The sequence below is a fragment of the Aethalodelphis obliquidens genome, unplaced genomic scaffold, assembly GCF_003676395.1.
Source record: "Aethalodelphis obliquidens isolate GAN/ISIS:26980383/991018 unplaced genomic scaffold, ASM367639v1 scaffold28, whole genome shotgun sequence".
NCBI classification, from domain to species: Eukaryota; Metazoa; Chordata; class Mammalia; order Artiodactyla; family Delphinidae; genus Aethalodelphis; species Aethalodelphis obliquidens.
In genome coordinates, this window is record NW_020837972.1 from 16960058 (window position 1) to 17210373 (window position 250316).

At 43.5% G+C, this 250316-nt stretch overlaps 6 protein-coding genes and 2 non-coding genes across 27 annotated transcripts; 2 read left to right on the forward strand and 6 right to left on the reverse strand.

Annotated features, from left to right (window-relative positions):
- Positions 1-12018: 12018 nt before the first annotated feature.
- Positions 12019-30693, forward strand: LRRC43 (leucine rich repeat containing 43). 3 transcript variants are annotated; one of them, XM_027124901.1, is made up of 14 exons: positions 12019-12139; positions 13183-13443; positions 14056-14166; positions 17750-17889; positions 19931-20169; positions 20861-21048; positions 21766-21989; positions 22202-22343; positions 22509-22676; positions 22762-22947; positions 23248-23284; positions 23405-23452; positions 27447-27553; positions 30584-30693. In XM_027124901.1, the coding sequence occupies exons 1-13, from the start codon at positions 12047-12049 to the stop codon at positions 27536-27538; spliced, it is 1929 nt and encodes a 642-aa protein (XP_026980702.1). In that variant the 5' UTR covers positions 12019-12046; the 3' UTR covers positions 27539-27553; positions 30584-30693. The 3 variants fall into 3 exon arrangements, with proteins under 3 accessions (XP_026980702.1, XP_026980704.1, XP_026980705.1); XM_027124903.1 differs by lacking the exons at positions 27447-27553; positions 30584-30693 and adding an exon at positions 26268-27364; XM_027124904.1 differs by lacking the exons at positions 22509-22676; positions 30584-30693 and having other exon boundaries at positions 27447-27674.
- Positions 27746-31807, forward strand: B3GNT4 (UDP-GlcNAc:betaGal beta-1,3-N-acetylglucosaminyltransferase 4). Of its 2 annotated transcripts, none has more exons than XM_027124913.1 (2): positions 27746-28068; positions 30584-31807. In XM_027124913.1, exon 2 carries the CDS (start codon positions 30592-30594, stop codon positions 31663-31665), a length of 1074 nt encoding a protein of 357 aa, XP_026980714.1. In that variant the 5' UTR covers positions 27746-28068; positions 30584-30591; the 3' UTR covers positions 31666-31807. The 2 variants fall into 2 exon arrangements, with proteins under 2 accessions (XP_026980714.1, XP_026980712.1); XM_027124911.1 differs by lacking the exon at positions 27746-28068 and adding an exon at positions 28094-29386.
- A 147-nt stretch (positions 31808-31954) lies between these two features.
- DIABLO (diablo IAP-binding mitochondrial protein) lies at positions 31955-48097 on the reverse strand. Of its 2 annotated transcripts, none has more exons than XM_027124915.1 (6): positions 47985-48097; positions 47019-47145; positions 43834-43965; positions 41961-42005; positions 41680-41776; positions 31955-32837 (listed from the first exon to the last, which is right to left on the reverse strand). In XM_027124915.1, the coding sequence occupies exons 1-6, from the start codon at positions 48032-48034 to the stop codon at positions 32641-32643; spliced, it is 648 nt and encodes a 215-aa protein (XP_026980716.1). In that variant the 5' UTR covers positions 48035-48097; the 3' UTR covers positions 31955-32640. The 2 variants fall into 2 exon arrangements, with proteins under 2 accessions (XP_026980716.1, XP_026980715.1); XM_027124914.1 differs by having other exon boundaries at positions 41961-42071.
- Positions 48098-50365: 2268 nt separating this feature from the next.
- Positions 50366-77483, reverse strand: VPS33A (VPS33A core subunit of CORVET and HOPS complexes). 6 transcript variants are annotated; one of them, XM_027124908.1, is made up of 13 exons: positions 77327-77482; positions 74792-74857; positions 74062-74189; positions 72992-73178; positions 67524-67654; positions 66429-66637; positions 62645-62838; positions 61089-61215; positions 60138-60205; positions 58680-58817; positions 56088-56225; positions 54045-54213; positions 50366-53561 (listed from the first exon to the last, which is right to left on the reverse strand). In XM_027124908.1, the coding sequence occupies exons 1-13, from the start codon at positions 77426-77428 to the stop codon at positions 53521-53523; spliced, it is 1698 nt and encodes a 565-aa protein (XP_026980709.1). In that variant the 5' UTR covers positions 77429-77482; the 3' UTR covers positions 50366-53520. The 6 variants fall into 6 exon arrangements, with proteins under 6 accessions (XP_026980709.1, XP_026980706.1, XP_026980707.1 ...); XM_027124905.1 differs by having other exon boundaries at positions 50366-53650; positions 77327-77480; XM_027124906.1 differs by having other exon boundaries at positions 50366-53650; positions 66429-66603; positions 67538-67654; positions 77327-77479.
- Positions 77484-79344: 1861 nt separating this feature from the next.
- On the reverse strand, positions 79345-203089 carry CLIP1 (CAP-Gly domain containing linker protein 1). 8 transcript variants are annotated; one of them, XR_003436754.1, is made up of 27 exons: positions 202960-203087; positions 167016-167210; positions 162938-163509; positions 148342-148466; positions 146079-146301; positions 142125-142322; positions 141393-141496; positions 139252-139312; positions 137796-137828; positions 134621-134725; positions 129872-130816; positions 128202-128318; positions 125771-125828; positions 125168-125251; positions 124095-124251; positions 122280-122445; positions 121966-122181; positions 115983-116099; positions 113764-113870; positions 108803-108923; positions 90881-90933; positions 84873-84990; positions 84645-84795; positions 84056-84105; positions 81842-81966; positions 80635-81058; positions 79345-79774 (listed from the first exon to the last, which is right to left on the reverse strand). XR_003436754.1 is itself a non-coding variant. In XM_027124895.1 (26 exons), the coding sequence occupies exons 2-26, from the start codon at positions 167098-167100 to the stop codon at positions 80833-80835; spliced, it is 4317 nt and encodes a 1438-aa protein (XP_026980696.1). In that variant the 5' UTR covers positions 167101-167210; positions 202960-203087; the 3' UTR covers positions 79345-80832. The 8 variants fall into 8 exon arrangements, 6 of the variants coding, with proteins under 6 accessions (XP_026980696.1, XP_026980699.1, XP_026980701.1 ...); XM_027124895.1 differs by having other exon boundaries at positions 79345-81058; XM_027124898.1 differs by lacking the exon at positions 115983-116099 and having other exon boundaries at positions 79345-81058; positions 202960-203088.
- TRNAE-UUC (transfer RNA glutamic acid (anticodon UUC)) lies at positions 149670-149741 on the reverse strand. The gene has a single exon. It is a non-coding gene; the product is annotated as a tRNA-Glu (tRNA).
- A 22088-nt stretch (positions 203090-225177) lies between the features above and the next one.
- On the reverse strand, positions 225178-247457 carry ZCCHC8 (zinc finger CCHC-type containing 8). Of its 4 annotated transcripts, none has more exons than XM_027124916.1 (14): positions 247163-247457; positions 245937-245979; positions 243324-243398; positions 241652-241757; positions 240368-240442; positions 238002-238105; positions 237816-237881; positions 237190-237250; positions 236588-236730; positions 236156-236298; positions 233120-233241; positions 231704-231790; positions 231318-231435; positions 225178-226035 (listed from the first exon to the last, which is right to left on the reverse strand). In XM_027124916.1, the coding sequence occupies exons 1-14, from the start codon at positions 247359-247361 to the stop codon at positions 225257-225259; spliced, it is 2121 nt and encodes a 706-aa protein (XP_026980717.1). In that variant the 5' UTR covers positions 247362-247457; the 3' UTR covers positions 225178-225256. The 4 variants fall into 4 exon arrangements, with proteins under 4 accessions (XP_026980717.1, XP_026980718.1, XP_026980719.1 ...); XM_027124917.1 differs by having other exon boundaries at positions 245937-245974; positions 247163-247347; XM_027124918.1 differs by having other exon boundaries at positions 243324-243352; positions 247163-247188.
- Positions 242726-242860, reverse strand: LOC113630100 (small nucleolar RNA SNORA9). The gene has a single exon (XR_003436820.1). It is a non-coding gene; the product is annotated as a small nucleolar RNA SNORA9 (small nucleolar RNA).
- Positions 247458-250316: the final 2859 nt, after the last annotated feature.

A 250316-nucleotide genomic window follows, 5' to 3' on the forward strand; every position in this document is an offset into this window, starting at 1 on the left:
GCCTTCTCTCTTCTCTTCAGTGCAGGCCAGGCCTGCCTCTTCCTCCCCCACTTCCCCTTACGGGCTTGTCTGCGGATAAACCTTTCTTCGCGGCGAATCCCGTCTCCGGATCTGCGCCTCGGATGGCCTCAACTAACACAGGTTGCTTCCACTCTTGTTTCCTTGTTTGTTTTCTCATTAATGCTGTTATGAACACGTCAGTGTGTATATCCTGTCCCAGTTACGATCATCTCCTTAGGAAATTCCGTGAGCAGAGAATACCCGGGGAGGGTTCCCCAGTGAGGGATAGCATCCTTTTATAAGACGGGCACCTGTTTCCAGAAGTGGGTGAGTAGGCCTTTCACTGCCTCGTCATCAAGCCCGAGCTCTTGTAAAACCTCTGCTGATTGGATGGGCGGGAAAGAGAGCCTTCTGTTTATTTGCCTTTCTCGGTTACTCAGTGAGGTTCAGCCGAGTTTCACATTTACGGGCTGTTTGATTTCTTGTTTTCACATTGAAGCATTTCTTTCTCCTCTCCCCTCTCCTCCTCCTCTCTTCTCTCTCTCGTTATCTGTTGCCTTGTCTATTTCCTTTTGATTTTTCCTCTCGTGTTTTAAATCTCCAGAATAAGAATATGACCTTGCTTAAAAGTGTTTTTCTTACAGCTTTATGTTCCTGACTCTTTATAAATTGAGCAAGTTTTAGCTCTAAAGTTTGAGCTCGGTCTCAAAAAGTTCCCCCTGAAAAAAGTAAGTCCTATTATCATATTCGTGTTTTCTTCTCTGTGACCCTTGATTACTTGTTTTCCTCTTCTCTGTGAGTCAGCGGCACTTGATTTTTTTTTTTTAATTTTTAAATTTTTGGCTGCATTGAGTCTTCATTGCTGCACGCAGGCTTTCTCTAGTTGCGGCGAGCGGGGGCTACTCTTCGTTGCGGTGTGTGGGCTTCTCATTGCGGTGGCTTCTCTTGTTGTGGAGCACGGGCTCTAGGCGCGAGGTCTTCAGTAGTTGCAGCACGCAGGCTCAGTAGTTGTGGCACTTGGGCCCTAGAGTGCGCAGGCTCAGTAGTTGTGTCTCGCAGGCTCTAGAGCACAGGCTCAGTAGTTGTGGCCCACGGGCTTAGTTGCTCCGCGGCGTGTGGGATCTTCCCAGACCAGGGATTGAACCCTTGTCCACTTCATTGGCAGGTGGATTCTTAACCACTGCGCCACCAGGGAAGTCCCCTGGATTTTTTTTTTTAAATGTTTTATTTTGAAATAAATTTAGAAATACAGCAAAGTTATAGATAGTACAGAGTTCCCATACACCCTTCTCCAGTTTCTCCTAAACGTGAAGTCTTACATAACCCAGCCACATCTATCAAAACTAAGAAATTAACACTAGTACAGGCTTAATTTGGGTTTTTCCACCAGTTTTTTCACTAATATCTTTTTCAAATCCCCTCCAAGATTGCATCCAATGATCATGTCCCCTTGGTCTCCACTCTGTGATCATTTCTCAGTCTTCCTCGATCTTCCTGACCCTGACCCTTTTGAAGAGGACTGGTCAGGGTTTCTGCAGATTATCCCACAATTTGGGTGTGTCTGATATCTTCTCAGGAGGACGCTGGGCTTGTGGATTTGGGGGAAGAGTCCCACAGAGGTGAGGGGGTGCCCTTCCCATCATGATGTATTGGGAGCACCTGACACCCTGACTGGAGGTGTTTATGTCACTACAGGTGGTGTTGACCTTGCCCCCTTGCTCAGGTAGGTGTCAGCCGTGTCTCCGCCGCTGAGTCGCTGTCTTTTGCTTCCCTACTCTGTGCTTTAGAAGCAAGCCACCGTCCAGCCTACTGTCAAGGGGAGTGGTGTCCAGCTGCACCCCCTGGAGGGGGCATATCAAAGAATTCGTGGACACAAGGTAAAACCACCACAATAATTAGTAAATATTGGGAGGCTGTGCAAATTTCCTGTTTCTCCTCCATTTCCCCCATTAATTTCGGCTTTCGTCTGTGTGTCTTGTCTGCGGCAATTACTGCTGTGGTGCTTCATGGTGATTTTCCTCATTTCTATGTTTATCAACTAGAATTCTGTAAGGAGCATTTTTTCCTTTTCCTCTATTCATTTATTTATATCACTACAGAGTAGTAGATGTTAGTTTTATTCTTTGGGAGGACATATGCTCATCTTTCTGCCTCATTTCCCTCTTTGGGATAATTTTTCTAATAATAGTAAAGGTGTTCCAATAGAGGACAGTCAAAAAGAACGATAGATGTCCAGCCAACCACAGTGGGTGTTTGTGGAAGGATTGACCAAAACAGTGTCACTGGGGGCTGGGACATTCAGGGGCTTCACAAGCCTGGTGTGGGTCTGGAGTAGAAATACCCACAAGAGGGGCTTCCCTGGTGGTCCGGTAGTTAGGACTCGGTGCTTTCACTGCCGTGGCCCGAGTCCAGTCCTCGGTCAGTGTACTAAGATCCTGCAAGCTGTGTGGCATGGCCGAAAAAGAAAAAGAAAACAGAAATGCCCACAAAAGTGAGAATGAGAAGAAACCAAGGCTGGACTGCATATCTCGGAGTCCTAACCTCGTGCCCCTCACACAAGAACTTGGGCAAATCATACTGTCTCTCTGGGCTTCAGTTTCCTCCCAGTTAAGGTGCAGATGAAGGTGCTGGTCAACTCAGGATCAGTGGTTCTCAGGCTGGAGCGTGCATGTGAATCACCTGGCGGTTTCGTTCAAGCGCAGGTTGCCGGCTGCACCCCCAAAGTGTCGGATGCAGTAGGTCTGGGGTGGGGCCCAAGGATTTGCATTTCTAACGTGTTGCCTGGTGATGCTGTTGACCCAGAGAGGACACTTGGAGAACCGTCGGTCCAGATGATCTCTCAGAACCGTTAACAGTCGTGGACTCATCTCTTCAAATGATTCAGTCCTTGGCCCTGGCTATGAAGTTACTGGTGAAATGATGGAACAGACCTTTGCAGGAGCAGAGGCACCGGAAATCCAGTGGGGTATCAGGCAGTACCAGACACATGAATGATTGCTCTGTGCCAGGCATGGTATTAAGTGCCTCAGAGACCTAGTTGCTGCCCAGGGAGGGACAGAGTTTGGCAGAGTGGTGAAGAGTGGGCTTGAATCTGGGTGCCGCCACTTAACAGCCATGTGGCCTTGGACAAGTGACAGAAATGACTTCTTGCCTCGGTTTCCCCACCTATAAAAAGAGGACAAGAGTGGAACTTACAAGCCCTGGCAAGAAAATGCCCAGTGAAAGGTTATTGCTGCTAGAATTAATATTCTTTGCACTAAGCCTGTCCGATGAGGAGAAACAGCAATGACAGAGAGTGGCTGTTTCTACAACACGTCCCAAGCCCCCTCAGCCGAACACTACCTGCCTGGATTCCCAGTCACCAGTTTTCACCCACACACAAAATGCAAAACAGAGTATGAGAAAAATACAATATCATTTATTAAATAGTTTCCAAGGGCTCCTCCAAGGACCATTAACAATCTCAATATGATAAATATCAATAAATTAACATAGCTGCCACCTCCTGCCATCCCAAGAGTGTAATAAGATTTAAGTCTTCAGACGAAAAACATTCTATAAATAACAATGACATAACTTGAAATCTCTTTCAAGGTAGCTCATACATTTATATCTCAGTCCTCCCAGGACTGGCAATTTCGAGGCTTCATTGAGATTATAATTAGAATAATTTACTTAATAACTCACAGCAGAATTCTCACACTTAGCTGTCACTCTCTTTTTTTTTTTTTTTTTTAAGGCTTCACGCATTTCTGCCATTCCAAAAGGACCAGGTTCAACCAGATGGCTTTAAATGACCTACTGGGCTGCAGTGTTCAGTGATTTTAACAGATCAGGCACTCTGAAAACTTTTTAAAAATAGACACGATGAAGCTTTTACATTTAAAGCTATCTGTAGGCACAGAAACTTTTGTTTCTGGTTCATGTCGAAACTCGAGTTTACTGAGATGGTCTATGAGGGCAACAACTTGAGCTTTGTTATCGAAAAATGGTTTGATCGCTCTGCAATAAGGCAAGGTGGCTGAGCTGTCGATGTTGTATGGCAGTTGGGGGTTCAGAGCGAAACACGGCATCTGGTACTGGCTGGATTCCGGCACTCCGCTCTCTTCCTGCTGCTGTGTAAGGAGGAGGGAAAGTGGGTGAGCATTAGTTTTGCAAAACAGCCAGAAATCCCGACAACTAAGGCCTGAATGCCTCCTCTGTGAAGGGCCTGGGCAGTGCTTTCCCCTCACCAGCTCATCTAGTCGGGGCTACAACCCTGCGAGGCTGTGACCGTCACTCTCCCCATCCCCAGAAGAAATTGAAGCTCGGTTGGTTTGTGAAACTGGTGCAAGATCAGGTGGCACAGCAAGACTCCAACCCACATTAGGCAGCAATTCCAAAGCCTGTGCTAATAACTGCTGCCTCACCCACCTCCTCTGCCCCACCCACCTCCTCTGCCCCACCCTCCTCCTCTGCCCCACCCACCTCCTCTGCCCCACCCACCTCCTCTGCCCCACCCACCTCCTCTGCCCCATCTGGCCAAGGACTGCACAGCCTTGTGTGCAGTCTCAGAGAGGTGGGGAAGAGGAAAGCACCTGGGTTTCCATGCTGCTCGTTGCTCTTTGTGACTCTGTGTTAAAGTCATTATATCCCCCGCTCACAGAGGGGGATTCATGCTTCTCTGGAAAGGCCTCCAAGATGCCAGGGAGAGTTTATCCAAACGCCCTATGGACTCCAGAACACACCGTCTCCCATCCCTCTTCCTAAGGACTAGAAGCACCTCATCAGCCTGAGCTGCCTGGTCACCTGAGCTAACAACCTCCGCCTTTGTGTCTGTAGAAGCCAAGGCTAAGCTTTAAATGCCAGAATGGAAGGGAAGAGCGAGGCCAATTTCACGAAACGTTTCCACATGTTGTTAACTGTTTGTCTAGTCAAAGCTGCCTAAGAGCTTCGGTCTTGACCACGACCCTGAGAAACTGAAAGAGCGTTTATATTTATTCAGCCTCATACTTTCCCAACCGTGGGTCAGGCTCAGCAGAGCCTCTGCTAGAAGCCGCCTGTGTCCTAATTAGATAAAGTAGCACGCACATAAGACACCTAGTTTGTGAACAGCCCTGATCTGCTGTAAGAGACACTCTTTGTGACCCACACGAGCATTTTAACATCCTGCATTCGTGGGCTATCGTTTTCAGCTTAGGCTGGCGTTGGCCGCTCCTTGGGGGGCTGCTGAATAGGTGGGAGAGATGGCCCATCTCTAGGGATGTGCTGTGGAAGGGAAAATCATCTACTATTACTGCAGACTGAATATGTTAGGGATGAACAGCCTACTGAAGCCGCAGTGCGTGAGAAATTGTTGCGTCTGGGGCTGTCCGGGCTAATCTCTGCCTCTGACCTCACACCCTCAGACAGATTCCATCCTAGCCCGTCTAGTTGTTCCCAATCCTTCCTGGTGTATCCACAGCCCTAGCTTCTGGTCTGAAAAGAGTAGGCTTCTTCTGGGGGCAATGGAAGGCATTTTAAAGAAATGGCTTAGAAAGGAAATCTCGAGGGCACTTACGTAGTCATTCAAGAGTTTCTCAAACGACGACCGTAATTCCTTGATTATAGCTTGTTGTTTATCTGGTCCTAGCACATAGGGTGCCGTATGGGAGGACAGCAAGGCTCCCGAACGGCACAGCAGGAACAGGGCAAACCTGGCAGATCCTGGAGAAAGAGGGTGATGCCGGGAGGAGCAGAGGCCACACACCCCAGCCCCCCGCCACCGGCTTCAACCGCTCAAGCCGTTGTCGAGCAGTGGCTGAGCCCCTCCAGTCTTCCTCTCTGTCTGGTGAGATCCAACTGTGCCCCGTGGCCACGGCACCCCGTGGTAGCTGCGTGGGAGACCATGGCGGGAGAGAGCAAGGCTGCTTCAGCAACAGCCCCTGGAACCAGATGTGCTCGCCGTGGTCTTCAGGAGCTATATAAAGGGCTAATGGCGAGGAAGATCACTGTCCCACCCATGGCAAAATCATTACTCAGCTTTTTCCCAGAAAACACTTTCAAAAGTCTGCCACCCAAGGCTGGGTGAAAGCAGGGCTGGAAGGAAATGCCGAGGTTACCCTCAACGTGGGCAGACGCCTGATTCAGTACAGATACACACAGGCACACAGGAAGGCGCACACGTCTTCGCCATTTCTTCTTGGAAGGAGTTTGTTGATTCGACTAGAAGTCCCGGGGTTGAAAGGCACGGCCCCCAAGGAACATGTGGCTCACCGGAGTTGAGGGTCAGTGCTCCACAGGGAATTCCTGGGGAGGGTCATGGTGAGCACGTGTAGGCGTAAAGCTGGCACGAAGTTTGTAAAATGTATTGTCTCTGGAAATTTCTGAAGCGTGCCCGTGCCAGAACATGGGGAAGGCCCTGATAACCACCGTGGATGTGGTTAGTCAAAGCCTTCATCTCCACTCTGCTTGGCCTTGAACATCATTGGATTCTCCATGGTGTCTTTGCAACTGTAGGCCTAGAACCAGAATCCATGCTCCAGAGTTATTTGTTGAAATCACTTATTCGTAGTTTGAGCGCCAACTTTGACCAGATACTCTTCTCGGGTCTCAGAAATGATGGCAAAAAAGTTAGACAAGGTCTTTGCCTTCAGGGAGCTGGTGTTCTAGTGGACAAGGAGCAGACAACAAACACCATTAATAAACAAGAAGGTAACAGGTAATGAAAAGAGCCATACACATAAAACAAGGGATGAGATAGAGCGTGATGGGTGACATACTCTAAGTCAGGGGATCAGGAAAAGTCTCTCAGATGAGATACCATTGAAGCTGAGACCTGAGAGATGAGAAGGAGCCTGCTGTGGGAAGATCTGGGGAAAGAGTGTTCCAAGCAGGGGAGACCCTAGTGCAAAAATGAGCTTGATGTGTCTGAGAGTGGGAAGCAGGTCATGGTAGCTGGAGTGAAGTGAGAGAAGGAGAGGGTGGTGGAGAGCTGGGCAGAGGCCAGGTCACAGAGGGCTTTAAAGAACTTGGGTTTACTTCCAAGTGTGATAAGGCACCACTGCATGGCTGTAGCTGGGAAAATATAGGCTCTGGTGTACTTTGAAGGGTGAGAAAGGTGTAGGCTGCTGAGCGGAGAATGGATTGTGTGATCCAAGATGGAAGCAGAGGAACCAGTTAGAAGGTTATGAAGCAGTCTAGGAGAGAGACAATGGTGGCTTCGATTAGGGTGGAGTGGATGAAGATGGAGTCTACAGAACTGGCTGGTGGACTGGTGTGGAGATGAACTGAAGAGAGGACTCAAGGGTGACTCCTGGGATTTTGATAAAGCAGGTGAGTGGTTAATGTGCCATGGGGGAAAAGTCTGGAGATGAGAAATCAAGAGTCCTGCTTGGAATGAGTTGAGTTCGAGTTGCCCACTGGGCATCTATTTAATGTCAAGCCAGCCATTGTATAAAAGTCAAGAGCTCAGAGATGAGGTCGGACCTGGGTGGTTCATAGAACCCAGTGCACAACGGAAGAGACAGCCAGCAACCCCCTTCCACCCTTAACCCAAGTCCCCCTCTAGTCGTTGCCGTCTCTTTCCTCTTCTTATCCAAGCTTCTTGACAGAGAGATCTAGACTCATTTTTACCTCACTTCCCAAACTGCCACAGTATGGTTTTCATCCCAATAATTCAAAACCCTCTAGAAAAGTCCACAGTAGGTAAAATTTTGGCCCCATGACTTTCACCCTCTGGTGTTTACTCCCACAATTATGTTACATTATACGGCAGAGGGGACTTTGCAGATGTAACTCAGGTTACTAATCAGTTGACCTTAAGATAGGTTGACCACCAGGTGGGTCCAGTATTGTCACATGAGCCTTAAAAACAAAGAGGAAGGAAGAAGAAATGAGAGAGACTCAAAGCATGAGAAAGACTCAACTTCCATTGCTGGCTTGAAGATGGAGGGGGCCAGGTGGAAAGCAGGGGAAGAAACTGAATTTGGCCAACAACCCGTGAGTTTGGAAGAGGTCCCTGGGTCCCAGGTGAGAACTGCAGCCCCAGCTGACACCTTGACGTTAGCCTGGTAAGACCCCAAGGAGAGAATAGAATCTAGTTACACCCTGCTGGACTCCTGACCTACAGAAACTGTAGGACAGTAACTTTGTGGTCTTAAACTGCTAAATTTATGGTATTTGTGAGAAACGGTATAGTCTCTAGTGACCTCATATTGTCAATGTTACTGGGTTCTTTTCAGCCTTTGTTTGACTTAATCCCTTCATGGTATGCAATAATGCCAACTACTTCCTCCTTGAAAACTTTTTTCCCCTCTCCTTTCGTGACGTTATCCTGATATATATATATATATATATATATTTTTTAAATGTTTATTTATTTATTTGGCTACACCAGGTATTTAGTTGTGGCATGCGGGATCTTTTAGTTGCGGCATGTGGGATCTAGTTCCCTGACCAGGGATCGAACCTGGGCCCCCTGCATTGGGAGCAGGGAGTCTTAACCTCTGTACCACCAGGGAGGTCCCCTCCTGATACGTTTTGGATATCAGCCTCAGACAGTGCCTTCTGAGGCTGAATCATCTTCCTGCTTGGCCCTTTAATGGACATGCCTCCAGGGGCCCCACGCTTGGTCTGTTCCTCACACTTTAATGTCTCTCTCCTTCAGATCTAAATGTCCAACTGCCCAATGGATATCACCTGGACCTCACACTCGACATAGCCAAAGGCCAGGATCTGAACCAGGGTAATAGTGAGAGTGGAGATGAAGATGTGTGGACAGATTGCTGAAACCTGTAAGAGGTAGAATCCAGGGTTTAGGAGGTGATTAGTTGGATCTAGGGATAATGGAAAGGGAGGAATTGAGGACGACTTCCAGGTCTCTTGTTTGGGCAACTAAATAGATGGTGTTGCTCAAAACTGAGAGAGGATTACAGGGCTCGGGTGCTGTGAAGAATTCAGTTATTGACATGGGGAGGTGGAAGCATTATGGAACCCTCAGGTGAAGATGTACAGCAGGCCACTGGACATCTGGATATGGAGCTTGAAGGAAGGAATCAGAGACATCCATTTGGGTGCCACCTGTATATTGTGTTGATAAAACTAGAAGCCTACAAGAGAGGACCAGTGTGAGTCGTGTAAGCCAAGTGTGGAGCCCTGGGGCACACCTCCATTAACGGAACAGGTACAGGAAGAGGATTTAGTCTAAAACACCTGGGAGACATCCTCAAGAGGGAAAGAAATGTACTAGAAAAACATGTGGTCATGGAACAAGATGAGAAGTGGTTTTCAAGAAGGAGGAAACGATTGGCACCAGCAAAAGCTGCGGAGAGGTCAGATAAGATAAAGGCTGAAGAGATACACTAGGTTTGAGAATATGAGGTCACTGGGAACTTTGCTAGGGGAGTTTGAATAAATTGTTGGGGGGGGGCAGAAGCCATACTGTGGTGATTTTGGAACTGAGGAAAAACTAAAACCACCCAGTTGTGTTACCAAAACCCCAGGAGTCCTCCCTGGTTCATCTCTTTGATGTGTTTATATCTCTGTAGATTCTTGGATATTGGTTTTATTCTTTAAAATGACGTGTGGATCCCTTTTTGTCTTATTTCCCAGTTTTGGAAATTTTTTCTCATAGCAGTAAAGGTGTTCTAATATAGGACAGTCAAAAAGAATGACAGATGTCCACAAGAGTGGGTGGTTTTGGAAGGATCACAATCAACAAATTGAACTTCCTCAAAATTAAAAAAATTTTTTCTCTTCTAAACACCCTGTTAAGAGGATGAAAAGACAAGCCTAGACTAGGAGGAAAATGTTTACCAAACGCAAATCTGACAAAGGAGTTGTGAGCAGAATGTATAAAGAATGCTCAAAACTCAATTTTATGGACTAGGCAGTGGTTTCTTCTTACTATTTTTTAAAATATTTATTTATTTGGCTGCACTGGGTCTTAGTTGCAGCGTGCAATCTTCAGTGCAGCATGCGGGATCTAGTTCCCTGACCAGGGATCGAACCTGGGCCCCCTGCATTGGGAGCGCAGAGTCTTCGCCACTGGACCACCAGGGAAGTTCCTAGGCAGTTGTTTCTTAAAATGACACAAAAAGCACAAGCAACCAAGAAAAAACATAAATTACATCTCATCGAAGTTAAACACTTTTGCTTGTCAAGGGACACTACCAAGAAAGTGAAAGACAAGCCACAGAATGGGAGAAAATCATGGACAAGACAGGGGGCTAGTATCCAGAATATATAAAAACTCAACCCAATTTAAAAATGACCAAAGTATTCGAATAGACATTTCTCCAGAGAAGATACACAAGTGGCCAATAAGCACATGAAAAGCTGTTCAACATCATTAGTCAGGCATCAGGTAACTGCAAATAAAACCCACAATGAGCTACCACTTCACACCTATTAAGATGGCTATAGTTTTTGTAAACATAAAATAATCAGTGTTGGTGAGGATATGAAAAAATTGGAACCCCCGTATATTGCTGGTAGAAATGTAAAATGGTGCGGTTTCTGTGTAAAACACTTTGGCAGTTCCTCAAAATGTTAAACATAGGACTTCCCTGGTGGTGCAGCGGTTCAGAATCCACCCGCCAATGCAGGGGACGCAGATTCCATCCCCGGTCTGGGAAGATCCCACATGCCGCGGAGCAACTAAGCCCGTGTGCCACAACTACTGAGCCTGCGCTCTAGAGCCCCCGAGCCACAACTATTGAGCCTGCGTGACACAACTACTGAAGCCTGTGCGCCTAGAGCCTGTGCTCCACAACAAGAGAAGCCACTGGAGAAGCCTGAGCATCGCGACGAAGAGTAGCCTCTGCTTGCATCTAGAGAAAGCCCGTGCGCAGCAACGAAGATCCAATGCAGCCAAAGAAAAAAAAAAAGTTAAACATAGAGTTACCATATGACCCAGCAATTTCATTCCTAGGTATCTACCTAAGAGAAATGAAAACATATGTTTATACCAAACTTGTACACAAATGTTCACAGCAGCATTGTTCGTAAGAGTCAAAAAGTGGAAACAACTCAAATGTCCATCAACTGATGAATGGATAAACAAAATGCCTGCTACCCATATATAGAAAATTATTCAGCCATAAGAAGGAATGCAGTACTGACACATGCTACAACACAGATGAACCTTGAAACCATTATGCCGTGAAAGAAGCCAGTCATGGAAGGACAAATACTGTGTCACTCCACTTACATGAAATATCTAGAAGATGCAATTACAGAGAAAGAAAGCATATTGGTGGTTGACAGGGACTGGGCCAATGGGGGGGTGGGGCTTGACTGCTAATGGGTGGTGCTTCCTTTTGGGGTGAGGAAAACGTTGAAAATTAGATTACAGTGACAGCTGCACTATGAATATAGTGGCCCTGTGAATATACAAAAAACCACAGAATTGTACACTTTAAACGGGTGAATTTTAGTTATGTAAATTAGATCGCAATCAAGAAGTTGCCTTTCCAAATTATAGGAACCAGAATCATCTTACCCCATTAATTTCACGAACCGGTGCCCAGGAGTCCCTAGAATGTCGGGCAGTGGGCTAGGTGCTGGGAGGATGGAGAGATGAATGAGATTGGACGAGTCTGAAATGGGGCCTTGGTGCTAAACGGGTTGTATAGTTGGGCAGTGATTAAAACCCTAACTCAGGGATTAAAGAAATCCACCTTAGAATCCACTGATGAGAGTGTTCAGATTATTTGGCCTTGGGCTCATTTCTCCTCTCCAGTTCTGCCAAACAGGGATGAGAATTAACACTTTATTCCGAGGGGGTTCGGAGTAGAAATAGAAACAGATTAACAACTGGGAAGCGCTCAGTACCTGCTGGGGGCCCCCAAGGTTATAACCCCCAGGCTGTGGTGGGGAAGTGTATTTTTAACCCAGCGAACGTGGGGCTGAGTCGGGGTCTCAGATTCCCGGCTGGGGAAAATTTCGCCCGCAAGGGGAGGAAGTGGGTTTCATGAGGGCCGGCGCGGGCGCGCGCCCCCGCTTGCTGGAGCACGCGCCCGGCCCTGGCTCACGCGCGCGTCCTGGCGGTTGCCTAGCAACCGGGTGGCGTGGAGAACGCGCGATCATGGAGCCGCCCGCCCTGACAGTGAGCGCCGCGGTCCGGGAGCACCTGCGGAAGTTGTGTCTGCACGAGTTCCCGTGCGGCACGGGCAGCTGGGTGCGGGTGCTGGCGGGGCGGCTGGAGGAGGGGCTCGGGGCTCTGGGGGACGGAGGGGACTGACCAGGGGCCAGGCCGGGGCCTAGGGGCGGAGAGCGGGGTCGGGGTGGTGCTGGCCCCGGGTGCTGAGCGGGCCGCCAGCCCCAGGAGTTGGCTGGTCTGGAGAAACCTGAGAGGATGTTTGCGTCTGGGCATTTAGGGAGCGTCCTGACCGGGGTGGTGGGGGGATGGGGATGGATTGTGGGAACAGGGACACTGCAGGGGTGGACGGGATAGGCCCCCCGGGGCCTGTGGGCGCTGACGCAGGGTGGAGGGCAGGGACCCCCCCCCACCACCACCACCAGAGCAGGACCCCATCCTGAGCGCATCAGGCGGATCTGGGGCAGGCGACTGGCTGTCTTAAAGACACCGGGCTCCTTTGGGGTGAAAAGCTCATCCTGAGAGCAAGGTTTGCAGTTAGGACCCTGCTGTGCTGTGGCCACAGGGGCCATCCTCATCACCTAAGTGCACAAGGAGCATGACATTGAGAACCCGGGGCTTCCCAGGTGTGCCCGGAAGTCTTGAGTCCCGAAGGGTTCCCGGGGACTTGGTGGGAAGCTGGGGCCCCACCTACTCTTGTCGGCTGGTGTCCAGTTTCATAGAAGAGAAAACTGAGATACCAGTCAAGGAACTAATTTATTTGTTTCAACAACAAACATGGATTGGGCACCTACTGTGTGCCTGGCATTGTGCTGAACTTGGGGGTTTCATAGATAGATGTCTCTCAAGAGGAAGGAGTGGGAGAGAGTAAACTCCAGGACTGAAATCTTTCATCCTCCACTTACGGCATCTAAAGGTTCTGAATTTACCTTTGCAGGCTTTGCCGCCTCTTCTTCAAAAACCTTTCCTTGGCTCGTTACAGCCCACAGATTGCCTTTTGCACCTCCTGGCTTCTAAACTCTCCCTGATTGTCCTGTTCAACAATCGATTCCATTTTGAGAGTTTTGAGTCCTTGAGAGGGGCTGAGTCATAACGAGAGAAATTCTCTGCCTCCACCTCTGCAGAATAAGTCGCGCTTTCTTCCTCAAACTTACCGAGCATGGCGGGAGCTGATCCCCCGAGAGGAGGACGCTGTGGGCCCCGGGGAGGAGACGGTGGATGCCCTGCTGGGCCTGGTCTGCAGCCCCCACTCACCCTGGGCCCTGCTGGAGGGCTCAAGCGCTGAGGACCGTTTTCTGAGAGAGCTGGCCATCCAGAATCCCCTGATGCTCAGCGACAGCTTCTTCTACACCTACTTCAGGTCGCTACGGGTGGTGGACAAGCAGGTGAGCACTGGGGGCGAACACCAGGTACAGGGTTGGTGTTAGGGGGGGCCATTCCCCTTACAGGCCTTGGTGGTAAGACCTAGCTCTGCCCTCCCCTGATTAATCTCACCAGCTTGTCCACAGAGCAGGGCCAACAATCCTGGCGAGCTGGCCTAGTCTGTTACCCCAGAGAAGGCAGGCCCAGCCGGGAAGGGCCCCTAATGTCCTTGAAGCCAAAGTCAACTGAGGATTCACAGACCCCTGAAGCTTCTGATCTGACGCTGCTGGGTGTAAGCTAGAATGATTCCTTAAGACCATAGGATTCACTGTGGCTCTGGGGTAGACAGCAGAGAAGATGGGATTCCTGGCTTCAGGAGCTGACAGTCCAACAAGGGACACAGGACATGAGCTGGAAGTTGTCCAACACCTACAGTCAGAGGAGGGGTGAGGGTTGAGAGGTGACAGGCCACTGCGGCGGCCGAGGCACCCGAATCCTGGCAGGAAAGGCGTGCAAGAGAAGAAAGGGTTTGGGGTGTGGGGCGGTCACTCTCTGCAGATGCACGTGCCATTGCCGTCCTCACTCCAGTGCCGCCTCACGCACTGGAGCTCTGTGCTCCCTTTCCTCCCTTCCAGGTGAGCCTGGTGGACAAGGACGTCCTGAAATTTGTGAAGCTTGAAGCGTTGGTGCTGAGTGCTAATCAAATCCAGGAGATTGACGCCACCAACCTGCCCCCAGCTCTCAAGGTAAAGGAGCCCAGGTTCCACGCCAGGTCTTGGAGCCAATGCTGCCCAGAGGCCCTGCCCCTCCTCTGCCCCCCCCGCCCCCCACAGAAGGTTTGGCCATCGTGACTGTGCTAAGGGCCAGCCTCAGGCTTTGGAGAGGTAGGCCTGATCCCTCAAAAAGTTAAACCTAGAATTTCCACATGACCCAGCAATTCCCTTCCTAGGTATACACCCCAAAGAATACAAGGCAGGAATCAGACAGATTCCTGTACGCCAGTGTTCACAGCAGCGCTATTCACAATAGCCAACAGGTGGACACAGCCCGCTTGTTATCAGCAGATGAATGGAGCGGCAAAATGTGGTCCCTCCACACCGTCGTAAAAAGGAATGACATATGTACAACATGGATGACCTCGAAAACATGATGCTGAGTGAAGGAGGCCGGACACAAAAGGCCACGTATTAGATGATTGCACTGCATGAAATATCTAGAAGAGGCAAATCCATAGAGACAGAAAGTAGATTAGTGGTTACCAGGGGGAAGGATTGGGGAGTTATAGCTTAATGGGTACACAGTTTCTGTTTGAGTAATGAAAAATTTTGGAAATGGATAGTAATGATGGTTGTACATTAAGTGAATGTACTTAATGCTGCTGAATTGTCCACTTAAAAAGGGTTGAAATGGCAAATTATATATATTTTACCACAATAGAAAAGTTTTAAAAAGAGGTAGGCCAGGCTTTTTTTTTTTTAAGAATACTTTATTTTTAATAAATTTATTTATTTTTGGCTGTGTTGGGTCTTCACTGCTGCGCGTGGGCTTTCTCTAGTTGCGGCGAGCAGGGGCTACTCTTAGTTGCGGTGCGTGGGCTTCTCATTGCGGTGGCTTCTCTTGTTGTGGAGCACGGGCTCTAGGCGCACGGGCTTCAGTAGTTGTGGCACGCTGGCTCAGTAGTTGTGGCTCGTGGCCTCTAGAATACAGGCTCAGTAGTTGTGCCTCACGGGCTTAGTTGTTCCACGGCATGTGGGATCTTCCCAGACCAGGGCTCGAACCCGTGTCCCCTGCATTGGCAGGCAGATTCTTTTTTTTTTTTTTTTTTTTTGCGGTACGTGGGCCCCTCACTGCTGCGTCCTCTCCCGTTGTGGAGCACAGGCTCCAGACACGCAGGCTCAGCGGCCATGGCTCACGGGCCCAGCTGCTCTGCGGCACGTGGGATCCTCCCAGACAGGGACACAAACCCATGTCCCCTGCATCGGCAGGCAGACTCTCAACCACTGTGCCACCAGGGAAGCCCGGCAGGCAGATTCTTAACCACTGTGCCACCAGGGAAGCCCCAAAAAGAGGTAGGCCAGGCTTTATTACGAGTCTTCAGCTGAGCATATCAAAATGGTCTCAATTTTAAATTAAATGCTGAGACTAGTAGATTTTGTGGCAGAAGAGGCTCAGAAGTATGGCTCAGTACTGGGCTCAAGAAGAAAGCGGGCAAGGCCTTGGAGGAGAAATACAAGAACTCTGTAATCTTTGGGTTTATTCCCTATTTCAGCCAGGGGCCCTTTGGCTTTGCCAGAGACAACTGCCATGAGTCGAGAAATTGCAAAAATGTTAACTCGGGGCTTCCCTGGTGGCGCAGTGGTTATGAATCTGCCTGTCAATGCAGGGGACACAGGTTCAAGCCCTGGCCCGGGAAGATCCCACGTGCCGTGGAGCAACTAAGCCCGTGCACCGCAACTACTGAGCCTGTGCGCCTAGAGCCCATGCTCCACGACAAGAGAAGCCACCACAATGAGAAGCCCGCGCACCGCAATGAAGAGTAGCCTCCGCTCGCCACAACTAGAGAAAGCCCACGCGCAGCAACGAAGACCCAACACAGCCAAAAATAAAAATAAATAAATTTTTAAAAAGTGTTAACTCATTTCCTTTCCCACTCTCTCCGACATCACCTCCACTCCATATTTTAAAGTTTCCTTCACAACAGGAAAAGAGACTTTTTTTTAATTTTTAAGATTAATTTTTATTGCAGTATAGTTGCTTTACAATGTTGTGTTAGTTTCTACTGTACAGCAAAATGAATCAGTTATACGTATACATATATCCCCTCTCTTTTGGATTTTGGTCCCATTTAGGTCACCACAGTGCATTAAGTAGAGTTCCCTGTGCTCTACAGTATGTTCTCAGTAGTTACCTATTTTATACATAGTATCAATAGTGTATATATGTCAATCCCAATCTCCCAATTCCTACCACCCCCACTTTCCCCCTTGGTAGCCATACATTTGTTCTCTACATCTGTGTCTATTTCTGCTTTGCAAATAAGATCATCTATATCATCTTTCTAGATTCCACATATATGCATTAATATATGATACTTGTTTTTCTCTTTCTGACTTGCTTCACTCTGTATGACACTCTCTGGGTCCATCCACGTCTCCGTAAATGACCGAGTTTCGTTCTTTTTATGGTTGAGTAATATTCCATTGTATATATGTACCACATCTTCTTTATGCATTCCTCTGTTGATGGACATTTAGGTTCCTTCCATGTCCAGGCTACTGTAAATAGTGCTTCAATGAACATTGGGGTGCACGTGTCTTTTTGAATTATGGTTTTCTCAGGGTATATTCCCAGTACTGGGATTGCTGGGTTGTATGGTAATTCTAATTTTAGTTTTTTAAGGAACCTCCACACTGTTCTCCATCGTGGCTGTATCAATTTACATTCCCACCAACAGTGCAAGAGGATTCCCTTTTCTCCACACCCTCTCCAGCATTTATTGTTTGTAGATTTTTTTTTAAATTTATTTATTTTTGGCTGTGTTGGGTCTTCGTTGCTGCGTGCGGGTTTTTCTCTAGTTGTGGAGAGTGGGGGCTGCTCTTCATTGCAGTGCGCGGGCCTCTCATTGCGGCGGCCTCTCTTGTTGCGGAGCATGGGCTCTAGGCGCACGGGCCTCAGCAGTTGTGGCTCGTGAGCTCTAGAGCGCAGGCCCAGTAGCTGTGGCGCACAGGCCCAGTTGCCCCACGGCATGTGGGATCTTCCAGGACCAGGGCTCAAACCTGTGTCCTCTGCATTGGCAGGTGGATTTCTAACCACTGCGCCACCCGGGAAGCCCTGTTTGTAGATTTTTTTAAATGATGGCCATTCTGACCGGTGTGAGATAATACCTCACTGTAGTTCTGATTTGCATTTCTCTAATGATTAGTGATGTTGAGCATATTTTCTTGTGCCTCTTAGCCATCTGTATGCTCACTTTGGAGAAATGTCTATTTAGGTCTTCCGCCCCGCCCATTTTTTGATTGGGTTATTGGTTTTTTTTAATATTGAGCTGCATGAGCTGTTTGTATATTTTGGATATTAATCTTTCGTCAGTTGCTTCATTTGCAAATATTTTCTCCCTTTCTGAGGGTTGTCTTTTCATCTGAAAAGAAACTTTCTGACACCTGCTGCGGGAATATTTTCTTCCAGGATTCTTAGAAGGGGGTCCAGGTAGGCACAGGGAGACGAGGCATGAGTACTTCGTAATTCCTCTCCTGAGTTGCCCAGGGTGGAAGCAGGGAGTGGATTCCGTTTTGTCTGGGCTCATGGGCTGTCTTTCCACCCGCGTCGCAGGTGCTGGAGCTCTACGGCAACAAGATGACCAGCATGGAGTGTCTGTGCACCCACCCGCCCCCAAGGCTCCAGCACTTGGGGTTGGGTCACAACAAGCTTCTGGGCCCCCTGGAGAGTCTATACGTCACCAGTGATTACTGGTAACTCGGGAGCCCCACGTGGAAAGAGGGAGGGAGGGGTCGAGCATTAGATTTGGGCCATTCTATGCTGGTGACTTGGAGAACTCAGCTTTGTTCTTTTCTATAATAACTCCTGGTTGACTGCTAAGTCTGGACCTAGGATTTATTTCTCTGACCCCATAAACAAAAAACCCCCTGAGGCCCAGGGAAGGACACCAAGAGGTAGTGGGAATGAGTGGGACCTTCTGCTTCAGGGTTTCTGTTGACACTCAGGCCAGTTAATTCTTGGTTGTGAGGGCCATCCTGGGCACTGCCGTAGGTGGAGCAGAACCCCCAGCCTCTACCCACCAGATGCCAGTAGCACCCACCCCGCACCAGCTGCGACAGCCAGCAGGTCTCCAGACAGCACCACATGTCCACTGGGGGGCAGAACCACCCCCAGCTGAGAACTGCTGCCCTACAGACAGCTCTCGGTTAGACCTTGTCTTCTTGGTGGGTGAGCAGTGGGAAACTGAAACGCTGGATCTGAGGAGTCTCAGGGCCTCAGATACCATCCGTGAAAATCCATCAGAGGAAGCGGGGCCAGGGAGGCCTGTCAGAGAAGCTCTGAGGATTCCTGGGGCTCAGCATCCTGGGCAGCACTTCCCCGGGCTGACGTTCATGACTGTTCCTTTCTTCACAGCCCAGAAGGGGCACGAGGCGCAGGGCAACATCGCTGCCCTGTTTCCCAGGCCTCCTGGGAACGTGCTCGTGGAAGGTCCGTCTCTCTGACCCTAATTTCCTCCTTCCTCCCCTTTCCCTACTCTTGGCCAAGCTGCCTCTTCACAGCCTTGGCCGTGTACAATTCCGGATCCCTTCCCTCCACTGACCTCAGCCGTCAGGGTGTGTAGCACAGGAAGGAAACATACACTTTGGACTTCGTGTGACAGCTGAGTTCAGGCTCGTACCATGGACAGAGTTCTAAGTGTTCTGGATTTTGATTTGGAAAACAGACTTCCGGTAACATAACCTGCTTCATGCTGAGTATGGATTTCATAGCAACACATGCGTGTGTGAAACCTCCGTCTTTTGCTGTTTTGAATTTAAAAGGATTCACTTCCTGCGAATCAATTTTGCTGAGGTTTCCACCAGTTCTCTTGAAGGAGGCTGATATTGGGTAGAATCTGTGTGCCGGTCAGCATGAAACGTTCTTCTCGGGTGTTTTCGTCACTGGCTGGCCAACATCGCGGGCAGGATGGGAGGGGGGAGGGAGGGGAGTTGAAGTTCCTGAACTCCACAGCTGGGAGGCCATCACACGTGATGGCGGGATTGTGTGATGCCTAGTCCCCTCGTGGGTTTGGGTTCTGTTTGTTTGTTTTTGCACCTCTGTTCTCAGGGCTGAAATTGATTTGCTTTCTGCTTTGTGCAGCAGGAAGGCCCTCTCCTCCAGGTCGGGGTGCAGGGCACCTCCTCTGTCCTCACTGGCCAGTTCTTCTTCACCCACGTCCCCCAGGAAATGAACCAGATGGCTTCCTGTGGTCACGCGCTGGTCTGACTCTGGAGAGCGTCCTCCAGCTTTAGACCCCTCGAGCCTCATGCACCCTCTTCCCAGGCCCCCCTATTTACCGACCTCTCCTACCCCCACCCACTGCTCCTCCGCTCAGAGGCTCCCCTCCACCTTCCTCGCCAGTTTGTCCCTCTCTGCTGAGAGCCTTCTAGATGCACAACCCCGTATTAGGCTCTATGGGAGATAGACGGTTAACTGAGAAGAGGTCTGTATACGTAGAAGTCCGGTAGAGGCGGGATGTGGCGGCGGCCACCTCTATGCCACAGTAAGGAGGGAGGCCACTGGGAGAACCAGGAACCCCTTTCCAACAGGGGGGCTAACCCAGGTCAAGGGCAGCACAAGGCTTGAGAGTCGAGCATGGGCACAGCCTCCCATCCCGTCCTCAGCCCCAGGTCTTGTCCATCAGGGACTCGGGGTGCTGGGGGATGCAGGTACCGTGGCAAGATCACAGCTACCTGTCCCCACCCCTTTGCTTACCTGGCCTCTTGACTTCCGGCAGTCCCACTCACCTTCCAGGCCCAACCTCATCTCCCTGGACCTGAGCTTCAACGACCTGACGGACCTGCAGGGCATGGTGTCCGGCCTCCAAACGCTGCAGCGCCTGAGGTTGCTCGTGCTGCAGGGGAACCCGCTGGCCCTGGTGCCCTGCTACCGGGGCTTCATCATCGACGGCCTGTCTGGCCTCTGCGTGCTGGACGACATCACCGTGGCACCCAGCGAGAAGCATCTGTTCCGTGGGCTCAGCCACAGCGGGGGTGAGGGAGCCGATGTGCAGGGCAGGGTGGGGGGCTAGGGGGACCTGCTGGCCCGACCATCACCCTACTGGCTGCACGTGTCTGTCTGTCATCCAGCTCCCTGGCTGACCCAGACCCTGGTCAGGTGTAGGTCACCTTCTTGGTCAGAGTTCTCTCCCAGATTTTGATCGTCGTGATTGAGATTTGGCGACAGAAATGGTAGGGAGGCTGGGACCATCACAGTCCCCTCCTTTCCTAGACAAATGGGAAACATTCTTTAAATTAGTTTCTTGGCGTCCGTGGTGGCTTGAGATCACCCCCTTGTGGCTCACAGCACAAGCTGCACCAGAGCCTTCTCAAGGTCAGGGTGACAAAACATTGATAAAAATAGCTACGCCTACTGAGTACCAGCATGGGCTAAGGTAACATAGTCTCCATCTGTAACTCTCCTGCAAAGAGGCTACTACCATTCCCATTTTACACGTCAGGAAAACAAGGCTTAAGAGTGGCCTCTTGCCCAAAAGAGACTTACCCCAAATCACGGGTGTGTTGAACTTGGTAGAGCTGGGATTCGAACCCAAGTCTGCAGAGTGAGGCTCAGCCCTGTTCGGAGGAAAGAAGGCAGGAGCTGAGCTCGCCTGCCCTCCCCTGCTGTCTGCCTGCCCAGTCCCTCCCCGCAGCTCCCCTCACCCCTGCCCGTTCCCCCCTGCAGATCTCCTGGCGCATGAGGCGCGGTTAGTGGTGACTGTTGGACATGTCAGAGGGGTTCTGGACTCCTCGGTCTTGGACCCGGAACCAGGGCCCCAAGGCCCTTTCATCACTTACAGCTATTATGTAACATACGAGTTTGTGGAAGATGAGGAAGGCGAAGGAGATGAATACGGCCGCGTGCTGGCTGAGGTGTGTCCGTGGGGGCTCTGCTCTCGGGTCCTCAGGGGCTCCTGTGCAGGCACAACGGCTTTGGGGACCCAGGAAAACCCTTAACGTGGATCTTTCCAATTCATACCCTACTCTGAGCAGGAAACTGGCTTCCGCTCAGCCTGTTTCTTGCAGCCGGAGTAATTCTCAACCGTGTTCACCCCTTCCCATCCCCCCTGAAATGGGAGCAAAGGACATAACAAGGGAGCAGCCCAGAGTTTCGCGACTAGGCTGCTGGCTTCCCCACCACGTTCTCCAGCTGCCCCTACACCTCCCGGCTCCCTTCCTGTCACAAGAAAACCCAACGGTGTCATCCCACTAGGAGAAATGCCTGGGGCCAGGACTTCCCTGGCGGGCCAGTGGTTAAGACTCTGCGCTTCCATTGCAGGGGGCGCGGGTTCGATCCCCGGTCGGGGAACTAAGGTCCCATGTACCGCAGGGCGTGGCCAAAAGAACCAAAAATACACGAGGGTCCCCAGCTCATGTGGAAGTTGTTACTATTTTTACTGTTAACATAGAACTTTCAGGAAAAAACAGGACTGGTAATTTTTTTTATAACTTCCTGCCTCCTAAGTCCACGTGTTTGCTTTGCTTCACATCCATCAAACACTGGTGCCCATTTACACCACGTTCGCATAGTGTCAGGTGAGAGCTCTGAGGCCAGCGGCCCTGGACGTGTTTTCGTGTCTTCTGTGGCAGATCGTCAAGCCCCCGCCCAGCAGGGAACAGCTGGGTGAGGACATTCCCAAAGAGCCCATCAAAGAGGCTGAAGACTCTGTAGGGTCTGGGCTGGCCTCCCAGTCCCAGTCCAGGGAGCTGGAGGAGTCCGGCGCCTCAGCGCCCTTGCCGCGGCCCATGGACTCTGCGGAAGAGCAGGCCAAGCTGCGGCCGCGCCTGGATCCCCGGCTCTGGCCATCCCCGGGGTAAGGATGCTCACCGGGCTGGGAACAGGGCCCAGACCACACCTGCGTTTATCGTTCTGCATTCTACTCTGTCCCCTGCCCTCCCTGACCCCGCAGCCTCACGCTGTGCCCACATGTGCACATCTTCTCAAAGTGCCCTCCCAGCCTTGTCCCTGGTCCCCAGCACAGCCCCCTGGGTGATGGCCCCCATGTCTCCATCTCCCCTCCCCAAGGACAGTTCTCTTTAGCACAGTCCGCAAGCCCTGGTCTGACGTCATCCCCTGCAACTACGAGATGCAGCACGTGCTCAAGGACCTGGTGCGGCTCAAGGCCTTCCTGCTCTCAGGGACCACCGTCACCATCGTGGAGGAGAAGGTGGGAGGCTGGAATTCTCCAGGGGTGGTCTTTGACTTCTCTGCCCCACTTCTCCTCTGTTCCGCTCTTCTGTCGGGCATCTGTAGCCCTGCTCCCTTGTTGGCAGGGTCTCGGTGCCTTTCCAGAAAGATCCTGGCTAGCTCCAACCCAGCTTCTGTCCCCTAGATTCTCTCCTGGCCTGCGGTGCCGCCTTCCCCCAACAGTCCCTCGGCTGCTAAGAAGGGAAAGGGAGAGAAGGACAAGAAAGGGAAGGAGAAAGACAAGGAAGAGAAAAACAAGAAGGGAAAAGATGGGAAAGACAAAGCAGGCAAAGGGGAGAAAGAACCAGCCAAGGTGCCTCTGTGTGGGGCGGCCGGGGGCGGGGCTGCTCCCTCGGTCCCCTGCTCCCCGCTTCCACTCGCCCAGCCTCTCCCCACAGGAGCAGAAGGGGAGCAAGAAGAAGGAGCTTCGTAAGGATCTGCGCCAGGACCCGCCCGTCCTCCGGGTGCTGGGCAGTGGCCCGGTGGACCTGGAGCCCCTGCTCTCCGGGGAGCCATTCGTGTCCACCGTGTGCAACTTCGGGGTGGTCCGTACCTTGGAGACCGACAGGCTGACGCTTTACAGGGTACAGCAGTGCCCCTGGCCTCCCCTGCCCACAGAAGCCTGGCCAGGCTGTGGGAGGGAGGGGGAGACGGGGAGGGGGAGGGGGCCAGAACCACAGGAGGGGGCGCTGGAGGGGTGACGCAGCAAGGGTCACCTGCATGGTGGGTGGCCTTCTCGAGTGCGAGGGGCCAGGCAAGCGGGCAGGTCGGGCAGCTGCTCCCCAGGAGACCAGGAGAGGCCCTGGCGGGGGTGAGAGCACCCACCCTTTCCCCAGCATCCCCCCACTCCAGCAAGGAACTTATTTTGTGGTTCTTCCTCTCAGGATTCAAAGAAGAAGAAGAGTGAGAAAGCTAAAAATGGTAAGACCGATGATGGTAACAGGGCAGGGGGTGTTTACTGAGGACCAGTCCTAGTCCGTTCAGGTCGCTGTGAAATTCCACAGCGTGGGTGGCGTGTAAACAACAGACATTTATTTCCAGCTGCTCTGGAGGCCAGGAAGTCAAAGACCAAGTTGTCAGCAGCGTCAGGTGAGAGTCCTGTTCCTGGTTCGCGCCTTCTTCCTGGGTCCTCACCTGGCGGAAGGGACCAGCGGTCTCCCTCTGCCCTCATGATGTAACCGCCTTCCAAAGGCCCCGCCTCCTAATATCATCACCTTTGGGGGCTGGGATTTCAACATATGAATTTGGGGAAGGGCACAAATATAGCAGGACTTGCTGAGGGATCAGCCTGATTGGGGACCAAAGGAATGGAAGGATGGAGAATCATATCTTCCAGCCGGTGGGAGGGAGGGCCATGTCTACCCTGATGAACAAACCCTGTGTCTTCCCTGCAGCCCTGCTGCGGTCATGACATGGGCAGGACAGGCATTCTGGGGTAGGGGCCAGGAGGGAATGAGTAGGGAGGCCCAGGGTTGGGAGTGTCCAGGGTTGGGAGTGTCCAGGGTCCTTCTGGCTCAGCGGTGGTCCTGCTTCTGCAGGACGTTAGCCCTCCCTTATAAGGAGCCTGGACTTGTTGTATGGGCAGTGGCAGCATTGAAATAGGTAAGTTTTAGATTTAATTTTTTTTAAGATTTATTTATTATTTTATTTATTTTTGGCTGCATCGGGTCTTAGTTGAGTCATGCGGGATCTTCGTTGAGGTGCATGAGCTTCTCTCTAGTTGTGGCGTGCAGGCTCCAGGGCACGTGGGCATTGTAGTTTGCAGCAGGCAGGCTCTCTAGTTGAGGCGCGCAAGCTCAGTAGTTGTGGCGCGTGGGCTTAGTTGCCCCGTGGCATGTGGGATCTTAGTTCCCTGACCAGGGATCAAACCCGTGTCCCCTGCATTGTAAGGCGGATTCTTTACCACTGGACCACCAGGGAAGTCCCTAGATTTAATTTTTAGAACTGTCTGGCTTGGAGGGAGAGGTAGGAGACAGGTCGCTCAGCTGGGAGACTGCTGCAGAAGTCTAAGGCAAGTCCACAGCAGCCCGATTCAGAACAGCCGAAAAGCGGCAACAGCCCAGATGGCTATCAGCGGATGGAAGGATAAACAAAATGTGGTCCATCCATACAATGGGATATTATTCCGTCACAAAGAGGACTGAAGCACTGACATGTCCTAAACCACAGATAAACCTTGAAAACTCAATGCTAAGGGAAAGAAGCCAGACACAAAAGACCACATAACGATTTTATATGAAATGTGGAGAATTGTCAAATCCATAGAGACAGAAAGTAGAGTAGTGGTTGCCTGGGGGCAGGGGAAGGAGGGAATGGGGCATGACTGCTTAGTGGGTGCGGGTTTTCCATTTGGGATGACGAAAATGCTCTGAAATGAGCCGTGATGGTTGCCCAACATCGTAAATATACTAAAAGCCCCTGAACTGTACCTTTTTTATTTTTTCACACACACACTGTATTTTATTTTTACAAGAGATAAACTGACACCAAGCATTGTAAATGAATGACCATAACAAAAGCAACAATGATTGCAATTACCAAACACAACAAAGGGTTATAGTTAATAAGCCAACAAAGGAGAGAAAATAGGGATTATAAAAATATTCAGTTAATCTGAAAGTGGAAACAGAAAAAACAAAGAACATATGGGATAAATAGAAAACAGCAAGATGGTAGACTTAAACCCAATTATATTGAGTCACATGAAATATAAATGGTCTAAACACCCAGTTAAAAGGCAGAGATGATCAGATTGGATAAAAAAGTAAGACCAAGCTATCCGCCTATCAGAAACCCTCTTTAAATATAAAGATACAAAAATATAAGAAATAAAAAGGATGGAAAAAGATATTCATGCTAACACTAATCAAAAGAAAATGGGAGTAGCTGCATTAATATCAGACAAAGTAGATTTCAGAGCAAAGACTATTACCAGGGATAAAGAGCGTCATTTCATAATAAAGGAGTCAGTTCATTGGGAGGATGTAACAGTCCTTAGCGTGTATGCACCTAATCATTGTTTCAAAATACATGAAACAAAAGCTGATAGAAGTACAAGGAGAAAGAGACAAATCCAAAATTATATTCAGAGATTTCAGCACAAATAAGTAATTGATAGAACAAATAGAAAAATCAATAAGCATGTAGAAGACTTGAATCACACTCTGCCAATTAACTTGAGCTAACTGACAGCTACAGAGCACTCCAATCACACACACACACACACACACACACGCACACACACACATTCTTTAAGTGCACACAGAACTGAGATATTCTATAACCTGGGCCATAAAGCAAGTCTCAATAAGTTTAAAAGAATTCAAGTCATATAAAGTATCCTCTATGACTACAGTGGAATTAAACAGAAAAATATTTGCAAAATCCCCCAATTTTTAGAAACTAAATAACACACTTCTAAATAAGCTATGGGTCAAAGAAGAAATCAAAAGGGAAATTAGAAAGTATTTTGAACTGAATGGAAATAAAAATACAAAATGCCAAAATTAGTAGGATATAACAAAGCAGTATTTAGAGAGAAATTTATTGCACTAAATGCGTATATTAGAAAAGCTTCTAAAACTAATAAGTGAGTTTAACAGGGTTGCAGAATACAGGGTCAGTATTCAAAAAATGTTTCCATATATGAGCAATGAACAATCAGATATCACAAATTTTAAATAATACCATTTACAATAGCATTATCAATAGAAGTTCTATATGTTGAAAACTATAAAATGTTACTGAGAGAAACCAGACCTAAATCGGTAGAGATATATACTATGTACATAAATCAGGAGATTCAACATTGTTAAGATGTTGGTTTTCCTCAGATTGATCTACAGTCAATAAAATCTCAATCATAACCCTGGAGGGATATTTTTTTTTCATTTTTTTTTGGTAGAAATCAGCAAGCTGATTCTCAAGTTCATATAGAAATTCAAAGGATCTAGAACAGCCAAAACAACTTTGAAAAAGAACAAAGGACTTAACACTACTGGAATTGAAGACCCAGACAAATATGGACATGAGATTTGTGATTGAATCCTTGGGTTAAAATGGTTTTAAACAAAACTTTTTTTTTTTTTTACATTTTTGCAAATTTCTTTAATGTCTGGCTTAATTGAGGAAGCCATATTTGCATAACTGCTTCTGCAGTCAGTCTCTGTGATGTGTTGCTGTAGTTGAAGTGTATGAAGAAAATCTAACCTCACGTGGACATCTACTTGGAAAAGAGGGAAATATTTTAATAGGCTTTTAAATAACTGTGGATATTCCTCTTTGCATGAGACTTGACAACTAGTAGTTTTTTAAAGGTTGTTACAGTGTGAAAACTGAATCTATATGGATGAATTTTTTCATAATCAGTTATGTTAAATTAATCCATTGGTCTACATTGCCTTTTTTGTTTTTAACATTGCATTTTGAATGGCTATCTTACCCATGCACAATTGTTAACATCTGGCAATTGTTATTGGTAAAGTACTGGTTCACTGAGTTATGCAGATCTTCCAACTGTTGACACATTTTTTTTTTATCCATTATCCAAAAATCGCGTTCTTTATCATCAACCATAACATCAGAAAAGTCTTTTGAGTATTGGAAAACTGTTAAGTCCATGGTGGCAGATACAGTGTTACAAAGTTCTAGTTTCTACTTGAAAGTTCAAATGTTATAAATGTATTTATCAAAATGCTTTCAGTTGTTTTCCCTGAAGTGCCAGGCTTCATTCTTTTTTTAGAAAATATCTGACAAATATTCACGTCGAAATAACCATATTTTGTCAGCGTACTTTCAAGTGAAAAAGATGTTCCAAGAAAAAGCAGCTAGTTCATCTTGTAATTCAAACTGAGACGTGTTAAATGATCTAGTTAGATGTGATTTAATTTTATTCCTTATTACGGTGAAGACCCGAGGGCGGAATCTGATTCTGAAACCGTGCTGGCCTCGGGACGGCGGAGGTCACATCTGCGTTTCCGGGACGTGTCGTGAGCTGGCCCGGGATGGTCCGGCACTGCCAGCCCGCTCATCGCTCCGGATTCACACTTTCATATTTCTTCAGAAATAAAATCTTTGGTTTTAGTGTACGAAAGCGACCCCCTGACTGTGGAGATCCAGATCCAGCTGATCCAGGGCCACTCGACGGAGGAGGCGCTTCGGATGCTTGTCCCGTAGGGCGCGGGATTAAAGGTTGTTCTGACACCGCGGCTCCGCGTCTGTCCAGCCGCCGCCGCGCGTCCGGGGAGCGGGGTGCTGGCCGTGGGGAGGAGCGGGGAGGGGGCCTGGCCGGGAGGAGCGGGGGAATGGCCGTGGCGAGCGGGGAGCCTGGCCGTGGGGAGCGGGGGTGGAGCTGGCCAGGGAGGAGAGGAAAGCTGGCCGGAGGAGGCGGGGGGCTGGCCGGGGAGAGTGGGGTCGGCCTCCCCCGGGAGGGCTCCGCAGGGCCGGGCCTGTCAGCCGGCAGGTGCGCGGGGAGCTGCGCAGACCCAGGTGGGCGGGGACCCGCGGCGGCCCCGGGCCCGCCCCCAGAGACCGCGCCCTCAAGCCCGGCCTTCGCCGCTGGGTTGGTGGGCCGCGCGGGGGCGTGGCCAGCGAGCAAGGGTGGCCGCTGAGCCCTGCTCACCTTCCGCGCCCAGCGGAGAGAGCTGTGCTTACGCGGCTGCGCTGCGTTTGCTCCTCGATTGTGTCCGTTCGGCGTCTTGGCTCAGGTAGGTAGGCGAGGGGCGGGCGGTGTTTGGCCTGGGGCGCCTGGAGCCCCGCTGCTGGGAGGGGGCTGTCCACTGTGAGCGGAGGGACGCCGAGCCCCCGGCGGGAGGAGCCGACTTGGCAGCAGCGGGGTCGCGGTCGCACTGCCCCGCGGGAGCGGCCTCCCGCCTGCGGTGGACCGTCGGGGCCAGGTGGCCTCGTGCTGCCTGTCGGCTTCTGTTCGCCCCGCTGGGGCGAGAATGGCCGGAGCCGCGGGTTGTGGACGGGGCAGCCTGGAGCGCTTGCTCCGGAGTCCCCGACGGGCAGCGCCGCTCGCTGTGCTCAGGCCCGGTGGGGTGTCCCCCCGCGGGGCTCTGGTCCTTGCTCTGGCGACCCCACGGGCCTTTGCGCCTCCACAAGAGCCCTTTAGAGGCTGTCGTGTGGAGAGAATGAACCAGCCCTTGACCCTTTCCCTCATCAAAGCGTGATGGGTCATCGAGCCCTGTGAGGACCCCAGAAGCAATTTCAGACCCTTAGGGCTCAGCACCCACTTGGAGGGGGGCGTGCACTCGCTGAAGCCCGTGCCGGTTAAGGACCAGGCTTGGGGGCTCACAGAGCGGAGGGAGGCTTACGCTTAGCAGGTACTGAATGGGATTCACAAGCAGGTGTGTGGAGTGGGGAGCAGAGGAACGGCCGCCGCCACTGCGGTGGGGAGCTTCGGGTTAGTTCCCGCAGTGAAGCGCCTGGGGGATTGGGTGCATTGGGAGCGCTGAGGACAAAGGGGAAATCAGGTCCACGGCGCATCTCAGCCTGGGCCTCTGAAACGCACAAGTCAAAACCAAACAGCTGGCTTTGCGCCCTTCTCGGTAAGTGGCACCACCAACCCGCCCCCCACTCTTTCCCCTCCCCGGGTGCCCTCACCCACAGCAGGCGTAGCTCCCACACCTGAAATCCATTTTCCACGCCTGAAATCCATCTGGTTTTCACGTGCTCCATGGCCCGCACCCTAGTCTCAGCTGCGGCTGGTTACTGACTAATGCAAGAGTTTGCTAGCTGGTCTCCTGTTACCACTTTTGCGCTTCCACAATCCATCATCTAAGCTGCAGCAGTAGTGACCTTCCAAACAATGTAAATTCTTATTACTGCCTCTGTTAAATCCTCCGACGTATCTCCGTGGTGCTTACAATAAAACACAGGCTCTTTCCCCAGACTTTCCCCATGGATGTTGCACGTGACCCTCCTCAGGCTACTGCTCCCGCTTCACCACCTAGCACTTTCCTCCTTGTTCTTTCCGGTCCAGCCACGCTACACACCTCCTGTCCTGCTTCAGGAGCTCTGCACGTAACTATTCCCTCTGCCCGGCCCACTCTCCCCACCGCGCCCCCCCGCCCCCACCAGGTCTTTATGTGGTTTGGTCCCTTATCTTGTTCAGGTCTTGCTCAAGTGTTCTTTTTCAGGGATGGCTTTCTAAACTACCGTGCGCTCAAAGAGCCTCTCCGGTCACTCTATTCCATCACACTGCTTTAATTTCTTCTCCGCACTCCCTGAAGTTCGTACTGGTTTCTCGGTCTCTTTGTGAGAGCTGGGACCTGTCTGTCTTGCCTGCCACTGCATCCCTGGCAGCTAGAAGAGATGCTTTTGTGGCAGTGGTGGCAGGGACAACCGGGATGAGGCTAATGCGGGTAGACCGGATGGAAGTGATGGCCAGCTGGACCAGGACACGGCAGGGGGAGGGGACGAGGAGGGGACTGATGGCTGGCTACTGTGGCTCTTGGGCAGGTTACTGTACTAAGTTACCATTTCTCAGCTTTCTCTTTGTATTGCTGGGAGACTTGCTGAGAGAAAACCAGAACTCGGTAAGCGGTAGAACTGGTGAGGGGTGGCCGCAGGGGAGCCATCCTGGTACAAGTCTATGGCTTTCCTATTTGCTTTCATGCTCTTCCCGTGCGTGTTGTTTTTTTGTTTTTTTCCTAAAGCTCCATTTAAACGACTCCCCAGGAAACTCAAACTACTTCAGGCAAACCTTGTACCAGTATGTGTTAACTGGGTGTGTTCTGTGGTGGCTTCCGCCACCTGCTGCCACCCTGCAGTGGTTTCCTCTCCCTGGAGGAGCAAACTCCCTAAGGGCAGTGCCAGGGGCTATCATCTCTCAGACATGAAATGCAGGGCCTGCCACCACGCTAGACTTTTTTTTGGGGGGGGGAAATAAGCTGTGCCACTTTCACTAAAGCTCATTAGGTACTTGAGTTTCGTGGGAAATGCTGAAAACACTTGTGGTGCCTCAGTTTTAAAGTGGCTGCAAGTCCTTTTGGAGAAAAAGTTGACCCAAGAGTCCCCTAATGACAGAAGGGAAGCGAGGGCTGGCATAACAGGTGTGTTTGGTCTGTCCTCTGGGAGAGGGACTCTGGAAAGAGCCGGAGGACACGCTGAAGAAGATAAAAGGACCTAGCTGCTGGGCCGTGGGTTGCTCTTGGGACCGGGGAGGTGGAGGCCGGGCCGGCGCCGGGCTCAGTCCGCTCACCGGCTCTCTCCTTGCAGGCCCTGCCATGTTCCGCAGGGTAGGCTGGCTGGTCCTGTACAGCCTTGCTGTGCTGCTGCTGAGCTGCCTGTTCTTCCTGAAGAAGGAGGGCCACCCAGCGGGGGGCCCCATGGCCCGACAGCCCTTCTGGGCTCCCCCAGGGCCCCGGCGCAGCCAGTGTCCACCCAACCACACGGTGGCCAATGCCTCCCTGTTCCTGCCTAACCGTCACCGCCTCTTCTTGACCTATCGTCACTGCCGCAACTTTTCCATCTTGCTGGAGCCTTCGGGCTGTGCCGAGGACACCTTTCTGCTCCTGGCCATCAAGTCACAGCCTGGCCATGTGGAGCGGCGTGCGGCCATCCGCAGCACGTGGGGCCGCGCAGGAAGCTGGGCTAAGGGCCGGCAGCTGAAGCTGGTGTTCCTCCTGGGGGTGGCGGGATCTGTGCCCCCAGCCCAGCTGCTGGCCTACGAGAGTCGGGAGTTTGATGATATCCTACAGTGGGACTTTGCTGAGGACTTTTTCAACCTGACACTCAAGGAGCTGCACTTGCAGCGCTGGGTGGCAGCTGTCTGCTCCCAGGCCCATTTCATGCTAAAGGGAGATGATGATGTCTTTGTCCATGTCCCCAATGTGTTGGAGTTCCTGGATGGCTGGGACCCAGCCCAGGACCTACTGGTGGGAGATGTCATCCGCCAGGCCCTGCCCAACAGGAACACCAAGGTCAAATATTTCATCCCACCCTCCATGTATAGGGCCCACCACTACCCACCCTATGCTGGGGGTGGAGGGTATGTCATGTCCAGAGCCACTGTGCAGCACCTCCAAGCAGCCGTGGAAGAGGCTGAACTCTTCCCCATTGATGACGTCTTTGTGGGGATGTGCCTGAAAAAGCTGGGGGTGAGCCCCATGCACCATGCTGGCTTCAAGACATTTGGAATAAGGCGGCCCCTGGACCCTCGGGACCCCTGCCTGTACAGAGGGCTCCTTCTGGTGCACCGCCTCAGCCCCCTGGAGATGTGGACCATGTGGGCACTGGTAACAGATGAGGGGCTCAAGTGTGCAGCTGCCCCCTTGTCCCAGCTTCGAGGGGTGGGTTGAGCGAGTAGACTTAATTTTGCAATCATGATGAGAAATCGCGAACCGTGAAACTTGGCCCTTGATGGGTCTACAAGAAATGCTGACTTTGTTTTTGTAACCTCCTCCCAAACCTTGCTAACTCTGATTAAAACACTGAAACCTGGCTAACTTGTCCCAGTATGTGTTAAATGGGCAAATGCTGCCATCACTCCATGGGGGGACTCCTGGAGCCCCTTGGGGCTCTTCCAGTCTGGAGAGGGTGGTGAAGGAGGGAGGCTGCCTAGGGCTCCAAAAGACACACACAAACATCTTTTTTAAATGCAAAAAAAAATTATTCTCCTTTAGATACAACGAGAAACTCCAAGGAAAAAAGGAAACGAGAAGTGTGTGTTGGAATAAGTTCTGTTAAGAGCACCAGGTAAACACTCTGCTCCAGTCCCTGGGCTTTTGGGCTTTTGGCTCCTTGGCCTGAGTTGTCCTTACAGGGTAATGGGGCCAGGTCACAGAAGGCATTAGAAACACTTACCAAAAAGAAATCTTACAAACACACAGGCTCCCCTTGCCCCAAAAAACTCATCCCTATGGAGGGAGCAAATACTAAGTCATATTTGAAAATGTAGATGGGAAACTGAGATTTAACAGCTACTAGTGGACATGACAGAGAAGGCCCCTTCTCTCTGGCCAGGTTGGTGAGATGCTCTGGGTGGGAGGTAAAAAGATCGATGGGTGAGAGGGCAGCTCTGCTGAGCAGGGTGAAATGTTAAACGGGGTGCAGTGCCCTGCAGGGCTAAGAACCAGGTCCAGTAGAAGCCTGAGACTGTGGAGATAGGGGTCAGGCACTCACAGCTCACAATGACCTCTGGTCTGATGGGCCAGGGCAGGACCTGCCTGCCATGCCTCTGTGCGGAGAGAAAGCTGTGCTGACCTGGGGCTGGATGGCGTCTGCCCTTGCTTTCCCCAGGCCGAGTGGGCAGACGTGGGCAGCAGCTCAGGCCCTCAATCCTCACGCAGGTAGGCCTCCTGCTCCGGCTCAGCCCTCTCATCCCCTTCCTCCTGTGTTTTCTGTCGGAGTTCTTCTGTCTGTGCTTCTGCCAACTTGGTTTCTGCTTTCTGGGAAAGCTGGCGCACCTCCTGCACCTGCGATCTCACCAGCTGGATATGACTCCTGGCGGTTACAGAGGCCTGGTCCGCTCCTGCCAAAAGATAGGCCACTTATGCTGAGTGGACACAAGGAGAGCCTGGGGGCTCTGTGGTTGTCATCTGAGCCTTTCTTGGGGCCACTTCCCCTGCCCTCCCTGCAAAGCAGAGAACCCTCTACCCTCCACATCCAGGTCTGCATTTTACTCTTTATTGTCAAAACCCTGGCATTTTCCTCCAGCTATCAGCAGCCATCATTGTTACAATTATCAAATGCAATTCCCACAATCATCTTTATAGCTACTCAGCTCTTAGTATAGATGTTTTAAGATTTTAATTTTTTTAACTGCACAATACATTTCTTTTTGACAAATGAAGAGATCACTAATAAAATTGTCAAACATCTCTTTCCTCACCCTACCGAATCTTCAGAGATAACACCTTTTAGAAGTTTAAAGGGCACCTTCCTCATCCTTTAAAATGTTACTATAAAGTAACATTTCATCTATTTACTAGATGGGCTGCTGTCCAATTCATGAACTGTTGAATAAAGCCAATTAGATCTTTTTAAAAAAGTTCCTACATTCATATGGAATACACAGAAAAAAATTTTATGACTATAAATCTACATAATGGCACAAACAGTATTTATTGAACATATTTTGCAATTTTGTTTTTGAGCGCTATCATTTTACCTGCTGCTAGTGTATTTCATAATATAGATATCCGTATTTATTAATTCATCTACAGAACACTCAAGCAGTTCTTTTCTATGTTATTGCATTAATGAGAACCTTTAGTACGATGTAGAAAGACAGTGGAGGATAGCAGGTGTCCTTTTATTTCTGACGTTGATGGAAATGCTTCTCACATTTCACTATGAAATAGGATTATTTAACCATCATGTTTAGAACATTCTCTCTATAATTGTACTCAGATTTAAATCGGAAATGGGCACTACATTTTACTGAAGGCTTCTGGGGCATACACTGATATGATTACACAAGTGGCTTTTCTCCTATAATCTACTGTAGATAATCTCAAGTAGTGAATTAAATGTTGATAGGGTTTTTGTTTTGCTATATGTAGATTTTTTTAAAATTTTATTTTTATTGAAATGTAGTTGATATACAATGTTGTGTTAGTTACTGCTGCACAGCAAAGTGATTCAGTTACACATATATATGCATTTTTTAAGATATTCTTTTCCATTATGGTTTATCATAAGATATTGAATAGAGTTCCTTGTGCAATACAGTAGGACCTTGTTGTTTATCCATCCTATATATAAAAGCTTACATCTGCTAACCCCAGCCTCCCACTCCATCCCTCCCCTAATGCCCTCGGCAACCACCAGTCTGTTCTCTATGTCCCTGATGTTGTTTCTGTTTCATAGATAAGTTCATTTATGTCATATTTTGGATTCCACATATAAGTGGTATCATACGGTATTTGTCTTTCTCTGACTTACTTCACCTAGTATGATAATCTCTAGTCGCATCCATGTTGCTGCAAATAGCATTATTTCGTTCTTTTTTATGGCTGAGTAGTATTCCATTGTATATATCTACATCTTCTTTATCCATTCATCTGTCAATGGAGATTTAAGTTGTTTCCATGCCTTGGCTATTGTGAATAGTGCTGCTGTGAACATAGGGGTGCATGTATTTTTTTTTTTTTGCATGTATTTTTTGAATTATAGTTTTGTCCAGATACATGCCCAGGAGTGGGATTGCTGGATCATATGGTGACTCTATTTTTAGCTTTCTGAGGAACCTCCATACAGTCTTCCACAGTGGCTGCACCAACTTACGTTCCCACCAACAGTGTAGGAGAGTTCCCTTTTCTCCACACCCTCCCCGGCATTTGTTATTTGTAGACTTTTTATTGATGGCCATTCTGACTGGCGTGGGGTGGTACCTCATTGTAGTTTTGATTTACATTTCTCTAATAATTAGCGATGTTGAGCATCTTTTCATGTGTCTATTGGCTGTATGTATTTCTTCTTTGGAGAAATGTCTGATTAAATGTTCTGTCCATTTTTCGATTGGGTTGTTTGCTTTTTTGTTGTTGAGTTGTAGGAGCTGTTTACATATTTTGGAAATTAAGCCCTTGTTAGTCACGTTGTTTGCAAATATTTTCTACCACTGTGTAGGTTGTCTTTTTGTTTTGTTTATGGTTTCCTTTGCTGTACAAAAGCTTTTAAATTTGATTAAGTCCCATTTGTTTACTTTTGTTTTTATTTCCATTGCCTTGGGAGACTGACCTAAGAAAACATTGCTATGATTTATGTCAGAGAATGTTGTGTCTATGTTCTCTTGATAGGTTTTTTAATATTGAATTATCATTTTATTTTGAAGATAAATGGCTATATTTGATTTATATCTATATTCATAAGTGATACTGAACTATAGTTTTTTTGTTCTGGTGCTGGGCAAGTCCAGTTTGGGATCAGGCCTATGCTGGTTTTAGACAATTATAATAGTTGGGAGGCTTGTCATCATTTTTTGGTACACTTTCTGTAACACAGGAATTGTGTTTCTTGAAGATTTAATAAAACTCTCCCACAAAACTGCCTGGGCTTAGTGTCTACTTTGGGGGAACAGATTCTTTGTGAATACTATTTCAACTTTTGTGGTTAGTGATCTTACTTAGATTCTTTACTTCTTGGGCCAACTCAGGATTTACATAAAGATCATAATATTCTCGTATGATTAAAAAAACCCTCCATATCTATAATAGCTCCTTCTGATGTTACTTTTGCTCTCTAAAAAGTTATACTTGCCAAACCTAATTTTTTTTTTTTTCAAACCTAATTTTTAAATTCTTTTCAAGGAACCGGAGTTTGCCTTTTTGACTATTTATTTTTGGCTGCGTTGTGTCTTCATTGCTGCACACAGGCTTTCTCTAATTGTGGCAAGCGGGGGCTGCTCTTCATTATGGTGTGTGGGCTTCTCATTGCAGTGGCTTCTCTTGTTGCGGTGCACGGGCTCTAGGCGTGCAGGCTTCAGTAGCTGTGGCACGCAGGCTCAGCAGTTGTGGCTTGCGGGCTCTAGAGCACAGGCTCAGTAGTTGTGGAGCACGGGCTTAGTTGCTCCACGGCATGTGGCATCTTCCCAGACCAGGGCTCGAACCTGTGTCCCCTGCATTGGCAGGTGGATTCTTAACCACTGCACCACCAGGGAAGTCCCTATTTCTTTTTAGTCTTCTTATACCTTTTCTTTTATTCCACATTGTCTGAATTTATTTTGCTTTCTCTAACTTACTGGGTTAAAAGTTTAATTTATTTTCAGTTCTTCTTAGTACAGTGAACATTACCTGTCACTTATGGCTGCTGTTCTTTTTATTTATGACATGTGCCTTTAAATAAGGGTCAATTTCTATTTAAGAGCTACTTTGTATACAACTCTCTGGGTCTGCTATATACAAGACTTATGACAGTTCTAAATACTTTTAAATTTCCATTTTTCTTTATTGAGGTATAGTTGATTTACAATAGTATATAAGTTTTAGGTGTACAACATAGTTATTCACAATTTTTAAAGGTTCTAATCCATTTATAGTTACTATAAAATACTGGCTATGTTTTCTGTTCAGTATATCCTTGCAGCTTATTTATTTAATACATAGTAGTTTATACCTCTTCATCCTCTCCCCACTGGTAACCACTAGTTTGTTCTTTGTTCTCTGTGAGTCTGTTTTGTTATATTCACTAGTTTATTTTTTAGATTCCACATATAAGTGATATACAGTATTTGTCTTTGTGTCTGACTTATTTCACTAAGACTAAACCTTGCAAGTCCATCCATGTTGTTGCAAATGGCAAAATTTCATTCTTTTATGGCTGAGTAATATTCCACTGTATATATACACCACATCTTTATCCATTCATCTGTTGATGGACACTTAGGTTGCTTCCAAATCTTGGCTATTGTAAATAATGCTGCTATGAACATTGGGGTGCATATTTCTTTTTGAATTCACAGTTTCATTTTCTTCAGAGATATACCTAGGAGTGGAAAGGAATTGCTGGATCATATGGTGGTTCTATTTTTTTTTCCTTTTTTTTTTTTTTTTTTTGCTGTGCTGCTCAGCTTGTGGGATCTTAGTTCCCCAACCAGGGATTGAACCCGTGCCCTCGGCAATGAAAATGCAGAGTCCTAAACACTGGACCACCAGGGAATTCCCACTATTTTCAGTTTGTTTATTTTTACCGTCTTTTTAAAAAAATTTTTATTGGAGTATAATTGATTTGTTTTAGGTGTACAGTAAGGTGTATCAGTTATACATATATGTATATCCAGTCTTTTTTAGATTCTTTTCCCATATAGGCCATTACAGAGTATTGAGTTCCCTGTGCTATACAGTAGGTCCTTATTAATTATCTATTTTATACATAGTAGTGTATATATGTCAATCCCAATCTCTCAATTTATCCATCCCCCCACCCTTCCCCCCCCATAACCATAAGTTTGTTTTCTACATCTGTGACTATTTCTGTTTTGTAAATAAGTTCATTTGTATCATTTTTTTTCTTTGGTTCCACAGATAAGCAATATCATATTTGTCTTTCTCTGACTTACTTCACTCAGTACGACTATCTCTAGGTCCACCCGTGTTGCTGCAAATGGCATTATTTTGTTCTTTTTTATGGCTGAGTAATATCCCATTGTATATATGTAGCACATCTTCTCTATCCACTCTTCTGTAGATGGACATTTAGGTTGCTTCCAAATCTTGGCTACTGTAAACAGTGATGTAGTGAACACTGGGGTGGCATGTATCTTTTCAAATTATGGTTTTCTTTGGATATATGCCCAGGAGCGGGATTGCTGGATCATATGGTAGTTCTATTTTCAGTTTTTTAAGGAAACTCCATACTGTTCTCCACAATGGTTGTACCAATTTACATTCCCACCCACAGTGTAGGAGGGTTCCCTTTTCTCTATACCCTTTCCAGTATTTATTGTTTGTAGATTTTTTGATGATGGCCATTCTGACCAGTGTGAGGTGACACCTCATTGCAGTTTTGATTTGCATTTCTCTAATAATTAGCGATATTGACATCTTCTAATGTGCTTCTTGGCCATCTGTATGTCTTCTTTGGCAAAATGTTTATTTAGATCTTCTGCCCATATTTTGATTGGGTTGTTTTTCTGTTACTGGGCTGCATGAACTGTTTGTATATTTTGGAGATTAATCCCTTGTTGGGCACTTCGTGTTGGGCACTTTGTTTGCAAATATTTTCTCCCATTCTATAGGTTGTCTTTTTGTTTTGTTTATGGTTTCCTTTGCTGTGCAAAAGCTTTTAAGTTTAATTAGGATCTATTTGTTTATTTTTATTTTCATTACTCTAGGAGGTGGATCAAAAAAGATATTGCTGTGATTTATGTCAGTGTTCTGCCTGTTTTCCTCTAAGAGTTTTATAGTGTCTGGCCTTACATTTAGGTCTTTAATCCATTTTGAGTTTATTTTTGTGTATGGTGTTAGAGTGTGTTCTAATTTCATTCTTTCACATGTAGCTGTCCAGTTTTCCCAGCACCACTTATTGAAAAAAGAGACTGTCTTTTCGCCATTGCATATTCTTGCCTCCTTTGTCATAGATTGGTTGACCATAGGTGTGTGGGTTTATTTTATTTTTTGAGGAAACTCCATACTGTTTATCACAGTGGCTGCACTATTTTACATTACTACTAACAGTGTACTAGGGTTCTTTTCTCCACATTCTCACCGACATTTGTTATTTATGATCTTTTTATGATAGCCATTCTGACAGGTGAGGTGATATATCTCATTGTGGTTTTGATTTGCATTTCTCTGATGATTAGCGATGTCAAGCATCTTTTCATGCACCCATTGGCCATCTGTACGTTGTCTTTGGAAAATGTCTATTCAGATCCTTCCATTTTTAAATCAGGGGTTTCTTTTGATATTGAGTTGTATGGGTTAAATTTCCATTTTGATTTTTGGTGAGGAAGGGGGGGTATCAGTAATTGCTGAGTCTTTGTCACTTGGCATAAAAATCAATTTTTGTACATGTTGTATACTATTTGAATTTGAAGAGAATTTTTTTTGGGGGGGAGGACAAAATTTTGTATTCAGTATATGCATTTGGTTAAGCTTTTAAAAATCATTCTGTTCCAACACTTAATAGTTTTAATTGTTTTGGTCTTGACCTGTGAGCCTGAGATGTGTATAAAGCTCCATTTCTCCTTGTAAATCTATCAGTTTTTGCCTCATTAGACACGCACTTCATGATTGATGTCTTGATGAATTGTTCAGTCCCTTTTAATGCTTTTTGTCTTGAATCCCCCTTCTGATTCTGACATTGCTCTGCCACCTTTTTTGGGGTAGATTTCTTTTTGTTAGTAATGGTTCAGTTTATCTTAAAATTCTAAACCTTCCTATGCGTTTTTGTTTTAGATGTGCCTCTGTAAACAGTTTTAGCTAGAATTATTTTTTAATACATTCAGGAAGTATTTAATATGTAAATTTATTCTTATTGTGATTACTGATATTTGAATGTGTTCTATTTTAGTTTGCATTTTCTAATTAACAGGCTTTATTTCTTAAACCTTTCCTGCCTTAACTGAATTTTATCAACTCCCTCCCCCTTTTTTTTTTTGCGGTACGCAGGCCTCTCACTGTTGTGGCCTCTCCCGTTGCGGAGCACAGGCTCCAGACGCGCAGGCCCAGCAGCCACAGCTCACAGGCCCAGCTGCTCTGCAGCACGTGGGATCCTCCCGGACCGGGCACGAACCCCTGTCCCCTGCATCGGCAGGTGGACTCTCAACCACTGTGCCACCAGTGAAGCCCCTCCCCCCCCCAATTCTTTTTGAAGTGTTTAACAATGTCTAATGTTAAGCCATTGTCTCTCTTCTCGAGCAAGAAAGCTTAGCATGCTTTCACTTCTTCCCCAAACTGATTTGATTACTTAAAAGTTTAACACTCAGGGGGCTTCCCTGGTGGCACAGTGGTTGAGAATCTGCCTGCCAATGCAGGGGACACAGTTCAGTCCCTGGCCCAAGAAGATTCCACATGCTGCAGAGCAACTAAGCCTGTGCGCCACAACTACTGAAGCCTGCATGCCTACAGCCCATGCTCCATGAGAGAAGCCACAGCAATGAGAAGCCTGTGCACTGCAACAAAGAGTAGCCCCCCGCAACTAGAGAAAGCCCGTGCACAGCAACGAAGACCCAACACAGCCAAAAATAAATAAATTTATTTAAAAAAAAAAGAACACTCAGAGCTTTTGACAAGTTTTACTAAATTTTCTTCATTAGTTTTGTATCTCAGTTGCTTCTTTCTAAACTAATTTTTCTTTACAGAGTAGTTTTTCCAGAAAGTATAAGCAGTTGGTAAGCTGAGTCTTTATGTCTGAAAACATCTTTTATTCTCACATTTTAAAGATATCTGGATGGTTATTTTTTGTCATCTTGCATCTAGGGTTGCAGATAAGAAGATTAATGTTTGATTATACTTCCTTTGTAAGTAACTTATTTTCTTATAGTTTTTATGATTTTTCTTTGTATAGTTTGTTTTCTTTTTTTTTTTTTTTTTTACCATATGAGATATATTTATATTTTAAATTCTGTTCAGAACCTTTGTGAGCCCTTTCAATCAGTTCTGGGAAAATGTCTTTTTTCAGATAATGCTTATAATTTACTCTCCCTCTTTTCTCCTGCTAGATCTAAGCCTAGTGAGTGGTGAGGGCTGCCTGGGACTGTTCCTGCTGTAGAACCCTCAGCAAACCTCCCTGTTCACTGCACCTGGAAACCCTGCTCCCACCTTTGGTGTGCCACTACTAAAATGCTACTTTTATACTTCTGTTTCGCTGTTCATCCCAATCCTGTTTTCAGAATCTCTTATTCCCCGGGGCATTAGTTAACTAAGAATTTTTTTGGTTTTACTTAAAAAATCTTTTATATCTTTAAGATTTCAGAAAACAAGAGCACTTTAACAAACCAGTTTCCTAATAAGAACTTCTGTGGTGACATAGTTTGGGCCCAACCAGGTAAGATGTCAAATGAGGGGTTCCCTCAAATACATTTAATTAGAAAACCATTCAGCTCAAGCCCACTGGATGGATAGTGATGGTTTAAAAACACCTGGTGAATGAATAACTGCATTTTCTATACTCAGGCACCAAGGCACAGAGGATGAAGCCCTGGCTACCAGGGGCAAAGGCTTTAGAATCTGACCTACTTTGCTGAATCCCAGTTTGGCTGCTTACTTACTGTGTACCACAGCACGCTGGGTGAATTACTTAACCCCCGCTATCTGCCAGTTTCTTCATCTATAAAGTGGGAATGATGATAGTAACTCCTACTTTAAAGGAACTATGGGGGTTAAAGGTCTATAAAATGTTTATCACAAAGCCTGAAATATAGATACTATTCATAAATTATCCAGGTTATTAAAAAATAAATGTTCAAAACCTATTTGGAGGGCTCCCCTGGTGGTGCAGTGGTTGGGAGTCCGCCTGCCGATGCAGGGGACACGGATTTGTGCCCCGGTCCGGGAAGATCCCACATGCCGCACAGCGGCTGGGCCCATGAGCCATGGCCGCTAAGCCTGCGCGTCCAGAGCCTGTGCTCCGCAGCGGGAGAGGCCACAACAGTGAGAGGCCTGCGTACCGCAAAAAAAAACAAACACCTATTTGGAAGCAATCAAAATTTCCAGCTGACAATAGTTTTATCATTTCTCATTTTCTAGATATTAACTAGCTTCTATGGGTCTGGTCTACAAGGGCATTAATTTTTCCTTTGTGCAGATGAAATATTGGTTAATATATTGGAAATGGGAACATTTTCCCACAAGGTTATAGCCACAATATCCCTTACTTTTCAGCTAGATGAAAACTCAAAGAGCACCTCCATAGTAAGAAATGTAACCTACCGGTTTGGTATGCAGCTTCTGCTGCCATCTCTGAGAGACTAACTGCAGTCATCCAGGTGGTTTCCAACTTCAAGTACTCTTGCTGTTTTGAAGTCATCTATAAATTAAACAAAGCACTTCAGACAACATGACTCTGCATTACATCATTAAGCACATTTAAATGGACTTATTCAATAGTAGACTGAGAGAACAGCTACTGGTAAAACACCTTCATTCAATCATTTAGATAACCACAATGAGGCAGGAGCACTAATACAGAAACGCCAAGTAACTTTGCTCACCTCAACTCTGGCTCCTATGATCACCTGCCACACTGCGTCTTCCTCCTGTGAATTCATTTTCCCAAGTAAACTTGTGTATTGTCGGTACAGAGAACTTAAGGTATAAACAGCCTACAAATATAGAATAAATGAGTAAAATAAGTGAGGCATATTAGGGTTAGTGAGACTTACACCTCAAGGTTAAGTCACATTGCAGCAAACTGACTCTTCAGTCCTTCTGCTTCACTGAACCTGCACTATTGTATGAAGTAGAGGCATTATCCTAGGACATCAGTATCTCCACTTGTCAACTTTAGCGGGCTTCCCTGGTGGCACAGTGGTTGAGAGTCCGCCTGCTGATGCAGGGGACGCGGGTTCGTGCCCCGGTCCAGGAATATCCCACATGCTGCAGAGCGGCCGGGTCCATGAGCCAGGGCTGCTGAGCCGGCACGTCCAGAGCCTGTGCTCCGCAACGGGAGAGGCCACAACAGTGAGAGGCCCACGTACCGCGAAAAAAAAACAACACTTTTTAGCAATTTAGACATACAAAAAGAACATAATGCAGATGGAAAACTCAGAAAACTGGGAATAAAGCTGCTGGAAAATGAAGGTAAAGAAACATATAAATGAGACTCTTAAAAATGATTCTGATTATCCATATACTCTCTATTAGATCAGTGGTTTTTAAACTGTCCTCACACAGAAGCCCCTGGTACCCCCAACTGAACCAGATCAGCATGGTCCCCCTGTCTTATATACTGGGCTACTATATTTAAGATTTTTCTTTTAAAAAGGGTTCCTGGACAGTGAGGCCAACCACAGCCCCTTCCCAGAGGGTGAGTGTCCCACCTGCAGGGGCCCTACATTAAATGAGGATGAAGCAAAACTCTAGTTCAAAAAGATACACGCACCCCTATGTTCACAGCAGCACTATTTACAGTAGCCAAGATATGGAAGCAACCTAAATGTCCACTGACAGATGAATGGGTAAAGAAGATGTGGTACATATATACAGTGGAATATTACTCAGCCATAAAAAAGAATGGAACAGGTGCTTCCCTGGTGGCACAGTGGCTTCCCTGGTGGCACAAGAATCTGCCTGCCAACACAGGGGACACAGGTTCAAGCCCTGGTCTGGGAAGATCCCACATGCTGCGGAGCAACTAAGCCCGTGCGCCACAACTACTGAGTCTGCCCTAGAGCCTGCGAGCCGCAACTACTGAAGCTTGCACGCTTAGAGCCCATGCTCTGCAACAAGAGAAGTCACCACAAGGAGAAGCCCACACACCGCAATGAAGAGTAGCCCCCGCTTGCCACAACTAGAGAAAGCCCATGCGCAGCAACAAAGACGCAACTCAGCCAAAAATAAATAAATAAATAAGGAGGTGAGGGAAAGATGGATTGGGAGTTTGGGATTAGCAGATGCAAACTATTATACAGAGAATGGATAAACAACAAGGTCCTACTGTATAGCACAGGGAAGTATATTCAATATCCTGTGATCATAATGGAAAAGAATATGAAGAATATATGTGTAACTGAATCACTTTGCTGTACAGTAGAAATTAACACAACATTGTAAATCAACTATACTTCAGTAAAAAAAAAAATTTTTAAATAAAATAATAAAAAGGGTTCATGGAGAAAGTCTAAAAACCAGTAATTTAGGTCAGGACTCAACCAACTTTTTTTTGTAAAGGGCCAGAGAGTGGCCCTACAGTCTCTGTTTGCAACTATTCAACTCACAAAAGCAGTCATAGAGAATACACAAAAAACGAGCCTGACCGTGTACCAATCAAACTACAAACGCAGGCATCAGACCCGATTTGATCTGTGAGCCATAGTTTGCTAACCACTGACTTAGATGACCAAGACTTAACAAGAGGACACTTACCTTAGTATATTCAGTGATTGCTTCAATCAATGCATATGTGGTCTGAGAGAGAAAGGTAGAGGTGCTATCTGTTACCAAAGACACAGCCCTCCTCGTTAATGCATCATTACTAAGAGAATGAGGCTCCGGTTTCTGAAACACACAAACATTTTTAGTCAATTTCGAACCTAAAGCTCCAGCTGAGATCATATACAGCCAAGTGAAAAATGTAATTCTCACACTGCAACTGCACTATGATGCTTCTGTTAACTTTTTCTTTTTAAGCTTTATTTTCGCTATTTAAGACAACATATGAAAATAATTCTAGAATATGCTTTCTACATACTTTTGTTGCTTATTCTCTGCTCCAAAAAGCAAAGTATTTCTTTGTATCAAATAAAAGGCTAGTATTTATAATCAACAAATTTCATGAAGTTATGATTCATTCATTACCACAGTGCTAGATGCTTGGGATATAAAGATAAACTAGAAAATTAATGCAATCAAGTACCATGGGAGCTGTGGAAGAAGTCTGGAGGGGCACACGTAAGACAGCAATCACTTCTACATCGAATGAGAATAACTTAGAAAAGGCTTCAGAGAGGTAATAAGGATTAAGCTGAGTCTAAGAAAGTAAATGGTGGAGAGGGCAAATCTGCAGAATGAGCTGTACAGTCTTGATGCAGGGGAGAGGAGACGCCTCCCTCTGACCTCAGCTGTTATGTTTAAAAAAAAAAAAAGGGCAGTATAACTATCTCACGAGTTAAGGGAATGTGGTGGCCACCCTGATTAAATATTGGCAACTATGATGACAAGTCATCCCTAACTCTCCCTTTTTCTCCCATAGCAGAGGATTTATTGTATCATAACTAACAAACCAATCCCTCTATCATCTGTTGTCTTTTTGCTATTTAAAGTATAAGCACCCTGAATCACTGCCTGTTGAAAGTAGCAATCAAGAAATATCTCTGATACACGAACAAATCATGAATTTTATCATATTTATATTTCATTCAATCAACTAAGTATTCATTATGTACCTCACACTGAGGGGCTAGAAAGGAAAGAATATCATCTCTGCTCATGAGAAGCTAATTTTGACCTATTCTGATAGTTTGTGTCTTCATAATGCTCTCCATTTTACAATGCACGTTTACTTGTTCCTCACAACAGTCTAGGTATTAGCACTTCTCTTTTAATGAGGAAACGGAAGCTCAGAATAGTTATGTAACTCTCCTCAAAAGTACGCATGTAGACCTCAAACCAAATCTTCTCACTCCAAAGTTTCCATTATGCTCTGCTGACTCGGGAGTCAAACAGATTATCATCAAATATCAAAATAGACAATATAAGTGGTCAGAGAGGGAAATCATTGTTGGCCAGGAACTAGGAAAGGCTTTAAAAAGAGGTGGGATTTGGGTCTCAAGACAACTAGGATTAGAATGGACATGCGTCCTGGGTTAGAAGAAACAATGAGGAAAAGAATACATATGATGTATGCAGGGGCTGTCGGGAATCTAGCCTGGTTGGAGTGGATGGCACAAGGGAGATGAGACTGGCTAGGGCACTGGAGTGCGGGGAGAGTTCGCTGGATTTTAGTTCTGTAACACATTACGGGGAGCCACTGCAGGCTCTGAAGAATGGAAGTGGCATTGCTGTTCCTGCAGGAGAATGACTAGAGGCTCCTGTCAACCAGAGGCTCCTGTCAACCAGAGGCTCCTGTCAACCAGAGGCTCCTGGCATGTGGCCTAGAACTGAGGTAACTAGGGCTTAAGAATAGTATACGAACTAGAAAGGACAAACACAGGGGACTTCGCTGGTGGCACAGTGGTTAAGACTCTGCGCTCCCAATGCAGTGGGCCCGGGTTCTGTCTCTGGTCAGGGAACTAGATCCCACATGCGTGCCGCAACTAAGGAGCCGGGGAGCCACAACTAAGACCCAGCGCAACCAAACAAATAAATAAAATAGGTAAACATTAAAAAATATATAAAGGACAAACACACAAAAAATCTTCTGGAGGAAGAAAGAAAAGGCTGTCCTAACAATGACTGAAAATGGCTTGGTGTTCAAGTAAGGATTTTAGGGTTAAAGGGTCATTAGTACACAGAGATGAGGGCTGAAGTGAGGCACAAAAAGGGAAAGGCTCATGAGTGAGCCTCAGAAGATGCTGAAAATACTTGTGATAGATGGAATTAATCTTGTTGCTGTGATAAACACACATTTAAGTATCAGGAACGTTTTGCCAAAATGGGGTTTGCCGATTTCTTATTTAGCTCTTCCTGATAAAGCATATAACCAACTGTTTTTTAATAAGGTACCACTTTCATATCACTGTCTACTTGACAACTCCACCTAGATGTCATTTCCAAAACTGAACTCTTGGTTTCTTCCTCCCAAAACCCATTCCCCTCCATCCCAGTATACGGCAACACCATTCTCTCCGTTGCTTAGGCCTTTTTAAAGCACTGGAAGCGAAGTTATATACTTCACACCTAACCCATCGGCAACTCCTGCTGATGGCATTCAGCCCGCTCCCCCACCCGAGCCAAGCCCGTGATCATCTCATGCCTGGACCCCTGCTGGTCTTTTTAGTTCCACACAGCAACCTTTAAAAACTTATGTCAGATCATAATAATCTTATGTTAAAATCCTCTGTGGCTTCTTTTCCATAATAAAATCCAAAGCTCTACAATGGCCCACAAAGTACAGAAGTCGAAGCACATTCTGGTCCTGAGCTAACTCTGTGAGCTGAGTTCATCTATTTCTCTCTCTCTCTCCCCCTCTCATTCCACTTTCTCCTCTTCCGTATCTCCAGAATGTAAGCTTTATGAAAGCAGAAACTTCGTTTGATTTGCTCGTACGGTCTCAGTGTGTATGGCACATAAAAGTTGCCCAATAAATTTTTATTGAATGAAAGACTATTGTGTTGATACTGTAATATGTTTTCTTTCTTCCCTCTTTATACAATCTGACCTACCTGACATAGTGTTCCTACCAAATAATACTATTAAAATGGAAACATTACTATATTTGCTCACCTCTGAAAAGATGCCGATACACTAGAAAGTATACCATCACATGCGGGTGAGGAGGGGCGCGGGGTAAAACCATGAGAGCTTGTCAGATGCTTCACTGCCCACCTGGGACTTCAAGAGGACACAGTACACAAAGACAAACAACACGGAGTGACAGGACAGTACTTCACCTGGGCAATAGGAACTGCACACAGGGTTACCCCAAATCCAGCAGCCACAGTTTTGTGCCATGGTCTTATCAATTCCGAGAAACGGCGCTTCTCACAGTTAGCCACGACTGGCACGCACCGTTTGTACCTAGAAACAGAAGTCAAATTTAGTAAGGCACAACCACCAACCTGTAAAAGCCTCTTCAACTTACTGGTATTTGCAGGGGCTGGAGACTCAAACTCGGGCCACGCTGGAACCCAAATGACGACGTAGGGTGGCCTTGCACACGACAGGGCTCTGTGGGGAGCTGCGTGGACTGGAAAGGCCCGGGCTCGAAGAAACCGCTACTTGGCTCCCCGCGCGGGAATGCGGGCCGATGGTGCCGCAGTTTAAGAGTTACCAGGTGTGGACGTTTAAGAGGTGGTCTCAAAGCTTTTTAAAAACTCAGGCCAAAATAAAACGCTTCTGCAGGCAGGATTTAGCGCTGGCCCTCTGGCCTAGGCTGCAAGGGCTCTGATGGTCCCCTGGAGCCCGCAGGCGTCAAGAGGCCGAGGGAGCAGGGCCCGCGGGGAGACAGGCAAGTTCCTGGGGCTCCTCCGCCCTCACGGAAAACCTCCTCCGGGAACCCGCCGCCTGCCCGGGCCTCTTCCCCTACTCTCCCCAGTGACTTCAATGGGCCAACGAGAGTCACTTCGCGGGCAGGCCGAGCGCCCCCCAAAAGACAGCCCGACGGTGAGGGAACGCGCTTTCGGTAGGTGGGAAAACGGAAAAGCCGTCAGTGAGACACGAAGCCCGGGCTTGGCCGAGGAGGCGGGAGGCCTCTGGCTAGAGGCAGAGGCGGGACGTCCTCAGACCTCCGAGAGGGGCGGGACGCCGTGACCCTCTCGGCCGAGAAGGGAAGCGCGCGCCCGCAAGGCCGGGGCTGCGGCCCGAGTGCAGCGCTCTCAGCGTCCCCTCCCTCTGACCTACACGACCTGAAGCCCTACCTGAAGAAGAAGGCTACGCTCCGCGACAGCCAACTCCGTAGAGCCGCCATTCCGCGTCTGACGGCCCCCACACGCAAACGCCGGAAGTGACGCCACTTCGTGAGCGGGGGGCGGGGCACGGCCCCCACATGAGAGGGCCTCTTCGCATGACCACGCCCCCCGCCCGAGAGCGCAGCCGGGATTGGACAGACGGGGAGAGAGGGGGCGGGGCTGAAGGTAACGGCTATAACAGCCTGGCCGGACACACAACTGCCGGAGCTTCCGCGTGGGGCGGGGCGGGCCGTGTGAGGGCGCGGAGCGGGCGGAGCCAAGTCGGCTGTTGTGGAGTGTGGTTGGACTGGGGCCCTTCACCTCGGGAGAGTTCTCTCGTTAGCTGGCAGTGCGGGTCCGTCAGGACAGAAGTCGGAGGCGGAGTAGCGATCTGCTGGGCAGGCTGCTGCTGGGGCGGGGGTCAGGGCGGGAGGCGGGAGGGGCGGGAGCCGGGCCAGGGGCGCTGTCACTTCAGCACCAGGAAATAGGTGGTCCAGCCGGCCAGCAGCAGCGCCCCGATGAGCACCGTGTAGCTGAGGAGCACGAAGGCCAGCAGCTCCCGCAGCAGCTGCAGCACGTGGATAGTGGTCGAGGCCGGCATCGCCCTGCGCGGGAGGCCCGAGGACCTGCGGGGCAGGGCACCCGGGAGACCCTGAGCACGCAAAGAGGACGGTTCTCTCCCCTTGACCAACCTCCGCTGGACCCTAAGCAAGCGCTGCTGAGCCAGGCACTGTTATAGGCAGCGTGGACACAGGGGTCTAGACTAGGTCCCGGCCCTCTACAGAGTGAACATACTTTCTTAAGGCTAAGGAAGCCCAAAGTGCTGATTTTCTCCATTAACAACCACCTGGACCCTCTGCACTGACACTACAGAATTCTTTTAAACCGAAAGTTCCCCTCATTCTTAGGCTCCCGATCTGGATCTGGGCTCAGAGAAGAGAGAAGCCTGCGGTTCCCAGACCCCGCTGCTGCACTGGTCTTCACCCCCAGCTGCTGCACTGGTCTTCACCCCCAGCCCTCTCCTCCCATCCACCTCATTCATTTTTAATGTTGTGAGTGCTGCTAATGGGCTGGTGAAGTAAAGCTTTCTTTTGCCATCATTCAAGCTGCAGCCCTGGCTGTCAGCGCTACTTGGGAGGGGAAGAGAAGAAAGCCTTTTGAGTAGGGGGAAAGCAGCAGACCCTCACTGCAGCCCCTCTGCAATTCCTCTGGCCCCAAGGCTTATTAGTACACAAGAGTTTGAGGATCCCTGCTTTGTGGCCAGGCATGCTTGCCCTTCTGGCCAGCCAGGATAGCAGGAGTGCCAAGAGGTGGGTATGAATTTGATTTTGGACTAATCTCCTTCCCCATCGTGCTCTTGGCATCTGCTCCAGCACTCTACCTTCCACCACAGATGGAATCATATGGTAACAATCACAAACCAGTTCTTTACCTCCACTGCTGCCCTGCCCAGCAACGCCCCTCAATGCCGACCACCAGCTTCCCTTTCTCCCCATTTCACTCACTCAGGAAAGTTTCCACGACTCGTCCACCGCAGCAGCTCCACGGTCCCTCTCTGGTCTGGTGTCCAAAGGTAGGCTTGCATGCACTCCAGCGGTCAGGAGAGCTGAGGGATTTTCAGGCAGCAGCTGCACTCACCAACTAGGTGTGGTCTAGAGACCAATCACAATCTTCACGTGGTCCCTGAGCTCTCACGGAGCTGCGCACAGGCGATCCCAGACCAGGCGGGGCGCTGGCAACTCTGCCCGTCCTCTGCCTATGTCACCACCACGGCCCACAGAGCTCTGAACTTGCCTGCAAAGCTCCTGACTTAGATGGGCTGGGCAAGTGGTACACTAGGGGGGATTTCATGGCCCTCTTGTCTGGCTTTTCTAAACACTGCAGGTGGGATACAGTCCAAATCCTAACAAACTCCCACCGAGAGCAGTCCCATCCTACTCTTGAGTCTCAGACAAGAAGAACCACTGTACATACAACACTCATGACTGCCCAACTAAAGCAAAAGCTGTTGTCTTAAAACATATGCAAGTTCGAGCATTTGTGTGTGTGTGTGTGTGTGTGTGAGAACCAGCTCAGAGAATCAAGAGCTCCCAAGTGCTTGATTCTAATTCACAGAGTTTAGCAGGTTAGAGACTCATTATACAGTCACCTTCCCAATGTGCCCACTTCCAATTTCAACTCCTCCAAATGTAAGGCAAAAAGAACCAGTCAGGATTTCAGCCAATAAAGAATAGACCCTTTCCCAGATGTAACAATGAAGGGAAAAGAAAGCACAAACTTTATGCTGCTTCTGATTCTTCTGCTTTTTGTAGTAAGAATATGTTTTGACCTTTAAAAAAAAGCAGGCAGTGTGGACATCAACCCTTTTATTAACATCCTCGTCCAGAAGCAAATGGCTCTCTAATTTGATCAGGATCTCTTATTATCAAATCATTGCCCCGCCGCAGCCGGGCTGAAACAGGAGCAGAACATTATCAAGCTGCACAGGAAGCCAGTGCGTAGTAATTGCAACCCCAGAGAGCTGGTCATCTGGAGGGCTCTGTGTCCTGCCCAGTCACAGGAAAGAAAGTACAGCTGAGATTTATACCCTCATCCCACACCAAAGTAACATGAAAAAGGCTATTAAAATAGGCCTGATTCTGTTCCCCTTTAACTCTCACAACCTTCAAATGGATATCTCAAGTCAGTTATGTGTTCCAGCCTTTGCAGACTCTAGTCACCACCCAGTTTGGGGGTATTTTACAGCAACGGAGTAACTGGAGCTGAGAAACATCATGTAGCTTGAAGTTCATATGCATTCATTTCGAAGAGAATCTGAGAAATTTTACATTACTGCCTTTGACTGTTGGATGACAAAACGGCATCCTCTATTTTCTACAGTATGTCATCGTTAAACCATATGATTGAATATAATACACCAGGCTCTAGAGTGTAATTCACAGTCTGTTCATAATTCATAGTCTATGCGATGTCGGTATTTCTCTGCCTTGCCATCTTGATTACAGCCCCTCTTCCTGGCTGCTTTAGATACTCTGTTTGTTCTGGTGTTGTTTTTCTTAAAGAAGTATTTCTTCTTGAGTTCAGCTCTGCTGAATACAAACACTGCCTCCTGGTGACAGGCCAGTCTTTAACATACAACTGAGAACAAGAGACAGACTCCATGCCGGATTAATCATAATCCTTGCCGTGAGGGCAGAGCTGCAGTGGCCTATCGCATGGAGATCCCCCCTTCCCAGTTCTCTTCAAGAATTAAATGTGCTGTTTTTAATCCTCCTTCTTTTAACCATTAGTCTCTTGCTCCACCGTTAAGCTACAGTTCAAATACTTATTTCTCTGTTGGTTAAAATTCAAAAGTGTACAGTATGACACAAAATAGTGTCTATGTAGACTTCTTTGTCTATGTAGACTTCTTTTTGGTGGGACTGCTGGTGTAGAACCGTCTACCCAACTAGACAAAGGTCCAGACATGATGCAAACAATCCACCCTCCCAAGAATAAACGTACCATTCACATACCCTTTTTCTCAGTAAGGGCACACTCCTTTGAGACAAAGACTGCTTCAAGTATTAAATGAACTTACACAAAGGCGTGTAATATATAATTATCCACCACTTTCTATTTGCATACAAATGAAGCAATTGATGTTTTGAAGTCTTCTGCTGAATGCATTTTTAGGAGCTGACCTAACTATGCTTGGAGCAAGCAAGTATAGAGTCACCAGTGAATGCAGACACACGAGACACAACTGAGTACCTGTTCACAGGACAAAGCCCCAGCCAAGGAAACTTGACTTAAATTGAATCCCATGAGCCGAAAACACTTACAGACAAGGTGGATTTCATTCTCTAAAGCAGCTGAGACTCACAACCGCTGGGGCTGGAAGGTATAAACTAATCTCCCTGGGATAACAAGTAGCTGAAAAAGGATTCCTAAAACAGGAATCATTTTAAGACCTTTCCAAATACTGAATGTCAAAGCCAAGTTAAATCCTCGAGTAGCTAATCTTTTAAATATTCCCTCTTCTACCCCTCATTCTTACATGAAGGAGATTTTTTAAAAGTACAGAATTTCTCCTTCACTCATAACATGCAGTGTGCTAAGAGACGTCCACTAGCGAAAGAAAGTGAGGAAAACATGTATGGGTACTAATTAACAATAGAAATGACAGCTGGGGAAGGACACTGACTTTGGCCCCCAGCAAAGACGGGGATCAGCTAATTTGGCTGGAGACTCAGGCAAGGGCTGTGAAACCGTCAATTTGGTCCCCTTCTTGGCCTTAACTCCTCCAGACGCTGGGATAGAGCAGGAGGGAGATTTCCAACTTCGCTACCAGCACCCAAGCTCCTCTGTCCTGCAGTCTAGCAGTCTCCTGTAGGAAGGGTAGCAGCTGGACTCCAAGATCATTGACAAGCTGCACCAGAGCGGGGTGAAGTCACCGGACCACGGACTGAAACAGGGCTGGGTGTTTTCTAGCAAAATAAATGCCCGAGGCCGAATAGGTGTGTCCGCAGGCTGCTGGGAAAGCACGTGTGGCACTTACCAGGGAGGGGGAGCTGCCAGATGCTGGAGAAGCCAAGCTGCCACCACTCACAGTGGGACTGGATGGATGGTGCAGCCCACGGTGGGCAGGGAAGAAAATTGGAGGCATCTACCATTGAAATTGTCTTAGAGTTAATAACACATGCACTAAGAACGCGTCTTTGAATGGTTACATTCTCAGGAAGCTGCTCCCTAATTATTATGTTACTCAATGTAAAAAGCCCTTGATAAGTATGGGACCCATACCGACTTAGTTGACTTAGTTGATCAGGTAGATCATAAAGCTGTTCTGGGGAAAGAAGCTCTTCCAAACCTTTTGCTTTTTAGAAGCAGAGGAATCAAAAACAGAAGGAACACAACTTGCCTTACTGACCGGATAAGGTAGAGACTGGTGACACTGAATGTAATGTGCCATGTTCTGCAGGAAAAAGAAATCTCAACTCAGTGATAATACTAGCCCTAGGCCCCCAACACTCAGCCACTGCCCTAGGCATGATGCACCTTTAAGAAATTCAGCACTATTTATTAGGGGTCGGACCTTCCACTTTTATCTTCATTTTTACCTGCTTGGTCCCCGCTTTCTTAAGAACTGGACCCATCTGTGTGGCTGTATAGATTATCCATCCCACCATCCTTAATATATTTCCAGAGGTCTCTAATGAAGATCCTGAGCTCAGAACATTAAAAACTGTTATGTCTTTTACCCTGGCTGATTCTCTTCCATTCTTCTTTCTTTAAGAAATTAGGAACACAAAAGACAAGCAGAAAGGAGAAAACAGCATAATTTAAGAAGCTGACCCCAAAGTAAATTCTGTATTCTCATATTATTCCTCCATGGGGTTGTACTTCCTTCCAGCAACTTCTTCAAAGGAGCCGTTTATTCTGCAGTTCACCGGTAAGTCTCCTTTGAACGCCCTAGAAAGGTTTTTCCATTAGCGACTCTATCCAGCTGGCCCCGTTTATTAGCTTAGTGGTGGCGATGACATATTCTGTACCTCCATCTTCCAGCTGGGAAAGAAATCGCAGGGCAGCGATTTCAGCAAAGGTTACACCCCCGAGGAAAAATATCAGAGTGACGCGGTTTTCTCCCGGTTGACCTAAGATATAAACATTTCAGAATGTTTATTGATGCTTACAGAATTATTATTGATGCTCCTCTCCCCACCTCTTAAAAAAATTACACCATTCCTAAGGAAAAGTAGTCATATATGTCTTGGTACAGACAATTCATTTGAAACTCTGGACCGCGATTTTGATCTCTATGTTTTTTCTAACTTCTGAGATCCTCAGTTCAGAGGTTGAAAGCGGCTTCTCCTGAGGGAGTAATGGGTTCTAGCGCTTACAATATAATTCACAACTAACAAAAGAGGTATGTATATCGGACTCTGACTCCTAAGTACTTTACAAATGTATTTTACAAAGCAATTGCATAATACATGAAAAGCACACTAACACTACATAATCATCTGTGGATACGGGCCGTGGACTTACGTTTCTTTTGTAGCCCTGTGGGCAACGGCTGCCGTTCCTCAAAGTGGGGCCCTGGGAGGATGCGCAGAACTTCCTCAATACTCCGCCAGCCAGGCCGGGAAAGCAGCTGGGCTAGGCGCACACTGAGAGGGGCATAACCACTGTACACATACGATATGTCCGTGGGATTCTGTTAAATAATTAAAGGAAAAAAGGCCTGTAGAGAGAGCGAGAGAGAGACATATAGCCGCCTAACTGTGGCTTGTGGGGTAACCCAAAATTATTTGATTTGGCTTTGAAGGCAGAAACACAAACCCCCGAAATAGCCTGCTCCAATATTGAAATATCCTGTTCCAATCCACCCCTGCTGGGCTCTGTTCTTAGCAGCCAAAGGTTCACTTTTGACTCAAATCTTCAACAGCCACTCAAAGCATCTATAGGTACTGAAGATGAAAAATTGTTACTTGGTTTGGCAAGAAACTTCTTGGACGGTAAAGTGGAACTCCCTAGCCGAGAATATAACCCTTGAACACGGCAATTCCACTTTCAGACACTTATCCCACAGAGGGACTTGTACTCTAGAGGACAAAAGACCAAAGCACAAAGATATTAACTGCAACACTGTGCGAACTAGCAAAGGACTGCAAATGACCTGAATTTCTATCAGTAGAAATCTGATAAATCATAAAATAAGATGTATCTGAAAAACCACTAGGTAGCAATTAATTAAAAAAATTATTTTAGGGCTTCCCTGGTGGTGCAGTGGTTGAGAGTCCGCCTGCCGATGCAGAGGACGCCGGTTCATGCCCCAGTCCGGGAAGATCCCACATACCACGGAGCGGCTGGGCCCGTGAGCCATGGCCGCTGAGCCTGCGCGTCCAGAGCCTGTGCTCCGCAATGGGAGAGGCCACAACAGTGAGAGGCCCGCGTACCGCAAAAAAAAAAAAAAATTATTTTATTCTTGGCCTTGGCACTCAGCCTGAGGGATCTTAGTTCCCCGACCAGGGATCGAACCCAGGCCCCGTGCAGTGGAAGCTCAGAGTCCTAACCACTGGACCGCCAGGGAAGTCCCTATGTAGCAATTAAAAAGAACTTAAAAGAATGAGGAGATCACAGAAGGCTCTTCAAGATACAGTGTTAAGTGGTGGGTGGGGTGGGGAAAGAGGTCAGCGTTGTGAAGAGCTGAACTAATCTATGACTTACGTTGTACAACACAGGAATTAAGATTATCTATATTCCCACTGGACAAAAACAATCCAATTTTGCTACTGAGGCCGGAGACTGTTAGCTTTTGCGGCAAGACGCAGCCTAATAAAGTCCCTTATGAAAAACCAAAAAAGAAAATAAGAAAAATGAAACTTAGAAAGATTGGAGTAAACAATAAACATAAAGCAAAGCGCACCCTACTTTGGAGACCAGTGGTATAGAATATGCACCATTTATGTAAAAATGTTTGTCTGTACACGGAATCTTTCTGGAAGGATAGATTACAAACTGGTTACAGTGCTCGCCTCTGAGAGGAAACTGAGGTTGGAAGTGGGAGGAGCCTTGCTTCTCACCGTTTGCTTTCCCTGTACTGGATCTTTGCCTGACCCTCCCGCATTTCTCCCTGGTGCTCTGTGCCCCAGAGGCGGCCCCGTGGGCTCTGCACCAGCTGGAAACTGGAGAGAGGACGGCAGCGTGAGTTGTTGCCCTGACTTCCCCTCTGTGGTGCTGCCAGAGGTTGGTTGTGTCCCTCGGCTTGTCAGACGGCCTGGCCACACAGCTCTTCTCTCCCAGTTCTGGAACAGCCCCCTTCCCCTGCCCTCAGGCCTCGGCTGGGGAGGGTTCCCCACTGCATTGCCTCTCTCTGGTCCACCCCGTCTTTATGAAACTCCCTCAAACTACCCAGTGCCAGAGCACCCTATGCTTCCTGCTGGGATCCACACGAATGCACGACTTTCTCCAAAGCATTAGAAAACTGTCGTTAGAAAACAAGGTGGATGCGGAGATCAAGTACCGTATGTCGTTGCAATAACCTGTTAACTGGGAACTCAAATGAGGTGAAGAGCAGGAGCGTCTTACTTGCTCGTTTACATCATCCATCCAGAGGCGTAATGTTTTCCGGACGGTTGGGTAAGTATTTCTGCCCCCTGTCTGTGGTTTCAGCAGGCCAGCCTTCTCTAGGTTGTATAAGGTCAATATGTGCTCATAGCCGTATGTCTGCAAGACAAGTCGAATCAGGAAAACGGTTTCTGCGACTTTCAAAAAAGAGCACTTCCACGTACACATGGCCAGTAGGCACATGAAAAGCTGCTCAACATCACTAATTATTAGAGAAATGCAAGTCAAAACCACAACGAGGTACCACCTCACACGGGTCAGAATGGCCATCATTAAAAAGTCTACAAATAACAAATGCTGGAGGAGGTATGGAGAAAAGGGAACCCTCCTACACGGTTGGTGGGAATGTAAGTTGGTGCAGCCACTATGGAAATCTGTATGGAGGTTCCTCAGAAAACTAAAAATAGAGTTGCCATATGATCCAACAATCCCACTTCTGGGCATATATCCAGACAAAACTGTAATTCAAAAAATACATGCATCCCTATGTTCATAGCAGCTCTATTTACAATAGCTAAAACATGGAAACAACCTAAATGTCCATCGACAGATGAAAGGATAAAGAAGATCTGGTACATATATACAATGGAATATTACTCAGCCATAAGAAAGAATGAAATAATGCCATTTGCAGCAACATGGATGCAACTAGAGATTATCATACCAAGTGAAGTAAATCAGAAAGAGAAAGACAAATACCATGTGATATCACATACATGTGGAATCTAAAATATGGCACAGATGAACCCATCTACAAAACAGAAACAGAGTCACAGACATAGAGAACAGACTTGTGGTTGCCAAGGGGAAAGGGGGGTGAGGAGGGAAGGACTGGGAGTTTGGGGTTAGCAGATGTAAACTATTATATATAGGATGGATAAACAACAAGGCCCTACTGTAGAGCACAGGGAACTATATTCAATATCCTGTGATAAACCATAATGGAAAAGAATATGAAAAAAAAGAATGTCTCTATGTGTATAACTGAGTCACTGTGCTGTACAGCAGAGATTGGTATGACATTGTAAATCAACTCTACTTCAATTAAAAAAAAAAGAGCACTTGCAACAAATCCACTGGTTTGTACTCTGGGGCATGTTACTGAAGTCCAGGCAATGACCATCCATGGGCACAGGTGCAGGGCAGGGATGAAGCTTGCCCCCAAACTGCTTGCCATTACCACAAATCCAGCTCACTGGATCACTCAAAGAATGATGTAAATTTTTTTACTTTAAAGTCACCATTTATGGACCCAACTTAAGTGAGCATCAAATAAGTTATCGTATATTTTTATATGGGATATAATTAGCTATTAAAAAAAGAAAGAGGCAGATCTATACATCCTGATAAGAAAGACCTTCTGGATTTATTCTTAAGGACAAAAAAATATAAGAAGACTATTACGTATAGTAGGATTTTATTTTTGTCAAAAAAGATATAGTAAGTAATAATAATAGCTAACACTTATATAATACTTTCTATGGCGGGGGGGGGGGGGACTGGTGTGTTCTAAGTGCTTTACATATGTTAACTCAGTCATTCTTATTATAACCCCATGAGGTAGCCACTATTATCTCCATTTTATAGAGAAGTTTAAATAACTTGCCCAAGGTCACACAGCTAATGAGTAACAGAGCTGGGACGTGGATCCAGCTGGTCTCACCCCATGGTCTGTGTATGTAAACATTCTTTGTACATAGATGCAAAGACAGGAATCTGGAAGTACACAAACCAAACTGCTGACATTGGTCCCTTCCAGGGAGGGAAATGGGGGGAGGCGGGGGAGAGTCATGGTTTGCACCATGTACTTCTGCTTTGTTTGAACGTTATATGATGAGAATGCACGTGTCATTTGTGTAACTATTTTTTTTTGTGTGTGTGACTTTTTAAAAGGCAAAAAACAAACAAACAAAAACCCCCCAAAACCCAACCTGAATGAGTATTTAGTTTTAACACTAACATACTTAACTGTGACTAGTAAAGCAAATAAATAGTGCCTGAGACATTTTTAAACAGAAGGGAGAATTTTAAAAACAATGGTGGGCTTTTCCTTATTATAAAGCAACAGGCTTGATTTAAGTAAGTTGGCTAAAGAATCGTCATCAGAAATGTGCAAAAAGTTCCCTTCCTCCCTCGAATAGTTGGGTTAACAACAAGAGCACTAGACCCTGGCTACCTGGGTTTTATCCCTGGCTCTGCCACATACTAGCTGGTGACCTTGGGCAAGTTATAGCACTACTCTGTGCCTTAGTTTTCTCATCCATAAAATGGGGATGGTAAGAGTATACAACTCAGCGCTGTTGTAAGGATTAAACAAATGAATACACATAAAGCTCTTCCAGTTGAGCCTGGCACATAGTGAAAGCTCAATACATTAACTATTGTTATTATTATGCAAACACAGTAAACAATGAATACCAAGGACAATCCCTCCATGTATTAAAAAATTTAAAAGACAGTGGAAACACTATACCAAAATAGCAGCTTTGGGAAGTATTTTTTTAAAAAGATGTTTTCTCCCCTGGCAAATTAGTAATTTAAAACTATACTGACCTGCAGGATTTCTCTTTTGTAATAATCCAAAACTTTTTGTTTGAGTCCACTATTGCACACGGATTGGAGGCAAACTAGTCTTAACACCTTGATCAGCGGATGCTTTTGGGCAATACAATCCTCAATGTAACTGTTGACCTGGAAACAAAATATATACCGGTACCAGCATCTGGTTTGGGGACCTAAAGAACTTGATATTTACTATTATTTTTCAAAGTCAAATATTGTGTGGTGACCTGGATGGGAAGAGAATTTGAAAAGATACCATAATCTATTCCTATACATGTGTGTGTATATGTATGTATATACATATCTGAATCACTTTGCTGTGCACCTGAAGCTAACTCAACATTGTTAATCAACTATACTCCAACATAAAATAAAAAATGAAAAAAAAAAAAAAGGAGATGAGTGGGAGAACGGTTCATTCTTTTTTTCACTGTCCCTAAGCCCCCTCTGAAGTAGCTCCTCTGCCTCTGCTACACGCATCCCCGTCACCATGGAGACACACCAGCGATGGGGAGTGCAGGGCAGTGAGGGCACACGCAGGCAATCCAGCGGCCTGTCTGGACTCACCTGTCTCCACGGACAACCTTGGGAGAGGCTGCTGCATGTCCCAGGTGTGTGACCATAACAGCAGCAATTTATCAGCATAAAGTGACAGGAATCTTTTTAGAAGATGGGAATTTTCATAAATCGAATAATTTTAAATTTAGTAATAGAAGTGAGTATTTAAGGGAAATTATATGATCAATCCTCTCAGAAAGCAAATCTATTCATTTATCTATTATAGTCCTTAAAGGTCTTTGATTTTAGGGGCTGGGTCTCACCTCTCCATGCACTGCAGAAAGTGCCTTGCATAGGATAACGTTAAATATATGATACTTGATAAAATCTCTGTTTTCACATTTTGCATTTGCTCTTCAAAATATGTAGACAAGGGGCTTCCCTGGTGGCGCAGTGGTCAAGAATCTGCCTGCTAATGCAGGGGACACGGGTTCGAGCCCTGGTCTGGGAGGATCCCACATGCCATGGAGCAACTAGGCCCGTGAACCAAAATAAATTAATTAATTAATAAACTCCTACCCCCAACATCTTATAAATTTATTTATTTATCTATTTTTGGCTGGGTTGGGTCTTCATTTCTATGCGAGGGCTTTCTCTAGTTGTGGCGAGCGGGGGCCACTCTTCACCGCAGTGCACGGGCCTCTCACTATCGTGGCCTCTCTTGTTGCGGAGCACAGGCTCCAGACGCGCAGGCTCAGTAGCTCATGCCGTGTCCCCTGCATTGGCAGGCAGATTCTCGACCACTGCACCACCAGGGAAACGCCCCCCAACATCTTAAAAAAAAAAAAAAATGTAGACAAGGCATGGGAATCAAAGCAATTGCTTTTCTAGGTATAATCTTACGTTTGATAAGGGATCAATTATGTTAGAACAGTTTTATTGTACACATACCTTATCAGTGTCTATTCCAGACATAAACTCCTGCTCCACTGTTAATTTATCAAAGAAGTCTTCAGAAGCTAAAATGGAATTAGCAAATTTGTAACTAAGAAATTAATGTTAACCCTTTTATACACAGAGCATGATTAAGAAACAAGACACACACAAAAGAAAGCAAAAAGTTCAAATCGTCACCTGAAAAGAATCTTCTAAGAAACATGGAAACCCTTTCAACCCTGAGCTCCTAAATGACATCTAGAAACAGTCGACCACTGCACCCCTTTGCTATCCTTAGGACGCTAATAAGGACTCAAGAATTTTTTCTCAGTATCAATGAAAGATAATTTTGAAAGAGCATTTTACTTGCATCATCAGATCCAACCCAGTTTCACTTGATTTCCACTTCTATTAATATGAAAACAATGGACTGATTTTCCAACACTTTTATATAAGATTCAAAGTATACTTTATAAAACAGGGCATGGAACAATCTCCAGCTCAGCTTTTACAGCCTGTGTTTTAATGAGTAAACACATCTTCCAAGCCCTTTCAAAATACTTAACATATGCTCTCTACCAATTCTGCAGAGAGTCTTCAAGAGAAAAACAAGAACTAAAACAGAAACATGATGCTGCTCTAATTAAGTAATCCTTAACAACAGGAAAAAAAACAGACTGAAAAAATTAACCGCCTCATGTTATGGGAAGAATTTTTTTCTCTTTTTGACATTCCAAACATTTTATCATATGATTACATGATTTTAATAATGAAAAAAATTGAGTTAACCACAAAGGGAACATTTTTGACTATAAACATTCGAATACTTAACACTGAGAATAACATACAGTGTTAAAACAGAGCTGACCTTCCCAAGGGAGTACTGTGGTGCCAATGATCACGGTGTCAGTCACAGTGCGTGCAAGTCAGCCCCAGGTGAGCACGATCATTCCCAAGGATACTCACTAGTTACATCTTTGATTAGCTCTGCAATCGAGGTGTGGTTTGCGAGGGAGCCCCTTGCTGCCTGCATGTGGGGCAGTTGCGAAACGAACTGCTTGATCTCCCCAACGGTCTTGGCGTTGTGCCTCTCCTGAAACACGGAAAACAGCAGAACCGTTGAGCGGGGAAAATATTTTAAGTGCTCTGTTCTTTGTATTGCTTAGAGGACATTTAATTTATACTAATGAGAAAGAACAGAATACAAATAAATCAGGCCAAACCCACCTCCAACATGACCCAGAAAAACAGAAAAGATAGGCTCGTTGTTCCCGTTCACTGCATTAGTACTTTTTTTTTTTTTTTGCGGTACGCGGACCTCTTACTGTCGTGGCCTCTCCTGTTGCGGAGCACAGGCTCTGGACGCGCAGGCTCAGCGGCCATGGCTCACAGGCCCAGCCGCTCCACGGCATGTGGGATCTTCTTGGACCGGGGCACGAACCTGTGTCCCCTGCATCGGCAGGCAGACTCTCAACCACTGCGCCACCAGGAAAGCCCGCATTAGTACTTTTTAAGGGAGCAAATGCCTAATGTTTATTCTTTCCAGGCATCAGATCATATTGTGATTAGTATTTGTGGGGGACAGTACTAGGTTGTCCACAAACATTTCTGAGTAAAAAAATTAAAACAAAGACATGTTAAGAGGGGAACATAAATGGCAAAACATTTCCTCCATAATAGAAAAAAATCCATTCTTACTGCTGAACTCAATCTTGAATACTGTCCATGAATAAAGAGAACTTTCCTGGGTGATGAGAAAAATTTTTTTTTTGCAAAATTTAGTAATTTAAGCCAAAAGTAACTTCAGAAATTTGAAGAAAATCAATTAGCAAACACAATTCCTAAGAAAGATGAAACCTGGAATACACACTCAGTAAAAAAAAAATCAGCCTTCAAAAATTCTCCCAAATAAGTTTCCAAAGATTAAATACACAGAGTTCAGCATCTTACTGAATTCTCATGTTTCAAAAATGAGCTTTAACCAAGAATAAATCAGTGGTGGGACAAGAGGAGGCAGGAAGGTGATAATGAAGCCGCCAATTTAAAAGCTCTGGGCTGCTGGGATTTCACTCTTATTATCACCTATCTTATCTGCAGGGTCCCCTGCATGTTGGCTAAACTGGGAGCTTTTGGCCCAAATTGCAAGTTCTATTATAGAGGATATTTTATTTAGAGTACAGCTGGCTTCCTTTTTTTTTTTTTTTTTTTTTTTTTACAGCTGCCTTCCTCTTAAGTGAGATAGGAAATAATTAAAAGGAAGGTAAAACAAATATTTATGGTGAAAGCTTGTAAACTGCAAACACTACCCCTTTCTCCCCCAAAAGGAGAAAAACTTAACACCTTTTCTCATGGATCTGGGAAGAAGTTTAAAAAGAAAATCTTGGGTCCTCCAATGGCTGAGTCCGCAGTTTCTTAGGATGAGAACTGCAGCTCTGCTTAGTGGCTGCACTTCTGGCAGCTCTTCCTTCCTTCGTGGGGTGGGCAGTCTAGCCAGAATCAGGATGACAACCAAACCGTCTCACCTCAAACGCTGCAGAGATCACCTTTGCTTTCTTGCTAAGCACGGAGCCCACTGCATTGAAGTTTTTATCTCGTATCTCAGCATACAGCTCCTCCGCAGAATTCAGCTGAAGCTTCTTTGCTTCCGTGGGAAGGTCCTTACCACCATCGCCCTGTTTCTTAGGTGCAAATTTCTCCGGAGGTAATTTCACGTAACCTGAACAACAGTGGAAGGGAACAAGACTCTGCGTGCATTTAATGGAAGAACCAGTCAAGTGCTCAGGCACAAAACAGAATCTTCCAACTTAGGAGAGGATGGAAGCCGGCTTTAGAAAAAACTGGAGTATAGCACTGAGGTTCTGATTTTTCCACGATCAAAGTACAGAATGTAGTGACTCTTGAATATTCATATCATGGTTCCACTTTTCTTTGGGGGCACCTATCTGAAGCACTGCAGCAATGACCAGTTCCTGAACTTATTCAGGGATCAGGTTACTTTTTCACTTAAAAAAAATTACAAGGCTCTCCCCATTATCTTCTGGCATTTTTCAAACTAAGTCATGTCCTATTAGTAGATCATGAAATCAAGTTGGTGGGTTGCAGTTAGCATTATAAACAAACAAAACATTAAATACCATAGTGCATCACATGAGGTAGGGTGGTTTTTCTTTTAAATAAAATGTTGCTTCAGTTTCACACACACATGTGTGCATGTACTAGGTCATGATATAAAATATATTTCTTACTATAGGTTGTTGTCGAAAATAGTTTGAAAGCCCGCTTCCTGTTTTTATAAATAAAGTTTTATTGGCACAAAGCCATGCCTTTTCATTATGTCTCATTTGGGGTTGCTTTCACATTATAAAGGAGAAGTGAGAGGCCACAGAGGCACTGCATGACCTAAAATATTTGCTATCTGGATCTTTACAGAAGTTGTCCACCCCGCTCTAGAACAAGCTCCCAAATTCCTCAGCACAGCATCCAGTCCCTCCACTAAGTAGCCTTAACCCTCTTCTCCCGTCTCTGTTCCTCCCAAACCAACTTAGTCACCATTTCCGGGAACACCCCACACGCCCTTATGAATTGCCTATAAACCGGTTTAACTCTAAGAAGCTTGGCAATATGAATCAAGGGCCTTATAACGTTAACACCTTTGACCCCAAAATCCCGCATCAGAGAATGTAGCGAAAGAAAGTAATATGCTATACGAAAAAAATTTTTTGTATACAGATGTTTTTATAACCATAAAAAACCCCCAAACAACCTAAAATGCCCAACATTAGGGGAAGGATTATGCAAATCATGGTAAAATATATATTATGGATTTTAATTAAGCTGTTAAAATTATGCATATGCTGAGAAAATGCTCATATTATACCAAATCAAAAAAGAGATTCAGGGAATTCCCTGGCGGTCCAGTGGTTAGGACTCCATGCTTTCACTGCCGAGGGCCAGGGTTCAATCCCTGGTTGGGGAACCCCGCAAGCCGCGAGGTGAAAAAAAAAAAACGACAAAAAAGGAGGTTCAGAATAATTTGGACAAGCTGATGCTATTTATTTTTTGTTAACTAAAATAAACTCTGCATAGAAAAAGACTATAAGGAAATACACCAAAATATTAACATTGGCTGTCCCAAGGTTTGGAGGGTAGGGCTTCAGGGATAATGGGAGATCTATGTTTTCCTTCTTTATTTTTCCAATTTTCCCTTAACTGATATTTGACTCATATTATGGAAAAAACTTGCTGCAGAGGAACTGGGAATTTATACATATTCCTTCTCTTCTTGGAGAATCCCCTCCTACCTCTCACCTGTCTTAGACAGAGCCCCCTGAGGCTGCCTCACAGGTCATCTCGCTGCTCTAAACTCTAGCTCCCTTTAATGGTCTCCTGGGTGTTTCACTCTCTGGAACCATGAGAGGAGAGGCACCCTTGTTTCCTTCTGGTTTTTTTTTTTTTTTTTCCAACAGCCCTGCTACCTCGTTTCTTTGACTCCCACCTACTATCCAGCACAGAACTCCTCTGTCAATGAAATGGAGTTTTAAAAAGTATTTAAGATGTCATCTTTTGGAACAAATAATTTAAAAATAAGACTTTTTACAACTTTATCACTAAAGACTCTTTGTTTTGTGGAAACCCCTCTTCATAGCTGTGTCTTCACCCATTCCCTCGGCTATCTATCCATCCTTATGGTTAAAATACGCATAACATAAAATTTACCATTTTAACCATTTTACAGTGAACAGTGCAGTAGCATTTAGTACATACACAACTTTGTACAACCACAGCTAGTACCTAGTTCCAGAACCTTTTTATCCCAAAAGGAAACCCCACACCCAATAAGCAGTCACTCCTCAACCTCTTCGAGTCCTGGCCACCACTGCTCTGTTTTCTGTCTCTGTGTTTTCTCCTTCTAGGCTGTTCCTTGGCTCCCTGTGATGTAATTCAGGATGGCAATAGAGGTCAGGGGCTGATGGAAACCAGAGAAAGGGGCCTGGATGGGACAGAGGGAGTGGTGGGACCTGTCGTAAACTGGAGACAGGGGCATGTCTAAAGCGGGATCTCTGCTGGGCACCAGCTGCAATGTGGGAATGTGACTTCGGGGTCGCCAGAGCTTCAGATGTTTTTAAAGACATGGCATATATGGGAATTTCCTGGCGGTCCAGTGGTTAGGGCTCTGTGCTTTCATTTCCGAGGGCCTGGGTTTGATCCCTGCAGCTAAGATCCCGCAAGCCGTGTGGCATGGCCAAAAAAATAAAAATAAATTTAAAAAAAGACATGGCAGGGCTTCCCTGGTGGCGCAGTGGTTGAGAGTCTGCCTGCCGATGCAGGGGACACGGGTTCGTGCCCTGGTCCGGGAAGATCCCACATGCCGCGGAGCAGCTGGGCCCGTGAGCCATGGCCGCTGAGCCTACGCGTCCGGAGCCTGTGCTCCGCAACGGGAGAGGCCACAACAGCGAGGGGCCCGTGTACCGCAAAAACAAAAACAAAAACAAAACAAACAAAAAAAGACATGGCATCCATCAGGATTATTATTAAAAATTCTCTCCAATTTTAAATGCTGACAGAAACAAACAGACAAACATCATGTGGACCAAAACCAAATAAAACATTTGTGACCTCTGACCCCAACAGTTTGTCGGGCCTAAACTCTAGCAGGCCTTCAAATCTTCCGTCGAGTGTCCCAACCTCCCGTATCAGCCTTTTCCCCAGAATGTCCCAGCTGTGCTCTCTGCCTCAGCAAGCTGGTCGTCCCATGGTTCCCTGCAGGTATTATGCCACCTGCCCCTCGCCAGCAACCCCCCTAAACTCTACCCCTTTTTCCAAACCCGGTACCAAGGCCACCTCTTCCAGAAGCTTTCCTGAACAACTGCCTGCCACGGCATCTATGTTCTTCAACTGCAGAGCCATCTGTTTATTTAGCCCCTGGCCTCTGCTCACAGCAGGCAAGCACAGTCCTGTGCAGTAAACATCAGCCAGCCCTTGTGTGACGGACAATGGTAGTTTGCTCAGATGTCGTTTAATTTTTTTTTTTTTAGCCACACCGTGCGGCATGCAAGATCTTAGTTTCCTGACCAGGGATTGAACCCATGCCCCCTGCATTGGAAGAGTGAAGTCTTAACCACTGGACTGCTGGGGAAGTCCCTCAGATGTCGTTTAATCCTAGCGTCTGCAGGTCTAAAGTCAGCATTTTTATTTTTTTCAAATATTCTCTGATTTACTTGAAAAGGAAGCACCTTCTAAAAAAACGGCCTTCTGGATATTTTTATCAGATTACCTATTAGTAAAAGTAGGTGTTACTTTACTCACTGTTCTGAATGCCATAAATTTCATCAATGAGTCCTTCATACGTAAGCTGAGTGGCAAGAGGCGTTAACAAATCCACATTCCGATCGAGCAACAAGAGATTATCAAAAACAGGGAATATTGAGTTCTGGCTCCCTGTAAACTCTCTCTTCATCCTGATCATCATATTGGCCACTTGCTGGAAACAAAACATGGGATCAGGTGGGACCCTCCTGGGAATAAGCAGATTAAAAAATTTGGCTAAAAATGGAAAGAATCAAAAAAGTGAAAAAAGGAGAAAAACGGTGGAAGAGTGAGATGGATAAGAAATAAGCAGCTACAGAAAAGCATTCGCTGTTGGCTGCCTGTCCCAACACTTACACTTTAGCCAGTGGCAGCAGCTATTTCTCAACGGGGCCTAGTTCAGAGAGTCTATTTCTGTTATTCACAGTAGCTCTGTTCTATAAAGTTGCTGTGAATACTGAACCAGCAAATACCGAACCACTGCCCCGAAGGGCAATCAGGGTTAGGGTGCCGCGAACCTCTGGTTATAACATTTTCGTCATCTGATCAATTATAACCTTGTCTTATGTGCGTTTCTGTTTAAAGACACATTAAATATATGACGTTGATTCTCTAACGCCATCACTCAGGCCTGAACGCAGCTCATCTAACACGAGATTTCTCCCTAAGGCCCATCACAGCCTCCCTGCGCTCTGAGCGCTAGACAGTGCTTCTGCACCACCTTTGGGGGCCATTTTAAACAGCAAAATCACCATCAAAAAGAGCACAAAAATGAAAAAAAAAAAAAAAAAAAAAGTGGCACCGAGCAGCGCATGGCATTATATAGTGGCAAAAAGGACACTTGTTTATGGTATGAGCTGAAGGCACAGGGCTGCTCTGAGTGACCTCAGCTGGGAACATGCATACTGGACAACTCAAATTACTGCCGCTCTGAGCATGTCCACAAAACACTGTGAATACTGATTTGGGGGCTACAAATAAATTTCAGTAAATAGGTGAATTGCCAAATAAAAAGGACTGACTGTATTTGTAAACAGATTCCCACTCCTTCCCTTCCTGGGGACCAGGGGACCCTTCCTCCACCACCAGAAGCACCTGCCGTTTCTCACCCGGGCGCACTCTCCTTTCCCAAAGATCTGGGGGATCGTCCCGTACAGAGCTTGCAGGGTCATGAGCCCCTTGGCTGCGTGGTACAGGCTGGTCTGGTCGCTCTCCAGGTAGCACTCCTGCGGGGAGGAAGGGCCGGTTACGGTCATGGTCATCTGGGTGCATGAGGCACCCACCTCTGTCTGGTGCTGGGACTACGCAGCCACTGGGTAAGACCGTTTCCACTAATTCCCCACTTTGCCAGGAAGCTGCAGACTCGGGTCCAGCGCAGGCCAGGAGGCCAACAGCTCTGCCGTCGGGGGCAGCTATGGCAGCAATTCTCCCATGGCAGAGCCTTCTGGAAGGCACTCCTCTTAGTTTATCAGCTCTTGAATAAGCTACTGATTAAGAAAGACTGACACAGGGACTGGGCTTTCTCATTCACCATTGTGAGTATAAAGGCTAGGAGGACACCGTGGGAGGGCCACATAAGCGCACATATTCTTTGACCCCCCAAAGTCCCAGATGACCTCACAACAGAATACGTGGCAGTTTTTACAAACATGACGCCAATTTCATATGTACTGACAGCAAATGAAGGCCATAACATCTTGAGAAATGAGAAAGGGGTAGCTGAAGAATCTTTAGAGAGTGATCTCATTTTCAGAAAATATATTTTACCTTATAAAATATACAGGGTATATTTTGTAAAGTAGACAAAATTATACTTTTCTGCATAGAAAAAGGGACCAAAAAATATACACAAAACCAGCTAGGAAGTGAGAAGAGAGACTCTAGCAGTTCTGACATGGGTAAGAGCACAGGTTCTTGACTCTGGTTGTCTTGATCTGAACCTCGGCTGTGTCACTTCCCAACTGGTGCCCTCGGCCACTTAGGTAACCTCTCTGTGCCTTATTTATTGTCTGCAGAAGGGAGTATATTCAACATAGTATATGGATTAAATGAGGTAATTGCATGTAAAACATTTCATCCCAGTACCTGAAACATATAGTAAGTCCTTAACAAATGTTAGCTTTTATTATTAGAAATTGTTTGGATTATTATTTTTTTTACAATCATCATCCACTCATAAGTCAAAATGGAACACTGTACCAGACACCCCTCACCGACCCTCCCAACGTGCTTCTAGCTTCCAAAGCCAGGAGGGAGGGGACACTGGAGGCATTAAGCACAAGAGGGTGGGACTCATGTGCTCCACCCAGGGAGGAAGGAGGGCTGTGCCTGGCAAGAGCCTGGGGAGAGTGCTTGGCGGCTCTTCCAAGTCTGATGGTTTTAACATTTCACTGCATATGACATGTTCAACTCAAGAATGTCTGAAGACATACTTTCTTGAAAAATTACCTAAAACTCCCTATCAGAGCAGAGTTAAGCTAAAAATTCAAGAAAAAAAAAATTAGGGAATATCTCTCAAAATCGTATTCATTTTTTTAAACTTAAAAAGTTGTATTACTATAGACATTCTTTTTGTAATTCTTTTTTAAAAAAATTTAAAAGTTGATGACATATTAATCTTGAATTTTTTGCTCTATTATAATTGGTGGTGGGATGATTATTTGTACTAATATCCCTGTATTCTGTGCTTGTGGAATCACCTGGTATTTCAAGCCATGAGGACATTTTTGGAGGGACAAATGCTAATACCCATTAACATTCAAATTCACATATTTTTTGACCCCAAAGTCCCACATGCCTACACGATAGAATACCTGGCAGTTTTTTTGTTTGTTGGTTGTTTTGTTTTTCTATGTTTATCAAACCAATGAAAATGAATTTTAAACAGGTGTACTTGTAACTACCTGGAATGTGTTTGTTTTCGTGACTTAATTGTAGGCAATTCTTACTTCAGGTTGGGGAAAAAAAGGGTAGGCGGTTTTGATTTTAACTAAAATTATAGCGCTTCACTCACGTAACACCAGCCAGTCTAGCACACCATGTAAGAAGTAAGACCTTTCAAGGAAAACTTGACATTCTAAAATTATTAAAAGGACAACATAAACTCATTCAATCATGCAGGTCCTTTAAACTTTGCTTTGAAAGTCTTAAGGAGAAAAAAATATGGTACTGTGACTAGGGCACGGGCTGGAGAAAACTTTATTTTTCTTCCCTTACCTTACTACTTGAGAGAAGTCAATACAATTTTCCATTTGTATAAATGAGAGGCCACAGTTTTTAACTCTTTTATAATAATATTCCTTGAGCCAGAAGAAGATATACATGTTTTCCACATTTTAGTTACATTTCAACAATTATGTATTATATGCTTATAGGGATCATGTTCAATGGCAAAGTGAAGTGGACTGATGGTCTCAGATGTTTCCGTGTAGACAGCGTGTCAAGAACTGGCTTATATATTATCCATCCTCCAGACTGACATCACATTTCATAATAGCTTGGTATGATGACTGCTGTCAAAATCGCCTGCATGGAAACATCCGTGCCACCGGGCCTGGTCGCGCCACGCGGGGACCTCGACGGGAAGGATGTGCGGGCTCGTGCGGGAGAGCAGAGCCCCAGCGGGTAGCGCCCGCACCGCCGCCTCAGAAGGGAGGCCTCTACCGTCCGCTACCTTGCAGTTTTTGTTTTTGTTTTTTTTTCGGTACGCAGGCCTCTCACTGATTGTGGCCTCTCCCGTTGCGGAGCGCATGCTCCGGACGCGCAGGCTCAGCGGCCATGGCTCAGGGGCCCGGCCGCTCCGTGGCATGTGGGATCTTCCCGGACCGGGGTACGAACCCGTGTCCCTTGCATCGGCAGGCGGACTCTCAACCACTGCGCCACCAGGGAAGCCCTACCTTGCAGTTTTTACAAAGGAGGTAGGTAGATTTTATGTATACTGATTTCTATGTATACATATGAAGGCCCCAACAGTTTAAGCCCTGTGACTGAGCATTAGAGTTCAATGAGCGGAACTCTAATTCCCACGTTTTGTGCAGTGCAATACGGTCATAATCACAGCCCCAAAGCACAGAGAGATCTACACGTGCCTCCTGATGCCACGAAAAGCTAAATTATGCTCACTGTTTAAAATCACATAAATAAGTAAAATGACCTCAACTCTATCAGAAATCGGGCTTGAATTTAACATTAGGTAGAACTCTCAGCTTTATTATCCAGGCGAAATCCCTGACTTCTACAATAGACTCTTAAGTGAACATACATAAGCCAAGGGCTTGAGATTCTCAGCAGAAAAGAATTCTGTTCTTTTTTGCAAACCAGAGGTTAAATAAACAGGAAATCTCTCCTCCGGACAGGTTTCGTCATGCCAGGACAGGTTTTCCTCAGCTGCTACCAATTCACATTAATTACACAGATGTGAATTAATTACATGAGGGTATACCATTATAGCTACGTGATAAAGCAAATATAGCAAAATGTTAATTTCAGAACCTAGGTGATGAGCATACGGGTGTTCACTGTACCATTCTTTCAACTTTTCTGTATATTTGAAAATTTTCATATAAAATGTTGGGGGACGGGAAATCTGTACCATCATTGGAAGAGATTTACTGTAAGCAAATCAGTGGGGAACATGGCTGAAAAGAAGAGCCAAGAAACTCTCCTGGTTATAAAATTCATCAGTGGCGCCACTGAGCTCTTCCTCACGTTCACTCTTTGAAAGCAGTGGTCACTGTAACAACATACTAGGGAAGAAAGAGTTTCAAATAATTTTTTGCACAACACCAGTGGTTCTCAAAAGTTCTAGTCTCCAGACCAGCAGCATCAACGTCACATACACATAACTCAAAGAAGGAAATACAGATAAATATGATTACACTAAGAAAGTACGCATAGCAAAAACTACCATAAGCTAAGTCAATAGACAAATGTCAAAGGCAGGTAAAGAGCCTACAGATACAGGGCTTCCCTGGTGGCGCAGTGGTTGAGAGTCCTCCTGCCGAGGAAGATCCCACATGCTGCGGAGCAGCTGGGCCCCTGAGCCATGGCCGCTGAGCCTGCGCGTCCAGAGCTTGTGCTCCGCAACGAGAGAGGCCACAACAATGAGAGGCCCGCGTACCGCAAAAAAAAAGAGCCTACAGATACAGGGCCCACGTGTACAGTGATCTATGCATGAGGTAATTCACTGTAGCACTGCCTCTAAAAGCATAAGATGAGAAAAAACAAAATGTCCTTCAAAAGGGGACTGACTTAATAAATCATTGTACGTCCAAACAATGGAACAGTATGCAGCTTCAGCTAAGAATAAAAAAGTATTTTCATAGATGGTAGAAAATGACTCCAAGATATATTATTAAGAGAATAACGTAAGTTACCGAAGTTATATAGGATATGCTACCATTTGAATAAAAGCTCATATATACTATGAGCTGTAGCTGCCTAAAGCACTTCCAAAAACAAATTAAAAAAGAACGAGTGATAGTGATTGCTTCTGGGAGGTATGGCATTTTGAGAATTGGGTGGAGAGTGGCTTACTTTTCATTCTGTACCCTTTCTTACTCAAAGAAAATTTTCATGTACACAGATTATGTTTATGAAAGATTTTCAAATTACTTTTTTCAACATAAAGTAATATTCTTATGAGAGAAAGCATTCTTTGAAATAAAGTTGTAAACAAAACCAATATATAAAATTACATTTGGAAAAACCATCCAGAACTGGGGAACAAAGATACGCATATTTGCTAACAAACATGCGTCGAAAATAATCAGTGGGGAAAAATTGCGCTGGAACAACTGGCACTATATGGAAAAAATAAATAAGCCTCATATGGAAAAATACAGATTAAAATAAATTAGTCCCTACTTCACACCACACACTCCAAACACATGGTTCAAGCTGAATTAAAGACCTGAACATGAAAAGCAAAACTTTAAAACTTTTAAAGGAAAATACAAGATTTTCTATGTCTTCAGGTAGAGAAGGATTTATTAAGACTAAAACAACACAAACTGAAAGAAAAAAAGTGATATACTACTTTGAAGGGCTCATACCTCCAAATTTCAAAGCTTACTACAAAGTTACATTTATCAAGACAGTGTGTTACTGGCATTAAGGACAGACATACTGATCAATGGGGTAGAGCTGAGACACCAGAAATAAACACATTTAGGGACAGCTGATTTTCGACAAGGGTACCAAGACAATTAACTGAGGAAAATATACTCTTTCAGCAAATGGTGCTGGAACACATGGATATCCACATGCATGTCTGCACATGCAGAAGGAAGTTGGACCCCGACCTCACATCAGATAAAAATAAACTCAAGGGCTTCCCTGGTGGCGCAGTGGTTGAGAGTCCGCCTGCCGATGCAGGGGACGCGGGTTCGTGCCCCGGTCTGGGAAGATCCCACATGCCGCGGAGCGGCTGGGCCCGTGAGCCATGGCCACCGAGCCTGCGCGTCCAGAGCCTGTGCTCCGCAACGGGAGAGGCCACAACTGTGAGAGGCCCGCGTACCGCAAAAAAAAAAAAAAAAAAAAAAAAAAGAAAACGCCAAACTTACTTTGAAAGCACCCTCTGATTCCATGGATAAGAGATCCCCATCAAATGGAATGAGGTCTAGGCTGTACTCCTCCCTATGAATAAAGGATCCCAAAACACCCAGATCCTTCAACCGCTGTTCGCACAATAAGCTACGTCGTGGCACAAACAAAATGTGGAAATCTCTTGCTGGGCCACGTCTGTCTTCACTGCAAAAGAAGGAACATTTGTTAGCTTACAAGCTCTTTAGAGTCACAGACTCTTTCACTTACTTTATTCAAACGGCCGGGCACACAGGAGGCACTAAATAAATACTGGCTAGATAAACAAATGAACATTGACTTTCAGACCCAAACTGTTAACAGTCGCTTTCTCGCTCTCTCTCTCTCTCTTTTTTTTTTCCCTGACAGGAAAGCGTTGATTCATAGCCGGTATTTGCATTTTCTAGCTTTCTCTTAAACTATTTATGGGGGCATTAAAGCTCTCAGGTTTATTGAAGCAGGATATCTGTGTCTTGTTGAAAACAAATTGTTCTTTAACCAAACCAATGCAGGCACAGCGTCTCATATTAAAACGAAACATCACTCTTGACTCCTATCTCTCCTCGACACTGGACTTCTCAAAATAGCCCATATGCTTTTAAGATTTTAGGGGCCACATCAATCGATTATACCACAGAGTACAGACTGGGCTGAGAGAACTTCCTCTCTCTAGACTGGATGCTAAATAAAATTTTAATCAGCTCTTACTTTGCTTATGAAATTCAAGCACCTTATATTCAGTATAACCATTAGAGGTGTTTTGTTTGTTTTTTGTTTTTAAAATCAGTGTCCTTTCTACTGATACACGTCCAAACTTTTAGCTGTCCTGAAAGAATGGGGATTTATGATAACCGCCCTCTCAAACTGTTTGAACAATGTCACAAGTTTCCCACTTTTCTTCATTGTATTCTTCCGTGCCTGTCCCAGTTTTTCCAAAAGACCACTTTCCAAAGTACTGGCAAGAGAAGGGGTTCACAATGAAAAGCTCAGGACATTAAAACCACGAGAAGGATTAACTTCTTTTGGCCCAAACAAGAGCTCTGAGAGATACCTGAGCACATTTTCAGCGATTATATCCATCAATTCTAGCCTGGGTCTGACAACAAAAATAATATTCTTGACATCAGCTGCTGGCAAACGACTTCCTTTAAGCGTGAACATTTTTTCCACTTCATGTTCCTAGGAAAACACACACACACAAAAGGTTAACAAAACCCCTGAAATTTACGTATGGTATCCAGACTCAGACATCATAAACACTCCCAGTCAAATGTACATCAATACTCTGTTATCAAAATTTAGATTTCCCAAAGCCAGCTGTGTAAAGGACAAGGTTTCAGGACGAAGTCACTGCTACTGTATCTGAATTTAAATGACTCTCACGTGATGCACTATCAAAGACACCAGGTAACAGTCACATAATACAATGCTAGTAATTAGGATCAGTATAGAATCATCAGCCGAAGGACTGCTGTATACAAAATGTTAGCCAGGCATTGGTATCGGTGTTTATAAAAACCAAACAGCCTTGCAAGCCAACTACTCAGGAGGAAATGTAAACTTATTATTATTACTAAAGTACAGAATTATTTTTTTTTTAAATTTAATTTAATTTTTAAATTTATGGCCGCAACTCACGGCATTCGGGATCTTAGTTCCCAGATCAGGGATTGAAGCCTCACCCCCTGCAGTGGAAGCGCAGAGTCTTAATTGGACTGCCAGGGAGGTCCCTAAAGTACAGAATTATCAATCCCTGAACAAAACCCAAATAGCTCATTTACCTTCAGTAGTGAATACTGTGCAATCAGGCCAAATGGTCCTGTGAGGTACTCATCCCAAACTATTGCCTATAAGAGGGGAGAAACATTCTCTCATTACAGTTAATATCAGGAATTTCAACAATACCAACAGAAAATAGTCATACGTAGTAGGACTATTGGCCTCAAGGTCTGAATTAACAAAGATTGTAACTGGCTCTGGCCACATTCATATCCTACAGGTCTTAAAAAAATAGCATCAGGGTAAGTGATGTTACTGGTGGTAAGTGGGAAAGTTAAGACCTAGTCACTGTCCTCAAAGGAAACAAGGATGGTACTTTGCTGTGTATCTGTGTCATGGTATTATTATTAGACTGAACCATATGGAAACTGCCAATTGCAACAACTCAACTTTTATTTTATTTTTTATTTATTTATTTATTTATTTGTGGTACACGGGCCTCTCACTGTTGTGGCCTCTCCCGTTGCAGAGCACAGGCTCCGGACGCGCAGGCTCAGCGGCCATGGCTCACGGGCCCAGCCGCTCCACAGCATGTGGGATCTTCCCGGACCGGGGCACGAACCCGTGTCCCCTGCATCGGCAGGCGGACTCTCAACCACTGCGCCACCAGGGAAGCCCTATCTTATTTTTTAATTTATTTATTTATTTATTTTTGGCTGCATTGGGTCTTTCTTGCTGCACGCAGGCTTTTTCTCCCGAGCGGGGGCTACGGCTTCTCATCGCGGTGGCTTCTCTTGTTGCGGAGCACAGGCTCTAGGTGCACGGGCTTCAGGAGTTGTGGCACTCGGGCTCAGTAGTTGTGGCTCACGGGCTCTAGAGCGCAGGCTCAGTAGTTGTGGCACAAGGGCTTAGTTGCTCTGCGGCATGAACCAGGGCTCGAACCCGTGTCCCCTGCATTGGCAGGCGGATTCCAACCACGGCACTACCAGGGAAGTCCTCAACTTGTATTTTATATATAAGTATCATATAATCGAATTATAAAAATTAAAACCTCTGATATAGGTATTACAAATCTTATTTTGACAGAAGAGGAAATTTTTTAAAATTGAATTGTATACTTTATTTTTTAAACTAATTAATTTTTATTTTTGGCTGTTTTGGGTCTTGTTGCATGCGAGCTTTCTCTAGTTGCGGCGAGCAGGGGCTACTCTTCGTTGCAGTGCGGGGGCTTCTCATTGTGGCTGCTTCTCTTGTTGCGGAGCACGGACTCTAGGCGCACCGGCTTCGGTAGATGTGGCACGTGGGCTCAGTAGTTGTGGTGCATGGGCTTAGTTGCTCCACAGCACGTGGGATCTCCCCGGACCAGGGCTCAAACCCGTGTCCCCTACATTGGCAGGAGGATTCTTAACCACTGCGCCCACTTCTGGGAAGTCCCAGAAGAGGAAATTTTTAAAGGCTCAGAAAGTTTAAGTAACGTCCAAGGCCATATAGGGAACTTGGACGTACACAGTATAAGGGAGTCAGGACTCCAACCTAGGACTTAATGACCCCACAGGGTAGTGCTCTGGGGCCCTACCACTGCTAAACTCCAGTGTGATTTCTTTTTCTTTCATTTTTAATTGAAATTTTTATTGAGATAACTGTAGATTAATATTCAGTTGTAAGAAACAACACAGAGACCCCCTAGTACACTTTGCCCAGTTTCCCCCAGTGGAAACATTTTGCAAAACTATAGTACAATAGGTATTACAACCAGGATATTGACGTTGATACAATCCATGATCTCATTCAGATTTCACATTTATTTCCTGAGCTTGAACTGGGCACGTAGGACTTAGCCTGCTTTTGTTTTCTTTCAATTGCTTCTAGCATCCACTCTACCTCTTGAGGTCCTATTTTTTCTAATACTGATTCCTGAGTTTCCCCAATTTTCCTTTTCTCTTCAGAGTTGTATTGCCAGTTACTTAGAGGGACTGATAAATCCTAAGGGGAGAGAGGAGAGGTAATACCACTTAAAAGAAATCCTATGAAGTCTCTAATCTACGGTTTCTGATTCCATTGTGATCTGGGTGCTAATAAACGTCTAACAAGAGGAACAATACTATTTAAGGAAGCCGACGTTAAAACCTTAAATAGCTACAACTTCTCATAATCCGAGGGAGCAGCAGGTTGTAAGGTGCTGGTGCTTCATACTTTTGAGGGTATGATTTGTAACGACACATATGATCTTTGTAATGAATGGACACCGGACCAGCTACGTCCCTGGGCCGGGCCCGCATCACCAGTTCCCGTGTCTGGGGTGGGAGCTCGGGGGCACCAGATCCGCCCCTCGACCTGACCACAAGCTGGTTCACTAGAGGCTGAGACAGCACGGTGGCTTATTCTGCTGCCATGAAACAATCACGATGCCACGCGGACTGCGGGCTGGACGCCCCAGGCCCCAGCAGCGGGCCCCTCTCCCCGACTTAGCATTCCCGCCAGCTCTCCTCCTGGAAGCCCTAGGAAACTTCGTACACCTGAAGCCCAGGCGGTCAGGCACCTGATCTGGCCAGGCCGGACGGCGCCGGAGGGAGGTGTCGCCGCGCACTGTCCCTCACCTTGCTTCCCGCGCACTTGTCCAGGAACTCGCGCAGCTCGCGACGCACCGCCTCGCGCAGCACGTTCAGGTTCACTCGCCCGTAGGACAGGTGCGCCGCCATCTTGCCCCACCGCTCTCTTTTCCCTGCAATCCAACCGGATCGGCTTTACCCCGACGCGAGGCCCACAGACGCTGTCACGTGACGGCATGTTCACGTGACGAGGGCCGCTGACAGCAAGCCAAACCCGGAAACCGGAATCGGCGGGTGTCTGCTGCTCTCTCCCCAGGCCCTAGCGCCCGCCTCTTCCTTCCACTGCGTGGGTTCCGAGGCTCCCCATGAGCGACAGACCCGTCCAGACCCCGCCTCAGTCCAGGGCACCTCAGTTGGGCGCTGAGAATTGGGTTTAAGGGCAGAGACCGGATCCTACTCGTCCCGTTTAAAAATCGAGACTTTCATCTTAGCAGCAAGCATACTCGCTGTAAGGTGGCAACGAAGCTAAACTTGAATGGAAATCTTTTAAATTATAGCAATCAAAAAGGTCCTGCGCTTTGCCCTTTCGGTTTGTCGGCTAAAATCTACAAAGATGGCTAAGGGCTGAGGGAACCTTGAGTGACTTGTCTGTTCAGCTCTTCCTAGTAGACATTCACGCGACATGGTATTTCACACAAATACTATTCGATGTGGAATCTAGGTAAAATTTGCATGTTACCTCGTGAGTTGCGAGGGTGAAACAGGATGTAATTTACATCGTGTGATTTAATGTAAAAGGCTTAGCAGGGTGCCTGTTATTTAATAATTGCTAAATAACTAACTTATTAGGAAGATATATCCGTTTCAGTACTTTGAGGTGTAAAATTGGCTATTTGGGATCTGGTGAAAGGGGCTTGAAAATGTCTGGTCTTGCCTGGCTCCCTTCAACCCTTTATACACTGTTACTAAGAAAGGACTCGCTAAGCAATTACCATGGAGTATGAATAAGCAAAGAGCGGAATTTGGAGATGATACAGTAATCAACTATACATATTTACATACTTCCACTCTCAACTTCTTGACTCTATCAAAGACATTTAATTTTAAAATAACATGTTTCCACACGTGTAGACTGTTCCATGCCCTAGTTCACAGGGATTCTTCTCAACCTGTATCACAAACTCTTCTCACGTGCGCAGGTTTTTTGCTCAACGGAGAACGTGTATTATTTTAGCACCATCTGGGAGAATAAATGTTGAGCTCAGCAGGCCATGTCCTGAACTGGTAAATGAGGGCACACCCACGGTTAGCGAACTCTCAGGCATGCGTGGGTGCAAACGAGCAAGACTCGGATGATAAACGATCCTCTGCAAACAGGACCCGGATTCTAAACGATCAACAGAGGTGTTTTATTTGTGTAAAGACCCAACTGGTGATACTGCAGTACTACCGCAGTTGCCCTATAAATATCACAGACTTGTTTAGTGTTCGAGTTTTTTTCCTTTTAAAATGTATTTTTAATTGATATAATGGATATTTAATATTAATTTTAGGTGTACAACATCATGATTTGATATACGTATATGTTGTGAAATGGTCACCACAACAAATGTAGTTCATAGTTTTGAGTCTTTTCATCAATTCGGTCAAAGCTGAAGTCAAGGACCACTGTCGGGGTTATTTTTAGGTCAAAATAATGTTCAGTTGGTAACTCTGCTTTGGAAATATCTACCTGTGTGTGTGGGGGGGTCAGAGCTCATAAAACAGATTGCTTGGTTCAGTTATCATTTTGGAAAATACCACAACAGCTTTCACAGAGTTTCCTTCCAAAACTTCATGCTGTAATAGGTAGTGGGTACTACCTGGTGCCACTTACATTTCTGTCAGGTAACGTAGTGAGACATAGCAACGGGTAACCACCTTGGGTATTGACCTTATGCTGAATGGGTCATAGAATGCTTTGAGATAATTTCTTAAAAGCGGTTTATCAACAGACTGCAGTAGAAATTGCTATTTTGGTCTCTAGTGCTCGCTCACTTAAAGAAAAACCATTATGACAAATAAACCTGAGAATAATACCAGTTTACTACACTGGCCAAAAACAATAACCATTTATTAAAGTAGATACAGAACACTTGTTTGCTCAGATTTTAATATTGCTTTACATATTGTGTTTGTGAAACAGTTCCTATTATAATATGTTTATAACCCCAAATTTCAACTGACTACAGATTTTTCACTTGTCAAACACATAGTTGATAATCTTGAGAGGAAAATACATCAAAGGCATATATACAATTATAGAAGTTCTTATTATACATGTCTCATGGAAGATACATTTATTTATTACTTTTTACACATTCTAGGAGACATTCAAATGAAGATAAATAGATTCAAACTGGTTGATAAACTTCTTGTGGTTGAGGTCCTTCAGTTTATTTTTTGTGATAAGAAAATCCAAAATTATTAATGTTGAATTTCTCATCGTACATTCATCTAAAAACACAGTAAAAAAAAAAACGTGTAAAGATTGTAGATTGGTTAATTTAGGTGTTTTATAGTGGCTTATTATCTAATTAACTGACTGCTGGGGCTATCTGCTGGAGAAGGAAAAAAAAATCTGGAGAGAATTCTCCCAGTTATTTATATCTGATAAAGAAATAGAATGAAAACACAAAGAACAAGGAGCTGCAAAGCCACGTGATGCTATTTCTGGCCTAGTCCGTTAGGTCCTGATGAACATTTTAAGTGTTTTCTTTTTCATAAAGGTAAAAATCTGAAAAGAAAGACACATTGTATATGTTTTTTCCCAAAATAGAGATTTTACAAAAATATATACATATAATATATAGAAGCTGAAATTATGCAAAACCAATAAACAAAAAACACCATAGAAGAGTAAGTGGGTGCAGCATAGAGATTATAAAATGTCCCCACAGCAGTTTGGGGGCTTCCCCCTCCCTTTACCTGTTTCATGATTTTATAATCACACCTAAGTATCATCAAGCCTGAAATAAAGGCACTACTGATATCAGGTAGTGCAAAGAGCTCAGATATTTCTTTAAGTATAAAATATTTTAAATGAGTAGATGAATATGCAAAGTGGCACATTTTTTCAACTCATTCCAGTGTCAAAGTTTAACCAAAACATCTAAATATACAAACGCAGCCTGGAAATATTTTAGTGCAAATATGAAAAGTAACAGCATAATTTAAAGTTACTTAAATAAGGTATTGTGAGGGTAGGAGTCGTTCTCTGAGGTCTCCCTAGGGACAATTAATGTAATGGCATCTGGTGCAATGTCTTGTTAATACTTTTTAAATTCAAGAAGACAAAATCAGAGGTGAAAACTCACCTATTGATTATTCTAACTGATAAACTTATAAGGGGAGACTAAAAGGGAGATTTGTTGAAGATCAAAATATTTTCTTAGATTTGTTGATGGGGGGTCAAAAATAACATGAGTTCTCCTGAAGTCTGCACACACAATGCTGGTGGTCAGTTGCCTAAGCTAGTGCATCTGAGAAAGCCCAGTTCTGGATGTGAGGCTTCATCAGAAAGTCTCGTCGTCATTGCAGTTGGTTGCCCAGTGCCCGAACATCTCACAGATTTCACAGTAGGGGCGTTCCTCGCTCCGACTGCCGTGGTGTGTGGAATGGGGGGGGTCCTCAGACATCTGTGCCTGGGTAGGACAATCCTCTGTGTCGTGGAGATCAAAGCAGTCACATATGTCACAGAAGAGGCGAGGTTTCTTCTTGGACTGTTTCTCCTGGTCATCACTACAAATGTTAATGTGCATCATCAGAAACTCATCTCCATCAGAAGAAATTCAAGAGACAGTATCACTTGTAATGAACAAAAAATAAGCAAGAATTACGGCCCAGTCTGGGAGCCTCAAGTGTTTAAGTACTACGGTCCACGTTTTAAATTTTCACATCAAACCATTTCCACTCTCCTGCCAGATTTGTGGAAGTCAATTTATGGCCAAATGACCACAAAGCAACTGTTTCTCCAATCCACTGGAGAGCCTTTTTTTTTTTTAATTTTACTGATGACGTATAGTTGATTTACGTTTTGTTAATTTCTGCTGTATAGCAGAGTGACTCAGTTATACATATATATTCTTTTTAAAAATTTTTTATTGGAGTATAGTTGATTTACAATGTTGTGTTACCTTCTGCTGTACACAAAGTGAATCAGCCATACATGTATATAATTCCACTCTTTTTTAGATTCTTTTCCCATATAGGTCACCACAGAGTATGGAGTAGAGTTCCCTGTGCTATACTGTAGGTCCTTATTAGTTATCTATTTTAAATACAGTAGTGTGTATATGTCAATCCCAATCTCCCAATTTATCCCTCCCCCCGCTTTACCCCCTGGTAACTGTAAGTTTGTTTTCTACATCTGTAACTCTATTTCTGTTTGTACCATTTTTTTAGATTCCACCTAGAAGCGATATCATGCGATATTTGTCCTCTGTCTGGAGAACCTAACTTTAAAAACACACATTTATTTAGATGGAACTAAGGTTCTGCTCAGTATCGCTGGACGTGAAATACCTGTCATAATTGTTCATGTCGTCACCGTTCCCATTCAGGGCTGCTTCCGACATCATCTCCACCTTCATCTTGAGATCCTGATTCTTCCTCTGAAGGTCCACTATTACTGAATTTAGGAAATCAATCTGATTTTTTAGGAAAAAACAAAAGCAGATGTGTAAAATGTCTGAAATGTGTCCGCTGGAGCATCAAGAAGTCTACAAGTACACTCTCAGGCTGTGGCTGCAGAGTATATGCTGGAGTCGCAGGGGCCCACAGCAGCCATGACTCAACCGTGTTTTAGATTATGTTCACACACACACACACACACACACACACACACACACACACTGTACAGAAAGCGTAACCAGTTACTTATTACACTAAACTACAACTAAGCCAGGACTTTTATGTTCTGTAGATTTCAAAAAGCTCATGGAAATTCTCCTCCAACTACGATTTAACACTCACTTATTAGTCATGGTGGGATGGTAAATGGGTCTTCAGAGAAAAAGGAAGGCGTTTTAAAGAGAAGGCTTAAGCTCTCTTTCACCTGAGGAGGTGTGGCCACACACTGAAGGGGCAGCATTCAGGCCACCTGGGCCCAGAATTGGGGCAGTGGGATAACGAGATGACTGCCCACCAGGAGGAAACGCTCTTGTCCTAACCTGGCAAAGCAAGGGCACTTTAATTTAAAATCAGTAAGTTTCGGGACTTCCCTGACGGTCCAGTGGTTAAGACTCTGCGCTTCCAATGCAAGGAGCGAGGGTTCGATCCCCAGTCAGGGAACTAGATCCCACATGCCGCATGGTGCAGCCAAGAAAAGAAAAAAATCCGTAAGTTTCTTCCTTCTTCCACAGATACAAAGGTCTCATTTCTCTAAATGTCCATTGGGGAAAAAAATCCCATTTTACAGTATTAAAAAATACATCTGTGTGTGTGTATATACTCATACATACACATCCACTTTTTAAGGAAATGTCAGGCCTTTTTCTCCTGCTGGGGCAGTTATGAAACAAAGCTAGAAATCACTAGCTTTGTGATTCTCTGCAGAATCTCCCTTCTGCCATTGAAGGCAAGACCCACTGAATCTCATCTCACTTCTCAAACTGTATTTTCTAAAGACTTTACCCTGTTAGCAGATACATATCAGAAAGGGGGGAAAAAGCCACAAAATGGATGTAAGTACAGTGGGAAACCACACACACACACGTGCTCACAAATTAGGAAACATAAAACAAACCATTTGCTGATTGGAAGAAAAGCGTTGGCAGTGGCAGATGAAACAAACGGAAGCGGAAAGGAAGGGGGAAAGAGAAAACATTGTGAATTAAGTTTGTGCTCATCAGACATACAAACTAAGCAGAGACAATGCTATTCAGGGTAAATCAGGCTGTGCGTTGAATCCTTACATGCCTTTCAAAGGAGATGTCATAACTAAAACAAATCACTAATGCACTGAGTTTCTCTTTTATTTAAAAGTGAAAGAAGGCTTTCGTACCTTTGAATTTTGAATGAGACAAGTATGTCCAAAATATATAATAAAAATTGAAAATAGATGTTTGTTGCTTGTGGGCTATACATTTCCAAAAACAGAATAGTTTGCCTCCATATAATACCATTTTTAAAACTAAGGCTATTTTGATAATTTTGGCTTTAGGAAACAGTTTTCAAGAGCCCTGTCTTTTTAAGGTAAAGATGAGGAAGGAACCTTTTATGGAGCAATTCTACTTCTATGAATTTATCCTAAAGAAATATTAGTATATCTGTAAAATGATAGGTGTTCAAGACAGTTCATTATAGCATTATTTATAATACACCTAAAAGATCAGAAAACATCCCAAATGTCATGTCAACCAATAAGGCCTGATTAAATTATGGTACACCCACATAACGGAATACTATACAGCTATAAAAAGTGAAGTGCAGATCAGTTTATGTAATATGCCCCCATATGTGTAAAAAAAAGGAGGTGGAAAGACTATTAATCTTGGTTTGTATGTACATTTAAAAAATCTCTGAAAAAATAAAAAAGACATTAATAACCCTGATTACCTGTTTGGGGGGCTAGGAACTGAGCAGGAGATGGTGTTTGGAGGGAGATTTTTTTATTTTATTTTTACTGTATTTTTAACGTTGTTTAATGTTTAGAACATATGAATACATTACCTATTCAAAAGATTAAATGATTTTTTAAAAATAGCAAGTAAGCAAAGCAAAAGGAAGGAATATTACCTGACTCTCCTGGGCTCTTTCATCCTCTTCTGCCTGAGTATCAGTATTACCTTATATTTAAAAAAAGAAAAAAAAAAGTGGAGGGGGGATTTTTTAAAAATTGCAATCTTATTTCCTTGTTACTGCATTGAAAGGGCCAGTGTTAGAAACGCATTCTCATGTGGAATCCGCACATGCGCCTCTCTGAGAACACGTTTGAAGTTCCTGTCTCTTCTCTGGACCCCTCGGACACGGTCGTCCTCTCTCAGGCCGGCCCACTGCGGGGAGGAACGCCGGTCACGGTCACGGCCGTCATTTCCTCCTCCCCGGCAGGGCACCTGCAGAAGCCGCGGCTGCTGCTGGGGTGGCAGTTATCACCCACTGTCTTATACAAACTTCTGCCGATGCTCAGGACCACGGGAAGGTCCGGAAGTGGGGACCGGCAGGCGCGCCCCTCTGCGTGGGGCCTCATCCGACTACAGGCGGGCGGGCCCGGCACAGAGCGGCCCCGTCGGCGCGGCGCAGCAGCCGCCTACAAAGGGTGCGCCCGCCACGAACCCCGCGTCTGCGGGAAGCAGCGGTGTCGGGAGGAAGCACGTGGCCATTTTACCTGACGAGCTGCTGAGCTGCCTCTTGTGTTCTTTGAGTTGAAGCTCCAAGTTCTTTACCTTGAGCTCAAGCTTCGCCTTGTCGGACTCTAGAGACTGAACGACTGCGCGCAAGGACTTGGCGGAGGCGTTCTCTCCCCTGAGCGCTGTGACCTGCAACACACGGCTTGGCTCAGCTTCCGGTCGGAACACGGACGGGTACCGCCAGGGTCCCCGAGGTGGTACTCTACCTCATTCCTCAGCTTTTCCAGCTCTGCATCCTTTTCTGTGAGTAAGGCACTAGTAATACTGATGGATTTCTGCAAGGAAGCCTTTTCTTCATCTGCGTCTTTTATTAGCTTGGATTCTCTAAAAGACCAAAGAGTTAAAAATTCCAGAAATCAACCGAGAGAGCGGTCAGTGGACAACTGTCCTAGAACAAACGCGCAATTAACTTTAGCTAATTTACAGGGATAAAGTATCACGGGGAAGTTTTACAGGGGGTTAAGGCTATTACGCTTGCAGAATGTTACTTGAAATTTTACTTACTGTGAGGGGAGAAAAAGTTTACCTATGCAGAGACATGCCAGAATCTGCATATCATTGTATCCGTATGAATTTAAAGAAACAAGTTAATAACTTTGGAAGACGCAGAATTAAAAAACAAGACTGTTGCACCCCCAAAGAATTACTTTAAAAATCTAACCCCCCCAGATGAATTCTGTTACTTCTTGAATAAATCATTACCAAGCAATACCAACAATTAAAATACACACATGCAAAGCGATTATACAGATGTCATGCAGAGCAGTTTTATGCTGGAAGTATCGATTGGTTCTCACTAATTTCAGTAACTTTCAGCAAGTTCCAAGAGTGTGTTTTGGAGATCTTCTGGGCCAAAACAGTAGCAGAGATTATTACCACTATTCAAACGGAAGGATTATTACTTTTCGTCCATAGACTCTGAAGAGGACAGACATTAAGTTGCTCATAGAAATCAAAGGTAATGACATAAAGGCTAGAACGGAAATGTGAAGATGGATTTCCAGGTGTAGAATGGAAGCCAAGGGGCATCTGGAGGGAGAAGGTCAGCACACGGGATGTATGTTCTCAGGCCGACCCAGCATTTGGTTATCAGCACAGGGATGGGGACCGGGCTTTCCAGGAGACGAGAACATTTATCTTGGAGTCAGGGGAGTGAGAAAAGAAAGGGAAAGATGAAGGGAAGACAGGGGAAGAGGGCAAGACACAATGGAGACAACCCCAGAGGGCAGGCTACTATGTGTTTATAAATGTGTGAGTGTATTTAAATTTTTGTGGTGAAAATTCAAACGTGCCAAGGTCACGAAAGCCAAGGAAAGACTGAGGAGCTGTCACAGATGGGACAACTAAATGCACTGTGGTCCCCTAGACTGGATCCTGGGAGAGAAAAAAAGACATGAATGGAAAAATTGGGGAAATATGAACAACGTCTAGAGGCTGGCTAAGAGTACTGGACCAATGTTACTCTCTTAGTTTGGATCACAGGACCAGGGGATGTAAGATGTGCCCGTGAGGGGAAGCTGGGTGAAGGGAATGTGGGACCTCCAGGTACGACCTTTGCAGCTCTTCTGGAAACCTCAGATTTTGAAATAATAAGTTTTTAAAAAATGACATGCAGTGTGAAACAAGAGGAAAAAAGACCTTGTATCACAAAAATATTTGGGGAAAACACAGCTGGAGAAAAATTTCCTGGCCAGCCCTCAGGCCATACAACCTACTCATTTGCATCCACGTAGATAATCATCAGTGAGAGTTCATGGCTTAAACCACAACAAACCAAATTACTCCCGGTTCTATTAGAAGTAACTGGGTGAATGCAGAGCATGTAGTGGTTCAGTATGTCTTCGAACCAACTGGAGGGATTGGAAACTGAGGCCCAGGTTAGAAATGGCAGAATGTCTGTCTGGTTAGTGAGACCCAAGATATCCGGCACACGAATTACAGAATTCTCATGGTTTATGGTAAACTGAAATTCTATTCTACACAAAGATGAAAAATATAAGTGTATTTATCTCATTGTGTGGCTTACACTTCCACCCCAGAATAAGTAGTAAGAAAAGAATCTGAGACTTACAGAAAATGTCTTGAATTCAACACCCAAGCATTATATGAACACTTGGTGCTGTTAAATTACTAACTGCATAACACCTCGCTAGGAAATAGGATCCTGTTTAAGTAAAAACAACAACAACAACAAACAAACAAAACCCCAAAGATTTAAGTGAAAGGAATGTACACAGGCATTTTTTCCACCTGGCAAGTAAATATCTGATTTTATCCAAAGATTCAATAACTCTTGGGCTCTTTAAGTTTCTATTAAACTTATTTGGTAGTTCACTCTATTATAAAAACCGTTTCAAGAGATTCACTTGTAAATCCAACTCAAATTTGAAAGATGCGATTTTAAATGCTTTTACTGAGAAATACCAGGATTTGGGGGTTAACGGATTTAGATTCTTCTGTAATCAGGACTCTAGTTAGTCAAGCTCTCACAGGTTCTTCGTGTTAGGGAGGGATGAGGCCGTCATCAGCCGGCAGAAGGAAGAAGGAGCAGGTATCTTTGCTTATTGCCACACACGTCCACCCTCTAAGTGAGGCTGCTTTCTAAGAAGATGGCAAGCAGATGTTTCTCATACAAAAGTTGTCAAAAGATGCGTGGTTAAAAAAGGGACCTGACTTGTGCTGTGTACACCAAATGAAGGGACAAATAGACCCTGGCAGCTCATCTTTGTGACAGGTCTTCAATGTTACCATCTTAGGTGATTTCTAAGCCCAAATCCCACCGTGCAAACCAAGAGGGGCTAAATTAAACCATTTATGCCAGCATCACTGACACCTGAGTCACACATCGCATTGACAGTAAGGCCTGTGTTACTTTAAAGCCATGCTGGCCCCAGTGACTTGGCGTTACTAAAAGTGTCAAGAAGGGAAGATAAACATAACATGAAAGAAGGGTTATAGGGGCCAGAAATCTTTCCCCCAAGGGAACATATTACCCAGATTCTTTCCTTACTACTTACATAAGAAAGAAATTCCAGTAATGAAGCAAATACCTTAAAGTGTTACTGGGCAAGCCTTAAAAATGCAAGATAACAAGAACCAAATATTAGGAACATGAAGAGAACTGCAAATGCAGTAAGGAGAACTCAATTTGCACTGAAGTTCTGTGCTGTATATAGATATAAAAAAGATATGTGTGCGTGTGTGTGTATGTATATACTGCTGAGAATATTTTACAAAACAAAAGCAAGACACAGAGGGACAAAGGCAGCCAAAAAATATATACAACAATTTTGTTTACTAAAAATATATGAAATTTATTTATTATAACGTGGATAGACTTTCTTTAGTCTTACCATTAAAGACACACAGATATAGCAAAGGAAGCAAGAGTAGGAAAGGGAAAAGAGAGGGGTGAAATGAGCATTGATCAGTAGCGCAAGCTTGGAGACAGTCAGACAGTTAGCAACCCACAGTGAGCTGAATGAGCTGGAGTGGCAGTGACCTCTTCAGGACTGGTGGACGGGGACTGTCGGCCAGTTTTCCTTCCTGACAGGAATCTTGCCTTGACACACACAGAATTAATCCTGACTCTACAAGTCCACAGCTAAGATGATGGCTCTGGAGTTCCTTCTAGGACATCAAAAAGCCTAGAGAAGGGAGGGGAGCCAAACAGGTTCCCAAATCTGCTGTAGGCTCTCTGGCCAGAGGGACACACGTCTCTACTTCCATCCATTACAGCGGTCCAGGTTGGCTCTGCTTTATCTACCAGACGTGTTGGAACCTGTTCTGAAAGAGGTTTCCCTAACTTGGAGACCACTTTCCCAAAGAAATAATTACATTTTTAAGCTAAGAGAAAAACTTATACTACGTGTTGCTTGCAATTCGATGCTAGATAGCAAAAAGACGAAGTACAAAAGGGTGATACTAATTTCCTAACGATAAGTAGCTTCACCCTACATCAGGAGTAAGTACTGCACTTCAACATAATGAACAACAGTTTGAATGAAGCAATCATATACTATGTTGACTGTGTATGTTCAGTTCTCACCTCTAAATTAAACTGTTGGCTAAGATCAGTTCTTGCATGAACCACTACATTTCAAATATCTTCATGATTTAAGTACTTTCCAGATTCGTAAATTAAGAAAGTATCCAATTCTTTTTAGTACTCTATGCTACAGGTACTTAACTATTACACACATAGACCTACATACGAATCCCTTACCAAACTGACCTTCAGAAGCTATTTAAGGCCCCCAAAATATTAGCTAAAATATCTTTGCATTCAGAGTTCTGAAAGAGACATAACTTTCCATGAGGATTAATTAACAATTTGATTTAAAAAGTTCTAAATATAAGAAACTAAGTTTTAACATTTTTCACTCCCAGAAAAAATATCATCTTTATCTGCGTTTATTGATTAAGAGTAATAATTATCCAGGACCTAAAATGGGAGCAGGGTGAGATAAGAAGAGAGGAATGGACAAGTACCCAAATTTGTTCTATCTTTTTAAGCCGTGAAAAAAGTCACATGTCTAATCACATTTTGAGAGGCATGTAATTTAGTCAAAGTCACATGAAAAGGACTGACAAAGCAATAGCATCTTTATTTTTAAAAGAGATTAAAAAGTAAACATAAATAGATGTACAGTGAAAAAAGAGCCCTTGTAAACATCTGAAGTCCTGGGCCTTGTGTCTGCATCTGAGCTCTTGGCCAAGTTGCCTAACTTGGGGGGTTTTAGTTTCATCATTTTTCAATGCAAGCCCCACCATATATTTCAGTGGTTTGTTTAGAGATATGAGAACTTTGTGAATTTCAAGGGCTACATAAATGCAAAGGGATTACATCAGTACTCACACCAGCCTGTTTCTATTCATTCCCTTGTCAGAATGCCTCAGGAATAAGTGCTATCAATTTGTTCACACACCCTTGACAACTGCATACATGGGGTTCTTTTTAAAGAAACAAAGCCTTATTCATGGAAAATTAAACATCCCAAGGCCCCCACGGGGGGGAGCTGTGCTTGTACCTGGGCCCCAGATTAAGGCACGGCAGGCCAGTCACCGCAGCTCATAGGCACTGGGCGAACACCTGGCTGGACCGGGGGTGTGGCAGTCATGAAACACACATGCATTCTGATGTGAAAGTTTAAAGAACAATGAGTCTAAGGATGTCTTTAAAAAAGAAAGGAGGAAGGCACCCCTGAACTGAGGCCTAATTTCCTTTAGAAGGCAGCTTATGGAACCCAAATATCTTTGTGGGCTAAATACAGCCCTCGACTCTGAAGCAGCCGCCATGCTGGCAGGAGGGACAAACGTCAGCATAATCGCATGCGTCAGTGGTCAGTAAGGGAGACTTCCTCTGCTCTGACAAGTAAGAATAAAATGCTCTGCAAGACCATGAAGGAATTCTTTTTCTTTTCTATTTCATTTTCTTATTATTTTTTAATTGAGGTATAGAAGAATTCTTGATTATACTATTCCTAAAGGTTTATTTTTCTTTTTGTAATTAATAAGACAAAAAACGCCTGTCACTGTTGTGATGTACTCTACAGCAAACCACGGTACAGGCTGTGGCTCTTAGCAACGGTATACACTATGCCTACTTGGCATGCAGAGTAAAGCAGAGAATTTCTCTAGACACAAACTACACATTTTATAAAAGCAGACAGAGACCGTCAGAAAGCATAAGCACCAGGCTTCTACGTGATGACTCCTGGGGGCCCGTTTATCCTTACTCCAAAGTACTGGAAGCTTCCATGTGAACAGCATTCGATCATCGTCAAAGAATAACAAATAACAAAGCTCTTTTTAAGAAAGTTAGTAGAAACATTTAAAATGTTTCCCATTATTACTGAGAAAATGAAAGTTTTATATAACTGAATTTATTTGCAGATTAGGTAACATTATAGCACTTTAGTTACTGAAACTAGGAGGCAAACAGTGTAATACGAGACAACCTAATTTAGAACATTTCTGGACAAACGCAACTGAACGTGGCTTAAAAATCGAACTATTCTTTCAGTAATTCATACTGAAACTCTTACAAATTTGTCAATTGTGAGTACCAAACGATCACGATGCAATTTTCTGAATATAAGAAGGTCGTATGTTTTCTACAAGTCACTGTACACAGCGTGTTCTAACATTTTCCTTATTAAACACACACACACACACACACACACAAAACAATATATAAAAAAAGAAAGCCTACCTCTTTTTCATTTCTAACAACTGATTATTGAGCACAGATCTCTCTTCTTCCAGCTGGGAAAAAAAACACACACACAACAAAAAGGTCAGTTCATAACAGACAGGCCAGTTTCTCATCCCCCAGGTCACATTCCCATGCTCCAGGACCGCTAAAGCCAAGGGCTTTCCTCAGAGGCAGTGAAAAAGGACCAAGTGTACATCAGGGACCTGAGAGTTAAAATATTAAACAATACCATGTACATGCCATATCTTCGACATTCAATAAATGTTTCCTTCATTTGTTAGACGAATGAGTGAAAACTTCACTATTAACATTCTGGTTCCTTTACTGAAACAAAAGGAGTCAAAGGTCACTAACTTGTGTAGGGCTAGGAACAGGTAATTTATTCTACACGGGCCTTATCTTATGCCTGCTATATCCAGGCATTTCTTTCTCACCTATAAAATAAGAAAGTTACAGAAGAATTTCCAGTGGCCCTTTAGTTCTAAAATTCTGTTATTCTATTAAGGATAAAAAACAAGAGATTCAGCTAGTCAATCTTGTGAGAAAAGATTCACCTCTACCCACAATCTGTACCACATACAGTTTAGCCAAATACAGTACCAATTTTAACTCACACTGTTAATAAAACAAAGAGGTGACAGAAGCTCTTACATGGTTTTTTGGAATCAAAGGATAACACCAAAGACTACGTAATGGTTTCCAACCATTTGGGAGTGGCAGAATTTAAGTCACTAATTCATGATAAGTAGTCGTGGTCTCGTTTCTGATTATGTGTCAGTTATGTACATGCTTCACTATAAAGGTCTTTTATACTTTAAAAGTTCTTAAATATAAACATGTATGTTTTGAACATAAGTTTATCAAGAAATCTATAGAGGTTAACACACAGTTTTTTTCCACTGTAGACTCTCTCCTTTCCTAGTCCATTAAGATAAATGCTTTTGCTGCATGAGTAATTCACAGATATATTTAGAAATTTGTAAAGAGTAAAAGGAAGGAAAAACAGTGGGAGGCAAACTTTAAAGGAATGAAACAAGAGGGAGAACATCTGGAGAGTGGGATGTAGAGACGAGAGGGGCTCTCATTTTTTTCTTTTGTACCCTTTTATATGGTTTATATTTATTTTTTAAACAAGGAAGCTGTTTAACTTTTATAGTTAAAAAAATTTTAAAAGAAATAAACAAGACTGGGAAATGACTACAATGAAGATATAAATGGGGCTTCCCTGGTGGCGCAGCGGTTGAGCGTCCGCCTGCCAATGCAGGGAACGCAGGTTTGTGCCCCGGTCCGGGAGGATCCTACATGCCGCGGAGCGGCTGGGCCCGTGAGCCATGGCCGCTGAGCCTGCGCGTCCGGAGCCGGTGCCCCACAACGGGAAGGGCCAAAAAAGAAAAGGGCCCGGGAAACCAAAAAAAAAAAAAAAAAAAAAGATATAAATGGATAAATGACATGGCAGATAATTCACAACAGGGAAAATACAAATAATTAATAAACACTTGGAAAATCATTCAACACTGCAAAGAATAAGTATGCAGAGATTCTCCCCATTTCTTGGAGGCTGAATTTCTTGTTCCTGAATTTCCACAGAACAGAAGTTTAGGATACTTATTGTACTGATTCTTCATAGGAAATAATGTTTTTTTCTGCTTCTGGTCCAGGATCCAATCCAGGATAACAAGCTTCATTTAGTAGTCAAATTTCTTTAGCCTGTCTAGTTCCTCATTCTTTCCTTGTCTTTTGTGACCTTGACTTTTTTTTTTTTTTTGGCTGCAGCTTGTGGGATTTTAGTTCCCTGACCAGGGATTAAACAAGGGCCTTCAGCAATGAGAGCTCGGAGTCCTAACCACTGGACCGCCAGGGAATTCCCTGACCTTGATAGTTTTTTTTGACCTTGACATTTTTGAAGAGCACAGAGGCGAGTAGAATGTCCGTCAATTTGGATTCACCTGACATTTCCACATGAGTAGAGTCAGACTATGCACTTTTTGGCAGAAACACCACAGAAGTGATCCCATGTCCTTCTCAGTGTGTGATATTAAGAGGCACACAGTGTCGATTTTCGGTGAGGGTAACTTCAATCACTTGGCTAAAGAAGAATCTTCCATGTTTCTCCACTGTAAAAATACTACTATTTTGTGAAGAGATACTCTGAAACTATGTAAACATTCTGTTCCTTAACAAAATTTCACCCACTGGTTTTAGCACCAACTGATGACTCTTGCCGAAATAATTACCACGATGGATACCAAACAGTGATTTTCTAATTCCATCATTTCACGTTCTTACCAGTTGGCATTTTACCATAAGGAAGAGCTTTCCTTTTTTTTTTAGAAAGGCATTCCTATCTATCTATCTTTCTGTCTATCTATCTATCTATTTATGGCTGTGTCGGGTATCCGTTGCTGCCCACGGGCTTTCTCTAGTTGCGGTGAGCAGAGGCTACTCTTCGTTGTGGTGCGTGGGCTTCTCATTGCAGTGGCTTCTCTTGTTGTGGAGCACGGGCTCTAGGCGCACGGGCTTCAGTAGTTGTGGCTCGCGGGCTCTAGAGCGCAGCCTCAGTAGTTGTGGCGCATTGGCTTACCTGCTCCGCGGCATGTGGGACCTTCCCAGACCAGGGATTGAACCGTGTTCTCTGCACTGGCAGGCGGATTCTTAATTACTGCACCACCAGAGAAGTCCCAGGAAGGGCTTTCATTTTTCCCTCATTTACTTATTTATATCTGTTTCCATGGCATATTTATATATCATGGTTTCTTATTTTATTCAATAGGCTATAATCCATTACTATCATTATTTCTTTTTTTTTCATTCATTATTTCTTTTGATGCTCAAATTATCTCAGATTTGGCCAGTGGAAGCCCCTCCAACATGGTTCTGATAGGTTTCTGACTAATCCCCAGTTCTTTAAGCACTTCTTTGCTTCTTGGTACACAAGATATTCCAGGCTCATCTTGTAGTCTTTCTGTCTCAGCCCTGGAATCAGCCATTTCTCTAAGGACCTTTTAGTAGGGAAGAGTATTTAGAAACCAAAATCTAGGTAGTTAGGTATGCTCATGATATTGGAGTGTTATTACTTCTAAGCCCTGTCAGTGGACTTGACCAAAATTTGAAACTTCTGCTCTTCAAAAGACACTGTTAAGAAAGTGTAATGAGAATACAGACTGAGAGAAAACACTTGCAAAACTCAATCTGATCAAGGACTTGTATCCAGAACATATTAAGAGCTCTTACAACTTAATAATACACAGACTACAAACCAAACCTTAAAATGGGCAAAAGATCTGAACAGACACTTGACCAAAGAAGCAGCTCAAAATCATTAGCCATCAAGGAAACGCAAATTAAAACTACACCTGAGATACTTGGGTTATCACTTCTAGTTTCATGTCATTGTGGTCAGAGAACATACTTTGCAGGATATGATGAGACTTGTTTTATGGCCTAGCATATGGTCTACCCTGGAGAACGTTCCACGTGCACTTGAGGAGAATGTGTCTTCTACTACTGTTGAATGGAGTGATCTAAAGATGACTGTTAGGCTTAGCTGATGTTCAAGTCTTCTCCTTCCTTGTGGATCTTCTGTCTAGTTGTTCTAACCATTACTCAAATAGAATACTGAAATCTCCAACTATTATTGCTGAATTATCTATTTCATCCTTTAATTCTGTCAGTTTTTGCTTTCTGTATTTTAGGGCTCTGCCATTAGTTGCATATATATTTGTAATTGTATTTTCTTGAGGGATTGATCTTTTTACCATTATAAAATTTCTTCCTCTTTTTCTAGTAACAATTTTTTTTTTTTTCGGTATGCGGGCCTCTCACTGTTGCGGCCTCTCCCGTTGCGGAGCACAGGCTCCGGACGTGCAGGCTCAGCGGCGACAGCTCACGGGCCTAGCAGCTCCGCAGCATGTGGGATCTTCCCAGACCGGGACACGAACCCGTGTCCCCTGCATCGGCAGGCAGACTCTCAACCACTGCGCCACCAGGGAAGCCCCAATGATGCTTTTTAAAAATTAATTCTGCTGATGTCTGCATTTTAATCAGTGTTTAACTCACTTACATTTAATGTTATTATGCATAAGGTTACATACTTTTTTTTTCAATTATTTTTTTAAAGAAGTTTCAGGTTCACAGCAAAATCAAACAAAAGGTACAGAGATTTCCCATAACTCCGTGTCCGCACACATGTACAACCTTCTCCACTATCAACATCCCACAGGACAGCGGTGCATGTTACAATCAGTGACACATCATTACCATCCAAATTTCCATAGTTTACATTAGGTTCAGTCTTGGTGTTGTATATCCTACGAGTTTTGACAAATGGATAAAGACACGTAGCCACCATTGTAGTATTGTACAGAATAGTTTCACTGCCCTAAAGACCCTTGGTACTCTGCCTATTCATCACTCCCTCCCCCTTTTGCCCCTCACAACCACTATATTTTTGTCCCCATAGTTTTGTCTTTTCCAGAATGCCGTATCTTTGGAACCATACAGTATGTTGCCTTTACAAATTGGCTTCTTTCACTCTGTAATATGCATTTAAAGTTCCTCCATCTATTTTCATGGCTTGATAGGTCATTTCATTTTGGTGCTGAGTAATATTCCATCATCTGGATGTACTTCAGTTTATTTGTCCACTCACCTATTGAAGGACATCTTGGTTGCTTCCAAGTTTTTGGCAATTGTGATTAACTCTGCTGTAAACATCCATGTGCAGGATTTTGTGTGGACACAGATTTTCAGTTCATTTGGGTAAATACCAAGGAGCCCAATTACTGGATCATATGGTTAGAGTATGTTTAGTGTTGTAAGAAACTGCTGAGCTGTCTTCCAAAGCAGCTGCACCGTTTTGCATTCCCAGCCGGGAATGAGAATTTCTGTTGCTCCACGTCTCCATCAGCATTTGGTGTTACCAGAGTTTTGGATTCTGGCCATTCTAACAGGTGTGTAGTATGATCTCACTGTGAACTGATAATTCCCTAATGACATCTGATACTGAGCACCTTTTCATATGCTTACTTGCCATCTACATGTCTTATCTGGTGAGGTGTCTGTTGAGGTCTTTTGTCCATTTTTTAATTGCACTCTTAATTTTCTTGTTCTTAAGTCTTACAAGTTCTTTGTATATTTTGGCCGACCGTCCTTCATTACATGTGTCTTTTGTAAAAATTTTCTCCCGGTCAGCAGCTTGTCTTCTCATTCTTTTCACGTTGTTTTTCACGGAGTAGAAGTTTTTAATTTTAAGAAAGTTCAGTTTATCAATTCTTTCTTTCACGATCATGTCTTTGGGGTTGTATCTAAAGTCGCCTGCATACTCAAGGCCATCTAGGTTTTCCCGTTATTTTCTAAGAGTTTTATAGTTATTCACTAAACATTTAGGTCTATGATCCATCTTGACTTAATTTTTATAAAGGGCATAACACCTGTGTCTAGATTCACTTTTGGGATGTGGGTATCCACTTGCTCCAGCACCATTTGCTGAAAAGGTGATCTTTGCTCCATTGTATTGCCCTTCCTCCTTTGTCAAAGATCAACTGTCTATATTTATGTGGGTCTAGTTCTGAGCGCTTGATTCTGTTCCACTGATCAACTTGTCTACCCTTTTGCTATACTTGATTATCGCAGCTTTATACTACGTCTGGAGGTTGGGTAGTGTCAATCCTTCAACTTCGCTCTTCTTTAATACTGAGTTATTTGGGGTCTTTTTGCCTCTCCATACAAACTTTAGAATCAGTTTGTCGATATCCATAAAATAACTTGCTGGGATTTTGATTGGGATTGTGTTAAATCTATAGATCGTGTTGGTAAGAACAAACATCTTGACAATATTGAGTCTATCTGTGAACATGGAATATCTCTCCATTTATTTAGGTCTTTGCTTTTGTTCATTAAAGTTTTGTAGTTTTCCTCAGATGGACCTGGTACATACTTTGTGAGATTTTTACCTACGTATTTCATTTTGGGGGCTGCTTACGTAAATGGTATTATGTTTTCAATTTCAAATTTCACTTGTTCATTGCTTTGACATAAGAAAGTGACTGACTCTTGTACACTGAACCTTGTATCCTGCAGCCTTGCTATAATCACTTACTAGTTCCAGGAGTCTGTCATTCTTTTGGATTTTCTATGTCACGTGATCTGTAAACAAAGAGTTTTACTTTTTCCTCCCCAATATGTATACCTTTTATTTCCTTTTCTTACTGCATTGGCAAGGACTAGGAGTACAATGTTGAAAAGCAGTGGTGAGAGAGGACATCCTTGCTTTGTTTCTTATCTTAGAAAGAAAGCTTTGAGCTTCTCACCATTAAGTACGATGTCAGCAGTAGTTTTTGTAGGTATTATTTATGAGGTTGATGAAGTTCCCCTCTATTCCTAGTTGGCCGACAGATTTTATCACAATGGGTGTTAGCTTTTTCAAATGCTTCTTCTGTATCTACTGATATGATCTTGTGGCTTCTCTTCCTTAGTCTGTTGATGTGATAGATTACATTATTTGATTTTCAAGTGCTGAACCCAGCCTTGCATCTCTGGGATAAATCCTACTTGGTCGTGGAATTGTATACTGTGCTCCAGAAATGGAGGAGACAGCGGTGAACAAAACAGAAAACTGCTGCTCCTCCCTCAGTCAAGTGGTCTGACTGAGCCTACAAAAGCAGGAGTATGTGTAACGGTTCCAAACGTCAGCACATCCTTCACTTCACACAAGCTAGTATTTTTCTTCACACAAGCTAGCAATTTGTTTTAAATCTATCATTCCTCCTTTTAAACATTGTTGGGTTTAATTTGCTAATATTTTGTTGTTACATACTATTTTGATTCCACTTACGTTACCTACTAGAAAAGGCAAAACTATAGCACCATAAAAGAGAGAAATGGTTTTCAGGGATTGGGAAGTGATTGACTATAAAAGGAGCATGAGAGAAATTCTGCGGGTGAAGGAAATCTTGATTTTGGGGTAAATTATATGACTATATACATATATGTCAAAACTCATCACACCATATACCTATGAAGGGTGAATTTTATGTAAACTATACCTTTTTTTAATACCTTTTTCTTTTTTATAAATTTATTATTTATGCTTTGGCAGCGTTGGGTCTTTGTTGCTGTGCGCAGGCTTTCTCTACTTGCAGCGAGTGGGGGCTACTCTTTGCTGCAGTGTGCGGGCTTCTCATTGCGGTGGCTTCTCTTGTTGCAGAGCACAGGCTCTAGGCACGCGGGCTTCAGTAGTTGTGGCACGCGGGCTTCAGTAGTTGTGGCTCCTGGGCTCTAGAGTGCAGGCTCAGTAGTTGTGGCGCACAGGCTTAGTTGCTCCACGGCATGTGGGATCTTCCCGGACCAGGACTCGAACCCATGTCCCCTGCATTGGCTGGCGGATTCTTAACCACTGCACCACCAGGGAGGCCCATAAATTATACCTTAATAAATATAACTTCAGGGGAAAAGGCGAGTTTGAGTAGTGTATACAATATTGCTTTTGTAAAACACAAACTATATGTATATGCTGTTACACACATTAAGAGAAGTATGGAAAGGTACACCCAACCATTTATAATGTTGCCTCCATGAAACAACAATGGGAGGAGTAATAACTTTGAAATGGTATGATTTGTATTGTTTCATGTTACAAACACGTACGATTATTTTTAATTTTAAAATAACATTACAGGGCTTCCCTGGTGGCGCAGTGGTTGAGAATCTGCCTGCCAATGCAGGGGACACGGGTTCGAGCCCTGGTCTGGGAGGATCCCACGTGCCGCGGAGCAACTGGGCCCGTGAGCCACAATTACTGAGCCTGCGCGTCTGGAGCCCGTGCTCCGCAACAAGAGAGGCCGTGATGGTGAGAGGCCCGCGCACCGCGATGAAGGGTGGCCCCCGCTTGCCACAACTAGAGAAAGCCCTCACACAGAAACAAAGACCCAACTCAGCCATAAGTAAATAAATAAAGCAAACTGTCAACAAGTAAAAATAAATAAACACTATAAAATAACATTACAATTTAAAAGGAATAGGGAATTCCCTGGCGGTCCAGTGGTTAGGACTCGGCGCTTTCACTGCCGTGGGCCCCGGGTTCAATCCCTTGTTGGGAACAAAGATCCCGCAAACCACGCAGCATGGCCAAAAAAAAAAAAATGGGGGGGGCAAATTTTATTTTTTAGAGGTACAAAGATATTTACAGATAAAATGACAGTATTCTAGGATTTGCTTCAAATTAATCTATGATGGGGTGGAGGGTGAGTGAGAGTAGAATTGAAGCAAGAGTGACTGGGACTTCCCTGGCGCCCCAGTGGTTAAGACTCCTCGCTTCCACAGCAGGGGGTGCGGGTTCAATCCCTGGTCTGGGAACTAAGATCCCACAGGCTGCACGGCCAAGAAAACAAAAAAAAAAAACAGAAAGAAACAAGAGTGACCAAGAGTCGACTGCCTTTGGAGTGGGGTACATGGGGATTCACTGTTCTGCTCACTCTGCTTCTGTGCGTGTTTGAAACTTTCTGTAATAAAAGGCTGAAGAAAAGCGAGGGTTATTTTACAGAAAAATATTAAGAAGATAACATTACGGTGAAGACAGTATACAAGTGACCGTGATTTGGGGAACACTGGACCAGAAAATCTCAAACAGCTGATCTAGCCACAAAACTGTTTTATAATACAATAAACATGGTGGGTAATTTGTTTTCAATCTATCACTTAAGAAAAATACTAGCTTGTGTGAAGTGAAGGATGTGCTGAAGTTCGGAACCATTACACAGTCAGACCACTCGACGGAGGGAGGACGGGCAGTTTTCTGTTTTGTTCACCACTGTCTCCTCCATTTCTGGAGCACGGGCAGGCACACAGTAGGCACTCAGTAACTACGTGTCGCGTAAACGACTGGGTCAGAGAGCCGGTAAGCTGGTGCTCTCCTCGGGTGTGGGTTGGCAGTGACACTGAGGAACCAGGGTTCTCACAGGAGGAACTCTCTGCTCAGCCAGTTTGAGCGAGCTGGCACTCAGCTGCTGCTTTTCTCGCCGACTTCCCCAGGGAAGTGGTTCATGTGTGGGCGACTTCAGCCTCTTCTCTGAGCAAGTGTTCTGAGGTCCAAAATAGCGGCGCTACCTTGACAGCACAAGACACATCCCCATCCCGTGTCTGCGGATTTCTAGTCTCGCCTCCCACACAGACTCCTGCTCTTGGAAGTGGCGAAGGTAACGGGGAGAGAGGAGAGGAGGATTTGGTCAATTCTGTGGACAAGCCCTTTCAGAGAAGAAACAATGAACATTAGCTGTCTTGCCTTGCACACCCAGACACACTTCTCCGTGTACGCAGAGCAAGAAGGACAGAGAGGGGAGAAAGAAGCAAATTTAATTTGACTTGAATTTAACAGGAGAAAGAAAAATCAAAGTAAATAAAAGAAAATGGCTGAGGGCAGAAAAGTGTTCTTTACCACGAGATATATTCCTTTCTAAGAACTCCCACTAGGCTTATACATTTATTTTGTAAAATTTTTAAGTAGAATATATTTTTTAAAAAACATAGATGTTAGTATCATTTTCTTAGATATAAGTTAATTTTAAATAATATCAAACATCACCCTGATATAAAAATGAGAAGGCTTGCATACTTCCACGTTCTTTTAACTCTGTCACCTCAAATCTTGTTAGTTATATTCTCTCTGTATATTTTTCTTTTTTCTCCTTTGTCTTTGATTTGTTTTCTTTTTGTCTTGCAAATGCTTTAAGCTTACCTTCACTAAATGATCAAAATTGACATCACCAATAATAGGATAAAGCAACATCACCTGCCTCTGGCCAGGAAATGGTAATCACTTATATAGTCTTCCTGCTAAAGATGGATAACCTAAATACCATCATGAGGAAACACCTGACAAACCCAAAATGAAGGATTTTATGCAACATAACTGGCCTGTTTTCAAAAAAGTCCAGTCATAAAAGACAAAGGCAGAAGAACCATTCCAGATAAAGACAACTAAAGAGACCCGAGTCAATGAATGGAACGCATGATCCTGGACTAGATCCTGAATTGGGGGGAAAAAAACCCCCACAAAAACTATCGATACAAAGGATATCACCGACAACTGCCTACACAGGAATAGGACCCATACATTAGATAATAGTGTTCAACTTCCTGAATTTGACAGCTGCACTGTGGTTAGGTAAAAACAAATCCTTAGCCTACATGAGCATTCTGTGTTTTATTTTTACAACTTTTTGCAAAGCTTGAAATGATTTCCAAACAAAAAGTTAAAATCACAACTCTGTTCCTCATCTGTGATTCCCTAAACTGCTAGCTTAGCTGTCTATTAACCTGGATTTAGCGCTCACCTCCAGTCCCTTTGCCAGGCTTCTCCTGAGCTAGTAAGTCCTGTATATTGAGTCATGTCCTGCTTGGCCAAATTTGACCAGCAAGTAGCAGCTACTTTCCAGAAGGACTCATAGATGCTATAGCTTCTAAGTTCTTTCAAGTTTGGAAGCACCTGTCTTCTTACCTGAATAATAATCGCTTGGATATGATGTTCCTGATCATATTTTCTGTCCCTTAGGACTCTGGAAACAGTGCACTATGGGTTTTTTTGTTTTTTGTTTTCTGGCCTTGAATGCGGCTGCAGTGGGCTATTTTTTCTCCTTTTTATAAGGAATCTGCTTTTTCTGCCTGGGGACCTGAAGAATTCTCTGTATATTTTCAGATACGTTCATTAGGTCCCTGTTTCTGATGTATTTACCAGTTCTGATATGGTGTGGTTTGGGTCTTCAATTTGTTTCCTTAACTCTTTCCTCTCTCTGTTCAGCTTGTGTCATTTTACCATCTTCTCTCTGAACAGTTGTTTTATTTACATCACTTAAGCTTTTATATAACACAAAGCAATATTTTACTCTGGGTAATGTTTTCTCATGACCTGAATCCCTCATCTCTCTTTGGATTCCTAGGTTCTTTTCTTTTCTTCTTTCCTCTTTTGGTACAGTATGGAGTCACTTGTTCATCTTACCCTGGGCTGCTCTACCTAGACCTTCTATTTGCTCACATGTAATGTAAATGAATTTTCCTTTATGCCCCTCCTACTTTATCTGAGACCTCCAAGCTACAACTGAAAAATCGGGCATTGCAGTCTATATATTTCTGTAGCCAGAGGGCCCTGGGGCAAGGGTGGGGAGAGTGCTGTCTGGGTGACTATATGATCTGCTGGAGGTGTCTCTCTGAGCTTTTCCCTTTAGTGTCCTGCATCTCAGTTACTGCATCAGAAAAGAGGCAACTCTATGCCTGAAGGAGTGTGTGCTCAGCTTCAGCTCCAGGCAGATATTACAAGTTGGCTCTTTCAACGTCTACTCTCACCTCCTCTGTTTCCTTCCCTTCCTGGAGGAATCCAGCCTCACTCGTGGTTGGAGGTGACACTATTACAGAGATCTGGATTGTCCTCTCCAAGTGAAAAGATAAACCAGGTGAAGAGGAGCCCTCTGCCTTTCCCCACTTGTCCTTCCGCCTGCTTCCTCCCGGAAAGTTTTGCAGTGCCTGGGGGTGTAAGAGCCACTGAGACCGAGAGGATGAAAACTATCTGCTGAGGAGAGCAGCAGAGCAGAGAGCGGGGGCAGGGTTCCCTGAGGACATTCTTGAGTGGCTGGACCCACGGGGACTACCTACCTGTGAACTTCTCATCATTTGAGTAAAAACCCACCCATTCCCACCCACCCCTGTTTACTTAAGCCACCCTGTCGGCTAGACGGGCTATGGAAAACGACAACTAGCCGTTTGTCCTGCTCTGGTAGAGGGCTGGGTGGCAGAAGCAGCGCTGGCCTCAAAGATTTTTCCCTGACTGCCTACTCACTTCTTCAGCCTAATTTCCTCCAAACTGGGTTGGGCAAGGGGATGGGGAGAATCAGAGGGAAATTTCTGGGGATTCTGCTATTTGTTTTCCTTTCCCTTACCACTGTGAACAGTTTCAAACAGAGTCACAGGACAATTTTGTTTCTTTTCTTGGTTGTCAGTTTCCACGTTTACAGCGTGAACCTGATTGGCTTTGCTGGATTTTCCTGAAGGTGTTTTTAACAGGTGAAGAAGTGTGTTCATTTCACGAGGTGTGGCAGCGGAAGAGAGATTCTGTGACCCAGCTTCACTCGGCCCTACTCGCCCGGAGGCCACCCCACCTCAACACCAGATTAAAATTTGATGGCCCACGACACTACTTTTCCAAAACAAAACATGACAAGCTAAAAACAGCGTTTCCTTTCTAAACATTCAGGTCTGGGAATGCAGGTTTATTTAAAAGGCAGGCAGTGTTTCATGGATCAATTTAGATGATAACCCCAGTTTTTTGTATACTGTATCTGTTATAACCTCTGTTAGGAAGAGGTGTTGATGAAATACAGTTACTGAGTCATCTCATATCTGTCCAGTTTCCATAAGCCAACTATGACCTCATTTTGCAAATAACCAGGGGAAAAACCAGCACTATTCCCATAGTGATAGTTCAGTGTATCTGCAACCTCACAGAGGAGAATACATGTAAGGTTTGGAAGTGATACATCAGACATTTCAAAACTGACTCCCCAAGGTGACTGTTTCTGTAGAAGAACTCACATCATTCTGATTATTTTTAGTATTCTCTATGAGAAAAAATAATGCTCTGCACGGTTTCCATTAATCTTGACACCACGTGACCTTGCCCGAATTCACTGTACAGTCCACCATCCACACATAGAGCAAATGTCCTGCTCATGTGGTGACTGGCTTTTGGCAACCACAGCTCTGCAATGGAGCCATGAAACTGGAAGTAAGTGGACTGGAAGAAAGCAGAAAGAGCAGTCACACAGTCTCCATATCTTACGCTGTAAAACGGGACCTGAGGGCCTGGCTAAAGATGAGATAGTCATTTCATCACTCATTCACTCGTTAAACCTGCATGTCCTGCTCTAGGAGGCCCACTGTCTCCGAGCTGTGCGGGGAGAGAGCCTGAGTGGACCACACACCCGGCTCCGAGGGTCACGCGCAGAGAGCCGAGGAGACTGCGACCCGGACCGGGGAAGGAAGCAGCCACCTGCAGACGAGAGGTGACGACGCGGCACGGGCCTCCAGCGGTGAGGGACAGGGCACGAGTCGGGGGGAGGGGGAGAGACGGACAAGCAGACATGCAAACGGCCAGGGACGGGGTGCGGTGGGAGATGCAGGAGACACGGGAGGTGTGGAGGAAGCCAGGGGAGGAGCGTCGGAACGTGGATGGTGGTGCGCGCCGTCTACAGAGCGTGCAAGGAGCCACGCGTGCGCAGCCGCAGGGAAGCGACCGCTCAAGCCAGAGTCCTTGCCGGCGTGCACTGGGGAGGCAGGAAGCCGACTGCAAGGGACGGGGAAGGAAAGGGGAGTGAGAAATAAGGCAGAAAACAAACTTAAAAAGTTTGGAAGTAAAGATAAGCTGAGAAGATAGGGCTGCAAGCGTGAAGGGTGTGGCGAGATGCAGAAATGAGGAGGATCTCCCAACCCAGCGGAAGACCCGAAGGTGCGATGAGACGCAGCGGCTCCAGGCAGGGGTGGAGGCTTCAGGAGGGACGGGGGGCAGTCTGAGTGGAGAAAGAGACTGAGACACCTGAAGCAAACGGGTACATGAAACGTGGTCGATCCCTTCAATAAAATGCGACTCGGCCACGAAAAGATGAAGTTCTGACACAGGCTGCAACGTGGAGGAGCCTCGAAAACATTATCCTCAGTGAAAGAAGCCAGATGCAGATGGACACGTGCTGTACGATGTCATTTACGTGAAATACCCAGAATGAGCAAATCCACAGGGGCAAAAAAAAACAGATTAGTGTTGCCAAGGGCTGGGAGGAGGGAGGGATGGGGAGTGGCTGCTTAAGTGGAGTTTCCTTTCAGGGTGATGAAGATGTTCCACAACTAGACAGAGGTGATGGTCGCACAACACTGTGAATGGACTAAGTGCCACTGAATTGTACACTGTAAAATGGGTAAGACAGTACATTTTATGTTACGTGTATCTGAACACACACACACACCGCGCGCGCACACACACACACACGTCCCCAAAACCAACCCAAAGCAGCATGAAACCAGTCAGGACATCAGGAAGGAAACAGTGTGAGAGCAAACCGTCAACAGCAATTATAATGACAATCTTCAAAACCATCAGTCATAAGAAAGGCTAAATTACGTGAGCTATTAGGTTGAACCATATGAAACTGCAGAACAACAGCTACTTCATATGTTCAATCTCATACAGACTCTTTCAAAAGACAAGGCACCCTACGCGACATTTTATGAAGATTTCTGTCACAGGCGATGCCAGATTAACTCCAACACTTCTGCTTCTCACAACCCTAACTGACCCTGGTTGTCACTCCCCTCCCCTCTTAAAATGAAAAACCCTACTGGGTAAAGGGGACTTAGAGAGGAAAGGAGAGGGTCTGATGGGGCAGGCAACAAGGAGTGTGCACACGGGGCTCTGCTTCTGGCTTAGCCAGCTCCACCCTGGAGGGCTGTCAGCGAGCAGGTAAGCCCCACAACTGTTCAAACACTTCCTCCCGGGGGACATGGCACCCGCTTGCCAATCAAGGCAGACGAGGGTTTCTAAGAAAGCACAGAAGCTATCATCACTCTCCATGCCTTTGACCAACCTGTCCTGCTCACTGTTAGCCCTCTTAATTTCGGGACTCCTTCATCACCTTTTAAGGTGATAGAGAGAATGCTCTACAAAACCACTGTCACAGGGGAGCAGGGATTCTTTTATTTCAACAAATAATCTGACTTCCAAATGACAAACAGGAAATGAAATAGCCTTCTTCATGAAGATGGCTTCTCAAGGAAATCAAAATCCTTAGCCCATATTCCCAGTGAGAGTCTTAAGATGAAGGATAGGATGTCCCTTGCACTCTAGTGGTTAAGACTCTGTGCTTCCACTGCAGGGGGCGTGGGTTCGATCCCTGGTCGGGGAACTAGGATCCCACATGCCACGCGGCGAGGCCAAAAAAAAAAAAAAAAAAAAAGATGCAGAACAGATTCTGGAATCTCGTGGGTTTTCTAAGCAAAATAAATATTTGAGGCAGAAAAAAAGTAACAGTAGAACTGAAAGTATATTTTTATAGTACTGTTTGACCCCACCTACCCCACGCCTAGCTCAGAAGGTTTTTTTCTTTTAATTTTAACAATAATTACGAAGTACATAGAAATAAGTTTTATTCTCAGTAAGGGACAGGAGCAGGCAAACAGGCTTACGAGTTAGTCAGACACGAGTTCTGATCTCAGCTCCTCCCCTGCCTAGCTCTGTGTCCTTGGTGAACTGCTTCAGTTTTCAGCCTCAGCTTCCTTTTGTCCTACAAGATAACCTTACTGTCTCAGGTATGTGGTGACGATTCTGTGAAACAGCGGCAGAGCAATCCGCTCAGTACACGGTCAGCGAATGTGCTGCTGAGCAAAGGGGCCGGGATGGAACTCGGGTCCCGGGTCTGTCCCACGTCAATCTAGTCTCTACTGTCTTCACTTTATTATTTTTTAAAATATTTATTTACTTACTTACTTATTTTGGCTGCGCCAAGTCTCAGCTGCGGCACGCGGGATCTAGTTCTCCAACCAGGGATCAAACCGAGGCCCCCTGCGTTGGGAGCGCGGAGTCTCACCCACTGGACCACAGTCCTCCACTGTCTTCACTTTAGAAATGAAACACTATGTCTATAGTACTACAATTAAAATTCTTTTTTTTTTTTTTTTAAATAGGGTTTCTGCCAAACTCTGTAGTATATTTCTGAACAAAGTTGATCAATAGTTCGGCTCAACTGCAGCAAGTAACAAAGTGGAAATTCGTGATTCTACATAAGTAAGCAGCACCCTAGACTCTTGGAGATTATGTAGGAAGAGTAATAAAAGCCGATGAATTAATCAGTCTTCTTTAGCCTAAGGCTGCTTCTAAGTTATTTTAAGTGGGGGGATTCTCTCCACTCTTTTGAAACGTGTACACGTCAAGGGAAGCAGTATCTGCAGTCTTCCTTGGTGTCCACCGTCACTGTTCACAATCTCTAGTGTCGCAGCCTATCATGGTTTAGTTCATAGCCGCTTGCTTCTCTCTCCAGAGTAAACACAGGGCCCTACAAAGGGCCAAACAACCCCTGCTTTTAAGGGAAGTCACTGCCCTGGTTGTTTCTTGCAGGTGCTGTTTTCTAACATTCTTCAAAGTCACTGAGCTTCAAATGTTTAGTCCTAAGACCTTTTCAAAAAGAAGGTAATTCAAATACCAAGGCAAAAGAGAAAGGGCTGGAGGATGGAGAGGAACCCTGAAAACCTCTGCCCAAGGAATCGTGATGCTTCCCGCTTAGTCTTTCCGGTTCTGAGTGACAGAAACAAGAAATGTAATCAACAGTCTGGTTAAGGTCAAAACGTGAGACAGGAGGCTGACCTCTGTGTGTTCTTCCCATTGGTGGATTCCACGCTCTCCGTCAAAGACGTTCAGTGAGATGAGATAAAAGGAGACGAACAGACTCAGCACTTGGCCGAGATCCTTCCCTTGCAAGTCCTTACAGACACCCTGATGTCAGAGGCACCCACAGGGTTTCAGACGCTCTGGTTTGTGCCAGGAAAAAAAGAACCTCATCTGGTCAAAGGGCTTCTGTTTTCCATGAACACCGCTTTCTCACACAGTGACCAAAGCAGAGTGCAGCAACCCTATTTACGTCAACCCCCTTTGATCCTTTTCCTGACCCAAATCAGAAAATGACACACGTCTCCCGATGCTATTGGCTGAACGAGGTTGAGCACATTACTGCCTTCTTTGGGCTTCCGTTTCCTCTTTTACATGTGGGGGTAAGGACAGAGTTCCATCTCATGGAACTACTGTGAAGACTGAGAGGACAGCTATCGTGTATTCGTGCCTGTCACACAGTAAAATAAGAGCCACTGAATGTGAGCTGCCATCACCAGGAGCATCGTTGTTGGCCTGGAGTCTGGAGACACGGGCCATTTCTCCAGTGAAGTGAGGCAGCTGTGGAAAGCTCTAACGAAGACTTTCAAGTATGAAATCAACTCTCTGAAGAGCGCTTTCACTACAAATGGCACCACGTCAATGGACACTCAACCTACTCCATCCAAATGAGAATTAGTATTTGCAAAGTATGCTTGGGAAGAAAAAATTCTTGTCCCCTTGACGCGCAAAGCAAGAAATAATGACCACACAGTAGAATTCTCTTAAAAATGTCATTTTTTGGAACTTCTGCTCTGAGGTCAGACGTGACTAACAGTCTAGCGTTTTGATTCAAGAATAAAAAGCAGAATACAGCATTCTTTAAAATCAGTTTTGCTTCACTGTTTAATAAACTTGTCAGAAGCCTTTGTAATTTAAATACGGAAACAAGTGGGTTGTGGTTAGCTTATCGTTCATTCCAGGTGTAACACACGTCCCGTACACCAATGCACACAAGTGCACATGTAGACACAGTTCCATTAGGAGATGCTTAAACATTTTTTTTAATTTAAAGAAAAGCAGAGTCCTATTTAAAAACAGCTGCCAACCCTCACACCAAATCTGTCTTCTTGGAACCTTTTTCTTAAAATCAATTTTGATGAAAGAAAAAAAAAACCTTCGAGAAAAAAAAATTTTGAAACCCAAGCAGTAGGGAAGAGATACTGTCCCTATCCATTAAATACATTTTTGCCATAAGATCATCTGATAAAGATCTTATTTTCTACTTGCCTGCAAGTTCCCAGCGCTTTTTTTGGTTTTGTTTTTAAAGGACCTGTCAACTCACTCCTACCCAAGTCCTACAGCAGCACGCTTGAAAACCAGGAGACATAGAACACAGGTGACTTGAAATCCCATTTGCACCACCCCACCACATGGAGCACGTTCTCTGAGGAGCCTCCGAGCGCCCTGCCCACAGCAGCAGACACCAGCGTGGCCGGGCTGGGAATGCCCACCCAACGCCCACTGACCTTTTGATGACTTGTGACTTCGTCCCTGCTTCTCCCCAGCTCCTCGGCAAGTTTCACGTTCTCTTCTTGCAGGGCTGAAAGCTGCTGGGACTTCTGAGCTGCTGCCTGCTTTAGGGTTTCTCTGCAAGGACAGTGAGTGCAGGGTTACCATAGAAACAAGACAGGCAAGGAAACTGTGGGAGACGACCAGCTTCACAGCACCAAGGAAAATATATCTGGGTCACGTGCCTGATAGGCTCTATAACAACAGAAGGCAGCATTCTCTACGTGCAGGAGGGGCCAAGTGGCTTTAACCTCTCAGGAGGAGGACTGCTGCTCGCATGTATTCCATTTTTTTTCAAACCTGATAAACACTACATCCACTCTCTCATCACCCACACTTACCCCACTTCTAAATACTCCCCATACAAAAAAGCAGGGTCACTCTAAAATAAATGACAGATGAAATGGTCATTATTCCCCTTACTTCCATTAGAAAATTATACTTAAACCTATCATGTTGATAAAGTGATTTACTTTGCTGCCACGGCACTGTTCTAACTGTACAAATCTGTAATCTGTTTTTGTTTTTTTTTTCTGGCAGAAAGGCACATCTGATGGTTCCATTTGCCAGTATCTGTCAGAATCAAGTGCTGGCGGGAATCTGGGTATATTTTCAGGACAATTAGAGGTGAAATGCCCAAAGGAAATGCAGTTTTCTAATTACATAACAAGTGTTTTATTTTGATTGTATTCTTTCCATACTGCTAACTTGAAATTAAAAGAAGCAAATAAAAATACAGCTTGCTAACCATATTATACCATGAATATCAGCATATAAAATGTGAACAGGGTAAATGTATTTATTAAACATCTTCCCATTATTAAGTTTAATTGCAAATATACATCCCAAATTATCCTTTATACGTGGACATTGAAAATAGTTTATTTGATTGTTGGATTTTAGTTTTATACCATAGAAGGTTCTGATGCAATTATGAATTTTAAGTCTGTGCTGGCTACATTCCATTTAGGGAGCTATCATACGTGGCTGAATTCTGAATCAAGTCATCTGGGTATGAATCCATCTGCTGATGCATGAACACATCTATTTTTAACTTCAGTTGTCTAATGGGTGGCAGTGCTTGGCATCTTCAGTTTTCTTGATTTTTAATTCTCCATGTACCTATAACATACCTATGGGGCTGACCTCATGAAGATACAGGGGAAGATGTCTACACAAAAATCCTCTTAGCACATTAAATTTGGCATTTTACAGAGATGTTTATTTAGCAAGTGAAGAAAAACTGAGAAGGAATTTTAGCCTCAGGTAATTAGTCATTCAAAAGCTGGGAGGCCTGATTTTAATTATGGATCAAAACACACGCGCACTGCAGCTAAAGTTCATCTTCTGGCCAAAATCCATCAGCTCTTGACAAATCAGAAGATTTTACTTATGATGAAATCATCATAAGCCAAACCTTTTATTCCCAAGTGGTCACCACCTTCATTAGGGGCTATTTGGTTTCAGCATTTGTGTGGCCTGTCAGTGATAAGTTCAAGGTCCTGTTCTCTTTTAAAGATTTTCATGCTTTAAAATTTTTTAAATCCTTGGTTTCTGTTAAGAGCCCACAGTAAAGAAAATTAAAACAAGGAGTCAAAGAAATATCAAGATGCCCTAAGATTTATAAAAATGATATTTGTTCAATGTTTTAAAACCTGCAAAACGATTTCATGTACATTTAATCCTCAAAGCCCAAGGAAGTGAATGTTATTATTTATATTTTAAAGATGACAAAATTGAAGCTCAGGTAAGTGAAAAGATTTGCCCCAAATCAAGTAAGCTGTAGAACCAAGAGAACTGGAGTTAAAACTGGCAGACAGGGCTTCCCTGGTGGTGCAGTGGTTGAGAGTCCGCCTGCCGATGCAGGGGACACGGGTTCGTGCCCAGGTCCGGGAAGATCCCACATGCCGTGGAGTGGCTGGGCCCGTGAGCCATGGCCGCTGAGCCTGCGCGTCTGGAGCCTGTGCTCCACAACGGGAGAGGCCACGGTGGTGAGAGGCCCACGTACCGCAAAAAAAAAAAACAACTGGCAGACAGACCTCAGTTGTGATTTGAATATAGAAACACCTCTTTCAAGTTTTCTTCAGACCAGAGGGGATATGTACATTTCATAGAAGAAGGAGGCTCTAACAGCCTAGCTTCTGGACATACTCTAAGGAATAATTCTAAAAATACCTACAAATATAATTCTCCCAATTTTTAAAGATGCTTTTCTTTCTACATTATAAGATAGATATCTTGCAACAGAAAAGGAGACTGTCACAGTTTTAAAACTGAGAGGCAAACATTGCTAATATTGACTTGCAGACATTCTACTTAGGAATCTATCATAAACCTATTAATTACCATGCTAAATATATTCTAGATTTATTACTGTGCCCGGTGAGTAATTAAAGGCAAAAATTAGATGGCTTATATCGTTTTTCCTGAGAGTCAAAAATTACACACCAGAGAGAAACCATTTTATTCTCTCTCTCCAACTAAAAATAGGAGCTGGCTCACCAAAATCAAGTTTTCCTAAAACCAGCTGAGTAAGTGACATAGAGGAAAAGGAACATTTAGCTGCAAATGCCGGGATTCCAGGGCCGAGGGCAAGTTTCTGGAGGAAGTGGTTCTCGTTAGAACTCCTGGGTCTGCATCGGTGTCCTGGCAGGTGAAGAGAAACACCTGAAAAGCTCTAGAGGCCATGAAGACCCCAAGTATGTGCTAAACCTCGAAAAACAAACAGCTGCTCCTTCCCTAGCTCGGAGCACTGGGGAACAGACTAAGGAACAGTAAAATGACTGCTTTTTTCTTTTTAAGAAGCACTGTTCTCATGACACAGTACATTTATATCAGCTGGTCCTTGAAATGCGGCCAAGTCTCAGGCAGGGAACAATGAGTCACTGGGGGTGAGGGGCGCTTTCAACCCACTCCTCACACCTCCCTCCAGCAGCCTCCCACGTATGTCACTGCTGTGTCTCCCACTGCCCCTCCGTCCTGCTAAGAGTCCCGGCCTTGACCGGCCAAGTTACTGGCACAAGGCACAATTCTCGCAGCCCTGCTGGGCCAGGACAATCAGAACCAGCACAGGCACTGTCTGCCCTGTGGTCTGGCTCCCCCTGGCCCGAACTCCTCCCTCAGGGATCAGAGACCCGGGAACTGGGCCCGGGGAGGAAGGTGCAGGCGACGTGGACGGCAGCGCCAGCCCACAGGATTTTGCTCCAGCTCCCTTGCGGCCACAGGCACAAGGCTGAGCTTTCCTTATTCAATGGGGTCGTTCAAAGGGCACGCAGAAAGAGTTTCCCTCTTGGCAGAGGTGAGACCACCGTACACTGAGAGGGGATGGGGGACATGACAGAGAGACTGAGGAGGGTGACACTTAACGCTAGACCAGTGCGACGACCCTTACGGGAGACTCCCAGATAGCTCTGCAGGAAACAGGAATTCCACTCTCGGCTGGGTCCCCTCTGGCCCCGCCCCTCCACTACCCAGCACGGCCCAGAGAGTTCAGAGGCGGGTGATGGCAGACGGGGCGTGGTGAGGGTATCTTCTCCCTATGCTCAGATCCTCCCTCAACAGCTGCCTTTGTGATGCAGATGATGGGCTCCAGACACTCAGGTGAGCAGAGCTACTTTGTCACGGTAGGGGGGGGTGACCCTGAACTGTAGCTGAACCCACCCTCTCTGAACTGATTTGAATTCGTTTTTCCTATCACACTGACCGTTTCTATTTGTGCTCTTTGCCTTTGGCAGACCAGGAGATTCAAGCCTCTCCTGGTGGCCAATCACCACAACTGTGCATGTACACATCGGTGCAAAAGGAACTGTTGGGAGCTGTTTAAACACCACCTAGAGAAACATCACTAAGACTGACAAAAGGATCCATCACCAGCGTCATGAGCGGTCCATCCCCTCAGATGAGCAGCTCAGATGAGATCATTTCTAGGAGGATTTTAAGAACTCTCAGAAGAACTAGACATAGTATACTGATTTAATCCGAGCTTGATCATCACATAGTACTGAGGATGGTGACTTGGGAACAGCAGTTTGGAACTGGTGCTTTTGTTTGTGTTTGAATCTCATCTATTCGTTTGATCAAAACTGGAAATAAATAATACAAACCCTCGGAGGGCAGGGTCCACAAACAATTCACCTTTGTATCCTTCCTAGCTTAACTGTACCTAGAACAAAGGACATACTCAAATGTTCACCAGATTGTTGGCTTTAAATTTTAGGTTCACATGGCTGATACAGTGTAGTTCTCAGAACAGATAAGCAAAATGAAATCTACTCTGTAACTGTCACTTACAATGCCAGATAAATAACCACCTGCAATGATTATAAGAACCAAACTCAAAAGGTGGTATTGACAAAGGAAACATGGGCAGCCTGTCTGCCTGAAATCTAGGCAGCAGACTGATGGGTAAACCTTGATTGGAAAGAGTCTCCCAAAATTCTGCTCTTTTAATTTCCACGCCAGAAGATTAGATTACTCTTAAAATCAAGACTACTGATCATCTCAAAAGTGCATGCTTTTTTTTTTTTTCCTATAGAAAGAGTTTTGAGGGATTGATTAATAAAGGGTCTGATGTTTCCTAATGTTGAGATTAGCTACCATGTACGCATACTACTTTAAAAAGCTCTGATTCCCCTTGGATTTTCATAAGGCTTTACCAAGTCACATTTGAATTCCAGCTGCCCTAACTCATCAGCCAGCACACATTTCATTTTGATCCTGTAACTTAGCTATAGTTCTGACTTCACAGTGTAACGTTACAGGGGTGACTTCTAGGGTTTGCAACAGCGTTTGGGGGGCAGGAGGGAGACTATTGCTTTTGACTACGTACTTGTCAAGTATTCTAAAAATAATTAGCATTGTTTTCCCTTTTGCAATTTTAAGTAAGTGCCGTAATTTCCCTCAGAGGAGGTGAACTTACATTTCTTTCTTGAATTCTTCCATTTTTTGGTTCTCTACAGTCAGAAGTTCTTTTGATTTGTTCAGCTCCTCCATATTTTTCAAGTTGTTTTCTTTAAGTGTATCCAACTTAAACACCAAGAGAAAAAAACTTGATGAAATTATTTCATTTTCCAATCACATGACTGGACAGACAAATCATTCATGAAAAGGTGCATTAGAAAGGTGAAATTAGTCATTTGCAAAACAAACAAACAAACAAAAAGATCACCTGGGTGAAGAGATTATAAATCATCAAGTCTATTATAAACTGCAACCTCCCCCTTACGTTAGTCAGACATGTCCTGTACACCTGGCCAAAATGTCAAACTAAATTGCTACATAAATTAAAGCAAAAGTTTTCTTTCACCTTGTATACAATTCTCAAAATTTATCACTGAACTTGCTATTCATGTATAATCCATCTTAAAAAAAAACAAAAGGAAATTGCAAAGGCATGCCATCAGCAAGGATTAATTCTCTGTAATGAAAATAAACCCCTTTCTTCCCCAAAGACTAGTCATTTAGGATACGATATTTTTCAATGTCAGTACCAAACTTTTATGGTCCTCATTATAAAAATTATTGGGATATTTTTAGATGGGAAAAGATTTAGTTATTCATCTCAACTTCAATCTAAGGAAAAGGCCATGTAGTGGAAAAGGCCATGTAGTGAGACTGAAAAGCACTCACTCACATTCAGCCCTATCACCTGCCCGTGGGGGACACAGCCAGCCTAGGTCCTGGGCCCTGGTGGGAAAGCCAGACACATTACTAGAATGAGCGGGGATGTCCAACCACAGGCTCTGGCAGGTGGCTGGAGTTCGAGGTGTGCATCCCCCAAGGATGGGGAGCTCGTCACAGGCAATCCATTACACAGGGTGTGCTTCTGGCACCGCGCTGGCTTTCTAGGACTTGTATAGTTATCTCCTACAGCCAAAGGTACTTCTGTCCTGTCACCTGCTACCAGTCAGGAGCCCTAGCAAGTGTCTTGCTAGTTTTAACACCACCATCTCCCTTTTAATGCTCCCTAACATTCCAGATTCATGGAATGTTCAGTGGGTCCAAAAACTGATTCCTCCAGTCTGTATTCTGGCTGTAACAAGGGGTATGGTTTAGAAGCACACAATTCTCCCTGAATCTATCTTCAAAGGTTAGAGACATGCCCTAAAATCTTCTCATTTATTTTAGCTTCTAATTTTGGTTATCATCTATTATTTTTGATGCTTTTATATTTTCAGCTTAAGTCCTCTTCTGTTAGGACTGTCAATTCCTAAACGTACTCTTTTTTAAAATTTTTTTAGATTTATTTTTTTATATAGCAGGTTCTTATTAGTCATCAAGTTTATAAACATACCCTTTTCTATGTCAAGTCTTATTTACCCTATAATTATCTCAAAATGTTCATGTCTTTATGGATTTCAATCATTGACCTTCCATCGTGAGAAGGCCTGATCTTTACAGTAGCTATTCAATGCGGCTATCCGGATTTTCCCTGGCTTTAATTTCTTAACCTCTTACCTGACTCTCGCTTTAAAAAGCATTTCAAGTTCTACAGAACTTCACATAACTATTTCGGCGAAGCAATCTGCTTGAGATTTATGTAACAGCTTTCCAAAGAAAGAAAGGGTTGGTATGAGCTGGGGGTGGGGGGACTGGGAATCAAAGGAAGGTGCAAGAATAAGAAGTGCTACTTCTGGACAGAATCAAAATTATCTTGAGGCCGCAAATCTATCCAAGACCCAGAAGTGACTGATTCAAAATGAGACAAAAGGGAACCAGTACTGAATTAGGCCAAGAAAAAGGCCTATGTCAAACTCAGGGCTGCGGGATGGAATTCAGTGGCTCAAAGTTGGGAGACAGTTGAGGAAAAAAGCGTATGTGATTTAAGATAAAAAATACAAAAGCTAGAGAATGTTATCGGTACCTCCTCTCATTAGTTCTATCACTGAACAGTTATCACAGAAAGCCACGCTGTTAGGGTTTTCCCCTCCTTTTTTAAAGGTTGATCCTACTAAATAAGTAATGAAGTAATACACTGTATTTAATATTATCATCCGGGTGTACGTTCGACTCCACTAACATAGATCAAATCTGTGTAAGGCCACACTTCAAAAAATAAACAATCCTGAGTTAGTGATCAAACACTCCATGAAGTCGATAAGCTGTCCTTTGTACAAAAAGCCATTTAAATCTGATTACTTCGTTCTGCAGTTTTTCATTCGTTTGCTTGGAATCCTCCAAGGAGGCCAGAGTTTCCGTCTTCTCTTTGGTCATCTGTTCCATTATCTGCATGGCATCTTCTGCTGTTTGAGCAGCCTAAATACGAGAAAGCACTGTGAGAAATGAGGGCACCCCTCACCAACCTGGGGAGGTGACTAACACTCAGGCCATAGGGCTCAGGGTCTGTGTGGTGAAGGGAATCACACAGAGACGGTGAGCCAGTCACTGATCCCATGCCGAAGCAGACAGACCAAGACATCAAAGGTCTTTACTCTGAAGCAGAACAAAGTTATAGACCCTTTTTGTGCCATGTTTTCAACAGGCCAACTGTAATATGCAATTTGTGTATTTTCAGACCCCTCTAAACCTACATTTTCTAAGTTCCAAGTTCCACTAACAACAGTGCTCACTATTCTGACTCATGTTGGAGAGAAATGCTTAGCAATAATAAAGAGTAACATCCTTATGTGGCCCAATTTTTCTCTTCATCATATTTATTGTTAAAAATTTAAAATACTATTCTTGCTATCTCAAATTTGGGGCTTTTGAGATCACTTGGAATTTAGGTTGGGAACTTCTCAAAAATAAAAATCATTTGGGCAATTACAGTGTAAGGCTCAAGTGTTTAATGAGAAGCACTGAATGACAAAGTCGATGAGAAGCTGTAGGTAATGAACATAAGCATGGCTGTGAATAAAAAAGATAACATGCATATGGAAACAAAGCCTTAGCTGATAAGATACTGAAGAAAATCACCTAAGTGAATTAAAATCTTTTTAGGCACTTGCTTACAATTTCATGTGGTCTAATAAGTTTATGGGAATTCTGCCTTTATACCTTCCCTGTTACCAACTGTGGAGGTTTCCCTGGAATCTTCCAGTTCGGAAGGAATAGACACAATGAAACAATTAAAAGTCACATAGAAGATACTTTGTTTTAACATGTGCCCATTTTACTATTGTTCTTAAGCCTTTAAGAACCACGGTTGCCTTTTTCACAAAAAGTTCTCCCTACATTAAAAAAAATCTATCCTTTTTATTCACAGTTTGGAATTTTTTCTAATGGAGAGGGACAACTGCAATTAGACATTTAGTAAAGAGTTGCCCTTTCAGGTGGTGACAAAGAGCTTGAGATATCTAAGCCAGTGATTAAATGGAGTGGGTTTCCTTCTGCAGAAATGAAGACAAATCCCTCAGTCACTGCAGGGTTAGTGCACAGGGTTAGGCCAGGTGCTCAACACTTGAACCTCCCAGTTTACCGTAAAGGACTGCAGAGTCTCGAGCTCTCTAATTTTAAGAGTGAGCTTGCTCTTGTCTTTCCTCAAAATATGGTTTTCATTTTGAGATTCTAGGAGGTTGACTGAGATATGGCTGTTGGTTTTGGCCAACTGGCTGATCTCTTTCTGAAGGATGAAGTAGCTTCCGGCCAGCTTCTCCTTCTCCTTCAGGAGCTCGTCCTTTTTCAGCATCATCTCTCTTTTCTTAGCCAGGAGGTTCTTGTTGTCCTGCATCACCCTGGCCCGCTCGGCCAGGGTCACCTCGTGGTTCAGCCGCAGGTCATCCAGCATCTTGGTGAGGTAGCTGTGCAGCTCCTGCAGTTCCAGCTTGGATTTGGATAAGGCAGCAAAATCGCTCTTCAGAGTCTCTATGTTGGTGGCCAGTTGAGCCGTCTCTGCACTCAAGAGTTCCTTCTCCTTAACGATCTCCGCCACTTTCTGCTCTGAGTTGGTCTTGTCTTGGATTAGCACAGAGTTCTCGGACTGGAGCTCCTTGGTGCGCACTCTCAGAGCCTCCACCTCCTGCTCCAGGAGCGCCACTCTCCCGTGGAGTCTGTTGTTTTCATACAAGGATGACTCTTTGTCCTGGGTCCTGGCTTCTTTCTCCAGGATTAGGGACTGCTGCATCATGTGGATCTTCTCATTTAACTTCTGACACTCTTCTTGCAGGTTCAACCCATCCTTCAGCAAGATGTTCTTTTCGGAACAGCAAGCCTTGAGTTCAGCGTTCAGACTCTCCTTTGCTTGCAGTATGCTAGCGTGTTCTTTTTCTAGAGTCTTTTTGGCATTTTGAGCCTCTTTCAGCATCAAAGCGAGATCACACTTGGTGGCTGCGAGTTCTTGGTTTTCCTTTTTTCTCTCTTGAAGCTCTTTCTTCAGAGCATCAAGATTACGGAGCAGTTTCATCTTCTCGTGCACAATGATTCTTCTGTTTGCAGACTCTTGATTGTATTTCTTTTTAAGGTCTTCTATGGCTTTGATGGAATTCTCTCTTTCTGCAAGTAAATCTGTATTTTGCGTTTCCAGTACAGATTTTTCTTTCAAGAGACGATCCTGCTGCTTTTTGAGCTTAGTGATTTTCTGACAAACCATCTCCTTCTCAGAAGTTAGGTAAGTGATCTTCTCGTTCAGGTTCATCTCGATGTGGGCAGCCTCTTCTGAGCATTTGTTGAGTTTTTCAGTGATGAGCCTATTTTCATTTACAGGTTCTTCTTTTTTGGCCAAGAGCCTTCTCTCAGACGAGGCCAAGGTTTCTTTTCCATGCAGAAGCTGGATGCACTCGGAGTCTGTGATCTCCCGACTGGTCTTAATTTCTTCCAGCAGCTTGGTAAGGCTTGTGTTTGTGGCCTGAAGTTGCAGAGTCTCCAGCTCGGCCTCCCTCAGAGCTTTGCTGGCCTCCTGCAGCTGCGCGCGGAGCCCACTGGCTTCCGTGCTGAGCACATGTTTGACCTGGAGGGCAGCCTCCAGGCTGGCATTCAGCTTTTCCTGATCTTGAAGCAGCATGTCCTTCTCAAACTGCAGATCTTTGCTGTTTTGGAGGAGACGGTCTCTTTCGACCTTTAAGGCTATGCACATGTTATCAAGACCTGACTGTTTCTCCAAAGCTGACTTTTTCTCAGTTGTGAGATTTTCCATCTCCTGCACCAAGCTTTTCTGATCTTTCACTAGCTCCTCATAGGCGTTCTGAAGCTTCTGAATAATTTCATCTTTATCTTCAGCCAACGCAAGGTTTTCAGTTACGAGCTTCTTGATATGATCCTCCAGGTGACCTTTTTCTTCCAGATTCTTCTTAGACTCAGCCATCAGAATATCTTGGCTGAACTGGAGTTCCTCTGTGAGTGCCTGCAAGCTTGCTTTGGAAGCCTGCAAAGACTCATTTTCCACATTCATCTTCAAGACTTCTTCCTGTGCGTTATTGATTTCTTTAAGTAATTTCTCTCTCTCAACAGCCAAAGCTGCTTTATTGAGCTGTTCCTGCTGATAAAGCTTTTCAGCATCTTGCTTTTCCTCTAAGACTTTCTCCTTTGCTAAATTAAGAGTTTCGTTTACTGACCATAGCTTCTGTTGGTCTTCCTGAAGTAAAGTTATTTTGGCCTCCACCTCTACAAGCTCTGACAAAAGTGAACCTTTTTCTAACTTTAAGGCATTTCCCTCCTGTGCAAGAAGCTGCTTCTCTGATTTCAGACCCCTCAGCTCTTCTGACATTAGTTCAATTTCTTTTTTGGCTGATGTTAATAAGTAAGTTAGCGACTACAGAAACAGAAGACGGAAAGAATGGAAACAAAATGAAATCAAGCAGACAAATGCAAGCCCGAATCACTTAATGTAACCTAAACCATAAAGGTTAAAAAATTTTACAATAACTGTCATAGAAACTATCTGGATAACAGGGGGAAGAAACTCGATGAACAGAGCCCATAAAGGATAATGCAAAGCAAGTTTAGCTTCGCAAAGTGCTGATGTATCTACTGGTTTCTCTTTGAAAAAACTTCTGAAGTATTCCTGATAGACACCTAGAAGATACAAACAGTAGTTTGACTTTGACGTCAGGGCATGAAATTCTTTCCTGCCATTCCAATTATCCAGTTGTTTCTATTGTAGAAGGGATTCATAGAATTTTTTAAAACACAATCCAAAGAACTACAAAAAGTGAGTATACTTTAACCAAAAAAGAGGAGGAAGGGCAAGGTATTATAAACTGTTGCTTTTCAAACTAAATGCAGAACCTTACTTACTAAAGGACCTGGCCTGAGACTGATTTAGCTTCAATATTACATATAACTTAGTAAAAATACAGACTAATTTGCTAGTCTTTGGTGACCAAATAAATGGGCTTTAAAAAAGTGTATTGGGGGCTTCCCTGGTGATGCAGTGGTTGAGAGTCCGCCTGCCGATGCAGGGGACACGGGTTCGTGCCCCGGTCCAGGAAGATCCCACATGCCGTGGAGCGGCTGGGCCCGTGAGCCATGGCCGCTGAGCCTGCGCGTCCGGAGCCTGTGCTCCGAGGCCACAACAGTGAGAGGCCCGCGTAGAAAAAAAAAAAAAAAGTGTATTGGTTTATAAAGTAAATTGACCACAATGTCTCTACCAGTGCTGTCCAGAACTTTCTGCAAGATACAAATGGACTTCATCTGCGCTGTCCATTGTGGTAGCCACTAACCACATGTGCGGTGCTTGCAACTGAGAGGATGAATTTATAACTTGAACTAATTTAGATTTAAATGGCCACATGTAGCTAGTGGCTACTGTACTGGACGGCACAGCTATAGTTCATTGGCTCTTAAACTAGGGAACATGGGAGCATTGTGGGATCCATGAATCTCCTGAGATTTCATCTAAAACTTGTTGAGTGTATATATCAGCTTTCCTGGGGAAAATATCTTAAGGTTTCATCAGATTCTCAAAAGAGTCTGTTGAGCCCCTGCTGTTGACAACATTGAGATTCACAGAAATCGGATATCCAGACAACTTTGGAGGGGGAACGATCCCGGCATTTTAACCAAATGATCCTTATAAAAACAACAACAAACAAAATTAATGAGCCTTTACACAAACCACTAGAATGCTGTGGTTTGGTCAGGCTGCAACATTTTAAGGGAAACACTAAAAAACTAGAGTCTGTCCAGATAAAGGGAACCACAAAGACAAAAACTCTGGAAATTATATCCAGTTGTTAAATGGTTCATAAACCTGGAGACACATCACAGGGAAAAGAGAAAGCTTTGATGGACAGCATGTAGAAGAAAGAAAATTTAGGCATCTTATACATGACATATATTACATGTCATGCTACACAATTTATAAGTTTTAAATGGGCTCTGTTTCAAGTCCTATGTATGCTCTTTTCTATTTTCTTTCTACTAAACTCATATATATATATATATATATATATATATATATAAAAACATTTCTCTGACACATTAAAACAATTAGAGACAAGTATTTGCTTTTCTTTGAGCAATTTAGATGGGAGTAGGAGGGTTGAACTTCATTACGTTACCAGAGTCAAAAAAACATATTGGGACACTGATACGATCCTGACACCATAAAATGAAATTCAGTGTATCAAGTTCTACTCTACTTAGCAGTAGGATGTTTTCTCACAGCCCTTAAATCCAGCTTCCTTGTTAATGAGCTCGTAGTGCCTTCCTGGGGACATGCGAGAGCCCTCTCTAGAGCTCTCTCTTCCACTCTATCCTCTAAGAGCTCTGCTCCTCCAAGCAGGCTCCATTCCCTGCCCACCTGCCTCATGTGGCCTCTGCCTCTTGCTTTTCTGCAAGATGTCTCTCCTAACCCTCGTGCAAGGTGGCAGCAAGATGGCCAAGATTAGAGGAACATGCCTTCCCGCGACAAAGAGTCTACTACAGGCAGGCAGACAGAGGTCAGGCAACAGCAGACTCTTCGTGACAGCTGGGGAGCAAGCAGCGCAGGGGGTGGTGGCCACACAGTACATTCGGGGGAAAGACCTGTAGCCATCACCCTCCCTGAGAAGGAACAGCGGCCGGTACAAAGCACTTGAAGATACAGGAAATGTAATTCGCCCTCCTGCCACGCACCCTGAGGGCCGACACTGGTAACGGCCACTGAACCCATCCCACGTGCTGCTGCTTTCCAAGCCCCCTTGCAGCCCTGACGCGGAACGCAAGCAAACCGTAATTCGACAACACGATTCTCCCCACCACGTACTCTGGCTTTGTCGGCTTGCCTTCTCAGCTCCTCCGTCTCCTGCAGCAAGTCGCTGTTCTCCTTTTGGGCGGCCTTCAGCCGCTCCCCTGCGTCCAACAGCATCTTCTGGAGGTTCTGCAGAACTTCTTCATGCTTGGCCTGTGTCTCAGAACTGGCTTCTTCATACCTGGCTTTCAGCTCTTGACACTCGTTGTGGCTCATTTGCATTTTCTTCTCCTGCAGACACCCCGAGTCAGGAGTGAGTCATTTGGTCATGTCCGTTCTGCCCCTCAACCTCCCCTGCCAGCCAACAGTCCCACTGATTCTCTCCTTACCAGGTCTGACAATTTTGTCAGCAGTTCTTTCTTTTCTTCCTCATGCTTTTTAGCTGCTTCTTGCTGGCTCTGTTCAGCTTTGAGAGTTACTTCCCCAATACTTTTCTGCAGAAGACTTGCATTTTCATTAGCCTTGGTGAGTTTTAGCTGTAATTCTTCTACATTTCTAGAACAAGTTTCAATACAAGGCGTCAGATTTTTCAAAAGAGTACTTTAAATTCTAGAGTTGTACTTTAAAATATTAATAATAATTGTCTTAATGATTATAAATGTTATGAGCAATTAATAACATCTGAAATAAGCAAAAAACAAAAACTGACTTCTCCTGAAGAATAATTTTAACAATTGTGATGGTTACAAATACCTTAGAGTAACTACTCCTCTAACTGTGAACATTTATTATTTTATGTCAGAAGATCAATAAGGAAAAATGAGTGAAAAGTAAGCACATTAGAGGAGGTAAGTATTTCGAGGTTTCCAAATTTTAGCAGACTAGATTATCAAAGATTCATTTTGGGGTCGCTTGAGAACAGAAGATACGAAAATAACAGTAATGTGATGTTCTAGCTCAAAGAGAACCACGTGGTCCCACAAAGATGTAAGAGGGCCATCAACCTGGAGAAAAGGCTGGCTCATGGACCGGAGAACAGGAAGGAAACTTGGACGGTGCCTCTGGATAAGCAGCGATAGAAATGGAACTTCTCCAAGGCTCTGTGCCACAACCGCCTGGGCAGCTGTGCCCACCTCACAGCAGGACTGCCACAGTCGGCCAACCAAGGCCCATCTGCCCATCACCCACCAACGCTGGGCCGTGCGTGAGTGCACGGCTGGACGTAAACTAACTCTGCCAAGTATTAATGCTTTCAGAATCAGAAGTCTACCGGGGCTAATATGTCCTCTAAAAGTTTTTGCCTTATAAAATAAACATTTGATTTTTATATGGCAGCCATTAAAAGAAAAAAGAAATCAAAGCAACAAGAGACTCAGGATAAAGACGAGAAGAGAGATTATGATAACAGAAGCTTTAGCGCTGAGGAAGCAGGGTGTAGTGATGAAGAGCAGCAAGGGCTCTGGGACCAGACCACCTAGATCTGAAACCTCAGGAAAGTTACTTAACCTCATTAAATCTCAATTTCCTTTTCTTTAAAATAGGAACAATAGGGGCTTCCCTGGTGACGCAGTGGTTAAGAATCCTCCTGTCAATGCAGAGGACACGGGGCCCAGCCCTGGTCCGGGAAGATCCCACATGCCGCGGAGCAACTAAGCCCATGCGCCACAGCTACTGAGCCTGTGTGCCACAGCTACTGAGCCTGTGTGGCACAACTACTGAAGCCTACGCGCCTAGAGCCCGTGCTCCACAACGAGAGGCCACCGCAGTGAGAAGCCCGCCCACCGCAACGAAGATCCAACGCAGCCAAAAATAAATAAGTAAAAATAAATTAAAAAAACAAAATAGGAACAATAATACACTCACCTGAGAGGATTATTAGGAGAACCAGAAAATATACTCTACACAAAGCTGTCAGCATAGTGTGTGACACGTGGTCAGCCCTTCACACGTGTTATCTATCATTACACTGAAATAGGTTAAAAATATTTTTAACTGCCTGTAAAAGATGTTATTGCCATTGGTAAACTACTACCTTTTCTTTACAAGTCACCAGAAAGTCTGCAATACACTGCGATAACAGAGAAAGAATGAGATTCAGGCAACTTTAAAACCTAACAGTCCTGAAGATTTAGGCTCCCCTCCCACCCAGACCTTGCTCGAGGGCCTAACCCAAAGCAGGCGCTCTTACTAATACTCATACGTACCTTTCTTTCAGACGTAATTCACCATTCATTTTTGTCAGCTGAGAAGAACTGTCTCCTGACATTTTCATTATTACTGCAATGTCGTTTTCCAGCTTTTCCTTCGCCTTTATCAACTGCTCTTCCCTTTCGTCTCTCTCTCTAAATTTTGCCTCCATATCTGAATATATATAGAAAAAAATAGCACTGTTGTGTTATAATCAACAAAAATGTATTAACTACACCCTGTATGCCAAGCCTTGCTCTGGGAATATTTGCATAGAGCGATCCCTGCCCTCATGAAAATTACATTCTAGCAAAGAAGACAGACAATAAACAAGATAAATGAAGAGAATAAATGGTACAATAGATAGTGGTAAGTGCCAAGAGGGAAAAAAATACAAGCGGAGAAAGGAGTCAGGAAGGAGTCGGGGAGGTTAAAACCTTAGACAGCCTCTCTGAGATGGTGACATTTACGTAAAACCCTGAGGGAAGTGAGGGAAGAGGAATGCAGGCAGAGGGGAAAGCAAGTGCAAAGGCCCCAGGGCAGGAACATGCTTGACAATCAAGTATCACCAAGGAGGCCAATATGGTCCCAGTGGACGGAACAAGGGGAAGAATAGTACAGGAGGAGAGCAGAGAGAGCAGAGATAAGAGGACCTGATGACAGTAAGGGCCACAGCTTTTAATGTGAGTGAGACGCGAGCCACTGGGCCATTCTGAGCAGAGAAGCGACCTGATCTGACTTGATGTTGAAGGGATCCCCCTGGCTGCTGGGCTGAGAACAGACTGCAGGGGTCAAGAGCAGAAGCAGGCAGCCCAGGTGACCAGCTGTTACTACAGCTTCGATTAAAGATGCTGGTTGACTCCGATCAAGGATAGCAGGGGGAGTAGTGAGATGGGGTGGATGCTGACTCATTTGAAAACGAGGCAGAGAGAATTCGCTAAGGTTTACAGACCTCAAACAAGTATTTTATCACAATATAACACGAGTGAAGAATTTATGCCTGAATAGTAGATATGCTGTGACAACACACTAAAATTATCTCAAATCTTAGGAAGCCTACTACATTTAACGTGTAGAGACGTCTTCTTACCTGTTAAATTTTCTCTCAACTTCTCCAATTCAGAAGACAGCACATTAAACTGTTCCTCTTTTTGGTGTAATTTATTTACAGTTTCTATTTGGGATGAAGTTAAAAGTTTAATACATTTCATAGTTAATAAGCCATCTAAAGCCTGACTGTCTCAAAACCAAATCGAATCAAAAGCTTGCGCTGTGGGATCACGGGGGTACTCAAGAGTCCCATTACAAATCAAACCACTGAATGACGAACCTAAAGAAACAAGCAACTCTTTCTTGTCTCCCCAAATCTGTAGATTTGGCAGGCACCGGGCATCCCTTTTCCAGGCATCCTCCTTCCACTTAAAACTCAAGAGAGCTATCGATGACTGAAGCTTAAGTAAGACAATACTTTTCCCAAGTACACCTACATTTTAATACGGAACAAGCTTTAAGTCAAAAAGAAGAAAGAATGGGAGCTTGAGGCCTCAGGAAGCCAAGGGAACCCAGTATTACTGTGCGCTGCAGGAACTTCCAGGGTGGTGAAATCAGGCTACAGGCAGCATCTATTGTTATGCACCCAAGGCCAGCTCCAGCTTGAGAACAAGTGAGCTGCTCATGTTCTGCTAAGACATACCTTGCATACTTCTCTGAACAGAGACTGCCTGCTCTGAAGCATCAGCAAAATTTTCTTTCTAAAGAAAAAGAAGTGGACATTCAGAATAGAAAGATTTCAGATTACAAAAATAAAAAGTTTCTATGACTACAACATTATCTATTTTTTGTTGCTAGCTTTGTTTCATTAAAGCTAACTTACGCTTAAAACACGTAGGCATCAATTACAACCATATGCATACTGTGCACGTGTACACACGAGTGAGGTTTGCATGTGTGCTGCATGCGTGGGTGTGCACGTATGTCTGTACACGTGTGGATGTGCACACTTATGTCAGTATATGCATGTGTGGATACACATGTGGTGCCACATGTATGCTTTCTTTTCATGTTGCTGCCCTCAAGTAGCAGAACCTCTCTTCAGAAATCTGCCTGAGACAGTGAACAGAGTTCCGAAATTTGTTTTTTAATATTTCTTTTTTTCATTGAAGTATAATTGGTTTACAACGTTGGGTTAGTTTCAGGTGTACAGCAAAGTAATTCAGTTATACATATATATTTTTTCAGCTTCTTTTCCCTAATAAGTTATTACAAAATATTGAGTATAGTTCCCTGTGCTACACAGTAGGCCCCTGTTGGTTATCTATTTTGTACATAGCAGTGTGTACACGTTAATCCCAAACTCCTAATTTATCCCTCCCCCCAGCCTTTCCCCTTTGGTAACCATAGTTTGTTTTCTATGTCTGTGGGTCTGAGTTCTGAAATGTTTTACATCTAAGAATAGTCAGAACCTAGTATCTTAAAACCGGATCTGTGTCAACTACCTTAAACCAAAAAGTCCATCGCTCACTCACTATCTTTTCTAAACATGACAGGGGGGCACGATAAAACCACTCTCCTGATTTTCCTGCGACGAACTTTGAGGTAGATACACCAAGTGAATTTTTAAATGAGTCTTTCTAATTAATTAATATTTTAGTTTAAAAATGGGCTCACAAGCCACAAGTCCATCAAAGCCCACAAGCTGTCCACCTGTGTTACTCCCAAAGCCAGACCGCAGGCGGCATGTTTTCAGAGGACGTAGAGGAATGCTCTAACTTAGAAAAAAAAAGTAAGGCATCCTGAAAGTTTGGGGAGGAGGGCAGAGAAACGACATGAAACTCAAAACACATTTTCTTAAAGGACACCATAGTGAAAAATGGTAATTTCCAGGTCAACTTTTCTCAATATGTAGCTGAAATATGCTGTATCATAACTGTCTGATAAAACTTTCTACGATGAAACTGTGCTGTTCAAGTGGCAGCCACCGGCCACGTGGGGCCTCTAAGCATTTAAAACGCGGCTAGTGCAACTGAGGAATTGAATTTTATATTTTATTTAATTTTTTTTTACTTAATTTTAATTAATTTAAATTTATAGAGCCATATATATAGACAGTAGCTACCATAATGAAGAGTGCGGCTATATAGTTAACATTTTAAAAAGTAGAAATATGTAATATTGGCATTTAAATAAGAAAAAAAAATCAAACACTATTTTTTTTTTTTTTTTGGCCGTGTGTCATGTGGGATCCTAGCTCCACAACCAGGGATCAAACCCATGTCCCCGAATTAGAAGCACGGAGTCTCAACTACTGGACCAGCAGGGAAGTCCAAAAATCAAACAGTTTTATTCACCACTGGTATTAGCAGAGAAGTGTAAAACGTGGAGAACAGGAAGGTGCATGTAAGGCCCAAGACAACTGACCCTTCATAGCTAATGTTTCTCTTATCAAGTTTTCTCCATGAGCCTACGCCTCTCCTTTCCCATGACACGTGGGCATCACCGGCACCTGCCCGTGGTCATCAGCCTTGACTAAGCTTGTGTTTTTGATGTAGGAGGCAAGGCAGAAGGGAGAACAGTTGAGAAAAAGACAAAAAATGTCCTACAACCTGGGATTAAGCAAAGAGGATATATATGAAAGGAAAAGTAATTTCCTGAGGAGGAATAAACTGAGATGTAAGAGGGAATTCTGTGAACTTGTTAATTAGACAGCACCCTGCCTTGCTAACAGAGGGTGCCGATGGTCCAGGAGAGCTTGCTGGCTTGCTGTCACCGGGCAGGTAGGACAAGGCATAGGGCAAGACCTCACTATATATGAAACCTAATGTGCTGGGTATATAACTTGGAAGGTTCCTGTGTTTGGTGAAACTAAGTAGTCAATAACGTGCCAAAGCAATGCATTACCAAAGGCAAAGGACAGATTAAAAAAAAAAAAAAAGTAATACTTACCTTTATTGCTAGTTTGGGTTTGATCCAGTTCCTCTCAAGTTATTCATCAACCAATCAATACTTTGCAAGAGAAAGGAAATAGGTGCAATACGTCTTTCTTTATAGAAGTTTTTGTTTTTTAAACAGGAACAATTTTTGAACGGCCAGAGACCCTGAGATTCAGATTCCCAACAGGTACTTACCAAAATCTGAAGTTCTTTTTCCAAAGCCTCTTTGACTTGACTGACTTCACTCAGGTTTTCCTGAAGTTTATTAAGCATTAGCTCTTTTCCCTGCAGCTCTTTGGTGATGTTACTAGCCTACCATACAGAGTTACATGGTACAGAAACCAGTGAACAAAAGGAAACAAAAAAGAATGAGAAAGAAAACATAAAACAAATATAAAAAAATGTATGAGATACAAACATAACCAAACAAAACTGAAAGGAATAAAGGCATGGGTAAAAAGTCGTTTTGGTGTTTTTTTGTTTTTTTGTCTTTAATTCTAAGAAGCCAATGACTTTTCATACAATCAGTTCTAGATAAGATTGTCCAATGGCTAATTTTAAATAATCAAAAGAGTATTTTTCTATACCTGAATTTGGACTGTCAGCATGCTCTAAAGCAGAAAGTACAGATGCTTACTTTCTAAATGAGACAGTTGAGCAATTTCATCTTCTGGACTTTGGAAAACCTTAAGACAGGAATGGTGGATTCATGTGGACTGTGTTTCATTTTCTGTATTTTTGTACACACTTAAAGTATTTCAACATTTAAAATAAAAAATAAAATTTTAAAAATGTACTACACAACAGTCGTCAGAAATTGGCTTTCATTAAATCTTAATGTAAAAAAAGTAGACCAACACATTAGCTGCATATCCCATATTAATTTAATTTTTGTGTTTTGATTGGTTTTTCAGAACCAACTGAGGAGATCTGAGAAAAATCTCCTATGACTGTCATCTTCAACTAATGTTACTTAGCAATTTTTGCCGTTTGTCTGTCTTCACCTCTCCCCATTTAACCAACACAACCCTTCCTTCTTTGCCAATAAAGCAGCTTCTCCCGCAAAAAGCTCAGAACATTCAGCATCAATACCAGCACCTCCACTAGTGTCTGGAGGACTGGGAAAAAGGGCTCCTTCCTTGAACAATCCTTAAACATGAAGATGACATTTAGCAAGGCTAGTTAGTAAGAAAGGTAGCCAGCCAATGTCTCACATCATTTCCTATGCCTTGATCAAAAGCACACTTGTCCAGTCTTTCCTCAAAAAACCAGGGACTAGATCACGTTCTCATTGCAACACAGAAAAAACTCCAATGAGACATAAGTAGCAACGCAAAGGGCTCCAGGCTCTTCACCTTCATTTTGCTGTGAACGTCATTTATCAAAGCATGTTAATTCGCACGAGTCAAGTGCTCTTGGAGTTCACATTCTGTTTTACGTGTAACCTTACGGACAAGGCAGTCATGTAGGTGGGAGAGGAGGAGAGGATCTTACAAGTTTCTATCTTATTCTTTCAATTCATTCACCTCAATGCCATCATTTTTGGGGAGTTCTCTATTTTAAAAAGTTTACAGACTGGAACCAAGCTTAAACAGGAGATCACAGCAAGCCCAGAGTTAAAGTAATCAGATACTAGGAAACCAGGATCAAGCCACATAGTTGAGCCATTATTTTCTCTAATCTCCTCGGATGAAACCATACTCAAAATACTCAGAAGATACTACACTCAACTGGGAAATTCGTCAGCACCAGTTTTAACTAAGTCAAGAATCTGGAGGGTGAACTACCTCAACTGAAAAATAAGATACAATGCAAAATAAGAACAAGAAATGGAAAAGAAAAAGATGGAGGATGTTGATACAAACCTTGCCACTTTCAGCATTCTTTTCGAGCTCTAAATTTTTAATCTGTTTCTCAGCTGCCTCAAGCTGCTGTCTAAGGTTCTCGATTTCCGATTTACCTTCGGAACTGGCTTTCTGAAGAGCATCAAGATCCAAGAGCTTTTCTTCGGCAGCCTTGAGCTGTGATGTAAAATTATCAATAACCTTGGTTTGTTCATTGCATTTGGCTTGTAGTACCTCTAGCTCCTTTACCTTTAGCTCAGCGTCCTGCAATTTGTTTAAGGTGTCCTCCATTTCTACCAGATGCTGGTCTTCCGCTTTGTCCAGCTTCGACTTGACGGCTTCCAGACTGTTCTCTTTCTCTTTAATGACTTTCATCAGTTTAGCCCTTAGGGCTTCGAGCTCTTTAGTGTGAGCAGACCTTTCCAAGTCTTGTTTATTCTGCAAATTTTCTATTTCGCGCTGGTAATCTAGTCTCATTTTCTCTACTTGCGTTTTTAGCTCGGCAAATTCTGCCGTCTCCGCGCCGACCCCCTTGCTGAAGGACACCTTCAGCCCCTCCATCGCCTGCTGGTGGGATGCGATGGCGGTCTCCAGCTTGGATTTCCACAGAGCTATCACGTCCGAATTCTCCTTGTTGGCGTGATCAAGCTTGCTTTTCAATGACTCGTTCTCTTTGGAAAGCTTCTCTGTGGTGGCCTGAAGAGCCTTTATCTCCTTCTGATGCGTTTCTTCCCGGGCTCCAAAATGCTCCTTCAGAGAAGTGATTTCTTTCTGATGGTCAGTATGGGTGGCTTCTAACTTTTCTTGCAAAGCGCTTATCTCTTGTAAAAGGGAGAGTGACATGTCAACATCCCCAGCAGGCTTACTGGACTCCAGCCTCCTTCGCAGCTCAGCTACTTCCTGTATTCTGAACGCTAGGTCTTTTTCTAGTTCCATTATGCGGGACTTTTCTGACACTGTGGCCACCTAGTATCAGCAGAGAGAGAGAGATCATTTAAATAACAAATCACTGATGATTTTCTTTAACCTTGAAGATCTTCAGTAACTACCCCAGCTCAGGGAGCAGTCAAGCCACCAAGAATTTCTATGTGTGAATCTAGTTGTGATAATGGCTTAAGCCCAGTTCCGGGAGCCCCAAATCAAATTTAGAGTCTTTGGCAAACTTTTCACCATTTTGAGATGCTAAAGGAAAATAAAATTGATATTGAGTTTGACTCACCCCCAAAATATTTCTTTTCCCTTTAAAGAACCTTAATCAGGAAAGTACCCACTAACTGTAGTAAGTTAATAGAAACAGTACCTTTCAAGGTTCCCCTACATCTGCCTTTTGGAAGAAGAATCCTTATGTTGCCTACTTCAACCAAGGTGTATGAACGTTTGTCTATCTGATGGAAGTGACTTTACGGAAGCGTGCTGTCCCGTACAGCAGCCGTTAACCACACATGGCTACTCGCACTTGAAACGTGGCTCCAAGTATCAAATATACATCAAATAATGAAGACTCGGGAAAAACAGAACACATCTTCTTAATAATTTCTTTCTCTCTCTCTTTTTTTTTTTTTTGGCCACACCACGTGCCTTATGGGATTTTAGTTTCCTGACCAGGGATCAAACCTGGGCCCTTAGCAGTGAGAGTGCAGAGTCCTAACCACTGGACCGCCAGGGAATTCCCAATAATTTCTTATACTGATTACATGATGAAGTGATAGTAGTTTGGATAAATTGGTTTAAATAAATAAAATATATGACTAAATTAATTTCACCTGCTCCTTTTTACGTATTAAAAAAGTATGTTAATGTGGGTACCAGAAAATTTTTAATTATATATATGTGGCTCATGTCATAATTCTGTTGGATAGCACTGGTGTTAAAGGTGTAAAAATATCTATGAAATGTTTCAGTGAATACCACGACAACTGTAGAATAAAAGCCTCAAGTGGATAAAGAACTAATTTACTAACCTTTTTTAAAAAGGACAAAGAAAGAATGATTACTTACCTGCAATGATACCTAAGAATCTTATACAGAGTCCCTCCCCGCTTTTAGATTTTGTAATTCCTTCACCATCTTGACGTACATGTCTCGCTCCCCTAACCCAGTGGTTCTCCGACCTTAGTGTGCGTGTGAGTTGCCTGGGACGTGTGTCTACAGTGCAGGTCCAGTTCCTCCCACGTGTGCTGATTCTACCTGAGCTCTGGGACAGAACCCGGGAATACGCTGCTATTTAAACTCATACCCCCAGGACGAGGAAAAACACTTTCCTAACCTGCGTCCTTTTGTTCTTAGGAAGTTATTTCCCTCTGCTGTTACGCAGTAAGTTTAGTACACAAAATATGTGGGAAATGGTAGCTTTGGGCATAAAAACTAATTATTGGACTAACCTGGGAAATAGAAGGGAACTTGAATGATTTAAAGACATCAGTGAATCCCAAATTTCATGGATCAAAAGTCCTCCGGAGTGAAGGCTCTCCTCCTTCACTGCCTTTATCGGGACAGAAGGTAATGGGTATGTTTTTTCTTCAGCCCCTCTGTCCACCTACAGGCTGTGAGATGGATAAGGACTGAAGTGTCCACAAAGAACAAGAAAATAAAGCACTTGGGGCTCCAAAACTGCATGATCAAATCATTAAGTATTTCAGAGCTGGCTATAATTGTTGTTTCAGGGCTATAGGTGCTTCCCAGATGTTAATTCATTTACATACTTTTTTTCTGGGGGGGAAGTGGGGAGGTGGGGAGTCCACAGATAAGGTGCATTATTAAACCCCATTGCTACAAGGTCCATAACGTAAATAAATTTAATCCAACAGGGCACTAATTCTTAATCAGTCACAACAAAACCGTCAAACTGAGGAAATACCAAGTAAAAAATAAGGGAAAATAATAGTGTGGTTATGCAGCATTTTCACAGCAGTTCCATTTTTTAATTTTATTTCCCAAAATCTGCCCTCAGGCAAAACTATCTATGTGTCTGCCTTTCCCACCATAAAAGTCAGGTATCATTTCTTATTCTTGCTAATGTTTCTACAGCGCCAAGCACACTGTTTATAAACTGGGCTTACTGGCTTAGAGGAATTCTGAAGCACTTCCCAAAAGGGAATGTAGGTGATGGGAAACTTAGATGGGTCAGTGGTTAGTTTCACACTTGGCAAACCAAGAACGAGGATCAACAGGAGACAAGGCTTGTTATAGGAAGATGACAGCTTGCTTGAATCTGAAATACTTAAATAAACCATGCTGTCAATGGATGCCTTCTTTTCCACAGAAAACAAAACAAAAACAAAAACAAATCAACACTGTTTGCTGACAAAGCTGTAACGGAGATTTGTTCAGAAGTAAAAAAATACATCCTTACTTCAATAGCCAGCCACACCACGGGAGCTCAGTCTTACTATGAGTCCCTTGTATTTCCCAGATCAAGTCTTTGGCTCTCGGGTAACAAAGAAACGGCACCAAACTACCAGGATTTTTTTTTTCTTACCAAATACACAGACGATATCGTTAGTTTTGAGGCCGACTGAGAACATTTTCTTTCTCTTAAAAAATAAAAACTCGTGACTTAGAGGAAGAAATATTACTCGATTTTCTAGATTTTTTAGATCAATGATTTCTCAAGAAGAGAAATTTCTACAAATACTGATAATTCAAAAGGAAAAAAATCAGGATACCAAATTTGATCAGACACAGAATCATTTCTGAAATGTTAAAATTAAGGATCTGTCTGATTTAGCTGTTAACAGTCAAATTCGTGATTTAAGAGGTATATAATACATACGTGTTTTCTTATATGTGACTCAGATTAGCTCTTACATCTTTTACCACAAAACTACTTCCATAATAGACAGACTCCATCCTGTAGTGGTTAAGAGCACAGACTCTGGGGTCAAATGGCCCAAATAGAAATCCTGGCCCCCCTATCTCTATCAGCTGTGTGACCTTGGACATATTATTTAACCTCTCCGTGCCTCGGTTTCCTCACCTGTAAAATGGGGACAATACCACTACCTCTCCCCTGGGGTTGTGGTAAGACTGAATAAGTTAATACTTGTAAAGTGCTTGGAATAGTGCCTGGCATAAAGTAAGCACTATATGGGTGCTTAAATACATAAGCAAGTGAGAACATGACTAAGGCACTGGCTCCGAGAGCCAAACGCAGTGAGCTGGGGGTCGTAAGAAGCCATTCTGTTCCCAACACACTTTTTCCTCCTGACCACTGAGATTCTAACCTACTGGGTAACAGAAATTCAAAGAGATCAGGTGCGAAGAAAAAAAGATAGCTGGGGTGAAAGTCCCTAACTCTCATTAAAAAAGAGCCAACGTTTCTATTCCCTTTGCCTAAGAGGCCAGGGAAGAAGGCAGGAAAAGAGAGCTAAAGTGAAACAACAAAAAATTATTTAGAAAACCCACTAGGAATATGAGAACAAGAGGACCACTGACTGCTGGTGCAAACTGGAGAAAGGTATTTCCCGGTATTAATACAAAGAACCTCAAATGCATCTGTGGACGTCCACGCAGTCTACACAGTCGCTGAGTTTCGGATCTTGATCTTGGTTGAGTTAACCAAAGGAATGAATCTTCACCTTGGACCAAAGGTTCCACATAAAACACCTGTGCCCACCCATCAACCTACACTCACGAGCACCTGGGCGGTGCCAAGGCCAAACTCAAGTCGAACCACTGGGTCAAGGCTTAGGCCAACTGCAGGGCCCGTCACCCGCGGTGTCCACCGTTCGCAAACATGGGTCTGCTTCATTAAATAGTGAAAACCATTACCCTAGTGTCTTCTAACTCCCTCTGGAGTTTGTCAGCTTTGGTCTTTTCAAAGAGCAGGCTCTGTTCAAGCTCCTTAATGCGGGCATGCTCCAGTTTGGTCTGCGTCTGTCAGTAAAAAGGAAGAGGAAGAAACACAACAGTGCCACCGTGACATGCCAGCACAGGAGGAGAGGGCGCGGCCTGCAGGCTGAGCCGGCAGTACCTTCCGCCGGAGGATGAACAGAAAGGGTGATGGAGGAGGGATGAGGGTGGACCGAGATGAAGAGGCTGGGGGTGAGGATGAACACTATGGACAAGAGGATGAGGTGGGCAGGGGACATGGGCTAGTCTACTGAGAAAGAAAAAATGGAAAACACATGAGGCAAGGTGAAAGGTGTCAGATGCATGCAGCCAAATATGTTATATTGATAAGTGAAGTTTATCAGCACAAATTAGAATAGTTAATATTCCCCTAATCTATCATTTTCCCTCCTCCCCACAACAGCTACTTGACATTAATGTGTATGTAACTGACTTGTGACTTAAAAAGTGAATTGACCCTCAAAATGATCACTATCACCCAAATATGGAAAAGATAACGTCATAAGTCTCTAAGTGTTCAGTTAGTCCCTAGAGCAGATCTTTGCACTTTGGCGTACAATTTGACGTGAGCAAGGGTCAAGTATTAAACCTAACGAAGGAAATCTAGGACCTAGAGCTAAGGAAATCACACCAGTGGCCTTTTTGCTGAGATGAGTGAGAAGGGTCTGAGATTCTCAGCAACATTCCCATATATAACAGGTGAGGAGTCACTAAAGCTCTCATTTCCTTCCAAGGGTGGACTTTCCAAAGACTGTTGCCAGAAAACAAAGCGGGGGGTGGGGGGTGGGGATCAGATTTAAAAGAGAAAATTCAGTAATAATTGTGCTTGAGGGCCTCCATCCCTAAGGTTCAAAGCAGGAGCAAAGTTGAACTGCAACTGGTAAGGGGCTCATAATCTTGATCCTAAGACAACTCATTCTTCTCAGTTCAGAGGTAAGAAACAGTGACTCAACAGAAAGGCATGAGTTTCAACTCCATGCAAAAGGAGCCGGTAAGGTCTTCACATGTTTCCAAACCTCAGACTGCCCATCATCACTTACTTACATGGAAGCTGATGGAGGAGCCAGAGGGCGACCTCTTTCTAACAGGCTTAAGTGCATCAGAATCTTAATCAATTTGAAATAACCTAGATCAGTCTGAACGGACCTCTTTCCCCGCTCACCTCTCCCATCCAAGAGGTTATCAACATAATCAACTGATAAAACCTGTTGACAGAGCTGCTCCCAGCAGCTTCTAGTTATTTTGTGGTTCCAACCCGTAGGATCTATCAGTCTGGACAATTAAGGGCAACAAGGAAATGACAACAAACTCTAAACTGACAGAAAGGAGTGCAAAACTTAAGGTGGAATGTTTTACATTATAAACATCTTTGCTCACTCCAGTGGTACTCTGGGGATTCAGTGCATTCAAGAGGTCAGTTTGCTTGTGAACCAGGTATAAAAAAACCATCATAGAATATTTAAAAAGTAAATAAATTTTTTTTTTGGTAAAAATTCTTCACCTGCTTCAGCTCTTTACATTCAAGAAAAATAATGAAATAAAATTCAAAACCTAATTGTCTGGGTAGTCCCCTTCGTCCATATGTACCTTAGACAGAGGTTGTTCAAGTTACCTGCTTTTACAAGAAAAGAATCTAATCCAGATCTACACAGTTGGGGTCACAGCCTCAAGAACAGAAATCCAAAATTAACAGGAAGAAACCAAAGGCAACAGAACCTTTCTTCCCTTGACACTGAGTTCAGTGTCCTCTGGGTGAAAGGTCACTACTTCCAGATAAAAAGCAAATACCCACTGAATGTGATCTTCTCCCCATTCCGAGATCCTCCAGGTGCCTCCTGACTGGTGAGAGTGCACACGAATGATCTGGGCTCCACAGCTGTACTTGGTCACCTACCAGCAAGGAAGCTAGTGATCCGCTTCCCTTCCACGGTATGTGGTAAAAACGTTATGCTGAACAGGACAACCCTCCCATTAAAATTATTCCTTTCTTAGAATAGGACAGAGTATCCCAAGAGGAGAGCCCTGGGGCAGGGGATTGAGAGAGAAAGCCAAGGCTCCGCGAGAAGCGCGCACAGGAGAGGCGGGAGGGAGTCCCATGCAGACTGGCTCCGGAGGTAGCAGGAGCCTGTTTTGGAAGCAGAGAAGAGACCCAGATCACTGAGGGAGCTTTCACAAAAAGGAGACCTTCAGAACGGAGGCTTTTTAAAAAGTTCAGTCTCGAGTTGTCTAGTTCAGCTGCCGGGAGGTGGTGGGAAGAAAAATTCTGTTTTAATCTTGTTCTCTTGTGGTGGTGCCTCAAAGGAAGAAGTTTTTAGGTTTTTTTCAAGCGGCATCTCAGCTGGCAGGGTGCGCCGAGAAGCCGTGCTTTTGAGGCCACTCTGGTACGATCGGAATTGGGTGTTTGATCCTAAACAGAGGGAGGAAGGAAAAGAAATACACCTCCGTGCCTAGTGGCGCTGCTACTAGAAAAATCTCTCTTCAAGAATAATAAATTTAAAATACACAACGTCTTCACTGAAGAATGCCTGCCTCTAGCCTCAAACTAGGGAAAACACGGCCCCAACAAACTGAAGTTTGAATTTCTCGTCAGCTGCACTGGCAGCCATTGGCCAGCAGTGGGAGCTCACACAAAAGGCAATCAGTCTGGGACTCCATTCCTTTATTTTTATGGGAATAAATTAAACTTGGGGAAACTTTCCCCCAAAATTTCTGTAACAACTTCATCTAATATGTTTTATGTTTCAGTCAGGTAGCTTCTATTTTGTAATAATTCTATTAAAACTAGAAGGCATTATGAATTAAGGGAAGAAGGCCGGGCCCCATACAAAATTCTTTTCTTTCTTTTTGCTGAAATTCTTTAAAGAAACGTGTGCCTATGTGTTAAACAAATGGGTTTACAGAACTTAGTCATTACATACAATTTCTTCAGGATTCAAATGTAACTGCTTTGAAAGCCCACATGCACAGAAATATTAAGGACAATGTCTCAAGATCAGATTATGCAGTTAGTATTTGAGTATATCAATAAGCAATTTAATCTGTAATCAATCTGTGTTAACAAGGGAAATATCCACACAGTTAAGTGCCCTCTTACATTCTCAGGATCTTCAGAAATCTGGCTCTTTTGCTATCAGTAAAAAAATAAAATAATTAACAACAAAAGAGAGATTCAACTAAAGTTTCAATATGTGTTAGGGTTTCAAAGTAACTGATTAATTACAAGTTTACCAGACAGACTATCCTAGCCTAGTGCTGATGTAAATATTTCAACTGCCCCTCCTCAAAACATCATAGGCTGTATTTGACATGAATTAGATGATGATATGAAACTTCTAATGAGATTTTGGGGTGTTTTTAAATGGATGAGAACAACACAAAAGTCAGCTAAAGGACTGCGACTCTACATGAAATGAGGGAGGAAGATACCCATCAAATTACTAATAATCCAATAAATGCTGGGCCTTATAAAGCTAGAACTCAGAATACGTTTCCCTTATTCTTCATTGACTGTAAAGATACATTTATTCCCAAAGAAATCAGTCTTATTTGGAAGGGCTCTTGAAATTGAAGCATGGTGTGGGCAATCAATAGACTAAAATTGCAACAGTAGCAAAAATGTGTATTCTGAGAACTGCACAGACAAGTGAAACTTCTACTAAAATATTACGGCTTAAAGTACCAAAAATCTGCAAATTTGAAAATTTTTAACTTTATATTTGTCATACATCTAGCAGTGGTTTGAAAAGCATCAAAACCATTTAATTCTGGTGTCTTATTAAAAAACTAATACGAATGACTGTTAAGAGAGAGAAACTTGATGCTAAAGGAAAATCTCTGTGAATTTAAAGTACGCCATGGAATAAAGAGGTTGAAATAAAATTGTTCTTTTTCTGGTAATGACTAGAAAAAAAAAAATCAGGGCTTCCCTGGTGGCGCAGTGTTTGAGAGTCCGCCTGCCAATGCAGGGGACACGGGTTCGTGCCCCGGTCCGGGAAGATCCCACATGCCGCGGAGCAGCTGCGCCCGTGAGCCATGGCTGCTGAGCCTGCGCGTCCGGAGCCTGTGCTCCGCAACGGGAGAGGCCACAACAGTGAGAGGCCCGCGTACAGGAAAAAAAAAAAAAAAATCAATTACTAGAACATACATTTATTGTCTATAGGGTTATAAAGGATTTATCCTGCTCAACTGAAAAGCAAAGCTGAGATTGTTCTGAACTATCATGATGAAATAAAAAATGTTCTTTAAAATGCCATTTCTGATCATCGGAGGAAGGTGTAGAGTCTCACATAGGACACACTGCCAGATTTATGACTTGATTAACTCCAATTCAAGGTTTTGAATTCTGAAGCATGAGAAAAGGGTAGTAAGAATTTTACTCGGCCACTGGAGTTGGGACGGCACAGTGACAGGCTCGAGGGCAGCCACCGCCCACAGGCCAGAGGCCGGGGTTCCTGCCGCCCCCCTCTGCTGCCTGTTCTGACCACAACGATTTTATCCGTATTTCTGAATACTGTATCCATAAAGGCTTTAGAGAGCTGGTGGGGTTTTACCTCAAGATCGCCCTTAGTAATTGATTCTTCTTCAACCCGGAACTGAAGGTCCTCAACCTTCCTGTGGAATAAAATCAAAACAAAACACGTAAGAAAGTAACTAAGAAACACCTCTGCCTTATCCCAAAATTATATATATATAATCAATGTCCTGATGAATGTAGCAGATGATGATGGAAAGAAATGCCTTAGAGACACAGAAAATAAAGAAATGCATCTTTAAGCCTCTAGTTTATAGGGAAACTCTAAAGTTTTATCCAGGTATGGATTCCAGAAGGGATGAGGTAGAGATGAGAAAAAGCAACTGGTTCCCCAGGTCACAGCCGCCAGAAATGGATCTAATCAAGGCAAGATCTCTTCTCCTCCTCCACCCCCTCCTCCCAGAAAAAAGAAAAAAAAAACAAAAAAAGACAAGATCAGCCTGAAAGGAAAAGGTTTGATTACCACAGAAACCGGTTTGAGAATGGAAGTCTATAATTTCTACTTTCCAATAACACAACATAGGGGAAAATGGTACAGAAAACAAATCTCTCTCTATACCACCCCACATCAGGCATTCTAGCGTGAGGTTAGCAGAGATGCTACCCATGCAGAGATCCCCAGGACAACACGAGTACCTGTTCCAAGAGTGGGAGAATAAGGCTGTGAATAATTTGGGAGAGAGGCAATCAAGGATCCTATTTCTCTGCTTCTAAAATGCACATTTCTTTTTCACATTTAAAAATCTCTGATATGGCACGTGGGTTTCAATTAATGCCATCACAAAGTCAATGAAATAGGATACTAGGAAGATCTACAAAATCTGGGTAACACCCACATTGTGAATCTTTACAAAATTGGATGTAAGAGAAGAAAAGGAGGACAAATCTACATGCAAAAAAAAAAAAATCTTTCAAATTCACTAGCATTTCTAACAAAATTAAGAATAAAAAAATTCTACTTGGTTAAGTCAGAAATACAATCATAGGTTAAAGCCCTCAAGCTTACTGGAGAGCTGGGGGGCATTTCTACTGCCCAGAAGTCAGCAGAGCAACAGCCGGTTTAAAAACAGAAGCAGGGCTTCCCTGGTGGTGCAGCGGTTGAGAGTCCACCTGCCGATGCAGGGGACGTGGGTTCATGCCCCGGTCCGGGAAGATCCCATATGCCGCGGAGCGGCTGGGCCCGTGAGCCATGGCCGCTGAGCCTGCGCGTCCGGAGCCTGTGCTCCACAACGGGAGAGGCCACAGCAGTGAGAGGCCCGTGTACCGCAAAAAAAAAAAAAAAACCGAAGCAAGTGGTACAGATGCCTTGGCCTTCATAAGGACCTGTCACTATGTCTCGTTCACTCGTAGCCATTTTTAGGATGCAAGGAGAACTTCCTGTGTATAGTGCTTCTCTCTCCAGTGGGACAGCCATTTCCCTAGTAAGGCACTGTTACTATCCCCCTGTATCCCCCAGCACAGTAGTGCTCGTGACCATCCTAAAGAGCCCTGCATTACATCGCTGCGATCAGAAATGACAGGAGATGGCATTAAGTGCAACCGAGGACAAACAACGTCCCATAGCCCAGAGACAGTCAAATCGTTTCCACGCAGACACTTTTCCCAGAGATCTTGTTCGCTAATGGTCTCAAAAGACCTTTTATAAGAATCAAACTTGCTTTCTCTGTCTCACACAGTTTAGCACCTGATTTCATCCTGACCTGGATAATTCTCTAATTGAGAGTTTTGTTTTCCTATAAAGGTAATGAGTTTCCTGAGGTCAGGGCCCCTCTGTCACCCCCCAGACACAATACGATTTCATTAGATATGCAGAAGGCGTTTCATAAATACCAGGTAACTGGGCCTAGAAAATCCTTTTTCCAGGAGTGGCTCTAGGTAGAAGCTGGGTTTGAATTAACTGACTCAGGCCATCCTCTAGAGGATGTTTGGCACACAGCAGGTGCTCAATAAATCGTTGTTAAATTAACCAGGGCACATTTAGCTGGTTCCAAACTTCTCAAAAAAGTCAAATCAAAGCAAACCCTCCTCACACAGCACGAGGAGTTCAATCTCCACTGAACACAGAGAGAGTCCTTTGGTTCTAAGGGTTTGACACCAACAAGGCTGTTGATGGGGGAGTTCTCCCGAAGGCTGTTTAAAAGGAGAACAGTTCAGGATCACCTTCTCTCCTCTTCAAGTTGGTTGAGAAGCTCCACCTTCTCCCTGTCAGCAGCTTCCACCATTGCTCGCAGCTGGTCCATCTTGGCCTCCAATTCCAGGACATGCTGGGGAAGGCAAGGGTGTCGGTGAGTGGCCTCCTTCTGACCCAGATGCATGCCCAGGGATGCCTCCAAAGAGCTACGGCTAAATGGTACCACTGTGGGTCGGCATTACTCAAAAAACCTTTTCGCATTAAAATGCTTTCTATGATCTCTTATGATAGGTTATTCTCGGCAGCACTCCTGGGAGCTAGATGATGAAAAACCACACCATTAAAGAAATAAGGGGGCAATGTTAAAACAACGCTCATCTTTTTTGAGCTGAAACTCGTACAAAGCATAATGTACAAAACAGGAGCCGTCGCCACTGGTAAGGTCCTAGTACACACGCTCACCTGACACAGACAGGCCAAGAGACCTGGACGTAAAGACCAAAAGAGTGCAACAGACTCGAGAAGAACAGAACTTCATCTTTATGATGATGCAAACTGGTACCCCAGGGCACAGCTTTCAAACAAGCCCAGCAAAGACATCTATGCTCCTTTCCAGTGCGCTCGAGACCAGCTCCCCGGCTCCAAGCACCAAGTACACTGTTCAACCTCCTCCCTCAATTTAGAAACCATCACAGTCTCTGCAACAAGATCAGCTTAGAACCTGTCACCATCTCTGCAACAAGGTCAGTGCCAGACTTCACCTGGTCGTGTCCGTCCCGGGCCAGAGCTAGCTCCTGCTCTATCTCCCCCACGTGGCTCGTGGCCTTGGCCACCTCCGCCCTCTCTAGATCCCGTTCAGCCAGCAGCTGCTCAATGTGCTGCTGCTTCTCCTTCAGGGCCTCCTGGAGGGCAGTGGTGCCGGAGATCTTCCTGGCGTAACGGGAGGAGGTTTCGGTCAACTGCAAAGGAAAGTTAAAGAAGTGAAGGGCGATGATGCTATCAGGGATGCAAGGAGGGAGCGATGCATGCAGGCAGGTGTCTCCTCAGCAAAGCAAAAAGCACTGCCCCAGCTCGCAGGCTTGCCGAGGCTTAGGAAAGGCTTTTCATCGAGGAAACAAGACAGCGTGTGCCTCCTGTCTGCCAATTTCACAAAGAACCCAGCAATGTAAAGAAGTCATGGAACAACCGGGAAGATGCTTAGAAGAAGTGGCTCAGAAGCAAAGGTGCCCTGAGCTCTGCTGACGGGGCCGGGTAGGAATCTAAAAAATTCCTCAGAACCCAGGTACCAAGCTTCTCTAGACTCCGTTTCGGCCTGAGCTTCATGAATAGTTATCTTCTTGTTATGACAGTCTGGCCAATCTTTTGATCCTTAGAGTTCGGGATTAGACCTGTTTTTCAACTTCTTAAGCTTCTAAATACCATTACGTGACCAAGAGGTCACGCTTGGAGTCACGAACCTTCTTTCAATTGATTACGTAGCTGGATCTCTGTCAGGATTTTCTTCATCTTTCTTTCAAGATGAAAGGCAGAGGTGATTTCACCCAGGAATCCAGCCATGAGGACCTGAATCCCAGCCACCAGAAAGACTTATAAAGACAAAAGATTAAAAGGAAACCTGTACGTGCCTTCAAAAGCATGTGTGAGTGGGTGAATGAGAGTTCAAGTATACGTAAGAGAAAGGAGGAAAAGGGCATGGGAGAGAGAAAAGGGGGGGAGAAAAACCTGTGGAGAAAGAGAAGCAGGGGAAGGAAGGAGGTAAAAAAAATGGGGACTGGAGAGGGAACGGGGGGGGGGAAACAAGAGGGGAGGGAGGAAGAGTGGTGGGCTGAGGCGTGGAGAAAACGTGTTTCAGCGCTGTCACCCGTTCATCTTTGCTGCTTCACACACCCGATACCTCCTCCAGATGGCTAATCGTCATGTAAAAACACAGAGGACGTAACCTTCCATTAAATGTGCATAGGTAATGTGGGCAAGCTGAGTAACACTCTTCCAAGCTGGGCTCCGGGGGCTGGGAGGTGGTCCAGAAGAGGCCACATCCCTTGGTGAGCGTCTGTCCACGGCCATTTACTTGGCAATCACTGGCTCCGGGTCGACGCCGCTCGACTTCACCCTCTGCAGTCAAAGCCTCGCTTGCTGCTTGAAGGCTCTCCTCGTCCTCCGTCTAGCTGAGCCCCCGGCCAGGACGCAGACTGACAGTGAGGACCTGCCGTCAGTTCAGAGTTAGGCAGTTTGACAGCTATGAGAGTAAAGTACACCCAAACTGTCCTTCGCTGTTTCTATTTAGTGAAATTTCTTGCATTACTTACGTATATGGGGCGGCGGGGAATTCCTAGTCTCTCTTTGAACCATCTGACCTTGATCTTCCAATTTTACTATGTGGTTATACTTTCTCGTACTAACGGTTCTTCCTGAATACACTAAATCTGAGGTTCCCAAACCCCACGCAGAGGTACACCCCAGGGTACTGCAGCAAACTCACAGGGAAACACAAGGAAACAGCGACACCCGTTGGATACCATGCAAACTGCTAGCTGGAGGGGATTCAGTTTCAACCTTGGATTGTACTACATTCCTTTCCATAACGTCATGTCTTTCCGAAGCCGGGTTTTGGCTACTGCCAGACCAAAAGCAAGTACTGTGCAAAAACCAATGTGGCACAGGAAGTGAGGGTGGCGGTGTCCAGGAAGAGTCCAAGGTCTGACAGGATATGCAGTGCCCAAGAAGAGCATGCAACCTAATACTAGTTCACTGTGGTTATTCAAGAATGAATTAAAAATATTCTTTTTCCTTTCAATTAATGTGAACCTTTTTTTTTTTTGAAGAGCTATTAAATTGTTAGGACATAAATATTAAGTTGTTTGGACCTAACTACTTAATAAACAGAACTGTTAGCTATTTCTTTAGGCCTACGGGCACTGTGAAAAAATAACTGAGACTAAAGGTTCTGTGGAACCAGAAAGGCTGGGCACCTCTGTACTCAATTCTTTCAGAAGATCGCTGTGCATTAAGGAATGTCCCCACTTTATATATACATATATATATATATACACACAAGGGATCACGTTGTTGAGGTGCATTTTTAAGAAGTCACGCTTTCAATTACTCTGTGTTTTTGGTATATTCTTTTATGGTGATTTTTGGTTTAGAAACTATAGCCACTCTATATAAAGAGGTACAAAAAACAAGCTGTTTTACAAGGCAAGGAGACTCAGTTCTCTTTTGCTAGTTTTCTTCAAAAGAAAATGAGGTGAACTAAGAGGAATCAGAACTGTTCTAAAAAGTAAGAGGACCGGTTACGGGAGCAGCGGGGGCGCTTGGGCATCTCCAAAGAAACAGACACTTAATTACAACGTAGTAAAAATTACACAAGAAATAATTCCTAATCTAGGGTAGATACTTTCACGGAATTGTTCCTGGATTAGTAAACTCGATTTCCACTTTAGAGTTTGCTGACCCACTCTGAACAAGGCTTCATCCAAACAGAGGGGTTTCTTCATCCATTTCACTCAAACATTCAAAAAGTTCTTGACAAGCTTTTCTCATAAGTCCATTTGTAATTTTTCTGTTGAAGATGCAGACTTTTATATGCAAAATGACATAGTCCAAGCAGGTATTTATTTTACTTGAACATAAGAGGAACAAAGTCCAGAGAAGCATAACCCCTACTTTAAAGAAAGACGCTTCCGCTGTTGCCTTCCCTGCCCAAGGTCAATGGAGAGAAGGCAAAACGAGATCAAGGGCCAACCGTTGCCTTCCCTGCCCAAGGTCAATGGAGAGAAGGCAAAACGAGATCAAGGGCCAGCAGCCTTACTGCCCGATCATGACACTTCACGTTCTAACTCCTGTCTGTCGTTCATTGTCATAAAGCAGAGATCCTGAATTCAGTCTGGGGTACAACCTCATACTGCCACTTCAAATTTAAACAGTGTTTGCCTCACTTCCAGTGAATAAACTAAAGGGTGGGGGGTGGGAGGGAGCAAAGCCAAAAAGTCATTGCTTTGACGCTAAAAAAAAAGCATGACATTAACAAACAGAATGAGATGCTGCCTATTTTGATTCTGATGATTTTCTCTTGCTGATCTAAATGGGAAAGAGAGGGAGAAAGTAAGGGGGAGTGGGGGAAGGGGGAGATGGAGACAAAACAAAACATGGCTTTTCCTAGCATCCTTTCAAGTTCCCTAAGTTCCCCTCTGCATCCTCTGGCCTGAGTCAGGAACGCTCCACACACCAACTGCTTTCAGCGGGTTAGACTGTATGAACATAACACTAAAATTCTAAGAACATGCCTTTTCTCAAACGACTGTAGTTCCTAAAATTGTTTGATGTCAAAGAGAAAGACACCCAGGTCCTTGAGGAAAAGGATCCCTCCAATTCTCCTGTCCTTCTGATGCCAAAATAATTTCAGAATACTCAATCATCCCATATGTTAGACTAAGTAGTAGTTACTATAGATTCACCAAGAACTGTTATATCTTAAAGTCTAAGGAACCTGAAAAGGGCTGTTAAAAAAATTCTTTATTTCAAACTTGTATTCTTGCTAGAGGTTTTTGTTTTGTTGCAAAATTTGTAAGGACATTCACAAGCTACAGAGAACATTTAGTACAAGGGCAAGAGAAGACTTAACATCTCCTAAAGCAAAGCAGGCACACTGACGGGGTGGGGTTGGGGGGCATTTACAGTGCCTGGGACGCAGAAACACGCAGCAGGAGGCTTACCAATCCTGTCCGACTGGGCTTGCTGCTTACAGAGGAGGCCACAGAGCTCATGGAGCTGAGAGAAGAGGCAGAAGGGCTGCGCGTCAGGCTGGCGGGTGTGGTCGCCATCACCCGCCTCACGGCAGCGGCCTTGGCTTTGGCTGGTGTGGTGGAAGGGAAGCCGATCTTGGTCACTTTGTGGACAGGAGCAAACAGGCCATATTTGGGTTGACACTGAAAATACCTTTAGGGGACAACAACAGGAATAGTAACAAGAAGCAAGTTAATTACAAGAAATACAACTATAACCAAAAAGCTCTCCTGACTCGTAACTCGTGACTGGTTTGCTGTGAATTTTACCAACCAGCTGGGGTGGTGCACCAGCCCGTGGCACTCACTGGTGTGCAAGCTAATAAATAACCATAATAATAGTTTTTTTTTAATTTATTATTTTTAAAAATTATTTATTTTTGGCTGCAGTGGATCTTCGTTGCTGCGTGCAGGCTTTCTCTAGTTGCGGTGACCAGGGGCTACTTTTCGTTGCAGTGCGCGGGCTTCTCATTGTGGTGTCTTCGCTTGTTGCGGAGCAAGGGCTCTAGGCACGTGGGCTTCAGTAGTTGCGGCACACGGGCTCAGTAGTTGTGGCTCACAGGCTCTAGAGTGCAGGCTCAGTAGCTGTGGCGCACGGGCTTAGTTGCTCCGCAGCATGTGGGATCTTCCCAGACCGGGGCTCGAACCTGTGTCCCCCCCCATTGGCAGGCGGATTCTTAACCACTGCACCACCAGGGAAGCCCCACAACAATGTTTTAGAAAACACACTAGGAAATAACAGTATGATACACAGAGATGGAATCACTCATCTGTTACTAAGATTTTACGCACAGGGAAGGTATTTCTACTATCTGATAAACACACAGCAGAGGAGTGATCCCACTTAATAAAACCTTGCCAAACAAAGGGCAAGAGAAATCAAACAAGCACCTAATTCTGGCAGATTCACTCAAGTAAAGGTGGAGTAGTATCAACTGGTACTGACACTTGGAGATCTCACGACTCCAGCGAATTATAACAACTTAATATGAAGGATATCAATGATATGGCTTCATAATCGTTGCAGCACCAAGAGATTTTTTTAATCTCCTCGAGGCATTATTATTGCATTTGGTACATAAGACCTATATGCTTATAATCAGTCTGTAAACATTTTATAAGTAAAATGTTAACTATAACACTTTATACTACTAACAATAATGCATCAGAGACCACAACTGTGCCCAAGGCCTTCAAAGCATCTGAAGTGTGGGAAACGCCTCTTGCATTCATCTGCATGACTTAACTCCCACCCTATCCCTGTGAGGTGACACTGGGGTTATCCTCACAGTGGAATAGGTGTGCTTGCCGTCAGTCCTCTTGCCACAGGATGGAATCCTTGTCACCGGATGGAATCCTTGTCACCAGATATAAAGACACATTTTGCGTTCTCGTCCTAACAAAAGCAGCTTCCTTCTCCTCACTCCCCCTACACTCCAACGCCCAGAAACTCATTCAGACGTTGACTGCTATCAAAGGGAGAGCAGCCAAAAGGATGACATAGTATTTCCTTTCTATTTTGAAAAATAAAATGAACACACTATAGATGATACTATAATTGTAGAAACATGTCATTACACACTTGTCTAAAACCACAGAATGTATACCAAGAATAAACTAATATAAACTACAGACTTTGGGGGATAATGATGTGTCAATATAGGTTCACCAGCTGTCATAAATGGACCACTTGGGTGCAGGATGTTGATAATGGGGGAGGCTGTGCATGTGTGGGGCAGGGGGTAGAGGAGGGATATCTCTGTACCTTTCTCTCAATTCTGCTGTGAACCTAAAACTGCTCTAAAAAAAAAAAAAGCCTTAAAAATAAATAGATAGGGCTTCCCTGGTGGTGCAGTGGCTAAGGATCCACTAGGACAGCCCACGCACAGCAACGAAGACCTAACACAGCCAAAAATAAATAAAATTAATAAATTTTTAAAATAAAATAAATAGTTAGACAAATAAACCAAATACTTGCTCAGAATCTACTCAGACGCACTGCACGTATTACTAAAACAGACAGTCAAAAGAAAGACTCTGATTCTAGTGGGGGGAAAAACCTGTAGATGAGTCTTAGGAAATAAAAGTGCAGCTCTTCAAAACACTCACGTCCATTTTATTATACACGGTTGGTGGGATCGGCTTGAGCACCTTTACATGCAAGAGGGAGATGAGATTCCAACTGCAAACAAACCTTGTTCCAGCGACAGCCCCATCGTTCTTCCCAAGAGGCTCATCCAACTCCACACCACACCACTCCCCCTTGGCGAAGTCTGTCTCCCCAAGAAACCGGACGACGCCAGCCTTCGTGCCACCAACCTGGAAGAAGAGAACGTTAAAAGGAAGAGATGAACATAATTACAATTTCACAGCTTAATCCTTTGCAGCTGCAGCCAATACTGTGTTCCATCATTTCTCCAAGCAGCTCTTCTCTTAACCTCCTCTCCAACTCTTCAAAGAGTTCTCTCCAAAGGTTAGCAAAGTTCACCTGGGTGACTTCAGTCGCCAGAGTGATCCGATACCTGATATAGTCCAATAATGAAATCGCCTAGGTGATGCGCAGTCATCAACATTTAGTCCAATTAAAAAAATACCTTATTACTCCGGAGGGAGGTTTCTGCTTCAAAATAAATATTTGCTACAAAAATAAAACCCCTACGTCCTTAAAGAAAAACAAAATTCATGCATAATCCACTGTAACAATTGCTGTGTTTATGTTCCCAAACGTCCTTTACATCATTATCCAGGTAAAGCAATAACACGTACATGTTAAAGACAAATATTCACACATCCACACACATGAAATGTAAATTCTTTAAAATTTTTTTTTTTTTTTTTTTTTTGCGGTACGCGGGCCTCTCCCTGTTGTGGCCTCTCCCGCTGCGGAGCACAGGCTCCGGACGCGCAGGCCCAGCGGCCACGGCTCACAGGCCCAGCCGCTCCACAGCATGTGGGATCCCCCCGGACCGGGGCACGAACCCGCGTCCCCTGCATCGGCAGGCGGACTCCCAACCACTGCGCCACCAGGGAAGTCCTCTTTAAAATATTTTAAATATTGATATTTTCCACTGTGAGGCTCTCCATTTCTTCACAACTATTAAAATGACTGTGCTTCACATTTTACGTGAACTGTTCAAAGCTGTGAATCTTTTTAAATGTCTCTTTGTCCCAGCTGTTGTTTGACATAACATGCAAACATTATTTCCAAAATTATCCCATCAGCATTTATTATTTCTTCCTTTGCCATTATTTTTCTATTTCAAATACTCATTTTATCATATTCTCTCTCACATGCACATAAGAACAGATCTGAGTCTTTTTACAGTTTCAAAAGTTCAGTATCTGTGCTACTGCCATGGCATTTTGATTACTGCTACTTCACAACCTGCATGGTATTTCCTGGGGCTGGCTTTCCCTTATTACTATTATTCTTCAGAATACTGATTTTCTTACTTTTAGCTAAGCTTCTTTTTTCTTTTTTTAAAATTTTTTGGCTGAGCCTCAGGGCTCATGGGGTCTTAGTTCCCCAACCAGGGCTCGAACCTGGGCCCCAGCGGTGAAAGCACAGAGTCCTAACCACTGGACCACCAGGGAATTCCCTCTTTTTCCTTAATTAAAAAAAATTCCCTAATTATACAAGAAGCGAGTCACCGCAGGCAATTAAGAACATTATGAACAAAAAATAAATGTTATTCCTGTAATCTCAACACCCAGGAACACTCACTGCTGACATTTTGGTCCATTTTCCCGCTATTTTATGGCAGCTGTTTAGTATCCACAGTACAGATGTATCACAACGTGCACTTTACTCATTTTTCATTTGGGATGTTCACCTTTTTCTTACTGATTAAAAAGGTAACTCTTTATAATGAATTAATTCTTTTTTTTTTTTTTTTTTTTTTTTTGCGGTACGCGGGCCTCTCACTGTTGTGGCCTCTCCCGTTGCGGAGCACAGGCTCCAGATGCGCAGGCTCAGCGGCCATGGCTCACAGGCCCAGCCGCTCCGCGGCATGTGGGATCTTCCCGGACCGGGGCACGAACCCGCGTCCCCTGCATCGGCAGGCGGACTCTCAACCACTGCGCCACCAGGGAAGCCCATGAATTAATTCTTGAATAGCCAATGCATTCTCATAGTTCAAAAACTTTTAAATATATGTATCCAGGGAAAAGCCTCTCTTACTAAACTCCTGTCCCTAACTATCCCACCCTCCCCATCACAGGTAGCTACCGCTATTGATGTAGAGTGTATCCTCCTCCCAGCTTTTCTTTGTGCATATAAAAGCAAATGCTGGGGCTTCCCTGGTGGTGCAGTGGTTAAGAATCCGCCTGCCCATGCAGGGGACACAGGTTTGAGCCCTGGTCCGGGAAGATCCCACGTGCCGCGGAGCAACTAAGCCTGTGCGCCACAACTACTGAGCCTGCACTCTAGAGCCTGCGAGCCACAACTACTGAGCCCGTGTGCCACAACTACTGTGCCTGCACTCTAGAGCCCATGAGCCACAACTACCGAGCCCACGTGCCACAACTACTGAGCCCGCGCACCTAGAGCCCGTGCTCCGCAACAAGAGAAGCCACCGCAATGAGAAGCCCGCGCACTGCAATGAAGAGTAGCCCCCACTCGCCGCAACTAGAGGAAGTCCACGTGCAGCAACAAAGACCCCACACAGCCAAAAATAAATAATTTCTTTTTAAAAAGGAAATGTTAATTCATGTTTTTACTCCTCCCTTTCATTTTTACATACAAAAAGTGAGCTGTCTTGCACCTGTACTACATGAGCTGTCCTGCACCTCGCTTTATTCCACATCAAGACAGAGAACGTCCTCCTTGTGTTTACAATCGCACGTCATTCCACTATACAGATTCACTCCAGTTTATTAAATCAGCCCCCACTGGGAGACATTTAGGTTATGTAGGTTTACTGATTTAATAAATTTAAAAATCATTTCGGTTAATTAAAAAAAAAGTCCAATGGGATTGTGTTAAATGTAGACTTACTTTGGGAAGGTAACTTATTTTATCGATCTTCACAAGGAACCAGCTTTTAAGTTTTTCCTTTTTGTTTTTAATGTTCTCTATTTTATTTAATTCACTTTTTATCTCACTATTTCCTTTTTTCCCACTTCCTTGTTGTCTATTACTCTTTCCTTCCTAACTTCTTAAGACCAATACTAATTTGCTTTTTAATACCAAAGCTATTTTGTTCTAATTTTTCTCTGAATATAGTTTTCTATGAGTTTGGGATGATACACATTTTTTTCCAGCTCTATTTAAGCTTTTTTTTTTTTTTTTTTTTTGCAGTACGCGGGCCTCTCACTGTTGTGGCCTCTCCTGTTGCGGAGCACAGGCTCCAGACACGCAAGCTCAGTAGCCATGGCTCACGGGCCCAGCCGCTCCGTGGCATGTGGGATCTTCCCGGACCGGGGCACGAACCTGTGTCCCCTGCACTGGCAGGCGGACTCTCAACCACTGCACCACCAGGGAAGCCCCTCTATTTAAGCTTTGTTGAAAATGGAAAATGTTAAAGTCTCAAAGCTACATACTTTTTCTCTGAAAGACAAACTCTTTGTGAAACTGATTTAAGGAACCAAAGCAGTTACAGTTTAAGGTACTCTAGGCAGGACAGCATGTGAAGGGTGACAGAGGGCAGGCAGTCCCCGGACAGTTCAGAAACATCCTGGTGTCATGACAGGTGTCACTGAGGAAAGATGGAGTTGGAGGCTGGAGAAAACTCCACGCAGGAACCGTTGTGTCCAGCACCGCAATCCACAGTGCACAGCAGGAGACACTCAACAAACATTTGCTGAAGAAATGAAAGGTGACCTTCTCCGTAGGGAACTACACAGAAAAGGCCATTTTTCCATGTAAACCAACAAAAGGAAAAAGATATCCAGTGGCTGAGACTGAATTTGATGGCTCAGAAGAGAGCAAAGGAAGAAATATGCTAACACAGACTAAGTAAGCATGGGCTCCAAGTTGAACAAATTCAAATGCCAGCTCTGTCTATGAATTAGTCAAGTTGCTTAGTTTCTAAATCTTAGTTTCGGAACTTCCCTGGTGGTCCAGTGGTTAAGAATCTGCCTTTCAATGCAGGGGACGCAGGTTCGATCCCTGGTTGGGGAATGAAGATCCCACATGCCGCGGGGCAACTAAGCCTGCGTGCCACAACTAGAAAGAAGCCCTTGCGCCACAACAAAGAGCCTAAGTGCTGCAGCTAAGATCCAATGCAGCCATAAATAAATCAATCAATCTTAGCTTCCTCATAAGTAAAATGGTGATAATTACAGGATTGCTGTGAAGATTAAATAAAATAATCCACATAAAACTGTTTAGTCAGTGTCTGACAGATAGTGTGAGAGTCTGCTATGTTAGCAGCCAGTGTGTCCATGCTAAGGAAAGTACTAGTTCTAGATCTGGCAAATGGGACTTTTTAGCACTCTTATTGGTAACCATGGAATGTATGAATAGTAACCTATATAAAATTGGCCTCTGTTTTCTCTGTCCTCTTACACACCTTTCAGAGCAGCAGACTAACCAGCATCACATGAGCAGAACACAGCACATTAGCTAAAGATGATGCAATCTTTCCAGATAATCTGTTGAATTCTTTGGGGGTGAGTCTAAGTTACTGTCATGACAACTGTTTTTCCAAGAGGCGTCTAACAGGCTGTGGGCAGTAAATTCTCCAAACAAACCGTGGCTTCACTCAGATCAGAAGCTTTATAACAAATTACCACAAACAGATCAGCGACTTTTTCTCTAAATGCAGGTAACAGAACATACATCTACCCCCCGCCAAAAAAAAAGCCATAAAGTTTGTTTCAAATGGATGACTACTAGCTCCTAGAATGGGCAGTTTCTTATACTTTTTCTCTCACCTAACTGGAAATTCTTGACTCATATAACATAATATGCTTTCCTTTCCCCTGTGAAAGATCCTTAGTAATTATTCAAAATATCTTTAACACAGACAGAAAGTCACATCCAAAATCACTCACTTTTCTACTTAATCATTTTACAGTCAAATCTTTTTCTAAGCATTTAAACACGGTTTTATCAAGTTAAGTTTTACTTCTCATGTGTTCCAGAGAACCCAGAGTATTATAGCATGTGCACTTACATTAAGTATAAGCCACAATTTTCAAATCTATGTTTTAGGGGCAGATAACAGGATTTTTTAAAAATATTTATTTATTTATTATTCATTTGGTTGCACTGGGTCTTAGTTGTGGCAGGCGGGCTCTTTACTTGTGGCAGGTGGGCTCCTTGGTTGCAGCTCGCTGGCTCCTTAGCTGTGGCATGGGAACTCTTAGTAGCGGCATGCCTATGGGATCTAGTTCCCTGACCAGGGATCGAACCTAGGCCCCCTGCATTGGGAGCACGGAGTCTTAACCACTACACCACCAGGGAAGTCCCAGATATCAAGATTATTAAAGATAAAAAATTTTACAACATTGAAACAAAAAAATGGATCCCTACGGCAAACACAAGTAACTACCATTCATTCTCTTTACTTTCAGAATATATACACATAACTCATAACACTGTGGTCAACCTAAGTCAAAATTAGAAGTCACTACTGGAGACCAAATTAATTTAAACTAGAAACTCAGCTAAAGGAAAACCTAGCTGTGGTCAGGCTTTAGCAAATCTCAGGTTTTTCAGCTCTCATTCAGTCATTCAATATATATTTCCTGAGTGCTTGGGCCCTGAGGATACAAATATAAACAGAATACAGTGTTGGTCACTGACAGAAAAATTCAAGCAAATATTTCTAGTGAAAAGTGATAAGCACTTTAAGAGGTTTCTACAAAATGCTGTGGGAACAGAGACAAACACCCTTCTTGTAAACTCTTTTGAAAAATAAGAACACTGATAAATTCTGCTGGGGGCTTCCCTGGTGGTCCAATGGCTAAGGCTTCACGCTCCCAATGCAGGGGGCCCGGGTTCCATCCCTGGTCAGGGAACTAGATCCCACATGTCACAACTAAGAGCCCGTGTGCCACAACTAAGGACTCCACGTGCTACAACTAAAAAAGATCCTGTGTGCTGCAACTAAGCCCTGGCGCAGCCAAATAGATAAATAAATAAATATTTAAAAAGAAAACATTCTGCTGGGCTGATGAATGGGTCCACAAACAGGAAACAGGAAACCTTTCATCCTCTCTCAACTCTCCCATCTATTCATCAAATCTCAAACAAGCCATTTAACCTCACCGTGCCTCAATTTATAAAGCTATAAAATGTCCAGTGGGTGGTAATGAGGGACTGTTCCACAGGGATTTCGTGAGCAACTGAATTTTGTGAGGTGGCTTCTTATCTGCCATATTGTAGGTTAAGCAGCTTAATTTAAAAAGGTAACTATGGCTAATTGGTATTTACCCATACAGATTTAGCCCTGACTTAAAACTTAATCACCTGTGAGATGATGACGTCCATATTTCGTATTACCTCAACTAGAGAGCAATCCAGCTTAGGGCAGCTCCACTGGGCAACTCCTGCAAGAAAGGTAAGATTCGCCTGGCCCGGTTTTTATCCATTGGTCCTAATTGCATCTCTTGTCATACTTTACAATGTTACTCCTCCCCTTTAAGGGTATAATGTGACAACAGTATTTAAAACCTTTTGATTCTTTTGACAATATTTTATGAACACCTACTGTGTGCCAGGCACTGTTCTAAGTGCTTGGGAAAAGACAGTGAATGAGACAGAAAGTTTCCAGACTCTCATGGAGCCTAAATTCTGGTCAGAGGGAGATGGGCAATGAACAAATAAATAAATGAAAAGATCATTTTAAATACATAGAGGGGGACTTCCCTGGTGGTGCAGTGGTTAAGAATGTTAAGTGGTTAAGAACCTGGACACAGGTTCGAGCCCTAGTCCGGGAAGATCCCACATGCTGTGGAGCAACTAAGCCCGTGAGCCACAACTACTGAGCCTTACACCACATCTACTGAAGCGTGTGTGCCTAGAGCCCGTGCTCTGCAACAAGAGAAGCCACCACATGAGAAGCCCACGCACCGCAACAAAGAGTAGCCCCCGCCCGCAGCAATGAAGAGCCAACGCACCCAACAATTAATTAATTAAACTGTTGCTATTAAAACAAAAGACCTGACACAGCCATAAAAGAAAAATAAATAATAAATGAATCTTTAAAAAAATCCATTTGTAACTGTTTAAACATTTAATAGGAACCAAAAAAAAAAAAACCCTACTATCCCTGAGGCTGATAAAAGAGCAGAATATTTAGTTGCCAGAGTCACACTCTCTTAAGGCACTGAGATCAAAAAGTACCCCACTTGCCCACAACGGTATTAGCCAAGTTTGCTTTTGTAATCTATATGTGTCAGAAGCTACAAAGAGTCTCAGCCTCAAGATATTTTTGTAAGTATGCTTAAAGAATTCACAGAAGCAGTATTAAAAGTTAGATGATGTGATCTAGCAACAGGCATTTCAACATTAGACTCTGGCCCGGGCAGTGGTCCAGCTTTCCTCTCTTCAAGTCCCAAAGCTAGACAGCATAAGGTGCCTCCTCAACCCAGAAACTCCCAAGCCCCAAGAGCCTACACAGAGTCCTCAAGGCAGAGAAACCAGTTTTGACATGTTTGGCGTAAAGATACCGGCTTAGGTTTGCCAAGAGAACCTAATTTCACACCGACCAGCCAGCGCCCAGGTACTGAGCCCGTAGAAAACCCCCAGCACTGTGAAAACAGCACTGGTGTAGGCAGACAGGGCGCCACTGCACAGGAGAACAGCGTGATGAGATCCACGCGTCAGGCGCATCACTCCGTAATCGTGTGAAGACCAGAACCGAGGAGAGACGGGGCTAGCAGCATGGACAGCCGTCTGGGGGTCCAGGTGAAGAGGATGATGGCTTAATGCAAGGCAGCGCAGGACAATGGGGCTGCAGAGAGGAGGACGGATAGTAAAACCAAAGACATGAAATCCAGCGGGCAGGTGGATGAGTTTATGCATTCCCAAGCCTCAAAAGTGAAAATGGCAAAAGCACACGAATCCTACCCTCTCACAGTTGAAAGCAGCGAGCAGGAAGAGGAGCCCCGCTATCAACTATGAATTAAGAAGCGGCTCTCCTGCACCCGGCTGTGCACAGAGAGGAGGAAGCTGCCGGATCTAGCTTCTCATCCACAGTGTGATTCTCTGCGCTCCTTCCCAGACAACCTTACAAGGCTATGCTGAGTAAGATTTAAGGCTTATGGAAATTGAAAATGGAAAAAAAAAAAAAAGGAAAACTAAAATCAGAAAAAATGATTCAAATCTGCAGCAATCCTCACTGCAAAGGAATTAGGCTGAGACTGTGGTGCTGGAAAAGATCTCAACATTCAGCCAAGGTGTCCAGAAAGAGTTAACATAATGTGAACATCTGGGGTCTTCTCAGCCTTGGGCCATACAAAATAACAGATCCTTCTACTAACAACTACTCTATCAGCAATCAAGGGGAGGAGACGTCACTGTGTAAAGAACAGCTTCCCTAGAGCTCCAACGCCCCCCCAAAAAGAGCCCAAGAACCCCCCAGGTAGATGATGAACAAACGCCCAATGTAAGTGCAATATCACAACGAGACTTGTAGATTTGGGGGTTATAAGTCACTGGTAAGAAGAATAAGAAAAACAGAAGAAATCAAATTATTACAAAGGGCACACTTGTACACACTTTGTGGGAACATAAAATGCTAACGGCTTTTTGGACTGTACTTTGGCAATATTTATTATGATTTAAAATATTTATGTATTTTTTGACTCAGAAATTTCATTTCTAGGGAAAAAAGGCGGGGAGCAATCTAAATGTCTATGATTAAATAGGTGCCCCAAACAGTGTGATATCAAACAGCAGCTTATTATTTTAAATGAAGAGTTGTATTTATTTACTAGCATAGAAATGCCCCAAATCTATCAAAGTATACTGTAAAGTGGTGTGTATATAATATGACCCCACTATATGTGTGTTTTAAATTTACATGTTATAAGTCTCACAAATAATGCTGAACAAATGAAGACACACAGAAAAGTACATACTAAATGAACTGTAGTTATTTAGACTCAAACACAAGCAAAATAACTTATAAGATTTTTTTTTTAATCTCAGGAAGATGTTTTTCCCTTTCACAGTATCCAAAAGACCTACAGATTTACACTATAGGATTCTTATATAAGTTTAAGAGCCCTGCGAGCAGCTCGTAGAAAGATAAAGCTTGTCACTTTAGAAACAAAAGCGTAAAAAGTCTCCTTCTCATACTTGGTCATAAGCTAAGAATTCTGCATAGAACATACAGTACCGGACATGGAGACAACCATCCTGAAACAGAACGGCTGGAAGTCAGTCAAGTTCTCGAGAACCTGACATCACATCCCTGAAATAGTGCCTACACCCGAAAATGCAGCAAGACCATCTCCAAAACATTCCGAGTAATTGGTCATCCCAGGGATTCCCAGTCTGGAAAGAGGTGAGTCTGAGAATCAGCTGGACCGCAGCATCAGCCCAAAGCAGCTCATGCCACAAGACAGATGAAAGCAATCTTCAACTAAGGAGATCTGTGGAATATTCGTGAGGACAAATGGGAAAACAGAGGGGCCAGAGGGAGATGGGAAGGAGGCAGGTGGGTTTGTTACAAGCAGCTCCAACTGACCCTTCTTGACCCAGCTCATCTACCCCACTGAGGCCCACCAGCGTGGAGGGGGGCAAGGACAGGCTTCCCCAGGCCCGGACTGCCTCCCCCAAGATGGGAGTGCCCAATACAGTCATAGCTCAGGAGCTCCCACCTGGATCCTAAAGAGGTCATCGGGCTAAACCTCACACCTGATGCAGAAATCCCCTTTCCTGCTCTTCCCGCGATGAGAGCAAGAACTGGAGAGAGCTGCGTGGAGAAGGCAGCCTCCACTCCTGCCCTCTCTGCACTCGTTCCAAGTGGAAGGCTCCACGAGGGCACTGGGGGTGGGACTGGGAATATTCTATACCGCTCCTCACGTAACAGTGACCTAACGAACTTAGTTCTATTGGAAGTTTTTTACTGAAGCATAACTGACTTACAATGTCACATTAGTTCAGGAGTGCAACGTGGGGACCTGATACTCTCATGTTACGAAATGATCACCAGGAAAATTCTAGTAACTGTCTATCACCATACAAAGTTATTACAATATTACAACTACCTTCCCTAGGCTGTACATGACATCCCTGTGATTTACTTATTTTATGACTAGAGGCTTGTACCTCTTAATCCCCTTCACCTAATTCGCCCACTCCCCCCCCATCCCCCTCTGGCAGAACCAGTTTGTTCACTGTATCCATGAATGAGTCTGTTTCTGTTTCATTATGTGTATTGGTTTCATTTTTTTAGATTCCACATATACAAGGAAAATCATATGATATCTGCCTTTCCTCTGACTTATTTCACTTAGCATAATACCCTCTAGGTCCATCCATGTTGTTGCCACTGGCAAGATTTCATTCTTTTTTATGGCTGAGTAATATTCCATTGTATATATATATACCACATCTTTATCCACTCATCCACTGATGTACATTTAGGTTGCCAACAGAAGTTTTCTTTAATTAGGAGAATTCCAATCAAATATTTCAGATTTCTAAATCTAATTCCCTTTATACATGAATTTTGAAGTAAAAATGTTTTACATTCCTAAATCAAAGATTTCTATTAAACAAGGCAGCACATTGAAGTAGAAAAAACAGGGCTTCCCTGGTGGCACAGTGGTTGAGAGTCCGCCTGCTGATGCAGGGGACACGGATTCGTGCCCCGGTCTGGGAGGATCCCACATGCCGCGGAGCGGCCGGGCCCGTGCACCATGACCACTGAGCCTGCGCGTCCGAAGCCTGTGCAGCGCAATGGGAGAGGCCACAACAGTGAGAGGCCCGCGTACCGCAAAAAAACCCACAAAAAAACAAAAAAAAACAAGTAGAAAAAACATATTAACTGGGAACAAGAGGCCATAATGATACGTATACACGTACATCACACATGACCTGAGGCAAGCTGCATTTCTTCTCTGGGCTTCAGTATTCTAAGCGAAAAGAGGCATTTGTTGATCTCAAAAGAGCCTTTCCAGATCTAAAATACTGTGATTCTAAGGTACTCCTTTAATTTCTCCTAGAAATACTAACCAAAACAGTAAATAATTTTACTGCCTCTAAAAACACTCTCATTAGACTTAAGACTCTTAGAGATTCAAATTCTGTTCCAAGTATGCTAGGTTTGAACATGTAATTAAAATTTTCCTACAAATACACCATTCAAGCCTCTACAAACCAACCTGCATCTGCAGATGCTCCTTCCTTACTATAAAAGTGGAGGAACTCTCCGTCCGTCTCAATCGAAGGCAAAGCAATCCCCGTGTGTGCTCAGGGTGCCACCTCTTCCCAGGAACCTCATCCCAACACTGATTCCCCACCACCACCACTGTATCTGCACCCTGTTCCTCTAGTCCAGATCAGTTTAGTCAGGATGTAAACACCCCGGACTCTGCCATCTTTAGAAAACATCTTCCCTAGATCCAATACTCCTCCAGCATCAGCCTGACAACTCTACTCTCCTTCAACATCCGACTTCTTCAAAGAACGGTCACCCCAAATCCACTTTCAACCACCTCTGATCTATTCTTTACGAAGCAGCTGGAGCGATCTTTCCGAACTGCAAATCTAATCATATCACTTATCACTCTTGTTGCTCTTAAGGTCAAGATCAAAATCCTTAACATGGCCTAAACTTACAGGCCCTATGTCACCAGTCCCCGCAGACACCACCTAGTGAATGAGTCTCATCTCCTACCCCTAGGGGCTCCTCCGCCTGTGCGGAATAACACTGGCCACTTCCCCAAACGTGCCAACTCCCTCCCATCTGGGGAGTTTGCCAATCCCTCTGCTAGAATGTTCCCTCTTGCCACTACCATTCCTCTGCCTGGCCAATTCCTACTCTCCTTCAGGTCCACTTTAATCCTTACATCCTCATGGAAGCCTTCTGTTGTAAGCTAAACCATCCGGACCTTATCATTTTGTCTGTTTTATCAGCCAAGCAGCACAATACTTGACTAGAAATTTAATCAACTGTTTCTTACTCTGGTGGAACAGGAGAGCTCCTTGTTTTGAAAGCGTGCCATACGCTACCCCATTTCATTTACAGCTAAGCACTCAGAATGGAATTGCATGCAACCTGCAGTCTAACCAAAGCTGTCCTGTGCTAAGGCAACAGGCTTCTGATTTAACCAAAGCTTACTAGATAAATATGTACCATAAGTCTTAAATATTTTTAGGCCCTTTGACCTAGTAATTCCACCACTATAAATTTATCCTAGGAAAGTAAGAGAGATACACACAAAAAATTTTAAATGGCATTCATGGCAGCAATATCTATACAGTAAAAAGTGGAGGAGAGGGGAGGGGAAGTAAACATCAGTAAAAATGAAAAGAAGAGCAAACATCAGAAAACCTTCACTGTGGGGCTTCCCTGGTGGCGCAGTGGTTGAGAGTCTGCCTGCCGATGCAGAGGACACGGGTTCGTGCCTCGGTCCGGGACGATCCCACATGCCGCGGAGCTGCTGGGCCTGTGAGCCATGGCCGCTGAGCCTGCGCGTCCGGAGCCCGTGCTCCGCAACGGGAGAGGCCACGACAGTGAGGGGCCCGCGTACCGCAAAAAAAAAAAAAAAACAAACCTTCACTGCAACAGTGGTTAGGATACATGCTCTCACTGCCGAGGGCCCGGGTTCAATCCTTGGTGGTGGAACTAAAATCCCACAAGCCGCTCAGCGTGGTTAAAAAATAAAATAAAAATAAAATAAAATTGGTATAGCAAGTGAGTATGAGCTAAACAAACAAGTTACAGATTGAGCCGCAGAGCTGAAACGACGCTCTACGTTCTGAAGCATCAACTGCTAAAACTCATGACTATTATAACCAGAAGAAGGAACCTACTGACCTTGACACTAAGAGATCCAGAGGGACCCCGTTGAAGGTAACAGGTATTAAAGGGTTCCCACAGGCGCATGGGGCCTTCCAGATTCATGATGCTACAGGACTGGGAGACAGAAGTCCCAAGTTCTAAATCTAAAACCTATAGTGAATGTACTATATGGCTACAGGGAGTCACTGCCTTTTTCGGGGCTGAAGTTTTCTTGTCTGTAGGACAAAAAAAATCACAAAAACTTCCAATTTCAAAATTATACTATCAATCATCAGCTCTCCATGACAGGTTCTGGAGTAAAAATACCTAAATTTTAATTGCAGAAGCACCACTCTTTAGGTTGTATGACCTTGGGCAAGTGATTGTACTTCTTAGGACCTCCGTTTCCTCACCAATTCTATGGGGGCTACTCCATACACTGCTGACACATTCAACGAGATGCACGGGACATTCTAAAGGCTAACAGCCATTCTTTTTTTCCCATTATATTACTGTAAGCCTCCAAGACTGATGGAATTTTTACGGATACAAAGGAAACTGAAGAGCACAGGGTCAAAGACTTCAGACAAACGTCATACCTTGAACTGAACTGACTAAAGTGTTGAAAAAGTCAGAAAATAGCTTTAAATTTTCATCAATGAGAAAAACAGCTAACATTTCTTGGGAATTCTCTGGCAGTCCAGTGGTTAGGACTCGGTGCTTTCACTACCGAGGGCCTAGGTTTAATCCCTGGTCAGGGAACTAAGATTCCACAAGCCACATGGTGTGGCCAATAAATAAATAAATAAATAAATAAGGTTCTGCTGTTTAAAAAAAAAAAAAAGTTACCATGTCTTGAGTGTTGACTGGATACCGGGCACTGCTAAGAATGTCATATGCATCAGCTAATTTAATCCTCACAACAATGCTAGATGTTAGCACTATTATTCAACCTCATTTTCATAGATGAGAAAACTAAGAAGTTAAGTAACTTGCTACGGTCACAAAGGCAGAGCTGGACTCAGCTTGTGCTTTTAGCACTGCTACACTGCCTCTCGTTTAACACAAACAAACAAAAAAATAAATCAGTCACTGTGTCATTCAGGGGTTCTAGAATGTACAGCATGTAGACCTTATACATTGTTTCCTGCTTATTAGCAAAAAAAAAACTACAGTACATTTCTTTTTTCTTAATATTTATTTATTTATTTGGCTGCATCGGGTCTTAGCTGCCGCACACTCTTCTCTCTAGTTGTGGCGCGCAGGTTCCAGAGCGCACGGACTTGGTTGCCCCTCGGTACGTGGGACCTCAGTTCCCAGACCAGGTATCAAACCCGCATCTCCTGCATTGGAAGGTGGAGTCTTAACCACTGGACCACCAGGGAAGTCCCTCCTTTCTTTTCCTAGACCTAAACCTGATCATTTAAAAGGCAGAGAAATTCTGAAATAACATCCTGTGATCTCTGAGTTTTCCAAGACACTCAAAGAAACAGGATCTCATATTTACCCACACACTATCCTTAAAGCAAAAATTAAAAACCAGAAAGAAAAAAAACCCTTTGTTAAAAACGTCTAAGTCCACCTCTCAGCTTGTTTTGTCAAGTAAAGTTACCTTAATATTTACAAGCTAAAAACTCAATATTCTTTTGACTAAACGAAGATAAAACTAGAGTCGATCCCTGCAAACCTACGCTTATACTATGCACAAACTGCGTAGCCAGTTTCTAATCTGTTGTATATTTACACATAAACGGAACCAGAAAAGTTGATTACTTACTCTATAAATGAATGATCATCCCTACAGAACAGATTCTGAGCCCTTATGTGTGTAGTTCAACCCGTCACTCAGGTCAACATACGACCTTGGAAGGTTCATGGACTCACCAATACTCGGTCTCCAATTTTGAGCTCTCTTTCTCCTTTCTTGACTGAGCCGGCCTCCGAAAGGTTGGAAATAGATTCACTGGTGGTTTTTGTAAGGTTGCTGATCTGAGACGTAGCTGAAGGTTCCTTTGCGGTTGGCTGGGGCGATTTATGGGGAATATTTGAGGGGGTGGCTGGGGAAGAGGACACCATGCTGGCTGTCGAAGCGGACAGAGGTGAAGTCGTTCTGGAAGCATGAGTTGTCTGCAGGCCGTCGGCTTCATCTTCTGCCTGCACCTTCCTCGTCAACTTTGAAGGTCGGGTGAATATGCCCTTTAAAGGCTCACACTGGAAATACCGAATTCCTGCCACTGAACCATCATTCTTGCCTATGGGTTCATCTAAAACAATCCCGGCCCATTGGCCTGGTGCAAACTGGGTTTCTCCCAGGAACTGGATAAATCCAGGCTTATTCCCATTCACCCAAACTCGCTCCCCAACTCGAAAATCATCCACAAACTCCTCTTGTGTCTCAGCAGACGGAGTGCTTGATGCTTTTTCACTGGATATTGTTTTTTCTATTGGAGCTGCAACTGAAAACAGAAGAAAGGATCAGAAAAAATTCAATTTCATATTTAAGCAGACAACCCCTAAGTTAAAAGGAAAATAAACTAGAGAAAGGGCCAAAAGCAACAGAAGTAGCCACAACTCTTCAAGAGGTACTCTGTTTATCTTTTTTCTTTTTTTTTTAGCAAGGAGGCAAAAAGTACTTGACCCATCACTACCATTTTCTTTTTTTTTTAAATAAACTTATTTATTTATTTATCTTGGCTGCACTGGGTCTTCATTGCTGCACGCGGGCTTTCTCTAGTTGCGGCAAGCAGGGGCTACTCTTCATTGCAGTGCGCAGGCTTCTCATTGCGGTGGCTTCTGTTGTTGCAGAGTATGAACTCTAGGCACGCCGGCTTCAGTAGTTGTGGTGCACGGGCTTAGTTGCTCCGTGGCATGTGGGATCTTCCTGGACCAGGGCTCGAACCCGTGTCCCCTGCATTGACAGGCAGATCCTTAACCACTGTAGCACCAGGGAAGTCCCGCATCACTACCATTTTCAATGCTGTCAAAACTCAATGAGCTGATAAGACTGAGTCCTTATCTGCAATTAAGATTGGAAGAAGTCAAAACTGGGGAAAAAAGGAGTCCTTTTCCCAGAATTCATAATATAGGTCCGATTTCACTCTTCACCCTGTATCCTGCACATGATGAGCAAATGCCCATTCAGACCCAGTGAGACGGGCTCTATTCCCCCATTTGAGTGGTCAGTTAAAGCTGACAGGACTAGGCCCATTTAACCACACGCATTCGCAATTAACTTGATGCAGGAGGGGATTCAGTGCCGCAGTCCCTACCATCATTATTCCAAGACTATTCCTTTGCTAGCAGAAATGGAAATCACAGCAGGGAAGAAAAGAGAGCATATGGCCTGACTCCCTGTAAAGGCAAGACAACTTGGCAAACTCTACCCTACGGTAAAGACAGAGTTAAATTCTGCCAGGAATGTGATATTTACACTGGAAATACACTCACGCATTCACCCAGCAAGCGTTTATTAAATATTTAGCGTGAACTCGCAAAGAGAGCCTGAATTCTTAATGTCTGCCATTTACTGGGCATATCGTGATCTCAGGATGTTCCATGACCTCTTAGTTTAGTTTTTTCATCTGTAAAAGGGGAAAGTAGTAATATCTATCTCGAGGGATTTTTTTCTTTGAATGAGGATTAAATGAAATAATGTATTTATCCAAGTTACGCATCTTTCTTGAGTTCCTACCACTCCGGAACTAGTCCCAGGCATCGTTCTTCACCAGGGACACAGCAAGACAGCACAGTCCATGCCTTCATAGAGCTCAGAGTCTAGCGGTGGAAAAGCAGACAGTCAAGGCACACACCAGGTAACTTCAGGTGGTCTAAGTGCTGTGAAGGAGACAATGCCTCTGGGCAGAGCAGTCAGGGAAGGCCTCCTGGAGGAGGTGATATCTAGTCTGAGGCCTGATTGACAGGAGTGAATCACACAGACTGGGGAGCAGAGTGGCCCAGTGGAGCGAGAGTGCGTGCTGAACATCTCTTTACCCTACATAGAAAGGGGGACTGTGGAGTTTCCATTTGTGGAGGGTTTTTTTGCTTGTTTGTTTGTTTAGAAGACAGTGGATGCTCTCAGATAGAACAGATAATAATCTGCCAAAGACAGGGGCCAGTTTTTTTTTTTAGCATCAGTTCTGGCTTTGCACATCAACAGTTACTCTTCCCAGAGTGCTGCAAGCATGAATTTCTGAAAAACAATGTTCATAAAAGTGTCTTGAATTCCTTGGCAATCACTTCCTTTTAAGCGTGTAAGTTTTAGTATTAATAAGCTGCTTTAATCTTAATTTAAAAAAACCTAACGTGTGCCGAGTAATACTGGAGAAACCAAGTTGAATTACTCATGATCCCTGGACTCAAGGACTTCAAGTGCTAAAAGGTAAGCACGAAAAATACTAAAAGTGAAAAAGACAATTCTAACAGGGGTAAATATAACAGTGGAAGGCCTTATAGAAGGGTTGGCATTTGGAGGGGTCTTAAAAGAGGAAGGATTTTGAGGAGAAGGGGATGCCAATTTTGACTGACTTCCCCAAGGCTAAATAAACCCATTTCTTCACAGTCCTTTGCTTTATCAGTAAAGCTTTCCTCTAAGATGTTGTTACCAAGTCTAAGCTCGTACTACTCACCACACAACAGGCAGGTAACCAAGAGACGAACTGTTGGGGCAAAGAATAACAACTTTATTCGGAAAGCCAGCAGACCGACAAGATGGCAGGCTCGGGCCCCAAAGAACCATCTTGCCTGAGTTAGAATTCGGGCTCCTTTTATACTAAAAGGGGAGGGGGTAAAGTCAAACACCTCCTGGTTCCCATCAGCCTCCGGAGGGCATGGGTTAATTTCTTCCTCCCTGCAGTCATTCACAGGTGGGCCTGGTCAGGATGTTTCCCGTGAGCTGAACACAAAGGTATTTTAGCTTAATGCTCATTACCTGGGAAGCAGGGTTCCAAGAGATGGGCCATTATGTATAATTTAAACTTATAGGCAACATCCCTTTAGTGAGTAACTTGTAATAGAATACAAAAGGTTCTTCCCTATTACAATGTTTTATGGCTTCTCTGAAAAGGTTTTATCCTGATACATAAAATGTAAATAACTCAGGATCTCCAATGAGTCAACACATATTTACTGAGCTCCTGTTTCGTGCCAGGCAATTTTCTAGGTGTGTGGATGGAATACAGCAATGAAAAAAAAAGGGAAAAAAAGCAAACCCAAAGATCCCTTCCCTCAAGGAAGACCTATGAATGTCTTTATGGGAGAACTTGAAGAAACAATGTTGTACTTAATAGATTATGGTGGGCACCTGTCTGGAAAGGCTGAAAACATAAGATCTAATAGTATACAAATCACATAAAAAGATGGTAAAAGCAAGCATCAGATGCTTCTCTCCTGCCTCTCTTACTAAAGACCTTAGGTGATCGTTATGGGATGGAAATGGAAATGCTGAAGGAGGAGATGGAGAACAGATGAGGAACAGGTTGTTAACGATAATAAAAGACACAAGTTCATCTATAAAATGGGGAAGGTTTTCCCTCATGAGCCAGACTTGAGCTACTGTACTACCTGCTCCCTTGATGATGATGGCCAATTTCAGGTCAGTGACTGTCATCATATCTTTTAAGCCAGATTAGTCTTTGTTTTCTCTATATATCCCTAAACCCCAAGAGAAAGGTCCTGATGAGTTCAGGAAGACACATGGGCAGAAAAACTGAAGAAACACTTTAACACTGTAAGGATCAAACACTGAAATTAACTTGACAACTATTTCAGAACCTTACACTGAATCAATGAAATAGACTCTTCACTGATTAAGACTACTAAATATAAAATTCTATGTCTTTTAATTGAAACTTTTTCAAGTATTTTCAACAATATGAAGTTTTACAAGATTGTCTTTTTAAATTTTTCAAGTAGAAGTCTTCACATATGATGAAAAACTTGCTGTTAATGAGAAACAAAGCATTACCAGAAGCAGGTGTCTTCAAGACTGTGCTTCCGGGCTTAAGAATCTTCGTAGGGGCCTTAAGCCCGCTTGGTTTTAGCATACTCATTGTCCTTAGTATATCAGAGCTGTTTTTCCTTTGCCTGTTGCCACTATCTTTCCCCAGTCATTGATAGAACTGTGGGTGTTTCTATAGTGGAGTCAGTCTCTGGGTTAAATCTGCAAAGAGAAAAATATAAAAAGAGTTTAGAATCTATAGGAGAAACAAAGTAGAAAGAGTTAATGAAAGTAGCTTTCACAGCCTAAACTTTTCCTTATGATAACCATCTCCACAATGAACCTAGGAACCTAGAAAACTCCAAATATCAAAAATATGAAGATGCTGCTGAAATAGATTTAAAAGCAATTTACTATCCTAAAGACAAGTAGCTAAGGCTGGCAATATATTCACTTTCCTTTATAGTATCTAATAATACCAGATCAGTACAGTGCCTAAAAACCACACAATCCATAGAAGAGGGTTCAGAAAAATGTGCACCAAACTAAATGGGGGAAAGAGAAGGGAGTTTTCAGTTTTCACTTCATTGACTTCTATGTTGCTTAAGTTTTATGACCACAAGCCCGTATTAACTGTATATACTGTTTAATCCACAGAATTATACAATAACTCAGTATAAAGCCAAGTATATGTTAAACAAGAGAAAGGTTCAAATTCAAACTCTGTAAGAAAAAGCCGTATCTGGAAAGTACTAAAAGGAAGTTATCTTTGTTTTATCTACAGAAACACAATGAACTTCTGATTTACTCAAGACCGAGTATGAATCTACAACTTCTGGCTCAGGCAAAACAGTACCTTGCCATTTGCTCTTTAAGAGAGGAGGAAGACCTTGGGATTTTGGAATACAGAAAAATATTTCTAGACATAATACCCAATAAAACAAAATTCAAAGAGAAAAATGCTCTTTACTGACTCTCTCAAACGGCTGCATTTTGCATTTTTTTCTGGTAGTCGAGCTTGGATGATGACGCACAGACCTCACTCTGGCTCTCTTACAAGCAATGCCAAGCATCAGTGAACAACCTGGCCAGGGCTAACGGAGGAGCTGCTAGGGTCCCTGTAGTGAGGTGAATGGTGGCCTCCCCAAAAGATATGTCCATCTGGAACCTATGCATGTGACCTTATTTGAAAGAAGAGTCTTTGCAGACGTTAATTCAGTTACGTGTCTTGACATGAGCTAGCTCGTCCTGGATCACCTGCCTGGGCCCTAAATCTGATGACAAGTGTCCTAATTAGAAGAGGAGATCACAGAGGAGACAGCCAGGTGAAGACCCAGGCAGAGATTGCAGCCATGTGACTACAAGCCAAGGATGGCCAGCAGCCACCAGAAGCTAAGACAGAAGCATGAGACGGATTCTCCCTCAGAGCCTCCAGAAGGAACCAACCCTGGTCATACTTTGATCTCGGACTTACGGCCTCCAGATCTGTAAGAGAACAAATCTGTTGTCTTAAGCCACCTGGTTTGTGGTGGTCACTTGTTATGGCGGCCCCAGGAAACTAATATAGCCATGTAAGTTTTTCTATTCAAAGATAATCAGACTGGGACTTCCCTGGCGGTCCAGTGGTTAAGACTTTGCCTTCCAATAGCGGGGTACAGGTTCGATCCCTGGTCGGGGAGCTAAGATTCCCACATGCCTCGAGGCCAAAAAACCAAAACATAAAAACAGAAGCAATACTGTAACAAACTCAATAAAGATTTTACAAATGGTCCACATCAAAATATCTTCAAACAAACAAACAAAAAAACCAAAGATAATCAGACTGAATGGAAATCAAACCAAGACAGTAGCCTCATTAGGCTCACTCTGAAGACTCCCCATGGTTCTCAAGAGGGTCCAAAACGGCACAAAGTGTTTTTTACAAAGTCAAAGGTAAGCCGTGTGGCTTGGGGGAAGACTGGGATTAACAGAGAAAGCACTGCTGTGTGCCTGAAGACAGGGGTTGCCGATCCTGGGTATTAATACAAAATTCCCGGGCTCTTGTCACCACCATCACCCTCACTGCCAGGACGGTGGCAGTGTGCTGGGAGTCTGTGTGCCAGGCCAGGTGGTTCTAACTCAGAGTCGGATTTGAAACCACATGCCTTACTGCCAGACCCTCACCTTACACAGCGTGTAAGCCGCAAGCAGAGCTACCTGCTCCTGCTCCTGCCTTAGACAGGTGGAGGGTTCCGCTGAGTCTCCTCTAGGCTATTTACTCGTGCAAAAATATCTGAGGAGGCTGGGGACAAGCTAAGTGCAGAGATTACCATGGGGTCTTGTGTGTTGGCTACTCTTCACCCTGGTCCAATATCATAAAGTGACAAGGGTCAGGTAGTTAAGGACAGAACAAAGGAGGCACGATCGTCCTGGAAAAGCTACTATAGCGGCGAGAAGAGAGGATGAAGTACTCCTTAAAATATTTCACTCGGGCTAAACAGTGAATTCTTGGGCTCAGGTCAAGCACTCCTCCCTAAAGAGAAATTCTGAAAACTGCCACTAGCGACTAGGCCAGCCTCAGCCAGTTTCAAACCTTGCAGCTCAACATGCTAAGCTCACAAAACACTGGCCAACCTAAAGCCTCGGCCTAAGAAACAGAGGCGTGTGTGGTTATCAGGAACCCAAGAACTGTCATAAACCCAAAGTCTTATGTCTTCTGTTGTCTAATCTTCATGCCTCTAGCTCTTGGTCCATCTGAGCTACTTGAATCCCAAAGCAGGGAACTGTGACCAAGATTTAATGAAGGAGAAAAATCTAGTCTGTCTCAATAAGAGAATTAGGAGCAATTTAAAAAAACACTCTGTGTTTTTTGTGTCTTGGACCTATTTCTGGGCCTTCTAGTTTTCCACACTATTTTAATAATTATGGCTCTAATCACTGTTAATATTTCATAGTACAAGTTCTCTCTCATTCTTTTAAATTTTGTAAAATATACAGAAAAGTACATAAAACAGATATGCAGTTTAATGGGTGAAGCAAACAGCTATGTAATCACAAACCAGATGTAGAAAAGCCACTGCCAGCACTCCAAAATCTCCCTGTGTGTCCCCTCCAGCCTCGCCTTTGTCTCCCAGAGGTAACTACTATTCTGACTTTATGGCAATACTCCCCTTTTAGAAAACAGTTTTACCGGTTATCTGTGCAACAATATGATTAGTTTGTTCTGCCTACTTTTGACGTATAAAAATGGAATCACACTGTATGTTGTGTCTGGTATCTTTCACTCAACATTGCTTATACAATTTGCGTGTTGGTGTGATTTATTCATTTTCATTACTGTGTGATGTGCCATTTCCTTAGTACCACTTTATTTTACTGCGACGGATACTTCTACAGTGATTTCAGTTTTTGGCTATTATAAGCAATGCTGCAACGAGCATCTTTGTGCACATAAACACATTTCTGCAGGGCATTTACCTAGGAGTTTAACTGCTGGATTATGAGGTAGGCACACCTTTAACATTTAATATCCCTCTCCTTTTCCCCTGCTGTGTGTGAGTTCCAGTTCACCAACACTTGATATTGCCAGACTTTAACTTTGGCCAGTGTGATGCTGAGACATTCATTGCGGTTTTATTTTGCATTTCTCTAATTAGGAACAAATTTGAGCATCTGCCTGCGTTCATTGGTCACTGCAATTCTTCTTTTGAAAAGTGCCCATTCAAAACTTGTCTCTGTTCTGTTCATGTCAGCTGTCTTTTACTCATTGATTTGTATATATTCTTGGTACTAATCATTATTGAGTTACATCTGTTGTAAATATCCTCTCCTTCTCTGATTATTTTTCTTTCTCCTCATGGTTTTTTGATGAATAAAAATTCTTCATTTAAAAAATAAATAAAACTAAAACCCAACAATGTTGGTTTTTAAATCTTCCAATTTAAGTTTCTTCTTCATGCATTATTAATGAATGCCAAGTCAGGCTTGCTTTAAAAAATCAATTCACTGGAGCTTCCCTGGTGGCGCAGTGGTTGAGAGTCCGCCTGCCGATGCAGGGGACACGGGTTTGTGTCCCGGTGCGGGAGGATTCCACATGCCACAGAGCGGCTAGGCCCGTGAGCCATGGCCGCTGAGCCTGTGCGTCCGGAGCCTGTGCTCCGCAACGGGAGAGGCCACAGCAGTAAGAGGCCCGCGTACTGCAAAAAAAAAAAAAAAAAAAAAAAAAAAAAAAACCCTGCCTTATTTGTGTCTCAAAATAGCTGTGAAGGTAGGTGAACAAATATATTTATGCCCATTCACAGACAAAGAGAATTAAGGTCTGAGAAGGTAAGTGACTTTCCCAAGGTCAATCAAATTAGTGCTGGCGCTTTTGGGACCTGGTACTTTGCTGAACAGATTCACTCTCTGAAGGAAATCTTCCCACAAGATGGTCATCCATTCATTCAACAAATATTTCCTGAGAAACTACTATGTAAAAGGTACTCTTCCATTTTCTCACTGGCCGATGGGGTAAGCAGGAAAGGAGAAACCGCTGGGAGGCTCAGAGAGAGTGCTGAACACACAAAAATTTTTGTCTTTGAGCAGAGAAACAGGAGCTTACTAGGGAAATGTAGAAGGAACGCCAAGCAGCCCAAAGTACACGTGAGGCTCGTGGTCATGAATTTAAAGTGAAACCAGTCTCCCATTATTTTTTCTCTAATAACAAGCTTCTGCTCAGGCACAGATATGAGGAAGGTAGATAGCTAAGTTCAACTACAACCAAAATTCTGCCAGTTAAATTAAAATAGAAGGGAAAAGCAAGGGAGGTGATGGTGATTTTAAAGGAGTGTTTTATAGGAGTGATTAAAATGGCACTGTGAATCTGAGATGAGTAAAAAGGGAAGTGAAGGCAGTGTGGGGTCAGAGTGAAAAATTGGATCAGAGGTCTGAGAGAGGATTAAGGATTGTCACAATGAAGACACTGGATACTCAAATGTGCATACAAATCTGGGGATCTATTTTTTTTCTTTTAATGTATTTATTTTATTTATTTTTGGCTGCGTTGGGTCTTCACTGCTGCGCGAGGGCTTTCTCTAGTTGTGGCGAGCGGGAGCTACTCTTCGTTGCAGTGCTCGGGCTTCTCACTGCGGTGGCGTCTCTTGTTGCGGAGCACAGGCTCCAGGTGTGCAGGCTCAGTAGTTGTGGCGCACGGGCTTAGCTGCTCTGCGGCACGTGGGATCTTCCCGGACCAGGGCTCAAACCCATGTCCCCTGCGTTGGCAGGCGGATTCTGAATCACTGCACCACCAGGGAATTCCTGGGGATCTTGTTAAACTGCAGATTCTGACTTGGTAACTCTGGGACGGGGCCTCAGATTCTGCTTTCCAACACTCCCAGGGGATATTAATCCTGCCATTTTGAGGACACCCCCTCCCCTTTGAGTAGCAAGGGGTCAGTGGATCAGAGGTGGTGTTTAGAGTGAGAAGCTTGAAGGCTCTGACCGTGGGGATGGAACTCAGAGGCCTGAGCGCTGAAGGGATTACTGGTAGGACTGTGGGAGTCTAAAATACAGGGACTGGAGGAGGAGATGTGGATAGCAAGAAGGAGGCAGAAGCTATAAGGAGTGAAGGGAAGAGGCGGAGGCCAGTGGATATCAGCATGGTAGAGCCTCGAAGGGGCTGCGGTTTTTGAAGGCCTGAGAAGCAGCAATTTACAGCATCAAACAACACGGTCAAGTCTGAGGTAGGCCCTTGAGAGGGCTGCAGGGGAAACAGTGTCTTCAGAGACCAGCCAAGTTCTACACAAGGCAAGGAGCGAAAGAGACTGTTCAGAGAAGAGGCTGGTGACAGAGAGAGAAGACTGATAATCACAAACATGAACTATAGAAGGCCAAGTTAAAGAGTCTGGAATTGGGCTCAATTAGCAGATGAACCCAGCAGTACAGAGATGAATAGTTAAGTATAAAATTATCTGTCTTACATTGTAGTTAAGAGGCAGTGTACTTAAAAAAAAAAAAAAAAAGTGGATTTGTGAAGAAAGCAACCTAAACATGATGAACCTAAAATTTAACCAAAAAATGATGCTATGTTTTGTAATAATCAGTTATAAAAACAACATCGAAAGTCAACATAATGGTAATGTTCCATGTCTTAAACTGGGTGGGGTGTACATGGGTATTCACTCCATTGTTCATTGTGTGCACACAGATCTCCTGGGGATCTTGTTGAACTGCAGATTCTTATATAGGTATACACATACATTTCATGTTGAGTAATTTAACATAACGTGAAATACACCAGAAGGAGGAATAAAGGTGACTGTGCATTACCAAATTAAAAAGAAGCACGGCCCAAGAAGTCTAGAGAAAGAGTTAAAAAGAAAATGTGTATTTTACTCACCCTGGGAAAAGGTTCTCTGGAAAACAAACACAGGGCGTCTATGGAGCAGACTTGGAAAAGCTGGGTGCAAATCAGCATTGAAGGACATTTGAGACAGTGCTCCAAAGTCCTCTGCTCACATGTGGGTTGGGTTTCTAAGAGCGACCAAAGGGAATTGTGCCTTTTGGCATTTCACTCATTATAAATACACAAAGTTATATTTTATAAACTTCAATCTCTGAATTTGTTAGTATGAGTCTAATCTCTGAGTATATGGATTTAAAGAAAAGAGTTTCTGAGCTTACAAAGTGGAGGATAAGATCTCTAAGACAGGAGTGACACAGAGACAGGCGGTTCTGCCAACCCCGATTTTTGTTACTTTAACGCAGCAGTTCTCTAAGTGTGAGCCCTGCATGCCTAGGGCACCCTGCGACCCTTTCAGGGAGTCAAAACTATTTTCATAATATTGCTAAGACATGACTTGCCTTCTCCTGCAATGTTGACATTTACAGAAGCAATAGTGGGTAAAAAGTGTAGATGCCATAAGCAAGGCAGTAGAGGCACACTGTACTATTCTTTTCTGTATTCAGTGCTTCCAGGAAAAAAAAAACTACTTTCACATAAGAATGTGATAAAGCACTTGATAAAGCATAAAAATGAATAATTTTATTAAATTTCAACCTTGAATATGTGCCTTTTTAATATTCTGAGTAACAAAATGGGAAGTCCATGTGAACCACTTCTGCTGCACACCCCTGCACAATGACCGTCTCAATAAAAAGCACACGTGCAACTGAGGGGCAAGCTCAACCAGCCACTCTGTTCACGGAACACCATTTCCACCTGAAAGAATCCCTGACAAGCTGCGGTTACTCAGACTCGGTATCTCCAGCGGACATTTTCTTGAAAATGAACTATGTGAGCCTGTCACTTCAAGGAAAACAACTATTTGTTGACAATGATAAAATTTAAGCTTTCAAGAGAAAGAATTTTGGAAAACCTATCCTCTGCTGTAAGCTTGAGAGCTTCGCAATACTACAGATTTTTCTGATGAGATCAATGGTGTTAACAAACATAATTTTTAATGTGCCAATGTTTGGAAGATCTCATAACTCAGTAAATCAATATTTTCCAACCAGAAATGTATAATGTTACAAAATCCCATATGGGTTAAGGGTTCATTCAAAGCACAAATTAGACCAATGGATTTTTATGTAACAATAAAAGTTCATTCATATAGTTTGAGATGCCACCTTTAAGAAACTACAGACTATCAAGTTTTTGGAATAGTATTTTTTTATACATAAATTTATTTCATTTATTCATTTTTGGTGTGTTGGGTCTTCGTTGTTGGGCACAGGCTTTTCTCTAGTTGCCGCGAGCAGGGGCTACTCTTCATTGCGGTGGCTTCTCTTGTTGCAGAGAACAGGCTCTAGGTGTGCTGGCTTCAGTAGTTGTGGCATGTGGGCCTCAGTACTTGTGGCGCACGGGCTTAGTTGCTCTGCAGCTAAGTTGCTCTGCACCTGTGTCCCCTGCATTGGCAGGCGGATTCTTAACCACTGTGCCACCAGGGAAGCCCTGGAGTAGTATTAAAGAAGAAAATCCATAATTATCTGAAAATGCTCTTCCTTTCCTATAAATCTGTGAGGCCAATTTTCTTCATGTACTTCAATCAAAACAATGTATAGGGACTTCCCTGGTGGCACAGTGGTTAAGAATCGGCCTACCAATGCAGGGAAAACGGGTTCGAGCCCTGGTCCGGGAAGATCCCACATGCTGCGGAGCAACTAAACCCGTGCGCCACAACTACTGAAGCCCACGCACCTAGAGACAGTGCTCCACAACAAGAGAAGCCACCTCAATGAGAAGTCCGCCCACCACAACGAAGAGTAGCCCCTGCTCGCCTCAACTAGAGAAAGCCTGCGTGCAGCAACAAAGACCCAACACAGCCAAAAATAAATAAATAAATTTATTTTTTAAAAAAAGTATCACTACAGATTAAATGCAGGAGTTCACTTCTATTAAGCTTTTCTTCTGTTAAAGCCAGACATTTAGAGAGATTTGCAAAAATGTAAAACAATGCCATCTTCTCATTAAATTTTTTACTTTAGAAAATAGTTATTCTTCATTAAAGAAATATAACATGTATGGGTTTATGTCTAATGAATTAATATTTTAAAATATTTTCAGTTTTACTTCCTAGTATGGTAAATATCAATAGATAAAACCTACAAATAAAAACTCTTTGGAGACCTCAATAATTTTTAAGGATGTAAAGGGGTCCTAAGGAAAAAAGTTTGAGAACTGCTGCTATAGGCATTTTTGCTTTACATTTTGAGTCACAAAGGGCTTCCCAGTTTATAAGGCCTCCCAAAAGCATGTGCTTCTTGTTCGGATAATTTTAGATCTGGATGCCAAGTTAGCAAGCACAGGATTTACTACTGTATTACCACTGATACAGCACTGTGCTAGGGGCTGAGTGATGTAAGGAGCCTGAACTTACAATCTACAGGAAGACCAGATGTGTGTACATAAGCAACATGAACACAATGATGCACTGACACTGGGGTATTTGCATACGTAAGACAGACATTTCTCTAAGGCAGATATCAGATGGACCGGAGCTCTGAATCAGCACTTTTCAAAATGTGCAGCAGTGTCACCTGGGAACTTACTAAAAATGCAAATAATTGGGGACCCTCCCCAAACCTACTGAAACGAACTCTGGAGGGGGGGCCAGCTATCTGCATTTTAAGCCCTTCTGGTAATTCTGAGGCTAACGTCTGAGAAACACTGCTGAACAACTGATAAGATCAGAGGTTCATTTTCTCAATTACATGGACATGAATCACCCACATGATCGATTTGGCAAATACCCCTACAGAAGCCCTGGTGCTTTCACTCTATGCTTTTGTTTCAGGTTTTTCACTCAGCCTTGAATGCCCTTTCCAAGCCTAGTTATTTTCATCTGCTGAAACTTTACTCAAGGGCAAATTCAGGGATACAGCCAGCCCACAAAACCTTCTCCAATGAAAATGTGTTCCTCCTTCAATTTCCCATAGAGCTGAGTCTGTAGCTCTTTCCTATCACCTAGCACACTGAGCTGGCTGTAAACGGCCTATTGATTCTACAGGTTACAAATGCCCTGGGGGGAGAAACTGTATTTTAGTCATTATATCCCTCATGATACTTTATAAACTATGCTCACAACAAAAAAAATGAGAAAAATAGTCTCAATTGTTTAAATGAGTTTACAAACCAGTCGGGATATACCCAATATATATATATTTTTTAACATCTTTATTGGGGTATAATTGCTTTACAATGGTGTGTTAGTTTCTGCTTTATAACAAAGTGAATCAGTTATACATATACATATGTTCCCATATGTCTTCCCCAATATTTTAAAAAGTTATTCTTGGTGCTTGCTACAGGTGACAGAAAAATATATGACACAGGCATAAGCTCAAGAATTTATGATGCAGTTGGAGAGAAAAGACCCACATATATGAAAAATAACTAAGAACACAATGCAACTTGTGTGTCAAAGGAAAGCAACAGCTGTTGGCAGTCAGGAATTTTTAAAAGGCAGAGAGAAAAATTTCAGAAAAGACCGAGGAAGGGAGAGGAAAGGTATACGGCATGTGAATAAGACAATGAGACGCTCAGCATGGCTAACATTAGATTCTTGTAAGAAATCAATTTAGAAAGTTAAATGAAAAGGAGACTTTAAAGAGCCTTAGAGGGTGATGGTCTAGTCGGGTGGGTTGGGGGGTGGGGAGGGAGCGGATGTGTGTATGCATATGGCTGGGTTGCTTCACTATGCACACGACGTTGTAAAGCAACTATACTCCAATAAAATAAATAAATAAAGAGCCTTAGAGGGAATTCCCTGGCAGTCCACTGGCTAGGACTCTGAGATTTCACTGCCGTTGCCGGGGTTCAATCCCTGGTTGGGGAATAAGATCCCACAAGCCACGAGGTGCAGCCAAAAAAAACCCAAAACAAACCTTTAAGACTCCACTGGTACAAGATAAAAGATGTCTACAGTTTCTCTTTAGGCCCTATATGTATTCCATTTGTCCATTTCAGTTATCTTAACCTAACCACCATTACCAAGCAAAGATTTAAACCGAAGGTTGGCAGCCCCTTTTCCAGTGGCATGCCGAGTCTTTATTCACTCCAACCATGGCTGTTTGTAACGGCCGGGGGCTGGCTGCGGGGGTAGGTCTTAAATTTCAGGGAAGAACCATGAGCATCAGAAGACGATAATTAAATTGCAAATACGAAGAAAGGTTCTCATCTAAAACCCTTCGGATAACACCTTAGCAAGGATAAACTTGGAGAGGCTGTAAAGATTGGATACCACTGAACACAAATGACAAATTGCAGACTTCTCTACTACTCTTCGCACTGCGGGAGGGGAGGGGGATCAGATATTCCACAGCCTACTCTGCCTCGATAACTTTTGGTATCTTAGCATAAGCTGCTCACCCCAGTTTACAGGTCAGGCTGAAAGCTAAGTATTCTAGGTCTGCACTCTCCAATATGGGAGCCACTAGCCACTTTAAATTCTTTTAAAATGTAATCAAGTTAAAAATTCAGTTCCTCAGTCACACCAGCCACACTTCAAGTGCTCAAGAGCCACAATGCAACGTATAGAATAATTTCCACCATCACAGAAAGTTCTAATGGATAGCACTGTGCTAGAACCTCCAGGAACCCTCTACTGCCAAATGAACGGTGTCCTTCAAAGTGACCACCTGAGGAAATGGCAAGTTTATTTGAATAATACTGCTTTGGTCAAAATATTTTTAACTCTCATTTTTTTTATTTTTTTATTTTTTAAAAATTTATTTTATTTATTTTTGGCTGCATTGGGTCTTCGTTCCTGCGGGCGGGCTTTCTCTAGTTGCGGCGAGTGGGGGCTACTCTGTTGTGGTGCACGGGCTTCTCACTGCAGTGGCTTCTCTTGTTGCGGAGCATGGGCTCCAGGCTCGCGGGCTTCAGTAGTTGTGGCTCGCGGGCTCTAGAGCGCAGGCACAGTAGTTGTGGCGCACGGGCTTTGTTGCTCCACGGCAACGTGGGGTCTTCCCAGACCAGGGCTCGAACCCGTGTCCCCTGCATTGGCAGGCGGATTCTTAACCACTGTACCACCAAGGAAGCCCCCTTAACTCTTCTTTTAGAAATAACTTCAGAGACAGTTTATAAGTTTCACTTTATTAGTGAACCAAGGCGACAGTGACCATCTCAATACTCTTCTTTGGACTTGGCTCTTAAAACACTACTAGCTGTTTCCAAAACTTGAATCCAATAACCTCAAAAATATAATGATGTGCAGCTACTGAACACAGCAAAAATTTATCCAAGGCATATGGGCCAATTCCAACAGTTCGAAAAAGAATTCATGAATGGCTTATCACTATAATTAATGAACAACACCTCCCTAAATGAAAAAACTAAGTTCTGGTGTATTTTTTTCATCTATTTTTAAGGCAGTCACAGCACTTTATTATCCCACCTTCCAAACTATAATATTGCAACATAGACCACACACACGAACCCCCAGAATCCTTTATTTACACCACTGACTGATGCCATAGTTCTAATATTTTTCAAGCCAAAAACCGTTTGTAAAATGTTCATCTCTAGAACTTAACAACTCATTTCTGAATAGTCAACAATAGCTACTGTTTTGCTCTGTACATTCTCAAATGGGAGACAGAGAGAGACCTACTTCCAAGAGCCAACTATGTAGCAGGGAGAAGAGCCCCAGGCCACAGGCAGCTCAGCTACACAGTCCCTTCTGCCTCCCTCCCCTCTCAGTGAAAGGGTTACATTTCCACCTAAAAACGGGAAGCTTTGTTGGCAAACATCAACACCAGAGGAACAGTTTCTTTGTTTGTTTGTTTCTGTGTAACCTCAAGGTTTATTTTAAGAAGACAATAAAGCCAAGCCTGGAATAAGCAAAAATTTTGAACTAGATTAACAGCCTCTGTTTGTGATTTAACTCTGAGATCTGATCTAAGTAACAAATATAAAAGGGCAAGATATTTATTTCAGGGAAGCAAATAACCTTAAAAGACCTATCCTCTTTGGTATTTCTTAAAAAGAAATGTGCGTTGTATTTCTTGAGAATGTCAGCTTTACTCAAAGTTGGGATTTCAGGAAGTAGGACTATTCTTCCACCCAACAAACAAATTGTCTTCTGGGACTTCCCTGGCGGTCCAGTGGTTAGGACTCTGAGCTTCCACTGCAGGGGACACGGGTTTGATCCCTAGTCTGGGAACTAAGATCCCGCAGGTCACAAGGGGTGTGGCCAAAAAAAAAACTCTTCTACCCTCTATGAAGTCAAGGACAGGTACACATTTGTCTAGTGTGTTAGAAAATACAGGCATCTGGGGAGGTTTCATGAGATTAAAACAATGCCGCGACACAGAAAACGCCACAGATACTAGCTATTACTATTTCTAAGAGTCCAAGCACCCCACTTTCCTCTCAGAAAGAACCTCTCTCACGACACATCACTGGACAGGAAATTACATACAAATCACTCTCCCATTCTAAACAAACAAATTTTCAGAGGTCAAAGATACTGTTCAAGACTATAACCTTCTCAAAACACAGAATATATGCTTACTGCGGTTATCCCTTTTAATAAGCAGTTTAATAAGCAATCACCTATCATCTGCCTCATAAAGGTAAGAACATTGAAAACATCCAGATAAAGAAAAATTTTACTTTATCTGCTTGTTAGTTTAACTGGATGTTAGTTAGTTAGGATGTTAGTTAGTTAGTAGGGAGAAAAGACCCTACTAATGAAGCCCCAGTTTGGAGGTGACGCTACTGCCACCTAACACTTTATGCAAGACACAGAGAGCAGGTACTGCTCCAGCCACCTCAGGAAACTGCCGCAGTGTCATTTCAAGATGCCTCTGGGATCACTCCCCGTCTGCTAACACCCACCACCATTCAGACCCCATCCTGATAACCCTTCCATGAAGAGGTCTTGCAAAGTGAATGAAAATTCAAAAGTTAAAGATTCAGTTCTATTCTCCCTGCATAAGAATATATGCTGAAGGCTTCCCTGGTGGCACAGCGGTTAAGAATCTGCCTGCCAATGCAGGGGACACGGGTTCGAGCCCTGGTCCGGGAAGATCCCACGTGCCGCAGAGCAACTAAGCCCGTGTGCCACAACTACTGAGCCTGCATTCTAGAGCCCGCGAGCCACAACTACTGAGCCCACGTGCCACAGTTACTGAAGCCCACACGCCTAGAGCCCGTGCTCCACAACAAGAGAAGCCACCGCAATGAGAAGCCCACGTGCCGCAACGAAGAGGAGCCCCCGCTCGCCGCAACTAGAGAAAGCCGCGCACAGCAACGAAGACCCAACGCAGCCAAAAATAAATAAACAAATAAATTTATTTTTAAAAAATATGCTGAAAGCACATAAATGCTTTCAATATTGAAAACTGATCTAAAGCAGTTAAATATTGTCCCCATAGATAAAACTGACTTTAAATTGGCATGAGTGTCTATGACCTACGTGTACAGGACGACTCATTTCTGAAAAGCCAATTGAAAGAGACTTATCCGACACATCTGGAAGGGAACACACCAAGCAAATCTAAAAAAGCCTCCTAGTCTCAAAGATAGTAAATGTTTTAAGACTCTAGGTCATGTGTGTTTAGGAAAATAGGGACATGTGACTGTTACAGAGGGGAAAAAATAGGGAATACACAGGACAATGCTTTAAAAAAGAGGTCTACTTCAGAAACTGGGATGTTGAGTCTCTCGAATACTGACGTGCTTTTCGGGGAAGAAAGCAGTAACAACAACAAAAAGATTTTGCCCACTTCATCTCTCAACTCATGGGAATCAAACTTAGGAAAAGGGTCCAATATCTACTTAAATAAAAAACTAGGAGGGGGCCCTCCCTGGCGGTCCAGTGGTTAAAGACTCCACGCTTCTAATGCAGGGTGCACGGGTTCAATCCCTAGTCGGAGAGCTAAGATTCCCACATGCCGTGCAGCCAAAAAGAAAAAAAAAAAAAAAAAGGAGGGAATAATTTATCAAGTGCTTGCACACAGGAACACAGAGGTCCTTGAAATTTGTTTAAAGGAGGACAATCCTTAAGAAAATTATATTATGTATTAACCCTCAGAGACTAGATTTCTGGATATCTGTGTGAACCAACACCTCTTCTTCCAACTTCCACTAAAACAAGTACAAAGAGCAAAGCAGGGGCTTCCGTGGTGGCGCAGTGGTTGAGAATCTGCCTGCCAATGCAGGGGACATGGGTTCGAGCCCTGGTCTGGGAAGATCCCATATGCCGCGGAGCAACTAGGCCCGTGAGCCACAACTACTGAGCCTGCGCGTCTGGAGCCTGTGCTCCGCAACAAGAGAGGCCACGACAGTGAGAGGCCTGCGCACCGCGATGAAGAGTGGCCCCTGCTCGCCGCAACTAGAGAAAGCCCTCACACAGAAACGAAGACCGAACACAGCCAAAAATAAATAAATAAATAAAAATTAAAAGTTAAAAAAAAAAGAGCAAAACCATATATTCAAAACCAAATGGTGACAACCTCTCAATTATGATATATCAGAATTTAGGCCTCTGGGTGATTAATTTATACCACTGACAAACCAAGTCTAATCATTCCAAATTGTTACTTGTCTAGTGCTATATATACATTTTCACAGAGCAAAAATGTTATGTTTATTTGCAGGGAACGGGAAAATTGACAGCAAATTTCATAGCTGATTGAGCCACTGGTTATCTACATACCTATTCACACAGCAAAATACTTCTGCTCTACCGCTGAGTTTTCTATTTTCAAATCTCCTGCCAGAGGATACTTTAAAACAGTGATATTCTTATCATTATACATTATTTTTCAATAAAATACAGAGAGCCCAATGTCCATATCTTTACTTTTTATCCAGTGAAGTTGCAGAAAAGTCGACACAAATCTAGCAAAATGGGACAAACCGGTACCTCATGGCGTCTGCAGAATTGCAGACTGTCTGCCAGGCCTCACCTCACATCCGGGCAGAAGTTGGGCAAACACTGTGAGCAATCCTGGCTGTGAGGTCACAATGCCGGCATCACAAACAGCGATTCTGATGCCTGTGCGCCTCTAGGATGCAACTTCACCACTTTAAAGAAAAACCAGAAGGTTCCATAATCCTGAACCTGGAGCTGATGACCCCAAACATGCACCTTCTCCCAAGAAATTATCCTCCCATGTAAAATTAAGCAGCATCATTCTCCACTACTGACCAGCATAGGCAAAGCAGGTGAGCAGAGAAAAGCTCATCCACCTAAAGTTAAGTATCCAGCACACCACCAGGAAGGTATTTTTATATACTTCAAGTTTGCAAGTTTTTATTTCAGTTCAGTTTCAAACATCTTTCCTTAGTATTCTGTCCTGGAAAATTAAGCTATATTTAAGAATTCTGAAAACTGAGTAGGATGTAAATCATAAACTTAAGATATCACCTTGGTCTTGCCACTCTACCACATCGCTAACTTCACCAATCCCAATATTTATTGACTAAGAGGAATAAGGATTATAATGTGTAAGTTAGAGGTTCACAAGTACACAAGTACAAAGTACAAAGCCTCACCACAGCTCCACGATAGTGTATCTTCGCTAAGAAAGTCAAAATCGCCAGATTGTTGTCATTGCTGTGGTTCCCTGCCCCCACCCCCATGAGTTCTGGAATTTTCAAGCCAGCACACAATAAGAATTAGTGACATTTTATTGTTACTTCTAAGAGGTTAAACATTCTTAAATTGGAAGGAAATGTAATAAAGGATTAACAGTAATTATCTCTAGGTGATGGGATTACTGGCAGCTTTTAATCTTTGTTTCTGAAGCAGGAAAAAAAATTTTAATGACTTTTTTGGAGGCACAGTAAAATGGGCTGCAACCAGGGAGTGAGGAAGCAGACTCTACTGTGCTATGTGCACAGGAACATGAAACCAACAGGCCAGTGTCAGCAGTGAGAAGTGGGTACCCATGGGGAGAGGCTAGGTGTTCACCAAGCCGACTTCTTTCTCTTCCAGGAGTCACAGACCTCGTTTCCTAGCTCCCTTTGCAGTTCAGGGTGACCACGTGACTGAGTCCTAGCCAATGGAATGAGAGCAGTGCCTGGGCTGTGTGCACTTCTAGGCCTCCCCCATAATATCTTCCCATTCTTGGCCCTTCCGGTGGCTTGATGGAGATGAGCAGGGCAACCTCAAAAGCATGGATGGAAGACAATGTGATCACAACTCGGAAGAAGCTTGAATCCCTGTATCACTTCTCTTCATTTCCCCCATCAGAAAATACCTACCCTGGACTTTTCCATAACTTAAAATAAACTTTCATCCATTTAAGTCATTAAAATTAATGGAGTTTGCTACAGCAGCTAGCTTTTCTTACCTAATACAGTGGCAATGAGATAAAAACTCTTGCTAAGAGCTTTGGAATCATCTCAGCTAAGTAAACTCAAAGAATATTTTAGGATAAGCACCTGAGACAGAAATGCTTCACATCACAAAAAGCATAATTATATGAAAGATAAATAAACGCAGTGGTTAAGAATCCACCTGCCGGGCTTCCCTGGTGGCGCAGTGGTTGAGAGTCTGCCTGCTGATGCAGGGGACATGGGTTCGTGCCCTGGTCCGGGAAGATCCCACATGCCGCGGAGCGGCTGGGCCCGTGAGCCATGGCCGCTGAGCCTGCGCGTCCGGAGCCTGTTCTCCGCAACGGGAGAGGCCACAACAGTGAGAGGCCCGCGTACAGCAAAAAAAAAAAAAAAAAAAAGAATCCACCTGCCAATACAGGGGACACGGGTTCAAGCCCTGGTCTGGTGAGATCCCATATGCCACGGAGCAACTAAGCCCGTGTGCCACAACTACTGAAGCCTACGCGCCTAGAGCCTGTGCTCTGCAACAAGAGAAGCCACCACAATGAGAAGCCCACGCACTGCGAGGAAGAGTAGCCCCTGCTCACCACAACTAGAGAAAGCCTGCGCACAGCAATGCAGACCCAACACAGCCAAAAATAAATAAATAAATAAATTTATTTTTAAAAAAATAAAATAAATGTACTGTATTTTTTTTTAAAGCAAAAAGACATTTTACTGGGACTTCCCTAGAGGTCCAGCAGTTCAGACTCCGTGCTTCCACTGCAGGGGGCAAGGGTTCGATCCCTGGTCGGGGAACTAAGGTCCTGCCTGCCGCGTGGTGCGGCCAAAAAAAACCCAGACATTTTACTGGCAAGAGCAAAATATGTTTAAACATCACATAAGTCTGACTGTATGTAAGATAAGACTGATGATGAGTTGATAAGTGTTCAAGAGTTAGGTGATGGTACTACTCACTTTACTTATGTAAATGTCTGAAATTTCCCATAATAAAAAGTTTCTATTATAGAAGATATTTTAGTGAAATCCAAACTCCACCTTCTTCCTCACCCCTTGTAACCTAAAAAAAGCTTAAGCAGTTTACAGAAATGAGAGGTTCCTCAAAATAAGCAGTTCCCCACAACAAGCATGGTATAAATTACATCCAAATGAAAAGAAATAATAGTCTTCATAATTCTTCCCTGATTTCCTAAGGTTTTGTTTACTTTGGTTGTTTTGTGGTTTTTGTTTACTGTTATAAAAAATGTGTTTTTTTTAAAAAGTAGGAAGAGGGTTAGATTAGGAAATGAAACACCTGGATTCTGTCTCAGCTGGATGACCTTAAACTAGTATTTAACCCCTTCCTGGAACTCGGCACTCTCATCTATATAACCTAAGGATACTCATTACATAAGATCAGTTTCTAACTCCGTCCTTTTGTAGTTCCACTGTTTCAGATTTCAAATCCAAACTCCCTAAGTGAAAGGGCAAGGATTCACAAGTGAAAGGACTTGTGGCTCAAACTTTGCCAAAGTAAGAGTACTCTGCCATGAGGGAAGGAAGAACCACACCTGATAAGATCGGCCTCTAACGAGCGCAGAGTCTCCTGCTGCTCTCCAGCTCGGCACTGCATCCTCCGAGGCAAATCACATCTCCACATTCCCCCTCAGTCCCTTCACAGTCCATTTTGCCCCATCAGCTAAATGAAAATACTCCTCTATTTACTAAATCTGGAAATTCTATCTGGAGGCAAAGGAGAGTTGAAGAATTTGCAACGAATTTAATCTGCCAGGAGAGGGAGTTTAACAGTGAGCCTCCAAAAACAAGCTGCCCCCGACTGCAGAGTGAGCACCTACCTGGATGCTCAGGTTTCTGCTCGACCCTGCTGGGTGCCCGCGAGGAGACCGGGCATCAGACAGGTTAAGTGACTTACCTGTAGACAGCTGCACTCTGAGACTTCTGAGCTCCTGTCTATTTCTAAAATGTTAAAAGTCCACGCACTTTATAATAGAAAGGAAGGGGGAAAGAAGTTCTGGTTTAATGGAAAGTCTAGTTGAGAGAAAGATATTTCTGAAGCTGATTTTCAAGTCAAGCTAGAGAGAAAAACTCAAAGGCTGTGTTCTAATATCATGTTCCTGAATTTGGGAAGTTCATTCACAGCTTAATCCCCTCCCCTGAAGTCACGGTTACATAAGTGTCTGTTGCCTGCTGTGTCACTTGCTGTCCCCCACCCCCAATCCAGGAGACGCCTTGTAACCTGAGCTCCTCTGCTTCAGTCACTGAAAACACTTACACAACACCCTGGTCGCTTTCCAAACCGACTTGTACTTTTACTAAGGAAAGCCAAGTTATTCCATTTTTTCCCATCTTTCAAGTTTCATTCACATTGATATTTCTGTACATACGTAAAACACAAAGTTGAAGATCATTTTCGTATTTTCTTCAATTTCTGAGTAAAACAAGGAAGGTCAAGTATTTCAACTTCACAGGATAGCAAAGCACAATCAATAAGCTGGCAGGCTTGCCTGGGGCCAAGTTAAACATAACTCATCTCCTAGGTGAACAGAGCTGACAGTCCTCGTGTGGGAACTGCACAGTCATGCCTATTTATACACCCAAGGCCCACATTCCACTGCTCCACGCGGCACCCCCCCCCCCACGTGTAAGGGCTTCTGGGGGACACAGGAAATGAGTGACTCTAGAAGAATACAAGCAGACACATCGCCTCCTCAGAGGTCTTTTCTGACCGCGCTTCCTGCCCTATCTCCTCCTCAGGACTGCTCTAGCCACCGTGCAGTCGGCTATAATTGAATGATGAATCATACTCACTCCTGTTTGGTTTGCACATCACCCTATGACTAAGTTTCTCCTGGTCGGGGATGAAATTTGCCTCTGAATCCAACGGGCGTAAAAAAAGTATCTGATACTCAGCAACAGTTCAAAAAAGTCCTGAACTGACTCAACAAAACAAGAACCCCCAAAATGATGCAATTTCCAAACTAAAGCATCATCTTCTACGCATTTGATGAAGATGACAATATTATAAGGTTTCCCAACCCTGGAACCTCCTTTAAAAAGTAGGCCAATGAGGCTATGGGCAAACTGTTCAATTACCACCTCTAGTGAATGCTATGTAAGAGCTGTAAGTCTCTAAAATTAGATTACCTTTGTTGACACAGAGATACTTGCTCTGTCCAACAGAAATACAATGCGAGGCAAATGTGTAATTTTGAATTTTCTAATAACCATGTTTAAAAATTTTTTTAAAACCAGGTGAAATTAATAAACTATTTTTGTTAACCAAATATTGATATATGCAAAATGTTACTTCAAATGTAATCAATATAAAATTATTAATAAGCTATTTTTACATTTTTTTTTCCTATTAGGTTTTTGAAATGCAATTGTGTATTTTATACTCAGATCTCAACTTGGACTTGCCAATAGCCATATGTGGCTTATGGCTACTGTACTGGACGGTGCAGCTCTAGAACATACGCTTAAGGTAGATTATAAGGTAGCTCTCCTCTTGACATCGATAATGAACTTGCCAATCAGATACCCCAAGTCCCCGTGGGTATGCAACATTCGTCTTTCCTATCTCATTACAACACACATGTGAGGGAAAGGAAAAAATGTATAAACTCTTTTTTTTTTTTTTCGGTACGCGGGCCTCTCACTGTTGTGGCCTCTCCCGTTGCGGAGCACACGCTCCGCAGCCATGGCTCACGGGCCTAGCCGCTCCGCGGCATGTGGGATCTTCCCGGACCGGGGCACGAGCCCGTGTCCCCTGCATCGGCAGGCGGACTCTCAACCACTGCGCCACCAGGGAAGCCCAAAATGTGTAAACTCTTGAATGTAAAACTGAATAATTTAATTGTTCTTAAGATAAAAAAAGAAAAAATAACATTTCTAGTAAGAGGACCTGTTTTTTTTTAATTTTTTTTTTTTGTAAGAGGACCTTTAAAATATCTATTTGACAGGGATACATGATGTACAAAGAAGCCCTGCTTATAGCACAAGGCACTGCCCAGTAAAACTGATAGCTCCATGCAAACAGTTTGAAAACACACCCATACAAAACTCAAAGCAAAGTACAGAGACTAAATTACAGATGAAAATTTAATAAGTGTGTCTCAAGACACAAGAAAGGAACCTGAGAGGTAGTGACTGGCAGATTTAAGGGCGATGTAGCAGGAGGCAGCGTTTCAAGCACGAAGAGGGGCATGAAAGCATCGTTCTACTGCAGTGGCATCACACTCAGCTACTTCTGGCTTTCTGATTGCAGAAAACCAACATAGAGTCAAGGAAGGGTGGAAATAAGAACATGTGGAAAGACAGGCCTGGAGACTGGGGGGAAAACTATAGGAGAGAAGGAGGGGCTCAGGATGAAACCGCACTGTCAGTTATTCATTTCTTACTAATCTGTTATTTTTTTTCCCCCAAACTTCAGTAAATTGGCTTTGACTTAGAAACAGTCTAATGGCTAGAGTTTAAAATATAAGACCCAGGGAAGAAAAGCAATGTCCCAAGTTTGAACATCTGGGATACATGTCAGTCTACTTAATGGAGACACAGAACACTCCTTGGGGGATGAAGAGGGGAGCATCTCCTCCAGGGTGAGGGCTCAATGTGAGGGAACGATGATGAATGACGTGAAGCCACCTAAGGTCTGGGCCTCCCAGAAGCTTGCCCCTTGAACACAGAAAATGTGTGTGATGTCACAAACACAGTTTAGGGCACAGGCCACCAAAGAGCCACTGCTTCACGTTAGTGTGATAGCAAGTGAGATAAACTAAAGTGAAGAGTGAGCAGGGAATTGGAGCCATTTGGTTTTAGCAACAACTAAGTGGTTGGCTTAAAGGGTAAAGCGAGAGGTAAGTCTGCTGAGGCTGGCTGATGACAGAGAGGGAAAATCCAGACGGCCCCTCTGTTTCTTTATTCCACCATCTTCAGCAGAGCGTTCCAATACTCAGGAATAACAGAAAGATTAGCCAGGGGAAAAGGTCATACAGCCCTCTCAGAAATAAACATACACAAGAAGTGAAAGGGAGAAAATGAGAGACTCCATCTTCCAGAGGGGTGACTGTCCTTCAGAGTGCTATGCCTAAAAGGGTGGGGCAGTGTCTCAAATTTGTTCAGGAGGCCAGGGCATCTGGAAACAGTGGTGTTCTTAAGAGAATACCATGAAATACTGAGATACAGTACAAAGTCTAAAACATCTAAATGTATCCATAGCAGCGGAAGACTAAGACAACTAAGAAGCCCTATACGAGGTGAAAAATGAAATTAAGAAAACCACTGTTCATTACTTAATTTCTTGTATACACTGGAAAAAGCAGCATCTCAGTATAGCCTAAAGATTACTAGCATTCTCCAACAATCACCTGGCTAAAGAAACAGAACCTTCTAAGGACTGAAAGTTGCCTGATATCTCTCTCACAACTCATTCACGTTATTTTGGTACTACTGCTTTTGATAAATTTACAGTTAATCCACAAGCTGAAGACAGAGCTAGCAATAATTGATATTCGTGGAGTGCTAAGTTTATACTTTTCAGAAATCATTACAAAGCATGACACAAGGGCTCCCCTGGTGGCGCAGTGGTTGAGAGTCTGCCTGCCAATGCAGGGGACCCGGGTTCGTGCCCCGGTCCGGGAGGATCCCGCATGCCGCGGAGCGGCTGGGCCCGTGAGCCATGGCCGCTGAGCCTGCGCGTGCGGAGCCTGTGCTCCGCAACGGGAGCAGCCACGACAGTGAGAGGCCCGCGTACGGGGGGGCGGGGAGGCATGACACAAAACAATAACGTAAGTTAAAGGGAGGGAAAAGGAGACATGGGAGACACAAGTAAAATTAAAATGTAAAAACACCAACTTAACTGTAGTGCCACTTGTCAGTACTTCCATTCAGGCCCACACGTACCAAATTTACTACCTTGTTTACAGGATTTACTTATACTAACTCCCAAGAGACACATGTCAGAGTAAGAGTACTAGCATTTATCCTTCAAAACCATAGTCCTCACTGTCTTCACTTGCAACAAGGAACTATTCCTTGTTGACATTGGATCAATGTGCCTTTCATATGGTAGATTCCTTAACAAATATTTATCCAATATTAAAGCCATGTCCTTTTTTAAAAAATTCCATTGTCAACAATATTGCTAAACACCAGTATTTCCTCAAAGATTTCCGACCCCTGAGTAGCCCTTGCTACCCAGACTGATGACAGCAACAGGACAACCAAGATGTCAAAGAGCTCTTGACGGGTTACTCAGGGGTTGGAAAGCTTTGAGGAAATACTGGTGTTTAGAAAGAGTCCAGGAGGCATAATTCTGGGTCTTCTTTAGCCTTTTGTCACCTTATTGTACTAGAGGACCACTAAGATCTGTTTTCACTGATACTTATCTACATAAGTATTTATATATTTCACACACAATATACAACTTTTTAAACAGGCCAGGCTCAAATAGCTTTAAAATTAACACAAAGATTAAAAACACAAACTACATATCTCTAGCAAGGATAAAGTACATAAGATGAAAATAAACAATGTAGTCACCGTTTGTTTAAAAGGATCAATGTGAGAGGGCTTCCCTGGTGGCGCAGTGGTTGAGAGTCCGCCTGTCGATGCAGGGGACATGGGTTCATGCCCCGGTCCGGGAAGATCCCACATGCTGCGGAGCGGCTGGGCCCGTGAGCCATGGCCGCTGAGCCTGTGCGTTGGGAGCCTGTGCTCCGCAGCGGGAGGGGCCGCGATGGTGAGAGGCCCGCATACCGCAAAAAAAAAAAAAAAAAAAGAGAGAAGCCCATTTAGACACTAAAGGGCGATACAGCCAGGAAGGGTCAGAAAATGAATTGGCTCAATTCAAATGGTACTACAAGGGAGTTGCACTTCCAATGTCTAACTGGTAGAGCCCTTACAGGGCAATTTATAAAGTCAGTGTTCGTCTGAGAATATCACACAATATTCTCAAAGTGTTCATTTGAGCATATCACACAATAAGGTGCTGAAGGTAAACAGAAAGTTTTACATCTTTCCATCAAAGTCAGAAGTAGAATGTTAAATGATTAAAGACTCAGTTTAGGATATTTGCCAAATAAAGTCAGAATTGGATGTCAACACAGAGACATAACCCCTTGAAAAATTATTCTGTGCTCGAAAATTATATGTTTTTAAAACTTGACGTGTATATGACACAGTACCGAATACAAGTCATACCCAGAGTTTCGAAGTCTACAGCAGTTTTAAAAGGAGGGGGAGGGTGCCAAAACCCAACCAAAGCAAAAGGAGCTGGAGCATTCGGCAAGTTCTTCAAGATGGAACACTGAGCCATGATGCATCGGCCTGCCATTATGAGTGTCTTTGTACAGCTCAGTTTGTGTGAAGGTTTATTTTCTGTTCCTGTTACTTAGATAAGCAGGTAATAAGCAGCCTCCCAAAGTTCCTCCATCTGCAAAAGAGTTCTTTTTAAAAGGAGGGGAGGACTTCCGTGGTGGCGCAGTGGTTGAGAGTCCGCCTGCTGATGCAGGGGATGCGGGTTCGTGCCCCGGTCCGGGAAGATCCCACATGCCGCGGAGCGGCCGGGCCCGTGAGCCATGGCCGCTGAGCCTGCGCGTCCGGAGCCTGTGCTCCGCACCGGGAGAGGCCACAACAGTGAGAGGCCCGCGTACCGCAAAAAAAAAAAAAAAAAAAAAGGAGGGGAATGTAAAGCTGAGCTATTCTGCTCATTTACACAAGTTTTGACAAAATTCCTGTGACTCTGTAACTCTAATACCACCAGCTTAGAGACGGGATCTTGAAAGGAACTGAAATTACTAGGCCTGGTTAGTATCTCCCAGAAGAACTTAATAGGTCAGCAGCAGTCAATTATACTAATATGCAAAAAGGAGCAAATGTGCTTAATATAGCATCATAAAATTTTAGAATCAGAAGAGACCTGCAATCTAGTTCAACTTCCTCATTTTACCACTGAGGAAACTGATTCTAAAAAGTGAAATCACTTGTTAAGGTCACAGTTACTTAAGAGTCTAGGACTTAAACCCCAGTCCCCAGTTTAAAGACTCCTGACCCTAAACAATACTGATGAATAAAAGGTTCTGATCTGTTATAAACAGCAGTGAGATGAGTCAATCTCAAGGCAAGTTAAAACTCGTTTCCCTTTCCAGTCTTCACAAAGGAATAAAAGTAAGCATATTTTCGCTTGCCCTGAAACAGCCACACATTGCCCATACCAAAAGCAAACACTTCACAACTGTTTGTTCTGATGGGGGGGTGGGGAAGGGCACAAAGACAACACAAAGAAGAATCAATGACTTCCTTACTGGGTTTTTTTTGCCTCTTTATAAAAATTTTCTTGCTTTTACTTTGCAAATGAGCAAGTTTAATAGTTGCAGGTCGGGAATTCCCTGGCGATCCGGTGACTAGGGCTCGGCCCTCTCAATGCCAGGGCCTGAGTTCAATCCCTGGTCAGGGGACTAACACCCTACAAGCCACACAGTGTGGCCAAAAAAGAAAAATAAAATAGTTGCAGGTCTTTAGAGCAAATGGAAAAAATAACCACATTTCTGTTTTCACAATACTGAAGGATACTCGGCTACTTCGAATTTATTCATAAGTCCCTACGACAGTTTTCCGTACAACCACCCTAGATGCTGTCAAAGGAAACTAGGAATTGTTTCATTTGGATCTTAACACCCAACTTCATTGTTGGTTATTTTTTACCTGTTTAGGTAATCTTCTACACAGACACACAGCTAGTTCTATCAGACCTTAGAAAGAAAGAAACCCCTTTTAATTAAACTGTGGGAAATGAAACTGACAAATATACCAAAGGGCTTGAGGTTTAGCAAGGTACAAGTTCTGACATGGGGAGCGAGAGTTCCTTTTCCATGCTGGATATTTAGCTCCTCATAAATTCAAGTTCTTCAGGGAAAGCTGTTCATTAAAAATGTGCCCTTCAGGGCTTCCCTGGTGGCGCAGTGGTTGAGAATCTGCCTGCCAATGCAGGGGACACGGGTTCGAGCCCTGGTCTGGGAAGATCCCACATACCGCAGAGCAACTAGGCCCGTGAGCCACAACTACTGAGCCTGTGCGTCTGGAGCCTGTGCTCCGCAACAAGAGAGGCCGCGACAGTGAGAGGCCCGCGCACCGCGATGAAGGGTGGCCCCCGCTCGCCGCAACTAGAGAAAGCCCGTGCCCAGAAACAAAGACCCAACGCAGCCAAAAATAAATAAATAAATAAAAATTTTTTTAAAAATGTGCTCTTCAATAGTGGCAAGACGTTCCTCCTCAAATTAACTTTCTAAAACATGACAGAAAAAAGGTTTTCATTTCCCAGACTAGTAGAAGTGGGGGTTTCCCCCATTCTGACTTAAATGAAAGAAGAAAATTGAGGTGCTGAACCCCGACTTCCTTTAGGGATGGGAGGGCGGGAAGACCCAAGGGATTAAAGGGAAGGGGAGAGAAGAGTTCTGACACTTAGTTTTACAGACATTAATTCATTTAATAGTCATGACAGCTATGTGAAATAGTTATTATCCCCAATTTAGAGATGAGAAAACTAAGCTCCAGAAGGTTAAGCAGTTTGTACAGGATCTTCCATAAAGTAACATAGCTGGGATTTGCTGTCAGGCAAGGACTGAAGTCTTGCCCTTAACCTTACTTCCGTTAACAGCTCTGGGTTCTCCAAGAGCAGAATGCATGCCTGTTTTACTGAACTTTGTATCTCCAACATCTGAGCTAGTGCCTCGCAACAGCAGGTGCTCAAAAATGCCTGATGAATGTATGAATTAAAAGATAATTGGTAGGACTCCCCTGGTGGTGCAGTGGTTAAGAATCTGCCTGCCAATGCAGGGGACATGGGTTCGAGCCCTGGTCCAGGAAGATCCCACATACCGCGGAGCAACTAAGCCTGTGCGCCACAACTACTGAGCCTGCACTCTAGAGCCCTCAAGCCATAACTACTGAGCCCACGTGCCGCAGCTACTGAAGCCTGCGCGCCTAGAGCCGGTGCTCTGCAGCAAGGGAAGCCACTACAATAAGAAGCCCGCATACCACAACAAAGAGTAGCCCCCACTCACCGCAACTAGAGAAAGCCTGCGTGTAGCAACAAAGACCCAACACAGCCAAAAATAAATAAATAAATAAATTTTTTTAAAAAAAGATAATTGGTAAATTCAGCAACAAAAAAAAACTCAACTCAAAACTCTGCAAAGAACTTGAATAGACATTTCTTCAAAGATACAAAAATGGCCAATAAACACATGAAAAGATGATCAACATCACTAATCATTAGAGAAATGCATATCAAAACTACACTGAGGGCTTCCCTGGTGGCACAGTGGTTGAGAGTCCGCCTGCCGATGCAGGGGACACAGGTTCGTGCCCCAGTCCGGGAAGATCCCACATGCCGCGGAGCGGCTGAGCCCGTGAGCCGTGGCCGCTGAGCCTGCGCGTCCGGAGCCTGTGCCCCGCAACGGGAGAGGCCACAGCAGTGAGAGGCCCGCATACCGCAAAAAAAAAAAAAAAAAAAAAAAAAAACTACACTGAAATAAGACCTCACACCCATTAAGATGGCTACTATAAAAAAGAAAAGAAAAAGTGTTGGCAATGATATGGAGAAACTGGAACCCTTGTACACTGTTGATAGGAATATAAAATGGTACAGCCTCTGTGGAAAACACTCTAGTGGTTCTTCAAAAAATTATGAATTACCATATGATCCAGTAATTCCACTTCTGGGTATATAACCAAAAGAACTGAAAGCAGGGTCTCGAAGCAACAGTTATACACTCATGTTCACAGCATCACTATTCACAATAGCTAACATGTGGAAGCAACCCAAGTGTCCACTGAGAGGTGAATGGATAAGCAAGATGTGGTGTAACCATACAAATGGAGTATTATGCAGCCTTAAAAAGGAAGGAAATTCTGACACATGCTACAACAAGGATGAACCTTGAGGACATTATGTTAAGTGAAATAAGCCAGTTACAAAAAGACATATACCATATGATTCCATTTATATCAGGTATTTAAGAGTAGTCAAAATCATAGAGACAGAAAGTAGAATGGTGGCTGCCAGGGGCTGAAGGAGGGAGGAATGAGGAGTTACTGTTTAATGGGTAAAGAACTTCAGTTTTGTAAGATAAGAAGAATTCTGGAGATGGAGGGTGGTGATGGCTGCACAACAACGTGAATGTCCTTAATGCCACTGAACGGTACACTTAAAAATGGTTAAGATGGTAAATTTTATGTTATGTATGTTTTACCACAATAAAAACAATTTTAAAGAAAATAACTGGGGACTTCCCTGGTGGCTCAGTGGTTAAGAATCCACCTGCCAATGCAGGGGACATGGGTTCAAGTCCTGGTCCGGGAAGATCCCACATGCCGCAGAGCAACTAAGCCCATGGACCACAACTACTGAAGCCTGCATGCCTGGAGCCCATGCTCCACAATAAGAGAAATCACCACAATGAGAAGCCCACACACCACAGCGAAGAGTAGCCCCCGCTCACTGCAACTAAAGAAAGCTCGCGCACAGCAACGAAGACCCAACGCAGCCGAAAAATAAATAAATTAAAAAAAAAAAAGATAACCGGTATGCCTTTGTACGCCCTTTTTATCCTAAATGGTAACATACTATTTTTCTGCGGTTTGCTTTTATACTTAATATTTTAAAGGGAAAAAAAATGATAACTGGGATATTTTCCAAAGAAGCCGTACAATGACAACTAAGCACATGAAAAGGTACTCAACATCACTAGCCATCAGGTAAATGCAAATCACATCACAATGAGATATCACACTTCATCCTCACTAGGATGCCTGTAACCAAAAAGATAATAACAAGTGTTGATGACGATGTGGGAAAACTGGAATCTCGCTCATTGCTGGCAGTACAACCACTTTGGAAAACAGTTTTTCAGTTCCTCAAAAGGTAGGGTTCCCACATGATCCAGCAATTCTATTCCTAGGTGTGTACCTAAGATGAATGAAAACATATGTCCACACAAAAACTAATACACATATGTTCACAGCTGCATTATTCATAACAGGAAAAAGTAGAGACAACCCAAATGTCTATCAGCTGATGAACAAACAAAATGTGGTATATCCACACAGTGGAATGTGATTCACCATAAAAAGGAATGAAGCAGCATTGATATATGCTAAAACATGGATGAAGCTTGAAAACATTTTGCTAAGTGAAGTCAGTCACACTGTATGATCCCATTTATATGAAATGTCCCGAATAGGCAAATCTCTAGAGATAGAGAGTAGGGGTTGGGAGAGTAAGGAGGAAATGAGGAGTGACTATTAGTGGGTACAGGGTTCCTTTTTGGTGTGAAGAAAATATTCTAAAACTGAGCGTGGTGATGGCTGCACAACTCTATGCAAAAAAGATAACTGGGGGAAAAAAAGATAATTGGTATACCCAGAAGTTTTCCTATTTACCACCTACAACCAGATATTTTTGACCAAACATCATAAAAAAAAAAAAACTTGCCAAAAAACTTAATGATTATAAAGTGCTAGAGACCAGTAAGAGGGACTCCTTCTCAGGACAGGGAAGCCTTTGCCTGATATAAACCCAGACATCTTAGCTCTATTTCCTGTTACCTGCCCTCAAACTTCAGAGCAGTAGACTGTCTGCTATCATCTCAACACACTACCTTTATGCCTTTGCTCAATCCAGCCTAGAATGTCTTCTCTAACCCACCCCTGCCTAGACACCCTCCGTCTCCATCAACGCCAAACACAAGAGCTAATTCCCACTTCGGAAGCTTCCTCAATCCCCTCTCACACACACACACCCATGCCAAGAGAACGGACCCTCTTCCAGGGCCCCAGCACGTCTCCGCCTTAGCCTCCACCTGGCCCACAGTTAGCTGTCTCACCTAGTGAGACAGAGTCTTTGCAGCACTCAACAAATGTTTGATAAATCGGTATTTCTGGGGTTTTTGCCCACCCCACGGGACACTCTCTATTGGTCACATTCATCTGAAAAGCTTTACTAAAAATGTAACCATTCGCAAAATAAGCCAGGTGACTCACAGGCAACTAGTGATCCTGGACTAGTCTTTCCTCTGTCTCCTCGGTCTCTTTGGTATTTGAAAGCGCCGACTCCCTTAGCACTATGACTGTCACCGAATCCCTACATTAACAGAGTAACCCCAGCAGGTGGACAGGGCAGGTGTTACCCCACTTGACAGAGTGAGAAGCAGACTGAGAGAGGTCAAGCAACTTGCCCAACTTCACATGACTCATGGAGTTGGGGCTGAAGCAAATCCAGGACCTCAAACTTCTTCTCTTTTTTTTCTTTTTTGGCCGAGCTGCGTGGCATGCGGAATCTCAGTTCCCAGACCAGGGATGGAACCCATGCCTCCTGCATTGGAATCGTGGAGTCTTTACCACTGGACCGCCAGGGAAGTCCCTCAAACTTCTTAACAGTAGTTCTGATTCCCCATGTTGGTTTACCCAGAATATCTCCAGTGAAAATATTACACTTTTAATTACTTCAAAATAGAAATATAGATCCAGCCATAAATATATTTTTTAAGTATAAAGAAGAAAAGATTAGAAGGACATACTCTAGAACACTGAAATAATCTTCTCTGAGCAGTAGGATTATGGATAATTTGCTTTTTTCTATGTTTTTTAATATGTGTGCTTTATATCTTACGCATTGAAACCACATATTATAGGATAACCAATATATGTTATTAAAATGTAAGAGCCCTTGTAAAACCGGTACATAAGGGGAAAATAAACCTGAGAACCTAAAAAAGTAACAACTTCACTAGAAAAAATTTTCTAAAATCTGAATCTGACTCTGATACTAGATTCTCAGTGTCACAACCGAAGCAAACCACGTATACCTTACAACAGAAATTAGCAATACTTTTTTCCAGTCACCCATGTGTGAAAGAAACTTAGTGATAAAAGTTTTCTTTCACTTAAGCTGTAAAAGAAAAAAAAATTACCCTGCCTATAAAGTTTATTTTTCTATAGTGTGGAAAAGAGAAGTCTAAATAGGTTACTTCCTGCCTTATGATATTAGAAGGCAATGTCTCCAGTAAGAAATCATTCTATGGAGGAAACCAGATAAAGAGAGAAGGCAGGAGATAAAATGATTTGACTGAAAGATTTTTAGGGAAATTTCCCTAATATCTCTTATTTTTCCTGAGAAGACAGGGAAAAATTATGCCAAATATTTCAGCGCACTACTTGACCAGGGATCTGTAGAATCAGGAAAAAAAAAATCTCATTAAAGTTGTCTTCCCTTTTACAACAAACACAAATGTTGGATGATTTGCACCTCCTGAACATCCGGATCTTCAGGCCTTTAACTTCAGAGAAGATACAGTAAATCAAGGACTTGGCAATTTTAAGAGTAAAAAATGGGCAGAGTTAAAACTGGGATCTAACCCAAGCTATACTTAGACATAAGTAAGCAAAGGAGAATACAAATATCAAACTACTTAATTCAAGTTAGAAGAATAATATATTAGACCTTATGCTTATATAAAACATTAGGGCAGCAAAATGTCTGTCTGTAGTCTCACTGGAATTCCTAAGAGGCAAATGAGAATACAACTCCCCAAGGAAAGAGATAGCAGAAAGGGTTCCCAACAGGGATTCTGTAATAGGAGTACTTCTTTTCTAAGATTTTGCAAAGAACACTTTTAAGATTTTGTTGCTGAACCACCATAAGACAGACAATTAAAAAACAGACTCACCCACTGAGTTAGTGCTAGTGGAATCTGTCCTTCTGGAAGTGCCAGATGGAGATTAAAAAAAAAAAAAGCTCTTTACTAATTGTGGCCAAGATTCCTTGGTACTTGGTGCCAGGGCCAGGATATTAACCCAGATGTCCTAGCCAAATTCAAGGTTGGTTAATTACAGTCTGCCAACCCACCCAAAAAAAAAAAAAAAAAAAAAACAACTCCTCTGTTCCCCTGATTTGAAATCTGAAGAAGTCACTCTTGAAATTCTTGTACAGCACCATCAATATGTTTTCCCTTAAAAGTGCATTGTAATTCAAATGCTGACTTAAAGCATATGGATTCCTTGAGTTCCATCTACATGGGAAACATATACTATGCATATTAAAAATATATAAGATGCTATATTAGTTTAAAGTCTGCCTAAACAGTTCTCTAAAAAATTCATATTCAGAGTAATACTGTCACTGCCTTCCAATTAAGATTGAAGAGACTTAAATAAAAGTTTATATTAAACACAGATTTTGAACCATGAAGCTTTTAAGACTAAAAAGGAAGGCTTTACTGCCAGGAGCACAATTCCAGGAAAAAGCTATATTTGCAAATGTCAGTTACAAGGCCTCCCAGGGTTGAGCAAAAATCCTGCATACAAACAGGAAAGTATACACTTAACAGCAAGTCTGAACATCAAGCACTGGTCTGGCCTTTCTGCCAGCCACTTACTCAAGGTTCCACTGCCAACATATTCTGTGCATTGCTTAAAATAATATAAACTACGTTCAATTTCTAGCTCTGTATTCACTGGCTGTGCGGCCTTTTAGGGAAGTTAGTGAAATTCTTTAAGCCTTACTTCCCCCATCTTTAACTTTTTCTTCATCAAAATCACTAATAACATGGCACAAAATTCTTTATCTTTCACTATTTTAAAATATTTTAATACATATTTTAAGGGCTACAACCTGCATGGCCTTAAATTATCTGTCTCCTCCCAAGCTCCCACCTCAGGACCCTTGTCCTTGCTGTTACCCCTTCTTAGCATGCTCTTCCCTCTGGGATCTACATTCCCTCACTTATTCTAGATCTTTATTTAAAAGTCATTTTCTCAGCTAGGTCTCTTCTTATCACCCTATCTAAAATTTCCATTACCCTAACTCTTGTCCCCCAAACTTCATATTCCCCCTTTCCTGATTTATTTTTCCTTACCATGTACCACTCTCCAACATTTTTAATATGGTTATTGTCTGCCTCCCCTACTTGAAGGGGAGTTTCAAGAGAGCAGGGATTTCTGTCTGTTTTATTTACTGTTGTATCACCAGCACCCGGCACACAGTAGGTACTCAATAAATATTTGTTGAGTGAATACCAAATGAGACCCTAAGTACTGCCCACATATAAGTCCACCATAGCCCCACAAGCTCCCTTTGGGAAGACTCCCACAGATTTCAAAATTACTGAAAAGAACTACTGGTTTGCAATGATTAGTAAACAACAGTGTCCATTCTTTATATCAGAGAAAAACACTCAACCTCTCACCTCATTTGTACAAGGAAGAGAGGGAAAGAAGCTGATAATTCAGATAAAGTGGAAAATTATATGAGGTGAAAAGTCTCACTTTAGTTAACACTGCACGAAGTTTCCTTTTAATGTTAACAAATACTAAGCCGTCTTCCTGTGACTTTACTACACTACTTTCAGTTTTTTTCTTTAGCTTTAACTTCTATAAAGCCAGTCCTGAAACTTATGGACCTCATATTTTCAATTAACTAAATAATAAATATTTACTGAGCACATGGGACTCTGCAGAATTCTGTAGAGGGTGCTCTAAAGTGAAATACAAGGTCCTTGATAGATAGATAGATAGATATACACACACATATCATTGAGATACACACACACACACACACACACATTGGGAAGAACAGAAAATACATCTGTAAAAAACAATGAAGAACATCTGGCAGCCAATATGTGACAAATTCAAATGTGCCTACCTTTGTATGGAGTATAAGAGACCCAAGTCATCTCTTACACACCATGAGTTGGGTTTGGAATCCCAAAAGAGACAGCACGTAAAAGCAAGAGTCAAACATGACTGACTTAATGAGTCACATAGCACGCGACAGACTCAACGTTAGACACTAGGCTAAAAAAAAAAAATTTAAAGTAAGTAAGAGAAGCACCAAATTCTAAACTCCTAAAGAACAGAAACCAGATCTGCCTACGTCATACTGAAGCACAATTAGGAGCTTAAGCAATTGCTGAAAAAAAGAGGGAAGGGCCAATCTTTACCTTTAGACAAAATACCTTTGCAAGGTCCACCCAGTTCCGTTTTTTACCCTTTTAAACAATGCCTAGTGGGAAGCCTAAGCTGTACTTTACCACTTTCTCTGAACCTCAAAAACCTAGGATAAGCTCTTGGCCAAGCAATCACCCACTTTCTTTGCTTTAAAAAGGGCCAGCCACAGGCTTCCCTGGTGGCGCAGTGGTTGAGAGTCCGCCTGCCGATGCAGGGGACATGGGTTCGTGCCCTGGTCCGGGAAGATCCCACATGCCGAGGAGCGGCTGGGCCCGTGAGCCATGGCCACTGAGCCTGTGCATCCGGAGCCCGTGCTCCGCAACGGGAGAGGCCACAGCAGTGAGAGGCCCGCGTACTGCAAAAAAGTAAATAAATAAATAAAAATTAAAAGGGCCAGCCTCGGGCTTCCCTGGTGGCGCAGTGGTTAAGAATCCCCTGCCAACATAGGAGACACGGGTTCGAGCCCTGGTCCGGGAAGATCCCACATGCCGCGGAGCAACTAAGCCTGTGCACCACAACTACTGAGCCCGCATGCCACAACTAGAAGCCACCGCAGTGAGAAGCCCGCACACCGCGCAGCAACGGAGACCCAAGGCAACCAAAAATATGTAAGTTTTTTTTAAAAAGACCCTATAAAAAGGGCCAGCCTTGCTCCTTGCCAGAGAGGCACTATACTAATTTAATTACTCAGCACCTGGAGTCAGAATACCTGAGCTCAAATCCTGACACCACCACTTATCAGCTGTGTGACCCTGAGCAAGGTTCCTGACCTTTCTACGCCTCCTCTGTAAAATGGGGATAATAACAGCACCATCACTGGGTTAGGTTAATTAATGAGATAAAACATATAAGAGACTTGCCCAGGGCATGAGCACAGGAAGCCCTCAATAAATGTTAATATTTCCAGAGAAAAATGCCCCAAAGCTGAGGAGCCACATACCTGAGGATTCTTGCAAAAGATTATCATTAAACCCCAAATTCTAACACATTTGGTCTCCGGACTTGTGCATACTATAGGTAACAGTAGTAATTAAATAAATAAAATAAAATAAAAACCAGTAACACCCACCAGAACCAGAACCATAAGAGCAGCAGCAGTAACACTAATGCTGAGCTCTTACTGGCCAGGCACTGTCCTAACCTGAAACAGGAAGAAGGCAAGGCCGCTGAATCCAACAAAAATAACAACAAAAAGCAGCATTTTCTCCACCCTCCTTCTTAAAAACGGTAATTGGCGCCCAGGTTTTGCTAAAAGCAGGTAACTGAAGATTACAGACTTAACGTGCAATTTCTTCACATCAAAGAGGTGGGGCTGGGAAGGGAGGAGGGAGGGAGTGGTGCTCGGCTCCTGCCAGATGGAAAAGCCACATGAAGTGGAGAAACAGCCGAGTTCAAGGTTTCTCCCCAGATCAAAATCAGATTTCTGAAGCACAGGACCTCCAAAGGAGGGGAATCAGAAGGCTCTGCTTTTAAAATAACCTCTGAACAAGTGTCATCTGTCTTCCGAGCCAATGCCCCGCCGAGGCAGAAGGTTCGGGTTACGGGGCAGCGGTGTTATTTCAGAAATCCCTGTCACCTCTTGTCATCCACCTTCTCCAAGAATCACAGTCCCACTCGGAGTGGGGGGTGGGGCTGGGGGACAAAAGCCACGGCCGCCCAGGCCCCAGGCCAGCAAGGCCAGCCCGCCGGCCGGCGCCCGCCACGGAGGCCACGGCCAGGTTGCCCTCCATTCCGGCTCGCGGGCACCGCGGCCAAGGGCCCGAGGCACACTCAGGTGCCTGCCGGGGCAACAGGTCCCGCCGGGCCTCGGCCCCCCGGGCGTCCGCCCCCCACAACCCCCTTCCGGGGCTGAGGAGAGCGGAGAAGGGTGCCGGGGAGGGAGCGGCGCCTGGGGCGGCGCAGGGGCAAGGAGTCCAAGCTCCATCTTGAGGCGGGCGGAGGAAGGGAAGGCCGGGCTCGGCGCTGACAGGGCCGGCCACTTTTCCGGCTCCGGGCGGAGCACCCCAGGGACCGCCGGCCTCCACGGCCATCGCCCTGGGGCTCCCTGCGGCCCCTCGGGGTCGCCCCGGCGCGCGGGACTCGGTCCCCCTCTCAGACGCCGGGCCCGGCCCCCGGCCCCGAGCCGGGCGGGCAGGAGCTGGTCGGGCGGAGCGGGAGGGGAAAGGTGAGGAGAGGACGAGGAAGGGGAGAGGGCCCGCGCCGCGCCCCGCTCACCGCTCGCCGCCGCCGCCTCGGTCGCCGCCAGTCACCGCCACCTGCCCCACTGCAGCAGCAGCAGCAGCAGCAGCAGCAGCAGTAGCAGTAACAGCAGCCGCGCGGCCACCGCCTCCCGCCTCCCGGCTCGTCGGCTCCGGGCGGGGGAGAGCGTGACGCGCCGCCGCGGGGCCGGGCGGGCACGCGCCGCCTGGAGAAGACGCCGCGGCGGCTCCTCCCCGCGCGCTCGGCCGCCGCGCCCAACCCGGTCGGCCCCGCGCCCCGAACCTCGCGGCCCGCACCCCGCGGCCGGCGTCGGGCCCGAGCCCCGCACCGCCACCTCTTTGTCTGCACCCGCCGCGGCTCGGGGGAGGCGAACCCCAGACCGCCGGCACGCCCGCCGTCCGGCCCTCAGACCCTAACGAGGACCGGGATGGGGAGGAAGGTGCTAGGGAAACCCGAGAGGCCTGGACTAAGGGGCTTCTCATCATCACGGTTAGTTCCCCATTTTCTGAAAGTGTTCCCCAAATTTGCAAGTCACACCCGATAGCTCCATTCAGTCTTGACCACACAGCCTGTTAGTTTGGAGCCGATTCCCCCCCGACCCCAAATCCCCAGGGTGAGAAACCCTTTGAAACAAGCTAGGAGGAGCTGCTCACAGCTGGTTAAGTTTAGGGAGCATCCTCTCTGCCCTCCTCGCCCTCCAAAGTGAGGAATCCCTGGGGGAAACGCTGAAAGGCGCTGCCTACAGCAAGTGAAGCTTGGGAAGAACCATCTCTGCTCTCCCTTTCCCACCAGGGAAAGAACGAGGGTTAAAAATCCCGTGAAACAAGCCCAGCACTTGCACCGTTAGTTTGAGAAAAGCCTCTTTTATTCGCCCCAGCCGCTTGGACGGAAGCCCTGGTTGATGTCCCGTCCTCCCACCTCCCCCCAGGGATCTCCTTTAAAAGCTTTTGAAAGGGACTGAAGGGAAGGCAGCAACAGCCTGCTCCGGGCTGGTGCAGCGAGGGCGGCCAGCATTTCACTCCCATGGACCATGGCAACCCCAGAAGCTTGGCAGCTCCTGGGAGGAATTTGCAGCTGTCAGGGATGCCCAGGATTTTGCAGCGACTCAGGGGTGGATAAGGGGCCCGGGGCTTCCTCCTCCTCTCCGGTAGAAGGGAATAATCAGGAGGGTGACACTTTTGCTGACCTTTATTCAAAGCACCGTGCTGCCTGGACCAACAGGCGTGCACAGAGCAGGGGGAGCAAACGACATTGAAAATGCATGGAATTCTGAACAAATAAGTAATTTTATCTGCCGACCCCTCCCCTCGATTCACCTTTTAAGTCACAAAAATTCTGTTTCCTAATTCAACATCACTTTAGCTTGCAAGTTGCGAGGTCAAAGTGTGGTGGCACCCGGATATCCAGTATCGATATTCCTAATCTGAAAGGCACACCTCACCCTCTCATCTGAAACACTTTTCAGCTCTCGTACACAACCTGTGTAATCACAGATGCCGTAGAAAGAGGCAAAGACCACTGTTAAACGTGGGGTGCAAATATAAACACTTCCGATTTTCTTTTTTCTACTGATTCTGCCGAGCCTATTTTTATTTCTAAATTATATTTTGTTCCTTATGGACTTTTTTGCATTATTTTTGATTTTTAGAATATTATATTAAAATAGTATTCTTCTTGACTACTGAGTTTTTAGCGCCCACTTAAATTTTGTGACCAAGGCCTAGTCCCTGTCCTACAACCAGGGCATTGACTGTGTTCAGTCCCACGGTGTGGCTGGTGTTAGGACTAAAGAAGTTGCTCAGTCCTATTTCAAAATAAGCATTCACATTCCGTTTTTAGAGCTGAGCCATTGAGCTTTTTAAAATGTATATCTGCTGTAAAAGTATTGGAACAGCTCAATGGAGAAAACTTTGGAAGACGGAGGGAAGTGACAGAAGTTGAAAGCCAGTAGAGGTTCCAAATCTTCATTTTACAAAGTGGGGAAGTCATTAAATACTTTTTTTTTTTTGCTAGAAAAAAAAGGTTTACTGGGGCTTCCCTGGTGGCCCAGTGGTTGAGAGTCCGCGTGCCATTGCAGGGGACACGGGTTCGTGCCCTGGGCCGGGAAGATCCCGCATGCCGCAGAGCGGCTGGGCCCATGAGCCATGGCTGCTGAGCCTGCGCGTCCTGCGCGTCCAGAGCCTGTGCTCTGCAACGGGAGCGGCCACAACAGTGAGAGGCCCACATACGGCAAAAAACAAACAAACAAACAAACAAATATTGAATCATGTTTCACACTTGAAACTAATATAATGTTATATGTCAATTATACCTCAATAAAAATGTTTAATGTAACTCCTAAGAGATAGTCCATAATTAAAATAATCTTTATAAAGAAGACATAGGAATTCATTTTCACTATGTTATTTTTAAAATTACATCTACTTTTATTAGCATTGTTTCAGAAACTAGAGTCAAATTAATTTCATTCACTCATCCATCAAATATTTACTGGCCCCCTGCTGTGTCCCAGGCACTGTTCCAGGTATTAGGAGAGCACGCAGTGGAGATCAAGTACTTATCCTCCAACCTTGACTTTTACTGCTATGTGCTTTACTAAATCAAGGTGGGATAATCACTGTTCCGTGAATTCCACTGGTTTTATGCCCACGGTGGATATAATGCACCAGACCATACTCCTTGTCAATTTCATTCAACTCTGCTAAAAATTGAGAGAGAGATTTATAAAGTCAGATACAAGAAAAATGTTCTAAGTTAACTCTGGTGTTTAAGGAGATACTAACATTTCCTTGCAAAGGTAAGGAGCTAGTGCTGGTTCATTTAATCAACAAGTGACTAACCCAGAGCAAGACAGTGTCTTAAAATGCAAAGAAAGGAAACCCAAAAATAAATCCCACAACACAGGATGAAGCATTCAGACTATTTTGGACCAAAAATTAATTTTATCACTGAAACCAATTAAGACTGTCTGCCATATCTACTTTATAAAAACAGTGCTGACTGTGGTGGTTTTGTGGAATCTTTCAAGAAGCAAAACAATGGAAGAATGACAAGCTACTAAATTTAAATGCATAGATCACTTCTCAAGGAGAACCATCTTATGACAACAAAAGCCGTATTGTACACATTCAGTTAACAAAGAACAATATCAGTAGGGCACCACACATCATGATGTAAACTGTATTTAAGGACTTCTAAATACACTACTGCTTTGAGTGCGTGTACTTTCATGATGAGGGGGTTGAACAAGATGACTTATGAAGTTCCTACCACAAACATTTTTAAGATTCTGTGACTTTTATCCGGTGAAGCAAAACATTTGTGAAATCAGTGGTTGTTGCAGCAGTTTTAATCTAATGCAACAAATATTTGTTGAGTGCATGAAAAGTTGATTCTACCTTCAGCAAAAAATCAAGCAGACTCAAACAAATACACGTATATACATGTTCACAGCAGCACTATTCACAGCCAAAAGGTGGAAGCAAGCCAAATGCCCAATAATAGATGAATGGATAAACAAATAATGGTATATACGTACAATGCAATATTACTCCGTCAAAAAAAAAAAATGAAGTACTGACACCTGCTACAACCTGGATGAACATCGAAAATGTTACGCTGAGTGAAAGAAGCCAGACACAAGAGGTCATGTATTGTCTGATTCCACTTATACGAAATATCCAGAAAGGATATTTATATGAGATAGCCAGAGATATCTAAAGCCATAGCAACAGAACATAGATGGTGGTTGCCAGTGACACGGGGGAGAGGGAAGTTGGAATCAACAGTTTAATGAGAGGGAAGTTGGAATCAACAGGTCTCCTTTTGGGGTGAAAAAATGTTTGGAACTGGGGCTTCCCTGGTGGCGCAGTGGTTGAGAGTCCGCCTGCCGTTGCAGGGGACACGGGTTCGTCCCCCAGTCTGGGAAGATCCCACATGCCGCGGAGCAGCTGGGCCCGTGAGCCATGGCCGCTGAGCCTGCGCATCCGGAGCCTGTGCTGCTCAACGGGAGAGGCCACAACAGTGAGAGGCCTGCGTACCGAAAAAAAAAAAAAAAAAAAAAAGTTTGGAACTAGATAGAGGCAGTTGTGGCATACTAAATGCTACTGAATTGTGTACTTTAAAATGATTAATTTTATATTATGTGAATATTATCTCAAGAAAAATAAATACATAAATAAATGAAAGTAATAAACACTCAAAAAAAAAAAAGGCAAGTAGAGAATGGATGATAACCAGGTAGGTGGGAGATTTTGGAAAAGAGATTTTTTAATTGGGAGGCTGTTTGGACTAAAGTCCTTCCCAACTCTAAGAGTCTATTATTTCACAGACTGAGCTCTTCCTTAGTGTTTAATCACAACCATATTAGCTCTAAAAAGTCTAACTGTAAAAAAGAGATAAAAATGAAAATTGAACTATAAATTAAGGAAATGTGTACAGGGAATTGTCAGCTTCTGCCAGGGCTTGTATTCAAATAAAATGACTACATCTCATTTAGACACCTTCTAGAAGGAAAGGCTCAAACTAAATAGGCAGATTTAATACTATCCTCAATCTTACATCATGGAAATAATAAATAGTTTTTAATTGATTTCAAATAAAAAATTAAGGGACTTCCCTTGTGGCGCAGTGGTGAAGAATCCGCCTGCCAATGAAGGGGACACGGATTCGAGCCCTGGTCCCTCTCATGCTGCGGAGCATCTAAGCCCGTGCACCACAACTACTGAGCCCACGTGCCACAACTACTGAAGCCCATGCGCCTAGACCACGTGCTCCGCAACAAGAGAAGCCACCGCAACGAGAAGCCCGCGCACCACAATGAAGAGTAGCCCCCGCTCGCTGCAACTAGAGAAGCAGCAATGAAGACCCAGCACAGCCAAAAATAAACTAATTAATTTTTAAAAAACAAATAAAAAATTAATACTAGATTAACTAGTTTAACTCATTAGTACTAAATTAACTTAATTGATTTCATGCCTCACAGTCTGTGTGGGTATGTGTGTATGTCTTTCTGAGTATACATTTATTACATGTGAAGAGGTCAATTGGATACACTTGGGTTTAATGGTTGTCAATGAGACTCAGGATTTCCTGTGGAAAATATATTAATATTAATATAAATTAATATTTTATCATTATAAAAAAAGGAAGGTACAAAACAGTGTGCATAATATGCTATGTGTTTTCCTTAAATAAGCAAGGGAGAGATACACACATACTTGTTTAATAGAAGTTGTCTTTTTGGTTTTTTTTTTGGCCGCGCTGGCATGCAGGATCTTAGTTCCCCGACCAGTGATCCAACCCACGCCCCCTGCATTGGAAGTGCAGAGTCTCAACCACTGACCCACCAGAGAAGTCTCTGGAAGTATTCATTTTAAATAAAATATTAATGCACATTTCTTGTCATGTTCCTCACACCTGACCTTGACCCTAAACAGCGCAAGGCATCCACTTGCCATGACTGGGAGGCGGGAGAGAAAGTGAGGTTGGGTTGTTGCCCAAGAAGAGAAAAGGAAAAGAAGTTTATATGCAGGTTTTGACATTCAAAATAGGATCTTTGCTCGCATGCCACAACTAAGACCCGATGCAACCAAATAAATAAATATATAAATAAATATTTTTTAAAAAATAAGGTCTTTTTAATAGCTTTGTTGAGATGTGTTGAAAATTCACATACTCATTAAAGTGTACAAATCAATGGTTTTTGGTATGTTACATGACTAACTTTTTAAAATTGTAGTAAAAATATATAACAAAATTTGCCACTCTAACCATTTTTAAGTGTACAATTCAGTGGCATTAGTTGCATTCACAATGTCATGCAACCTAAAACAGAATTTTGTAGAGAAAAAAAAAATGGCTTGGTATTCCAGCATTGTCAAGCAAGAAAGGATTATTAAAAATTTGTTTAGCTCCCATTTGTCGGACCAAGGGCCTGGAAGACTAGAGTTTCTGCTATGAGGTACAGAAGAAACTCTTGTCCAACATTAAGACTTAGGAGGCTGGACATGGGAAGAAAGATGGCATCAAAGAAATAAGAGAAAATGCTGTACTTCCAGGCCTGGGAGTTGATGGAAGGAAAAGATCAAGAGAGCAGGTAAGTGGTGCTTCCCCAGTGGCGCAGTGGTTGAGCGTCCGCCTGCCGATGCAGGGGACACAGGTTCGTGCCCCAGTCTGGGAAGATCCCACATGCCGTGGAGCGGCTGGGCCCGTGAGCCATGGCCGCTGAGCCTGCGTGTCCGGAGCCTGTGCTCCGCAACGGGAGAGGCCACAACAGTGAGAGGCCCGCGTACCGCAAAAAAAAAAAAAAAAGAGAGCAGATAAGGAAGGCAGATCTACAGGTTGAGATCTGGGGCAGGGAAGGGGGGTGGCCCCCAGAACTAGACTCTTTGTCCCTACTCCACATTTGAGAGTCTGGAAGAAAACCCTTAGCCAGGGTGGTAGTTCTATGCCAACGTTGTTAGGAAGATGGGTGGCAAGGTCAGGCATAGGTAAGATCTAGTTTGCACTTCTGAGCCTCCCTTAGACATGAACGGCTGGTTGAGAGTTTTGTGCACCTGCTCTGGGACCCACTGTGGCAGCATCATGGCAGAGACTCAGACGTGCCAGCTGTGCCAGAAAGAGGAGGGAAGGCTGAGTCAGCAGGAGGAGGCTCTGAGCCAAGAAAGAGCATATGTTAGGAACAGACTCCAAACAAACACTGAGACACAAAATCAGGACGGCTGCCCTCAAAGAACTCAGCTGTGTCTGACATTGCTGATTACCACCCTGAGATCCTCTCCCTTCCTTTGACTTAACAAACCCCAGTTATACTTGACATGACAATGTGCCCAACAATTTATGCTCACTTACTCAGGCTTTTCCTAGGAAATTCGGCTAGAGGTGGTTCTGGGAAAGCTTTTGCTTCTCTGATAAATGGAAACAGACACAGATGTACTGTCTGGAGCCAAAGCAGCTATGTTGTCATGCCGAGGTAGTGAACATGGAGACAAAAACCAACAGGCCAAGGTGACAGAGAAGAAAGACTGAAAAAACAGAATTCCTCTCCTAGAAAAAGAACTGTTTATCTGGGGCAAATATTTGATAAGAACAAAAATAGAGCTTCTTCGGGCTTCCCTGGTGGCGCAGTGGCTGAGAGTCCGCCTGCCAATGCAGGGGACACAGGTTAGTGCCCCGGTCCGGGAAGATCCCACATGCCGCGGAGAGTCTAGGCCCGTGAGCCTTGGCCACTGAGCCTGTGCGTCCAGAGCCTGTGCTCCGCAAGGGGAGAGGCCACGACAGTGAGAGGCCCGCGTACCGAAAAAAACAACAACAACAACAACAACAAAAACCAAAAAACAATAGAGCTGCTTAGAATGATAAAATAAATACTTGAGGGCTAACAGACTTGTTGAAAAGGAACTTTGTGAAGAAAACAGAAATGGCTACTGAGGATTTTTATTGTCTTACTATATGTTGTGTGTAGCTGTGTATTACTCCAATTTTTTAAGAAAATGTATGTCTCTATGAGTTTGAATTTGCTTTTAGGGAAAAGCCATGTAGTCCTGAGTCGTTCTCCAATGTAGACGTGGGTTCAGGGGAAACCAAAATTTACTTATAGGAGTTTTTCCTCAGTGAAGAGTCCTCAGATGACACTTGCATGGTCTGTAATGTATATAATCCATATATGAATACAAGCACAAATAGTATTTTCACATATAAATCCTCTCTGGACTTTGCCAGATAAGGTAGTTTATCATATTTTTATTTAACTTTCTGCATACCTAGGTAGATCTCAGGTTGAACACTGATGCCAAGTATATGAATTATCCATTTTTATTTATTTATTTATTTATTTATGGCTGTGTTGGGTCTTTGCTGCTGTGCGCGAGCTTTCTCTAGTTGCAGTGAGCAGGAGCTACTCTTCATTGCGGTGCGTGGGCTTCTCACTGCGGTGGCTTCTCCTGTTGCGGAGCATGGGCTCTAGCCACACAGGCTTCAGTAGTTGTGGCATGCAGGCTCAGTAGTTGTGGCTTGCAGGCTCTAGAGTGCAGGCTCAGTAGTTGTGGCACACAGGCTTAGTTGCTCCGCGGCATGTGGGATCTTTCTAGACCAGGGATTGAACCCATGTCCCCCGCATTGGGAGGCGGATTCCTAACCATTGCGCCACCAGGGAAGTCCATGAATTATCCATTTTAAAATAATTTATTTATTATTTATTTATTTATTTATTTATTTCTTGCGGTACGCGGGCCTCTCACTGTTGTGGCCTCTCCTGTTGCGGAGCACAGGCTCCGGACGCACAGGCTCAGCAGCCACGGCTCACGGGCCCAGCCGCTCCGCGGCATGTGGGATCTTCCCGGACCGGGACATGAACCCGTGTCCCCTGCATCGGCAGGTGGACTCTCAACCACTGCGCCATCAGGGAAGCCCAATTTTTAAATTTTTATACGGTGGTTTTTTTGGCCATGCCACACAGCATGTGGGATCTTAGTTACCTGACCAGGGATCAAATCCAGGTCCCTGGCAGTGGACGTGCAGAGTCCTAACCACTGGACGGCCAGGGAATTCCCCAATTTTTATACAATTTCTAAAGGTTACTTTCCATTTACAGTTATTACAAAATATTGGCTATATTCCCCATGTTGTACAATGCATCCTTGAGCCTATCTTACACCCAATAGTTTGTACCTCTCACTCTCCCCTCATATTGCCCTCCCCCACCAATTATCCATTTTTTTCCTCAGCATCTTCAACCTGTCTCTCTCTACCAGTTCCTCATTATCATGTAAATATGTTCAAGCTTCTCTTAAAAACAAAATGAAACAGGGACTTCCCTGGTGGTCCAGTGGTTAAGAATCCACCTTCCAATGCAGGGGACGCAGGTTCTATCCCTGGTATAGGAACTAAGATCCCACATGCGGCAGGGCAACTAAACCCGCAGGCTGCAACTACTGAACCCGCATGCTCTGGAGCCTGCACGCTGCAGCGAAGACCCAGAGCAGCAGGACTCCCTTTACACATCTTCACTTTCCCAGCCAAGCTTTTGAACAAGTTCTCTATGCCCGAGGTCTCTGTTTTCCCACTTCGATCTGGGAAACTGTTACTGCCAACATCATCCATGATAGCCATGTCATTTAGTGAACTTAGTGAAATGGCTCTCATGGATGACTTTGGCAACAGTCATTTCAGCTGAGCAGTGGAAGCAAGAATTTGACCTACTCAACATTTTAGCATTTTCACTGTTGTCTATTCCCTCTGTGGTATATTGCAAAAAGTGGCTACAATTACTCATGCCAAACTCGATTAGAAGAGCTACCTAAATAACCTGCAACTGATTTCAGACTCATCAGGGAGCCAGTTGAGACAAGAAGAGCTACATAACTAAGCACAGTCTAAGTCTACAGAATTATGAGCTAAATAAATGGCTGAAGTTTTAATCCACTAAGTTTTGGGGTGGTTTGTTACTCAGCAACAGCTAACTGGTACATCCTCTTTCCATATCCCCTTCTCATCCTTTCTTTTCTATAACATCACACTTTTCTTACGCTCCTCCTTCCTCTCTGGCTGTTGCTTCTCAGTCCTTCCTCTCTGGCTGTTGCTTCTCAATCTCGTTGGCAGGACTTTCTCTATCTACCCCTTAATATTGATGTTCCTTAGGGATCTGTTTGAGTTCTCTCTTTTCTTCTCACCCATCATTTTCCTTGGGATAATCTCACCAGTTCACTAGTCTTCAGTTACTACCTATATACAAATAATTCCCAAATCTACATCTCCAGCCCAGAATTCTTGACTTTCAAATTAGTATATACAAATGAATATTAGACATCTCCACTTCAATTTATTCAATAATTATTTATTGCTTGTGTCATGGGTACGAACTGCATGTACTCAATACTGAACTGCTAATTCCTCCTCTAGGTTCCTTATTTCCTTATCTCCTGTCTCCATGCAGTTAGTCACCAAGTTCTGCCAATTCTATCAAATTTGTTGTAAATCCATCTAGCCTTCTCTATACTTACTGCCACTCTAGTCTAAACCACCATCAATTTCGGATTGTTGCAACACAAAAAATGATGCCCTTTCCTCTGGATAAAATAATACATATGATTATTGGTCTTCCTGACTCTGTGTTACTGCTCTGCAATCCCATCCCTGCCTTGTTATCACAGAGGTTTTTTGCTTTTTGTGTTTTTTTGCCACGCTGCGCGGCATGTGGGATCTTAGTTCCCCGAGCAGGGATCGAACCCGCACCCCCTGCATTGGAAGTTCAGAGTCCTAATTACTGGACCACAAGGGAAGACCCCAGAGAGGTCTTTTTCTAAGGCAAAGTCAATATAACTCTTACTTAAAACTTTTCCATGGGACAACAAGCCTTTATGTGTATCTAAATGTGATGCAACACAAAGCACACAGCACCATCTATGAAGTAGTCTCGCCCAAATAATTGAACCTGGATCTAATCCGGCCTTTAGGGCTATCTTCTAGTTTCCAAGAAATTTAGGAGATAGAGGAAAAGTTAAATAACAAATTCAGAAGGTGGATATTCTATAGGACAACAGGCCCAGTTTTTTCAACTAGTCAATGGCATTTTAAAAAAAGAAACAAGAGGGAGGACTTCCTTGGTGGTCCAGTGGCTAAGACTCCATGCTTCCAATGCAGGGGGTGATCCCTGGTCAGGAAACTAAGATCCCACATGCCACATGACTTGGCCAAAAAAAAAGGAGGGTGGACTTTTATACACTAAATAACTACAAAACATAGTTAAAAGAAATTAAACAAGACCTAATAAGTGAAAAGATGTTCCATATTCATGCATCAGAAGACAATATTGTTAAGATGGCAAAACTCTCCAAATTTCCCCAGATTCAACACAGTTCCTGTCAAAATCCAAACTGGATTTTTTTCAGAAATGGAAAAACTGTTCCTAAAATTCATATGGAATTGCAAAGGACTCTGAATAGCCAAAACAATCTTGAAAAAGAACAAAGTTGGGGGCTTCCCTGGTGGCGCAGTGGTTGAGAGTCCGCCTGCCGATGCAGGGGACACGGGCTCGTGTCCCGGTCCGGGAAGATCCCACATGCCACGGAGCGGCTGGGCCCGTGAGCCATGGCCGCTGGGCCTGTGCGTCCGGAGCCTGTGCTCCGCAACGGAAGAGGCCACAACAGTGAGAGGCCCGCATACCGCAAAAAAAAAAAAAAAAAAATTATTCAATTTGAGACAGATATAGAGAACAAACGTATGGACACCAAGGGGGGAAAGCCACAGGGAGTGGGAGTGGTGGTGTGATGAACTGGGCGATTGGGATTGACATGTATAGACTGATGTGTATAAAATTGATGACTAATAAGAACCTGCTGCATAAAAAAACAAACAAACAAACCAAAAAAACAACTAATACTAAACTTTCTTTGGGTTATTTGTATGGAAATATGTTAACATAAATGTTTCAGACATTAAAAAAAATAATAATAATTCAAGGATGCAAGTTCTTAGACGATTGGATTACTACCCACAGACTCATTAATCTTCACTGTGCTTTAAAAATCAGTACAACAAAAAGAGAAAGCTACATCCCAATATTTTTATAAATATAGATGTAAAATTCTCAACAAAATACTAGCAAATTGAATCTATCAATACATTGAAAGGATTATACATCACGTTCAGGTGGGATTTATCCCAAGAATGCAAAGTTGGTTTAACATCTGAAAATCAGTTAATGGAATACACTGTATCAATAGAATAAAGGACAAAACCCCACACAATCTCAATGCAGAAACGGTATCTGACAAAATTCAATACTGCTTCATGAGAAAACATTCAACGAACAAGGAAATCAACATAACCCATCCCATCCCATAACCCATAACTGATGAATTTTCAGTAGATCATTTGTTTTGTGCCTGCAGTTTTTCACGTATTCCTTTGTAAAATACACTTGGTTGCAACTTCTTCAAAGCACAGTAAGGTCTATCTTTGCCTACACACCCTACATACAACTGAGAGTGAATCATTCACACAAAGCATATTAGACATGAGGGTAATTTTGCTCTAAATAAAGAATGAGCTTAGAAGATTGCTTTGGTTCCTCAAAAATGAAACGCAGTTCATGGTGAAGGAAGCCTAAGTGAGGACAAAACACAGACATTCACGAGTCGGAAGGGACCTTAGAGATCAGAGTTTAAACTCTTACCTTGTGCATGAATCCACTTCTCTGCCAAGATGCCAGCCAATCTCTAAAAGGTAATAAACAGGTAGGATATTTCAACTTCCAAATCTAGTCACTTAACCAACAAGAATTTATTGAGCATTTACTAATGTGCCAGGCAATGTTCTAGGCACTTGGGACATATCAGTGGAAAAAAGATCCCTGTGCCTGTGGAACTTAAATTCTAATAGGAGATGGAAGTCAATAAACAATAACCAAGGGCTTCCCTGGTGGCGCAGTGCTTAAGAATCCCCCTGCCAATGCAGGGAACACAGGTTCGAGCCCTAAGCCCATGTGCCACAACTACCGAGCCTGAGCTATAGAGCCCATGAGCCACAACTACTGAAGCCTGTGTGCCTGGAGCCTGTGCTCCACAACAAGAGAAGCCACTGCAATGAGAAGCCCGCGCACCTCAATGAAGAGTAGCCCCCTCTCACCACAACTAGAGAAAGCCTGTGCGCAGCAATGAAGACCCAACGCAGCCAAAAATAAATAAATAAAATAAATGAATGTATAAAAAGTAAACAATAACCAAAGTAATTGTATAATATGTTAGAAAGTGAAAAATGCTTACAGAGAAGAGAGTAAATCAAGGGAAATTGGGAACAGTTGGGTGGTGTGTGTGTGAGTGGGTGTAGACTTTTAAATCGGTGGTCAGGGTGGCCTCACTGAGAAGGTGAAATTTAAGCACAGACTTGAAGGAGCTGAGGAACGTAGCCAATTGCATTTCAGGGGAAAAGCACTCCAGGCAGAGGAAACAGCCAGAACAAATTCCCTAAGGCAGGCCTGAGACACCTCTCCTCTGATTGCTCTAACGTGAGGTTCTTAACTGTGAGTCTGCACACCTGTTGGATAGAATTCAGGGAAACTTAACATTTCTTTCGATTATGAACGCTGGCAACACTTTCTGCTCCTACCAGTGCCTGCTGTGCCTGTCCTGACCTTTGATTCTCTAAGTCATGGAAGCACGTTACGTTTCAACCACCCTAACATAGTAGGGCCTCAGGATTGTGCCCTATGTTCTCATATAAAAACATTAAAGGAGGATAAACAACAAGGTCTTACTGTATAGGACAGGGAACTATATTCAATATCCTGTGATAAACCATAATGGAAAAGAATATGAAATATATATATATACATATGTATAACTGAGTCACTTTGCTGTACCACAGAAATTAACACAACATTGCAAATCAACTATACTTCAAAAAAATAAAATAAAAAATCAACAGAGGGACTTCCCTGGCTGTACAGTGGTTAAGACTCTATGCTTTATGTTGGAAATTCTAGAACAGGCAAAATTAATCTGTGGTGACAGAAAGCCGGTCAGCGATTGCCTGGGGCAGGGGCTGGAGCAGCTGCAGAAAGGCATGAAGAAACTTTTGGGAGTTGAAAATGTCCCATGTCTTGATTACACCAGTGTATACATTTGTCAAAACTCACAGAGTGGTATACTCAAAATGGCTGTGTTTTACTGCATGTAAATTATACCTTAGTAAAGTTTATTCAAAATAATAATAATAAAAAAAGACTCTATGCTTTCACTGCAGGGGGCATGGGTTGGATCCCTCCTCAGGGAACTAAGATCACGCAAGCCACACAGTGCACTCCCCACCAAAACAAAAAACATTAAAGTAAACTGAACCAGTACAAGGAACAGAATTGTACTTGGTGCAGAAAGTCAAAGATCAGGACAGGCATAAAAGGCTCGAGGTAGGAACCAAAGTACACTTGTTAGAAGCCTGTGAGAAATTTGCCCGAGGTCTAATCCCACAACCTGTCGTAATCCAGTTTCATTTGTCATTCTTACTTATGACTCATGAACTAGCCTCCACCAAAAACTTTAAGGACTCACTCTAGCATGATGTCACCACTCTGGAGGAGCAATCTCAGCTGTCCACAGTGATAGAAACCTGAGTCAGGGTTAGACCCTTGCTTTTTCAGTAATTCCTTATATTATAAAAATCACGGAGGCTTCCCTGGTGGCGCAGTGGTTGAGAGTCCGCCTGCCGATGCAGGCGACACGGGTTCGCGCCCTGGTCCGGGAGGATCCCGCGTGCCGCGGAGCGGCTGGGCCCGTGAGCCTTGGCCGCTGGGCCTGCGCGTCCGGAGCCTGTGCTCCGCGACGGGAGCGGCCGCAGCGGTGAGAGGCCCGCGTACCGCAAAAAAAAAAAAAAAAAAATCACGGGACTTCCCTGGTGATGCAGTGGTTAAGAATCCACCTGCCAATTCAGGGGACACGGGTTCGATCCCTGGTCTGGGAAGATCCCACATGCCCCAGAGCAACTAAGCCCGTGCGCCACAACTATTGAGCCTGCGCTCTAGAGCCTGCGAGCCACAACTACTGAAGTCCGCGTGCCTAGAGCCCGTGCTCTGCAACAAGAGAAGCCACTGCAATGAGAAGCCCGCGCACCGCAACAAAGAGTAGCCCCCGCACACCGCAACTACAGAAAGCCTGTGTGCAGCAATGAAGACCCAACACTGACAAAAAAAAAAAAAAAAAAGAACGATGAATAAAAGATATAGACATTTCACAGAAGAAATAAAAACAGAATAAATCAGATTTATAATCTAGAAATAATGCATCCTATGCATTATTCTGTTTGCTAGTATTTTGTTGAGGATTTTTGCATCTACATTCATCAGTGATATTGGTCGGTAATTTTCTTTTTTTGTAGTATCTTTCTCTGGTTTTGGTATCAGGGTGATGGTGGCCACATAGAATGAGTTTGGGAGTGTTCCTTCCTCTGCAATTTTTTGGAAGAGTTTGATGGGTGTTAGCTCTTCTCTAAATGTCTGATAGAATTCACCTGTGAAGCCATCTGGTCCTGGACTTCTGTTTGTTGGAAGATTTTTAATCACAGTTTCAATTTCATTACTTGTGATTGGTTTGTTCATATTTTCTGTTTCTTCCTGGTTCAGTCTTGGAAGGTCATACCTTTCTAAGAATTTGTCCATTTCTTCCAGGTTGTCCATTTTATTGGCATAGAGTTGCTTGTAGTAGTCTCTTAGGATGCTTTGTATTTCTGTGGTGTCTGTTGTAACTTCTCCTTTTTCATTTCTAATTTTATTGATTTGAGTCCTCTCCCTCTTTTTCTTGATGAGTCTGGTTAATGGTTTATCAATTTTGTTTATCTTCTCAAAGAACCAGCTTTCAGTTTTTTTGATCTTTGTTATTGTTTTCTTTGTTTCTATTTCATTTATTTCTGCTCTGATCTTTATGATTTCTTTCCTTCTGCTAACTTTGGGTTTAGTTTGTTCTTCTTTCTCTAGTTCCTTTAGGTGTAAGGTTAGATTGTTTACTTGAGATTTTTCTTGTTTCTTGAGGTAAGTTTGTATAGCTATAAACTACCCTCTTAGAACTGCTTTTGCTGCATCCCATAGGTTTTGGATGGTCGTGTTTTCATTGTCATTTGTCTCTAGGTATTTGTTGATTTCCTCTTTGACTTCTTCAGTGATCTCTTGGTTATTTAGTAATGTATTGTTTAGCCCCCATGTGTTTGTGTTTTTTACGTTTTTTTCCCTGTAATTCATTTCTAATCTCATAGTGTTGTGGTCAGAAAAGATGCTTGATATGATTTCAATTTTCTTAAATTTACTGAGGCTTGATTTGTGACCCAAGATGTGATCTATCCTGGAGAATGTTCCGTGCGCACTTGAGAAGAAAGTGTAAACTGCTGTTTTGGGATGGAATGTCCTATAAATATCAGTTAAATCTATCTGGTCTATTGTGTCATTTAAAGCTTCTGTTTCCTTATTTATTTTCATTTTGGATGATCTGTCCATTGGTGTAAGTGAGGTGTTAAAGTCCCCCAGTAGGGCTTCCCCGGTGGCACAGTGGTTGAGAATCCACCTGCCAATGCAGGGGATATGGGTTCGATCCCTGGCTCGGGAAGATCCCACATGCCGTGGAGCAACTAAGCTCGTGTGCCACAACTACTGAGCCTGTGCTCTAGAGACTGTGAGCCACAACTACTGAGCCCATGTGCCGCAACTACTGAAGCCCGCGCGCCTAGAGCCCGTGCTCCACAATGAGAGAAGCCACTGCAATGAGAAACCCATGTACCACAACGAAGAGTGGCCCCTGCTTGCCGCAACTAGAGAAAGCCCGCGTGCAGCAACACACAGACCCAACACAGTCATAAATAAATAAATAAAATTTAAAAATACAATAAAATAAAAAATAAAGTCCCCCCACTATTATTGTGTTACTCTCGATTTCCACTTTTATAGCTGTTAGCAGTTGCCTTATGTATTGAGGTGCTCCTATGTTGGGTGCATATATATTTATAATTGTTATATCTTCTTCTTGGATTGATCCCTTGATCATTATGTAGTGTCCTTCCTTGTCTCTTGTACCACTCTTTATTTTAAAGTCTATTTTATCTGATGTGAGTATTGCTACTCCAGCTTTCTTTAGATTTCCATTTGCATGGAATATCTTTTTCCATCCCCTCACTTTCAGTCTGTATGTATCCCTAGGTCTGAAGTGGGTCTCTTGTAGACAGCATATATATGGGTCTTGTTTTTGTATCCATTCAGCAAGCCTGTGTCTTTTGGTTGGAGCATTTAATCCATTCACGTTTAAGGTAATTATCGATATGTATGTTCCTATGACCGTTTTCTTAGTTGTTTTGGGTTTGTTTTTGTAGGTCCTTTTCTTCTCTTGTGTTTCCTACTTAGAGAAGTCCCTTTAGCATTTGTTGTAGGGCTGGTTTGGTGGTGCTGAATACTCTTAGCTTTTGCTTGTCTGTAAAGCTTTTGAGTTCTCCATCGAATCTGAATGAGATCCTTGCTGGGTAGAGTAATCTTGGTTGTAGGTTCTTCCCTTTCATCACTTTAAGTATATCATGCCACTCCCTTCTGGCTTGTAGAGTTTCTGCTGAGAAATCAGCTGTTAACCTTATGGGAGTTCCCTTGTATGTTATCTGTCGTTTTTCCCTTGCTGCTTTCAATACTTTTTCTTTGTCTTTAATTTTTGCCAATTTGATTACTATGTGTGTCAGCCTGTTTCTCCTTGGGTTTATCCTGTATGGGACTCGCTGCACTTCCTGGACTTGGGTGGCTATTTCCTTTTCCATGTTAGGGAAGTTTTCAACTATAATCTCTTCAAATATTTTCTCTGGTCCTTTCTCTCTCTCTTCTCCTTCTGGGACGCCTATAATGCGAATGTCGTGGCATTTAATGTTGTCCCAGAGGTCTCTTAGGCTGTCTTCATTTCTTTTCATTTTTCTTTATTCTGTTCTGCAGCAGTGAATTCCACCATTCTGTCTTCCAGGTCACATATCCATTCTTCTGCCTCAGTTATTCTGCTATTGATTCCTTCTAGTGTAGTTTTCATTTCCGTTATTGTATCGTTTGTTCATCTCTGTTTGTTTGTTCTTTAATTCTTCTAGGTCTTTGTTAAACATTTCTTGCATTGTCTCGATCTTTGCCTCCATTCTTTTTCCAAGGTCCTGGATCATCTTCACTATCATTCTGAATTCTTTTTCTGGAAGGTTGCTTATCTCCACTTCATTTAGTTGTTTTTCTGGGTTTTTATCTTGTTCCTTCATCTGGTACATAGCCTTCTGCCTTTTCATCTTGTCTGTCTTTCTGTGAATGTGGTTTTTGTTCCACAGGCTGCAGGATTGTAGTTCTTCTTGCTTCTGCTGTCTGCCCTCTGGTGGATGAGGCTATCTAAGAGGCTTGATGGGAGGGACTGTGGTGGGTAGAGCTGACTGTTGCTCTGGTGGGCAGAGCTCAGTAAAACTTTAATCCACTTGACTGTTGATGGGTGGGGCTGGGTTCCCTCCCTGTTGGTTGTTTGGCCTGAGGCAACCCAACACTGAAGCCTACCTCAGCTCTTTGGTGGGGCTAATGACAGACTCTGGGAGGGCTCATGCCAAGGATTACTTCCCAGAACTTCTGCTGCCAGTGTCCTTGTCCCCACGGTGAGCCACAGCCACAGCAACCCCCACCCCGCCTCTGCAGGAGACACTCAAACACTAGCAGGTAGGTCTGGTTCAGTCTCCCCTGGGGTCACTGCTCCTTCCCCTGGGTCCCGATGCGCACACTACTTTGTGTGTGCCCTCCAAGAGTGGAGCCTCTGTTTCCCCTGGTCCTGTTGAAGTCCTGCAATCAATTCCCACTAGGCTTCAAAGTCTAATTCTCTAGGAATTCCTCCTCCCATTGCTGGACCCCCAGGTTGGGAAGCCTGACCTGGGGCTCAGAACCTTCACTCCAGTGTGTGGACTTCTGTGGTATAAGTGTTCTCCAGTCTGTGAGTCACCCACCCACCAGTTATGGGATTTGATTTTACTGTGATTGCGCCCTCCTACCGTCTCATTGTGGCTTCTCCTTTGTCTTAGGATGTGGGGTATCTTTTTTGGTAAGTTCCAGTGTCTTCCTTTCGATGATTGTCCAGCAGCTAGTTGTGATTCTGGTGTTCTCGCAAGAGGGAGTGAGAGCACGTCCTTCTACTCCGCCATCTTGGTTCCTCTCCAATGCAGCTATTTCTTTAGGAGACAAAAAAAGATATTTCCTTTAAGACAGCTTTCACTTTTTCCCCCTCCACTCCAATATTTCAATATAAACATTGTAGCTAGATTTCTGATTTTCAAAACATGCTTGGTTCAGAGACTTCCACATTATTAAGACTATAGAAACGGCTCTGTAATTAAGAACTATTTAGAAACCCTTTAACGAAATAATTTAATCCTAAACATTTAAAAGTGAGTTTATACCAGTAAATCAAACGAATATATTAAGTTGAAGAAAAAATAATTTTCTTAAATGCTAAAGAAAAACACAGCCTGTGTGGACACGAGTTCTTGGGAACTGAGTCCTACCTTACAAATTCACGATTGTTACAATACCTTTGCTGGTTTTATGTGCTAATGATAACCTACAAAGTATGAGACAGAAGGGCAAAATGATTCCATCAGACACTGAAGAACAGAACCAACTAGGAGGAAGCCTCTTATTGGCACAAAGTAGACTGTATTTTGACCATGTAAGGACATGCAACATTTGAAAAAAGAAATCAGTTCTTCAGTATTTTAGTAAGGACGGTGACTTCTTTCCACTTACATGCTCAAGGAGATGACAAAGAGTTGGCCTCGTTTTAGCAGCCTGTATGACAATTCACATTCCTTTTCACGAAGGCAAAGATTAGAAACAGGTCCCCACCCGGCTCCCACCAGTCCATCCTGAAGTGCAAGTGTTTGGTTATGACCTCACCTCTCTACACCTGGAGACCTGTCACAGCATGGCCAAGTCCAAACAACAACTCACTCCTCCACCCAACACTCTCTTCCTAATATTCAAAGACACCAAACAGAATGCATTTAAAAAATGGGGCACCTTCTTAAGGCAACCACTTTCCATTTTTCTGGGTTCAATTCTATAAAATATCTCCTCTCAAATTATCCTGAATTCTGCTTTAGGATTTCACTTCCTAAAATACCACTTGGGTGAGGTCATTTCACATTGCAAGATCTTTAGCAAATCCTTTGTCTTAATAAAATTCAAACCCCATAGCAAAGCAATCAAGAGTTCTTAGCATCAATGAATAAACAATACTTTTAGGTCTTTTTTTCCTACCATCCTACATTTCTTGAGTGATCCTGCTTGGTTTTACTCATGCCATTTCTTGTGTATTTCAACGCTCATTTTGTCTACGGAAATCTGTAGTTCTACCTACCTTTTTAAAGGATTAGCTCAAAGGTTCTCTTTTCAGAAGTCTTCAGATACCCTCCAATCGAATATTGAAACCCCTGGCCCTGTGAATTTAAAGCCAGTCCTTCCTAGGTGCCTCTCCCACCACCCCAAAATAGCCCAGGTACCTTGCTCGCTTCACATGGCCACATGATCAATCTCCTAAGAGGAAACCATCCATTTTCTCCTGCTAGTAGCCAAGCTCCTCTTAAAACAGATTCTATCATTTTCTTCTTTTAACGCCCCAAAGCACATAGAACAACTCAAGTGGGCCCTCAATAAGTAACTGGATAAATAGAGAAATAGGAGACAATGTTTTGAGAAACTAGTGATTTATAGAGCTTTTGACAGAGAGGCAGTTTAACGGTTAAGAGCATGGATATGGGGGTCAGAGTGATCTGGATTTAGGTTCACCAGGTTACTCAGCCACTGTGTGTCTTAGGCATTTCCTCTAAAAATGAAGTTAATGATCCCTACCTAATATGGCGGTTGTGACCATGGGGTAATAAGGCACAAAGAACCTCAACGTGATTGTCTGTGGGACATGCTAGAGAGATAACTGTTAGATTATCTCTGGTGTCATAGGAGACTGCACAATGTGGTGTTTAAGGGGCACTGAAACAACTACTTCTGTGATTTAGGGAACAGTCAAGTCTTTAGTTGGACTGGCCTCTCAACAACCACTTTTTTTTTTTTGGCCGTGTCATGTGGCACGTAGGATATTAGTTCCCCGACCAGGGATCTAACCCACTGGACCGCCAGGGAAATCCCAACAACCACTTCTTAATTGCTGACAAGTCCTTTTGACCTCTCTATGCCGCTGAAGTTTCCTTAGGTTATGTACATAATGTGGTGGTAAGACATTTACCTGACAGAAACGTTGAGTGAGACAATGTACATAAAAGCACTATGTAAACTATTGTAAAAGATCAGTGTTATCATGGACTTCGACTCAGAGAAAAAAGCCAAAAGTATTAAACATTTTATTCAATTTCTAGCACATTCTGTGAGGGCCTTGAAAATAAATTTCTCTCTTTCGTATAATTTTTCTTCCCAGTTAATTTGGTTTCTCAAGTTCCCAAAATGAAAACCGAATCTGAAATGGTTATATTTTGCTCCCTCTGCTGGCCTGTGAGGAGAATAACACTACCTAACAGGAATCATTCAAGATCATCTAAATGTTTATTTTCATGGACTTGAGTATAAAGATGTAATGGCATTCCACATAAAGACAAAAAACATAGTTTCAGCTCTATCTGATATATCTGACAATTAAACACAATTTTTTATGTCTACTTTTTGTTTTTAACAATTATCATAGGATTCAAATCTAGAAAATTATTTTTGTACAAAGGCTAGCTGCCCTCCATTTATCTTTTTCAAAATGATTACTTTAAAAGGTCCTGCTGTTTCTATATTTAAGGCTGAAATCCACCGAAAATACCCAAACTTGTAATTTCTTTATTTCCTTTGCTGCCACTAATTTTTGCAACCACAAAATTTACTTCCAAACTTACAAGGTTGTATATACTTATTTAACTGTGAATCATTTTTTTGTATTCAAAGTCTCAGATTATGTATATGAAAGCTAATTTATTAAACCTTTGTACACAAAGATGAACATACCTGTATAGCAAGCTTATATGAAGAATGAAGTTACAAAAAAGTAAAAGTGTTATTAAAACTGATGCATGTAAATCACTTACAAAAGTACCCGAAATGGGATAAAGCTGCTCATCCCTGATTTTCTCGTTTGGTTCACACGGTTGAAATAGGAACTTTAAATGGTTAGAATTTTTTCTTTTAAAAAGTGATATATTAAACTTACATACAGGATAATTAGCAAAATGTAGAAAGGGAAAACAATGTACAAAAGACAGATAAAAACCATCACTCTTGACAGACACAATCCAAAAATAGTATAAACCTTAACAGACTATCTCTAAACCAGCTCCTACCTACGTCCCACCCCCCACGGTTTTATCAGCAAGAATAAAATATAGTAAACCAGCAAGCTCAGTCTTTCTGTTCTTTAAAAGAGGCCTGACTTCAGACCACAATTAAGCCTTAGATAGACTTTTTTTTTTTTTTTTTTTTTTTTTTTGCGGTATGCGGGCCTCTCTCACTGTTGCGGCCTCTCCCGCTGCGGAGCACAGGCTCTGGACGCGCAGGCCCAGCGGCCAAGGCTCACGGGCCCAGCCGCTCCGCGGCATGTGGGATCTTCCCGGACCGGGACACGAACCCACGTCCCCTGTATCGGCAGGCGGACTCTCAACCGCTGTGCCACCAGGGAAGCCCTAGATAGACTTCTTTTAACATGGGAGGGACAAACAGGAAAATAATTTTACCTGTCCACTTAGTACTAATTACCAGAATGCACAGTTATAATTAAATAGCTCTTGGTGCTATGTCAAAAGCAGTTTATTCAGAAGCCTTCTTGTTTTTTTGCTGGTTTCGGGGCGAGTTCTTTAACAAGTTTCTTATCCTGAGGTACATTCCAGTAGATTCCGCCATGTTCTCGAATTCAAATGGCGTTATTCCGGTTGCAAACTTGCTCATGTCAGGGACAGGGCTATGGATTTTAGTGGCTGTTCCAGGACTGGCGTCCGCCTGAAGGAGCTTCGGGCTGCTGCCTCCATTCTTGACCTCACAGTCTGACTCGACCCTGCCGCTGTCAAGAGCACCTTTAGAGTCTACCTGAGCCGGCTCTTCCTCTTCTTTCTGGCCAGGCAAGGCAGCCTCAGAATCTGGACTCGAGGTTTGTTCAACTTCCGACTTCTCTGTACTGGTGTCTGGTACCTCAGCCTCATCTGACATCTGCTTTTCAGATGTTTTTCCCTCTGGGACAGGGAGGTCAGGTTCATTCGGGCAAGGTGAAGAGGCAACCGAATTCCCGGTTAAAGGTGTGTCAACAGGAACATCAGAATCACTGTTTACGCTCTCGGCCTGCTCGAGGGCCGCCCAGATCCGCCTCTGCTGTTCTTCAAGTTCCTCCAGAGTCAGTGCGTCCTCGTCCATAGTCACAGATGCCGTTCTGGTCTGGGGTGAGTCACTGGGAGTGAGTGGCGGGGTGCCCTTGGGCAGCGGAGGCGTGAAGATGGGTGGAGGGGTGCTCCGGGGGAGCGGAGGAGTGCCAGGGGGCAGCGGGGGCTGAAACTGAAAAGTTTCACTGCTCGGGGACCCGTGCGGGACCTCTGCATCTGAAATGAGGACGTTGAGAAACTTTGAGTCGTCATATAGCATTTATTTGGTTTTACGAACACTTATTATTTGAACTCAGGTGAATCCAGAGGTTCACTGGCCAAAATTACTGGCTTAAGAGGGGCAAACTGGATCCTCAGATACCATGACCATCACTTAATGTCCTCAATCCACCTGAAAAGAACATCTGCAGGGGAAAGGTCGGGGTCTCTGGCGCCGGGAACTTTAACGGAGGGAAAACTTGAACACGGCAGGAAACTGGGCTGGCACTTCAGCTGCCTACACTCCAGAGTGGGTGGAGGCACAAGGATACGAAGTGGAGCTGGCAGGGTGGGAAGGTCCCTGGCTTATCTCCCAATTCTGTACCCTCAGTCTAGTCTGCTCGCCTGAACTGTGCGTTCATGCAGCCAACTGGTCACTGGCCTTCACTACCTGTACGTCCCACAGACACAACAGATCTGACCTGTCCAAAACAGAGGATCTTTCCCTAAAAGTCACACTCTTCCCCTATTTGCTAAGCTCGCTAATAGCACCACCGGTGGCATCTTGCTGAAGTCTCCAAAACTGAAACCTGCTCGTCATCAGACAGTCCTCCCCCTTTCCTTCTGCCCACGCCAGGTCCTTGGCTCTCTGGGGCCCACCCTTTCCTGCAGCCTGTCATAGGCGCTGCGTTATTTGGGGCCACTACCGTTTGTCAGGAATATGAGTCCTTCCTGCCTCTGGACTCTTCTTCCTTATATTCATCCTCCAAACTATCAGTCTTTCTAAAACACAAATCTGGTCCTAATAACACTTCCATCTCATGAGAAACTCTTTAGTGCCTTCCCATCACCTACAGGAAGACATCCGATCTCCTCTGGGCCTTAGAGGCTCTCACAACCAAGAATTTGCCTATTTCCACCATGTCATTTCTTACTGCCTGGTTTAAAAGACTCCGGCTGTCACACTGTTGTTGGACCAGTGTGCCGTGATGCTTCGTGCTTCTGTATTTGCATTTCTCACTGTCTCAAATGCCCTAACCCTTCTCATGGCCCTGGTAAATCTCTGAATCCATCCCTCAAGATGCAGCTCGAAGGCATTCTTGGGAAGAGGCTATGACTTTATCCAGCACGGCTGCTCAGTTTTTCCTTGGTGCCACTATTACAGTTGGTGACCAGCTCTGTGATACTAACCTCTGTATCTATCACTACAGGCCACCACATTTATATTAAAATGATGTTTACACATCTGCAATCCTAGGCGACAGAGAGCCGTAACTAAGGGTAGCAGTTGTGTCTTATTAATCTTCCTGGCCTCGGGGTCTAGCAGAGGAGTCTGAAACACACTATGTGTTTAAAAATTTTGGAAAAGTCAACTGCATAACACAGAATCCTAAAGCCTATGCAAAACCAGCCTGAACTTTATTGTACAGGCAATAAGATCTGTGAGGAGGGTAATACACTGTCACTCAGAGTTTAAGACGTTAACTCAATCAGAAGAGCAAAAAATGGATAAAAAAGCTGAAAGGAAGGATTAAAAAAAAAAAATCAGTTATAAGGGCGCCAAGAGCAATCAGGTGAGAGGAAAAAGCCTGAACGAAGAGGCAATTTCTGAGACAGTGTTTAGATTTCGGTAACTGGCTAGAAACGGAAAGCCACGATTACGGGTGGATGCGGCTGCAGACGAATGGCATCTCTCAGTCTCGGGAGCTGCGAGAGCACGGGTGCTGCCGGCTACAGCAGAGAGCACAGAGGAGCAGCTGGCAGGGAGAAGGGATGGCAAAGCTAGTGAACTACTTGACAACGTATGTATTTTGTGCTTTTAAGAATAAAACATAACTAAACAGTTTAACCCAAGTTTCATTTTGCACAAAATATCACAATAAACACTATTAACATAAGAATGCTAAATGGGAACAGGACGTTCAGGTAGTTATACTTCACAGTTCCCAGCTGAATCACTCTTCCCACAGGTTTGCAATATGGAATCCATTTCACTTATAACACATGATTTGCTAATAAAATTTTCCACAGGAAAATGGCAATTAGACTGACTCACTGTTTCTTCTTCTTGGGAATGAGCTGCCGACAAAAGTCACTCGAATTACTACGCCTTACAGAGTTCCGCCCCTGCAGGGCAGGAAGAAGCTGGTGACAGGGGATTTGCGGTGGTTCTGGGGTGGCAAGGGCCTGCCTTTAGGACCATTTACCAGGGTGTCCATAAACCAACCCAGTTCAGTTAGCAGACCCTCTCGGCCCTTTCACGAAGCAGCCCTATAACTGGCCTCGATAATTTGATCTGTTACTACTCACTGAATGATCACTTAAGTTGTTCAGAACGAGGGTAGGGAAGGGGGTTGCTATTCACCCCCTCAAAGACGACATTCATTGTGCTGAGAGGGAACATGGAAAACAACATGTTTTAACAAACAGAAGGATGGACTGGGGGTGGGAAGACACATGGAGGTCAAGACATGTGGCTCGAGGCCTTGAGCTTTACACGTGGTCAGAGTGTTCTGATCCTGGCACTGGCCCATCTTTTAAGTCTGTGGCTTGGGCAAGAAAGCTCTTGTCACGGGTTCTTTGTCCTCAGCAGGTGAGTGCACGTTATGGTGGCTCCTTTTAGAGGTGCTGCTGTTTCTAAAAAGGCAGAGGCTTACTTAAGCTTCTGCACAGAGGCAGGCACTTGTAAACAAAACCAGTTGCCTCTGCTGATGGCTGCGACCAGAGGAGCCTTTAGCAGGTGGTCTGGGACCTTGAACTACATTTAACAAATGTGTGCGGGCAGGCAGAAGCCTCAGCAGATGGCAGCAGAGGCTCGGAAGCAGGCACAACTGACGAAATAATTCACTTACAGACTGCAGGGAGAGGGGGATCTAGCGAACTAAGGCACAGGCTTCGGGGTAGGGGCCCAGCTGAGTCCTAAGGAAGTGTGGCCGAGGCAGAGACCACATATATAGTGTGGAAAGAAGGCATTTCAGGCCTTTTAGGCACCCAGGGTAAATTATCTTTGTTCTGCAAAGGTTCTGTCTTACAGAGAACTAAAGAGGTTCTAATTAAACTGTTTATCCCAGGGTGAGTTAGGCAAAAACTAGCACTAGATCTTCTGCCCCAAATTCCACTGTGGACTGAGAGCCACGGAAGAAATGTGGAGGCACTAAACTTGGATTCTTTTTTTTTTTTTTTTTTTTTTTTGCAGTACGCGGGCCTCTCACTGTTGCAGCCTCTCCCGCTGAGGAGCACAGGCTCCGGACGTGCAGGCTCAGCGGTCATGGCTCACGGGCCCAGCCGCTCAGCGGCACGTGGGATCCTCCCGCACCAGGGCACAAACCTGTGTCCCCTGCATCGGCAGGTGGACTCTCAACCACTGCGCCACCAGGGAAGCCCCTAAACTTGTATTCTTGAGTCTCACTTCATCACATGGGCTCAGGCTGGCTCTTGATTGGTTAATTATATATGAAAGAGAAAGAAAGAGACAGACAGACAAACAGAGAGAAACTTCCCTTAAGAGGAAGGTTTCCTAGGCCTCAGAAATTCCCTCACAAGAAACAGAAGCAGCAGCTCCCAGCACAGGGCTGAAAGTGCCTGCACGTCGTGTGTGGACCTAGTTATGGACCTGCCACCACCGCAACTTCCCAAACCTCGAGAGGAAGCAACTACATCCCAAAGGGTTCAAAATACCAAGCTCGGTGTCTTTTCCTCAGAGGTACTCTAAGTGCCTAAAACCAAAATTCTCTTCTTATGGGGAAATTTCTTCCAACCTAAGTTCCCAGGTGGTGGAGTCAGATGACTGGCACTAAGAGAGAGAGAGAAACCAAGATTTTTGCCCTTACTCAGAAATCTTGGCTGTGGCCTTTGATAACACTGGGAAGTGCTGGGCTCTGGGAATGTAATTGTCTGGGACAACTGCTTTTGGGTTTGGGGGAATTGCTTGCTTTCAAAATTTCATAGGTGTGTGGCAAAGGCTGTAATTCTGTTTCCCATGAACTCTCTGGCCTTGTTAAATGTGAGACTAGATACTGAAGTAGGGCTGTAGGCGCTAAACGTCCAGGCTGTGAACTTTACTCCAGTATCAAGACTCCTACGGTGAGAACAAGCAGAATCAAAAATTGCGGAAAATGGTTTGGAGGCTTTAATTTTGGACTTTGAAGTTGCTAGTGCAAAATAATTCAATCTGGGGATTTAGGGTGATTTAATCTGCAACCTTTAAATTCTCCCTGGGTGCGGCTTCCCGGCAGTCCAGCGGTTAGGACTCCGTGCTTCCACTGCAGGGGGCACATGTTCAACCTCTGGTCGGGGAACTAAGATCCCGCGTGCCGTGTGGCATGGCCAAAAAAACAAAGTGAAATAAAATCGCCCCGGGAATCTGAAAATGGGTACTCGGGGTGGGGAGGTCTCCATTCAAATTTGAGGCAATTTACATTGCCGGCCTCTTATTACTAGAGCCTCTGTATGCATTTTACCCTAATGTTGCCATTTCATTTCACTTTCAGAACATCCGACATGCTACATGGGACCAGAGTAGAGGGGCGTGGTTTGTGACGGGCAACAGAACAAGGGGTGAGTTTTCATCTTAGGTTCAGAGTGGACTTGGAGTTTATCCAAGTAGCACAAAATTCTGATCCATTCCAGAGCCTTCTGGGGGCAAAATCTAAACTACTCATCAGTAGTCCCAAGGGGAAACCCAAAGGAGTGGTGGTGGGTAGTGGGGTAAGTGGGGACTCAGAAAGGTGGGAGCATGACTGTCCTGATAACTACTGATCTGCTGAAAAGGACCGTCACAACCCTGCTTGACCACAGGTTCCACGGTAAACCCAGAGGGTTCAGAGAACAAAAGGCTGGGGGAGTTATCAGAGGGCAAGGCCTTTGTTCCCTCCTGGGTTTCTGAGAGGACGGACTTTCCTCCTGGTTTCTCTTTCCTGGAGGGAGGAGGAACTTAGTGGATTTATACACTTGGGAAGAGTATCTGAGAAAGCTTGACTTAGCTCTGCCCTTCTTCCTCTCGGGAGCTGCCAAAGGGGAGCATGTTCCACTGCTTGTCTCAAAGCACTGCCCACCAGAGGGCCGGTCCAGGTCCAGAACCACTGGGACTGGGTGGGTAGGTCTGTCTAGCTCAGGTACCCAGTCGGCTGCCCAGCTGGCTCTCACACCAAGCTTTGATCAGCAAGAGTGGAGATGCTCTGATATCCGAGGATAAAAGAAAAGTTAGTGCTCATAAAGAGCTTCCTCTTTCTTATGGAACTCAGGAGCATACAAATTCACCCTACTTTCTAAAGAAATTAAAACCACGGGATGAAACCTACCCGAGTCAAGCTCCATGTCAGCGGGCGAGGCTGCCAGGCTGCCTTCCTTCTTCTGCTTCTTTGGGCTACTAGGCCTGGGCAGAGACGAAGACCTCTTGCTGGTGGACCTCACGCTCGGCTAACGGAGAACCAAACTGAACACAAGTTAGGCGGGTCCACAAAGAATTGAACCCCATCCCTTCACTTAAATATGATGTAGAAAACCAATCTGGAGCTAAGTCCAGGTAACTGGTGAAGGCAGTTACCTTTTTCCTTTGGATTCATCAGAAAACACAGAGTGCTTTATATCCAAAGCGAGAAAAGGCAATAAGATGCCTAATGAGTTACAAAATTCCTCAGATAGACGCGATACATTTTTATAAACCACACTCTGAAAATCTATTTACCGCTTGGAAGTTAGAAGTTAGGTAATTGGCAAACACGTCTTTCTGCTGACATGCCTGCATTGGTATGGAACCAAACATCCTCCATTCCTAATGATGAAAAGAGAAGAGAAAAATAAGTATGTATTTGGAAAACGTCGTGCTTTGAATAGTCTGCTGACAGGAGGTAAGGTGGAGGTCTCAAATTACATTTCTGCTTCATATGTGACTTTTCCTTTTTGGGGAAATTAATGAAAATAATGGAGCATTGAAGGGGAAAAAAAAAACAACTCTGCCTGCAAAATGATCAGGACTGAACACTAAAAGACTACTTGACAAAATCGCTTGGCCCAAAAAGGTTCTACCTACTACAAGAAGAAGTTACAGGCATTAATGACACAGACTCTCATTCGGCCTGGCTGGCTCCCGCCCCACTCCTGACGCACCAGCGCTGTTCACAGGACTGTTAACTGTTCCCTTTTCCTAACTCGCTCACTCATGCTGATTTTTCTATCTTCTGTTCTTTCCCTTTCCAAACTGAGCAATAATCTTTAAGGTTCAACATCACTCGTTTCTCTCTTATGGCCAGTAACACATTCAACAGTGGTTCTCAATAGAAATCACTTTGGGCTCTTGTGAAACCTATAGATTCCAGGGACTAAGTTAAGTCTAAGCGGGGGCAGGGGCGGTACTCAAGAATGTACATTTCTAATGCACACCCCAAGGAGATTCTGATGTGGGCTGGTACTTGGACCCACTTCCAGAGGGACTGATGGTCTGTACATGCAACTCAGCCCTTGATTAATTACACACGTCTTCGTATCTGTTCACTAGACTGTAAGTTCAGACCTTTGGCTGTTTCTCTGAAGCCCAGTCCCTAAGAACACCTAGAATGCATTTTTATTAAAATACCACCACCACCATCACCACTACTATAGTTAGTTGTTAAAGCCTGAAACGTAAGATGAAAGTTGGAAAAGATTAAGTGTAGCAAACCTTTCTTGTATAGGAGAAATTTTACTTTGGGGAGGGGGTGAAGAGGGAAGAGTAGGAAAAAGTTATAGTAATATTTAGATTTATTAAAGGCAGAAATTTACTTCCCAATTAATTCTGTAAAACTTATAACACTGCTTCAAATCATCCCATATTTTAAAAAAATAATCTTTTAATTTTAGAATAGTTTTAGATTTATAGAATCTCACCATTCTATTTTAGCTCCTTTTCTTAGGGCATAAAATTGGAAAAAACTGTGGGTTTTCTTTTTGATGAATTCAAGATTTCACTTAATATTCTAATCAACATAAAGGAAATTAAAAAATTAAACACAAAAGTAACACATTTACTTCTTTATGGAACAGTAATTGCTACATAAGCTAACATTTTGAACAATCTACATAAATAATGTCACATCCCAGAAGAATAAAAAAACAACACACTTACATCTGGAATTCCTCTGGGAGTAGATATATTAAAACCTGGATAGTTTACCAATTTCGAGAGATCGTAAGTGACACTTTTATTTTGTTGTACTTCTCCAGCTTCTGTTTCTCCATCAGCACCATCTATTACAGACCATCAAAAAGCTTAATATTGCTAGATGCCCACATAAATCCCTCTCCAGACCAAAAGCAGACCTGGAAAGTGCTTAGATTCATGACCACAGAATTATTCCGAGAATAGCTTTAATTATAATTTGTCTGAACCATTAGATTAGAATTTTTAAACAACATGGACATATTATTTTGATAAAAATAAACATTTAAAATCTTGGAAACTTTAGTTCTTCCATGAGTTATTTGAAAAGTCTGTTTTGCACTGGTCTTTGATTTGCCTAATCCTCTATTCCAATTCTTTATTTAATAAACATTTATATAATGGTCACTGTGTATGAGCTAGTGTTTTCTTTTCAGATAGTGCTTTAAACAGTTTACAAGTATTCATTTGCTTAATCTTCATAACAACACTAAGAGGTACATACTATTAAAACCACTTTACAGATGAGAATCGTTTTTGAAGGATACTTAGGAACCACTTCATTATTTTGAAAAGTACTAAATAAATCGAACATTTTATTTTGCCTTGTCTATATACCTAAGGAAAACAAATAGTTGATGAGAAGTTTCTCTTTATATAAGTTTTCAGGATAAGAAGCCAAGTAATGAAAGAATAAGAATATAACCAGTATGTCACCCGTCATTAACAGATAGATATAGGCAATGATCACCAATGACTGATTCCACTACAATTCACAGGAAACAGAGGGACAGAGAAACATGATAAAATAACACCATGGGGATGCACCAGCAAAATCTCGAAAACTCAAAAGGACAAAATACAGAGTTTTGTTAAAAACAAGAAAGGGAACTTACAGATTAAAAGAGATTTAAGAGGCTCTCAATGATCTACAATCTTTTGTCCAAAGAATCTCTATTCAAACAAATAAAGAGAGAAAGAGAAAGAGAGAGAGAGAGAGAGAAAACAGAAATGCAAGCACCTACAGAGTGGCAGGAGCAATGATAATTTGAATGTCAGCATGACTTGGGGATATATTAAAAGGCTGTGCTGGGGCTTCCCTGGTGGCACAGTGGTTAAGAATCCACCTGCCAATGCAGGGGACAAGGGTTTGAGCCCTGGTCCGGGAAGATCCCACATGCCGCAGAGCAACTAAGCCCGTGCACCACAACTACTGAGCCTGTGTTCTAGAGTCCGCGAGCCACAACTGCTGAGACCACGAGCCACAACTACTGAAGCCTGTGTGCCTAGAGCCTGTGCTCCGCAACAAGAGAAGCCATCGCAATGAGAAGCCCGCGCACCGCAACAAAGAGTAGCCCCCACTCGCCACAACTAGAGAAAGCCCGCACACAGCAACAAAGACCCAACGCAGCCAAAAATAAAAAAATAAAATTTAAATAAAAAATTTTTAAAAAAGGCTGTGCTAAATATTCTTTGGTACCACTTGAGGTGGGGGGGGTTGGTAAATTTTTTATTTAGCTTTTATTTAATTAATTAATTTATTTATTTTGGCTGTGCTGCGCGGCATGTGGGATCTTAGTTCCCTGACCAGGGATCGAATCTGCACCCACTGCAGTGGAAGTGCAGAGTCTTAACCACTGGACTGCCGGGGAAGTCCCTAGATTTTTTATTTTTAATTACCTAAGTAATATCTAGAAACACTCTCATTTTTTAAAAATGTACACCATTAGAGATAATACTAAAATCTTAAGCCCAATCCTGTTTTCGTTCTCAGGGATAACCACTGTTGAGTTTGCTGTATATTGGTTAGGACTTTAAAAATTTTTATATAAAAAGTTATTTACTATCCACCAGATGCCAGGCACTGTGCTACATGATAAATAAATAGATACAAATTGTGACAGGGCATGAAGAAAACAAACAGGGTGAAGAGATAAAGACTGGCAGAACAGGTGGGTAAACATGGGAGAGACACATCTATTTATTTATTTATTTATTTATTTTTGCGGTGCGCGGGCCTCTCACTGTTGTGGCCTCTCCCGTTGCGGAGCACAGGTTCCGGCCGCGCAGGCTCAGCGGCCATGGCTCACGGGCCCAGCCGTTCCGCGGCATGTGGGATCTTCCCGGACCGGGGCACGAACCCGCGTCCCCTGCATCGGCAGGCGGACTCTCAACCACTGCGCCACCAGGGAAGCCCGGGAGAGATACCTTTAAATAAAGTGGTCAGGGAAGGCCTCTATGAGTCCAAACCCTGAAATCTAGGTGGTTCTTGGTTAAGATCTTTCAAAAATATCTTTTACAAACATAACTCCTCATAGAAAATATAGAGCATTGTTTCATCCGTGTGGGTTTTTTTTTTTAATTTAAGATCAATGATATCATAATATTAAGTCATCCAGAAACTTGCCTTTTAAACTCAGTATTGCACAGGGATTTTGCCACGTTAGCTCCATGGATTTACTCCATTTTTAAAAATACCGCAGGGATTCCACCCCCCAGATCTGCCACGGTTTACTTAGCCATTCTCCTTTAGGGCCTTAATGTTGTTTTTAATTTTTCACTATCATAGTCAATGTTAAAAAGTATCTTTATATACATACATTTCCTTGTGCGCACGTGTGAATGTTTTTCTAGAGGAGGTACCTAAGAGAAGTTCTAGATCATAGGAGGGTTTATTTATTCTAATTTTTATAGGTCTCCTGGCAGAGATGGATATATTTCTGTTGCCATTACTGAGAAAGGCAAGAGCTTATGAGGTCTAGCTGGAGAACCAATACCTTGCTAGGTAGTCACTGGGCAAGTCCAGATAACCATCTGATAACTCTCACTGAAGTTTTAGCTCCTTCCTTGTAAAACAAGGGAAACACCATCAAGATATTTTTTAGTTAACTCAGCACACACTAAATAAGCCAGCCATTCCCACCCTATTTTACTGTGATTCTTTAATTAAAAAAGAAAAAGATAGAACACTTAAGCTGACTTATCTAACTGAACATACTATACCTTTTCCATCATAGAGTGCAAGCCCTGAGGTCTCTAGTTCGGCCTCTTTGAGCCAGCCTGGTGGGTATCCTAGCTGGCGCATTCGATATATAAAAGGTGGAAGACTCTTGTCCGTCACACCCAGCGCATCCTGAAGTTCCTCACTGAGTAAAAATAAAAGAGGAAGAAAAAGACTGTATTCTTGTTTGGATGAAAATACATACTGGTCTGATATTTTAAAACTCTTCTGTGTCTTATATTACACGCCGGTGGCACGGTGCCTATCAAACACATAGTTAAAATTCTGATAAATCTTTTTGGATTAACTGATGTGCATTATAGAGAGCCTTGCTAGAGAACACGTATATCTTGATTATTACCCTGAAGATCCACAGAACGTTCCAAACAGTGGGGAAGCGGAAATGACATTCTATGGTAAAATGACAGAGGTACCTGATAACTCCTGGCTTGAATCGTCCAAATCTTTCTTCTACTTCTTCTGCATGGTATCGCTGCTGAAAATTCTGACTGCTTGTCTCACCACAGGCATCCATATACTCTTTTCTCTTCTCACTTATTCGAGCAGCATTCCGAGGCTAAATCGTAATGTGTTCGGAAAGAATGGTATCGAGCAGTTTAGAAATATTTCAGAAATTGAATAGATATAAGCACTTTTTCTAGGTCAAGCACACAGATTATTTCAGTTTTAATGCATAAGGGACAGGTATAAAAGAGTGGATACTTTAGGAAAATAAGCAAAGAAGAGAAGCAGTCCCTTAGGTACTATCATAACATAAAATAAAGTTCTGAAAATAAGTTGTCTAAAAATGAACCCTCATAATGTTTTATTCATCTCAAATACAGAGTACTGTAATAAATTATTATTTTTTTTAAATCTAATATCTTTAAAACTTACGTATAAATTTGGAAAGATTTCAAAATCAAGGACTATGGGAAAGACAGGAAGTTTCTTCACATCACACAATGCCACAGATGTATTGAAAACATTAGAAAGCTCTGGTTCAAAGATTTTTTTTTATATGAGAAAAATTTACCATTGGGCAATCTTTCATTTGATGCTCTTCAGAACCACAATTGAAACAGTGAGGCTTTGGCCTATTTGGTCAAAAAACAAAGATTTTCATAATGTAAATAGAAATATAAAAGCAAATCAACAAAATTCTGTATGACAGCAACGTGTATCAGAGACAAGAAAGCATGTAGATCGCCAATTATTATCTGCAAAAATGAGTACACTTTCACTTCTTGTGCTTAGTGATTTAAACAAACAGTACTTCTGACCAAGTCTTTTAACCAAGAACCCTTGTGTTCCCGACTGATCTGTTACCTCTGAGTTTTGTCAGTGGCTAATAATAGAAGAACCAAGGCAAACAGATTATCATATTTTCCTTTAGGTAACTTGGAAAGGGGTAGATGGTTATAAGACAGCAATCAAACTGACAGCAGTAATTATACCTTTCCACCCACCCAGGCACATCAGGAGTGAACCAATGAATATATAACTGACTTAAACATTTAACATGTCTATATATTGAAATTCTAGTTTAATCTGTTTATTTATCGTAAGCTAGCAATAAAGAATATTAACTTTTCAAGCTAAAAGAGTTCATGGTTTTGGTTAAAAAAGAAGAAGAAAACAAAAGCAACTCCCCACACAAACCTTTTTGCCTTTACTTGTATTTCTTGCCCTTCTAGAGAAACAATGTGGCTGAAGACTTGCTGGTACCTTTAGTGAGTTTTATTAAGGAATAGTTATCATAGTCTGCAAAATTTGGTTTTTTTTTTTTTTTTAAAGGTGAACTTAATGGCAAGATGCATAAAGATCTTCATTCACTATGTAGGATACTTGGGTATTTCCCATCCTTCCGTAAGCTGAGGGTTTTCATTTAGTAGCGGTTGCCCCAATTTATCAAGGCAAAAATTAGTAAAATACAGGACACTTCCTACAACCTGCAGAAAACAAGTCAAAAAATATTGCTATTTAAGCAGAAAAAAAAAGACATTAAATAATGTAAGACTATGATTAATTGTTTTAACAATTTATTTCTAGATGAAATTATTAGAAATAATAATCAACTCCCTAGTTAAAGGAGCCACATTCTGATGTGTAAGTAAGATCTCCATCACTGAATTCCCCTCTGTTGCCTAGATCACTGAATTTTTCCTGTTGGATCACTACTATCAGTTGCACTTTCTCCAGACTTAAAAAAGAAAAACTTTTCAACAACTCTTATATTCCCTCCAATTTCCCATTTCTTTGCTTCCTTTTGCAGCAAGATCCTCAGACAGTTGTCTATATCTATATAGTCATTGTTTCCACTTCCTTTCCTCTCAATCACTCTTTTCCTTTCCTTCCAATTTTTGGGAACAATTTCCTACAGAAAAGTTGAAAAAAATGGTACAAGGAACACCCATGTACCCTCCAACTAGATTCAACAATTGTTAACTGACATTTTTGTGTGCACATCTCTACACACACACACACACACACACACACACTTTTTACTGAGCCATTTTTAAAAAGTAAGTCGACACCACTATCATCTTAGTCTAAGTCACTATTTTCTCCAGCTCGAGATTAATACAATAACTTCCTTCCCAGGTTCTAGCTTCCACACATAACCAGCTACAGACTCTATTCATGACACTGCACCCCTAAATACTTCAGTATGAGCTTTCTAAGAATAAGAACATTCTACAAATCACAATACCACTGTCATGCTTAAGAAAATTACTAACACCTTAAAGTCATCTATATCCAATCTATTTTCAGTTTTCCACAATTTTAAAGACATGGGGGTGCTGGGATGATGAAGAGCCCACAGATCTTACTGAAAAGATTTACAAGGTATGTACACATCTCTACAAATGTGATAAAGGCTGATATTTGCAAAGGTATCGTTTTAGATCACCCTATAAATGTCAAGTGGAAGAACTAGGACCAGTGATTGGATTGAGTACAAGAAGCACATTTCAGCCCAACTTTTAGAGTGTAAAAATCTATCACAGGTGTGAAGAATGAAGTGGTTTGTCTCATTTTTTAAAAAAGTGAATTCCAAGTTACTGGAAAGACTCAAAAAAAGAGCAAACTGCTCTAAGGACACTTTAAAGAAAGATTCCTGAATTTGAATTAGATAACTTCATTTCCCTTTTAAATTCTAAGGTTCTGGGATTTAAAGTGGCACCTTTAAATGGAAATGGGGATTCTGCACTTATTAATTTAGTCTAAATAGTGGTACATCAATGGGACACAATACTCCATGAACATGAAAACTAGTCTTCCTTTAATGGAATCCAGGATTACATCATCTTCTTTAAAAATTTTTAAGTTGCAAAATCACACCACTACACTGCACTGACACTGCTGAATTTTGCATAGGTACTGAAAGGGCTAAATGTAGGTTCATCCCTGTAAATCGTCTTCTGTTTTTCACCCACTATTGTAGTCTGTCCACATTTAACACTTCCTATCTGCCACCTGTTATATTAGCTATATATCCCTCTCAGCTTCACCCATCTCTAAGGTCCATAAGCATGCTTTCTATATCTTCATCCAAGTTCTTAAAAATGAGTAGAGGTGGGAGAGAGGGATGAATAGGTGGAATAAAGAGAATTTTTAGGGCAGTGAAACTACTCTGTATGACAGTCTCATGGTAGATGCATATCATTATAAATTTGTGCGAATTCACAGAATGTACACCACCAAGAATGAACCTTAATGTAAACCATGGACTCTGGGTGATAATGATGTGTCAATGTAGGTTCATCAATTGTAACAAATGTACCACCTGGTAGGGGCTGTGGATAGTGGGGGAGGCTATGAATGTCTGGGGGCAGAGGATACATGGCAAATCTCCGTACCTTCCACTCCATTTTTCAGTGAACATAAAACTGCTCTAAAAAAAACCAATCTATCAAAAAAAGAAAAAGAAAGAAAGGAAAGAAGATGAACAGAGAGGATAGTCAAGAGAAAAATAAAGTCCTCCAAAGTATATATATTGTGCCCCCAGGCCACAATGAAATAGTTATTAAAAAGCAAACTATGGTATTTAGAGGCTGAAGCCTACACTGTTGTTTACAACAAATTTAATGAAAGAATGTGTGATCGTCTGACGACATACGCCTATACCACTTTATCATTTAAATGTCACCCAATGGACATAGGATAGGAAACACATCTGCAGAATTCAAAACTTAAATGTCCAAACTTACACTAAAAGCTTCCTTATTGTTAACAGCACTGGATTCTTCTACTTTATGGTCCTCTTCTAGCATAACACTGGAAGGCTAACACAAAGAGAGACACATGTTACAAAAGGTAACCAATTTTTAACAACTTTCAATTTCAAGTATTAGCCATCTGAACACACTTTATTTTCTAATATATACCATTAAGGTATATAAAATTTTGAATTCATTGTTGTCATAATTAGGGTGAGTTGAGAAGTTAAGCTAGGTAGGAATGTTTATGAAAGAAATCTCCCAAGTGGGAAAGTTAAAAAGATATATAAAAGATAGTATCTTCTGGAATATTAACATACACTATGACTTTTTAAAAATTATTTTTACACTATGACTTTTGTGTTAACAAATATTAATTATGGAACTTTCAACACTTAAACTGACAAGACAGACTTTACCTTGAAATCAGATAATCAAAGATTAAAATAATATATAATTTGATATTACTGGTCAATACTGTATTACAACCCTTACAGACCTCAAGCCACTACAAAATTCTGAAGTGTTTCCTGAATCAAATATTAAATAATATTCAATATGTTTTGGGTATTTTTTTTCAGTATGGTTTTTATTGTTAAATGTATTTTGTTCCGTGAATCTTTAAAAATTATATCTGATAGGTGAAAACTAAAGGTGATAAACAAAAAATTTAATTAATTAGAATACTCCATTCTCCAACCTCTGAGGATAAACAGCTAAAGATCCTTATTTGAGAGACCTACTTACCTTAATTTTAATTAAAAAAAAAAAGCCCAGAAATCATAATTCTGATTTTCTTAAGGTAAACTCATGCCCTAATATTCAGAGTGGAATCTCTCAGATTTCTTTGGGCATGCTGTTGATTTTTAAAACAAGTAGAAGGGAAAGAAAGGATGGCATATGAACCTGTTCATTTTAGATAAAAAGAATCCATCTTTTATAAACCCCAGAAACAGAGATTTTTTTTTCTGACCTAAAATTAATTTTCTGCCCCAAACCACGTGTCCAAGTCAGGGAATGGAAAATAAAAAGGCTTCAGTCTTGAGTGCAGCCAGGTGTGAATATGACTCCCTGAGAAAAGCACCCATGATCCAAAAGAAAACCCTGTGGCTGCGCTGGTCAGACTGTGGAGAAGGAAGCCCGGCTGCAGGATGGGAGGTGAAGAGTCAATCTCAACAGTCATTCTGGTTTTGATTCAAGAGGATCCCTGGAGCCTAACAACTGGCAGTGAAAAGCATAACCTACTAATCTTAAAGTCTCTTAAGTTTGAAATACCTGGGGCAAAAGATTAAAGGAAGTCTTTTCCACATCATTTTTCTGTTGTTCCTCAAATCTTTTTACTAAATTTGATACAAATTCCTCTATTTCTTGATGATATTGCCTGCATAAAGAGGACAAAATGGTCAGAACCCAGACAGAGTAAAACATTGACTTGATTGAGTTTTATGCATTTTTAGAAGATGTCATGTGTAAATTTTGTTATTTTGTTTTTCAGAGTTTATCAAATCGCTGACTCTTTGTAACACTCAGGAATCTATTCCTTAGGAAAAATATATACATTGTTGTCAAGTTAATAAAATGATTACAATAACCTAACACAGTGCCTAGGCTGTAACAGCTGGCAAATACTATGCAAAGACTAAATGGATTTTATTTATAAATTTTACATACTTAATTTTTGAATATATAGTAAATGGTTCAAAATTTAAAAGAACTAAAAGGGTGAGTTACATAATGAAAAGCTCCCTTCCTACCCTGTCTCTCAGCCCCTTATTTCTGCAACACAGAGATAATCAGTGCATTCAGCTATCCCACATCCTCCTCCCAGACACCCTCTCTGCACATATAAGGAAACACCTATGTAAATATTACACTGGAGAAAAAAAGACCAAAATGCAATGCAAGAAAAACGACTGAGGTCTATTTTCCCCAGCTTTCCAGGTCAAGAACCACGTTCATCAAATATTCTTCAGTGCTCGGTTCAGGAGGGGCCAAAAGAACCAACCTCCTCTTTACAGACTTGATCCATCAGGTCCCGTTAGCTCTGACATTGTAAGATTTCTGCAGGCACAACGCCAGATGAGCAGTGCAGACATTAAGACTGCCAAGGGCTTGAGTTAGAGGCCGATTCGGACGGTGACAGCGGTGCTGGAGCCCCGCGTGCCCAGCACCGTGCTGCTCCTGTGCTCACCACAGGCTGCTCCACCCTCCCAGAGCCTCAGGTTCTGCTTCTGCTGAGCTGAAGTAGCCAACGGACCTGCCACACAGGTAACACCCTATGTATGGTCCCTTTACCTTGCCCGGCGCCTAAGATAACAATATGATTAAGTGACACCGAAGGGGGCAAGCAGGTGTCTGAAATGTCTATGACCATGCTCTGAGGAAGGGACAGGCCAAGGCCTCAAACCATGTCAGAATATTCTAGCAAGCACTGCAGGAATGCACTGAGTCATCCTAGACCCAAGCATGCTGGAAGGCTTGCAAAGGTCTAGTTTTGCTATTAAAAAGAAAAAAAAAAGCACGTGGGTAAGCTTTGAAGATAGCCAACAGGGAAAACTTAGTTCCCTGACTGTGGCAGAGAAATGGTTAAGATTATTTATGGTGGTAGCGGTAACTTTTATTTGAGGCTATTTATTGGGCTCTTACAGGTGCTCATTTAGCTACTTAAGAGGTAGTTACTATTAGTGTCCTGTTTTCCAGTGATGAAACTGATATGCAGAGAGGGTCAGTGACCTGTCCAGGTTCACAGATATAGAACGTAGAGGAGTCCAGCTTCAAATTCAGGTTTATATGACCCTAATGTCCTCACTTTTATCATGATTCCATAAATTTCAAGTAAAAGAATAAAGATGGTATATAAAGTAAAAATGAGAACAGCGTATTTATAGAAGACATTGTATCATAAATACATCAGCTCATAATATTTAGGAAAGGGAAAATTACTTACTTTGAAATAACATTGTTCATAAATAGAATCTGAAATAAAGGTCCATCTAATTTAGTATTGTTCACCAATATTCCACTAAAACAGAAGTTAAAACATATTCTTAGAAGACATTAAAGTAAAACTTGCATATGTATATATAAACACTGACTCTTTATAATTCTTAAGTACCAAAGATCATAGAATATTTTACAAATAAGATCAAGAACCACAAAGAACTCCAGTTTTTCCCACTTTAACAGTCTTTAGGGGTATCTTTTACATTACATATTTTTAAAAATATTTCATAAAAAAATTAAAAACTGGGCTTCCCTGGTGGCGCAGTGGTTGAGAGTCCGCCTGCCGATGCAGGGGACACGGGTTCGTGCCCTGGTCCGGGAAGATCCCACATGCCGCGGAGCGGCTGCGCCCATGAGCCATGGCCGCTGAGCCTGTGCGTCCGGAGCCTGTTGCTCCGCAATGGGAGAGGCCGCAGCGGTCAGAGGCCCACGTACCGCAAAAAAAAAAAAAATTAAAAGCTACAGTTAATCTTTCAACCGAAAACCTTCTTTACCCAATGGCTGTTTGTTTACAAATTGAGGGGAGGGAGGAATTGAATAAAGCAGGTTACAAGAATATATTGCTGAAAGAATCAGTGAATTTGGCTTGGAAATATATGGGAAATTGAAACACTATAAATAAATGGGTAGACTCTTTCTGGAGGGCAGAGCACACTGCACTAAGTAGCTCAAATCCAAAATTTTAAAGTAGAGATGTAAAAAGTATCTCATTCCTGAATTTGACTTTCAAATACTGCAAAAAACAGAACTAGACTGCAGCCTGGAAATCTGCTATATATCCCTTTGGTAACCTGGGAGCAGCTGAATCTGATTCCTCCACACCTGCCTCAAATCCTTCTACCTGTACAGCACGTGAAACAAATCAATCTGTATGTGGAATTGCCCACATCAAGTAGAGAAATAAAATTAAATATGAAGACACCCAGAAACTTGCTTCAATTTGCACAAACTTCAGTTTTAAAAAATACATCATGTTTCTAAAAACTACATGCAATTGCATGACCCTTGACTGGAGTTCAGTTTGAGAAATCAGCAATAAAGACATTCAATTGGGGAAATCTGAATCTGGTTGGGAATGTTATTAAGGAAATCGTGCCAGTTATTAGGCGTGATCATGGTGTTGTGGTAACATGAAAGTCTTTAGAAAAAAAAATACATGCTGAAATATCTGGGGTAAAATATGTATATGGAATTAGAAGAAGGAAATATGGCAAAATATTGTTAAATCTAAGTGATGAAAATATGGGTATTAACTGTACTATTCTTTCCACTTTCTGTACGTTTGAAAAATTTCATCATATAAAGAAAAAACAGAAAAAAAAAAAAAAACGCCCCACAATGTTTACTGGATAAAAAGAAGAGACACTTCTGATCATGAAAGTTCCAAAAATAAGGGTTAAATCAAGAGATGTGGGGTACAGTTTTATCTAAATAATTTTATTTTTTTCTTCCTTGGTGTTCTGTAGAAAGCTTTGTCAGCCTGACAATGTGGAGGGCACCAATTAAAAAAAAATACATATATATATTTTCCTTTTTCAGGATACTAATGCTTGCTTCTTATAAACTGGCAAAGCCTATGATGCTGTAATCATTTGAATTCAGGTGATTATAACCCCCTTATAAATAAATATTTAATGTTTAAATGAACAACTCTATTACAAAGCATATGCTTGTCTAAATATTTTTACATATATAAAAATTGTGATTTTTTTTAAGAATCCTAGTTACATTCAATATGTTTACTACCTAACCAAAAAATAAGTGTAGATCTACAAAGTGTGCTCACATAGAGGAAGGAAAGTAGGGCATAGAGAAGTTATTCTTACATATTCTGAAATATGTCTAAATTCTAAATATGTTAAATTCTAAAATTTTAAAGTTTTAGTCACCAGTGTAGCCAGTTAATTCAGCTGGTACCAGGGACAAAAAATTCCACGTGAAACTGCATCAGTGTACCCCATATTCTGAAAGCCTTAACATACCATTCCGTGTAATAAATTTGTACTTTAGGAAATATTTTAATTTAGTGACTACTGAGTAAATTTAATTACAAAATATCAACATTTAATCTTCTATTAAAATCAGATGCCTGAATGCAAATTTACTCACTGTACTTTTTTCAAAAGCAACTACCATCTCTTCTTCTAAAATGCTGCATCTTGCATTATTTCTATTTATGAACACATTTTAATTGTATAAATAAATCTTCAGCTAGATTAATACCGTAATCTGAATTCTAACTTACCAGAAATGTTCGCTGAATAGCAACAGCTAGGTTGATAACTTGCCTGTTCTGAACATTAAGTCAAAAACTTCTGAATTGTCTTTCACACGTATTTTCACCCAATAAGTCAGTTTTCAAAGTTTAATACAGTTGTGAGAATTCAAATTTTACACTCACAAATTAAAAATAAAGGATCATTACTATGATTTCTTGAGTACAAAATGGTACAAAAATTCTAAACACCCTTTTTGCAAAAAAAAAACACCTGTGATTAAATATTAATGTCAGGATAAAAAATAAAGGACATTATGGTGCAAATTCAAGATCTCATACCTTGGTCGAGTCAGAATGTTCAATTTTCTTTTAAGTTCTTGATGTTATTACTTGTTAAGGAATATAAGCCCTCATTAAATAGAAATACAAAGATCATAAAATTCAACTACTAACCTCACTTTTGGTGTCACTGTTATAAACATATGTTATAAACGTTAAAAGACAAATATTTTGAGGATGACACACTTACTGACCTCCTGTTTTGTTGCAGGGCTAGGTATGTGGATCTAAAAACTAAAATAGAGTTTTCATCCCTTCCAACACGGTATTTCTAAGGCAGGGGCACGTAGTTCAAAGAGACTAACAGACTAAACCAAAAATGTTATGCAGTGTAACAGACTGTTAAGACCTGAAGAATCTAGGATGGAATCTATGAATGTTCACTGTAAAATCCTTTCAACTTTTCTGTATTTTGAAATTTTTCATAATAAAGTGTCGAGGAAAACGGCATTATGAAAAAATGACTTCGAAAACCTTAAAAGATGATTTACCAACCACTTTCAGGGGTTTTTACACTAGAAAAACTACCTGAGCCAAAATTACTTGCATGTATATTACAAACAAAAAAATACCAAAAATTCTCTAAGAATGGAAATAAACATAGTAACACTTCTTGCTAGAAAGGTTGTAAACATGTAACTAAAGGCAAACGGAAACTTAGTTGAGCGTTTTCCCTAGGGGTTTGCAATGGCCCTTAACCACGGAAGCTACTTCAAAGTGGAAGAACTTTAAAATGAATCCCCGAAGTTAATCAAGCAATTAACCATTTCTCTCTGCATGCCTCGACTCCTTAACGCCCCCAACTGCCCATCCTAGCACCACTAACTTTTGCCCCGCCCTAAAGACACATCTGCGCCTAGGTCTAAGCATCCGGTATCTCCTAACATAACTACAGCCTGACTGCAACAACTTTAGCTTGGCTCCAAAAAAGGAGATCTGACAGTGACTCCAAATAGGGGAAGAGAAGTGAAGAGTCTACAACTGAACAGCTGAAAGAGTCCGGAATAACGCTAAAAACCTGCCCCAGATTGTGGGGCGGGAGGAGTGAATAAGGTCCAGGATACGGATCCCAGAAGGGGAGATGTCTGCGCCGAGGCCTCGGGGACGGCTTATGCAACCCGAACCCGCGATTCTCACTCAGCCTCGTGGAATTTCCGCCCGCACCCTCCCGGGGACGGCACACACCACACTCCCCAGTGACAGGGCCCAGCGAGCGGGAAGGATATTCTCGGCGCGGAGCTGCTCGATGGTTTCCTCGTACTGCCGAAGCCGCTCCCGCAGCTCTGCGTCGCCGACCCCATTCTCGTCCTCCTCGTCTCCGTCGTCGTCCTTGAAGAGGGTGTGAACTGGTTTCGGAGTCGACTCCTCTAGGTGGTCAAACGCCTCGAACAGCTCTAGGTCGCCAAAATCCACCTCCGCCGCCATTTTGGGCTATGGGAAAGATACGAGAAGAGGCGGAGCTGGCCCCCCCCCCCCGGTCGAAGGCAAAGGTTGTTGGGCGGCACCGCTCTCTAGGGCTCCGGCCGCCCTAAGCCACCCAGTACGGTTTCCTCCAAACGTAGGCCGCTGAAGCTGCATAATAGGCGGGCCAGTCCTGTGAGACTACAACTCCCAGAATGCAGTGGTGTCTCTCATACCCACTTCTGAGGTTGCTCGGGAGCAAGGCATGCTGGATATGGGTTTCTAATCGACTGTTAACTCATTGTTTGCATTGCATACTGGGATTGGTCCTTTTTAACGTGAAGAAAGCCAAACTACATGAGAACGTGTTACAACAATATGAGTTGTCTCTTACGCATTTAAGGCTGCAAAAAATCAGAGCACGATGTACGGCTTATCACAGATCCTGGTGAATAAGGAACTCCAGTTTTGCCACTGACTACCGTTGTGATCTTGGAGAAGCTACTTCAGTTTACTGGGCTTGTTTCACTTTGTCATGAAGAACTAGCTTGACCTTAGATTATTTGACTTGTCTGTTGCAGCTTTTGGTGATTTCTCTCCTTCAATCACTCATTCAGTAACATTTATTTACCGAGTTCTATGTGCCAGGCACTGTCATAGGAGCTGAGGGTGTAAGAGTGAGCAAACTAGAGAAGTTCCTGCTTTCATAAAGGGTACAGGCTAGCAAAAGAAAGAAACAAAAAATAAACATACATGTTCCCGCTCTTGGGTCAAAGTGGATGTTGATGGGTATTCATCATATTAATAGATAGATATGTGAAATAAAAACAGGAATGGATATGTAAAAAATTTGACATTTCTGTGGGAGTCAGTGGATCGAAGAACTGAGGTTTGAACTGAATTATGAAGTGTTAGGAGGGCAAAGTTGGTGGTCAGTATGGGGGGTGGAATTAAGAGTCCTAGTCTGAAGAAATGGCGTGTAGAACGAAAAGGCAGAGTGGAGCAAAATGAGGCTGGAACATTAGGCAAGTACTCGCCACATTAGGGACATTGTCTCCACCCCCAAATTGGCAAGTCATTTCAACATTTTAAACAAGTGGTGGGTCTATGACCCACAAATTTTCATTTTGGTAAGATGGTCCTGATGGCATGATAGGAAAAGGACTGGCGATGGAGCAAACGTAGAATTCCAAATCTAGTAGACTGATTTTTGTAATAAGATCAACAAATGTTAGCTTGGATTAGGGTAGAGGCAATAGTGCTGAAGAATTGATATTTAATAGAGAATATTTAAAAGATAAAATTAAAGCAACAGCGATAACTGAAGGGTTGTATATAGGGAATGAGAGAAAAGGGTGGTGAATTATTTGCCAGGATTCTGACTTAAGAAACTGGTTAAATAAGTGATCATTTGAGATAGAGAAAAAAATCATTTGATGTTGACCAGGTTTGGGAGTAAAGGGTGAGTTCCATTTTGGCTATGTGGTACCTTGAGGCAATTTTATCCTTATAAACAATTTTATCCTTATATAACTCTAGTTAGGTAAGTAACTAGACTAGTGGAAGAAATTTTTGAAGCACTAGTATATTGAAGGTAAAATTTTCGGGCTCAGTGGAGGTGTATATTACACAGACATTTGGCTAAGCTCCAAAGAGGATTGAACTAAAGATTAGCATTTGGCTGGTTCAAATTTTTATGGAAAGTAAATACAAAGATGATAGAGAATGAGACTGCATAGTGAAGAACAGAGTGGGAAGGAAGTCTAGGACTGAGCCCTAGAGGGCTGGGATTTAGGAAGAGACAACTACAGAAACTGATGCACAGGCAGTGGGAGAACTAGGAGAGGGCCCCCGCGAAATTATATTTAAGTATATACTTAAATCATCTTTTGGCCATGAAATTAACTTGGAATGATATATAATACAACTTAATTTCTGCTTCTACCTCCTTCTACCAACCTACTATAGTATTTAAGTTTTCTAATTTAATCACAATCAATGATCACCCAAATTGGAAACATCATCTTTGAATTTTCTTATCCTCCAAGCCAGTTGCTCTCACAAAGCTCATCAAAACCTTGCCTCAAATAGTGTGGTCTTCTTGTCTTACTACCATGTCTTGAAAGAATCTCCTGGACAGCAACTTATGTTCCCGTCGCATACAAGAGTAAAGCCCAAAACATCCATCGTGGAGTACCAGGCTTTGGACACGGAAAGCACAGTTAACAGCCAGAAAAAAGGGGAAAAGAAGTTTAAGCGTATAAACGCTTCCCTACAAACTCATTTCAAATTGAGCCAAGCAGTTAACTGTCCCCCACCCCCAGGATTCCAATAATTGCTTCGTAAAATTTAATTATGCAAATTGCAATTACCTATATGCCTCCCTCTAAATCTGCATTGTCCAGGATGGTTTCCCCTGGCTGTATATAGCTATTAATAACTTTAAATATGACTGGTCCCAATTGGGATGTTAAAATACCCCCCGGATTTCAAAAACAAGCATGCAAGAATGTAAAATCTCTACTAAGAATACTGATTACCTAACTCAATTATTTTAGACATACTAAATGAATCAAAATTAGTTTCCTGTTTAAAATTAGCTATAAAAATTCTTTAAATTACTAAATGAGTACAGGACGGACCATATCATTCATCGTGTATGGCCAGCTCCTAAAATACCATAGAAAAACACAGAAGCAGTTCAATGTGTGCTTTTCATATCCACACTGCATTACAGGCCCCCAATCATTCTTTTTTCCCCCCACAAACACTCTTAATGAAACAGATTTCAGAAGGTACAGCTCACCAGGAAAATGTGAATTTGGGATCACTCCAAAGTGAAAATCCATGGTGTTATTTCCCCAGAAACTTGACTTTGTCACTGAAGCATGAAGAGCCATCTCTCCCCAAAATAATTGTGCTCTGGGAAAACCAAACATTTACCAAAACACATTAAGCAGTCTTCCCTTGTGCTACTAC

What these genes read in the sequence shown, in the direction of transcription:
- B3GNT4 (XM_027124913.1), top strand. Translation starts at nt 30,592, where the DNA reads ATGTTCCGCAGGGTAGGCTGGCTGGTCCTGTACAGCCTTGCTGTGCTG.
- CLIP1 (XM_027124895.1), bottom strand. Translation starts at nt 167,100, where the DNA reads ATGAGTATGCTAAAACCAAGCGGGCTTAAGGCCCCTACGAAGATTCTT. An exon ending in AGAATGCTGAAAGTGGCAAG is followed by an intron (nt 128,319 to 129,871) that starts GTTTGTATCAAC and finishes TCTGTATGGTAG; the next exon opens with GCTAGTAACATCACCAAAGA. An exon ending in TGACAAAATTGTCAGACCTG is followed by an intron (nt 122,182 to 122,279) that starts GTAAGGAGAGAA and finishes GGGTGTCTGCAG; the next exon opens with GAGAAGAAAATGCAAATGAG.
- VPS33A (XM_027124905.1), bottom strand. Translation starts at nt 77,428, where the DNA reads ATGGCGGCGCACCTGTCCTACGGGCGAGTGAACCTGAACGTGCTGCGC. An exon ending in GCTAATCAAAGATGTAACTA is followed by an intron (nt 60,206 to 61,088) that starts GTGAGTATCCTT and finishes ATTCCATTTTAG; the next exon opens with CTTCTGAAGACTTCTTTGAT. An exon ending in ACAAAAGAGAAATCCTGCAG is followed by an intron (nt 56,226 to 58,679) that starts GTCAGTATAGTT and finishes CTTGTCTTGCAG; the next exon opens with ACATACGGCTATGAGCACAT.
- LRRC43 (XM_027124901.1), top strand. Translation starts at nt 12,047, where the DNA reads ATGGAGCCGCCCGCCCTGACAGTGAGCGCCGCGGTCCGGGAGCACCTG. An exon ending in CGTGCGGCACGGGCAGCTGG is followed by an intron (nt 12,140 to 13,182) that starts GTGCGGGTGCTG and finishes CCACCTCTGCAG; the next exon opens with AATAAGTCGCGCTTTCTTCC. An exon ending in ACGGCCGCGTGCTGGCTGAG is followed by an intron (nt 21,049 to 21,765) that starts GTGTGTCCGTGG and finishes CTTCTGTGGCAG; the next exon opens with ATCGTCAAGCCCCCGCCCAG.
- DIABLO (XM_027124914.1), bottom strand. Translation starts at nt 48,034, where the DNA reads ATGGCGGCTCTACGGAGTTGGCTGTCGCGGAGCGTAGCCTTCTTCTTC. An exon ending in GTGCAGTTCCTATTGCCCAG is followed by an intron (nt 43,966 to 47,018) that starts GTGAAGTACTGT and finishes TGTGTGTTTCAG; the next exon opens with AAACCGGAGCCTCATTCTCT. An exon ending in AGAAGCTGCATACCAAACCG is followed by an intron (nt 32,838 to 41,679) that starts GTAGGTTACATT and finishes ATCTTTTGGCAG; the next exon opens with GAGCGGACCAGGCCTCTGTA.
- ZCCHC8 (XM_027124916.1), bottom strand. Translation starts at nt 247,361, where the DNA reads ATGGCGGCGGAGGTGGATTTTGGCGACCTAGAGCTGTTCGAGGCGTTT. An exon ending in GAAGGATGGGAAATACCCAA is followed by an intron (nt 237,882 to 238,001) that starts GTATCCTACATA and finishes AACTCACTAAAG; the next exon opens with GTACCAGCAAGTCTTCAGCC. An exon ending in TGCACTCTATGATGGAAAAG is followed by an intron (nt 233,242 to 236,155) that starts GTATAGTATGTT and finishes GGTCTGTAATAG; the next exon opens with ATGGTGCTGATGGAGAAACA.